Genomic DNA, 288,358 nt, shown 5'->3' with positions numbered 1-288,358 from the left:
TTTTTGATTGTTCTTTTAAGTCAGCGTATGTATTTTCCACTGACTTTATTGGTCACTAGATCAGGCCCCGTAAGAATAGATATAGCTTTGTAAGAGTTTCATTAAAGCAATGCACATGGGTCCAGACCATCTCACCTGACTCTAAAGCCTGCAAAGGTAAGGTATGTAGATAGTTAGATTAGGCTCCCTAATGAGGTCACCAGATTATGTCTCTTTTATTGATGATATAGGAAGCATTGAAGGACAATGCCTCTATACAACATGTCACTTAGGTGGGATGAACCTACCTATATAATACCTGTGCAGCTGAAACCCCAACTAGAAGCTGAGAGACATGGTTTACAGCAGTGATCACTACCTATGCTACTGTCTCTGTGAAGTAGACCTAGATGAATGCTCTGGAGGAACTTAAAGTTGCTCTGTAATGCTTTTGCTAGTCATACAATATTTTATCATAGAAATAAATTTTTCCCTAGTGCTGAATCCCTTTAAGATATGGCAGGCCCTGTGATTTATTAATATTTACTATTTTGATTAGTTTAATACTTCAACAGATACAAGGGGGATTGAGAAGGAGAATGACATCCAACAATAGTCAGAGATGAAAGATGCTGTAATTTAAAATAAGAAATATCATCTCAGACCCATTGCCTTTAGCTTCTGTATTGCCTCTTAAGGCTTATCCTTTTGTGAAACCTTTGCCGTAAATTAAATACCTTCACCAACTGTAAGAAGGAAAAGATGATTTTGAAAGCTATTCTCCACTGTAAGTCATACAGAAAGTGTGCATTCAAGCTGGATACATGGTTGTGTAGGACCAGGACCAGGAGCTAGGTGCTTTGGGCCTGCAATATCTCAGTGCTGATCCTGTCATCTCTATAATACTTTGAACATTTTATGCTAAAGAAGGGCAACCTGTTGTTTTTTTTTTTTAAATGTAAATGCTTTAAAAATTAACTGTCATTTCTAATACTGACCCAGCAGAGTTTTCTGGTTAATAAAAAAAGTCCTGTCTTCCTCTAACATATTGATTGCTCTCAAGAGTAAAACTGTTGAATACTCCCTTATCATCAGCAGTGAAGTCATCTAAATTTTGCTTAAGGATGCTCATAGTATTTGCCTCCAGCTCCTTTGAACCAAAATCCTTCCTGGCTATTTATTCTTTCCCTAAAACAATGCCTCCTTCAATTCTTATGCTGACATCATCCGAGGAATTCAGGATGTGCTTACAGAAATCAATGGATTAATCCTCACAACGACCCTAAAAACCAGAGAATTATTACATTTCTGACCCGGCAGAGTGGGGAATTGAGGTATAGCAAAAAATCTTTTTACCCAAAAGACAGATACATACAGTCTTAGCAGTGCAAAGCCTTAGCAAACAGAATCATGATTTGTTTTCTGGACTTCAAGTCCATGTTCTAGCAGTAATACAACGCTTTCCCTCCCCTATGTAATACATTCCCTCTTCCTTCACACATCTGTCCTTGAAACTCCTGCTTAGTGTAAATATATTATAATCCTTAGTTTCAATATTTCATTCAAGTCATCCCATAAACAGACACTTTCAAGAGTAAATAATTCCATTTTGAATCAACCCCTTTTGTATGTGAGTCATTCTTCCCATATTTGCAGTCAGATGCTCTGTGCTTTCCAGTTGAAACATACCTCTTGTCTCAGTAATTATTTAGGAATCAGTATCTGCTTTCTATATATTAGTGAGGGAAAAGCTTCCAAATATTCTCAAAAGCTTTCTTGCATTTTCATCACAGCCAGTTCAACGGCAAATCTGATTCTTATTCATATAGGATAAGCATGTCAAGTTTCTAATCCCAGTACAGTCTTTACTGCAGTCCTATGTTATTTATTCAGTTTATCCCGTGTTTCCATTGTCTTCAAAAAGCACTAAATCAGACAGGGATAGAGCTGAGATTTTGGAACAGATTTTCATTGGCATAAATAGCAGTGAGGTGCCTAACTCTTAGGCAGGTCACATGGGCAAGTAATATGGCTGTTCAAAGCCTTTGGGGATTTGAAAATCTCTTCCCAACGCCCCACAAAGTGCAGTAAAACAACCTACTTCATGCTTACTTGTAGAAAGTGTGTCTGGATGAGATGGCAGTGCAAAAGAAAGTGTGTGCTTTAAACTCTCAACTGAGTTTACTTCATAGCAGCTTCCCTGTGTAGACAAATCTCTAAATATATAGTGAAGGCAAATAAATAAAGTGCGTTCACCAGTCTGCTGTTTGTTGTCATCACATTAGATTAGAGTTTAGAGTTCAAAATTAAGTTCTTGCCATCCTGTTGGCAACGTCTGCGTATCAATATGATGTTTTCAGAGTCTATGTGAAATAGTACATCACACTTCTTGTAATATTTTGTGAAATGATAGCCCCGTGTCACATCTATGTCCAGCTTTCTGCTTCGCTTTGTTTCTAAACCCGGGGAAGAGAATTCACTTAAAGCTTGGAGTTTTGGAAAAACCATAAGAAGGGGTGATCAAATTCAGTGGAGTAACAGGATCCTTTTCCTGCAACCTGATCATTTATACAGGATTTTGACAGCTAGAAGGAAAATGATTTTTCTTTTCTTTTAAGCCTGTCTCTAGTCTCAGACTCATTGAAGCTTTGAGCGCTTCAGGCAGGCAAATGGTGTCAGAGTCTCTTGCAGGAACACCCCGCAGTGACTGAAAGGGCACTTGGCACAGTCGTGTCTCCTTCCCCATTGACATTAACAGAGTATCCTCAGCTCAGGTTGGCCTCAGTGGTGCAGCCCCACAAAATCCTGTTCCCAGTTGTCACCTCTGGGCAGGAAGGGCTGACTGTGGAAGTCAAAGTCAAAGTCAAAGTCAAATAATTCTTCGATGCCATTTGCCAGGTCCTTTTGGAACATTAACTTATATCTGAGGTTAACTTGTGGTGTTGTGATGTTCATACATCTGAGTCCGCTTGACGATAGTCTACGTCTTTCCACGCCTCAGTTGTAACTACACAGTGCCTTGTAAACCTGAAGGTCTAAGCAAGGTTATAATGGTCCAGTTGGGTGTTGCTAGAGCCTGTTGCTGGTATGTTACGTGTTTGGTACCCAGAGCTAGTACCTGGAGTTAGTACCACCTTAATTCAGGTGAGACAAGCACAGTGTAGGCTGAATAAGGGAGTCACTCCTTGCCCCACTGCCAAGCAGAGGTTATGTCAAGAATTTGATTGATCAACCAGGATTTTAGTTGATCCATTTTCAACAAGTATCTTTTCCATCGGCAAATCCTGCCTCTTCAAAAATGGAAGAGCTTTGCAAATGTGTGTCCCTTTTGACGACAAATAGGTGAGGGCAACTTATGTCTGTCCAGTGCTCACAGCTACTGCTTGAGTTGGGCAAAAGCCGTGTTGAAATCCATGCTCTGCCCAGTTCATAGCCAGGATTTGAACCTGCACTTTGCTATTCCTCTGGCAAGTTTCCTAACTGTTTGCTTGCATTGTTTGCAAAGTAGCAACTTGGAGGGTTTTTTTTTTCACAAAAGAGTTGTATTTGCCTAGCTTAAGTTGCAAGGGCCCAGGGTGCCCTGCTGTTCAAGTACCTGTGTGGAAGTTAGTCCTCCTACAACCCAACAGCTACATGGCCAGCTAGGAAGGAAAAAAAAAAACCTTTAGCAAAAAAGAAAAGATTGAAAGATTTCATAAAAGCAACCCAATGAACTCTATGAAATCTGGGCAAGTTCTAGTCACTTCTTCAAGGTCTGGAGGGGAATTGAAATTTGCAGATGAAACGCTAGCATGACAGCTGGGATCTCCCCGCAGACGGAGCACATAGGTGCAGGGTATGGATCTCATCAAAGACAGACGCGATTGGGAGCCTCTTTGGTTTGTGTTCATTCATGCCTTGCCAGTTCTGCTCACTTTGATGATAAAATTCCTTCTCGCTGCAATTTCAAGGAAATGGGGAGAAAACGCACAAAATACTTTGGAAAATTTCACTAAGGCTTTTAGAACAATTTTCTCTTAAGGAGTCAGTGTTTTGTCTCTAAGGGGGATTTGCAATGTTTCAACCAATACTAAATAGGAAACTAAACCAACCTGTCACTAAAAGTAAAATGTTGACTCATGTTGACATTTGAGCCAAAACTCATAACAGGCCTTGGGAAGAACAGCTAAGATCTCTTGCATCTGCTTCCTATCTGGAGACAGAGGATATTAAAATTTGCTTTACTTTTGACTAAGAAAAAAAAAGATTAATTAACAACAAAAAGATGAGCTTGAATTAAAAATAACAAGTCTCTTCATATTTATAGTGTCTCTCACAGAGAAGTAAACTCACTGGAAAACTGTCAATATTTCCATAGAATTACAACGCTCATTCTTAAAACCTTTATTAATCCCATTCGTAAGAAATCCAAGTATTCATAGTGTTAAGAGTGGTGAACTGGGGAAATGCTATGAATTCTGGTCCAGTAATATTCACTGTTTGCAACAGTTAAAATAGCAACGCCCAAATTCATGGGCAAATCTAATATGGAGAAAATATTCCTGGCCCTGTAACTGATGATGCAGAGGACTGTAACTTCTGATAGTTGCAGATGATGCACCTCAGCTGTGTTGAGGAGGTAACCTAGTAATATTAAAGACTAAAATACACATGACAAGTGACAAGCTGGTCACTCTTCCATAAAACTTAACACATCTCTCCAAGTAAGACTTCCAGCCTTTTAGGAAAACATCCCTCTAAGACATCTGGCAAGAGAAAAAAAAAAAAAAAGAGCAGACATTTCCACCAGATCTTGCAGGTTAGGAAATACAGCAGATCTGGTAAATCTTGGAATACGTGACCACACGATGGTAACAAACTGTCAGTCTCTGAGCCTTAGTTTCCCAAACTCTGTTGGGGGTGACTGAGACTGAGACGCATTTCCAAAGCTTTCAGCTGGGATGTTTTATTTAATGGGTTTTGTTGTGTGGGAACTGATTAAGACCAATGATATGATAAGGTCTGCCACTTAATTGGGAAATGGTTTGACTTAATAAATTTGAGCTCAGCCACTGCCAAGTGCTATCAGAGGGTGAAATCGATGTATCAAAAAAACCCCACCAAACCTTATGCTATGGAAATGGGTGGCAGGATCTGGCTGGATCAGAGTCTGATGGACCTAATGTGAGAATCACACAGTGCGGTTTTGTGGTTGGCATTATGCAGAGAGTCAGTCTAGGTGATCTGAATGGTGCCTCCTGGCCTCAGAAGATATTAAGCCACGGGATGTTTTGATCTCTTTTCTGAGTGTGTTGTTTAAAATGGCATTTCTTGTGTCTGCTTTCACACCGTAAGTGCAAGGTATTCACTTGCACTCATATTAGTGAGCTTTTAGCTGCTCTAATCAAGATCCTGCAAATGTTGTCTTTGGGAATGGGGCTAAATATATTCATAAGCTTTTGCAGGAGCAGGCATTAATCAGAGCAACCCTTTTTAAAAGGATTGCATTTAATTAAATTAATTATGTTTCTTTGTATTTAATTAATTCCATGCTTCAGGGTTTCCACTGGATGCCTAGAGAGGCCAGGAAGATTTTTTTTCCCACCTTTGATGAATAACTTGGCTGCTGGTTTTTGGTGTTTATTTTTTCCCTATTTTTCTCAGATTCACCAGAGATTGGCGGCAGTCTGACATGGGACATGAGGTCAGGTGGACTGTTGCTTCCCTCTTGGTTTCTTTTTGCTCCTGTGCTCAGGTTTAAACCACTCATCAGTTACAGGGCCAGGAAAAGTTTCTCCATATCAGATTTGCAATAATTTTGTTCATTAGCTAGATTCCTTGGACATTTTCACTTGGCCAGCGTCCTGCAACTGAAGGTGTCCAAACCATTGGTGATGACTTGAATATCTCCTGGGCTCATCCTGTGCAATACTATGGTTTTGAGGTTGTTTTGTTTTCCTGAGCTATAGATCTGACTTTTTTGCTGAGTGTTGGGGAATGCAGCCAATGATGTTTGGATTTGTGCATAGAAAAGGCCCTTAGGGGACCTCCCAGGCTTAACATCTGTTACATATTTACTCGCAGGGGAGTAGATTAGGTTATCCAGGTGATGTCGTCCAGTCTGACATCCCTGAGATGGCTCAGCGTGAAGTCAGAGCTTGAAATTACTTTATGCTTGTAATTCTTGGGCAACGTGCATGTAAGAAAAGGCAAACTACACAGATGACAACTAGCCACAAATTTTAAGGAGATTCTAATGCAGGCCTCAGTAAAGTTAGATGATATATTTATGCAATTATAGGTTCCCATTACAGTTTATAATAGCCACCATCCTGTTAAAGACTTTAACACCGATGCGTGGTGCAGAGCTGTGCCTGGCTGCCGTGCTGCTGCAGGAGAGCTCGGGGCAGAGCCCAGCTCCGGGACCAAGGCTGGATCTAGGGATGGAGGGTGGGACCTCCTCATGGCTGCCATGAAAACAAACTGGAGACCAATGCTTTTCCTCCCTCCAGGTGAGAGGACTGCAGTTAAGTGCTCAGCTTGAAAGAAAACCTTGTGATGATAATTGGGATAACAGGATTCTCTAGGCATGAATACGGATTTGTGGTGATCATAATTAATTAGGACCGTGACAAACTACTTTGTTCAGAAGGTACCAAAAATCCAGATCTAATACACAGTTCATAAAACATGGCTTTATTTTTTTTTTAAATAAAGTGTGTTATTGACCAGAGGGTTTAAGTGTGTGTTTTCTACTTTGGTTTTTTGATGTGCACCAACACAGGGACTGATTCTTCAGAAGACCCCAGAGGAAAGGTCAGCATCCAAGACCACCTTGGGCATGAAGAACACAGGGATGGGATTGCAGAAAAGCCTTAAAATTTTTCTGGGTCTGTACAGGACAAGGTTTGATTTAGACCAGGGAAACGACGACTAAAGCCAGGGCCCTCAGGCTGAGTAGCAGGTGCCTACTAGAGCCTCAGGGCCCAGGTCTATGCTCTGATTGACCGTGTAAGAGACATAAGGAGAGAGTAGCATAGCTCCTCAGTGGTCCATCTTTCTGGGTTCTACCCGATGGAAATCATTATTTTAGCAGGCAGGTCTTGTTTTGAGATGAGCCCAGGACAAGGGTTATTAATTCTTCCTTCTCAAAATCCTCCTGCCTTCAGGTAGAGAGGACCACAGAAACGGTCTGACACAAGTGCACTTTCGTTCAGCTTACAAATTGGGTTGGGATTGCAAATGCTGTGATGAGGCTAAATGTGGAGTATTACATTCTGGGGCCTGAGATCAAAGGCTGTGTCTCCTTTCTGCCAGAAATACTGATCTAGGGAGGAAGGAAAGTGGTTGCTGTAAATGCACCTTGTCAGGTGTGACTTGCTGCAATGCAGGGCTTTGGTGTTCTTAGGGTTCCCTGCCCAAAAAAAGCTCCAGGATGAAGATCAAAACAAAACAAAGAAACTTTTCTGGCTCAAGTGAATTTTCTGCAATAAGGGCAAGGACAAAGATTTCTCAATGCCTGGGCTGAGTTGTAGAATTAAATTCCCCAGAAATTAACAAATATCACAAAACTCACCGCCTTCTGCTGAAAGGCAAGACATCTACCTCTGAGCTGCCTCCTCTAACACAGGCCAATCAGTGAGCACTTAAAAATATTCCTTGGGAAAGCAAAATCCCCTATTGCACACACTTGTCTCCTGGGGAAAGTATGAGAAAGAGCAGACAGCAGATGACAAACGCCAGTCACGTCTCTCAATGGGCTACTGGAAGGCGGTCACACGTTACAGTAGGGAGCCCAACATATGAACATACAAACATATCAACATACGATCTGTCAGCCCATCATCAGAAAAACTTCATATCAAAGCCAGGAGGGGATTTTGCCTCAGTAACATAATGCCTCTTACTCACAGCCTCAGCATTTGTTACTTTAAAACTGTAGCAGTTTTTTGTTCAGTTGTTGCATTTAATTTTTCCAGTAAGAAGTTTTAAAGGAAAAAAAAAAATATACAAGAAATTCCTTCCTTTTAACAATGCTGTCTCCTTTTTTAGATTTGCAGCTGAGGAAGGGTGTGTTCGAGGAAGAGAATGCCAGTTTCTTAGGAAAGCTTTTATTTAACAAAAAATACCAAAAAACAAAAAACCAACCAAAAAAAAAAAAAAAAGCCACGGGAAAACAGTCCAACACAACAAATAAGAAACTAAACAGTAATGTCAGTCAAACCAAAAAAAGGATCATCAGATTCTTAAGTAAAAGCTACAGATAGAGTGAGCCAGACGCCAAACTGATTTTATTATGCCTCCACTTTAGCATAAATAGGCAACTGTCAAAATACAGCATCTTGTCATTTGACAAAGTGAAATTCTACTAAATTGAATCACATTGAACAGAGAGACGACTGTAGTTTAGACAGGCTCTCCCTCCCCTTCTGACATTGTGGGCCTGCTTGGCAGAGCGCTCAGGTTTCAAATGAAAGAAATGTGTTGGAATAGAGCAAGTGATGAAAAAAATGTCCTTAACAGGAACTTCATTAATTAAAACCCAAGAGACTGACAAGCCTTGAGCTAATATCTTGCAGTGTTGGGGTGAGGGGTATGTATTACTCAGAGCTACAAGCCAGGTTTATCCCCCACCCCTATTATCAGGACTGGTGGAAGTTTCTTCTGTAATTTAAACAGTATTCACTGTTGGAAAAGAAAAGAAAAGAAACACAACATCAATAAAACTGAGCACGTCGCACTTCTGCTAACCTTAGGGCAGCGTGCAGCTCTCATCATTTATAAAAATCTAGGCTATCAATTTTAGGGTGTTCTACTGGTGCCCATCGCCAGAGCACCTCTCAAAGCTCCTAAAGTAGATCAGCCCCAGACTGGCTTCACTGCAGTTTTCATGGACTTGGTGACTTCTTCTGGCATTTGAAAATCCACCTTGGACAGGATAGTGTTGTGGTTTGTTTGTTCGTTCATGAGCTTTAAGTTTTTCTTAGCTTTCTACAACTAGATTTGACTTTAGGCTGGCCAAGAAGGTAGGTAGAGGGGGACCACCCAGGGCTTTTGAGCATCTTGCTTGCAATTAGTAGAAGAGATGGCAAAGAAGAAGGGGTACAGCATTTCCTGAAGATCAGATGTACCTTATCTTCCGTAAGACCTATAAAGCAGATTTTAACTTCAGGTTTTTAGAGTTATTCTGCCTGCCTTAATGCTGCATGATATTTTTCATCATAGGACCCTGTGTTCATTTGTGTCTCTCTGAAGGTTTTTCCGATTTTTTTCCACGCCATGCACTCCCTTCAAGCTGAATTGCTCTTGAAGTGTCATCAAAATGCTTCAGCCCTTTGTAAGTACAGAGCCCAGAAAAAATACTTACTTCTGTCATAAAAGACATGAAGAGAGTAAGTTGAGGGGAGTTAAGATCAGACAAGGAGCTAGAGGTCTGGTGAAAAAGAAAAACAGGAGTAATTAAAATAGGAGCTCTGGGGTGAAATGACTTAGATCGTATCCTGATGGAGCCTGAACGCAAGGAGATAGAAGAGAGACTGGTGGAAAGTCACATTCCTGGGCATTATGTAGCTGCATGAACCAGGCCACATGTCTCCTTCATCACTTTTTATCTAATTTCAGCATGTGGTGATAATGAATTTTTGTCACAACGAAGCAGGGACAGCCATCTTTTCAATCAGGCAGTGTTTATTTGTTCCAGTGAATGCCTGTCCTCTACACTGACAGAGGCAATGATCCAAAAGCAGGGAAATACCACATCTGATTGGGAAATAGGAAATGGAGGTTTTTCCCTGAGGACAATGGAAAGGAGAGGGCAGGAATTAGGGTTACCACCTAGCTCACTGTGCACTCCTTTGCAACAAAGCAAATGAAAGGATCAATAGACCTTGCTATGAATCTCCCATTCTCCTGACTATCTGTGGGATTAACATGAGCTAGAGAAAGAAGAAAAGAAAGATTAAAAATTGCAATATTGAAAAGGAGGTTATAAAAGAAACTGGTCTGTTTTCTTTCTTTTTTTACTTTGGTTTTAAATTAAGGTATATTTCACACATAGGAGGGAGCATATTTTCAAACAAAACCCTCAACATTTGGAAATTTCATCTTTTCATCATGGACAAGACAGACCTTCCTTCCTTTCCTTCTCTGGGTCAGTCCCAGTTAAAAGCCAGAGTCCAACATCCGTGCTCAATAAAGTATATGGAATAAAACATTACACATGCTACGCTACCAAACAACTGGTAGTAATCAGGCTATTGAAATTAGGGGAGTAAAAGAAAAGGAGTTTGACCCATTTGCCAAAGCAATAGGAAAATGTACCCAAGGCTATTGTAAAAAGAAGAAGAAAAAAATGCAATGAGAAAAATTTATTTTGCTAAACAGAAATTGCTTACTAATATCAAGCTCTCTTCGGGTCAGAGGAAACAGCCAGGTGTCTCATTCGGGCTAATAGCACTTTTGCGGACATACTTATCTCACAGACTTTCACCTTCAGCTGTATGGCAGTTCGAGAAGTCTTAATGCAAGTGGACTGGCCATCAAATGTCTCCAGGTAACTTCTCCATCCATTAGTTCAGGCCATATGAAGGTTTGCATCCAAATCTAAACACCAGCTTATAGCCTATGCCTATCTCTATTTTAAACTTTTCTTTGCAGGAGAGAGCAAAACAGATTTTTTTTTCTTCATTATTAGAAACCAGATAAGTCTCCAGTTTTGTCTGACAGGTGAAGTGAATGGCTTCTGTGTGGGATTATGTCAACAAAACTCTCATTAAGTCAGTCCCTCTTTTTCCACAGACCTTTCACACAAAGATTAACTTCATGCCTCAAATTTAATACATGTAAATGCAAAAATGTCCACCTTGGATCAAAGGTCTGACCTAGGATCAGAGTCAGGCACTCTCTTCTTGAAAGCAATGACTCAGAAAAGGAGCTGCTTCACATCGACTCCCGAGAAGACACTATTGGATAAGGACAAACTTGAAATATGAATAGGAAGGTGGTAAGCAGGAAGGCAATTTTATACAAGTATTGGTGAGGCCAATGCTGGAATATTTCATACTTACATTCCTACTGACTCCATATTTAAAGAAATTTTGGAAAATTGGAAGGCAAATCTCCAATTACTGGAAATGGCTTTCAATGAGAAACTCGATCTCAGTCAAAATTGTTCAGTCCATGGAGTTTATCAGGAAGATAATTGAGCAGTGATGCAGCTAGAGTCTGTGAAAATGTTCTCAAGGAGGAAAGACCCAGTATACAATGGGTCTTTAATCAATCAGAGAAAGGGATAATGGGAGTGGAAGCCCTAAAAATTACAAGTAGGAATATGACAATGGAAGTGATTAATCATTATCACAAACTACAAGGAAAGCAATGAAATATTTACTTGTGGAACTTCTCAAGGGGCTATAAAAATGCCAAAGGTATATTTTAGCCAATACAAAATTATGGCTTTATCGAACAAAAATTATTGGAGTCTGTAGCCACGTTACTGCGGATGATCTGATAGGTGCACCACCATATTAAATGCTTTTTCATTGCCTTTCTGGCCTTAAATTCACTGACCCAGTTAATCTACTATGGTGTCCCCATTCCAACCTTGAGCATCTATGAAGCCACTGATCGAATCTTTGCACAATGAACACATGGTTGCAGTGCTTTGGCACAGCCGAGGGATTATGGTGTTAGTAGAGGAAATGAGTTGCATGGATCTAGTTTAAAAGTTGATGCAGGCTATGTATAGCTTGTGTACATGATGCCCTAAATGAACTGAAGGGGGTTTTGACTACTCTAGGAGGAGGCTGTTAATGCTGTCAGCCTGTGCAGATCTTCTCTCCTAACTGAAACATGCAGAGCAAACTGCTATTTATCAGCATAAAAGCGCTGCCAAGGGAGAAATGAAGATCTTCCCAGTCTCTCACACGGAGCCTTTGAATTCAGGCAGTCTTCACAGAAGTCATATTAAGCGATTTGAGGAGACTGCCTTATAGTGGTTCCCAGGCTTCTTTGTGGAGTAGCTGGCAGAAAAGATGGGAGGGAAACAGCAGAGAAAGGTGGAAGATAAAAGGAAAAGTCTGAAGTGAAATGTTCCACTTATTTAGCTGACTAAAGTTCACCATCTGTGTCGAGCTGTGTTGAGAGCCAAGGAATTTGCATGTTACAGTGAATCGTTTATGAAATACACAAATATGTATATAAATATATTATACTAAGTTTTCTTGTAGTTGGGGTTTTTTTACCAGTAAAAGACCCTAATTACACTAATGTTCATAACTTTACATAAATCACTTGCCATAAGGAATCAATAGATTTCTAAAAATTCTTGAGATTTCATAGACAGTTTTTCAGGATTACATGTAACATACACTTCAGCATTTACTTGAAGCTTTCATTTCACTTGCAAAATGGAGCTTTTTTTTTTCCCCCCATCATGTTTTTTAGCAGCCTGATTTTTAATTAATTTTTTATTGGACCATACAATGTATATTAGTATCAGCCCAGGAAGAATATCACAGACGAAAACTTTCCGCTTTATTATACAAAGTGACCTCTTTAATCCAGCCAAACCTTTCTAACACAAAAAGAACAAAATCCTCTGTAGTGCCAGGGCACATTGACACCTCTGTGGGTTTTAGTGAAGAAACTTGCTTTCCAGCTTAACTTTGTATGTGTGAAAGGCTTTGGATTTGCAGCTCTGGAGACAAGAAACTGGAGGCTCAGCTGCTGTAGTCTGGTAGATATTTGCACAAGCTGAAGTTCTGGACCCATCTGGTCACTTAATGGCAGTGTGTGTAGATAGAGAGAGAAACGAGAGACGTTGCCCAGAGCTATCTTGCTTGTGTGCCACCTTTTGCAGTATTTGTCAGTCTATCAGCATGTGCAGCTGTAAGATATTCTTCACCTTGAACACCCACTCCATTCCTCAGCTAAAATTTCTGCATTTCTTTAAGGAGATCATGATGGTCGTTCAATGCTATTGAACTCAGAAGTTCTTCTACCTCCTCCCTGAAAATTAAGCTCAGGTTTCGGTAAATAAAACATATGGAGGAGTCTGCCCTGGTCTGGCGCTTTCAGTATTTTCACAAATTACTTGCACGATGGGCAGCATAAATGTAAAGGTATCAACAGCATGGGAGAGGCTGCATGCATGCTGGAAGAATGGATTGGGATCAGGATGAGCCGAACAAAGTGGAGAAATGGTCTGAAAGGACAGGGTGTAATCTAATAACAGCACATGCAAAAGTCCAGATTGGAGTAGAAATAATCAACTGCACAAATACGAGACGAGGATGACCGGCAGCTTTGTTGAAAAAGGTCAGGACATTACAGTGGATCAGAAATTGAGTGAATGTACGTCAACACTGTCGTGCTGTCGGGAAAAAAAGGCAAACGTGACAAAGAGCAGGGTAGTCCACAAGACCATGAAGCACCCCTCCTGCTCTCTTCAGTATCACTATGTCCCCAGCTGAGATACAGCATCCAGTTCTGGCACCTCTCTTAAGGAAGAGTATACACTGACCAGGGAGAAGCCAGAGGACAGCAGTGAAACTCACACTAGGATGGGAGAACGGCTAGAAAACCTGGCCTGGGAGGAAAAACTGAAAGAACAATTTTTAAGAAGACAATAAACCTGCAACAGCTCCTGAAGATATCTTCTATATATTCCTGTTTGCATGCAGTGTCCATGAAACATGTTCACTTTCTTACTTTAGCACACACACGTGAATACTTTTCCCTCTGCCCTCTGTCAGGGATGACTCCCAGGCATCCATGAAGAGTCCTGGGTCTCCTCACTTGGGATCGACCTCCTCATCTCAAGCCTTTAGACAGCTCCAAACCTGTCAGCCGGCAGGTCGGGGCTCTCTACAGCCAGCTGCCTTACAGCTTCTGGATGAGGAGTTGGCCGGTCCCTGGCTGCTGTGTACAAAATAGTCTGGGCTTAGGCATTAACATGTAGCTGATTTCTTCCCTCTGTGGAGCAGTGTCTTCCCAGCTAACTTACAACAGCTTTTATTTGCCTTTAACTAAGACAGCAGGAAAGCAGTCAGCTACGAGCTATAAATGCAGATCCATTGCCTATTTAGCTCCAGGAAACGGCAACTGCTCATCTTTAGGGCCACAAAATTAACTGTAATAAAACATATACTTTCCTAAAAGGGGTTGTGTAGATAGCAGAGCTGAAATAGCATCTATCTGAATACACAAAAGCACAGGTACTGGGATCCAGTCTCTGCCACAGGTGTATCATTCGAACTAGATCAGCCATTGATGCTCCCTGGCTATGATTAGTATCTGTGATTTACAGAATTTCCTCTGCACCGTGCAGGGTAAAACAGGTGAAGGTTGCAGTACCATGTGCACTTCCATTGCATCACTTACTGTTCTACTAAGCTAAGGCACTAACGACAAAAGCTAAAAAAAAAAAAAGTGGATTTTCATAGCAGAATATTTGATGTAGCAACGTTAGCTTCTGAAGCCTCAGTCAGATCTCTAACAAAGCAGGAATGTCATAGGCTGTAAAAATATTTGATTGAGACATTCATTAGAAACACACACGCACACACAAAGGAATGCACGCTTCATATGAATAAGACTTGAGCAAACAGAATTTATATTCTGACAATATTCATCCATGTACACAATTCATCTACAGATGAAAACTTTTTTTGCTTGTGTTCTGTTTATTTTTTATTAATCCAAAACATTTTAGCAAAAAAAAAAAATCATTGCTGGGGATTTTCTCCAATGCCATGAATTACAAGGAAGTCTTCTAAGAGTTTTCAAAGAAAATAATGTGCATCATCAGCTATGAGTATTCGTAGCTGCATCCATTGTGCAAATTAACTTTGTTTAAAGCAGTGAGTGTACAAACATATCATGTGAACAGATACTCTGAACTGGGTAAATTGTGGACACTCCCATTTAAAAACCTGGCCATGACTGACCAGTGAGTTCAGAATAATTTACAAAAATTATTTAATAAGTAATCATGAGTATGGAATATGGAATAAATTCAAGGGAATAATGGAATTCAAAAAATGAGATAGGACTTATTGGTTACATTTTTTTGTGAATTATTAGCCTGCGGTCTGCACATAGCACATGTATCTTATAAAATAAACTAATTTTCTTAGAAAAGAAGTCTTAGGATAGACTTGAACTAGAGAGAATCTTCCAGCTGCTCAAACTGATTATATCTCCATGAAAACAATTCAAGCCTCTGTTTATTTATTGTTTCAGTTATACTCAGTTACTACGGAATGAAAGAGCTGTGACTCCAGGTGTCTTGTATGTGTACCCATCTAGCAATCAGATTATTGTCATTCCAGTCCCCTTAGTCTTTAGGCAATATCTCAAATGGAAAACTTCGCTTTGAGGGGAATGAATATTAGATCAGACCTTCAGTTTGTTGTGGTCATGATCAATCCATGCAATGAAGCCAAACTCAAAGGAATCATTTTTAAAAATATGTTGAACGAAACATCTGAGGGCTTTGCAAAAACTGAATAAAGCTGAAATTTGGAGAAGAAAATACATTATCTTGTCTCACATGTATCAAGCATATTCATCAATCCACTTTATGGGTAGATGTGTGCATCTACACACACACATACATGCATACACAAAGACAGATACATGCACACACACATCTACATGCATATAAATAGTTTTATGGCAGGTGTCTCCAAATGGCAGTATTCCCACAGAATCTCCAGTTCTGTTTCTTGGCATGCAAGCAGATTTTTCTGCCATGTAAAGACATGCTGTTACGCTGCTATGAGTTTTAATTTTCTGGCTAATTGTTGACAGAAGATCATGAAATCTCAGGGCACCAAGTCAACCCTGAGACTGCAAAGGAAAGTGGAGAGCCTGGACACACTTAGGAGCTCTTAATAACTTTTTGAATCTGAACTTTTGTCGACTCTGGCCTTTATTCTTTCCCTGAATCTGTGACTGGAGCTGTTTTCCATGTTGAGACATCTTGGGAGCCAACAACCAGCATGAAAGGAAGGATTGCTCTGCCCATCCTTGTAATCCCCGCTCTACAGGAGAGGTGCAGACATCTAAATAAAGCAAATTGCACTTTGTATGTCACCAGACCCCTCATCCATCATGCTGCTTAGCCAAAATATGTATGTATATATGCCTCCAGTGAGCTATCTATGGTGGAATACATGAAAGAGCAGGAGGGATTGCAACGTCTGTCTGGTTTCTAAGAAAGCAATGGACTTCCAGCCTAGCAAAAGAAAGCGTTCAGATTAGAACACCACAGCTCTTTTTGATTCATTGCCTTGGAGAAGTAAGAGCAGCTTTGGCATATACCCCTGTTATTGTGTGCCAGCTATGAGAGAAGCCACACTGAGAAGCCTGGGGCCTTACACCATAAGCAAAAAAAAAAAAAATCCACCACAGTAATTGCTTCTTGTTAGTGCAGCTCAAACCCACAGACTGCAAAAGGTTAAGCTTTTGGTATAAAACCTAAATAGAGTTTGTCATGTTGGTCCCACATAAATACAGTACTCTACTGTTTAGTTTGTTGTTTAAATCCTCCTCTTGCCAGTGCCTGGGCCTTCTGCAGATGTCTGAACACGGGAGAAGCTTTCTGGTGTCAAATTCGTTTTGAGACTAGCCATTTATTTTGCTTTGGTTGGGTCTTTTTGTTTTGTTTTGCTGTTGCTTTTTTTTTTTTTTTTTTTTTTTTTAATTCTTATTTCGTTCACTGGAATCAGCCTTTTATGTTTGACACGCAGGAACACACGCACACACATGCTCACGAAACAACATCGTGGCCACTTGCCAAGGAAAAGGTCAGGTCCTCGGGGCATGAGCCGGTGGGTTTGCATAAGTGCACTTGCCTACAATGTGAACACGTTCAGCGTGGGAGCACACCCAAAAGTGCTATAACAGGGCTCTGGGCTCTCACCAGGGCTGCCACGGAGAAGCCACAACCCCAGCATTGCCTGGGCTTTGAAATGAAAGCAGATTTCTCAAGCATCGCTAATACCTTCTCAAAAGCCTTCATGCACAATTCACTTGGGGAACTCATTGCCACTAGATAGAATTGAAACCAGCGTTATACTGATATTCAAAATATGGATGCTGAAGCACAGCACAGAAATATCCAGAAGTACCTTAGCTTGCGTAAAAATATGTACATAGGGAAAGCAGCACTGAATTTACATTTTTAACAGGCAAATTTCTGCGGTCTACACTCATTAACAGATTTCCTTAAAAGGCAGTGAAACAGTTAACCCAGGCTACAGCTCCCTGCACAAACTGTGCATAAAAATGTAAAAATGTTGTTTTCTTTCTCTGTATCAGCTTGTGTCCCAATGAACTGCTATAAATTATTCTGCAATACAGATTCTGAGTAGTACAGTTAAGCTCATCTCAGATAAGAAAGGTTTGTTGTTTGCAAAGATGTCATGGTTATACCCACAGTAATAATGTATCCCCAGACACAGGAATCTCAGCCTGCTCGTGTGAATCCTTGTGACTTGCTACAGTGGGAAAATATCAGAGTTAAAGATGGGTCAGAAGACATCGGGTTAGTGATCAGCAATGCAGTCTCCTGAACTAACCTCTGGAAACCATTGTACCAGACTCAGAGGTGAAACAAAAGTTCAGCTTGAGCCATTTCAGCACAACCTAAACTGTGCTGTTCAAGCTGTACAGACAGCGGGAAAGCATTCATAGCAATTTCTGTAATTAAAAGGTATTTTCATTTAACAGACTTTAAACAGATTCCATTTTCCAATGACAATTTTTGTGAAGCACCTCATTTAAACGCTTACCAGTATGACAATCAGGATATAAAACGAACTTGGGAGTGAATGAGATCTTTAAAAGTAATTATTTTGCTAATGGTTAAGACAAGAATTTCCCTAATCGTTTTAATTAAAAGTACATTGTAAAAAGTCAAATAAAACTAATAATATCGGCAATTGTGCACCCACAAAAATGTATCAGACAATTTGCCCTTCTTTAAAGGAAGCAATTTAAAGAAATTTGTTCACCTGCTCTATTCTTTTGCTTGAAGCTATTAAACATTCAGTTATACTGATTTCAGATTGCGATCATGTCTTGCGTGATGAAAGACGAAAATATGTTAGATTAGATTTACTCTGACTGTGGAGCCTGGATCACAACTGCTTCCTATTCACTTTAGAATGAATCTGAAATAATTCCATTAAAAATCCTTTTATGAACCTCAGACCTGATTCAAGCCTTTACAGGGCTTTTTGCAAAGGCATATCTCCATATCTACCCGCTGTCCTGGCATCCCTTGTCAGATTCATGGCTTACCACCTCTCCCGCTCTACCAACTGGCTGCCCATTAGACTTGGTTTCATCAAGCATGGCCCATGCTCCCTCTAGCATCTCTGTTGCTTGTCTCTGCTTTGGTGGTGGGTTCTGCCCCTGCTTCCTTGCTCCTGCCTTTTGTGTCTGCTCCCCCTTGTTAGGTCTCCCTTGCCTCCCACGTATGGGGCTCACCCCCAGCTGCTTCTGGGTGGCGTTGGGTGCAGAGACTCTTGTGGCAAGCCCAAGACTTGGCTGATTTCCCTCCTACCCAGTACATCTTCCTGTAACTTTGCTGACCTTCTAGCTAAATACTTTTTAGCTATTTCCAGACAACTCCCCTCCACATCCTAATATTACCAAACCCTTCAGTGCAGTTTTCCCCCACCTCACATTTGCCTCGCCATCATCCTTTTTGTCTCCCTTTCTTCTTGAACTTTCTTCAAGTCAAATCTCACCAGTGCTTTCAAAGGTGCAACATAACCTTCCTCATTTCTTTGGTGCCATTTTTCTTGCTCCCTTTCTATCTCACAGCACTCTCCTTCCTTCCTCCTGATACCAACAGGGACATTTCTGTTCCTCCGTTAACACTGGCTGCCCTACCCCACATGACGTCTTTGCAGATCCTGTCCCTCATTCCTCTGAATTTTTCACCTTCTTTTCATTTTTCCTGCATTTTCCTCTTTCATATCCCTCCTTAAAACATTGTTCTCCCATTGCACCTCCAAAGATACTGGTCAGGATTTGGGGTGCCATCATACTTTGACTTTGTCCCACGGAGTAGCAGTTGTCTCCTTCCCTTGCCATTGCTGTCCACAGCCATCTGTTGTTTCTTGCCTCACACCTACTGCTGCGGTACAAGATTTCATTACCAACACTTGGAGAGTCACCAGGACCCGCTGAGTCACCAGGAGGGCCCGTGTGTAAGCCATTAGCCCTCGGCAAACACAATGTAAGACAGCTTAGGTGGTAACTTTGTTAACACAGGGTCTATATTTATACAGCTCCTTGTTGGGGACCTGACCCTAGAGTTCAGGTCTCCCAGGGGCTAAGATACTATGACTAATAATAATACTAATCCCACAAATATCAGCAAGGGAATGTTTTTGATTACAATACAGATGCTGATGTTTGAACACAGGGTTTCAAAATCTGCTTGCATTGTAATTTAAAAGAAATGGTTATGCTGTGGAAGGCCCTTTGACCCGTCTATACTTGCTCCCAAAGTGATGTGAAATTCATCCCCTGCAGAAAGGCAGTGCAATGAGCCAATTAGACCCCCAAGACCCACAAAGGGTGAGTTATGCTCAAAGAGCACCTACATGTTATGAAAGTATATTGCTGAAAAAAAGTACCCTAACTCCGTAACAGTCTCTTTGAACACAATATAAATGCTACTGTGGACCACAGGGGTTAATCCATTACAACAAGGCAATTAGATTTAGTGACTGTTTGGAAGATAAAAGCAGCGAGTCATAATCAATCCTGAGAACCCAGACATGATAAATTTCTATAATTTCCTCTTACTTCATAGATCTGAGGATGACAAAGCGAGTTAGGGTGGAGTGGTTACAGTCCCATGTCAGAAATGCAAGAGGAATTTTATTTTTATTAAACAAGTTACATGCGAAAAAGGAGTCTTTCTCTCGCTTTCTTTCTGGCAATCCCATTCCAGATGGTGATACGTTTAGCCCTCAAACATTTTGTTGATGCCTCTTGCTAAGCCTTGAATGTCAGCTTCTGGAGGGAGATGGGAACAAAGGGGTTTTTTCCTGATTCTGCTACAGCCAGGAGACTCCAAATTGAAGGTCTCATTCCCCATCTTCTGGCTAAATCCTGCCCAGGATAGTTATGCTCTGCTTACAGCTTGTTTCACCCACAGTGGCTAGTGGGAAAGCAGGTTTTCAGTCTTGTCTAGAGGTGGTATGTAGTGTTATGCACAGCCAGATGCTTCCCAAGCCAAATTTCAGCAGTGGACCAAATGATTTCTGCAGCAGAGAGTGGCAGGTCCCCCAGCCGTTAACCACTAGGCTGTCCACAGAGCCAAAACCCCAGGCCAGTACGAAAGGCTCACTAAAAGGAAAGCCACCACAGTAGTTTGAGTCGTGCACACATTGGTCCACTCTGCAGCATAAGCCATCTAACCTGGCTGGAGGAGGACCCTGGCTCTCTGACAATATCCTCCAGCAACCTGTGTGTTGGCATAAATTAGATACACAAGGTTGGATGCCTGTTTGGTGTAACTCCACTGATCTCACTACGCTGTGATATGCCTACAAAGCAGAAGATCTTGTTCTCATAGGATATGAGTATCAAGGCGATGCCCTTGAAATGCTGATCTCTGTGCAGAGTCACTGCTCAAGCTTTCCATGGAGACTCAAGTTAGAGAAACAGCAACGCAAGTGCAAGGCACTGCCACCCCACGCAGCATGGCTTCTCTTGGCATGTGCTAGCTGGAGCCCGATAGCAGCTGGGGGCTGAGATTTGATCACAGGTAGTGGGACTTATCCAACCTAATTTTGGCTCTCCAAAAATTAGTGACCTAACCTACACAAGTCATTGAGATTCCCTCTGCACTCAGGAGGAAAAGATCAGGGAAGGATTAGAATAAGGAGTAGGGAGAGATTACCAAGGGCTAAAATTTCCCTAAATAGGGGGGATTAATGCCCTCTGAAAGTGCTAACCATACAAAGAGACTAAACAATTTGTTTAGACAAGAAGCTTAGCTTTTAAAGAGCTACAGTTAAGTGAGATAAATACAACTCTTTAAATCCGTACCAAGCTAGAGGCAAAAAATCGGTTTTCAGGTACCTGAAATTGTTTGATACACCCATCAGCTAATTAGCCTCCTGCTCCCCTTTTTTCCCTTTTTCCAAGAGAAAGCCCCAAATTAAGCAGGCTGGGCAGTATCCAGGCATTGTCCTGGCCTTTTGTAGAGATGTAAGTTCAGAAACACCACATAGGAATTCTCAGGAAGAAAAACTGTCCCTGGTGGGACAACCCTACCTTTTGCTAGGAGAATATTGGCGAGTTGTCTTCTTCAGTGAGCCCACAGCTCAGCGTTGCAGGAGTAGAGCGCCAACCAAACAGGTGACACAACCCTAAGAGTAAATAAGCTGCACCCCCCTCCTCTCCCCACCCACCCATCACGCTCAGTGATGTGCGTCTGCTGGTGGCATTTGGGTCAGGAGAACTGGGCTTGAGCCGCCTTGCTGGCTGCACCGTTACTCAGTGCTTTAAGTGACACATAATCCCCCATTTGACAACTGGCCTGCATATCTGTGGTGATGTGACCAGCTAACTGCAGTTCGAGCATTCTTCTTCTGTGTGTAGTTTATTAGGGCTTTCAGCATTTTTTCTTATTAATATAAGAATATGTGAGGAGGAAGAACATGGTAGCAATTAAGTGCAGCCATGAATTTTATGAACAGTGTGCTGGAAACCACATTAATGACTTCATCAAGGCTAAGTGCACGCATCAGCCCAGCAATATTTACTTTTTAAAATAAATTTAGCGCTCAGGAAAGTTGCCCAGCTGACAGCCCTGAGGACCGAAGCCCTCTCCTAGCCACAGAAAAGATATAGTGAAAGCAGTAGTGGGATATACCTCACCGCATTGCCATGCACATGTGGGCCTCAAGCCTGTTTCAGAAGGGTCACCTCTACACTGGCAGAATAATTGAATATTACATCCCTTGCTGCTTATCTGTATTTGGAAGATGTTCCCGTTTACGCCAGCAGTAATAGTATCTTTAGTGCTACAGTAACCAGAGCTGGGATTCTCTTCCAAACTGCAGCTGAAGAAATCAAATAACAGCTCTCCAAGAGTCAGCATCATTTCAATGTATCTCTTTGCCTAGAAGGAACTAGAGGCTCTGAGCTGCCTGTGAAGGTAATCTTTGTTGTCTATTTGCTATTTTTTCCCGATACGCACCTTCATGCCTTTTTTCCAGGCTGCCCCTTGAGTTTGGAAGAAGTTTCCTACAAATATCTGTAAACCTACCCTATTTTCATTACTTTGGTTCCCTTCTTAAACATCTCCTTTGCCATACTGTCTAAAGATGACAAAAAAAAAATCTTATCCCAGTCCCTATCATACAGATCAGCAATGGCTCAGCAATGGCTCAGTGGCTTTTACTCCAGGGGTATCTGTTGGCTTATTCTCATCCTGCTGGTGGCTCATGGTCAGCTCTATCCCGCTCGATGATTTATTCCAGCCCCAGACACCAGACACCTCCGACTGCATTGGTACACCTAAGAGGTGGACAGTCTCAGACTACTCGGATGAATGGTTGGCTTCTGAATGCAGAAAAGTTAAATTTTTTAGACTGTTGGCTTTTTAATGGAAGAAGCCACTTCTAATGCAGTTTATGCAGAGAGCACAGCAAGGTCCAGGTCTCCTGCAAAAACAACAACAAATATTTCAGACAACCCCAACCACAAAATTCATATCCAATTCAGGATTCGAACACCCATAAATTTTGTTCTTGGTTATGAAATTCAGCTCAGATTCTCATTACAAATGATTTCTAAGGCCAGTGTCATAACTGGACCCAGGCCATTCTCTGCTAGGAACTGAATCACTGCACAGAGAAAACTGGAAAATTCTCAAGTGAAAAGAAAAATACTTCAAAAAAATGTTAATAGACAACTCTTTCAGCAAAAGGTTATTACCTGGGTACTCCATTCATAGTACTTAAGGCTGCTTCACCCTATTTTTTCACACTTTTATTCCAATGCTAGCGAAATTTATCACATGCTGTTTTGCATAGGTACTATTTCATGAGAAGATATTTGAGATAAAAGGCAAAACCAAGTTTTCCTATTTCCTCCCCCTTATAGTGTAAGAACTAAAAGAATAAAGAAAATGGAAACGAAGCTTTTTCAAGCACATGAGAGGAAAGAACTTTTTAACACGCCGGAGAGTGAGCCTGTGGAATTCATTACTTTTAGATAAGATTACTAAATATACCTAAGAACCTAAACCAAATAACTGATTTGAAAGCAGCCTTATGTATGAGCAGAGCAGGTTTTTAGTTTTTGGAACAAAGGTCATCATTTCACTTCTCTATAAACTTTTATGGGTTTTTATGAAGTTAAGCAAATGAGGAAATCATTCATCAGGTCAATCCAAATAACTGTGTTCTCTTCAACAGAATTGCAAAATCACAGAACTGCTGAGTCTGGAAGGCACCTCTGGAGATTGTCTAATCCAAGCCCCTGCTCAGAGCAGGGTCACCTACAGTGGGTTGCCCAGGACTGTGTCCAGTTGGGTTTTGAATATGTCCAAGGATGGAGACTCCACAACCTCCTTGGGCAACCTGTTCCAGTGTCGGACCACTCGCCCAGTGAAGAAGGTTTTCTTATGTTTAAATGGAATTTGCTGTATTTCAGTTCGTGCTCACTGTCTTTTCTTCTTTTACTGGGCTCCACTGAGATGAGCCTGGCTCCGTCTTCGTTCCCCCTGCCCCCTTCAAGCAAGTATTTATACACAGTGGTAAGATCCCCCTAAGCCTTCTCTTCCTCAGCCTTTCCTTCTGTGACAGATGCCGCAGCATGTCCATGCCCAGCACTGGGACACAGCACTCCAAGTGTGGCCTCACCAGTTCAGAGGGGGAGGATCACCTCCCTTGTCCTGCTGGCAATGCTTTTCCTTATGCAGCCCAGGGTGCTGTTGAGTGCAAAGGCACATTTCTGACTCGTGTTCGACACGGTGTCCACCAGGACCCCAGACCTGCAAAGCTGCTTTCCACCCAGGTGGCCCCCAGCCTGTACTGGTCCATGGGGTTGTTCCTCCCCAGGGGCAGGACTTGGCATTTCCCTTTGCTGAACTTCATGAGGTCGCTGTTGACCCTTTTCTCCAGCCTGTTGAGGTTCCTCTGAATAGTAGCACATCCATCTGGTCTATCAGCCACTCATCCTGGTTTTGTATCATCTGCAGACTTGCTGAGGGTCCACTCTGTTCCATCAACCAGGTCAGTAACGAAGATATTATACACTGGTGGCCCCAGTATAAACCCCTGGTGCAAACCACTAGTGACTGGCCTCCAGCTGTATTTCATGCCATTGATCACAACCATTTAAGCCTGACATATTACATATGCATTATTCTTTTCTCACCTAGATTCTACATCACATGATCCTGCAAACAGTTTTTTATATAACTATATATATCTATATATATCTATATATCTGTGCAAGTATGTGGCTGGCTTTAAAACTGCATATAGTCCTGATCATTTTAGAGTTACTCTTGTGTGCAAGCCTGTACAGGATCAGAACTTTTAAAATAACCTATTTGGATCCAAACAAGAAATATGCATCTGACCTCAGAATGCTGGGCGTCTCGCAAACATAGCTGAGAATTATGAATGTCAGGAAACTTAGGGGAGAAAGATTAGAAATGGAAACTATGAATATTTAAGTGTCTCCTTGGTTTTTTTTAATGTAAATTTCACTGAGGCCAATCTCTTCAGTCCATGTTTTTTTTAAACATTTCCATACCTCTCAAAGTATCTAAGGTATGTTAATAGCCAGCTTTTATGCAACGCAAGCAAAACTACACCGTTTCAAGTTATCAGAGTTCCTGCTTTGCAAAAATGTCACCTTCCCAAGGTTTTGCACTTATTTTTGTTGAGAAGCGAGGTCTCTCCCTGCGTCTTTTCTGAATTAAAAAAGGGAGGGCAAAGGTGGATGATGAAACGTGCTGTGAAACATAGTTATATATGAGGAACCATGCATGTAATGTGTATTTTCATAATGTTCCCAGTAGCAGCTGAACTTCCACTTCAGAAGAGCTAGCCTTTCACATTTCTTTTTTTCTACAGGAGGGAAGATTTCCAGCACTTCTGTGTTTACTTTCCATATCATGCTTTTGCTGGAAATGTCCTCTTTCCATACAGTACCTCTGAGTCATGGCTCAATGGGAACGCTGACTATAATCTCCTCTCGACATTAAGATGTTGCTGAGCGACCAGAGGATATTTCAAGCAGTGGAATTCATGTTCAGCCACATGTTTGGGCTGACAACCAGTTAAACCTTGCTAGAGCAATATTTTTCTGTGCCGTTAGTTTTTATACCAAACAAGGTCTGTAGTAACTGGATGCCCCAATTGAGCAAAAGTGTTTACAAGAAATAAATCACTCCTGGCATTAAGAAAACACAAGGCCCATGACTTGCAAGCACAGCATCATTCAGATCTTTATTTCTCATAAACCTAACCCCCAAACATGTGTATTCTCATACACTGTGACTTGCGCTTTGAGTTGTGGTCAGCGCATTTCCATAACCCTTTATTATCATGCTTACTCAATCTTGTAGCCATGTTTAGCTGCAAATGCATAAGACACCATTTCACTGCTCAGAAAGGAAGAAAAAAAAAAATGCAGCTGAAGACCTGACACGAGGTAGGCATTTTATTTGCTTAACACCAAACCTTAATTCTAATGCAAAATTCCCAGTGATGCATGAGGACCAAAATTTGGCCCTGAGAATGGTGTACGGCTTGTGCAAGCCACTGGTGTGCCTGAGTTTCAGGTCCTCTTTCTACTGACCCGCAGCGGATATGAGTTATTACAACTTCTAGCTTGGCTTTCCGGTCTGGAGGTTCCTGAGTTGCACCATGACGTGTCAGGTAAGCAGGACTCGTCTACCACTTGCGAGGCTGTCAGACCTCGGTGCTGCAGACGAGCTTCCTCTGAGCGGAGGAGGAGTGCAATCCTCCCGTGACTTGGAGCCTGGGTTTTCAGACAAATTTCAGACCAGAAGGTGGTTGTTCCATTTCGTTTATGGAGCAGCACCCTCTGTTTTGCAAGCCCCAGAGGGCAGCTGCTGAAAGCAGAGAGCACTGAGCAAACCGTTTGGAAGAAAAAAAGGAAATGGAGCCCAGCACCTTGCTTGCTTCCCTCTCCATCACAGAAAGATGCAAGCAGAGTGCCGGACCAGAACTGGCTGTCAACCTCAAAGCTACAAGATGACAACCCTGCCAGTGCCCATTTTTGCCTCAAACTGTCCAAGCTACAGTGACCAGGTACAATCGCAAGGTCATCTAGATCCCTCTACCTTGCAATGCAAGATCAGACCCTGCTGGAGAGGCTGCAGAGGCTGATACTCTTTGGAACAGATTTTTTTCCAAGCTGCAAGTTTCTCATCTCATCTCAGATAAAACTGATATTCAATCCTCTGCGTGACGCATGTAGTTGTTAGTTCCTCTTTTATAACATAAGGAAAATAGTACTTGCATTTTAATGCCCGTAATCTCATCTCTCCAGACAGTTATCTTTTAGCACCAGAGCCTGCTTCTTCCTCTCTTTCTGTACAACATGTAGTCTAAGAAGACCTTGATTTTTGACTCAGACCTCTCATTTCCTCACCGTAGAAAAGAAAAAGAACCAAGTTATTTTGAGACTTTAATTAAGTTCCCACGCTACAGAACTTCACAATTTTTTTTCTCATATAGGTATTAAAATGGTATCAAAAGCAGATCATTACTGCTCAAACGTAAAGTGTTTTACTTAAATTATATGTGTTACATGGTTCATTGTTTTATGTGCATTGCCTCTGTTTTGAAATGTTTTATCAAATGTCCTAGTGGTTCTCAGCCCATTTTACTAACCCTGTGGATACCCTTTGAAATCAGCAAAAATATTTTTCCTTAGCTTTTAATAGAAATAATTATGAAAACTCTCACTTCTGCAGACAAATTAATAAAAAATTTGTCGGTCAATCTCAAGACTGTATGCAGAAATTTTGGTCACTATCAGGAAGGTGATTGACTAGATTTTATCTGTGATACTTCTGGTTCTAAAAGCATGGCTTTTAGCATTGGCTCCACGAGAGACAATTTTCTGTATCATTTTCAGCTGCTTAGTTAATTTTAAACTATTTGCTAATTTTCCCATCCTGGAAATGGCTCTTTAAAGCTGTACGTCACAAGAAAGGCCAAAGGATCCCGCTCAGAACAGCTACATTTATAAAAATAAATTAAATGGGGTCAGGCCCCTTTCTCTGGTCCTGAGGGCAAATGGCACAGCGTAGCTCATGTCCATGTCTTCTTCTCCCTCATTCCCAAAAGCCCCAACATGTCGTTGTCTACCCTGCTTACCAGGAACACCATGCAGTAGCTGGCCAGTACAGACCAGGGGAGTGCTTATTGGCGTCCATCAAAAGCATGCCAGAGAGCACTTTTGATCATACGGTCCTATGCCTGATGAGGTGGAGTTTAAATCACCCCCTTGTTATTAATGACCTTGTTTTCTCATCTGAATAATATTTTTAATGGACAGAATTTTAAGGAAGAGTTGCTCCATCGTACTTCCACTAAGCTGTGCTTATCTTTTTTAAAAAAATGACCAATCTGATCTAATATTTGCGGTAACGTACACCTGACACAGGCTGAGTTTGAGTGCAGAGGTTTAGCAGAGGTTAGTCTTCCAGCTTTTGGAGATTTGTGCTTGTTTATGTTATTGAATAAAGTATAATCCTAGAGAGATAATCTGGAGAGCCTCCTTTTTTTATGCTTTGGCTGTGGACGATCCCCTGTCCATCTCTGCACAGACCCAGAAAATTTCGCTTTTGAGCCAGTTAATGGAAGCAAAGGTGAATATTGCAGTCCCAGGCTCGCTCCCATAAACGCAGGAGCTGGGCTCCCTGTGTGGGCGCAGGTTTCAGCTCGGTGGGCAGATTTCCAGGCTCGGTGGCGAGTGCAGCAGGTAGATCTCATGAGACTTATGACGGGAAACTCTATGGCTATCAAGTGCTTTAAGATGTCTTTGAAGTCTCAGCTGTGAATAATCATAACATTTCCACAAAATTGACATAAATTCTATGGTGATTATACTCTGTTCACCTTAACTGTGGAGCCAGAGGTATAAAGCTGTGGCACCAAGTGGCAAGTGTGCTCGTGAAATTGGATAGCCCACACTGTAATTTGTAAAACTGGAGCGTGTGTTTGGCCATTGGATAAAATTGGAACAGCTTAACTTTGTGTCATCAGTCCTAATAATATTAATGACACTTTTTTCCTAGATGGTAATTTTTGCCAATAATCCTCAAAGTATTTTACAAAGCTGACAAGTATAATTAACTCTAGTTTATAGGATAATAATTCGAGGCACAGCGAAGTGAAATTTCTGGTATTAGGACTCAGAGTCCGAGTTTTGCATGCCCTGCACACCAGACTGCTTTCTTGGTGATGTTAAATCCATATTTTGGACCAGCAGATTCTGAATTCTACCTTTTCTACCCCAATGCCCTTTCAATATTGTATGTATGATATCTGTCTATAAAAGATTTTTAGGCTGGTTGCTAAAAACCCCAATTTGTTGTTATTGGAATATTGTTTTACTTCCAAAGCCCTGTGAGAAAAGAAAGCAGGTGAAAAGAAAGCAAGATAGCTTTTTGAATGCAGCAATATCACTTCTGAGGTCAACTTGCCTTTTCTAAACTGTCCAACTGTCCCAAGAACTGTTGTTCTTTAGAGACAGTGAAACAGGAAAACACAACACATTGGCATAAACCCCTTAGACAGATAAATTAACAAAAGCAATTAGTAGGTATGAAACACTCAACCAGCTCTACTCTTCCTCTAAGCTCAAGTGTTGCCTTCACCCTCTCACATAGCAGTAAGTAGGAACAGAGCCAGATGTACTGGGTTTAAAGGTTCAAACGCTTCCTCCTCCCCTGCCCAACAAAGAAGAGAGACAACCAAAATATTTCCAAAGCAAATTATAATGGAGCCAACCACAAGAATGTCCTGCCGTTTCACAGTGGCTTGTACCAAGCTGGTCTCGCTGTTTTCCCAGTGGAGCGGAGCAGAAGAGTCGCAGTGTGCTGCACTTCGACCTCAGCCCCGTCAGCCTTTTCCAGCCTCAGGAATCTCAGGGTAATTTACGACGAGCTGCCCTCCACCTCTGTGGCCATCTGGGTAATTAGCAGTGTAGCGGAGGGGACTTGCTAAAGGGTGAGAGCCATGCACTTTGTATCACCCTACCATCATGGATGCACGGATCTCTTGCAGTGCTTGGTGCCGAGTTTGCGGGTGGACAAGTCATCTGCATGGCACTGCTCCATCTTTGAAAGGCACCACTAGAAATCCAGGAGGACTACACCAGTGTTTGTTCTTCCTTTCTGGCAGCTTGGCTTCCTCTAGAGTTTTTCAAGACCTTTCTCTTGGCTTTGTTAAAAGTGGTTTCCAGTTCAAATGTCCCATTTTTAACAATATTCTTCATTGCACAGCTGTTGGGGGATTAATGGAGATCAGACAGGAAGGGCAAGAGCCACAAAAGGTCTTGGGTGCTTAACTTATCCTCACTATCCCTCTAAGCTCCTAAGAAATCCAAATCCCTGCCTTTTACCTCCCACCTAACCTTGGAGATGCCTCCAAGGCACCACCAGCTGTATTCCCTAAGTTTGCCACAAATCCTTGCTCCTGACACTGCTAAATAGCAAAGAGCCTAACCCGTGCTGCATCTCTAAATCCTTCCAATCCTCTTTTAAGTGTACACCTGTATCTACCCAGGAATACACTTACCGGTGGGGAGGAGAGGAGATTAAGGAAACTCTAGCCCTTCTTTAACCCTGCTTCATGTGGCACACGCCCGCTGTGACAGCACCGGGAAGAAGCTGCCAGGAGCACAGATCCTCACCTGCAGAAGAAATGCACGAGCCCTTAGCTCTATACCATTATTTATAGGACACTATCCTATAGCATATACAATGCTTTCATATCCTGGCCTGTAATAAAGGAAGCTTGTACTGCCTCCCACGATGACACTCTTTTTATAGCTCTTCATAACTTTGTAAATTTAACTATTTGGGCTCAAATTTTACAAATGTGGTTCACCTGTTTCCAAAACAGAGCCCAAGAAAAAAAAATCCATTGTTTTACAGTATAAAACACAACAAAACCCAAATAGGTGTTTCATTAAAAAATTCTACTATCCGTCTTCTCTGGAGCAGAGATTTGGAATTCAGCAACGGGCTTACCCTACTGTCAGAGACATGCCTTTTCCTGCGAAAACCTTCTCCGGTGAAATTACCCAGTGAAATTATCCTACGAAATGAGCCTTTGGGAACTCTGAGGTCGCACACACTCCACAGAGACTTTTTTTCAAGTTTAACAGCTTTGGAGTTTCCTCCAGCCCTGAGCCAAATACGAGTTTCCAGATAATTTGCTGCTCTTGGCTGTGGAAGGGGTGCTGGTAATGCTGGGGGAGCTGGGAGATGGGGGACGCCTCTCGTGTGCTCCCATTGCTCCTCCTGCTGGAGTCGAGCAGCATGAGGGAGGCTGCGAGGGAGGGAGATGGGTAACACGGCAGTGGGGTGGGAGGTGGGTATAAGCAGGGCAAGGGAAAAGACAGACCCTCAAACATGGGTTTCAACCCGGTTGTTGCTGCTGGGGTTGTCTGTTAAGGCTTTTCCCACAACTACTGGAGTTGGCAATTTATATAGTTTTTAAATGAAAAACGAACTTTCTGTGCAAGCTTTACGTGCTGTCAGCTGGAAGAAAAGAAGTAATTCTAATTACCAGGGGAGATATAAGCACAAGTGTTCGTAGCACCAAGAGCGGGAGTCACAGCAAGAAAGCAGATGGGGCCTCTTACACCACTCTTTTCTCCCCCTGTAGTCCCCTACTCCATTTTCCCACATCCTCACATGAGGTATGGTACCGCCATATGGCAGATCCTGGATCTCTACACTTCTCGTTCACCTCCGAGACTACTGATCCTGAGCACTGGATGAGATCAAGATTGTTTGGAAGAGATAGGATGTGATCATTTCTTTCAAGACGTTATCATGGACCTTCTGGACACGGAAAGAAAACTGAGGTTGCAAAGGCTACCTAAACTGTGGCATTTCCTAATTTCTTGCTTGCCTTTGTGACCTAAAGGTCTTGAAGCATAGAGGGATGTGTGCATGCATATGTATGTAATATACATTTTTTCCCAGCTAATTTGTCTGAGTTAACACAGACATCAGACTGTCTAGTGTGAAAATATACAATATACTCGGTAAAAATGCAGTCAGAAACTGCCATTTTGCCATGGGTTGCAAAGCTGAGAGACGCCACAAATAGGATAACCAGGAGAGTTTCATGAACCCAGTTGCTCAATAACCTAATGTAGCTTTTTCAAAGCCTCAGTGGTGTATTCCTGTCTCCAGGCTCTCTTGTGGTCAAGGAAGTGTGAGGAGCCACAAATGACAGCATGTTCTTGGCAGCAGCATGCCAGCTTTGCAAGTCTTGTAGGGCTCTGGTACTTCAGGACCTTAGGTTTTCATTCACTGCAGAAGTAAAAAAGGCATGTGTCTGATTTTTTTTTATTTTTTTCTGTCTCCTGCAGTTCATGCACACCTTCTGGTTTGTAAGTGTGTGAGTCTGAGAATGAAAGAGGAAACTGACGGATTTATCTATTCCACATCACTTTTCAATAATGTTATTAGATGGAAAATGAAAAAAATGAAACCCCTCAAGCAATAGAAGAGCATTTTTAGAAATGGAGACAGCAGACAGAACTGAAAATAGCTGTCTGTGAGATGACATCAAATTTCATACGGACATATTTGAAATTTCTCAGCGAATATGGAACGGAACAAAATTATTATATGTAGTTGTGACAGAGGGTGGTAGGTGGCTGGATATTCACTTTGAATTTCACTACAGTGGTTTTCTAGGTAAGTATCTCTCACCACAAGAAGTACTCAATGTCTGAAGTCCTTTCTAATTGTAAAGACAAAAGCTTTTATTTTGGACACTATGAGAGAAAGACTTGCCTGTTGAGATCCTTGGTGAAAGAAGGTGTTCAGCAATTACCCCTGGTAAATGGGAGAGGACTAAAGCACCATTCCCTCACCACAAGAGCAACTCTTCGCTGTGCTGTGGGTGGCTGCTCTTTGAGACGCTGGGGAGGACAAGCTCCTCCAGAGCTGGAGAATATCAGAGCTTCCTCTAGAGCTGGCTCAAACCAAGAAAACCAGGTAAAAAAAAAAAAACACTCAAAGATCAACGTGAAAATCCTATTCCTTTAACCATGTCTTCCTAGACAGTAATACATAACTGGACTTAAAACTTCCTCTGGGAGACAGAGGGATTCAAAACTCTGCTTTGGACAGTTCAGAATTTTTACGGGCTTAGACACACAAGGTGCACACAAAGAGCAAGGGAAGATGAACGAGAAGTAATGAGCTTAAAATTCATCAAGAACAATTTAGGTTTGACAAGAGGACACACTTTTTAAAGCTAAGACAACATATTGCTTGGGAATTTGAGTTTGTCATCATGCGATTTTTTTTAGAATAGGCAAATGTGTCAAGAACAACATGGATGACATTCAGCCTTGTCTTCAATATCTTCTTGAAGTCTTTTCCAGACGTCCAGACTTACATTCCTCTAATTCTGAGATGTCACACACACACATGTAAAACTACATCAGAAAGACATCAGTAAGATTACAAAGCAGGCTTCAAAATGTTCATAAAAACTAATCTTTATACTTCTCTGTGTAATTTTCCTATCTTTAGTCCCCTGCACACATGCATGATGAGACAGCCAGCAGCATTATTATTGCTTGTCTGCCATTTTCAGTAGTAGCAGTAGCATTGGGGCTGGTTTGTACCCAGATGTTTCACTCCTAAGTCTTTTTTCTGTCCTTTACTAATATTCATCAGAAGGACTTAGAAGGAGGGACTCAGCTTGTCCTGAATGTCCATATTTTGGCCTCAGACATCCTCCTGTGGCAAGCAGGCCTGCTTAGACACCCCAACATCACCCATCCCAGCAGTGTGTTCAACACAGAGGAGAACTATCAGGAGGACTTCAGAGTTGGGGAGGCTGTTGCAGGATACAGCCTGGACTTTTCTGTACAGAACTACAAATTCACACGCAGAATCTGGTGTAGGTAACAGTGGTGGGAATACCCAAGCTGTCTGTCTTGATAATACGTGAGTGTCTGAAATTCAGATCCACACAGGGAGAGGAGGAACTACAACAGCACAGTGTACAGACGTGGGGGCTAAATACCAGGTCTCTTTCTACTTCAGACCTAAGTGATGATCAAAGGGTAAACTGACCTTTGCAATGCATTGTCAATGACTGGTCTGGATCTGCTACCAAAACAGATTAATTTGTCCATCAGTCTCAGGCTTGTCGTGCTAGCTGTTACAGTGGGATGGATTTAAGACCGGTTTTGGAGTAGATGATACAAATGTAATCATGTTTCACCTCCTTGCTGCTAATGGTGAGACTAAAGGTGTTTGAATGATACGAAGAGACTGAAGAGATGCTGCAGACCTTTTGCTGAGGTGATCTTTGATTTGGGTCTCCTTCTGCAGAGCTTGGACAAAGACCATCAGTTCTACCATGAATGCGCTTGCCCTGTGACAGGTCAAGAAGACCGCGTATGTCCATGACTTGTATGTGTAAGCACACAGCTTTGCTTGATTGTCTGTAACAAAAATGCCCTCTGAAATAGAACTTTTAATTGCCTTTTCTACCAGCAAGAGAGGAATGAATGAGATTACAGAAACTAGGACTGCCCAGTTTGCTGGGTAAAACCTTTGAAAAATTTAGTCATGTATCCTCAGTATTGTTTCAGTCAAAACAGTAAAGGTGCAATAGCAATTCTAGTATGTCTCTATAAATTGTCTAAATTTGTATGGGTGTGAAGTTTTTATCTACAGTTTCACAACCAGCTAGAATCTGCAATTTCTCAGAGGAACCACTTTATCAAAGTGATGACTGCTTAGATGATCGGTTATAATCTGAGTCAACACTTCCCCAGATACAGAGATGAAGAAGACACTACAATAATTGTCAAAAATTTATGATCTCAAAATTAGTGGTTTAATTCCCCTTTTGCAGCTATTAGCTCCTTTTTTGCAGCTCAGTTTTTACACTCAGCTCCACTTCATTTGATGTAAACGTAATAGGCAACTCTTCCAGTTCTTTTTCTGCTCCTCATTGTTACATGTGCATTAATAGAGACAGGAGCCTAGAGGAAAAAACTGTATGTGATGAGATAGCTAAAGACTGTATCATAATTTACAATGCCAGAAGGCAATGTTTTGAAGTTGATTGACATCCTTAATTCTGGCATTTATCAGCTTTTAAGTGCTTGATTCTACAACTATAAAATGTTATTTCAGGTTGGTTGGTTGATTTATTTATTTATATATTTATTTTAAAATGCAATATCCTAGGTCTCAAAAAACCCCCACTCTCCCTTCCCCTTCCATGGTTCATCGGGTGCCATCATGCTGACATTCGCCTGAGTCGGGGGAAGAGCTGGACTCTATTGATGCAGACTACGGACCAACCACTATTAAAGCTAAAAGAGAAAGCAGCAGTGGGAGTAAACTGTCATCTTCTGCCGGAGCTAGGTAGAGGTGAGAAAACTTCACCAGTAATTTTCACAGACATTTACTGACTTCAAAGGAATAATGAGCAATAGAAATGCTGGGAGTCATCCAGACTGCAACGGGCACAAAACCAGGGCTCATTCTTTCTTCCCCTTCCTCTCTGACTTCTCCCAGTCTCTTTCCTACTTCTGACACCTTACTTAATCCCATCCTTCTCCCCTAGACAGTCCTGAATACAGCTGCTCAACACATAACAGAAAAATATCTGGTGTAAAAATTATGCATGTGGGCATTTAATGATTCCCTGGATGGACAGACTGAAGAACAGCAAGACAGACAGATAAATAGATAAAAGCTCCTAAATAGGTGGACCAGCACAAGCAGAGGTATGCTTTTCTTTGACCTGCTAAATATCTGATAACAGATTTCATATTCTCACTGTGTTCAAAAACTGCATTAAAAATATTTAGGGACATGTTATACTAAATTTACAAAATCTAGAGTCAGCACTTGTTCACACACATCAAAGCCCCATATAAACATGGGCACATTTGACTCCATAGTACAGATGCTAATGACTTTTTTTTCTGCAGAGGTTTTCTTTTCGGTCACTCATGTGGTGGAGAAGATAATTTTCAAGAAGCACAGTAAGTAAATTCAGTAAGGCCCAAGGAAGTGGGTATTGTCATCTGTTAACTACCATGTTGAGCTTTGAAGTTAGGAGAAGCCACAGTGCTCACCACACCGCCATGGTCAGTTTTTGAGTGGTAATGTCTTCCTCCAGATGTCATTATGTCAACCACTGTAATAATGTGCTCTCTCTCTAGCTTTGAAGGTTTTTTTCCGATCAGTGTCTAGGATTTTATCGGAAGAATCATGGACCTTAGGGAAACAACTGCCAAAAACTCATTGTGAAATTTTGCAGGATCAGATTACTGTGGTGGAGAGAGGGTGAGAGTCCAAGACAACTTTAGACAAATCTGTCTAACTCAGTTTATTTGATACAGGTTGTCAGATTGCACAGAGCCTTTTTTCCCTATCAATAAGAAAATATTGCTGCTTAATAGCAAGACAATTATATGGCTGTATTCTGGCTCAACAGAATGGACCTTGTAGCAAAACCATTTTGTTCCCTTAAGACAGTAATTTTCTATTAGTAGGAAGGAACAGTGTAAAAAAATCTTTGTAAGAATGATGCTTTATGAATGACTAAATGTTCATCAACTATTTATTACTCAGATATCATGTACTGACAAGACATCATGGCTTGTGCTCTAATGCTTTTTATCCTTTATCTCTTTAACCTCTTTATCTTTTGAGTAACTCCCTTTCTATGGAAAGAAAGACTCTTTCAGGTCTGTTATGGTTGTGAAATGAAAATTAGCTTGCTTAGATCCTCATTGTCTCAAGTAAAATATGATCCGGAGCTAGCCAAAAACCCCTGTGTAGCATCCATTAGTATATTATACTTACAGTGCTACTTACCCATGGTCAAATAGGAAGACTGTGAGATGACCAGAAACTGAGTTTATGTATCCTATACCCAACTCCAGTGACCTGACCACAACACCATCCTTCTCTTAAATCAGTCATATTTGGTTTTGGTTATCCAAGATCTCCTTGATGAGGTTTTGCATAAGCAGAAAAGCGCCAGCATTGGGCTAAAAGTAGCAGTCAGCTGGACTCTTCCAATCCTAATGGTTTCTGTGGGCTTGAATTGGTATTAATGAGGGCAGGATTTGCCCTTCTATTACTGGGCCTACAAAAGGATTTCAGTATGCAATGCTTGAGAGGTATGGATAAGGGGAGAAAGATGGTCAAGGTATGGATTGGTGCAAGTCAGCTACTTGGTCTTTTTGTTCAGATTTTTTTCAGGTGGTAAAATCTCATGGTCAGTCATTTCTCAAATATATTGATCTTGCATCAACTTTTTTCAGTATGAGAAGTGCTGCATATTGTTAACAGCAGTTCGTGTGTAGCCATATGTTTCAGTCAAGGCTTGTATGAAGCCCATACAAAGAGGTTCTCCTTGAACTCAGGTGACCGTGGTCTGTAGGTGGGGAGAGAGTTTGGCTTCCAGCCTAACTGCCTTCAGGAAACATGCTCTGGCAATCTATGAGGAATGAACAATTTTTAATTCAACAAATCTTGGTAATTTGCACCTAAGAACTACCTGAAAGAGATTTTTGTGAGTTGATACCTATAATAATTGTAGAATTACGGTTTTTATATTAATATTAGTATTAATAACCGTAGAAGCTCAGGAGAATTCCAGAAGTAAGATCAAAACTGATGTGCAAGTTTTCAAGGCAGAAAAGTGAGATGATGCAGATAGCTGAGACTGATATGATTTCAATTAATGGCAAAATTAAAGGAATGCAGAAAGATTATTCAATAAGTAAAGAATTTAGAAATAAGGTGTAATTGGGGCCACTCAGTAAGTTCAAATTAACCTGATTCTCATTTGAAACAACACATTTGGTCTATAATAATATCTTCTGAGATATATGAGGTATATAGGCTTTTGTAAGGTCAAGTGACTGTGCTGCCGTTCTCCTTCAACCATGAGCATTGCAGTGTCTCAATAGCACATATGTGAAATGGATTAAGAAATGATTAGCTAACAGATCTCAGAAATAGGAATGTCAACAGGAAATTAATTTTGAATATGGTGCATCCACTGGGCCCCTACAGGGATTGGTGTAATGTGTCATGTCATTCAGTGCTTTGATCATTGTTCTGAAAACAAGTATAAAAATTGCTGCTCATAAAATTTTCAGATTACACAAAGTTTTCCAGGTGGCTAAATAATAAATGAAGACAGAGCCTCAATACCGAGTGATTTGGATCATTCAGTAACCTCAGCCCAGTCGAACAAAAGATAGTTTAGCAGATACAGATGTAAGTATAGCTCTAGAAATAAGTAGTGCAGACTGTGCACAAGATCTTCAGACCAGCAACAGATGCTTTTTTGGAAAATATGGGTAGTTACATGAAAGTTATGCTTTGGCCAGGTGAGACATGACCCAGAACAGGGGTAATGAAGTAAACTGTAACAATCTGTTATGTACGGTGGGTAAGATCACATTATTTCAAAGTTTTCAGTTTTAGACCACAAGGACCAGGTTCACCTGACCACAGGTATACACTTAAAATATAGACCTCTGCATAAAAATAGTCACTCTGGACTCTCTGTATAGTCACAAATCACAGAATCATAGAATCATGGAATGGTTTGGATTGGAAGGGACCTTCAAAGATCATCCAGACTAATCCCCTTGCCATGGGCTGGGACATCTTCCACTAGATTTGATTGCTCAAAGCCCCATCCAGCCTGACCTTGAACACTTCCAACGATGGGGCATCCACAACTTCTCTGGGCAACCTGTTCTAGTGTCTCACCACCCTCATCATAAAGAATTTCTTCCTTATGTCCAATCTAAATCTACCCTCTTTCAGCTTAAAACTGTTGCCCCTTGTCCTGTCACTACAGGCACTGGTAAAAAGTCTTTCTCCACCTTTTTATAAGCCCTCTTTATATATTGAAAGGCCACAACAACGTCTCTGGAGCCTTCTCTTCTCCTGGCCAAACAACCCCAACTCTTTCAACAGTCAATAAGGAGAAATGCACTTTAAAGTCATGAGATATCTCTTCCAAATACAGATAACAAAAATAAGCTAGATGAAGCAATCCCCAAGAGATCCTGTTTCTTGCCTTTGCTTATAGAAGATGCCTGGGGTGACTATCCTAGATGTAGACATCCACACTGTAGCTTTCTAAAGTTATACAAGGTTAATCCCACCTCAAGTGACAACAAAGGACAAATTCCCTTGAAGTCAGGAGACATTAACATACCTCTTACTAAATTATACCTTCAGAAATGTGTATATCGGAATAATTTATTTCACTGTTAAAGAATCTCAAATTCAACTGACAATTTATTTTGGAAGATAGTCTAAGAAATGATAAAAGGGCCCAGTTTTCAGAAACAGTTTGTCCCCATTTCACAGTGCATTTTTTGAATCACAGACTGTGTACCCCTCAGGTGAGGTTTACTTAATCAGTAGCCACCTTCAAAGTCTCATATTTCATTTATATCATAATATTGCAGATTGAGTGAAATGGTGTTTTCGTGGTATTAATGCCATTAGTTTTCTCTTAAAATCCATTCTTCAAAGTGAAATTCAACAATAACGTCAATGCATTCTGATTGGTGGAGACTTCAGGGTGTCTTTATCACAAACTCAACCACATCTGTCCTTCAAGCAAGTCTACTGTCATTTCCAATGATGAGGAAGGGAGAATGGCAGGCCTGTTCACCCCTACGTGTCTGGCTTGCCTCCCTGACATGACATCATTGTTCATGCCCTACTCCAGCATAATCGAGCAGGTCAGTGGTTATTCCAAGCTTCACCCATTCCAGATTCCACCCTTAACCCTCCAAAATGAGTCTTTTATAGTTAAATGATTCACTTATTAGGTAAAATAAACATGAAAATAATGTCAAATTAAAATAAAGCGAAGTAGCATGAAGTTAAATGCAGACTGACACTGAGCAAACAGTCTGGCTGGAATCATTATACCCTTTTGGAAACAGGCACGGATATCGGAGCATGGATCCAATTAGTTTCAACTGGGAGGACCCTTCCTGTTCCTGGATCCCTGAGCTTAAATCTCACAATTTAGATGTTAATTTAGAGTTAGGGACAACTCTCCTGCAGTTGCCATCTACAGGAACTCAAGAAACCTGCAAACTGTGTCCTGAGGCCAAGACAACAAAAGAAAAGTATTGAAAAGTATGTAATTTATCATTTGCAAAGATCTTTAAGACCTTAGTCATGTAAATGCTCAACAGGCCTTGGCCCCTATAAAAGCTTGGAGAGACAGCCAAACCCAAGCGAGGTTCACCAAGTCCAAGTACTGGTCTTCGTATCTGGAGCCAACAGACAGGCCAACGTACACAGAAGAAAAATGAGTGGAAAGGGATGTGCAAGGGCTGCTCTGCAACTGCTTAAGAGAAGTGCTAGACCACTCTTTCAGGCTTGCTATTATTAATTGGGCTTCACAACTGATTTAGTTAGATGCACTACCAGATCACTGCTGTAACTACTCGTTGGCTTTCCTGCTACTGCCTCTTACCTCAGTCCAGCAGATACAAAATGATATGCAAAGTGGTATGAAAGAGCAAGGAAGCAGTATGGAGTAAGCTTTTGGCTGTAGGCAACTTTCTGCCTTTCAGACATAAGCTCCCTTGTTGAAGTTGTGGTATCATGTAGGGAAAACACAAAAACACAAAATTAACTCGGTGATGCCACTTCAGGATCCAGTTGGACACAGGATTCATCACTGGGCACAGCTACTATTGGTGCCACCCAAATACAAACCCCAGAAGAGGAGGGAAGTACATTTTCCAGCTAAGATAAGCTTGGCTGAGCTCAGTGAGGAGAAGACATGTTTCAGTCTCACTTGGAAGAACAATTCTCAGCAGCGCTTGTAGATTTTAAACCACTATTGCAACCATACCCAGGGTATGTATAATACGAGGTACACCTCTACTTGTTTGCAAACATACCACCATCCTGAGAACTGGCAGTGCTCCTCAGCTGTATCACAAGGGGTGACATTTTAATATCCTGACCTGACAGAACTCAGGAACATCTCAGCATCTACCTGTCATGAGGCAACCATGAGCACCACAGATCAGATTTGTGCACGTCTTTATTTTGCGCGCAGTGAGAATCAAGAAGGGTGTCAGGATATTATTTCAAATACTTGGCTTTTTATTTATATTGGGGGGGGGGGGGGAAATATGGACATTAAATACTTTTTTCTTTCAATTTCTTTGAAAAATCTCAAAGCAAATGGAGTCATAGTATTTCTGCTGGTACACCCATACTGCTCTTCTGAATTCTTTGTATTTGGTGGCAAGCAGTTTTCAGCTGTCTCTGTCTGCTACACCTTAAATCGTCAACACACATAAGGATATTATGCATGCAGTTAAATTCCCTTTCAGCCCAATGAAAACCATACATATATTTTTAATTATCAAACTGTTGACTTTGAAAATTGGGCAACAGTGATTTAAAAAAAAAATCAAAGCTGATATCACCATCTCTGCCAAATGAGAGTGATCCAATCAAAACTTGGCATAATCAAGTGGTGTGAATTCTTCCAAGCATTCATTACAATCTTTAAAACAATTCTTCGTCCAAAAGGCTGATACAGCATCAGTCATCACTCCAAGGAAGCATTAACAAAATAGGTAAAAGAAAAGAAAAGGCAAAAGCAAAAAGCTCTTATTAAAAATCATGTGAATCGGGCAAGGAATGTCTTAACTTTGTTTTTATTACACTCACTTCTCAAATACAACAGCCCCATGTTGTCTACTTTTGCATGCCATCTGTGTAGGCTGAGTATTCTCTGTAAGGGGACATCAACTTTTCTGCAGAACACTTTACATCCTGGCAGCGTGTCACAGGGCTATGGCCACACACAAAAAGAACATGTCTACATTATTCTTGAGAAAATAAAACCAGCAAGATGGCACCTCCGCAGAATTTCTCCCTTACTGCCCCTGGGAGGCTGAAAATCTCTGCCAGCATCTGGTAGCTCCAGGCCAAAACGACAAGCACAAACCAAAAAAGGTGGAAGTTATCGTTGGCTGGGGAGACCCTCTGCAGCCTCCACCACTATGAGGGAAAGGCATCCTTGGTGCCAGCCCCACCCTCCCAACATGCCTTTCTGCAAGACGAGCCACCTTCCCAGCACACCCTTTGGTGGCAGCTTGGCCCTGTGGTTAATATGGCCACTGCTGCCAGCAGAAAAGTGAGCCTCGACCTACCCACACACCCCAAGCAGAGCCAGCAGCCTGGGTCTTCTCCTAGAACACAAATGGCCACTTGCAGCTTCCTTGCTTTCTCCAAGACACACTTCTTCTGCACCGCCAGTCTGTCACGACAGTCCAGCCCTGGCACAATCCACTGTAATGTCCCTGTCCTCTCTCCACAGTCTTCAAAGACCAAAACACCCATTATCAAGAAGACATTGTAACAACATCGTCAGACTGTTGGAGTATTTCTGCTTCGGAAAGGTTGCCAATAAACCGATGGCAAATGCCCACCTACGTACTAAAAGAAAAGTTTTTTGTGGGTTTATGCACATAAACATCTTGTTTACTTTACTAGGAGAGATGGCCAGAGTGAGCTATGGGCCCCAGAACCATTGCTCTTGATGACTAGAGCCAAAGCGTTACATCCAAGACAGCCCTCTGAGTCCAGTTTGATCCACTCATATCTTCAAAACCAGAAAGTGAGACACAGAATTAGAGGCCAACTGCTGCTTTAGGACAGCTCTGCCCCATTTACTGTTCCTGTCATCTGAATGAAACCTGCAGAGCTTGACCTCTTGAAATTTCATGGGAATAACTACTTGTTCTACATGATCCATATCTTCCAACCAAAGTCCACAGATTGCAAGCACAACTAGGAATTATGAACAATGTCCCTCACCAGTCTGGACCAAGGTGAGACAGTACAATCATTCACCACTATTTGTCCTCTGTGGAACTATAAATCTTTCTGTGATCCTCTTTTTTTTACCCTTAAAAAATACAGAAGGGAGGCTGCAAAGAGCTCTCGGCTTTTACTAGCACATAAGAGCGTGTAGAGTTGTTTATAAATTGATAGGCTCAGGGAAGTGGTACTGTATTGCAGATAAAGTATCATAGAGTAGTAGTAGCTAGCATAGTGCTGGCTCCCAAATCCATCTCTCAGAAGCTTTCAGACAACCCTTTGGACTCAGCAGGTGTGAAGCGTAAAGTAATAAATCCTTGGAGAAGTGTTGAAAAACTAAGAGAAAGTATTTGCTAATTGCAGGCCTAATACCACCATTTTATTAGACTTCAGATGAGAAACCTGGGAATATTGTATGGAGCAGAAGATTCAGCATCTCAGCACAAGACTAAAATCCTGCCAAAAGGAGGTTTTTAAACACAAGGTATTTAGCAAGAAAACAACAGATGATGAAAGGGATTGCCTTCATGGTCCCTTAAGGATGGATGGTCTAAGGACATTCATCCTAGGAGCTGATGGTGAAGACTGTAGTCTGGCTCCTATCAACCCAGATGTACATATGTATATAAGCAAATCAATATGCCTCTGCATGATCCCCCTCCTCCATTTTTATCTCACAACAGTGAAGCAACTTCAGGGTCAGTTTCATTTTTTTCAGCACAAATATTGCCAGTCACTATTTTATACAATACAGCATTTCATCTATTTTAGTACTAAGAATGTCTTATAATTCAACACATAAGACCTATTTTCAGTGTCAAGATATTGCAAGCTAGTTGAGCAGACGCTATGGAAGTAGATGGTAATGCTCTCATTGACCTCACAGAAATCAGAGAAAGACTAATAAGAAATGGTTCTGGAAACACCATCTTGAAGACACCCATGAAGAAAAAATTGCTCATCTTGATCTCAGTAATACATTTCCGCAGCTTGCCCTGGTGCAAGGCAAAAGGCACAAATCACAGTCCCTCCTGATGTCTGCTTTACAACAAGAGATTGTGGCCACTCTGGCTCCTGGAATTTTATAAACAATGCAGTCCCAGCACACTAGCTACTGTTTTGTATATTAAATTGTTGGGGAGGTGGTATCAATAAACAGCTGCACAGCCCAATTAGTACTGTTTACTGTCAAATTAACAAGGAAAGTGATACTTTCTGCTCTTTGTTTATAACTCCGCACAGTTGGCCCTGGCACCAGAAAGACTAAATGAAAATGGACAGCTCCCAATGGTAGATGCTCTCCTAGATCAAACAGAAGGGAAATTTTGTTTGTCTTATAAAATAAACAGTATCTTTTCAGGTTCATGTGCTCAGAATAACAGCTATTCAGTTGCACCAGCTGTTCTTTATTTCACTGCTAATTGTATGTCTCATTCCTCAACCGACTTGCAGGTCATTGTTTGCTTGCTGATGTTCACTCAGGGAAAGGGAACGGGAGTCCAGCGTTCATGTGTGTGCATGAGGCAGAAGAGTGGGTAGATGTTTAAATTCCTGGATGAAAGTTGTGTACATTTGTAGGCTTGTGTTGTACTGCGCTTCAGAAGATAAGCCCTGGCCTTTCAGCACGCTCCTTGAGCTTTGTTCTTGGAGAGATGGTATGAAAGGGATGCCAAACACTTGCTTGCAACAGTTATACAATACTGCACCCACACTGAGGTTGTTTTACCCCCCCAAAATGCCTCCAAAATCTACAGATAGTCTTTGAGTCTAAAGAAATCTTCTGAGCTCTTCAGTCAAAATATAAATTCTGAACAGAATGGAATCACTGCTTTTATTAAAATGTCTACTTTAAGAGGGAAAACTTAATTTTTTCCAACTGAGCCTCATTTTTAGGTGTGGTCTAGGCTACTTGCATCAGGAAAATGTTATCTCTGCACATTGTGCTTCTTGCCGTTGACTCACTCTTCTGACTTTTCTGCCTTCACCTCTCCATTCATTAAAATTTCTCTTACTATCACTTATTTTCTGAAATCCCATGCACTTAGACAGAAATATAGAAAGGCTGTCACCACACAACAAAATTTTAAAAAAATTGGTCACATAAACTGTGCACAAGCTTTGCTTATGATAGATTTCCCCCTAATTTTACATAGTTTGCATTATTGTCACTTCAGGACAGGTTTTTGCAAGACACTTGATGTTGGTGTATCTTTCTCCTTGAATCCAATAATAATTTTACCATGTATTTACAAGAGTATAGCTAGGAGAGCGTGTGGAGAGCTTTCTAAAGCTATATCAGAGAAAGTAAAAATTGGAGAAAGTAAATACACATACTATCATAGTTCTCTGTTTGCATCCTTTGTTAAATGCTCAGAAACTATGTGAATGAAGGTGGCATAAATGCTTGGATGCATTAAAACCAAAAGCCAGCTCTTTCCTGTCTCCAGTTAAAAGGCTTTTGTGGTGATATCATGTTGATAAGAACTTTGAAGTATTATAAATAGGTAGATATGATCTCTAAAGAATGTGTTTGAGGTCATTCTAACTCATCCATCTCAAGAAAAAATTCACTGCAGGCAACTTTTGCAGATTACATAAAGTTTGGTAGACAGTTATAACAGTGAGACTTGGTCATTTCTCCACAGTGACTTGGTAGCTTACAGATCAGTATTCCAGTTGGGAGTCCTCACCTAAATGGTTTATTTATAAGTTAGACACGAAGGGTGGGATGAATCATGCCCAAAGTGCTTTCAGGACACGTTTACATGTGTGCTGGGCATCCAGACCCCTGTTTTAGTCAGTGGAGGTTTAATCCCAACAGTCAGTGACATTTAGACTAAGGTTCATCCTGCTGTAGGCACCTGCATCTGGTCAGATGATCTTTGTCCGAGGTTCCACTAACGGTACCAATAAGATTTTATCTATAATGGGAGTCAAGACAACTAGTTCACAGGTAGACATCTACATCTATAAACATTTGAAGTTATGAATTAAGGTGACATCTAAGCTACTTGCCTAAGTTACCTGTATAAATGATGGAAAGGAGTGGGAACCCTCACAGTGTTCCTTATTCCATCCTAAGAGACAACAGTAAAATAACGGGTGGGATGTCATACTCCATTAACTTCTAAGGAACGCTAGATGAGTGATTTAAGCTACCATGCAGCTTTAGAGGACTGAAATTCAATGAAGGGGGGGGGGGGGAGGAGGAGGGGGAGAAGGGGAGGGAAGAGAGAGCAAGAAAGAAAAAGATGGAAAGAAGGAAAGAAGGAAAGAGAAAGAAGAGTGATTTCTCTTTTTTGTTGGAAAATAGCATTATGTATTAAGAAATTATACAGTCATCTTTATTGGCATTTTTAAAGAACAAATCCTAACTTGCTATAAAGCAAGATATCAAATCAGGATCCTACCGACTGAAATTTTCCCTGTGCTTTCATCAGATGTTTAATGATATACTTCTGATCCAAAGTCTCTGTAATATTATTCCTTCAGTATAACACTTCAGAAATGACTAAACTTCAGAGATAAGTGAAGCTATTTCTGAATCCTTCTGGACATTTGCAGGCTGAAGAAAATTACATCAGAATAACACAACAGCAAAAGGTGCTCAAGTAACATACAACATAGCTCTGCTAAACCCTAAACATGGTGGCTACTTTATTTAACTCTAACAGCATTTCTGTTGTGTGATGCCAGCTAATGCAGGGCAACTCTAAAGCCAAAGAGGGTAAAGGAAATCACTTTCTGCAAATCTGTGCCAGATCCTTTTAAAAGACAACTAGGAATGTAGCAAAAGTGATCAAAGGCAAAAGAGCCTGCCAGGCTTTATTTACTCTCCACTCTCTGTCTGTTGGGGATTGACATTTTTTATATTTTTATTTCTTTTTTAAAAACAATAGTTTAGACAAATGTGTCTAGACTGATGGTAGAGCAAATGTGACATTAATTATGGATTCCTACACAGTGGCTCTGTGTATGTGGGCAGTTGCCAGTTCCCAGGGAAACAAAAATTGCCAGGCTGCCAAACTGGAAATAGCTGCTCATCTTACCATGGTCACATCTCCGAGCGTGACTGGTATCAGATGCTCCAGAAGAGGTTGCTGGCACATTGAAGTGGACAACTGTAGGGCAGCAGCATCGGAAAGGTGCTGCTGCATTTCCAGCAAAAAGTGTTAATGGAGAGGAGCCTACAAGAAGATTTGTTTTCACTGCTCTGCAGGAGGTACTTCAGATCAAGTCACAGGCCAGGTGAAAGCTAATTTGGCTTGAAGAAAGTTTTCAGCAAATGTGTTGAGGCTGTTTCTGCACCCCAACCTAGCCCATGTAGTGGTACGCCTTAGTCTGCTCTCACAGGGTTGATTTGCTCAGGCTTGTCCACACGACAATGGGTACCCAGAAAGTAGGCAATATTGCAGATCTTTACAACAGTGTTAAAACATCTTCCTTACTGGGAACATCTTCCATCCTGGGAAGACTTTTGTGTTATTCTGGTTCCATTACATTGGTGGCTCCGAATAAATGTGTTATAAGCTAATAAACGAGTGCCTTTCCCATCTCAGTTGCTTCCAGTTGATGGCTCTGATATTCCAGCAAAAATTCCCATTATTAATTCTAAAGTAAAATCCTTATATTTTGATCTGTTGAATATCATCCTAGTTTCTGCTTTTTTCACCCTCAGGACATCAGTTCTCCCTGCACGATACCCCAGCTCTTCTCTTTGTGTCATCAGCAAATCTCAACAGCCTTTTGTGCTAAAGCAACTAATGACCATATTAAATATGCTCATTCTTAAGAAATGGTTAATGACAAGTGTAATTCTTGAAAAAACTGATCTAGTAACCTCCTTCTATCCAAATACATAATTTATTTCATCACCTGCATTTTTGCTTTCTATGGAGCTGATTCCTTACACATCTTCCAGCTAATTCATATTTGATCACTGATGGGCTACCACATATATTCTGATATCTTGTGGGGCTTTTGGAGGGTAGAGCAAGACATAAATACAATATAATAACAGGGCAATGTCACTTAGTGTAGAATGTACTGCTGACCATACCGTTCTCAGTTTATACATGGAAGTCTGTATGGTACTAGTATCCCAGACTGGGTTGTCAGCTTCTGCACAAGTTTATAGGTAATGTCTTTAGCAAGAAAAGTATTTTTTAATATTTGGGCCCATGGCTGAACCTAAAAAAATTTAAAAAAAACCTACCAAAAAAAAAAAAAAAAGAAAGTAGGCAAAATGGTTTTGTCTTTTAATAAAGACTCAGCAGTATAATTTTTAGAACTCGCCAGTGACACAACCCATTATTGGTTTGTCCATATTAAAAACTTCCTGGCTTTATTTTTAATTAAAAATAGCTCTGACTGGCAGAAGTGCTGAAGGCTGTAACCTTCTGGTTATCCACAAAACTAGAATAACAAGGGCAACAGGGCAACCTCTCCTCACCCTGCCTCTTCACGCTGTCTCTATTCTCCCAGAGGGTCTAACTCTTCCCACTCAGTCTAGGGCTGTTTTGCTGAGTCTGACACCAAAACTGTGGAGCTGAATTTCCTGTAGGGATGCCAGGGACAAAACCAGAGTCGATGTGTAGCCACAAAAAGTCCCTTAAAACTTAAGACTCAGAAAAATGACTCAGACTGGCTGAGGAAGCCAATTCATACAGATAACTACTCTCTGTAGCATTCAGGCTAGGGTGAAAGAGGTGGGTGAAAATTCCTGCCCTGTTATTAAAAAAGCAATTTCCCTGAATTCTCCCTGAATTGAATTCTCCATTGCCTTGAGTGATCCACTGGTGAAAGCGCGGCAGTCAGCTCCACTGGTGCCAGAACCACAGGCGCTAGGCATTGCTAGAGCATCGCGCGTTCTCTCTGGAGGCAACACACCTCCCAAAATTTTTAGTTCCCCACTTTTTTGAGGGGTGTGAATATGGAGCCACTGAGAGTAGGATGGGTGGGGATGGACTGTACGCTTCTCTGCTGTGCCTGATCCATCAAGTATCTAAGCCAAATTGTTATGGCATATATGTAGATAGCTTTAACGCTCCATTTAATGGCCAAGAGGCAATCAGCAAATTTGCGTGTAGTATGGCTATGTCCTCCTGAGCCGAATGAATGATTTGGGCATGTTTAGACTCTTTTCACTGGTGCAAGTGAGCAAGGCAGGTAGAAAGAGCTGGAAAACTAGGGCTCCAAGCCTCCATCTAACAGCTAGTGTCCAATGAACTTTCTGCCTCCTCAGCTCTATCACATCCCTGTGTATGATCTGATGCTGCTGGTGTTTGCATGAAGACACCAGGCTGTGAGTAGAAGGGCAGGGTAGTGACCTCCAACAGAGAGGCAGGGTGGGCAGCTGGGAATGATCACGCCTGGACCCATCGCTGCTAATTCCACCAGTGCTGTTTGTCAAAGTCCTGCCTCCCTGTGCTGCCCCCTTTTTCATGTGGTTTGGCTTTCAAGGCAGAACGTGTTTATTCAAATCAACTCCCTGATACCAGGAGGGTGAAAAAAAATATGCCTTTTAACTCAGACCTTACCAATGAAATGTTTCCTTTCTACAAGAAGAAAGCAGTCCTTGAAAGAACTGCTCCCAGCAAAGATGTACTCTGAAGAGAAACTTTTACAGATACAACACACAGAGGAAACTGGAAAGCCCTTGAAATCGTATATCAGGAAGGGGTTTCTAAAGGGCAATTAAAAATGAGTTTTTAATTTTACCCAAATTACCAAAATTTGGGTAAAATTTTACCTTATTTTACCCAAACGAGTCCAAGGAGCATTACTGTACCTGCCAAAGTAAGCGACCACACGCAGGAACAGCAGTGGGAACAGAGAGGGAGGGAGATGAGGTAGCATATGGGGCTGGGGCATTTGTTCCCAGCATGAACATCAATTCATGGTTCTTGTTTCCCTCAAAACACACAGAGAAAATCAAGATGTACAACCTTCTTTTGGAGGGTCCATGGTGTAAAGGCACTAAGTTCATTAAAAGCATTTATTTCCTAAAAAACAGGCAAACATGCCTGGTATGGTAGGAAGTATCAAACTGGGTAGAGTAAGATCTACCAAGTGACGGTGAAAGGCTCTGCATGACATTTTGGGCTTCCTGAGCCACCAAGTCCCCCTAAGCTTTTTCTCCACATTTGGACTGGCTGACACCTTTGACATTGTCCACATTTTAAATTTTTTTAAAAATTTCTAGAAGAATATTCATTTTCCATTAAATCTTGGGCAAAGAAAAATACCTCTTTTTCAACTGAATCCATAAGTGACAACAACACATGGATTATGGAAACAAATTAACTGCTTTGCTGTTCCCACTGTGCACAGTTGTACTAGTTTACTTAAACTTGTTCAGCTTCTGCCAGTAGTCAAATCCTTAACACCAGTGCACAACAGGAGACCGGTGACTTTCAATCTACTTCAGTTTACAAGATGTATCTTTAAACAGTCTAAATTTAAGTAGGTGGTATTGTCCCATGAATAACTCATTAGTGAAGAAGCTGGAGATATACTCTAGATATTCCGTATTCTAGTACTTGTCTTATGAATGTCTCTCTGTGCCTCAGTTCTCTTACCCTTAAAAGAGCTTTAATATATCCTGAAGTACTATTGATACAAGGTAGTACAGTAAAACTAACCAGTCCTGTTTATTTAGGAAATTCTAAAACAGAAGTGATATACAATATTAGTAAGTATCCATGTAAGTCTAATTTTAGTTTTCAAGAATGTCCCAAAAGAGTAAATCTCTGCAAAATTGTTGACTGGGGGTTGCTTGACAGGGGATTAAGGAAAACTATTTTCTTCTTTTTGCTTTGATTTTTAACCATCTTTTTCCAGCCTTTTTTAATTTTCTAGTAATTTTCCTGGTTTTGTTAGTTCCTATTTTTTTCTGTCGAATAATGCCTACGTGTTGGGCTGACTTGTTTTGTTTTGTTTTGTTTTTCCCTTTCTAGTATTTTCTTGTTGAATTGGTCACTTCTCATGGGAAGCGCTGATCTTTCCCTGTCCTCATTGTGATAAGAAATGGCTATGAGACTACTGAAAACAGGCGTTTTTCCTATCTTTTTTCATAATTGGACTTTTGGAACAGAAAATCCCTTAAAATAAATAGGATGCAACCTCAGAATAGGTTTTTTGTATTGTACTAAAACTTGATTTCTTCATGTGGGCTAGTCTGAGGCTGTTGCAATGAATTATATGTTCCCAGCATTCAAAGATTTTGAACACTCACTGCCAAATGCCAGGAGTTACTATTAATAGTAAGCTTTTGACTACTCCCTGCCCCATAAATGACTGTTTCTGATACAGAATGGGCTCATACTTGGCATAAGCAACAGATGTGCAAGATTGTACGTGAAGTACATGTGTTCCCTATGAAAACACAGGCCAAGATACAATAGAGAAGAGAAAGGGGAGATGGGAATACTTTACAGGCCGTGAAAGGAAAGAGAAAAGGCAATGCATAACAAAATGAACCTGCTGAATGGGGAGTCCCAGGTGAGGAAGGTGTGTAAGCCTGTGTGTGGGATCTCACCAGCATCAATGGGACATTCATGGCCCAGGCTCAAGTCCCACTGAGATCCTTGGAGATCCCTCCCATTACCTTTCGTGGTGCTGGATCCCCGGTCCCTCTCCTTCTGCCCCAGCCTTGCAGCTCTTGCCCCACGCCTTCTTCCTTGACCCTTTGCTGAGCTAATTCAGCTCATTAAAGTGACAAAAGATGTATCCAACAAAAAAAAGTGTGGAAGTGCGCCGTTTCCTGCCATTTTACAGAGGTGACTCAGCTCACGCAGGGGTCGGACATGCAGTAGAGCCAGCCCAGCGGAGGGGCAGGACTGCAGGACCCTGGTGCTCAGCTGTCCAACAAATTCCCACTCCGACACCTTCCAGAAATCTGCCTTCAGTTGTTTATGTTGGATATGTATTTAAATATTTTACTTTATTTTGAACATAAACACACAGATTGCATCTATACTAGTACATTAAACATGGAAGCAACACTTCACTGGATGTCCATGTCCACACTGCTAAATACTCTCCCAAAAGTGGGCAGCTGCATCCGCACTGCTACTGGGAATGGTTCCCGTTCTCTGCTAGCTCCCAGCTCACAACTGGGGCCTGCTGGGATCAGGCCAGAAGCATGCTGGGGAAAATTCAGGTAATTTAACAGCAAAGACAACCAAGGGGCTGCACCTGAAAATGCTCCTTGGCACTCTTTAGTCTATCAGCATAGGTGAAGACACTGTGTCTCTGGTCAAAAAAACCCCAATAGCAGCGGCAGCAACATAAAGACATGGATCAACCGAAGTAGTCAAAACCACTATCGCTCTCCCAAGACACTGCGTTCTCCATTCACATTTTGCTTTCAGAGCCCCTCCTAGCAAGAAGCCTTGAGTCAACAACATATTTACTTATTTATTCTAAATTTATCCCAGGGTTGAATAACCAGTCTTTTATTGATTTCCTTCCTTTCTTGAGAGTTTTCTTCCTTCCTCCTGCCTCCTCTTCTCTGTCTCATATGATGACCCTGTCATATAAACATTTTCCAAACAGTCCCAGCATGTGGACCTCAAGTTGTCACTTCTTCAGAACAGGGCTCAGGACTCATTTTTAATGCATACTCGGGGGGGGGGGGGAAGACGAGAGGAGGGGAAACGTACAGACTGAATTTATTTCTTTTTTTGCACTAGAACAAATCCAGATTAATTCCAGTTGTGCTGATGAAAAAGAAATTTGTCTTTGTGCTGCCCAGCAAGGATCTTGTAGGCTACAGAATATTCCCCTCCTTGGTTGCAGACCAACACAACCTTACGGCACACAGGGCTCTCTCTTCACAGCCCTTGTCTGGCTCAGCTCTGATTTGCAGAGATGTCAATAAGAGCTTTTCTCCTGGGTCCAGTGGGGGATGTCTACGGTTCATGCCTGGTTTGCTTCCTACTCATCACATTTTGCTGGCAGCTACCTCTACCGTTGGAGGGACAAATGTGTTCTCAGTTAAATATCTTCCACTCACTGACCTATGGCACTGCAATGAGAGAAGCCTTTCTGGGGCTGGAGCAGAATTTGTCCCTTTCAGAGGGGTGGTTCAGTGAATGTAACCGCAGATAATCTTGGGGGTTGGTTATAGCAGCTGCTGATTGCCCAATCCAGCAAAGTGTGCAAGCCCAGTGCTTCAGTTCAGGCCACCCATAGTCCCATTCATCTCCACATGAGATTATTCTCCCTTGACTTCACCCATCATAAAGCTAAATGCGTAGTCTGAGACGGTCCTCTAGAAAAGAAGGTGGTTCCTCCCATCCTAAGAGATGTGTCCACAACCAGCAAGGTAAACAGCTTTGTGGAGGTGCTCATCTCACGTCACTGATGGCAGAGACACCTTGGTCTGAGGTAGCCGATGTCAGGTGAGGACAAGTCCACCTGAAGCGTTTGGTGTGAGCCCCTGACTTAGCAGGGTCACACCAAGGTGCACTGGGCTCTGCAGAGGCAACACACAGCCCTTAGTGATACAGCAGTTCCTGAAGATAAATAAAAACCTCAGTTCCCTCTCCCTCCAGTTTGCCATCAGCTAATTGATCCTCATGGTTCAGAGTAATATAAATAAATAAGCAGACCTGTGATTCGCAGCAGCCAGGTTTCTAAGAGGGTTTAACGTCTCTGTGAGTGAAGCTCACAAAGTGTGGTACCAGTGTCCCAGTGGGAGACACTCAGTGCTGCTGGCTGAATTCACTGGAAAATCTCGCCCAGCCTGTAGATACTGAATGGGAAGAAATCCAGCTCCTGGCTCTTTAGAAAAGCTGGCCCCTTGCATTTCAAACAGTTTCTTGTTTATCTCCTCCACAGCCGTCACCTTTTGCAGTCCTACAAGGAGGCAGAAGCAATTCAGTGCTAGAAAAAAAGCAAATAAGGAAATATAGAGAATTGCAAAGAGCGCGCCAGCAGGCCTGATTTCCAGAGCTTGTCTTCACAGGTACTGCAGACATGGCATGAATTTGTAGCGCTCTGGGACCCAACACTTGCTATTCACACAGGTGGTGCAACCACCTGTTCCCCCCAACCACTGCGTGTGTGTAACCCACGCGCCCGGGAGGTTTTTACTACAAACTGCAATCACTCCTGATTTGTACAGCTTCAGGCTGTCCCCCTGCGAGAAGCCACACAACTCCTCAGATGCTCCTGAGGCAGTGATGGCAAACACCAGGAAGGGGTTGACCACCCTGGTACCACCACCAAGCCACGGCTCAGCTGGAGAGGCAGCTGCAGAAAACCAGCTTCAACTCAGGTGGGACTGGACACGTGAGGTCAGATGTCCGGTCTGAACCAGGACCTTGGTTTCTCTCTGCCTAGAGAGCATGTGGGCATGTACCGCATTTGAGTGACTGAGCAGATGCTTAAAATAAGGAGAAAATGCTTTGAAAATGTCATCTCCTCCACTGCCTTCGGTGCCCACAACTATGTTTGCACAAATATATCAGGGGTATCAAGAATTTTATAATGATACTCCCTCACCCATGGTTCCAGTTAAAACCGCTGTAATAAACAAAACATACAGAGCACATCACTGGCACCAGAGGCTATAATTTTCTCTGAGCAGAAATATTACCAAAAAAAAGGAAGAAAAAAAAAAAGAAAAAAGGCAGGATTTCATCCAATTTAGGAAGAAATCTATGCAGATCTTTCCTTTCATTAAACTTCTCAACTATTATTAAAGGAAAGTCAGTAGCCAAAAATTCTTTGATGATGACATTGAATCATTTGATGATAGAGTGTTTTGGGAAACACTACAGATGCAGATCACTGGTAAAAACCTTGAGTCCCAGGAAGAATAATCTTTCAAATGTCACAATACTTTCCATTTTGCTGGGGAACACTTTTAACCCTCTTTTTCAAGTGAGCTCTACATTTTCTCTTAAATACTTTGGTTTTGCAGCTATGAGGAAAATAATATACGATGCCTTTCCTTCTGAAGTTGCAGAAGATCTTGACTGATGGCAAAGAGAAAGCAAGTACCAAGGCAAGAAATCTTGGTACTGCACAATATGAAACATGCAATGCTCAAGCACGCTGGGAGCAAAGGTGTTTATTTTCTTATTTTCCTGCTTAAGACATTTCATAAAACCACAAGGAAAACGTGGGCTACATAGTGAACAATTCATCACTGCATAATTCCTCATTATTCGAAATTCTATTGTCTACATATGTTTCAGATAGCCCTAATGATTTATTTTTCACTAGTATTTAGTGCCCAGCTGCGGACACTTTAAAGAAGAACTGACTTTTAAAGGTGCTGATCAGTGCTGTTCAGAGGACGGAGCTATCTGAAGGTGCTTCTCTTGCTGTGTCACCCCCATCCAGTGACATTGACCTTCTCCCTTATCTTGGCTTTTTTTTTTAATCAATCAGTCTCTCTTTAAACTCGGTGGAAATGCTCCTATTCAGTAAACCAAATGAACATGTCTTCAAGCACACGTTAAACTCTATCCTAGATCAACAGACCATGTAATCCCTTTGACTTCAACCCTGGATTTAAGGATAAGTATGTGACCATGCATTTTTTCAAGTGGGAGTCAAAGAAACAAAAGATCCCATCCAAGCTGCATCTGGCCAGCTTTGAGCACCTGCAAAAAGAAGCCAGGGGCTGCCTGTGCCCACCCCTCTGAGACCAAGGCAGAGATCATTTATTCCTCCTCTTCATTCATATTTCATCCATAGTAAATTGTCAATCCTCTGTGTAATGTGCCACGGTACATCCAATTTAGATGTTCACCCAGCCCACATGTCAGAGGACAGCAAATGAGTAAAGCAAGCAGGGGGAACACAAGGTGACAATGACTGTCAGCCAAAAATAGCCCGTTTTGGTGCACTGGAAGGAACAGTTCCTTTGGAGCTGCCATCTTGCTTAAAAATGTAATTTCATTTCCAAACACTGACTTTAGATGAGATATTTAACTTCGGTATCCTGGTTAGTAAATGAAGATTAATTGTTTTGGTGGGGGTTTGAGTGTATGTCCAAACCAGTAATTTTATATGGAAAATTTTGACAAGATTACTTTTTTAAATGAGAATTTCCTTTTGGCTGAAACATGTTTTTCATCTGGGATAGACATTGCTCAGAAAAGCCCCTAACTGAGGAGTCACACGCAGAAGATCTATGAGCTGTGCATTCAAATTTTCCAAAACTGATGATAAAAATGAGCTGTGCCCCTGGGACCCCAAGTCACCAGTGCAGCAAGAGGTTCCTGGCTGGGTCTCTACAGGTGATAAGCCACCCTCGCGGCTCTCAGGGTACTCCTGGGAGACATCAGGATTTCACTGGCCTCACTACCGAGTGGATAAAGGCAGGAGAGGAGCAGATCTGTGATGTCCATTCCTTTGGCTGCTATAGTGGTGGTGGCACTGAGGAGAGAAGGGTTTGTTGGTCAGTATTATTTATCAATTGCATTATTTAGCCCCAATGCTGAGCATGGTGGGCCTCTACATGAGATGGGAGGTCAAGAGCTAACATGGAGCATGGCACAGATAGATGTGGCAAACAGAACAGGGAGGAAGAAATGGCAATGAGACTGTCATGGTTATTCAGTGTCTGGTGTCCTACATGGTCCCAGAAATAAGTGAAGACAGGGACACTTGGGGACTCAGAGCGGAGCTTCTCAGAGCATGGTCTGGCTATACTTTTCTGTAGAACCAGCAGACGGCAAAAAAGCCCTAAGGAAACATCATTTGTTCTTAGCTCTGGCTTTCTCTCCCTAACCCACTGTCTCTAGGTTTCTCTTGCAACTCACCACCACCCTTTTCCTCTCCCCTTCCTTTCCATGAAGGAGAAAACCCTCCTGCAAGCCCCTCTATTTATGCCAGGAATGGGAAGGCACTGAAGATCCTGTGCTTCATACATTAATGTCCAGGACATGAGAGTTGAACTATTAACCTTTGAGCGATGGCCATTTGAGTGATGAGTGAACATCTCTGGACAATCCTCTCTCTGCATATGGAGGCTCCAGTAAGACATCTTATCCCATTTGGACTGCAAATTTGTGGGAGTAGCACAGTCACTTCAAGAACTTATTATATTATTGACATAGAGTATCATATATTTTCATTATTATATTGCTACGTTACTATAACAGGATGTCAGGCTGTGTGGAAAACCTCTTTCAAAGCTTGCTGTGCCAAACGATGCTGGTGTTAGCCATTCACTACTTGTCACCAGCCCTTATGCTTCCCTGTAGTTTTTCCAGAGGAAGGGATTAACCAAGTGCTCTGCCATCACCTCCTGACAGAGCCAGGCAAGCTTGTGCACAACCATCCTCACTGCTCATTCAAACTACTCCAGATAAACACCACCATTGACTTAAGGAGTGCTCAGGCAACCCCTTGCCCATGGACAGAGTTGTGGAGGTTGTAGCAAACACCTGGGACAAGGACATTTTCGAGCGACTCAGTTGTTTGCTTAGCAAACCACCGTCCGTGGCGTTAGTTACGGCACCCAGGTTCTATGTAGATAAAACAAGTCTGATGTACTGGGCAGAGAAAGGAGGATTTGTGAAGGAGATCTCAGCCCTCTGCACTGCCCAGGGTGGCTGGTGCCACCACGGTCCCACTTGGCCACTGTGGCTTGTGGCTACCGGGAGGTGCAGTCAATTTAAATAAGGTTGTGTCTCTCCCCGAAAAGCAAATGGCAAAAGCACGTTAAAATGGGATTTGCTGAATGGCAACCACCAGCACAAAACTCCCCAGACAGCTGCTTTTCCCAAGCGTTCCCTTTGTGACAGGCAGCTGGAACTGATAAAGCCGTAATTGCCCCTTCCACTTCAGAGAGCATCGCGGGGAGGGGTGCACAGAAAGCAGCCTCTGTCCTACCTGCTGGGCACAAGAGTCTCATGCAAAGCAGACCTTTGAGTGGAACTGGTGCGAGGATGTAGAGAAAACATTTTCCTTTATTTTGTTTTTACATCAGCAAATATCACGTCACCTAAATCCTTTGGTCCCTCCGCATCTTCCCAGCCCTGGTCCTGCTGGTCGTGCTTGTAGGACCCCGGTGCAGGGGAGGAAGCAGAGCCCCATGTTGCTCCTCCGTGCATGGCACAGATGCTCAGCAGCCGGTGGTTTGGCTGCCAGAGGAGCCCCAGAATCAGGCTGGTCTTGTAGGAAACAATGGCATTGTTGCCACTGGAATAAACATCCTGGTGGCCCATTTGTGTTTATCTGGTATTTCCATTCTCTGCTGATTAACCCAGCCAAGCGAGGTCTTCATGTGGTAATTACAGCACAGCTCATTTGTGTGTGTTTTACAATGGTGTTGATATAATCCCACTAGAGCACCCCAAGCATGTGCAAGGAGTTCCCACCAGAAATCTAAATAACACCCCAGCGCTGCTGACAGCTTAATAACATGACAAAGTTCAGTCTCGCTGGATGTCAGGGACAGGAATGCGGCTCAGGCTGCTCTGACCTGGAGCTTTCAAAATACCATACAGTTGAGGCTGAGCGTTTGACAAATAACCTTTTCTTTGCCTGCTCAAATCCATCAGACGTTACCAGGTGCCATGGAGAGGCCACATGCCACTGTTAAAATGTTAAATTGAGTGGCACGGCCATCGAAAGCTCTGGGGAGGGACATTTATCTTTATTATTATTGTTATTAATAATGCAGATATTGCTGTGCGTTGCATTCCAAGGTATTTTTGCAGCACTAAATCATCCAAACGCCCATCGATGGCCCTGATAAATCACACAATAAACCAAAATTCAATACAGCTGTCAGCCCAGACCCCAAGCAAAATCTCAGTGAGCTTAATTATAAAGTTCAGGCAGGGACTGAGCCTGTTTGCGAGGGGACGAGGAGCAGCATGGCACTGCCATTTCAGGCACTCGGGAAAGGCTGTATCAGCCCTCTCCTCAGTATCTCAGCGCTGCCGCAAGCAGCGGGATGGGGACGGCTGCTCATGACAACATTTCTCATTGTTTTCCTCTTTCTGCTTTTTTTGCACTGTTTCTTCTTCCTATTTATTTTAAGCTGTTTCTCTCTGTTTTCATTATTTCTACTTTTCCTTTTGCTCCTCTGTTTTCCTCCCATTCTTTCGCTCTCCCCCATCACTTGCCTTCTATCTCACCATCCCTTTATTGCTCTTTCCCTTTTCTTCCCCTCCCGATCCCCCCATCAAAGCAAGGAAACCGTAACCCAAAGGAAGAACAAGAATTGAACCTGTGCCAACGGAATGGGCCAAGAGGCTACATATGGAACCAGCAAATCACAGAGCCATGAAGGATGTTAGTGATTTAAAGTTATGTATATTGAAGTCTGGATCTTAAAATGAATCCATAATGGTAGAGGTAACTAATGGAGAGACTTAACTGACAGCAAGCAGAGTTTTTTCTTTAACATTGTTATGTTCCCACAAACTCCTCTTTTCCGGTCCCCCACCCTTCCCCTGCTCCCCTTTCTGATTAGTTCAACATCCACACTGACAATGAAAGGCTAAAGCTGCTGCTTTATGAATAAAGATTTTAGCCCATACACCATAAATATGAGTGCTACTCTGGCTGGATGCAGAGCAAAGCATCCAACTGGCTCTGACAGCCTCGGGGCTCTCCCTGGGGAATCATGCCCCGTGGCAAGGGGTAGTGAATTTTCCCGGCCGAACGGGCATGGCAGCACGACTCTCGCTGCGGTGTGATAAATAACCTCCCTAGGGCTCCGGCTTCAGCAGAGATGCGGTGCAAAAGCCAGCTGGTCCCCTGTGGCGGCTCAAATACCAACTGCACCGATTTTCTGCGATCATTACAGATACCCAGAATTAAAATGCTGCTCGGAAGGAAGGGTGCCACTGTATGTGTATACACACACATGTATAAATAGATGGATGTATGTGTGCATGCATACATACGCGCGCACACACAAAACATTATACAAAGAAAAACTACACTAAAACATTACTAAACTTGCAAAGTCAAACACTCCGAACTTAGGAAAGACCAAATACCGCTCATCTGAGCCAGATTTGCTACTTTTTGTAGTGGCACTGGGACCTGAGGTGGCAACGGTTGAGGTGCAGCAGCTCTGAGCACTCCCAACTGCACTTGAAAGCAGTGGGAACGTAAGCCAAATACCTGCCTTTACCACTTAGTGTATATATGTATATATACACCATATATATATATATATATGTATGTCTAGACTGTGAGATCCTTCTTGGTTCAGGCCACCTAGCACCCTCCCAAACTAATCCATCCCCAGCATGGTTTGGAAGTTCATTTGTCCAGGGCCTGTTTCTAATAAGCCGTTTACAGGTAGCCATCCAGTTTAGGAGGGTGAAGCCAGGATGGACAGGAGCCATTTTGTGCCAGTTTGTCCCAGAGATTGGGAGTGTTCCCAGCACGTTGAATTTATTGGTACAGCAGTACCCTGAAACTGCTGTGCAGCGCAACGTACTGCGAAAAATCATGTCTTAAATAGGTGAAACGGAGCATCCGAAGTGAAAACTCGTATCCAGAGTTCTCAGTCTTGGTTCCCACGCTGTGAAGCATCATCCTGTCTCCCTTAGGGATACGTGAAGTGATCTAACGAACGTCTGCGAAGCAGTTACAAACGACGCTGCTGTAGAAAGCACATGATACCACGACTATTTTAAAGAGCTTCCTAGCAGGCTGAGTAATAAGGAATAAAGAAGGCCCGGCACCACACATTCTTGACAAAACAAATTGCATCACCCGTTCAGGGTGCTGAATGGGGCAGGACCGGCGCAGGATGTGGTACATGAGCTGATGAAAGCTGGTACCACAACCCGTCCGCACGAGGAGGTGAATGAGGATTACATGGGTGACCTGAACTCCAGCAGGTTCTTAAAAGTCCTTCCCTTGGCACCGATAATGTTCTTTAATGTTGTTTTAACAAAGGGTTGAGGGAAGGGGAACTTCTTGCAATAAATTCTTTCTTCTCAACGAATATACTTCCATCCAGTTTTCCCAAAACCTGTGGCTTTCAATGCAAGAGAACTAGAAGAACCCCCCCTACTATCCTGCCCTAGAAATCAGGAGCATAAGGGTTACTTAAGCACTAAAGAAAACACCCTTTCTTTTTGTTTTTGGCAATTTAGGCTTTCCAGACTGCTGCACCTTCTTCCCTATGGCATGAAATTCCCCTTCGCATTCCGCAATGCCGATTTAAGGAGAAACTTAAACAGATTAAAGCCCCTGGAGTGTACACACAACACACGAGAGAGAAGGGCTGTGTTTCCCTCTAGTTGCTGAACAACAGGGCGGATTGGAGACTGGCCACCAGCTCCTGGCATTGCTGCGTTCAGCCCTGGGATGACGATGCTGGAGGAGCCAGTTGCAGTCCTGCTGTGGAGTGACAAGACTGCGGGTTTTTCTTTTTCCTCCAGGCTTCACCAGAGAAAGGCTAGATACTGTTAGCAGTGGCTGAATTTTGACCAGATTATGGGGCATGTGGGTATAGCCTATATTTATTTTTTTAAAGTATATATTTGTTTGATGTTTTGCAAGCATCTGCTTAAGATTTCTGTGCTTATCTAACAGGAGGAAAGAGCCCATTCTTCCCAAAGCCAATTCAGTGCAAGAAAATGTCATAACACTGCTGGGCCCCTTTGTTTCATCCTTCGCCAGAGGGACTCCATAGTTCCTCTGCCACTTCTTGGAAAGCCAAGAGCAGTGGCTGGCAATTAAAGGCATCTGCTGGGCTCATGAAAGGAAAGGCATGCACGAGATATGAAGGATGGATGACACCTGAAATGTCTAAACTCTTGCCTGGCGCAGACTGGACTGATTGCAGCGTGTCTAGCAGGATGTGTAGAGTGTTACAGCAGGTATTGAGATAAAAAAGAAAAACCAAACTAAACCCTCCTTGACAAAGCTTCCCCCCACCCCATCCCTGAAGGAAGAGGTGCCAGCAGCTAAGGATTCTATTTTTCACATGGCAAGCAGGGAGAGACAGCAGTACAAATCCCCGTCAGATGGAGCGATTAGCTGGGTAGAAGCGATCCTTCAGAGACCGAATGACCAAAAAAATGACGAGCAGCATAGAGACACGGCTGTGGAAAGGGGAAAGCTTTGGCTTGTTCAGAGCAGATGCATGAGGAACGATAAAATAAAGACAGGAGAAATGATGAGAGATCCAGGTTGTTACGTACCCCATTTTTCATCATTCAGGTCTGCAATCACAATCACTCACGCACAGAAACCTCTTTTTTTACACAGTGCCTAATGGATCTGATGCACTCACTACCATAAAATATCACCTAGACCGGGGTCCGGAGAGCCTGAGACCAGTGTCAGGTTTGTTCGTACAATGAGAGGAGCCAGAGCTACCGGTAACTATTTTTAATGAAATAAACACTAAAAAGCCAGCACCAGCGTGGAACATTTTTTGTGTGTCGTCAGTATGTTAAGCCCCAAGGGCTGGGGCTCCTGGCACCACCCTTTGAAGCACTCAGTACCGGCCACTCTCAGAGATGCTCATCAGGATGGCACAGTCTCACGTGTGCGGTTCTGGCAACGCAGTGACATGACGGAGCTGTGCAAGGTGTGGGTTTCTACAAGAAAATGGATGGCAGTGTTACCAATCAGTCATAGGAGTGCTGGCCGTGGTCAACCCTCATGATGCTGAGTGACCGAACAGCAAAGCTGTACTTCCATTCAGGACCGGTTACAAATTAGGTGAAAAGGGGATTGCTTCACCTCATTTATTCATTCTTTGATATGCCCGATGGTCAGTTTTGCAGATGCCCTGGTTTTCCTCCATGCTGCCACGATCAGAGAGAAAGGGAAAGACCACGTCTGCTGTGAAGGTGCACCTGGGTGCTTGCACATTGAGAGCTCAGTCCAAAAGCAATCAGCCAAGGCCCTGGACTTCTACAGTTCTGGACAACTGAATAGCCATTTCAGCACTAGTTAAAGCAGAAATATTAGGCTGGCACTTACCAGCTTGGCTTTGAAGAATTTGAAACAAATTCTCATTTTTATATCACACATCAGATCAAGAGAGATGTGGCACTAGGGAGAGGAGCCCAAAGGGTACAGTCTTCGGTGACCAGAAAAAAAGTTGGCATGTAAACTGGGAGAAATCCTACTTGTTCCTCTCCAGTTGCAGCTGTTGGATGATGAACTCTTGTTATTTCAGAAGGATGGTGATTCCCTGTCATTTGCTGTGAGAGGGACTCCGAGCCTCTGTCTCTAATGCCTCTCTGGAAGTGGTTTGCTTTGGGGAAGCTAAATTCAAAGTTTTGTGCTGGAATAAAATTTACAATACTTCACATTTGTGTATCATAATATCAGAGAGGCCATCCTGGAGCCAAGCCACCCAGCCCTACCTCAGCTGTGTCTAACCTCTCACAGCAGAAGCAATATAAGAAATAAGGCAAGTGGAAACCTACTTCTCCCTGGACCCTCTCCCAGCCCTGGTATTCAGGGACTTTTTGACCTGGAAATTGCATCCAGACTTTCAGGTTTAACAACATTAATGGATCTGTTCTTCATGAAGTTATCATATCCATATTTGAACCTATATTCATTTTGATTTGCACAGCATCCTCCAGTAAAGGGCTCCAAAATTTAATTAGACACTGTGTAAAAAGGCACTTCTTTCTGTTTGCTTTAAACTTGCTGCTTGATTATTTCATTAGGAACACGTCACCTGTGATATGAGAAATACTGCATAATCATTCCCCATTTCACCCCATCCATTATTTTATAGACCCGTATTATAACCCCACCAGTTCTCATACCCTGTGTGCTGCGCTTGGACACTACACTGCCTTGGAGAGTGCTCTCCGGTCCAGGCCAACACGGCACGGCCAGCTGCACTAACCGGATGGCACCAGCATCTGGGGGACAGTGCATGAGTTATACCCTGGCCGTGTTTCTTCTCCTAGCACAGATGTAGCTTATTTGTCCTTGCTGTCTTTCCCTTTATTTCTGTTAAACCGATTTTTAGATCCAGTGATGAGTATAGCTGTACTCAAGCTGTGAGCGCATGTTTCTTCTTGCAGCCGAGGGAACGTTGCCTGTTTAAAAAAAAATAACAAATTAAACAAAAGTTCAGGAATAACCTAATGAGAAAATAAACCACTTTTATTCAAATTATCAGGTGTTAATCACTCTTGGAATATAAGATTACAAACAGCTCCAATTCAAGAAGGTGGATTTCTTCATTTAACACGTACTCATTTGAAGGATACAAAAGAAATGTTTGCTTTTTTATCCAAAAGCTTAAAATGAAACAATGAGCAGATGCTTTTTTGCTTTTCAAAATTAAATTTAACTTTCTTCAATAATAAAATATACTACCTATTATACAAAAAGGACATTAATTTTATTCACAGTTGACAGAGTACAGCTGCACAATCATAATATTAAAGGTGAACTGCAATGACTTTTTAATTATATTATTCCTATTATTATATATTACAAGGGTTAGAGCAGCACACAAAGGCTCTAATCAGGCTCCTGCTGTGCTAGGAGCTGCACATACAGAGAAGAAATCTATAGTTCCTATCCCAAAAGGTTACAGCCTAATCTAAAATTACCCATTACGAGAGGATGTGCCTCAACTGAAAATCACAAGTATGTGGAGGGATTTATCCTGTCTTTCTTTCTTATCTGATGGAGACCCCTAGATACACAGTTACTTTTCACTGTCAACCACTATGAAATAGTTGTTTACAAATAAATGACTTTTCTTCGAAGCTCACCAGCTCCGAGTTGAAAGGTCGTTCCCACTTTCTCCTTAAGAGTTCCTGATTTTGCTTTTACCCCAGCAGTTCAGGTGGTGACAATCCCAACAGCTATCAGGTATCTCTCAGATTAACGACATTTTGGAGGAGAAAATCCAGTCCTGAACTTGGGTCTGGGCCAGTACCTAAGAATTTGAGTGTCCTTTCAAATGAGGTGCTTTTCGCCTGTACAATGCCCCAAAGAGGTGCCGTGCCTGATTGTTATGTCATTGTTCACATCCCAAATTTTGCTTCTTAATGTCATGGCAATTTTTAAGCCACTGTGGGTCAGCTCAGGGCCGCTCAGGTCTCTGTACAGGTTGCTTTCACACTGAAGATGGGAAACTTGCCCATATACCTCTTAGGACTTCCAGACTGGTTCCTGCTGTCCTCTCAGTGGAAGGACAGTAGCACGTACAGTGGGCTCCCCTTCCTCTCTTTCAACCTCAGACGCCCCTCAGAGTAACCAGGATTGCGCCCCAAATGAGTCAGGATTTGAAAATGAGTGAGTTTAGAGGAAAAAAAAGCATTTCCGTTCACCCTTAAATCTCACTATGCAACTTGGTTTTGATCTTCAGACTTCAGAACTGAAAACAGTCACACTACAAAAATAAATCTATTGATCGCTAGATCATAAATTTCTAGGCAATACAAAGCAGGACCTTCGATTTTTTTTAAAAAGAAAAAAAAAAGGAGAGGTTACCATCATAGCTCTGAGGATTTGCACAGATGAGGAGCCATTCTCCAGAAACCAAACCAAGCAGCTATTGGGAATTTATTCACAGCCTCTGAAAGCAGTCACATGCACAAGCAGTCAGTTTTGCACTAGGAAAGAGGGTTGGGTTGGGGTTTGGGGTTTTTCACCCCAATTTCTTATGGTTAATAATGCCCAGTAATTTCCAGCGCTAAACAACGCAATATACTCCTGGTTTATTTGAAACCCAAGGCTTAGACACGAAATGGCATTGGCAATGAGAAGTGAGGCAGCGTGGCAGCTCAGCACACTTAAGGGAACATTTTTAAGCCATTTAGCAGGAGTTTATTGCTTCAGCGCAGGAGTCTTTGAGCATTCAAGCACGACAGGGTGTGCATTGTTGTGCCAGAATTGCCCGCCTTGGGTGTGTGTGGTGTGCGGCAAGGGGCCAAAGGCTGTGTTTAAACGCACCCGCACGAGAAATGCGATTTAGGCAGAACAAAGCCCACTCCTGTTGTGCCTCCCCGTGATTATAAAATAGATCTGTGTCGTTATAAATAGAAAATGACTGGTGACAAAGATGCTGCTTTGACTCACTTCTGAGGCCAAGCTCTTACGCTGCGGTTCCTGATGTCAGACCAATTTAGCGGCTGTGCTGCAGGCAAATGCGTCTGGTTCAGGGTTAGCCAGTCCACATCTCATGATGGCTTAATCTCATTTTATAACAGCAGGGGATTCACTGTGGTCCTTCGCAAGCAACGCTATCCGTTCACTCAAGGACGGTCCTGGACGCCTTCCGAAATGCGCTGTGCCCACTGCAAGACTCAGATTGCTAAACAGCAAATTACCCTGTGCTCCACAGAGACTGCCAAACTATCTGGATCTGTGAAGCTGAGATCCTGCTTCCACACAACTAAATGGTGCAGCTCTTGTTTATTCCAGTGGGAACAAAACCAAAGACACAGAAATAATAGTGCTGTTTCAAGAGTATAAGTTTTCCTCTTCATGCCACCTTCCCTCCTAACACACTTTACAGCATTATTGAATTAAATAATGCAGTTAAATAAAGTGAATATATATATATAGTTTCTATGTTGTACAATCAGTAATCAAAAAAAAACCAACGGAGATTGGAACTGAGTCTTAAATCCCTATTGCAATTTCTGGAGTATTCTGTTCATTTAGTCCTAAGCATGCTCCTTAAAACAAACTGTAATCTTCCCGCTTAAATTATTTAATCAGAATCACACTTCTATATATATTTTATACCACAGTTTATTCCCAAAGCTGGGGATAACCTTTCATTTCCTGAAAGCTCTTAAAAACTTTCTTAATGAAAAAGTAGAGAAATCTGCTGTTTGCAAATTCTATTTACTTATTGCTTACTTCCAAACTAAAGTGGTTAATTTAATGAAGGGGGAAAAAAAAGTGAAAAAGAAAAAGATTAATGTGGTGCCCGTAGCCATTTCCCAAATTCTTCAGAGTTTATAGACCTAGGGAGACAGGGAAAGAGCAACTTCTCAGCAGTGCAGCAGAATAGGCTGAAATGACCCTGTGAAACCCAAGTGATTCTGGAAATTAAAGGATGTTCACTCCTGTTATGGTTCTACACTGCAAACTGTTTTTAGGGCTCCCAGTAGTACCCATTAGCAATAGCCAAGCTTTTCTGTTTTAATTTAATTTAATTTAATTTCCACCGACAAATTCCACCCTGTGGTGAGAATTGACAGTATCGTGTTGAGAACCATTAAAGCATATTTGGATTGTTTTTACTCCATGTATATATAAAAAAAAAAAAAAAAAAATTCCCCCACCCTTCTTAGTTTTCTTTAGACAAGCCACTTCATAATAAGAGTGAGGCAGACACAATGGAGGCATCATTATACTGCGGGATACCACCATCGGGAGTGTGGTTGGAGATACAGCAGAACATGCCTTGGCATTACACTGCTAGCGTGGCCTGGTCCCAGCTCCGCTCTGAACCTCCCCATGATAAACCAGAATGGAGCCTGACAGCACTGGTGGTGTCCCTCCAGTTACCACTGGGACAGAGCTGAGTCCCCTGTCCCGCTTCTGTAGGAAGACTCTGTATATCACTGCTGCTTCCTTCTCTCCTTGAGTGTTTTCTGTTCTCTAAGGACATCTTCACGCTCGAAACATCTTCGTGCTTATGTAGCCTTGGGCCCTACTGGGAATTCCTATTGGGAATTCCCCCACTGGGAATTCTGCCACCGGATTTCAAAGGAAAGAGAATAATAATGCTCTTCATTAATATAGGCTTTTCTGTCATGACTTTTAGGCCCCTATCCAGGCAAGCAGGCAAGCACATGTTTAACATTAAACACATGAGTAGTCTCTATTCACATGCTGCAAGCTAGAAATGCTCATTAGCACTGGATCATGGCCCCAGCTGAGCTGCTAACACACTTCAGCTAGAGAGCCGGGCCGGAGAAAAGGTGGCACTGAAACCTTTCATCATGGTTGCACCAACGCTGGCTGAGCAGCTTCGGCATTTCCCACCCGAGCGCTGCTATTCCAGCCGGCCATGGGTCGCCCATTTGGCAGCAGCGGCACGACCTGCTGAGCTGCGACAATGTCATCATTCAGAGCTGGTGAGTTGATGAGCACGGCTCAAAATACACCACATTCAAGGGCATCCTCTGGAGTATTTTCAGCTTTAGCATCTCTCCAATAAATGGTGAAAGGGGAACGATTTGGGGCAACAGGGGAATAACGTGATCGCTGCGGTCTCTGAGACGCTGCCGAGTCCTGCAACGCTGCGTGGGGAGTGCCTGAGGAGTTACACGAGGCTCTTCAGACCTTTATGTCACACACGGACTGACCAAGCTTTGAAAACAAGCGCTGGACGGGGTTTCTGTGCTTTCCTAGGGCTGCAGTGTTGCTCGAGACGTGGGGCAAGGAAATGAAACAGATTAATGCTTTCTGCTTTCCCTGCACATGAGCTAGAAGGGAAGGGAAGGGAACAGGACCTCTCTTTTCACTGCCTAGCACTGAGTTAGTGGGCTGTCATAGCTCAGTGCCAATACAAACCAGCAGATCCCTCCTGACCAAGGAAATGGGAAATTTTGTGACTCAGAGAGAACATCTCTATGTATCCTGGGGAAATCCCTAGGCAAAGCGGCCTTAAACTTGGTGGCTTGCTCAGGTCTGTGCTGAAAATCACAGTCCAGACTAAACAGCCTATCACTCTTGGTTAAAGTATCCCAGATGAAAAGACACATTTTTAAAAAAATGCTTTTAATACTGTTTTCTCCAAAAAAATCATTACCTCCTTCAACTTCTCAACAAGTATAAGCTTCACAGCTTTCCTGCCTCCTCTGGAATGACTAGGTCATTGCAGACATCAAAATTAATGACGAGATGAAAGATTCAGCAGAAAGGGAAAATCTTACTGGAAAAATACTTCTTAATATCAAAAGCAATTCAAGAGTAATGAATATATCTAGCAGAATAATAAACAAATGCAAACTTCCTGATGCTTAGAAGAATACACATGAAGATACACAGGACTTCAGGGTTATTTTTTTCTTTAAAACATCACTTCATTTTAAAAAGTGAATATTTCCATGTGCTTCTGGGGCTTTACACGAATGGGATTTCCACTGCCTAATTTTTTGCAATACTTCAAACTCAGCTAATTAGCCAAACTCAGTCAATGCAGAAAGGGGACTCTCTTTGCTTCATCCCACAAGACGGATGGGTTACGCTAAAACACGCTTCCCTGTGTGCCCATCCATGAGCACCCTGCTACTTAGCACTGAGGAAATGGCAGAATGATTACGGCTAACTTGGAGTTGAATTTGAGCAGGGACAAGAGAGGAGGAAAGGTGGCTAGGGGTTAAAATAAAACAAATACATATTCAAAATAAATGCCATGTGCAATTCAGCTGAACTTTCTTGCAGGAAACAAAGATGTCTAGTTTCTTTGTGATGTAGATTGTCATTCCTCCCTGGCAGTGGCTTTTCATTCCACACCAGACCTGATAAAGCAATATGATTCTTCCTATTGGAAAAAATGTTTGTCAGATGCCCTCGTTCAAATAGTCTTGAAACAGATACTTCTTTAGTCCTACCTGTACGGCAAGACGACTTCTTGGCAATTCAAATAGTCTAACAGAGAATAACAGTAACTAATATATGGGATCCTCTAGCACTCCCATACCACTGCTAATAGAAGAAAAATCAATATTAGTTCCAATATGAATGGAGTGTTGCATTGACTGAACAGGGAGCTTTGAAACAAATATCTAAGAAATGTTTGGATGAAATGGACATCTTTACAGACATTTGGTCTGCATTTCTGAAATGTAGATGATTAAATCCACATTGTTGGCTTCTTCCCCCTCTGCACTATGTCTTTCTTTACATCTTGCACAAAATTTATGAACAAAGTTATTGTAAATCTGCAATGTCTGTCTTGTCACTTAGATTCTTTTCAGAAATGCTGCCTTGCCAATGTAGATATACAATCCTGTATGATTAATATTTATTACTTATAATTCTAAATACAATGGAAGGTCACCAAAAATACCCTGCCTAAAGGAGTCTGGAGCCCTTTAAAATCTCACTGGTGATGGATCCTGAGTCTTGAGAACTGAGCTCAAAATCTTAGCAAAACACTTTTCTATGTAGGATTTCCAGTATTTCCTGCTTCTGACTATGGCTAAAGCCAAAAAGCACAAAGGTGAGCGAAAGTTACAGATCTGAACACATGAGCTTGGATTTCAAACCCAAACAAGGGTCAGGGAATGCCTGAACCTGTCCACAATCTTGGATCAGACTATAGTAGAGTTATGAGTAAAATGCAAAGTTAGGATGCAGAGTGAGACTTGAATTCAGACAGAACAGGCACGGTAGCTGAAAACTGTTTCATTTTCCTCTTATTCTTTCTCATATCCACCAATACAGTTTATCTAGATTTTTGGGGGGTATTGTTAGAAAAAATGAAGATTTTTAAGGATTTTATTATTATTAATTAAAAGGAAGGTAGCTTGGGGATTTTCAGATTTTATAACGAAATCCTAAAAAGATTTTAAGAACATGCAAATCATCTTAGAAGCAGCTCATTGCACTAATAGCTCATTTTCTTTTTGGTATAAGCCCAACCATTTTTAAACACAATTTTTTAAAAACAGATGCAATTTGAGGTCACTGAGATCAACTGATTGTGATTTCGCCCTCTTCTAGCAAAACTAAAGAAAGACGTATTAGAACATTTCAGAACCACGGGATTCGCAAACTGGTGAAGATTCAGAGACGGAAATCAGGACAGACCCTGAACTGGTTCACTTACCCTGCCTGAGATCTGCTGCATGTTTGGACAATCTTCTTTAAGGAGCTAAATATAATAAACACAGAGCAAGAATCTGTATCTGTCTCTGCGTCTTTATTCAAAGATTCACTGCAACTGTGATTAAGCAAAGCCACTAATTGAAGTACAAACCTGGAAAAAGACAACTGAGAAAAATGTAGATTCTGTTGATTGGCATGCTCCTAGCCAAATCATACTGAAAGCAAAAAGATCCCAGTGACCCTTAATCAGATAGAAGACTTATCACTAAAAACGAATTTGCAGAGCATTGCTAATAACACTTTTCTAAACGGACAGAGCCATCTTGACCAGCATGCTGAGTGAAAACAAAACCAGAAAGACAGACGGAAAGGACTGAGTCAATTAAAATAAATAAATAAATAATCGCCTTAATTTACAAAAAAAAAAGAAAAATCACAAACAATTCCAATCTCATGAAGAAATATTTTTAACAAGCCACATGTGCTTGTGCAGACACTTCTAATCTCATTAGATTTTTCTGGCTGCTATTAGTGTTCTCTGAGCCAGTTGATTTCTCAGCAATATTTTAAAGAGTGCGAGCCTTTGCCCTCCAGTCCAGCCGTTGTTAAAATAGCCCATTCTAGGAGAAGACTTGGGAGCTCATGGATTTTCTTCCAAGGTTTTGAAAGTTCAGAACAAATTGACCATTGCATGTGAAACAATAGTCAACCACAAACTATCTTCACAGTCAATGAGCAACATTCTGCTCCCAGCTGGGTTAGTGTGAAAAGTGGAATAATCCCACCAAAGCAACAGGATGGCTTCAGATTGTCATCAGCATCACACGGCAGAGGCTGGCTTTCCATGCTGTCTCCAGTCCTCCAGCTCTCTGGCTGCAAACAAGCCTGCTGCGAGGTTCCCCTCGATCACAGCTCACCAGCTTGGGGTTCCCCTCAAATCAGTGCAGCTCTAGCAGCTCTGATCAGAAGGGGAGCCCCATCGGGTTACAGCTCAGCTTTATTTTATCTTTGAAAACAATGATAAATCCCCCCAAACTGAAAATCAAGAGCCACGTGCGCTGTTGTACCTATCAGGGCACGTGAGTTTCATGCAAAAGAGCCGTCATTCTGAATTGCTAAAGTAACGTGCAAATAATCACTAGTATAAAGCAGATTGTGTCAGGCAGGCGCTACAGATGATAGAACAAAATAATCAGTTTTAGAAAACAATCCTAATTCAGAATCATGTAACCTGGATCGGTACACCCTGGATGAGCGGGACTAAGGCATCATGCATGGATTTCTGCTAGCGTACTTGCTGAATTTCTGGCTGGAAATGTGCCTCTCTGTTTTAGCCTGCCCTCTTTGAGGCTCTCAGAGCAAACTTCTCCTGGGGTGAGATGATGAGTGCTTGAAAGTGACCCATCTGGAGCCCAACACGAAGAAAGCGCTTCCCCTGCCTGGAATTCGTGTGCAGCGACAGCTTTCTCCTGCCTATCCAAGTTTCCCAAGATAGCAATTATAAAGGAACTGGCAACCATACAGTCAAGACGACAACACCCTACGTGGTTTGGTTAGCTGTGCCAATTCCCTCTGTAGTCGCCGGAGTCAATACGCTGCCCCCGTTATTGCTGTGTCTGTGTGTCTCTACCAAGTAGCAGATCCACCGGGCATTTTGGCACGAGCCCCGCTCTTCCAAGGGCTGCCCGCTCAACTGCTCATTCACTCTCTTTCGCTTTAAACATTCAGATCCAACAGCATCATGCAAATTTTATGCAAAGTAGCATCTGCAAGTCTGACATATTCGCTCAGGCTTCCCCCTCTTGCGCCAAGTTAAAAATAAATACTCTATAAACTCTTGGGCCTGCTAAGACAGAATATGCATTCAGAGAGTTTTTTAAATATAACTGCTAAGAGCATTTCTTCTTTAGGGTCAAACTGCTTTCCCCCCCCCCTTTCTCTCTCATATTTTGCTCCTGCCTCAAGGATCTCAATAGCACTGGGGGAAAAAGCGTCCTTCAAATAACCTACAGAAGAACCAGTTTTATGTGTTCCTAACTCTCTTACTTGAAATTTCAGCTAATATCCTATTTTTAAAACTCCAAAGAATACAGGTTTTAAAACTCAAAGAATACCCCCAACATGAAACCAGAAACTAGTAAAGTGGACTCATTTCCAATACTGATTGCGAATAATACTAGTTGAGCCAGATCTTAGGTTCAGATTTCAAACGATCTCCACCCCCTACACTAGAGCTGCCTTCTCTTTTCTCCAGGGAGAAGCAGATTTGTCCCCGACCAATACACTTGAACAGGTGAAGTCATAGGGATGCCAACCAGACAGCATAATGATAAAGTATATCTTAAGGCAACAAAGAGAAGAGTCTGTAAAAGGGGATACTGAGCCACCGCTGAGGTCGGTTAGGACTTGCTGAGCCGCTTGGCCACGTCTGCGTAGGCTTGCTCAATTTCTTTGTCTGCCGCACAGGTGTTGGTGAATTCATCCCTGGCATACGCGTTCTTCAGGTACCGCCACAGCCCCGTCATCTCTGTCGGGAACTCAAAGTTGCGGTATTTCTTTGCAACAATCTAAAACAAAAAGATAAAAGAGGGGAAAAAAGCATCTTGCTAGTGATATATCTCCAGATTCCTTTTTAGAGAACTTCTTACTCTTTCTTGTCACATAATTAATAGGAAAGGAGAGAAATGCTTGGAGACTCAGGGGCTTATAATAGAAAAGCCTGAAAAGTGACTGTTGGTTGTCCCCTATCTTGCAAGGATGCTACTTGGTCTAAGGACACTCTAAATCAATGGCCTGGCTACTGTCACCAAATTATGACTTTTATGGTAAGTGAATTTCATTAATTTTACCATATTGGTTTTTGGTGGTTTTTACCAGTCTTATGTGTATCACTAAAGCTGAGATGCCACATAAGAAAGAGCTGATTAACTGAATCATAAAAAGCAAGATAGATTTAAGGGAAAGGCATTAGTAACAATTATATAGAACATATTTTCATATTAACTTTTATATTTATGTTTATCATTATATTTTATATATACTGTATTTCTATTTTTAATATACGTAATATATTTTTCCTGGCCCATGGTGTCAGAGGATGTAACCATCTACAGCTGTTGGAAGGCTGTATCTGTGTTCATGCAAAGGAAAAGTTCAGGGTGGTATGGGTACCATGACTGAGAAACCAAGATGATTTAGCAGACATTAAAAACAGGAGTATTAGGATAAACTGGGGGAGAAAATGGTTATTTCAAGACTTGTTAGACTAGGAAATTGTCTATCAAGGGAAATTTTCGATTTCTAAAAACACTCAGGCCCTTATTCAGGAAAATAGTTAAGTGCGTACTTAATTTTAAGCACCTGTATAGTCCCATTGAAGTCAAAGGGACTAATCTGTGCTTAAAGCTAGTTGGTTGGTTAAGTAGCTTGCTGGATTGGGATATTTCAGTTTTCCTGTAAGAATATACCATATAGAATAATCCTGTGGTGACAGAATGAACTAGCTGATAGGAAGGGATGGATTAGCTGATTTAATGAGTGCTTCCAATCTCTAATTTTTCTGACAGTATAAAATTGTTCCTGGGCATAAATTACATACATATGCGCCACAGAGTTCCTCTTTATTTTTAAAGCACATGGTAGAGCTGTTTTCCATCTCAGATTTCTTAGGACAGTCTTGTTCTCAGAAATGACTGTGATTTGTTTTTATTACCAGGATCCACTTGGTATTTACAAGTCCAAAGCCTGTCCTAAACTGCATTTAATTAAGCATTCTTGCCTTCAGTGATGCCTCACACTCACATGGCGAAGATAAAAACTGCTGGGCAACTCAAGTCAAGATTTTCATAATTTCCAGCGCACATCTTCCATCAAATGAAAAAGTCTTAATAATTTACCCTTTTCTTCCATCTGTAAAATGCTTTTCAGGCAATATCGTATGGCTATGCTTGTCTGAGAATGATTTTAATTCTCTTTTGACATCTTTCATTTCATCCCAAGGAGACAGGAACCAGTAAGAGGCCACACATTCATTTTGCATCGTCTGACTCTAACGTCACCAATGAAGATGAGCCAAAGAAAGAGCTAAACTTTTGAGGATATTATCACATTTCTTACTTGGTGACTTATGCACTTGGGTTTTTTTGGGTTGGTTTTTTTTTTTTTTTGCATGTGTGCAGTCAGCTCCTGGGCTCAGTTTATGTTTTGGCTCATGGAGCCAAATTAGATGCATGACTTGGCTTTAATTCCCAGCGTTCTTGCTTGCCAAGGTCTGCCAGGTACTTGCTTTATTCTAAAGAAACATGTAATCTGATAAATTAAATAAATGCAACATTTAGAAGTCAAGATGATGTACACCACTTGCACTATACCAGCGACCATTGTCCATCTTAAATCCTGGACCTCAGCGGTGACTTTGATGTGTTAACTTCTCTGTGTGAAATACCAGATGGAACAAATATTCCCCCAAAAGATGGACTGCTGCTCTTAAGTTACAAATGGGTGGGAACTGAGTAAAGTTTTGATGTCTCCCTTAAGAATAACGGGAACTAATTAATATGAAATATGCTGTTACTTGCAGCAGGGTAAAAATAAAGAGATGGGATACCTAGATCTTAATATTGTCTTTGCCACTAACTAGTGATGGGACAATTTCCCCATGTACTAAATACAAAGTTGCTTAAGTTAACCTATAGGAAATACTGAGGAGCAACAGTGTGTTTCAAACTCTGCTCTTCTAGGACTTAAGATCCTCTGCTGAAATACATGTTGGCTTTAGCTCACGGCTGTCGGAGCAGGGCACTTCCTTGTCAGATAAGGCTTCTTTCACCATCGCATGACATCTTTTACCTTGACAACATGGAGTTTGGGCAGAAGGTTGCAGTCAGCAAGAGTCAGGTCATCTCCATCCAGAAACTTGCGTTTAGACACTTTCTCCTCTTCAGTGCTGTCTGCATCAATCTCCTCAGGCAGAGGGGTTCTCAGATAGTCATCCAGCTTCTTCAGAGCCTTCACCAAGCCTCTTTCAAGGGCTTTGCCAAAAAGCAAAGAATAAGTGATTAGGGCAGAGTAAGAATTATTTAGAAACACTCATTGTCAATGGCTATGGTACTATCTAGAAAAAAAGCCAAGAACCATTTCTGTGTTGTTAATTTGTCCTCCAAAGCCTACACAATCTGATGACAAAGTAGCCCAGCAAGGTCTGCCTGAGGGTAAAACTCATCCTGCAATGGAAAAAGGGGACACAGGAAACTGTTGTGCCATGCCTTCTCCTGACTAGCACCAAAAAAAACAGTGAAAGAGATCATGGAAGGAAAGAACAGCTTGTCAGTACGATACACCAGTAAAACACATACAACCTACGATATTCTTCTGGTCTGTTGAGGCCATCACACAGTAAACTGGAGCCCTGTACGCTGCTACTTTATTTTTCTAAGCAGCCAGGTAGGACTGTAATGAGGCAGAATTTTCTAGCATTACTTCAGCTCTAAGAAGTTACAGTTTTATTACTTTTAAACCCCTTCCAAAGTAATTAAAGGCAATAGCAATAATTCCAAAGATGCTAACCGGAGCTCTACGGAGCTGGAAGATACACTGCAACTGAAATGAAGGTAATATAACGATAATTAAATACAACGCTACACAAAAGAGATGAGATATTCAGCCACTGTTAAGATTCCCCTCACTTCAGCTTCAACTTAGGTGCAACTTCTCTTTTTGATATGTCTCATATAGGGCGTCACAATGGAGAGAAGACTTTGGACTTCTCACTTCAATTACTAAAGACCATGTCCCACACTGCTGCTGGCTCCAACAAATTCCAGTCTTTAAATGGCACTTAGACATAATATACAGCAGAGTGCAAATTTTTTACTTAAAAATATCAACCCAGGCACAGAATTTGTGTTCTTATGCTTTACTGGCAGGATAATAGAAAAACTTGATTGTAATAATGCACTTACAGATGGCTGAATATCTGTACGCAGGTTTGCATGTTATTAAACTGCAAATATTCTGGGGCAAGAAGGGTCTTTTGCATCTCTGTTCGAAGGGTGACAAGCATGATGGGGTCCTGGCCCCTGACAAGTGCCCCAAAGTGCTAAAGCAATATAAATAAGAAACAGCAAGAATTTACAATGTGAAAAAATAACAACATGACTCATGGGCTTAGGGCCAGAATTTCAGCTGGTGAAAATTACCTGCAGTGATTTATACCTGCTGCAGATCTGGCCTGGAGTCAGCATTTAAGGCCTAATCCTGTAAAATCTTATATCTCTGAGTAACTTACTGCCATTTAACTTAGGGGAGACTAGTCAATGCATCAAGTTACTCAGGCAGCGTAGCACTACAAGGCCTATGGAGATAAATATATTTATGGAGCACAATGCAAGCTTCAAAAGGCTGCAGCGATCGCTCTGCGTAGAGCAGCTTGCTGGCACAGGTAGCTCCGCTGGCTCTGCTGTCAGCCGCCCCTGTGTTTTTGGCATAGAGAGAAAGGCGGCACGTACGGGGCCACTGAGGGAGCAGGAGATGAACACCACAGAACATGATTTCTCTGCTGCCCTAACATCCATTAAACCTTGTGCCAGTGGTGGAAGTCAGATTAAGCTGCCTGATGTCTTGCTCCCACTGAAGCCTCTTGGCTGAGCACCAGGGAACCATACCAGCTCTGTTGTGGCTGACTCTCAGACACAGTGGCAAATCCTGGCTTAATTGATTGACTGGAGAAATGACTGCAATCCAACTGAAAACACCCCAACAAACATAGCAGGGAGGGAAAGAATTTTATTTCTGAAAGCCGAGCGTCTAAAGTGACTGAAGTGCTGCCATCCATAAAACAAAAGTGTTGCCATCCCTTATTTAATCAATTCAAATTGAATTTTGACACTGACATTCTGCTGTCAGATGCTGGCAGTGGGCTCTTTAATCGTCTCCAGCTGTGCTCCGCCGCACAACTTCTACTGAAGGGTAATAACTGCGTAGCGTGTAAGATACCCCCATGTGGCAACACTCAAAAGATTTAGCAATCTCTTTTTGGTTTGACCCATAACACCTGTTGAACAGATAGTTCTTCTTCTCTTGGTCAGCCTCAGACTGTGTCCTCTTACAATGAATTCAGTTAGAGACAATGGAATCGAATTGCTGCGATTTAATTCAATTTTGCTCATCCAGATTTTAGAGAACTGGTTTAACGCTGAGCATTTTCCAGGATCCCCTTCACCCAGTAGGACTGTCGGTTCTCGGAGTCATCTGTGCAATATTTCCAGTATCAGTACTACATTAGATGCTTCGTGCTAGCCCACGGGGTCAGTTAGGGGTGTGTAAGAAGACGGGAGCAGCAGGTGAGATGTGTTTACGTAACTTTTCTGGAACTTATTAGGGTCGGAGGTTTTTTTGCTCTTCTTGATATATCAAAGTGCGTCATGGCTGTCTCAAAAACAATGCCTGGAGTGAAGCCTATTTGTGACAGCGGGAAAAACATCTATCTGAATTCATGCTTGGCGCTTGCATACAGCAGCTTTAGGCCAGAAATAAGCGTATGTTCAGGGTTCAATGCATCTGTGACCTAATTCACAGGCTCTGCTGGAACCCACGGGATCCTGACATCTCACAGTGAAATCACCACATGGTTGGGACCATCTCGTATCCTGATAGTCAAGAACTGGACCACTACTTGTGACACCAATGACCCCATTTAATTAATCAAAACTCTTCTGATCCTAGTAAATCTCTCAGAACAGCCATGAAAATAGAAGAGTAGTGAACAAGGGAGAACTGCCTTTCTTCCAACTAAATAGTGACAGAATTTTGAAAAGCTAAGAGAATTAAAATCCTAAAATTGCCATTTCAAATGGAGTTTAGGTGCACAGGATCAGTTTTTTAAAGCCTGTCAATGGCTTTCAAGGCATTTTTTGAAATCCATATGCAAATATCCATGTTGCAAATCCTACTTTCTAGGTGCCCTGACACATTCAGATTTATCTATCTATATGATTTGAAGTCTTATGCTCCCTGAGAAGGTGCTCAGGGAAATCCCCACTCAAAGTAGGAGGACATATAAAAGAATCTCAAAAATATTGAAGCAAGAGGCTTCTAAGTGCCACATCTCAGAGAGAGCCAAGTGTCTAATGCTGGCATGGGTGGGAGAACCCACCTTATGTTTGAATTCACCAGTGACCCCCAGAAGAGAGAGGTATCAAAAGCAGGTCAGTTTTTTCTTGCTTATAAAACATTTTGGGAGAAGTGCTGTCATTTTACCAGTGGTATAGGGAGAGCATTTTCCTGGAAAGTGGAAGACTGAGTTTCAAATGCCTTTTCAACATGATGTCAGGCCAGATCTGCCAGATGAGACCCCACCAGTGGAGTATCAGGTAATTTGTACAGCTCTCCTGTTGAACTGTTTCACTTTCCATAAATGACTCAACGTCCAGTGGATCACAACTGAAGGCTGACACCAGAGGTAAAAGTCAGAAAAACTAACACTCATTTTCTCTCTTATCGTCTGGTCGATATTTAAGCATTATGTGAAAGGTGAAAAAATGTGAACAGAGACCAAGAAATAACCTCCTCAGAATATCCTACAGCTCTGAAGGTTTCGGGACTCTTGCTGAGGAAAGAGCTGTCTGGGTTCATATTACTGAGCAAACTCAGTAGAAGAAAGATTTAATTCTAAACCTCCCATACTATGGCTATTTTGTGAAAATCTGGATGACTCTATACATTGTTTCCACTGAGAACATAGGGAACAGTGGGCACTCACCAGGGCAGGGGTCTTGTGAATACCAGTCACAGCACTAGACTGAAGGAAGACATTTAAAAAGATGTGACTAACTAAAAAGTGACTCCCCATTTGTGAGCGTACTACCCACAATGAATTTCAGAAGTGGCTAAGCAGCCAATTCCCTTGGCAACTTATCCTCTTGGAAACATCATCAAATAACTGAATAGGTTTGCTGATAACAGCTGAGGCTCCACTGCAAGTCAATGGGTGGGATTAATCTTCCCTGAAGTGAGTAAATTAAATGAGTAGGTTTGAATTAAACCCTGAGCTTCCTCTGTAGTCAGTGGAGTCTTCTCTTCTACGCTTGGTTTAGGTGACCCCTAAAGCAGCTGTGTGAACCTTTCCTGAAGTGTCTAATCTCAGCCTTGCATTGTCTTGGTAATGTCAGGGTGGAGGACTCAATATTACAACACCAAGTGGAACTATGCCTGAGAATGTGGCTCTGTGCTGCTTTTGACATTTCTACCTCCAATTGCTTCCCCACCCTGCAGACTTTCAGTATGAACTTAGAGATCCCAAATGTGACCAGCTCTGTGAGATGAGCCCTGTCATCAGGTTACCCATGCAACAGCTGCAATGTCTGAACTCCTGGAAACCATCTTTCTGGACGGGGAAATCACCAAGCACAAAGGCACCAGCTTCGTATTGCCTCCACAGTGATGTATTTAACATAACTTCAAATTCCAAGAAGTTCTACCTGTGTATATACAAAATCCATGGTGTAACCATGTCTCTCACCCTTCACTACTCCGCCCTGGGCTACTTATCCAGCCAAAGGCAACTTACAGCAATCACAGTTCTGCCGTGTCATCCCACCAAGAGTAAACAGCGATATTAACAAAAAAACGTCACGAGCTCTTTGTGATTTTCCTTCTCCCTTCAAAACTATGCTTTTATACAACTTTACTTAATAATCCTGAGTTAGAAGCCAGAAAAATAGCACTTTCCAACCTCAAAGCAACCACAGAACATTTAATGAATGTATTACCATCTGTCAAATACACAGGGTGAGGTTCAATTTAGCTGATGATACCTAATTCACAATGACGCTCTGTTTTCAGCAAAAGGTTTCTTGATGTTGAACAATGAGATTAACAAATCCTGACATGCACAGAAACACAAATAATGTAACAAAAGTTAATAATTGGCAAAATTGTGCTCTCGGTTACACTGACATAAAAGTGGAGTGACTCTGCATTGTCAACAAGCTAGTCCGTATTTACTCCAGTTCAACCAAGAACAGACTTTGGCTCTGTTACTCAACTCTTCAAGCAAAAACTTCCTTAAACTATTAGCCTGTGCAACTATTTCCAGAGGACAAAGAGAAATCCTCGTGCCTTGAAGTACTTACACCACAACTGAACAAAACATTGGAAAATGTAATGCATGGAGCAATCCTGCAAGTCAAGGGGAGGGCCAGATGACAAAGATTCATTGCTAGGTACTCAGGGTGAAATTTTGGCCATACCAAAGCCCATGGAAGTTTTGCTGTTGACTTCAGTGGGGTTAGGATTTCTCCAGCAGCTTTTAAAGCCAAAAGGGACTATTATAATCAGTTAATCTGACCTCCTAAATAATACCGGCCATAAAACTTCCAGCGTCATCGGTCGTTTCCATCTCTATTTTCTGTGGGTCAAATAAGGCTGAAGCAAAATGGAAAGTAACTAGAAAGTAGTAAAAGAAAAACAGTTCGGAAAAAGTAAAACTGATTCAGGCTGCCCACACCCACAGCATTTGCAGAGGTCAGACAAGGACTCTTCTTCCCCTTCCTTGAACTCCAAATATTTCCTTCCTTGTTTAACGCTGGGACGAGGAGAAATAGCAAAGCAGACAAAGCACATAAACGCCAATCTCTGCGGCCTGAAGGAGCCACTGGAAGGCAAATCATTCCACCCTAAAATAGTAGCCTAGGAAAAGCTGAATTACCACCAGAGGAGCCTCTCTCTCTCTCTCTCTCTTTTGAGAATAGGCAGACTGGCTACCTAAATTTAAAACAGCTAAAATTAGGTGGGATGACTCCTATTTTATGTGTCTGAGTGGAACCATTTGCAGGATGAGGATTGTACTTGATAGTTAAAGAGAAAGAGATGCAAAGCATAGAGGGCACAATAAGAGCAATAAGAACAATTGATTCTTTGGCCAAATTGAACACAAAAACTATTTGATTTACATTAAAAGAAAGCAAAACTAGTTCAATTTTTTAACAAACTTAAAGCAAAATAACATAAGATTTCCAAACAAACGTGAAAACAAAAAGAAAGCCATGTTTTGGGATGGTTGGTTAAGTAAGGCGTGCCTAGACATTCAATCATTTTCACATCACTTTTAAAATGTTGGTAATCTTCAAATTTAACATGTCATTTCCAAATTAAAAAGAGAATAATCCTTTGTTTCAAAAAGTTTAAGAGAAAATACTTTTACTTTTCAAAACAAGTCATTATTCACCAAATTCGACCCCCATTTGCCAATAATTTAGGTTACTCACACCACCCATGGCATTTTTTTGTCAAATAAACATTTTGTCACAAAATATTTTCTCCAAGACGAAGTAAAATATATGTGGCCCTCTTCCTAAGTGAATACCACTGAAAGCACAGTGACAACAAGGCTTCAAAGTCATCGAAGCCCAGCAACATAATAGCTTTTGTAGCCATCATCTGAAACCACCTGAGACTGACCTCGGCAGAACTGCAAGTTTCTTAATTGTCAAGCCCAGGCAAGTTCAACAAACAATGATCCATGTACAAAAATGAACAACGATTCCTGCTGCTACCCTGGATCACTGATTGATGCTTTTCCTTTTTACTGCTTTCTTCCACTGCCCTCCAGTAAGATTTATCCTGTAACACACGCAAATGAACTTGGTGAAATACGCAATGAGGGAAAAGGGGGAACAGTACATAAATATTCACCGTCTCACACAAACAATCTGAGATTTATTTTTCCTTTAAAAAAACAAACCACCTTTCCTGATCACTTCCAGATTCAGAGTCTGATATTATATGAGACCCAATACTGTTTTCTGGTAGGAGAGGGAAATCAGCTAAGAAACAGCAATTTAAGGTAAGAAAATAATATCATTCTACTAGTCTGACAGTCTGATTAAAGACCAAGGATTCATATTTTCACTCTCTTTTTTCTCCATCCTGCTCATTTTTTTCAGGCAGGCTCAACAGAGTATTGTAACTTTAATCTGTATAGATTAATCCTTCTCACATGGAGGACCTGTGACTGCAATATGCGCGCCACTGTATTACATATTGAACAGTTTATCTTCTCTCCTATGATTTCAATATAACCCTTGAGATTCAAGTGCTGCCTTGATTTCTTATGTTTAGCCATTTAAGAGTCAGGTATCTTGTCTAAGCTGGTTATGTAGGTTCCCTCTCTGCTCAGAGGTACTAAGCATCTCCAGAGGGCAATTCCTTCCAACTGCCTGAGACACCTGATTTAAACTGGTGTGACTCACTCCACACATGCCCTTCTCGCTGCGTGAAATACAGATGAAGCCTAAAGGACTAGCTCAGACTAGACACCTAACTTTCAGGGAGGTGAAGTTAGGCGAGATGAATCCTACCCTTTGAATATAATTTCACAGTTCACCTAAAAGTGATGTAGGATAACACCTCCCATTTTTTTTAAAGTTACTTAAATATTAGGACTTACTCCCCAAAGGGCAAGTACATTGCCAATTTGAGCACTGCAACATCCTTTCCAGGCGTGTTTCTGCCTTGTAAAATCCCCAGCTCTGAGCAGTGTCTATATTGAGAGGCAAATGAGTGGGCAGTCATTAAGAGAGCCATTGGAAATGCAGAGGAGAAGGATGGAGGTTGTACGCTCCCATGCATCCAAGGCATTTAGATGCCTAACTGGGCCAAAGGGAGTTTCTGGGGTGAGTCACCTCTCCTATTAAAGATGTTCCACTCTAGATAAGTAATTCAATATTCACTGGAACAGAGACTTGTGCATGTTCCCACAATAAAGGAAAATGCCCATACAACCACGCTGAAAAGTTGTGATCCGTCTGTTTCTACTCCATGAATCAACGAATACCTAGCTGTGTACACAGAAGAGAAATAGTGTCTCTTACTCCTCAACTCTACCTTCCTGGTTAGGGGTTTCTCTTAGGGGACAGGGGTTCATATTCATCCTCCAGATCGGTCAGAGCTGGGACTTGAAAAGGGATTTTTACTCCTGGTCAGTGTTCAGGTGAGCGTACACCAGGAGTGGGATAAGTCACACAAACACAGGAGCACACATGCAAACAGCCACACAACTTTGGTCCTAAGCCGCCTTTTAGACATGCTCTAAACCAGGCATAAATAGGTACTTTCCATATCTGCTGGTGCATATGTTCTGTGTATGTCCAGTGAGAGAAATGGAGGTGCTAAACCCCAGGAGCATTTCATCCAAGACTCAGAGGAACATGGAGCTGAAACACAGCTGTTAGATACCCAAAGCAACCTTAGGAACCCCGACACATCAAAAATCTATTGATTTACTTATGGATAAGATTCACCTTGCCTAACTTCAGCAATCTAGGTGTTAGGTAATTAGTCCAAACTAATTGTCCAAGTCTCCTTTATAGATAGCAGTGAAAGACAGGCACCTCTAAAGGAAGTTTTCCTAGCTTTAGATCCATATTTTAAGATAAATCAAACTGCCCTTTAGCAACGGATTTATGTCCCTCTCCATTGATCACAAAAGAAGCCAGAATTCTTGAATGACTTTTAGACAGACTTAGGTGAGACGATCCCTCCCTTATCATCCCTCTTCTCTTCCCTCCCCACCCCATCTACAAACTCTTGATGATGTGGATTGATTGATTAGAGCTTCATCCCAAAAATTTCCGATATTTTGACAGACCTGTCTCAAAAACTCCACAGAAAGTATGTCTTAGGCTCAGAGAGCCTGAGACCTTGATTCCCCAGGTACCCTTTCCTAAGACAGAGCACAATGATCCAAGGGTTAAGAGGTTACCTGGATTTAGGAGACCTGAGTCTCTTCTCAAGCTTTTCTACCTGATCTTATATAAATGATTTAAATTCTCTGCCTTCCAACTTCCTATATACAAAATAAGGATAATAGCACTCTTCAGCCACAAACTTTACATTGGCAAAAGCAGTAATGCACCAGCCGTGGACTTATTTTTCAGGTTAGAGGGGATAAACAGTAAATATAACAAAAAGAAGAGGCATCCTCCTATTTTTGTGATACCATCTGTCCTACTCCCAAATTAAACGTAGTGAAACAGGTGAATCGATAATGTCTTTAAAAAGAAAATTAAACTTTTATTTTTCAAGCATCTAAAAGTTTGGTTTTACTTGTTTCTCGTTTTAGACTGAAAACTCAGGTTTCTTCCTTCCCTTTTCTTATTCGGTTTTACAGTGGAGGCAAGAAATAAATGTAATACTTGTAACATTATCATGAAGAATGCAACTGGAGCACCTTCAAATGCTGTTTTTTAAGAAGAAAACCCAGGTGTTCAAACGACACCAAAAGAAGGGTTCGTTTCCAAGTCTCTTAGGAGTCCAAGCGACCCTGAGGGCAGGAAGCAAGTGAATGTAAAACTACTGGCCTACAAGTGCCCCAGGAAGAACAGTACCTAACTTGCATTTCACAAATCATTGTAACTCTGTAGCAGCACGTAAGTGACAAGTATCATTTCTAGAGCATGTCCCCGAGGGCCTAATCCTGACCCCTGCGATGCTAGTCTTGTGCAGGTGTCCCTAAACCAACTGCAGACAACCAACAGCAGCTGATTTGCATCAGAAACCAGAAAAAACCCTCATCAAACCTTGCAGATTATAAAACCATATATTTATAGTATGAGATTATCACTCCAGCATCTCGATTTTTAAGATGCTGCGTGTTTACTCAGAGTGTAAAGTTTTGTTTTACTACCAAAGAGCAAACAAGATGACTCTAGGACTAACAAAGAAAAACTAACTACATGTTTCTGCATTAAAATAAGAGTGAAGTTAGCTTCTGGTAGAGAGTGCAACTGGGCTTTAGCGACAGTGCTGTGGGGACCCCTTGTGTTCTAATATTTAAGCAAAGAAGATTGTTCCCCTACAGGCTGTTGGCGCTTGCATTTTTAATATCAGTTTCTTTCAATCCCAGGCATGTAGAGGAATAAAGTCTGCTTTTGTTTACACCAGGATAATCCCAATTGCACTCCACCAATTTCAACTACATTATTTAACTTCAGCAGTGGTGGAGTGAAGACACGTGAGAGGGAAATGCGGCAATGCCTAGCCAGCAGCACCTGAGGATGAAGTTTTAAAGCTTATTGAGTTCCCAAATCCCTCAGTTCACTTAGCAAATCTCAGTCTCAAATTGTTTTATTTTAATGTTTCCAGAATTTTCTGCCCTTTGTGTTCAAAAATTGTTACTGAGATGCAAAAAAACATGAGACGATGAGATTTACAAATGACTCACATCTTAATTCTTTTCCATTGTTTCTCTGCTTTTGAGATTTTTTGTTTCAAGCCCCATGAAATGACTTAGGGATCATCGTGATTATGCCTCAACCTCTCTGAAGGGAGCAGAAGCAAAAAGAGTTATAATTATGTCTGGATGTATGAAAATTTTTCAAGTACTAGTAGGGAGGTCATATTCCCTCTGTTGCAACTGTACTGTTGCAACAAGTATTAAGAACATTTTTCCCAGTTCTGGTGTCCCCAATTAAAAAAGGCATTGGAAATTCCAGCAAGAGGTCATAGGAGAACAAAAATACGGTGCTCAAGGACTGGAAAACAAGCCTCAAAATGTCAGGTTTGAAGAGTCTGTTTGTTCAGCTTATTGGAAAGAAGGCTGACAGGCCAACGTGCACAGATGCTCACCCACAGACAAAACATCTGGGAAGTGTGAGGGAGCTCTTTAGCCTTGCTGACAAAGGCGTGAAAAGGTCTAATGGTTGGAAGTCGGACAAATTCGGTTTCCACGTTGCCAAAGCAATGAACTGTTTAAGGAACAAACAAGGAGAGAGGGGAGGTGGGCTTACTTCTTGAGGTGTTTATAATAAGACTAAGAAAAGGCAGGCTTTAATCCAGTTCTGGCAGAAATAGGAGAAACTGGGATGGAGGGGGATAGAGTCGCATGGGCAGGTCATGGCACTTTAAAGTCCCTAATATCATCTTTTAGGTCTTGGAACAAGGACCGAGGTAGGTTGACAGTACCACCATCAATGTCACAGAGAATTTGCTGCTAAACATTAAGACAATGACTGCAATTAAATCTCATGCTTTAAGACTTAAGATGCTTGCAAAGATCACAGTATCTTTTCTCCCAATATGCAATTAATCAGATGTGTTATGGGGCTTATCCACGGCTGTCAGGTCATTCTCTGCCAGAGATGGGAATGGTTGGACCAATGCCTTTGAGTGGTGCAGAAAGTCTTGCTGAGTAGATGCCTTCCTCACATGTTCAGAGTCATCCTGATTCCAGGTTAAGGTCCAGGAAATATTTGTTTTTCAGCTTTGACTGGCCGAAATCACTGGGGATTCACCTTCCCCTGCAGTGCAGAATACGGACCAGCTATTGCCATCAGCTGGGCATCTCTCATCCAGTAAATTCCCCCCTTAGAGAGGCATTGTGCACCAAAGACACTTCAGTTTCTCCTGTTCTCTGCTCTGATGGAAAACAACTTTTATGCTAAAAGGATGAAATACTAACGTGTTTGCTCAATGGGCAAAACTGACTGGGATGTGATTTGTAGGAGATCATAGTAAATAATCCAAAGGTCCTTCTAGCCTCAAACTCCATGAAATTCTGATTTTTTTTCTGCAACCAGAAGAATCAGGATATTTAGACAAGAATTATGTCTCCAATTCCCATTTAGTCACCTTATTCCCAGCACTGTTTTCAAGCTAAAGGTCAACTATTTAGGATCTGATCTAATAAAGAAAATTAGCAACGTTGATTTTCATTTATGTCTCATTCTTCTCTTGCCTGTTATTTTATGAAGAACATTTGCATGCATAAAACAAAAAAATCTGTTTTGGGAAAAACAGATTCTGGGCCAATCCTTCTCCCTTTGAAGTCATCAACAGTTTTGCAAACTGACTTCCAGGAGCCAGTCACTGGGCTCTCTATCATGTGATAGCTTGCTCTACAATTGCTAAATATAAGCCTGTGAACAATCCTCTCGGGACAATAAGACTAGCTGGGCGCTTAAATCTGGACATTTGCTTACATAAGATTTGGACACTTCACTGAGTAAGGCCATAACTTCATCTAAGTCCTTGCTGTGGGGAACATACTTAAGATGCACCAAGTATATCGCAACGAGGGGAGTTACCCACCAGTGCGAAACCAAAGAGCAATGAAGTTAAAACTCCATTCTAAATAATAACGTAATTTAGGCCTCCCATTCCAGCAGCGAGGCGCTTAATTCCTCCCAGGACTGCTGCCGCCAGATTGCTCTAATCCACTTCCAGCTGTGCTACTGCTCCTGTGTGTGAGCATGGGAGCTCGGCTGGGAAACAGAACAAAGCATCCCAGTAAAGCCAGCAGCACTTGGAGGAATATTCAAACACACAGGGGAAATAATTCCCTCTTAAAGACGAGCATCTGCCAACTACTGTTCTCATTGCAAGTATTTTAGTCTAGGCCTGGCCTGTGCATATAGGCCCTGATTCAGCAAATGCTTGAGAATATGGCTTAATTTGAGCATATCATTAACCTCGTTGACTTCAGTATATTTTGTCAACTGTTTTTTAGGGGTTTGCACATTCTGTGTCTTGAACTTATATAAATATACATATTCTTCCATTTTTTCTCTCCCTCCCTATGGTATGCTATGGCTTCAAAGCTACTTCAGCACAGATGTGTCAGAAAATTATGTCTGCTAGTACGTTAATTGTAAATATTTACTGTTCCCAGAATGGCTGCAACTAAAGCTGCTAATCAGGTATACCAAGTCCCTGCCTTGGAGGGCTTGCAGTCTGATCACATCTGGACTTACACAGAGTTTTAGTTTTAGTTTTTTCAAACAATATTTTTCACATTTCCAGCAGGAAATCTTCACACCATAATTAGCAAGGTCTTAGAAGAAGGAAAAAACCTAAATGATAGGGAAGTTCAGAAACATTCCCTAGTAAGGTACATATTTCTGAGATTAAGACGATGGTTTGTTATCATTTTACAAAACTGAAAACCTCTTCCTTCCAACAGCATAAAATTTCAGTTCTTAGTTTTGGCAGGTCAAAAGATATTGGCCCTTAAAGCTGTCACTGGTACCAGACAGAATATTGATGGCTCTGGGCCTCCAGCCAGCATGATTTTGAGGAGAACTTTCAAAAAGTTATTTCTCCAGCAAACTTATTTTGCAAACTGCTGTTTCTGAGCATTTTAGAATCAGTCTTTGATTACTGGGCAGAAATCAGATAAAGCAATTTAGGACAGATGATAAATGCAACTTGCGGCACTACTTAACAAGTTAGCACACAGCTATCACCACTGTTTTAGTGGTCTTTATATGTGTGTTTTTATAAAGAGACAGAGTGGAGAACAGTTTTATTAACATATCATGAGTGAGTTATATGGGTCATCCCAAATGAATGGCAATAAAAGCTTTATATCACACTCACCAACATGTATTTGGTACTTTATGTGCCACAAATGTTGCAGAAAAGCTATTTTACATATGTTTTAAAGACTGGGTATTTTTTATATTAGGGCTGGTTTTGTAAAGCTGCCAGGCACTTTAGCTACCGCGAGCCCAACAGTATTCAGCTCAGAGGGAGCCATAAAAACTTGTTTAAAACGTTCTGAAATAAAAAGCTTTTTTGTACTTCAAAATGCCGAAGTTAAAAGATCTGTCATCCTGATATGTTCCATCACAAAGCAAGTCCTTTTCTCTAAAACAATTTTAAAAGCTATTTCTAGTCCTTCCTGGTTGCATGGCAGAGAAAACTTAATATCGTCACAGCACAGGACAAATTGTGGCTCATGCTGGCCTTGGGCAGGTGTGGGGTTTTTGTAGTGGAAAAGGGAAATTCTGCAACTAAAGAGGAAGAAGGAAAAATTTTAATGTCAAGTTGATATACAGATTTCACACACACACACATATATATATTTATACCTATATATTTATATGGCACCTTGAAAATCTGTGCAAAAAGCATAAAGCATTATTGTTGGTCCCAACTTAGAGCCTGATCCAAGATCCCTGTCCCAGGAAACTCCCCTTTGATACAAGGGCATTCAAACTGCTTTTCAAACTTGCTCTGTTAAAGTCAAAAGGAGCTTTGCCAGGAACTTTGCTGAGCACAGGGTGAAGCCTTTAGGTACAGAATAGGCCAGAAGGATCAAAGACTCAGAACCAGCTGTATCACTTTTACAGTTATAATCTGACCCCTTTGGATGTGAGAAGCCAGGCTGGAAGGAAAAGAGGTGACCCCCAGCCCTTCTCCACCAAGCACGGAGATGCTTTGCGGACAGATACTTTGCTTTCCTACACCGACCCGCTGCTGGACACCAGACCAGACCACGCTCGTCAGGATGACACAGGCTGACCCACAACGTCAAGAAGCTCCTACCCCAGCTACATACATCAGCTCAGGTGCCACGAAGGGTCTGCACCACAGAGCTGTTATTACTGTAAATATTCTGCGTAGGTTTTTGGAGTGAACTGATTTTCCGCTTATTTAAGGAGGCATGTGATGGCTTCTAGAAGGGATCAGAGCACACCATTCATCCTGTGCACATACCTATACTACGGGTCTGACTCTCTTCTTAGCATGAGTAACTCCACAGAGTAAAACTGATGTAGGCCAGTTTTAATTCCAGCCCTATATGTGTGTGTGTGTATCTACTGTATACATACATACACAGCACACAAACAGAGACATTTCCCACCTCACGCACTTAACCACAAAGTGTGATGTAGCTACTGAAAGAGGTGAATGGCATTTAATCACATGTAAGTTAATGATTTAAATGCGCTTTTATTTTTGGCCTCTTGATGTAAATCCAAACCAGACAAGCAGAGTCCTCTGGTCAGACGGCTGGAAATTCCTCTGCATGAAATCATGTTGGTGGTCTCCCGGCTCAGCGCCTTCTGAAGAGCCGTACAGTGAAATATCCTTCCGTACCACTAATGAATGCGCCCACCCACACTGGAGCTGGTGCCCCCTAAGAACTCAATTCAAGAACAACTTTTTAAACTCATAAATGAAATCAAAGGGCTCATTCTATGAGCCAAAGAACTTACAGTTTTAGGCGGGACAGTTAATGGCTGGTTCCTATAAGTTGTCCCCTTGGTTTGCAGTATACAGTCTCGCAAGAAAAAATAATAAGCAGGATACCGAATATGTACACAGCATTCCAATTAATTAAATTTCATCCTCCTCCAATGTATACATAAATTGTTGCTACCCTGGTTACTGTACAGAGCTTGAGTGACTTGCTCAGCATCAACCAAAGGAACCAAAGTAAACTCACAAGATCTTGGTTTATTTTCCTGCGCTCAGACAAGATCTCCTTCTAGATATTAAACAATCACTAAGCAACCAAAAACTCTCAAATTGGCCATGAAAACTTGAGCAAGAGCATCCAGGAGATAATTTTTAAGACTACTGCCACTCAACTCTCCCAAGGACTCCTGTTCTTGTGCGAACAAGCACTTGCCATTTCAAGTACAAGCGATGAAGCCTGGTGGCAACGGCCGGAGCACTGAAGAACCCAGTTGTGCCACCGAAGCGAGGCGTGGATATAATCCCGTGATGAGGAGATGACTCCTTCAGAGAGGCCTGTTATAAAATTATCGAGTGACACGGGGGGTGGAAGGAATCAAGCCCGTTGTAATTGAACTGACTTGAAATAATAAATGCACACACTTTCTTTAAACACAGCTTGCCACATCCTGAGAATCTGGAATCAATTCCTTCCCTTTCAAGAAGCTTAAAAGTGGTGGGACTTTGATATGGCATGAGCATGTTTGCTTCTGGGCTTACAGCCCTCGCCAGCCTGTTCCAAGCCTTTCAACGTTTTTATATTATAAGACAGAAAAGTTAGGAAAACAAAGATGGAAAAAAAGAATCAGAAATTCAGGGAACTATTAAATCAGGGCAGCCTAGCTGCCAAATACCTTTGGTAAGTAAATGAATCATGATCAATAACATATTGCCATACAGACTTACAGAAGAAGGTTATCACCTGCTTCTGTGCCAGGCATAAAACATAACGGTGTGTGGCTAATGAAGTACTGCATGAATCCAGAAAAAAAGTACTGTTTTTCTCTGTAACGTTAAAGCATTTTACTTCAAAGTAATTTTAACTCATCCAGAAAAAACATCATTTTTTCCATGAAAACCTTGTCAAAATCGATAGGTTACTATGAAACACTTCTCTCTTGATAATGTTGCATTTGTAAGAGGAAACTCTTGATAGAAGGAAACCTCTTTTGTTAAGGGGATGTTTCAGCCCTGATTGTAAAGCTGCTTGCTTTATATATTATTCACATATTTGCCAGCAGAGGGTATCACAATCTTAGAAACAAACAGACATATGTATCATTGTGTCTATTCATTTACATGCAAGAACTCAGACACACTCTAAACCAAGAAATTACAAATCTTGTTTTCTTCAGTAACTTCTCCACTATCAGAAAAAAGAAATCATTTACCTACTTGAAGGCTGCAGACTCTGTAATCAGGGCCATCTCACTCCCTCTCTCAGGATAGGAAACATTGCAATGACATAGCCAAGCGATGGCATCACCTGAAGTCTGAAATTGTTGCATGACCCTGGCTGTAAACCCTCCTGGGAGGAACACCAGCTTGGGTCTATCTTTGGTGTGCTTTAGGTTCTCATTAATTCTCACATCCAGTATCCTCATACTGCATAAATCTCATTAATTATCCCAACCACTTCACGCCACTTTTCCACAAAGATGTAATAGCCACAGGCTGTAGTGAGAGCTCATGTTACGTAGACCGCATGATCTCTGCTAAACCAGTATGCTACGAAGAATGATCATATATAATTACACCTAACCCACACTTCTCACAGCTAGAGATAGGCTGATGCTACAAATTCCCAGCCTGATATCCCACACATTAATGAATTTACCTCCCTGACTCCCAAGTTAAGAGAACGTAATTTAAACAACCTGATGTTTGGTGCTTTAGCTTACTTGGTATTCAGCACTCCCCTATTCCCAATTAAATTAAAATTATTTTTTATATAACAGTCTGGGTTCTCCATTCTGTTTTGGATTTATTAACAAGTCTTTTTCTATTTGTGTCTTTTGATCATGTGCAACTGATGTCCCTGTCACTGGTGTGGCTCTCCGGATTAACCCAAGCACTCGAGTCAGCTGGAGCTAGGAGCCAATATAGAGGATGACTATGAGACACGTATTACCTTTCTCTGAGAGCTGGGGTATATAGGAACCATTTAAGATAACCACAAGCAGCAAGCTCTGTTCTTTTTGGATCTCACCTGTTCATGTGGGGACAGAGAAAGGGACATTCTCCTATGTAATTACATTTTATGTTTATAAAATGCTTTTTATTATTACAGAACTATATATCACTACTTCTGCTGTTATATAGGAAAGATAATGCATCAGAACCTGTTGCAAAATGACATGTATCAGATCAGGGCTAGAGCCCCAGATCCCTTTTTGATTTGTGTTGCAATTTTAAAAAATACCAATCAGAAAGAAATAGGTTCATTAGGAAATATGTATACAGTGGTGCTGTCCTTTCCTTTTTGTACATAGTGTTTTCGCTGCTCAAGTCATCTAACACAACTACCTTTTAATTAACTCATTATCTGCCATCCAAATCAGCCTTCAGAATAACTGCTGTAGGTTCAGATGAACTGGATAGGAAAGTGGGTAAAATGTCCCTGGGATAAGGGAAAAGCTACTCTCGCTTAGCCCTTGAAAACTGAAAGTCAATTACTCAGCTGAAATTGAGGGCTACTTCCCGCATGGCATAAGGCTGCACTGATAGTCCCAAGGACTCCAAGGTCCTCAGGTACTTTACTCCGTTGACAGAAAGAACATGTAGGTACTATTATACTCTGCTCGTCTCTGCTTTATTCTCCTTGCACTGCAGAACTCCAGCTGTAAAAAATTAAGCTAAAAACTTTTCTCTACTTCAAAGAGGAAAGTTGAGTATGAGTGTGTTCAGAGATTGCGATGTGTCTGGGTATCACAAGAGCACGAACCAGCTAACAAAATGGAGTGAGGATGTTTGCAGGGAACAAAGATTGTTGCTGTCCTGCAGCTTAACATCTCTTTTCTCTCTAACCTTGGTGTGCTTAATTGCTATTGGGAAGCATTTTCCTTTTATTTTCAAGAGTACCTAAACCAAGAGTTTGTTAGGCAGAACCAGGGAAAGCTCCCATTAATCACACTGCAGCTAGTAAAAATGTGGAGACCCGATCATGAGCACTTGGCAGGGTTAGATTCCTTATCTCACAGTAGCGGATATCCGACCTTGAATTCCAGCTCTGGTTATGGCCAGATGCAGACACCTCTAGGACAGCCATTTATTACCGGCTGGAGCTGCCAGCCCTTATGAGTCCAGGGATTTGCATATTGCAGAGTCACTGAGAAGCGACGCGTTGGGATTATGCATGGGGACAGATACCCGTGGCTGGTTTAGAATGCAACGGGCAGCACAGCCGAATTTAAGATTTACAGTTGCGGAGCAGACCATAAAAATTCCTTATAAATGGCCAAGATATTTTATTTTCACTGTAACATTTATTTAGTCTAACTCTTAATTTATCTTCCTTTTACAACTTCCTACAGAGGTTGGCTGAGCATCCCATCAGCATTAGACAAAAAAATAACATTTTAGCATCCTTGAGAAGTGAAGCACTGTAATTATTTCCTTCTGTTAACAACGCAAAAATATTAAAGAGCAGATTGTTATCTGACATAAATCATCATTTACCCATTTTCATCTCATGGGTCAGCCCCAGGCAATGAAATATAATCGCACAGATGAAATCTGTGGCAGACCTGGAACCTGAAAAAGCTAGTCTTCTCTGAATGATATGATATGAGCGCATAGCATTTAACATGCCATAGGTCTCTGTCTGTGAAACCAGTGATATAAGGTAAGATGTACATCAGTGAGTGACTGCAAATATTCTACTAGGTCATCTCAAGGGATATGGCAGTGTAAATCCACTAGCTTTCATGGAGCAACAGGAGCCTAGACTAGCTGAAGTCTTGCCTCTCTGAGAGGAAAGGAATGTGGAGAAGAAAAGCAATTTCATTAAGGAGACAGTGTAGGATGCATGTAAATATGCATGGCATCCAGCTTCTGGGGGGGTTATTACTTTTGACACACAAACATGTGAGGCAAAGCCTGGAGCTTACAGAGTGCAATTACATTTCTTAAAGTCACTTCTTTCATTTAATTACTTTATATTTAATGCCTTGATATAACTCAGTTTATATGAGCAAATTAGCTATAACAGCACAACATAATCATGAGATAAGTGGGCTAAGAGTCTGATGGCCACATCTAACAAATTATGAAGGGTCAGGGCATGAGTTGCTCTCACCCAGTCATTCACTACTAAACTTTTAGTACTAGCACAGTTTTGGGTCCAGTCAACACACACTCCTCTAAGCAGTGTCTGGGCAGAGCAGAGGAGGCAGCCCTGGTCACCAGCCACTTCCAGTAAGCAGTATGGGATCCTGTTCTGGTGAGGAGGCTGGGCTGTATGGACAGGAGCAATGTCATAGCAGTTGGTAAAGGGGCTACTAACACCCTGTGGCCTGTTTTATTTACTAGTATAGATGTAGTTAATTCAACTGTGGACATGTGAATTGAGTCCACTGAACCAACCATCTCAAGCTGATCAGCAGCAGTACCTGATGTAATATGCATGGAGTTTACAATAAAATGATGGAAGAATGGTAAAATTATTCCACTTCTAAGCACACAAACTCCCTGGCACATTTGGTAATGATCCTACTCACCAGCATTATCCTGCTGCTTGGTATTTTTGATGTATGCAGAAAATTTGGAAAAGATATCAATTCCAGCAGTGTTTGATTCCCGGTGCTTAGCAGCCAGCTTGGGGTACCTGAAAAGGGAGAAGCAGTGTGGAGAGTAACATCTTGTTGCCAGCAACATAGTGATGATTACAAATACAATTTACAAGAAGAAAGAAAAAAGCCCTGTACGAGGAACCGCAATTAACGCTGTCATTTATCTCAAAACAACAGCTTGGCAAGTCCCTCTTAATAATATCTGTGTCCGTCAAGGCAGGCGTTTGGATAGTTACACAGGGATGGCTTCATGACAAAGGTAATGGCACTGGTGCTTTATGTTACCATGATCCAAGATACAGTGGCCTTAAATCAGAAGGAAGCATAAATTTCCAGAAAGGTGCAGGGGAGTTTGGCAGCCAGCTCTCTCTATTAGGAATGGCAGTCGTCTCTAATTCCCTACGCTGAAAATGTACTCCAGGATGTAACAGCAAAGCATGTTAGTATTACCCAGGTGAAGGAACATAAAGTTTTCAGTCTCTGAATTGTTTTTTATAGACATCTGGTGCAAAGGAATATATCGATTTGAAAGACCAACACAAACTAATGACTCCTACTGACTCAGTGGTCTTGGACCAGAGTATAGAAAATTTAAATATCTGATCTCTTGCCTCAGGATTGGCCTATAGCTGCTGATTCACTTGGAGGTAAAACACTCCATAAGGAACCAAGCCAATTTTCATTGATTCATAGATTTTAAGGTCCAAATCACAAGCCAACAATTTTTTTTCCCCTTATCCTTGTATTAAGTCCAAAATGTTTGACTAACTAAGGCATATCTGGTAAATCTAAACCTTTCCTTGGTAGCTTGTTCCAATGGTTAATCATTCATACTGAAAAAATCTGTGCCTTATTTCTAATCTGAATTAGTTTGGTTATAACTTCCAGTCATGGGCTCTTGTCATTTCTTGACTAGAATAATGAGTACTTTTCTGCCTCCAGAGCCTCTCGTACTCTGTAATCAGTTCCCCTTCCAACCTTTCTAATACACCATACAGCTCAGAAACTTCCAGTTTTTCACTGTAAAATGTTTTTCCTGGCACAGATGTTTTGTGTGGCAATTCTCGGCATCTATTCCAAGTTATTTTTAGTTTTGTAAAATGTGGACACTAGACCCCTACAAAATTTTTCTAGTATTGGTCTCCTTAATTCTGCATACAAGGGCATCCTGAAATGTGTACAGAGAAAACATTCTGCAGTTATTAGTCATACAAGTAACCTTCACACATGGAAGTCATCTCACTGAAGCCAGCAAGTTTCATAAATAAATATTACTCCTGTAAGTAAAGATTGTAGGAGGGAGTGCTTTTTAGGAACTCCTCTTAGGACATCTTTCATTCCTAGGAAATGGAGTATTGACTGAAAAAATCCCAGGTTCTTACTTTGGAGGTGCAAGAGTCTCTTCCAAGAATTCCTCAATCTTGTTAACATCTGTCTTGACTTCTCCATTAAAAGTCAAGAAAGGAGGGTGGGTCCCAGGAGCCAGATTGTGTAGGTCAGCCGGCTTTCTGCAGAGAGAGAAAAAGTCATGAAATCACTAATCTTTATGGTCAGGTAGTTGCACAGATATTTATAGTTCCTACAAAATCAGTTCGCCCTTCTTTTTTTTTTTTCTGTAGTTTGTGGTTAGAAGACTTTGAAACTACCCCAAGCACCCTGTTTAATATAAAAACATTCCACAAGTGAAAAAAAAAAAAACCCCAAACCTGAATCCCAACTATTTAGTTGTGCACCACAGACTCTCTAGGCTAGATACAAATCTGATTGAACTTGGTGGGGCCTGCCTATAGGGCAAACACTAGATCATATAACTATTTTCAATTAAACTGAACAATTTTTACCTTTTCAGGTCAACAGTGGTGACGTTGAACACAACTCCTTTGAGCCACAGGATCATGAAGAGACGCTGGGAGAACGGGCAGTTCCCAATGCTTTCTCCATCTATACCAGCCTGAGGGATGGAAAGAGAGGAAAAATAGATTTCAAACTTGCTAGTCACTTACCTCCCTCAAGATGGAAAACGGAATGTTGAAAGAAAAATAACCACTTTAAAAATAACCGACAGTGCCTGTTATTTGATATAGTTTATCATCAACACAAGAACGGAGTTACTCCAGGATTCAGCCTTCATCAGGAGCTTGAGAAAGCAATCTGGTGCCTCGCCTGAGGGCAGCTCTGGGTAAAGGAGATGTGTCCCTTGCTGATGGCAAGCAACATCCAGGAGACTATATATTCTTTCAATTAATCTCATCCCTACAGGACTGCCTGCTTCATGGACATGCTAGAAAACTCAGGACAGGTTTTCTGCTCTATTTAAGTCTGTGGACTGCAGCTTATATCAGCTCAAGATCTGCTTCACTGTTTTACTATCCAAATGTGGACTTTCAGATCTAGATTTAAACCCAAGCGCTCCGGACATTCACACGTTCTTGTTCACATCCAGTAAAGCACCAGCCTCAGACACAACCAACCAGATCCAGACAGAAATCTCCATCTGAATCCTTCCAAGGTTCAAGGCAGATTTCAGCCACCGCATTCAGTCTGTTCCTATCTCTAGTACCTAATGAGTTGCCTACAAACCACTACAAAACAATAAAAAAACTGCTAGTGTTAGCATTGAGGAAACAGCCTATTTTTTCCTCTAAAAATTTATAGTCCTTAGCCATGCAAATTCTGACTTTGAGCCATGGAGGGATACAAATAACACTAGCTGAACTGAGCCAAAGCTGCGTCCAAGGACAACATCCTTCTATAATAATTATGCTTGTGGCCAAAGCTTTCAGGACGATAATGGTTTGATAGATTTCCATTTTAATTTGTGGTACCATTGTGTTTAAAAGATTCTTATAATCCTGGTGAAGCAACCAACCTTCCGTTGTTGACCCACATGGGTTGCATAACTGTATTTTATGCACACAGTGTGTGTCCGAAAACGGCTGATGAAAGAGCTAAGCAAATGCATGCCCTTTTCCTTTAGAGAAAATATTATATTACTCTGTTTGCTTTCATAAATTTTATCTTATTAATATTCAAGCTGTGAGGTAGCATTTCGCCGTCTTAAAGAAGGAATCACTGCTAATTATTGCAGTTCTGTGAAACATTCACAGCACAACTACAAACATTTTGAGATGTGTCCAGTTGCTACAAATTCAGGCCTTGCATGTGAAACGTTTGGCCGAAAGATTTTCTGGTAGGCGTCGTGGATCTTTCCCATGCCTTGAATGCAGCTTTTGATGATTCTAGGTTTAAAAACAAATTCCACATTTCCTATCCACCAAAATATGGAGAGAGTGTGGATTCAAGGCTTGGAGACAACCCATCGTAAAGTTTAGGGCTATTTAAAGAGTTTTTCTCTGGGTTCAGATTCGGTTTCAAACACTCAGCCTCTAGAGGTATTTGGATATGGGGGTACAGTTTGACTGCACTTTTACCTGAAATTATGGATCTGCAATATGCCTAGCATATGCAAGAATCGGCAAACAATGTGGGTGAAAGAGTGGTATGGCATGAGGATGAGCAAGAGAAGATGCATTTTTCCATCTGCCTGAGGTGTAAGTAGCCTAGTTCTGCAAAATTTTATTAATTAAATAGTTAGCTCTGTTCTGCGAATTTCATGGCAAAACAACGACAACGTTACCATGGGAATACCAGGCACCACTGTATTGCATGCAATAATTACTGCAAATTCACGTTTGTTGATTTGGCTTTGGCTTGTTAAACCATTGCCAAGAACTTTTAACTTCTTACCCTTCCTGAAAAGAGGCAAATGCTATAGGAGAAAACAGCGATACGACAGCAAATTTCCCCTTCGCTTTTTCACCATCTCAATCATAATCATATCCTTCATAACGGAGTTGGCTAACTGAGTCTACAAACAATATCTTACAAACCTAAAATTTGAAGAAAAACAGATCGATGACTGAATTAGAGGGCAAAAGAGTGCGGACAGAAGGGCTGATTCTCATCTTACCTTCTATGGATTTACTTTGGCTTATAAATTCATTGATTCTGACTCCTTCTTCACCTGCCTCCCTTCAAAGGGAGTGCAAAACCCTGGTTTGCCAAGTCCTGCAAATACCTTGCGAGCGGAGCGGTCTTGTCTCACAATAGCATGCAAAGCTCCTGCCCTCCTGCAGGTCTCCATCCTGCATGGAGGCAACCTCCCGCCTGTCCTCATCATCCACTTCTTGTGCTGCAAGTAACAATTTCATCTTTTTCAGGGAAGAGACTCAGAGGCACCATTTCCCTGCTCTCTCCAATTATATATTCTCATACAAAGGTTAAGAGTTACCCAGATCTGCATCTTTTTGCACGTTCCCAGTCCTGCGAGGCAACGGTGAAAAACCCTCTCAAGACCAGAGAGGACTAAAGGGGGGACAGAGCAGCTGAATGGTAAGGAAGAAACAGAAGTGATGGGTCATGTGAGGCTAAAGGATGCAGAAGTCATTGGGGACAGGAGAAAGATGTGAAGTCTGGAAGAAATAAAATTCACTTGGAGATAAAATCTAAAATTAATTCTGTAGGTCAAACGAGGCCTCCGACAGCCCCAAATGGTCAAAATATCTTCCCAACACTTCCAAAAGAGTGGGAAACATTAATTGCTAGAGACACATTGGGAATAGACAGAGGAAATTCCAGAAATGAAAGATAAACTAAAGAAAAAGTATGGTATGATCTCTGTTCAAAGCTCCTGGATCTGGAAGCCAGGCTCATGATTTGGGTGGAGTCTGACTCATGGGTTTTGATCTCATGTGACTGGCATAACTGAAAACACTACCACAAATCACAAGGCAAACTGGTGACAGAGGAGGCAATAGAATCAAAATCTCCCCAGCAACACAATTTATCCATTAAATTCAGCTATTTTTCTGCAGAAATTATAGGCCAGGCTCCGTTGGTTTTGTGAATCCCTTCTCATTGCTTCTAACAGCAGTCAGTAATTCAAAGTTCAGCACTCAGAAAGAGCAAAACCTTAATAGGTAATAACTTCAAAGGCTTATCAGAGTGTCTTGCGATCCCTTGTGAAGTCTATTAACTACCAGGAGGAGATGAGGAAGAACAGAGAACTTCCCAGGCTTAGTCACTCTTAGCTTCAAAGAAAAACAGCTTGCTTAAAGCACCCCAATAGTGCCTAAATACAAGCCTATTATGTATCTGTCCAAGGTTAAGGGCTCAGAACTGCAGGAATGAAATAATACCTTCATCAAGATCAAGAACTCAAACAGTGGATGGAAAGAAAAGAACAAATAATTGACAAGCTAGAGAAACACCATTTATCCCTGCTGTTATTCACAAAAGAGCACAAAAGCTTTCTCACGTAGCTTCCCTGAAGCACAGCAAAAGTGATCAAGCACTTATAAAAAGGAGCAAGTTAATGATATATGCACTCTCCCTGCCAGTAACACTGGATATTTCTGATTTAATGATTGCAACTAGGGATAGACTTGAGGCTTTGTGGGCACTAGGATCAAGGAAATAGTTTTTAAAGTGCATTATAAGTCCCGAAGCTGTGAAAAGCTCTCAGAGCCTCCTTCTCCCCATGGAGAAGGACCTCACCTGAAAAGACAAATTCCCAGAGTGACTGTGGAAGAGTAAAACAGATTTGAGGATTTGCTCGGTGAGACTCTTTGGCCAATGCTTATCCCACTGAAGTTTAACTGAGATGCCTAAGGGAAGGTCTCCTGTGCTGTCAAGGCCAAGGTGCACATTCAAAAGATGAATCTGGCCACCTTTCACTCTGACTGAATCCGATGAGTGTCTGAACTTAGGTGGGATGAATGTGGACCCCAGCAACAGAAAAGCCTGCAGTTTGTGGAGGCAGAATTTCTAGAGAATTACTTTGCTCCATCTCGGAAACATCACTTTCTGCTCCTGTTGCTTCAAACAAGCTTACTTTTATTAGTTTACCTACTAAAAAAATATGCTTTTCTACTTAATCTCCAGCCACTTAGGTACTTCACACCAACTGATGAAAAGTCCTGCCCTGGAACTCAGTATAATCACATCAGGAAAACCCCACCATCATACCAGCTGCTTGCCTCTATCTGAGTAATGGCAAGAATGAACAAGATGTTCTCCTTTATTATTTACAAGGTGCTCCTCCTTAAATACTTCAGCTATTTTTAATGAATTAATTAAACCTTAAAGATATTTGTGTGCACAAATGGGGGATGTACGGACACATTACCGAGGAATAAAATTAAGGAGGTTTGGGGGGGGAGAAAAAAAAGTCTCAGTGATTTCATGAGCTTGTGCCAAGTATTTTTGTAAAGTAGCAGTAGTATCGAGAGCCTCCAACCACCGCACAGCACAGCTGAACAACGTGAACAGGGAGCTCTTCTCAAGTTCAAGGTAATACTTTGCTATAAATGAAGTAACTGGAATAAACTTCCTCACTTGTTCCAAAAATACTCCAACCGGTACATGCACAGTGACTGCAATGCACACAGACGACTGTATATTATTTTAACTAACCTTAAGGGGGGAAAAAAAAGCAAGTTTAACTTCCAGTTATTCCCAAAATATAGCAGCTTTAAAGAAATATACTGTCATTAATAATGACTAAGCATCTAGCTTAAAAATGGCAGTGCTGGAAAGAGTTGCATATCAGAAAGCACTGTTTTTTCCAGGAAAAGAATATATTTGGTTTTATCTATTCTCCTTCTCTTTTCATTTTGCATTGCATTGAGGCCACTCTGCACAATGGTCCAGTGCTCTCTTAGCCTCTGGGGGAAAGTAGAGAGATATTTTTGATGACACTAAACCACATTTCTTTTTCAAAAGGATTTTAACAAGCTAGCAAAAGCAGGCAGGCTAATTCACCTCAATGTTTCCCAGTAAGGATTAAGGAGGGATTTGATTTCATGAGCCCTACAATCAAAATCTAGGCTCACATTACACATGGTTACACCCTCTCTGTTTTAAAATTGGGAAAGTGCCTGCCTTTTGACACTTACTCTCCTTACGCTCAGAACCCAAAGGGGAAGTGAAAATCCTATTCAAAACGCAGAGCAGGCCAGGAAATATCCTATTTATTGTGCCATTAAAAAAAAAAAAATCTGTCTTAGTAATTATACCACACACACAATAGCACAAATCTCCATTGTAGGGAAAAATCATTGGCTGCAACATGAGATCAGACATGCCAAGGTATTGCTTTAGCGAGGACCATTTTTTTCCAGTTTCTCGTCTCTTTTCTTTCACAACTTCTCATCCAAATGTAAAAGCCAGTAAGCTATTTGGAGTGCCACCAACGGAGAGGCAAGCTAAGAAGTGTATATTCATAGAGCAGCACTGGTAGGTCTCAAATAAGGAGTAAATCTTATAGCACAAGTCCTGTGTATCACAGGACACTCATGTTGACTGTGGCTCCAGTTCAGGAAAGCATTTAAGCATGTGCTGAAATACATCCCAATTCAGAGGAAGTATATGCTTGACTTTAAGCATGTTCTTAAGTCCTGATGATTTCAATGGGACTTAAGCACATACTTAAGTACTTTCCTGAAGGGGGGCCTATAGCAACAATAATAAATTTGCTATGCAGCGTTTTAACTTCACTGGACTTTTTCCGAGATTTCATTTTGCTAGGAGAAACTCTGAGCAGCAGCCTTCCAAGGGAGGGCAAGATAGAGCAGAAATATATTCCTAAGCACACACACATGGAAACGGACCATGTGCATATATGTCAAATAAAAATAGAGCATTTGCTAGAAAGACTGTCAGGGTAGTAACAAAACAAAAAGGAAGTGGTGAAATTCTTTAGCCAGCTCCCCAAAAGCCAGCCAAAATGTTGTCCAAGTTTGGCATACATACAGACATATATTATAGATGCACATAAGCTTAACTTGGTCTGCACTGCCGGCCAATTTGAAGGGAGCTGGCTTGTTACACTTGGTTGAAACCGGCTGAGCAGCACATCGGTGGAGTTAAGGATCTCCAAGGAGCTGCCATTGCACTTCTCAGATCTCTGCAGTTTTGGGAGAGATGCATTTGTACTCTTGAGACATTCAGGATTTTCAGGAGAGGGAACTGCAGGTTGGAGACCCCGTGGGCATCAGTAGTTAAGACATGACAAATATTTCCTTTAGGTTTGGTAAATCATTATTTTCCAACTTTTTATATTCATGTGAACGGCAGGATGGGCAGGAAGGGATAAGTCATATAGATCAGCTTCTTCCTAGGGATCCTTTCATGATGGCTTAGGATGTTCGCAGTTAAAGATCAGTTGACTCAAGCTGGTCCACGCGCTTGGTGCAGAGCAGATTGATCTGCCACATCAGCGGAGGTCCTGGTAGCAGAACAGCTACATGCACAGTGATCAACCTGTACAAATAAGTCTTGGTTTTCCTCAAGGGCTTTGTCAGAGCCACTGGCCACTGCATATGTTCTGCATGAAATATGTTTTGCTTTGAAATAAACTTTGCAATGCCTGAGAACTCCAATCAGTCATGTGCAGTTTGGATTTAGAAAACTACAGACTAGACGCAGGTAAATAGTCTCATCACGTGAAAATGATTCATGCTATTCCATCACCTCTTCTGCTTTCTTTAAAGAACTAAAGGCGCATGACCTGACAAATATCAACAGAGTAGAAAAGCACAGACTGGTCTGACACTCTAGACCAAGAAATGATTTTGTTCTCATTTATATTTGTAGATCCCTTACTTATCATTGCATGAGTTCAACTTAATGAGAAATTGATAGTAGATAATCAAAGGAAGTAGGAACTATAATGAAACTTCCTACATCAAAATATATACAGATATATATATATTTGAATTAAGGCTGAGACCAAAATTTTTTTTTTCGGACTTTAACATGGTATTGTGTAAGGGAAAAGCCCCCAGAAGAGTGAGAGTCATTAAGTAACATCAGCAGTATTGTAGGGACAAACCACATATAGCACATCTTTAATTTATATTCTTTTAATGTCAGCAGAATACCGGCTAAAGGATGGGTGGTAAATGCAGGCTGACATTTTCAAAGTGGCTAGCAGTTTTAGATCCTATGAGACAATTTGAAGACGGCTGACTTCTCACAAGTATCAACTCTCTACCATGATCAGGCCATGAGCCACCCAGAAGGAATAACTGTTTTTAAAAGTCTTAGTAAGAATTTTCTAGATCTGCTTTGGGAGTATCCCTGACTGTGAGCTCCCTGAGCAACTAGACAAAAAATCAATATAAGAGTGTTGAAAAAAAAAATCTCCATTGGAAGACTATTCTTATGAGGAGCACACTTGGAATTTGACAAATACCTGGTGGAGATGTGCAATGGCTTTGGCCGTACCACCTTGGAAATATGCCTGGAGTCCTGGTCTTTGGCTACCCCCCGCAGTCCAGCCGGAGGACGGGCAGGGTGCTGGGACCACGCAAAGCCGTAAGAGCACGGGGTCCCAACGTGCAGCTCCGCCAGGACTCGCAGGGCTCCTGGCTGCCCGGCAGCCCACCCACCAGCCAAAATTTCCTTTCAAAACTACTGAGACTATTTCAGTTTCCCTCCTCGCAGAAAACCCACAGCTGCTGTTCAATAACGCTGTGAATGTTTTAAAATGTGTTTTTCAGACTTAGAGCAATTTAGAGCAAAATCTTGAAATTCTTCAAAACCCAAAATTGCCATTCTCATCACAGCTCTCGTTAGCAGATTATGCACAAAGTTCGTGTGCTTCTGGACATAGTGGACTGGAAATATGTATGTTTCTTTCTTGGCTTGATGGACAAATAACATCATCCTCTACACTTTTTCCTGAGCCTTTTCCAACCTAATGAAGCAATTGTGCTCCCATCACTCACCAGTATCATGGCACAGAATCCTGTGTACCCACATTAGCCACTGGATGTAACCCCAGAGAACTGCTTTTAAAAACTTTGCTTTTTGGGGACCCATCAATAATTCATTGCGAGTGAGACGCCATAGGAACAAGAAAAGAAGTCAAAAAATGACAGATATATAAGTTTAACATGTAGAAAGATACTGGAACAAACGATTAAACAGTAAGCTTACACGCACATGGGGAAATCTAAAGTTGATAAGAAAAGAGAATATGGACTTATCAGGAACAAATGACATTAAACCAAGCAATTTTTGTTCTTTGACAGGGTACCCAGCACAGCGGGTAGGAAGGAAGCAGCAGGTATCTAGAAGCTGAGTTCTGTAAGGTTTCTGACATAAGCTCCAGACCATATTTTCGTAAACAAAGTAGGGAAATAGGACCTGTATGCAATCTCTACAAACTGCTTGTATGGGTGGTTGAAAAAATACTTACGGAGTAGTAATAATCAAGTTTTATGTTAGTCTAGAAACACATAACAAATAGAGGTACCATAAAGGTCTACAACAAGATGAGTCATATTTAATGTTTCCATTAGCAAAATGGAGGAAGGAATAGACAGAACCTTACAAAATTTCCTGACAGCAACAAGCACGGAGAAGTTATTGGTATTTCCCAGGAGAGGAGTAAACTCCAAAGTGATGCTAAGAAGTTGGAACAAAGTGTCTGAAATCACTTAAATGGAATTTAGGAAAGTAAACCTCAAGGTATAAGATGTAAGATGAACGAAATCTAATGTACAAATGCAGGATGGGGAATAGCTGGTGAGGCTGTAAGGATGAAGCAAAAGAGGTTTTACGTAAATCACAAACACTACGAATCATCAGCGTATGCATCTACAAGCAACAGCACAAGATAATGTGATGTACATGCGATGTTCTACCACTACATAACAGTCCTCAAGCATGTATAAGACTGTTTTACAAAGAGGATGATGATCCATTGTTGTTCATGCCCACAGAGGATAGGATTAAGTATTTTGCTTCATTTGCAACAATAAAGCTTTAGGGGAGAAAAAATCCAGTATAATTATAGGACTAATGAAACACAAAGCAGGCTTTCTAAGGAGGTTGTGTAATCTCCATTAGTGGAGGCTTTGAAGAAATCAAAAGAAAAAAAGTTGGTAAAACTGATCTCGATTTAGTTCATCCTGCTGCAGAGCAGAGAGAGCGCATAGGATGTTTTAAAAATCCTTTCTATGAGTATATATTAGAGACTCTGACAATAAAGCTGTTCTTGCTGTCAGTGCTAGACACTTGGTGGCACAGACTTTTGCTTTCCTCTGATCTGCACAGGATGAAGTCTGGCCCCGGTGTAGTCAATGGGAATTTTGCCCGTGACTTTGACGGGACCAGAATTTCACTCATAGGTTTAATGGCCAGAAGGGACAATTATAATAATCTTTCCTGACCTTTTGCGTAATACAAACCATAGATTTCACTCAGCCTGTAGCCAATATCTTGTGGTTGAACTAGAACATATGTTTTGAAAGGTTTTTCAGGATAGACATATGCTAGACATAGAGTGGTAGTAAAATCCCCTCTAGTGGTGTATGTTTGCATTGCAGGGTGAAGTTCTTACTCCCATGGAAGTCGATCACAAGCATCCCATCTGTAGGATTTCGCTAAAGCTAACTTGCCGCATCACTTATATAAGTAATATTTTTTTTCTTACCTATCATCAGTTGTATTTCTGTATGTGCTGGAAGGAACCTTAGTCACAGGATTTGGGGAGTCAAGCCACAGCAGCACTCAGAAAATCATCACAATTTAGTAGAAGTCAATAGAGATGCTCAAGCATCAGCTACTGCTTGGTTATCTTGGATACAACGGTGTATCTCGTAAGAAGAGGTAAGGACTTTGAACAAGGCAAGCCACAAATCCTTTTTTAAGACAAATAAACTTGTTCTGCAACATATTCATGCTGGATGGCTGTTCATGCTCTGCATATACAGAATGCAGCTCCTACATTTTGGAAGTTTATGCCTATAGGGTGACATTCTGGTTTTGGCCTTTTGGCACCACAGCTATTAATGGATTATACTCTAATACATTTGATCTAATGCCATAACAGTCAATATTCACACAAAATATTCCCACTAATTACAAATATTTCACCGACTTCAGTGAGAGCAAAGTCATACTTTGGATTCACTAGTTTCTTTCTAATAAGTGATTAAAACCACAAGTGGTTTTATGGGCTCTGGAGAAAAAATCTGGGAATGAATCTGGTTTAACTATTCACAAAGCACCAATTATAATAGTTTCAAATATTGATGATTCTATATCCTGAGAGCTGATTAGATATGTTAAAAAATCATTCCCCCAGGAAAGCTGCAGAAAATAAAATGAGAGATAGATCATTGTCAAAAGGTGTCACAGGCAATGCAAATTATAGTCAAATTATTCCTGTTTCTAGTAGAGACCAGGTGCAAATAAAGGAGTCGTTTCTCCGAAGCAAGCTCTATGCAGAGCTCCGGTTCCCATTACAGTACCAGAATCCTGCATGCAGTTTTTCTTGTAAGAATTAAATCTGTGCACATCTGGAATTTGAATGTCTGTTAAAAACCTCTGAGCCAGGGACAGTAATCTGGTCATATAGTATATTCTGCAAATGTTGATGAATTGCAGCCAAATTTCCATGCCTCTAAGCAGCGTATCGGACTAACAAATAATAGCAGCAGCCAGGTGCTGAAAGTTAATGCTGAACCTGAAATCAGATCCAGGGCTGAATTATTTATTGAAATTCCATGACTTTATTTGCACTATTAGAAGACAGAGTCACTTGCAGGCACTGCAAATAAAGGTCTGAATGGGGGGGGTGTCGCTGGTAAGGGCATTTACCACCAGCGCAGGCCATAATCTGCCCTCGATGGCCTCATTTTGTATCTTATTTAACATCATACAAATACTGTCCATCTGTGACTTCTATTGATTTAAGATGAAAGAGCCATCAGTAGCTCTCAGGAGCTATCCTGCAGCGGGCAGGACTCGGTCTTTCTATCATCTCCTTTGGCATCTCCAAAGTTAACGGTGCTGCAGAGGGTACGAGAGAAGCTTCATCCCGAGGTGTGATGAATGTTTACGACTTTCACTAAAAGCAGATCAGGTTGCATTGCAAAAAAGCAGTACATCGCAGGCTCAAACTAGTCTTTGGTTTGATGTTTGCATCTCGCTATGATTCCCCAATGCAACTCACAATACTTTCAGTAAAATAATTACTTATCAATACAGTATTACCAGCATTTGGACCAAGCCTTACTGCCATGAGAATACAAATGCAATATAAACAAATATTCTGGTTCCCAGCTACTCACAGAGAAATCATTAGAGAGTTTAGTGTTTAGGGGATATTTTTTCACCTTTAATATTTTCTTACCTGTCAAAACTGCTATTTGTTCATCTGATCATTTACACAGTTAGATTTGGCTGTTAAAGGGGGTGTTACACTACAAGGTAGTCCTTTCTGAGAGCCATCTACAAAGGAGGGGAATGCCACGCTCTCTGAATATTTCATTAAACAAGAAACAGAGAGAAAGTTCTGAGTTTGTAAACGTAAATACCTGCAATGAAAACAAGAGTCTAAGACGTACACACAGACAGCAAGCAAACATTCCTTGTGACTCATCTAAAAGCAAAACAATTTGCGTTTTCAATATCAAATGCTCAAGAAAAAAAGCAGTGATGCTTTCCAAAAGCTACTGAGAAATTTTGAATAAGTGTGTATACAAGTAGAGGTACAATGTACAAGTATTTTACGGTACGGACTTCTGAAACTACTGTATGATAAAAGTTGTAAATAGAAAAAGTAGTTGGATCAGTGAGTGGAGTTTGGATCATTGTCTACTCGCCATCTCAGTGCAGGATGATTTCTTAAATCTCTAAGTCTATATTGTTTGGGTCAGTTTGAAATGCTGCAGTGATGCTGCTTTACAAAATTCCCATAGGAAACGGTTTTGACAATTTTCTCAAAACACATTTTGATTTGATGCTCCGACTGAATTTCATCTAATTTCATTTTATCCTGTTATCCAGCATAAAAAAAAAAATTAAGTTTAATTCAATGCTATTTATTAAAATAATTCTTAGTTTTCTTCCTTTTATACAAAATCTTACTTAATTATGCCACTGCAATTTCCCGAGCACCTCTTCACCTCTAACTGTCCTCTTGCTTCTGGGATCCTTGACCATGCTGTCTATTCCCAATATCATCTTTTTTTTTTTTTTATTCTCATCACTTCTGCGTCCCTCTCTCACCCAGGCCCCTCATGCTCCAAGTGGACTGCTCTCCAAGAAGAACAGCAGTGACCCCAGCATGGTCGTACAGCAAAACTCTTCTCCAGCCTGTTCCTTCCTATCATCATACCTGTCTCAGAAGCAATTAGTAACCTTCCCCCCAAATCTCTCTTGCTCACTCTCTTCCCCCCACAAAAATAATCACTTTCTTGATTTTCTTTCATTTTATGCCACTCACCTTTCAGCCACATACTCTGTTCACTGGCTTCACCAACCTAGTCGGTGACAGCAACACTGAAATCTGCCCCCACCTCCTGTCCCTCCCCCCGACTGTCCCCTCTGTTTCTCTGACATTGTCACCCAGCTGCCTCATTCAGATTAAACAAATCCCATTTGATATGGTCGAAACGGAGCGTGACACAGGGATCGTGCCCTGTAAGTCCCCTCGCTCATTTATCATTAAGTTCATAAGAAGGTGCCACCTTCTCCTCCTCTGAAGACAGTCTCCAACCAAACCCTGTAAGTCAAATCTTTATTCTGCTTTCCTCTGGCTTCACGATCCTTTCATGATCTGCAACACTGCAGACATAATCACTGTTTGGCACTCTTACAAACAAGTTCTTTCTCACAGTTTTTCCTCTCAGGCTTTACAAAATAGACACAAAATGTCATCTGAACCTTCTTGGTCCCATTGTCTGTTCTACAGGAAAACGTTCACTTAACGGTCACTAAAATTTGTCGCTACAGTTCAGTCTGAACACTCAGGTTTGGGCTGATAGAGCTGGATTTTGTGCTGTGATAGGAGCACGTCGTACTTCCTATGCCATGCTCGTGCTTCAGACCTAGATTTTATTCTAGATGGATTGGACAGAGATTCAATCTACAATCTTTCTAGTCTTCTATACCACTTCTATATATTTTATATTCACAGTTTTCTATTTTATATTTACATATCTATTTTTATATAAACTATTTCTTATTTTATATATGCAGGCTTATTTTATATTTACAGTTTGTTGTCCAATCTGTTAAGAGGCATGGTTAATCTGTTTCCCAGCATGGTTAATCAGTTAGAATTCACACCTTACCACCTTCTGGTGCTATACCCTTAGACAGGTAATCGGGCCTAACCACCATATCTAGAGAAGGGCTGAATCTCACCCTGCTTTCTTTAAGAAGTTTCTCTGGCAGCATTTTGTTTTATCCTGTGGTCCTGCTCGGAGAAGGCAGCAGTTTCCATTTGCAGGCTGTCGGAGAGCTGTCAGCCTGAACAACTGTAATCTGCAGAATGCCATTTGAACTCCCTACGCCAAGCACCCGCTGAGAAAAGCGTATCGGAACATCCAGGTTAATGAGGTAATTGAGAAACTAGCATTTCACAAGAGAATTTCTGAACATTTTATATACATTTGTGTACAGCTAGGCCCAATTCACTCAAGTACCTGAATAAGCTCTGAAGAATTTGCTCTTTTTTCGTGTTTACTTATAATTCTCTCTGAAATGGAGATTTTTTTCTATTATTGTGAAATGCCAAGCACACAGGTGGTTCTTGAAAAATAACAAATACAGAGAAGTCCTATAAATTCACACTTCCAGTGAAGAGCTAAACATCAGTCAGTACAAAAACTCTGACAGCATGGCACGTGATTACTACTAATTGCACTCACTCTCAAAGGTCCTGGATATGGCTTTAAATAAATGTTAAATATATATTTAAATAAATAAATTTAAATAAATAATATATTTCAATAAATTTTTAAATAAATTAAAAAAAAAAAAAAATCCTTGGTGTCCCGAGTGGAAGAGATGTGCAGGGGCTAATTATGAAAAGCCCTTCTTGCCCATGGGAGCTGCAGCAAGGTGCTGCCACATGTGCAGACAGGGCTGGGAGCGGTGGCCAAGGTCGGGGGAGAGAGGCATTTCCTTCCCCTGGAAAAGAAAATCGACATTTCAAGGTTTATCTCTTTGTCAGGGGAGTGGGACTGTGCTTCCTCTAAGTTCCCCTCCTGGTCACATCCTTCCCAGGCTCTCCAAGGTTGGACCCGAGTCGCTGTCTACAATCAGCACTTTTTAAAATTATTATTATTCTTGTAGAATCATCTCTTTTGAGATAAGCGTCAAACCATCAGGCCATCAGGCAGAGATTATGCGCAGCCCAGCGAGAGGATGAGGCATCCCCATAGACACATATCATAGGGCTGCTGGTTTCAGCATACCAGGACGGGCAGGTAGACACTTCCCAATCTGAAACAAGTCTTTCTGCATGCATGTTCATCTGCCTTTATTACAGACTGAATAGTGAGAAGGCTTACGGGGTGTTTAGAGAAATATGTACTTGGGAGATGAACTAAACCCCCAAAAATTACATTCATGCACTCTGAAGAGATCCTTGTGGCTCCATCTTGGAGCAGGGTGAGTGCTTAATGCAGAGGAAGCAACAGATAATTTTTGAACCTCAGACAAGAGCCAGCTCTAGAACTGGATCTAGAGCTTAACTGGGGGACTCATATATATTGACTTTAAAAAGAAAACAAAACCAAAAATTCGAAGTTAGAACACCTCAATACAAGAAAAGGCAACTCAGTAAATCAAGGCAAAAATACTATTCCTTGTCAAACTGCACAGGCGAGTCAACAGTCAGAGAAGAAAAGTAAATTAAAACAATCCAAATACTAGTGGAAGTCTGAAAAAAGGCTTAATAAAAAAGGGGTTTGGAGCACTGGATCCTCTTGGAATGTCCTGAACATTTAAAAGAACTGGGCACAGAAAAACAACTAAAACTGCCATTTTGAGAGATCCTATAACCTGCAAGAATATTCTATGATTCAACCCCTCGTCATCCAGGAACAGCTTTTTAAAAAATACTATAAATAAAATAAACAAACGAAACAGGTCTCCAGTTGCACACTGAATCAGCAGCAATGGCTCATCACAAAACACAGGGCAGTGAAAGAAAATAATTTCCTCCCATGATATGCATTCGTATCTGTTTGAAGCTGCCCATTCAGCAGCTAAAAGCAAAAGGAAAGCAGTAACACAACGTGCCTGTTGACCCACACAAATTGAAACACAATCTGGAAAAACACTGGCAACAATAGCAATGATCCATCGGGGCCGGTTTCTCTGAATTCCACTTGTTTCAGACAATACACAGGTACGGACACGCACCAGCACCCAAAACAACAATAGCTATATGCGGTGGGTGGCAAGGTTCAGGATGTTTATTTGGGTGTTGAAATGTCACGGGGAGGACAAGCTTGGCAATTGATATCGAGAAGCACCTGCCCGACCTGAGAATTAAGTCAGTAATTTCTGAGGAGTTAAACCACAATGCTTGAGTAGCTTTTACAGTCATTCTTCTATGTAAAGAGAAAAGAAGGAAAGCGATTTTAGCTGGAGAAGCTACTGGGCTACACAGATACGAAAATGAATGTTGGTGCAAATGTTTCATAGGAAATGAAGCCAAGGCACAGGGATGTGGCATGACTTAGGCAATGACAGACAGAAAGGGAATTCAGCTCTCACATCTCCCAGTTTAGCTCTTCCTTCATCTCAGCCTCAAGGTCTGGCCCGTACTGACACAGCATTCGGAGCCCTGGCCAAGCCAGCATCTGCTCCGCCTTTGGAGGCCCTTCCAAAGTCTGGCCCTTGCATATCCAGACAAAGATAAGCAATCACATATTTAACCACCACCTGAACTAATCACATCCCATTATCACACCCAGGACACCAAGAGATATTGTAAGACACGCAAGCAGCCTCTGAACATCATTTCTACCAGACTGGCTTTGACCAAATTTGTGCTATCTTTCAGAGACACGGAAATCAAAGATTTCTTCTGTGCTTGAACCAAGCCCTGTTCTGGTTTGCCGAGATATCCTCCATTGCAATGCCTTCCTGGTTTGCAGATTATATGCCTTGTTTATTCCTCTATTGACTCTAACTATATGTGTTTCATTACAGCATATCTAGTCTTGATCTGAACCAGGAGAAGAAAGGGCATGACTTCTTTGGTGGTTCATTCCAATGGTTAATCACCTTTACAGTTACTATTAAGCTTATTTCTAACTTGACTATATCTGACCTTAACTAACTATTATATGTCTTGTTATACTTGTTACCACTATATTAAAAAGCCCCCTACAGATACATTTAATATCGCAGTCAAGTGACATTTGGTCTTTTACTTAAATGAGAAAGACTGCCTTAAGGATGGCAATCAAGTCTTTTTTAAGCCTTAAAATGATTCTTCTCCACATCTCTTTTCAGTATCATAACACACATTAGCTCTGTGTGCATTTAAAATAGCCAGCCAAAAGATAATCTAAACTTTGACCCCTCCCTACTACTAGTAAAGGAAAAAAAATTTAAAAACATAGTTGTGACTAGTATAATTTGTGTATTTATTATTGGAATATTTACTGTGAATTACTAAGTGGGTGTGGCATATGAACACTGAATCAGTCATGCAAAGTGCTGTACAAAAACCAAAAGACACAAGACCTATGCCTAAAGGACGGAGCACAGGACCAGAGTGGTGTTCTTGCTGGACCTCCTTGCACAAGGCCACCACTTCTCAGCTTCTGCACTTATAAAGTGCTGACCGTGACTGTAAAGTGCTTCAGAATTGCTCTGAAAAGGCCTCTGTATTTCTTATCTCAGGGACTGGGTTTCGCAAAGAGAATCATGTTCAGAGATGGCTGCCAAAGCATAGAGCAGCCTGCACAGCCTCCTTTGCAGAACTGGGGTCTAAGTACCCTGAATAGCTATCAGCATCTAGGAAGGTTACAGATCTTCTATTGTCACCCTGTGTTTTACTACTAAGTATTAAAAAAAAAAAAAACCAAAAAACAACCAACTGCTGAACATTTAAAACCTATGCTAAACTATCTTTTCAGAATTGCAGACAGTTGTTGAGCTTAGCTGTCAAATGTTTTTTGAGATGGAGCATACGTCTCCATGGATTAGCTCCTCATGCTTTGAACTCCACTGCTAGCCTGCAGCAGCACGCACACTTTGGAGGTGATTAGCCCTTTTCCAAAGAGTAGAGCATTATACTTATACGTCTTTATTAGCAGCAGAAGTTAGAAAATTTTATATCTGCTTTGGCATCTTCATGGTTAACAGAAAGGGAAACTAAAGCCATACCTAAAACAAGCAAACTTCCTCTGTGTGTAAACTCCATTCCCAATATCATGAACAGGTATTAACACCTGAAATATTGGTGAATGGTGAACTGAGTCATGGTATTTTTTTCTTAGTCCAGAGGAAACCAACAAATGCAAGAGAAGCAACAAAAATAGTCGAGAAATGGCTTTTTTACAGCCCGACTTACATAAGGCGGAAAAAAAAAAAATTACTATTCCCATATATAATCTTTGCAAGTTTTAAATGTGTGGAATTCAAGTTTAATGGAATTTAAAGTAAATGAAAATCAGCTTCGGCCTTGAATATTAGGCTTTGAACATTCTTAATACATTTTGCATCAAGCCATACAGGTGAATGCCATGGGCTTCTGTCATCTGCTCTGCACACAAAATTGGTGACTATCAAGAATGAGGATTTAGAAGAGCAATCTGTCACTATCTGAGCAACTTCACCCTTAACATAATATCATTTATGCCAAAGTAGCTATAGCATGGATAGGTTTGACTCCTACTGTCCTACAGAGGCATTAATAAGTTATTACAACACAACCCTCCTGAAATACATTTCAGTTAGTGCTTTATCTCAGTTTTATGCAGAGTTGCCAGAAATACATATAAAGGAGCTATTTCAATGTCTTTTGGCAATCAATCAGGTGCATGGGAAAAAAAATGGAGAAGCACCCGAGCTCCAGATATACAATACCTCTTAGGGAGAAGTTGAACCAGGGTACCCTGGGGACCAACATAGAAATCATGGTATAAATTTATGAGTCTGAATGCATGTGAGAACAAGCAGAAAAAACAGAGAAGCTGAAAAAGAAGGTACTACAGAAGATACAAGACCCTGAGAAGGAAAAAGGAAGGCAGGAAAGAGTGGACAGGGTGCCAGCAGAAAGGAGCTTTGGCTCAACTGCTGCAGGAGGCAGCTCAAACTGAGCTCCCCACCAGCCCACGACCTGGCTGGGCACCGCGCGGTGCTAACACGGCTGCACAAACTCTGTGCTAGAGCTAGCTCATGTCCAGGCACTCAATAAAGCACCCAACAGCCTGTACCTGAGAGCAGACAAATGTCCAGTTTCCTCGGTTTGACTTCTTTTATTTCCAGGAAATCAAGATTTTCAATATACTTTGTCAGGAGACAGTTCTACATCAGAGACCTGATCCCATCATATATTTCTCTTCTATTTTAAGTGGTGTTCAGGATGCTGTGCTGGGATAAGGGTGAAGAATGCTCCCTGCTCCCACAATGTGTCCACACCAGGTGGAGACGGACTGGTATCAGCATTTTATCAAGGTGAGGAGAGCCTGAATAACTTGCCTTGGGTCGCTGAAGGAGGCAGAAAAGCAAAAAAGTAAATGAAGCCTCCCAAGAATTTGGGTAGAAACCTAGTAATATTACTGAGCTTAACAAGTTGCAAAATTTGCATGGCAGAACCTTTTCATAGCTTGATTAGAGCTGGACAAAAAATAAGACTCATTTACAAAGAATCATTTAATTTAACAGAGTCAGAGAAAACATCCTATGGACACATTATACAGTTATGTGTGAACTTGCAATCAAGTTGCGTAGCAAACAGCAATGACATGCTGTAAACGTAATCAGTTACAGAAAGTTCTACCCTTAGGTATTATTAGATAAAATTAATGGCTTTGGATCTTCAGAACACAGCTGAATACATTTTTAATTACTTTTGTTCCACTCTAATAATTTCCAACTTAAGTCTCATACAAAAAATCATGCCAGGAATACGTGACGCTGATTAAACTCATCAGACCTACAAAAATCAAAGATTTTTTTAACTTATAGCTCCAGATGTACATATATATCACTGTTATTGCATCTAGATGAGTTTTACTGCATGTCAGCAGTGCAGAAGAAGTGCAAACAAACGGGGAGAGCAAGGGGCAAGGAAGGAAAGGGAATAAGGATCTGTTTTGGACTTTGTCCGCGTTAAACCTTACTGTGTCAAACAAACCACTTCAAGCTATATTCAAAGTACCTACTATAGCACTTTAGGTACCTGCTCTGATTTCCTAGTTCACATGAGATTTATAGATTTGAATACAGCATGAATCAAGCAGAAAACCAAACCCTTCCTTATTCCAGCTGATTCTCCCTATGACTTTGAGTCAGCCTTGGCTGAAAAAAAAAAAGTACCATTGAAATCTTCTGTTACTCATGTATAAAACTAACACACAAACTCACAGCCCTTTAACATCTGTCTGACTCTGTTAAAAAAGAGTAACTTGAAAAATCTTCTGCCAGAGCTCTTCTTAGCTGCAAAGTGGAAATACTAGTGTTTATGTTACCTCTTTGCAGCATTGCTGGGATTATTTTGCTGGTATCTGCCAGATTTTGAAGAATTATGTGTCATATAAGACCTAAGTAATATTGTTGCTGTAATGATCAATATGTTACCCTAAACAATCCTTACACAGCCTTCCATCAAAAGATATTTGACATAGCCAGGTGAACTGATACTAACATCAAACTCTGGAGCACAGGCAGACGCACTTCCTACCGGCTCTCTTGGAAAGGATCCCTGTATATTTTTGGGATGTTATGTCAAACGATCTCTGTGACATTTGCTGTTCTGGAATAGCCGCAGCAGAGCCATATATTGCCGATAAAAGTTTCCTGGGGACACTTACTGGAGCTTCACTGTCATTGCTGAACCATGACACAACAACCTGTGAGCCTGACGAGATGTGTGCTGCCAGAGATGGAAAAAAAGCAATCCGCAGCTAAACATAGAGCACCCAGAGCATACCGGTGGCTATTTCTAAGTACAAGCAATAATAATTACGAGTATCACCAGTTCTTCATAGTAGAATTAAAACACTGTATTTACCTGATTTGACTATGCGGCTCAGAAGTGCTGGAATAAAGGAAGGCGTTAGTAGGTGGAGTTTAAACAAGACCTCAAATACACTTAAGCTGGCCTAACTCTGCTGCCGCTGAACTCAGCAGTACAAACCTGACTGGCTTTTATGGCCGTAGGATATGACCCATCCTGAATGTTTCGGAAGTCTTATCCATTCAAATTATGGATCCAATTTATAAAAGCATTTAAAGAAATAAAGTCTATGCATATTCAACAAAGCATTTGAATATGTTTCATTCTAATCAGATGTTTTGGTCACAATTAACATATATATTGATGCCATCAAGTTCAATAAAAAGCAAGTAGTCACAGCCATTTATATGAGGGAAAAAACCAAACCATGGCAGATAAGGGTGTCGTTCACCTTTAGCTATAAACTAATAATTAGATCATGAACTTAGGCAGAAGAAGACATAGTTGAAAATCTCTTCTGGAGATCCAGTTTCCCAAGCAATTGTAAAAGCATTCCAGACTAGGTTCAAGGTGGCAGGGATAGTGATTATATCCCTGCCAAGTCCTTTTATAAATTTGGCCTGCTTAAACTATTCACTGCCTGCCTCTAATATTCCCACCAATGAGGCACTTGTCTTGACGCAAAACAAAATCTGCAAATACTCAGAGAGAAAACAGACACACAGACATACAGACTCTGGGTTGTATAACTCAGGCTAAAGCTTCTTTAAAGTATTGTTTTTCTTCATCACAAGAAAAAGCAAGCAACTTGTAATTTTAAAACATTTGCTAGGCAGCTATTTGTTAATTTATTGAATTATTTTCTTTTAACAATATAAGATTAGAGCAAAATTAGATCTTGCCAAGACAGATTTTTTTCCCTTGACTATTCTTTTTATTATTTTATTGAAAATGGTTAATAAAAAGATCAGAGAAGTAACTATCAGTCCAGGCAGCATTTCCCTGATTTAACTGGGTCTGTAGTGGAGTTAATAGTAACTTGTGATTCAAATTTAGGAGGCCTGACTCTCTTCTTGTGCCCATTTTATATATATATATATATATATATATATATATATATATATAAACTCTATGGGCTTCAACCCAGTCAGTCCTGATTTGAAAAGATCTAAGCAAGATAGGAACCGAGCCAGAATTACACTGAAATACCTGAGTTCCCCTGCATGGAGGTTATGAAACACGTTTATAGATGTTTAAACAAACCTAGTAAAACTATTTTCCTCCCAGTATATATGCTGGTGTCCGGACTACCAGCAAACCTTGTCAATTTGGTAACCTTAATACCAATGCACAAGGCCAGTACACTAGAAGAGGAGACTTAGGCTGCTGATCATACACTGTCTCACCAAAATAAGTTCGGAAGAGACATGAACCGTGGTGCCTATCATCTGCTTGACAGCTCCGAATGGATGAAAAATGCAAGATCCCTAATAATCCCCGTGCTCACGCCACTTCCAGGGTGACAGCTGAAACCTGCCCGAGGCCGCACGCACTCTATGTGTCTGCTTTGCAGGGTGGCTACACCTCTCTTGAAACATGAAAGGCTTGGCCAACCACATGACCAAGGATCCAAAAAAATGTTATTGTGAGTCTTGGACCACCAAACAAGTTGAACCAGATGTTTCAGTATCATTATTCTTCCTTGTGCTTTTCTCTCATTATTATTTCCTCTTTATCTAGACAGTTTTGCTGAACTTAGGAATGATTTTGTATGGAAGCCAAAAGCTGAGTTCATAAGACCCAGTAAAATACCCACACTTCTCAAGAAACAGAAATGAACCTTTGTCTTCCAGATCTGATCGTGATTTCTACTCATCATCAAAATACTTCTCGAGGGCAGTCTGCAAATCAAATGGGTTACAGAGCCTGTATTGTTATAATGGGTTAAAAGGTTCCTGTCAAGTTCTCCCTCCCAGTTTGTAAAGTTGTTATTGATTTTGATAACCCTGAAATTCTGAAACTGAAATCAGTTTTCTTATCAGAGTGACTCTCCTACCTTAAAACCACAAAAGCCTTAATAGTGGGCAATGATTGTTTGTACCAGGAGTAACATTTTTATTTGTATCTTCCTTTAAGGCTACATTGCAGCAGCTCACCAAAAACCAAACCAGGGTTAGTTTGAAATCACCTTTCGGCAGAGATAACTTAAAAAAAAAAATTCCAGAAAATGCACAAAAAGAAATCCTAGAGTGCATAAAAATCTTGCACCTCCCTGGGATAATTTCTGGGACAATTGTGTCCAAAGGAGAGGAGAAGGGCAGCTACACCCTCCCAAGAGCAGCGACTCCTGGGCTTTTGACAGAGCACACTAAATCAGCAGGATGACTGCTTTGTCCTGGACAGCCAGGCTCTCTGACTGACCGATTCATTCAGGGATAGCAAGTGGTGCCAAATGTTGCCATCGCTTTTAAACATACTCCTAGCAGACACCTAAAACTCCCCAAAATGAAACTGTTGGAGATGACAAAGGGCTCACAGGTTCTTTGCACGTCTGTTTGCTGCTCCGGGAGACTGTGAGCATACCAGGACTAACCTCTTCTCTTTGTGATAATCCTTTAACAAGAAATGACTGTATGGGGCCCTACAAATACTTCGATGCCGTTAGGCCTTGAACCATACCTTGGCTGGTACTGTATCCCCGAGACATTGCAAATACACCATCAGCATGCCCAGTTACGCACAACGCTCAGCTCCTAATGGGAGGAACTGGCTGAGAGCGTTCGGTGTGTTTTATGCCTTCATGCCTTCAGCTGGCAGTCGGGAATATGTTCAATGTCTGAATCAGTGAGTGTGGAAGACCAAGGCCTTTGAGAGGTCTCTCTTGCTTCTTACATTTGCAAGCACTTTCATGTTTTCTCTAGATGGGTGTTCAGTGTGATTGCGGTTGAACACTTTGTGAAGTAAAGCCTTACACCTTTTAAACAAAAGCTCTTGCCCACCTGAGCTGATGAACATATCCAGAATGTTAATTACTCAATACCACAACAATCACTCCTTGCAGAAATGACTGTCTGCCAGCTCACTACTCATTCTCCTACTACCATGATGATACTACAGTCTTTTAACTGTCAGAAATATGGATTAACATATATCTTGTTATGGAGTGTTTCTAAAGCAGGAAGATTTTTAAAATGAAATGTACTTTGGACCATTCCTGTGGTTTGTTTGCTTTCTAGACTGCACTCATCCTGACCAATGCAAATAGGTAGTGGTACTCTCAAGTCATTTGTATCATGCTCAGTTTTCCATGTTTACAACGTATCTCCCTTCAAATTAACTTTCTAGATATTAGGCACTACTCTAATTCTGAAACGCAAGGAATGTACATCCAAACACCTGTTTCCACTGCAAACAAAAAGAAACCGTAACAGTTCTGTGATCCTCCCATATGTATTTTAATAGTTTGTATGTAAGAAGAGCACCATTTCAGTTTACTCATTATGTTCAAGTATACAGGTGCAAGACTGCCAGAAAAAGCTAAATATACCTTCCATCAGGGTATCATTTATACAGAAGCACTTTGTTTCTCCAGCACACAAAGAATTAAAATTAACCTGAGTTACAACAAGCTGGGTTAAGCACAGAGCAAGCGCTACCTCCTGACGCTCGCTTCCCCAAAGCTGCTGCCGCCAGCATCTCTCGCTGCCGCATATCAAGCCTTTTTCTCTGGCAGCCTCTTCCAGTTCCTTGTCAAACAAGTTTAGAGAGGGAATTGCTGCCGGAGAGTTTCAGTGTTCACAAAAGGCCTGCTTACACAAACTGCAGATCTGATGAAGGCGGCACCATCTCCCCGGCGGACCTCACCGCTCCTCAGCTCTGCCCGTTCTCACCATCAGTCTGCTTGTGTCCTGCTCCACATTTGGGGGGTTTACTCTCAATCAAGCACCTTGCAAGAACAAACACTCATTCACAAAAAAACATCTCACAGGTCCAGGTTAGGGCACCATTAGAAAAAGAGTAAAATCAATGGGGATGACAACAAATAGGTGTGATAACCGCTTAACCTGTCTCTGCCGTAGCAGTTCAGCTGGCTGTGTCCTGGTGGTGCCCAGCCTACCTGCATAGCTCAGGAGATAGCTAACCTGCATTAGGTTACAGCACGGCTCTTTTGTTTACGGTCGTCTCTCTACTTGTCTTTCTAAGGCTCCTGCTCTCCTGGTTGTTAAATAAAAAGGGAAATAGAGCAATTGTGTAACACCTTTCTTTTTTTAACCTGAGACAGAAACTGCTTTTATTAGAGACTCTATGGCTGGTGAAAAACAGCCCTTTCTGGTTTGTGCTTGTAGAAGATACAGTTTTCTCCAGGCCACAGCTACTGCCCTACATTTTTCTCACTGATCTCTGCGTTTTCTGGCTCTGTGTTCATTCAAGGATGCGGAGCAGAACTTTTTTCCTCGAGTGAAATATTAGCGCCACAAAAAGCAACTGATGAAATGCTCATTGACCCCAACATCTCCTGTTATTAGAACTTTCCTCAAGTGTGGTCCAGTATATTTAGATTTGCCACTTGTCCCAGCATCTCATACTCATCCAGAAGTTGCCACCTTTCAGTTCTTCTTTCCAGTCTTAAAACAGACAGAGCAAGTGTCTTGTCCTTTGCAGACTCTCTCCTGGATCAGCTTTCCTGTTTATCTCCCCTTACTAATATGCTATTCTTTTAAATTTCATGCTCCAGCAAGTTTTCACCTGTTCATATTTCTCTTATATGCTCCTATTTTTCAACTTTTAGCTCCTCCCTTGCTTGGATGTTCTTCTCTTATTTATTTTTCAACTTCTGAGCTGTATAATTTAACACTCTGGTTATATGCTTTACTACACAACTTTTTAGACTTTTAATTAAATTAATGGCACCTTTCCAAAACATCAAGAATTGCAATTTTTCAACCTAAATGGAAAGTCTCCAGGAAGATACCAATTAATTCTTTTGCTCCAGCTCTGCAAATTATGAGTTTTATGTGAGAGTGTCTATGCAATTCTGTAACATGCATTATGCAGGAAGTCACATTACTAAAAATGTTCTTTCTGGAGTTATAAATCTTCAGGTGATGGCATGGCTCAACTGACTGCAGTGCACATTTCTTCCAGTAACTTATGGATCCAGAACTTCACACAATCAATCTGGGCAATGACCTTCACTTTAACAGCTGATGCAGTCGAAGAACCATATATCACAAACATCCACATCAGGCTCAAGAAAATAGTGTGGGCACTAAAACAAATCAGTAGCTAAAGGTTTGCATTCCAGAATACATTTGTGATGACAGAGTGCCAAAAAATCCCACTAAGCTATTTTTTAGCCCACAAACATCTCCATTAAACTCACTTTGGTAGAAACAACTGGCAGAGGAAAGGTATGAGGATGTATGGACCCATGCAGGTCCCTTTTAATACATTAAGCTCTACTGGGCAGTTATGAACCAGGAATTCTTGTAAAATCAGTTTGCTAGGGAAAAAGACCTTGGTGCTGGCTCGGTCAGAAAGGCTGCACCTGAACTGACTGGTTTTAGAAGATGCGTGAAGAGGCCATGTATACACATCATGGATGTGGCTGACATTTCAACTTACAGCCCAAAATATCCATCAGGGAGTACGAAGCAATTATATACCCTCAACTTGACAGAAGGGAGGGGTTGGAATTTGCTTTCCCAATCATTAAGTACTCTGTTTGCAAAGGGCCTGATATAACTCCCACATATTAATAATAATCCTACTGATTTACAGCCATGGTTTAGGCTCAGAGAGACCAAACACCTGCATTTTATATGGGCATAGTGGATTTCAGCCTTGACGTACATAGAGGCTTTGAAACACGCTCTGAACATCAAAAAATCTGAGCTCTTCACTGGGACAGAGTTTGCGTGAAGTTTGCTATTAATAAGGTTGTATGTGTAATGGGTTTGAACTGTGCCAGTGAATTTAATGGTAAGATTTTCATAGCCCAAGACCAACAAACATACCCAATTTGAAACATTCTGAAATCCTACCATATAACAGGTGTACTTATTTTTCTGTATTTTCATTAAGTCAGTTTCTGTTCTCAGTTACCCTTGTATAAAATCAGAATGAGTTTTGGGTTGAGGAAACTGAGAGTAAAAACTGATTTAGTTTTCATTAAAAAAAAAAAAATTGCAGGAAATAATCAGAAGACTGCCAGCTTATCTCAATCCTTTTTCTTTTATGATCCACTAGTGCACCAGACCTGACAGCCTCTGCCGAGGTACCAAATCATGGTACCCCTCAGCTCTTCATGCTCTCTTCCCAAAAATGGAGAAGGAAGTCAGGATTCTTAGTGAAAAACCTAAGTCTAAAGCCTAAAGTCTAAAGTTAGGACACAATACATTGCAGGCAGCAGGCTAAGAATAACAGGACAAACTCACGAGGAGAGAAATATCAATAAAATACAGGAACTCTGACTCTCCCTCCACAACATTACCTAATTCTAATGTCACGAAGAAGAAAGCAGTGTGAATGTGTGTGCAAGAGATAACAGGCTGTCAAAGCACCGCTTCCACTCAGCACCAGAAAATTAAAGTTTGATTATTCGGTAGAAGCCGAGCTGATCCGAGAGTCACAGCAGTGTCCAGTTCACAGTGCAACTTACCTTCACGAAGAGCTCAATTTCAGGGTCCTTTCCTTCCCCATTAGCAGGAACAGAGTCTGTCATTTTTCACCCCCAAGGCTACCAGCTGATCTCCCGCTATTAAGCGGCAAAAGGAGGTTTAAACTGCACAGTGGGTAGGTTTCCCTTCCGAACAGCTCTCACAAAGCTTTTAAAACATCATTTGTAATGACAGAGCTCGAAAACAGCCGAGAAAACAAGTTTGCCGAGTAATAAATAAATAATAATCGTTAAAAAAAGGCAGGCAGCAGAGAAGCAGTCCCTGTGACGGCTGTGTAGTTCTTCAGAGCAACAAGTGCTGCTGTGCTCTGGTACAGTATCCTCATCTGTCAGAGCTGCGGTTCTCACTGCCTGCCCAAAATAGCCCAGAGCATAAAAAAAGAGGGTGGGGTTAACTCCCAGGGGAGGAGACAAGCTCCTGGTACCTACGGCAGGATCAGTCTCTGAGCAAATAATTCTGCTCTTCCCCGTTTCCAGCGTTTCTGTTGTTCCCTCCCTTATTCTGCGGCTGGGAACACCAGTGACAGGGGAAGAGGGAAGGTCCGCAGCAGGCTGGTTTCATTGCTTTAAGCAACAATGATGTTTTTTCCTTCTTTTCTGAAAGGTGTTTATCCTACTTCTAGCTGTTCAAAATCCCAATATTGTTATTGCTAGGAATGGTAAGGAAAAAAAGAGTCTAATTTCTTAACCCTGTGCATTGGCTGTTGCATTGGTGCAAGGAGTGTGCAGAAAAGCAGAGCTCTGCCTCGGTGAAAACCCCTGTGTGTGGTACAAAGCAGTACAGAAGCCGAAACTGAGTACTCTTAGGTGAGAAAAGCACCTGTGGTGCCACCACTCCTCATAGAGTTCAGGAGCAGAGGAACGGGAATGGGGTTACGTAGGAGAACGAAGACCTTCAGGGCCCTGGGGAAATAAAATATTTGGGTCCCCTAACTATTTCTCAGTGTGTCCCTCGGGGTGCTGGTTGTAGAGGGGGGACAGGAGAGTGATGAAAGGCTGGGGGGGAGTATGGAAGAAAACTTTCCAGGGCCTCAGCCTGCTATTGACATACTGTCGTCATCTATACTCCCTTCCTTTGCCCTGCATTCCTTGTGTGACTCAGGGGTCGCCACACAGCAACCCGAAGCGAGAGGTGGCACACGACAGAAAGGCCTGACACAGCTAAAAGGCGTGGAGGAATGGGGTGCTGGCACAGGAGGGGAGAGCTGACAAAGGCAAAAAAACCTCTTCCTCATTGCCATCATTGCCTGGAGGGACTTCGTGCCCTCCTGCCCTCGGGAAGCCCCTTCCTGCACCTCTGCCCTCCCTGCCCTCTGCTCCTGTTTCGGGACCGCTGCAGCTCCGGCTCGCAGGCTGTCGGCAGCTCGCGCTGCCAGACACGAGCAGTTTTACCTTCTCCTTCTGACACAGAGAGGCCTTTTGGGTATGGTTTTGACACGATCACGCACTCGCCTTTCCTGAAAGTGCTCTTAGCTGTGTGCTTTCGTGATGATCTTTAATTCCCTCCCATGACCCCTAGGCATTTGACACAGGTCCAGAGCAGCAGCAGCCAACATCTCCGTGGCTCTTTGGGTAAGCTGTACGGGAGTTTCCCACAACAGCTGTTTCGTGTGCACTCCATGAAGCACTGAAACGGTTAACAAGTAAATCTCATTATGTTGTTGCAACTGTAATTACAACATAATCAACATTATAATTAGTGTAAAAGTGTGCTTATGGTTTTTAGATCTAATTTGCACTCATTCAAATAACTGGAAGGTTAACTATAAGAGAATTAAGTGTTATTACTCCTTTGATTTCAAATTTTTACATGTAATTTTTGGACTAGGCACATTAATTACCAAACATTTATAGTATAATTATTCTTAGGCCTACCGGCAAACTTCCAAGGACATGGGTGAAGTGTACTTACATGTGGCAAAAAGAATCATTGTGCTGTAATTATATATTACAGTTATAAAAGTCTGCCAAAAACGTAAGTGTAGTCACCATATCTCTAAAAGGCATCCCTAAATAATGTATTATCAACTATATGATGACAAGCTTTTGTTTTTCCTGAAAAATTGTTTTGCTTTAGCACCTCATGTGACGACGTAATTTCCCTTTAATGAGGGCTCCTGGAAACAATGGGAAGTGGGTCATCTTAACTGAGGTTACCTGTAGCTCCAGCCTCGTTGAAAACACTGGTTTGATATATGCAAGTGCTTTGAACAATTTATATCACAGGAGTACACATGTCAGCTCTGGAAGAGAAAATACTGCCAGCTACAAGAACAGTAAGGAGGTAATACTGCTAATGCTAAACCAACATGTTTAAATAAAATCAGCATTCAAGATATTGGCACTTATAAGATGCGATGCATGTGACCTATTTAGATGTCTATTTAGAATAAAAAATGTGCCCTAGAAATGCCTACTTTTTTCCACTGGTAATACAGGGAGCCCAGGGTAAGAAGCTCAGGTAAAGACATTATAATGGTCAGACAAACCCTGCTGTAATTATTAAGTAAAAGAAATCTGCGGCTTTAGCGCCTGATTTCTACGCACGTGTCATCTCCCACCTCAGAAGTTGTGCATGCCTCGCGCTTCTGAAAGTTAAACTCTAGATGTAGCAATTTCGGTAGAGACTCAACATGTCAAAACATTTAAATCCTTCCTTCCCAATTACTGTCTGGGTTTAGTGGTGTATTATAATTAGTTTGCAAGATGAAGATTATTGTGCTGAGGCTCAGCAAAGCAGAAGAGAAACTGTGCAATACAGAGAAAGGGAGCTAAGATGCCCTGAAGCTGTTTCCATCTTGACCCAGATATAAGCTACTGCAGGAACGGGCCAGACTCCATCTGGTTCAAGATGCTTCTGGGCAGCAGTGCCCCTGGAAGGTCCCTTCCCCATCCACTTACACCCACGAGGCACCACCTTGCACTCATCCCCTGCCCCAGGACTTGATACGGGGTACTCAGAGGCTACAGAAGCTGCAGTGAGAGTACCACACATCTGGTATTCCAGCTGTGCTTTTTGGTATCCACAGAGAGAATAACACAGCCCACCTCAAAGAAACTGATTTTCAAAAATCTCCCTATGGAACCCCTAGAAGAGACCAAGCAAAACAGAGTCCTTGTTCATACAAATGTTGTGTTTTTTAAAATAGATTCTGAAAGCTGGATTTAAGATAAACACTGTAGGAGGCAGTGAGTAGGAGGAAATATATATACATATATGCACTACTTCAGGAATCTATTCATGCATTTACTGCTTTGCTGTCATATAAAACTGACTTATCACTTACATCTGGGTGGAACCTTTTTGACTATAATGGTTATTATTGCCTACACAGCTCTGTTTTGTGTTATGAAATCAGCTCTTTCTTCAGCCAAATTAAGGTTAAGATGCTGATAAATAATTAGTACACTCTCATTTTACTGCAAAGAATGAGTCGCTTAATTTGGCCTATCATTTTCTCACAAGTCAGAAGTAGCAGAGGCTTTGAGTTACGTACAAGAACATTAGACACTGAATTATGAACTCTTTATAAGCCAAGTCATTACAGTATGAGGTTTATGAGATATATAAATGAATATGAGCACGTCATCCTATTAATAAAAGAAGAGGACAGCTTCAGAAAAGGAACCGGCGCATCTCCACATAAGACCTCTATTGTAGGTGAACTCTGATGCACTATCAGCTTTCACAGGCCTGATCCAAGCTTCACTTCCAGCAAAGATTTGTCCTGAGGGGGTGAATCAGAGGCCAAGCATCCAGGACGTAATTCTATCGTGGAGTTCTCCAGCAGACCGCTAAGTTACCAAGAAGGATCAGGGCACAGAGTGCATCCATCCCCGGTGCTCGCTTGGTGCTGCCACCCAGCTCGTTTTGTGAGAGCAGGGCATTACAAGTTTTATATGACGTAGGTAACACTTTTCATATTGTCAATAAACTGCCATTATGGATGAAAAGAAGAAGTAAAATCTTGGTGCAGCTGCAGTAAATGGTATTTGGGGCTATGATTTTACCTGGGAATTATTTAACTGCTTAGTTGCGTAAAAAACCACAACTAAGCAGCAGCCAGGTACTAAACCAGCATGTCTGAACAGCTTATGAAAATACATCTTCCAGGGACAGTTCTGAATTACTGGTCATTTGCAACCGCATTTATTGCATGCTAGTAGCTTCAACACGCTACTTATTTAACAAGTTAACCAATGCAAGGAATCAATCCAATAATTTTAATTTCCTTTTGAAGTACAATGTGTCACTATCAAGTTCTTGTTTGATCTTCAGAAAAATCAAAAGGGATTTGTCTCAGATATTTGGGGTCAGACTGCATGTTCCCCTCCCCAGATGTACAAGACACGCAAGGATGTACAAAGCTCTTCTCATCAGCCTGATGCCAAGGTTGGGTTAGCAGATATTTTCCCACAACTCGAGACGTACAGTGCCTCAAAATGTGTTGGTTTGATGGAAGAACTGTGATTTTTGTTCTTTCTTATAAATTGTTCCACACTCAAGGGCATGGAACAAAAACCATCAAGTGATACAACAGACGTACAGTCTGAATGTCCCAAGAAACAGGATGGGACGGCAAAACCTAGGCCAGAAAACTTTGCACTCCATTAACTGGCAAATTTGAGATAGCCCACTCTGTATCCATCCCCCAGACATTATGAATCCATCATAGCCATGAGCTACAGCAGCTCTCCTTTACCTTATTATGAAAATGCATTATTTTAGCTCTAAAGGTCTCTGGATGAAACTCGGCTGTTTAACAGAATGGTAGATCACTAGAATCAGCGCAGACAGGAGTTTTGCAATGTCAGTTCTAGTCCAAAAGCATGAAGTTATTTCTATATATAATTACGTTTTCACACGGATGCACTATCAAACTTTGCTGTAACATGAATAAGCATTAAAAACTTCAAGAGAAAAACCCACTGCTGTTAAGTGTGAAGAGGGATTTCATTATGGATAATTATCTCAGCGCTCGTGTTGAGACAGTCACAGCTAACCATTCATAAGGAAGTAGCACTCAAAAGGTACAAAATAATCTAATGCTGCATTTAGTAGAGAGGCTTCTAGAGGGCAGCGCTTTATTCTTTATTTCTTTATTTTACTATCATTCCAAAACTGTTATTTCAATTAAAAACAAAAGATACTTCCAAACAGGACTGAGACTGCTCTGGAAAGTGGTATTGTAGGGAATACAATGGAGAGCATGACAGATTGTCCTGAACTGTGGGCTATATGGATAATGTAGCTGATGAAAGGAGGAATGTAGATATCCTCAGCCCTTCCTTTTCAAAATAAATACTCCATACTGTTAAGTGTGATGAAGAAAAACAACACCAGGTAAGCGTGATGCACTCGTTATTGTTGACTCACTGCTGTCACAGAACTAAAATTACATGGTTTTACTTACAAGTCTGCAACACAGTAAGTAATGCATATCCCTGTCTTAATTTACAAGTGTTCGTAGTGCAAGTCCCTATTTAGATTATTTCTGTTCATTTCTTGGTATGCTTCTTGTCATAAATTAAGTCTAAAATAATTAGGATTTGAAGCATGTACATACAAACAAGGATTAAGTTGCCCCAAGCAAAAGACCAGCACACAACACACTACTCCAATCCCAATTTATGAATTATTATTTACCGAAAGTGTTCAAAACAGCATGTACAACTCATGCAGATCTCAGGCTAGGTTTCAATTCCCCCCAGTAAATAAGGCCCAAAGAATGCACAATTGCTGCTGATTTCGTTGGAACACATTTGTGTTTCACTCTGTTGTTTAGCAAACAATTTGGCTGAAAGCAGAAATTACTTTCTATATTCTGATGCACATTATTTCTAAAAGATGAAGCCTTCAACAACTCAGTTTGAAATTACTCGTGACTCAGACTAGTTTCCATGGGTTCAAATGTTGGTATCAGTGACATTTAGCTGTGCCAGATGAAGCCATAAAGTACCTGCACGGCAGGTTATGTGTGTGGATCTGCACAGCGGATTACAGGATACTCTGTGGTGTATGTACTAGTTGGCTTAAGAAAAGGGCTTCTGGCTTCCTGACAAACCCATGCTTGTTCAGTATGAAATAGCAGGGATGAACATCTTTACATCTCTGTCTATGGCAGCAAAGGTTAATCTCTGCATACATTATGCTCCACCTCATCCATGGCAGTGCTGTTGCCTGGGTTAATGCACCTGACTGACCCTGAGCCTTACAGTGAACTGTAGAACTCTTCCATTCTCCTTAGGAAATTGCCCTCATTCATTTTTCATTTCACCTTTTGGTACTTCTGTGATAAAGTTTCCATGAAGTTTGCCAGCGAACAAGCTCACTTTCCTTAGTGCATCACCTCAAGCTGTTATTAAATGAATGGTGGGTTTTGGGGTTTTTTTTCCTTCTCTCTTCAACGTAAGAGTTCAACATCTTGAAGCACCTGACGTTGACTTGGTGATATCTCATTTTAGTTTTTCTTTGCTTGAGGACCCTTTTCACTGCCGACTTAACGCAGACAACCAGGATGAATCAGAACAACGTGGTTAGTTAAGCACAGATGTGAACCCCTCTTCTGCAACTACACTTTCAAGTTAGTAGATTTTTCGCTGGTGACCACCATGAGCAGGTTATTAGGACTTCAGAGACTACGTTCCACATCCTTAAGTGAAAGATGGTGGTGGCAATTCTTAAAGAAGAGCTTAGCTTAAGACTGAAAGTAAATCTTACTGTGAAATTCAGCGCTAAGCACAGTCTGACTAGCAATGGGGTCTTGTTTAAGTCTGTCAGAATTGGGAATACTGGGTAGTCTAACTAGAAAGATGTAACATTTTTTTCCTCTTAAATGGAAGATTTTCAAAAAAAATTTTCATCTTTTCCCGAAATCACAAAATTTTCACAGAGCATGTAGCAGTTATCACTTTTATAAGGAAGGTGTGGGCCCTTGGTCACCGGCTGCAATACCTGGAAGCAACCTCATAGATCACCGAAATGTCAAAGCCCAGAGTCGTCTTTGCAGCCTCACTGCTCTGACCTTGGTGACAACTACGATACACTTCTGTAGAAAATGGACTAGGTTTTCGTGGGAGACCTACATCAGTTAGAAAAGTGCTAACGAAATATGGAGCCCTTTACTCATTATTAGCAATTTCTACCCATTCCTAGCCAAGCAGCAAGTGAGAGTTGATGCCAGACCAATTCATAAATATATATATAAAGGTATCTCATGATGTTGACAGAAAGCCTAATCCCCCTGCGGAGGATGGCACCAATAAGAGACTCTCAGGTTATCTCTTGGCTACATGTTAACACAGAAAATTGACTTTCAGAGAGGAAAAGCAAAGAGTTCAGAAGGGTGAAGTTACGTGTGCTGTAACGATTGACCGCTCTCACCTCTGTATCTCGACTAGGTGGAAGCCACTGTGTGGGAGTTTCTACCACCTCTGCTCACGCTGGGTCTCCTGACTAGAAAAAGAAGACTTTAGCCTACAGAACTACCAGACCAATATCCTCTGCAATTATTTCATTCGCCATGAGAGACGTCTCAATTTAAAAATAAATTAAAAGGTAATTGAATGTTCTTATGAAAGGGAAAATGGCTAAGCAGTTATAAGTGACCTTTTCAGAAAATTAAGTATATTGAATCAAAACTGGAAGCAAGTTAGCCAAGTCATCTGTCAATCTTGCAGGACATTATAAACCTTGAAGTATATATTATTATAAACCAGAAAAAAATTAAAATACTGTAACTAAATTGAAAGGAAATCCAGCCATACAAATTCCATAGTGAAATGCTTCATAAAATCAAAGAGGAGGACTCAGAACAACTGGAATTAATACATGAGGGAATAGTTTACCATTGATAGGGCTGATACTGCCACCTATTTTTAAGACTTCCTAACGCTTTCCCTCATTACACCCTATTTTCAATTCAATGCAACTTTTGCCAGACTTTAAAAGGGGAGCTCTTCAACACAGGTGTCTGCCTTCTTTATTCATCCAAAGCTATTCAGACATCCAAAGGTTTATCTTCCAATGCAATCAACCACTGAAGTCACTCTTCCCCCAAAGTCTACAGTTTAGAACAGAAGACAGGCAGAGCTTGAAAGGGAACAGAAATGCAAGGAAGTGACCTGGTTTCCCCAGAATCAACAGCAAGCCTAAGAATAGACTCCTGAACTCCTCAATGCCAGCTTAGTCAAACCCTTGTCAAAGAAAAACACATTTGTTTTTCCAAGTGTTCAGAACTCCATCGTCGCAGAGTATGCTCCCTATACAGGTGATTGTGTGAGTATATACACAAGTACAATATTCTTGTACACAAAAATGCAGATATTCTGCAGGCACATTTCCAAAGACATTGCACCGGCCCACCTGTCACGCTCCGCTCGGAAAACCTGCTTGGAAAATCTGGCCTTCGGTTTGTGTCTTTTTTTTTTTTTTTTTTTTTTTTAAAGCAGAACTTGGTTATTTCCCCATGAGTCACACAGTCCCGTGTGTGACTTTACTTGACAAGTTAATTGTTAAGTGGAATTAAGCAGCAGAATGTTCTTTGGTCACATATTTGCAGGAACTTGGAGAACACCGTCTCCTCCCTCGCTGGCAGACAAGGAGGGAATGCCAGGGCAGCCGTGCTGCTCGCTGGGCTTTTATACCCGTGCTATTTTTAGCTGTTATCAGCCGCGGTGCGCAGCGCCAATCAGCGCCCGATGCCTGCGAGAACCTCCGCGCCCGTCCAAACTTCATTCTCTGCAATCTCACAGGGAGGAGCCAAATGACTGTGAATTTGCTGCTCTAAACTTCTGCTGTTCGTTATACAGGCTCATTAACGCACGGCAAGGCGCTAGCACAGCAAAGTACACGAATAGTTAGGACGACGGTGAAGTTACTGATTCAACAGACAAGCACCCTGCCTACATTTCGTGAAAATAAGTAATTTAAGGTGCCTCATAAGGTCTAATATAGTATGCAATCCTGCAGTATGATATATATATGTAAAACAATCTCTGTGGCTTTTACAAAGGTGTTCTTTTTTATGTCACCTTGTAACTATGCACTACGTAACTAGAAACTACTTATTGCTGATTATTTACAAATCCATGTGCTCACCAAAGAAGGGGAAGAAAGACTGGTGCCTCTTCAAAATAGGCCACATTGTGTATAACAAATTTTTGATACTGGACCTTTGTCCAGTATATTTGTTTAGTATCTTTTCACAGAAATATGACCTTGTAGTAACTTTAGGCTTTGAGAAATTGATGGTGGGGTTAGACTGTTCAGACACAGACCTCCAGGGCCATGTTAGATGCCCTGGGGTATCCTCCCCAGCCTCCAGCAGTTGCTTTTCACAGGATCAGACCTCTTACATGTTAGAGCAGCTGAATCACTTCCCCAGCTGAGAAAGCTCCTCTTTCTCAGATGGTACCTGCTCAGATTTATCAGGTGATCAGAGTTCCCCATTAGTTGATCTACAACTTAATGACTAACTTCCAAGACATTTGGACTGGACGAATTCCTTAAGACAGTCTATATTGGGTCCCAGGGTGTTTAATTCAAATAGATTGTCTCTGAAGTTTGTGAACTGCCATTTCTAGCCAAAGTAAGAATTACTCCTTCTCCATATTCAGCTTCTATTCCACCATGGAAACAAAAGAGAAAAGCAAGCAGCTGAGACCAACGTTCAAGAAATTTTCTGTCTGACAGATAATCAGTAAAACAGACTTCATAAATTTTACACAGATGAATCCCCAAATCCAAACAATCTTCAAACTGCATGTACAGAGTATGCATCAAAGTATCTTGAGTAATATCCTGTCTGCACTGAATCAGTGCAATACTCATTAATTTCAGCATGGCTTACATTTTCAGCCTGAGCATGCTACTGTTTAGAAAGATCCCTGAAATCTCACCGAGGCCCACTGAGCAGACAGCATATTAACCGTGATCCACATTGAATCACTTGATTAAAAATACTTGCCCTATAGCCCTTTATCATATTCATCTGAACTGACAAGTTTAATTTTCTTTAGTCCCCAAAATGACAATGAGACTGAAACATTAGATAAGGAAATTAAAACATAGCAATTAGTTTCTTACAGTTTCGTACCTTACATCTAAATATATCCGTGATTTCTCTATATGATAACATTTTAAACTAGTTAAGCCCTCTATCTTCGTAAAGCAAAGGATGCCATTTTAGTGTTGTCCATTGAACTTGCTCTTACTTAAACACTATGATTCTTCTCTAAAGGTTCATCAGCTTTTAAAAAAAAGTCCTGCTTTCTATTCTTCCTTTTCCCAAACCACTGAAGTATTTAAGTAGAAACATAATTTTATTACTTTAAAATCATTGAGAAAAATGTGAATTAAAGTTCTTATATGCTAAAACATTAGGCATGTGTTTTATACTTTTTATGGATAAGCATCAGAGCATTCAGCATGCTGCAGCACTGAGCTCCTGAATAACTTTTTTTAAACAACTGGGGTATGAGTGCAGTCTTCATTCTTAACGGGCCTTCTTGATGGCCTGTGAAAAAGCCCATGATATGTACAAGACAAGTTACCTTCCATGCCTGAATCACAGTGTGATATATTAAAAAAAAAAAAAAAAAAAAAAAAAGCTAAAAAAAGGACCCCTAGGTCAACAAGTTACTCTATGAAATTCAGGATTCCTGAATTATTTTCTCCAGTACTTATCTGGAAAGTTCCTAGCTAACAGACATTCATTCAGATTAGAAAGAATTTCTAACGACATTAAGAAAAAAAAAACCAACTTTGTAAGTTTAAATTATTTCTCTTGGTATTCCTGTTTAACGAGGACTTGCCAGTATTATTTAGACACCTCACTGACCAGTCACACGCCATTTCTGGCTAACAGAGACCCTCTTGCAATGAGGGGTCACCAAAGTATCAGTGTTACAGATAAGGATGCACATATTTACAGAGCAAGTACAAATGTGGGGCAAGTATAAAACACTACTGCTGGCCAGATTTTTAATCAAATACTGTGGTGGGTTGACCCTGGCTGGATGCCAGGTGCCCACCAAAGCCGCTCTGTCACTGCCCCTCCTCAACTGGACAGGGGAGAGAAAATAAAATGAAAGGCTCGTGGGTCGAGATAAGGACAGGGAGATCACTCACCAATTACCGTCACGGGCAAAACAGACTCGACTTGGGGAAAAATTCATTTAATTTATTACTAGTCAAATCAGAGCAGGATAATGAGAAATAAAACCAAATCTTAAAAACACCTTCCCCCTCATCCCTCCCTTCTTCCCGGGCTTAACTTTACTCCCAATTTTCTCTACCTCCTCCCCTCCCGAGCAGCGCAGGGGGACGGGAATGGGGGTTTGGGTCAGTTCATCACACGTTGTTTCTGCCGCTCCTTCCTCCTCAGGGGGAGGACTCCTCACACTCTTCCCCCGCTCCAGCATGGGGTCCCTCCCACGGGAGACAGTCCTCCACGAACTTCTCCAACGTGAGTCCTTCCCACGGGCTGCAGTTCTTCACGAACTGCTCCAGCGTGGGTCCCCCGCGGGGTCACAAGTCCTGCCAGCAAACCTGCTCCAGCCTGGGCTCCTCTCTCCACAGGGCCACAGGTCCTGCCAGGAGCCTGCTCCAGTGCAGGCTTCCCACGGGGTCACAGCCTCCTTCGGGCATCCCCCTGCTCCGGCGTGGGGTCCTCCACGGGCTGCAGGTGGAGATCTGCTCCGCCGTGGACCTCCATGGGCTGCAGGGGGACAGCCTGCCTCACCGTGGTCTTCGTCACCACGGGCTGCAGGGGAATCTCTGCTCCGGCGCCTGGAGCACCTCCTCCCCCTCCTTCTTCACTGACCTTGGTGTCTGCAGAGTTGTTCCTCTCACATCTTCTCACTCCTCTCTCTCACTGCAACTGCAGCTCCCCTGTAACTTCTTTTCCCTTTCTTAAATCTGTTATCCCAGAGGTGCTACCACTGTTGCTGATGGGCTCGGCCTTGGCCAGCAGCGGGTCCGTCTTGGAACCCGCTGGCATTAACTTTATCGGACAGAGGGGAAGCTTCCAGCAGCCTCTCACAGAAGCCACCCCTGTAGCCCCCCCCCGCCGCTACCAAAACCTTGCCATGCAAACCCAATACAAATACATTTTAAAATAAATCAAAAAATGGTACAAATACATGTGAGCAGAGGTCAGAAGAGAGATTAAATACCTATATGTTCAGATGCAAAGCTTCCACTCCTTCCATTCACTTCTCAACCAGTCCTCAAGCTACAGGGATACAGTGTTGAGCTTCAGATGCTAATATTTCCCAAAGAGCAGTAACATAGACAAGTGAACAGCCCCATCTAAATGTCAATTAAGGATCCAGAGAGAAGCCCTTCGAAGCTGTCGAATTTAAGATTCAGGACTGAGCACTCTTAATGCCAATGCCTGTGAGCACTCTTAATGCCAATGGGACAGTGGGAATTATGCCCTGCTGGTGCTCTGCAGGCAGACTAGGGAACCTTACAATGATGTTAGAAAAACATTATCGTTGCTGAAAGGAAAACAGGTGTCAGGATAAGTGAAAAACTGTGAAAGGCACCAAGAAATTAATGAAGCTTTTTCTGACTGTCTCTAACGTGTTTACATCAGGACATTTCACCTCAAATAGCAAGATGTGTTTATTTAAACAATCGTAGGTATCTTAAACCAGGAGGTTATTAAAAGAATCTTTTTTGCTGCTTGTTTAGTCTAGCTATAAAAGTAGGAGCAACCTGAGACAGGATGCAGCTGTGAAAAAAAAAGGCAGCTTTGTGGAAAGAAGATACGTGCAGAAGGGGACTACTATGATGACGGGCAGAAATGGAGACAAAAAGTGTTGGCTGGTTTAGCCCCAAAACATCTGAGGATGTCTGAACTGATTTAAAAAAGTGCTAAATGAAAGAATGAATGCTAATGGAACATGCTGGCACAAGAACAAGGATGTACTAGGTGCACATGAATAAATGTCATTTGGAAATTAGAGTAAGGTGTCAAACCATCAGAGCAGTGACGTTCTGAAACAGATTTCCAAAATGAATAATAATGGCCACTTAGTTTTTAGATCGACCTTGATCAGTTTATGAATTATGTATCACATGATGAGGCTGTCTGTGACAGAAAAGGACTCTATTTCATGTCCCAAAAAGTCACCTCCAGTCCCACGGAATTTTTTTCAGATTACCAGGAACCAAAAAAAAAAAAAAAAAAAAAAAAAAATCACCTTGGTGAGCGTGCAAAGATTTCTGTGCCTCATTTTTTGAGGCAGGAAAATATTATTTTTCTCTCGGAAGATATGTTCTTGAGTTTTACTTCATTAACACTTGTAGACTGCTTTGAGGTGACTGCATGGAGGCTGCAACAGAAAATCAATTAACTTGCGACTCAAAATCCTGATTTCAAACACTGCTTGCCTGTACTGAAACCAGATCTGTGCACTAATCAATTCACTTCTCGGATATTCCTAATTGTATCATTATAACTTCATGAAGGTCACTGATGTCTTACAACATTATCAGAGTTGTACCAACAGTAAAAAGTCAACCATAATTGTATCATTAATTGATTTGAAAAGGATCATCTAGAGGTCTAAATATAAAAATCACACCTGCAGATAACAAATCAATGACTCATTTTAGAGTGACATGCCACCTCCTATTTTTTTTTTCCCACAGAAGGTAGTTTCATACAGGTTTGTAACATTTGCCATTAAGCAGTTGTAAGAATTTTAAAAATTGCCACTGATACAGAAAAATATTCAGGTATTCCTTTTCTAGCCACTATCACAGTGTACGAGAGAACACCGAAAATATTTCTAATGGACCGGTAAATACAGTTGCAGAACAGTGGAAAATTTCCGTCCAACACAGGGTCTTATGACCCAAAGAAACAAAGTAAATTTTCTTTTCACAATTAAAATCTTAAGCTGTGTTTGAACTGGTACCTAGGAATTTAAACCTAGTAAATTCAGTTGGCTTTTCTCTTCTACTATGGTGTCTAAAATAAAAAGTAACTACAAAACAAATATAGTTGAAAGAAACATATATGCGAGTTGCTGTTAAGAAAAGGATAAAGGTTGACTGAAGTTAAAGAAAGTGTTGGTTCTCCGTCTTGGAAAGATGCTAGGATGTATCAGATGATTTTATCTGATTAAGTTAGACTGTCCAGTGAACAGCCAAACTGTCCAACATCGCAATGTTTGTTCTCTGTTGCACTTCAACTGTTGCTGAGTGTGGACATTGAAAGAAAAAGGAAAACTAAATAGCCTGAAGAAAAAAAAAAAAAAAAAAATCAGTCTGGAGTTTGTTTCCAGATACCTGTTATCAGAATTAGCTTCTAGTCTAATCTAATAATCCAGGGTTTGTATTTAAACCATCACTGGTGGCATTCAGTTTATTTAACTCCAGGTGACCATGCCATTCTATGCTGCGAAAGTTCATGGCTTGATTCAGTTGCCTAAACCTAGATATCCAGCAGCATTTGAGAGGCCGTAGGATAGCTGAGGAAATCTGTAAACACGTATGAGAAAGGATCAATGGGAGACCCGTGGCCTTCTGTAGAGGCAGCTGGAGGCCAGGAGGGAAACCTTAAGGCATCTAAACCAGCACTGGATGCCTATGGTTGGAAAACTGAATCGGGCCCCTACTTGATTCAATGAATGGAGTCTACAGAACAACTAACCTCACCCTACAGCTGATGCCCACACTTGGCCACATGAATTAACATCCCACTGCGCTATTTCAGATAGCTTTTTTGCTGCAAAAGGAGCCTAGATATCCTGCAGAGATGTAGTTAATAGCTTACAGACACACCGTAAGTCGGGTGAGCCAAATCCAACCCTTGATATCTAAAGAAAACAAAGAGCAGAGCAGAAAAGCAGCTTTCCTCTTGCAGATTCCAAAATAATTTACATATATCACTACCAGTTGCTTTGCATGGACTATCTATTACTTTGTGTTTGTAAAACATCAGTCTCAGTAGACCTGCTCTTTAGGTACTTCTGCAATAAACAATTAAAAATAATACAACTCCCTCTATATTGGACAGAAACCATTTAACAGCTGACAGTACTGCTACATAGATAAGTTGCCAGGGACAGCAAAAAAGTAATCAATCCACAAATCCAAACATTTTCCTCTCCTAAAATATAACAAAAGGAACTGAGATGTTTCAAAAGAAAACAACAAACCAGGCTGGGATAAGAGTCTTATTTTCAGAACATCAAAGAGGGAGTCACAAAAAGAAAATTATAAGAAACGAGTAAATAAATCCCATCTTAATTTTCCCTCAGTATGACCTACGTATTTACATTGTATTTGCTATTGCTGCAATCACTGTGCAGGAACAATTTCCTAGACAATACGGGTCCATATTTTGAAGCTGTTGCTACGCTACTGTGCTATACCCAGCCACAGTCGCTGCTGGAGCCAAAAGCTGAAGGTGGCACAGGAGTGTGAGCTGAAAATTGATTCACAGACCTTTCCGGAGGCAGAAAAGGTGCATGAGCAAGGCACAGACTCAGCAGAGGTCAGAAGCAAGACCTTTTACTCTTTGTATCCAAAAGATTAAGTAAACTGCTATGCCCTGCTGCTAAAGCACACGTTCTGTTCATGACTGATAGTTGGGGAACTGGATGTTATCTGTTAACAGAACTGCCATTCGCTAATCTTTTCACACAAGCACACAGAGTAATTCAGATAAGCATAAATCAACGTATGAAGAGACCCACAACACAGTTTTCCTCCTCAGAAATAAGGGCTACATAGCTACTAGGTTTACATGTTAAGTCTTAAGAGATTACCAGTCTCCTATCCACAATAGGGTGTAGGAGGCAGCCACAAAGCCATGTTGTGTCTGCATAGTATGGCATGGAGATATTACAGGTGTATCTCTATTTTCTGAGTTGGTAGAGCAAAAGCGTTGGTGATAGTATGTTCCACATCGGATTTATATCAGAGCAATTCTCTGACTTCAAAACCATACTGTTTTCAGTGACGGTGATCAGAGTCTGATTACATCACTCAGAGAAACCTCATGCTCTTGAAGTCAAATGGCAGGCGCAAACTGTGCAACAGTACTGCGTTACAGCTGCTTGCAAACAGTTGAGTAATAAATGGTTGAGACCGTTACAGAAGCATTTATTGGGAAAATACCAGGGCTGGAAGATGAACTTTGTAATCCCAAACAAAATGTTAAAGGATGCACAAATATGCTAAAATACAGCAGATAAAGTGTCCCGACGAGAGAGTTGGACAGATGACGAATTAAAGAGGCACTTGCTGTAGTAATTTTTATTGGCACTGCTAAATATGCTACCTGTACTTGAAAACTGGAGCTTAAGAAATCTATAAATCAACTGGAGAGAGACTGGAAAAGGTAAAAAAAAAACCCAAACCTAAAACAAACAAACAAAAAAAATCCATAACACACCAAAACACTCAAAGTTTAGAAATGATGACTCAAGCTTGAAGGCAGGCTGAAGGAATTGAGTTTGTTTAGTCTAGGAAAGCAAAGACTGAAGGAAATTTGATATCTGCCTTCTAATACATAAAGGACCTATCTATTAACAAAATAGCATAACTCAGAGCAACAAAATTTTAATAAAGGAAAATATTTGTCTCAGGAAAATAATTAAGCATTGACAGAGACTAATTGGTATAAGTGCTGAATCTGTATCACCGAATGTTTTCAAAGAAGCATCTGTTATGGACAGTCTAGATAAGACTGAGACACATCACTTGATATTCCAGACTTAACTGTACTTGTAAAGTATCTTAAGTAAGACTATTTGCAGTGAAAAACATCCATTAATTTCATTAAAATTATCAAAAAAGGTATCACGTTAGGATACTGGCTCCCCATTAGTCATTTTTTGCTGTGCACATGTTAACTTCAGCATGTCGCATCTTGGTCTGTAAATCTGCCATGACTGGAGAACTATGAAAATAGTTCTTGGATGTTTTCCTTGCTCAAGTTGCTCAGTTAATAGTATTTAAAAGGTGGATTATGAATCATTTAACGTTTTTCTAAGCTTATTCATAAAACCAAAATAATATTTGCTTACTTCCATTAGATTTATTATAAAAAATATTTTTAAAAGCCAAAATGTCATAAAAAGCCAAATTACTATAATTTTATGTACCTATAGAGAGTTGCACCTGCCACCTGGCTTCAGGCAGAACTCGTTTTACTACCTGCAAACCTCGGTGGAGAAGATATGGTTTAACACCAGCCTTATGTGCTGTATTGGAGTCAATTAAAAGACTACCTGGCTTGCATTGCTAAAAGGTATTTGGACACCCAATTATGCTTGCAAGTATCTACCACCCCGAAACTGCAAGTACAATTGTTTTACTCTGTAGATTATGAGTGTAGTAAGAAATAAGTGGTTGAAAATTCAAAAAACTGATATTCTCATTAATGTCGATATCCATCCCTTTCTTTGAAACCTCCTGCAGGACTTCCTACTGAAAGCTACAAACGTTCATCTATGCTGGGTACTCCTACTTTTCATCTGCCTCTACAAAATGCTCAGTTCTGCTCAGCAAAGCACCGGCGTAACCAGTAACTTAAGACTGCGCATCCACGTGGTTACATTATGATTTGGTTCTCCTCTTTCCAAATAATACATGCTAAAAATTAGCTATGTCCTGGGGCTTCATGTTCTAAACCATTAATACACATTTTTAAACAAAACTTTCTCAACAGATACCAATATGCTCCATAAAACAACAGAAAAGCCAGCTGAATGGGAAGGAGCATGATTGTTGCAGCGACAGAAGCAATTAATCTCACTGTCCCTGTTAAGAACATGGTCTGTCATTCATAAGAGTTCAGCTCAACTTGTGAGTCAGCAGAGAGCTAGCACAGGGTTGTGCCATCAAGTTAGAGCCCTCAGACCTTCCTGACTTGGAATCAAGGGAGTGGGAAGCATCTTGTGAGAAAAACAGAAATGTCCTTTCTTTCCCAGCTACTGACTTAAAGAAATTTTATTAAAGGATGCAATAATCCCAACGGAAACAGCTAAAAGTTTAAGTTCTGATGTACAGAGAAGTTAAAAGCAGTATCTTTCTTAAAACAGCACTCTTAAATATAAGCATTGGTATCCAGTGAAAGGACAGGAGGCAATGGGCACAAATTAAGATACACAAAATTCCATTTAAACATAGGAAAACATATCTTTACCATGAGGGTAGGACACTGGAATGGTTGCACAGAGAAGTTGTGGATTCTTCATCTTTGGAAATATTCAAAACCTGACCAGACATGGTCCTGAACAACCTGCTCTAGGTGATCCTGCTCTGAGAAAGGGGTTGGACTAGATGATCTCCAGAGGTGCCTTCCAGCGTCCACAACTCTGTTACCCCAGCACAATAATCCAACATGCGTGTTTACGATGCTAAACCACTGCATTAAATTTGTATTGTTTGCATAACACAAGGTGTTTATTGCTGAGGGTAAAGAATTACCTTCCTTCTTTTGGGAACCGTGCTTCTACGGCACAAATGTTTACAGAGAGGGTATAATCTGTAGCCAGTCTCAGGTCATCAATAAACCAGAAGGGCAATAATTTTCTTCTGAAAAGAGATGGACTATTCTTTAAACAACAACTCAAGCTTCAGGAAAAAAAAAGTTAAAATTTTCAAAGAAACTCAATCTTCAGAACAAACACACTGCTGAACAGGGAAATACAGCATACAAGTGAAAAGGTTGGACCTCTGAGCAACAGCTACAATTAGGTCAAGCTGTCCTATGCACTTAGTAACATAGCCTCTATGTCGGTCATATTTCTGTTCAAGTTTCAAAGGCTTTTGTTTGAAGAAATTACAATGTTATTGAAAGGACATTAAGGTGGCTGTGACAAGCCTGGACATGCTGGACTCACACAAACATCTCCATGTTGGTACATGATATATTCTGCTATTAAAGGTACAGGGAATTCCTTGATGAAAGCCAAAATTTTTTACCTTATGGCACATCCTGAAATAGTCCACTATGGCACATCCTGAAATAGTCCACTGATGATGACATAGTAACCAAGTACTGATAATCAGTGAAAGATGAGTTAATGCGATTTAAACCTTTTCTTGGTGTCTAGAAACACAGAACGGCCTACAGAAAAGATTATCCAGTCTGACTGAAACTATGGTCCTAATGCAACAATATTCTGATGAAGTTAAATTTCCATTCTAGACAGTGCACTGCAACGAAGCCAGCTAAACTGTAAGTTAGACACCATTTAATCTTCCCACTTTCTCTAGTTTTCAGTCAGCAGCAACCTCTGTCTGACACTCACGTTTCCAGCCACTCACATAGATTTTTTAGTGCTACAAACAAAGGAAGGAGTAAGTAGTGGCAGAATTGTCATTACCACTATTGTCCCACAGCAAAAGGTCCTGCTGTCACTGTTCATGTCTGCAGAAAAGAGCAAATCCAGAAGATTAACCCAATTGCAAAGCAACATTGGCCTCAGGTGGACTAGAGACCATATGAGAAGGGAACCATCTATGAATAATAGCCATTGACACAACTGAGAGATTTGGTTCCTACGTGCAAGAAGCGATAGCCCTCAGGTATTTCACAATTCTTGTTATATATTACTCTACGACCTTCCATTTTATAGCCTGACTTTTGCTACCTAGATAATTAAAGATAGCGAAGCTGGATCTGCACTCCATGGAGTCAGTGCTTTATTACCTCAATACTAGAAAGAAAGAAAAGCAAAAATCCAAAAATGAAATGTCATCAATTTCTCAAGGAATGAAACGCTGTCGTAGGAGTTCAGTTCAGCCACCTACACAGAAATACCCAGTGCCCTGCCCATCAGGCCTCCAGCTCCTGCTGGAGGAGGATCACAGCATGGATCACCTGAAAGCCTCATGTCTCATCTTCCAGCCAGGTAGGGATGTCTTGGGGCTCAAGGACATCTCAAAGGCACTAGGCACTTATTTTTCGGCAAGTGAATAGAGTCCAAAGTTTGTGCTTCTCTCTAGACTAGCTGATAAGCCCCTTTACGGGATACTTGGCTACTCTGCACAACAAAAGCAAGGAAAAGGACTTCCTCAGTTCTTCTCCAGACAGTTCTTTTCAAACTGCCCCTCTTCTCATGTTTCAGAAGTTCAAATTAACCCCATCATCTCTGCTTGAACGGGAGCATCTGCACGCATTTTCTTTTTTCATGCACAGAAAGAGAGGACACCATTATTTTGAAACAAGGCGAACATGAAAGAATAAGGAATAGAGAGATGATTTTAAAGCCAAAATACAACACTCGTGTTGCTAACACCATGAAGTTGCTAACAAAGAAAATATACTCAATTGCTGCAACTTTTAAAACATGTACGTAGGACTACAAGCAGAGATATGAACTAGAACCAACACCATAGATCTTACTTTGTCCATATAATTACCATATTTTTAGCAACAACCGTGATCCAGGCACAGAAACAGGACAGCTGCCACTTCAAAGAGTCATAGAGTGTAAGTACTATGAAGATAACAAAAAGGCCAAGTGCCCTCACACGTGCCGCTCATAGCCCACTTCTACAGAAATCAGTAGCAAAAAACCCCTTGTCGCAGTACGTATGGGCCCAGAACAATTCACAACCCAGCTATCAGTAGATACTCCCTCTCCTGAAGGATACATGCCTTTTTACAAGAGTTGCTGCAGTTATATTGAAATTCCAGAGAAATAGCTGAAGTTTTATGGTTTGTCTTATGCAGAATAAGGCAAAGTAACCTGATAGCCATTTCTAGTTTGTTTGTTTGGGTTTTTTTTAATTTATCAATAATTTAAATTATCTACCTTTATGCAAAAATTACAAAAGCAATCACAAAGGATTGTCACATAGAGAAGGGAGACAAGTAGGGGGAATAACATCAACTTTTCATCTACAGGAAGATATGACACAAAGGAAAAATATTTATATCATAACTTTCTTAATGCATTCAAAAGAATCTCAAGATTCTGTTGACACTTAATGGAAGCCGCTGTCCTTTATCCTACAAGTAAGTGTAGGATAACTTTTTAACTAACTCTGTCTTCCAAGAAATCCAAGATCTACAACAGAAACCAAATGAAGTATTAGGAGAGTCCACCAAGCCATTTGATCTCCCCTAGCTCATACAAGATAATCAGCATCTCACACCAATGCAAAGGTTCTAGTGTGTTCTTGCTTAAATAAACTAAATTAACCAAATACAGACATTGCTGAAAACACTTCTTACTATGTGTGGCAACAAAATCTCTTATCCTGTTTTCAAAGCACCTGTGGAACTGAGGAACAGATTCTGATAATCTTATTTAGGTTGAAAAGTGACAAACTTCACAAGACTTCTGTTGAAATAACAGAACATGGTGTATGGTCCTATTCAAGGGAAACAAGAACTTGACAATTTATCTCTTCTGTAGTTAAAAAGGAGGAACTGTCAGGTCTGTGTTACGGCCTAATAAATATTGAGAATGGTTGAATACAAGAGCTTTTATGAAGGGAAGTATAGTGTTTGTTTAAGAACACAGGTGTTTATGGTTTAGAAATTCAAGTAATACTTTACGAGGTCAGAGAAAGTGTGAAAGTCCCCTCAGTAATTTATACCTAACCTGACATTCATGAAAAATACATGTTAAAATTGTCGCAGAAATACATTAATCTAACTAATCACAGAAATACATTGATCTAAATATTGAAAGAAATAAAAGAAAGACCTCTTTCAGGGATGAGCATTTGTGGAAATTTCATTGCCATTATTTAAACTATATATTTAGTTTTCTTCATAGCATTAATAACTACCACTTTTGAGCCAATAGCTACTAGATAGTGAAACACAGGGATAGCTGAACCAGCTTAACTAAACCAGTTCAAGTAGTAGTTGTCTAGCTGTAACAGCAGGGAGATTTCACAGAATAAATTAATTGCGGCAACAATCAGAATACTTTCACCATACTCATACTTCCACTTGAAGTGAAGAAATCCCAGGCATCTCCACACAACACAAATCTTCTCTTTCTGTGCCTTAAGACATAAGAGGTAAGTGAATGGATTGGCCCCCTGCAGCACGCAGGCAGCAGAGTTGGGAACAAAGCAGTGGGTAGCTGTATTTTACTGATTTGGAAGACACATAGATTGATTTGGGGTTTAAAACTAGTGTATTCTTAGCAGCACCCAAGCTCTTACCTTTACAAACATGAAAATCTCACAATCTTCCTGAAAGTTGTCAGTTTCTCCGAAGTTATTGTTAGGCGGGAACTTGAGGGAAGTTGAAGAGTTGGAAGAAGTGCTCTGACTCCGACGCAACTGGAAATGCGGAGGAAAATGCATGTTGCTCTCAAACATCATGCCCTCTACGTGTTTATCTTCCAGAGTTGGGCTCATCAGATCCATCTCCTGGTATAGGTGGTCTTCGTCAGCACCATGGTGAGATGAAGAAGAACCATCCTCCCCATCAGCCCCATGCTGAGAGGCCACAGAATTACTACAGCTATCTTCTGAGCTCTCCTGAATACTATCCATGCTCTGTAGGATAGCAGCGAGGGAAGAAGGAGATGCTGGATCTTCATGGACATGATCATAAAGATTATGCCCTTTGTCTTCCTCACAGTCTGGAATCTCATAGACATTGGCATTGTTAACGTTTTGATAAACATTGGTAAAGACCTGATCTTCCATGACTGCTGGCTGGTGAGTTTTGCCTGCCTTCTGGTACCTTAAAAGACTACAATTAAAGTGAGATGTCGACAGACAAACGCTCTGTAGGAGGAAGCAGAGTCTGTGGTATGCTTTCTGAACGCTCTGCTACACATGGCAGATCTCCAACAATCATTTACTGAGAGCTTTAAATCAACAACTACACTTCCACTGAAGTAAAAGACAGGGCTGTCTCACTTTTAACCCCTTTGTTGATCTGACTGCTGGTAACTATATCTTAGAAGCTGTAATCACTTGTTGTTCTTCCAGATATAGCCTGGCCAAGTATAGTGAAAAACAGCTGAAGCACCTATCAGTACTAGAAAGCTATGGTAAAAAATATGTATTCTTTCACAGGAAGTCAAAAATAGTTTTACTGGAAATCTTATGAACATTTTGTGCAAAGAGGTAGAAATGCAGACTTCACCCATTTACCCATATTTTCAACACACAAAAGCCTAGCTTCAAGGAAAAGCAAGGCAAAACTGCCTCAACAATACAAGCAATCATCTGCAACGTTTCAGTGGTTACATACAACATCAACAACAAATGATGATCATTTATAAAAAACTACAAATAAAAAAAATTATAAAGTGGTATATCCATGAGAAAAAAGCATCAAATGTGAACTCTTTCCAGTTTTGCCACTGGTTCACTTGAAGACCTTGAACCACCCACTCACTTCACATTTAGCGACTTCATCCTCTCATCTATAAACTAGGGCCAAAACTGTACAAAGTTTTGTGCGCTGCCCTGGAGTCTAGGAAAAGAAAGCACTGAATAAGCATTAACTATTATTACGTATACTTAATATATCAATTACTTATAATCACATTTAGGTTATATATCTCCATGTCATAAGACGTAGACCCAAGTTGCCAAAGTTGGGTTAATGCCACTTGACTTTAGCAATCTAGTTAGCCACCTTGTCTATACAGTTCCTTTTCTCTAAAGGATGGAGAGACACACAAAACTCCACAGAATCTAAAGAGGATGAATACTTCCAGCTTTAGCATAAAATTAACTACCCTCTTAAAGACAGATAGACATTCCAGAGCATCTGAAATCAACGGAGCTGAAACTCAGTAAAGATCCAAATCTGAATTTATCAAAGTTATGAAAACTTCAGACCTTATTGACTAAAGACTTTTTATCTATATGTTTACTGCATCTGGATTGTGTAGATTATTATGAGAATTCTTAGAACCTAATCTGATCTTAGAATCTAAGGGGGCCTACAAGAAAGCCGGAGAGGGACTTTTTACAAGGGCATGTAGTGATAGGACAAGGGGTAATGGCTTTAAACTGAAAGAGGGTAGATTTACATTAGATGTAAGGAAGAAGTTCTTCACTGTGAGGGTGGTGAGGCACTGGAACAGATTGCCCAGAGCAGCTGTGGATGCCCCCTCCCTGGAAGCATTCAAGGCCAGGATGGCTGGGGCTTTGAGCAAGCTGGTCTAGTGGAAGGTGTCCCTGCCCATGGCAGGGGGGTTGGAACTAGGTGATCTCTAAGGTCCCTTCCAACCCACACCATTCTATGATTCTACGAATTATATTTAACCTTTTGGGTTTGAGCCAAAAGGAAAAATAAAGGTGTTTTCCTCCTGACCCATCCTTGTAACTACCTGAGAGGTAACTGCCACAGCCAGGTTGGATTTCTAAAAGAAACACAGAAGAGAGGTTAGAGAGAAAGATTGTAATTCCAGCCATCTCCAAACAGAACAACCAGGGGAACACATATTGTTTCACATGGTAGAGTAGCAGGTGCTGCCTGCCTGAGATTTATGATTGTAGTTTACTGTCATTATTCTTATATCGAACATTTTAGACTACTAATAAAGTTAAATATCAAAAGCAAACCAATACTTCAGCTTATTAAACTTGGATTCACCTTCTAAGGTTCCTAGATAACACCAAAAGTGCCAAAATCATAGTCACAACCAAGTTTAATCACTGTAACAGTGAGGAAAAACACTACAGCAGAATTTTAATTCCCTACATGGAACCAGCAATACAGTACAAAGATGCAGGTAAGTATCAGAGATCAAGGAGATCTCTTAGCTCATGAGTGCATTTCTGGCCTGATGCAACTCAAGGACTTCAAGGATATGTAACCCATATCAAGGCCTAATTTCAGCTCTTACTACCCACAAATTCCTGCCTGGCACAAGTGGTCCATCAGCAAACAGAACGAAGCGCATCTCCGAAACACAACTCAGCCACAATTCTTCACGTGGAAATCCTGAATAAGAGATTCTGAAACGTGCGCTGCGTAATCTGTATTGCAAACTTCTAGCATTCAAGAGCAGCTATTAGGCTAATGATAAGACTGATTTAAAATCATGAGCTTAAATTACTAAAGCTCAAGAAACTTGGGAAAACCAATGAGCCAACTAGAAACTTTTATAACTTTAATTTTTTTCATGAATATTTTTTACTTTTAAGGAAACACTTGCATTTCTTCACATTTTGTAGAAATACATTTGTATTTCTACCTGCGTCTGTTCAACTTGCTCTGAGCATGGCCTTGATAAGCGACTCCCACTGATCTTCAACCCCTTCTTACAAGGAGCGCTTGCAGGATTAAATATGCTGGGATCATAAAAATTCCCTCCTTAGTCACTCTGCTGGCAAATAACTTGAGGAAGAGAACACAGACACATTCACAACGCAAAACAAAGAGCAAAGGCCAGTTGCATAGTATTAAATCAAATGACTATTTTTTTTTCCCTCCACGAAGAAGACATTAACAGGATGCAGCAGCACCTGCTGGAGGGTATAAAATATCACAGGTAAAACAAGGAATAAGAGCGTAACGTATGAGTATTATTTAAAAATAAATAAATACAGTTGATGTGGATTTCATTAGTCAGAAATGTGAGTTACCTAAGTTCTCCTTTTCTCTGCCCCACTCCAAAAGCAAAGTACCATTCAGCTCCAAGATCCAGATGTCATTCTTGTGACAGAGTGATAAAGCCCCAGAGTAAACTTGACTGCACTTAAGAATTTATCCAGGTGAAAATCAGGTGCCTTTCAAATCACATTATATGAACCCACAGCTGGTTTACAACCCTTACATTTCATCTTCAGGGAAGACAGAAATAAATTTTGTGCCACAATTCAAAAGTTATGTGACAACAAACGAGATCAAAACTGAGGCGCCCACATTGTGACCTAGGACACTGGCGTCCTGGCCTGCTCCCCTGTGTTCTGTGCTGCTCCCTCCCTATTCCCCTGAGAAAAATGCTCTGCTCCAGCAAAGGAACAGGGCAGAGCAGCTATGTGTACATGCATCCAGTGAAATGGGACTTCTCTCCTGCAGAGAAGTGAGAGAAAAGAGGTTGTATGAGGCAGGAGAGCAGAAAAAGGTCTCGGCACCACTTTGTGCTCCATTCTCCATTGGAAAACGAAGCCCTCTGAGTAACTGTCCCAGCCCCACAGCCACAAGAATGGAAGATTACAAAAAAGAGAGATCACCAATTTCATCCATTCCCTACATTTCTCTGCTCCCAAGTCTAGAAGGTGTTGAATTAATGTGGTAGTTAGTAATAGCAATAGTTTCCACTGTTAGTTCTGTAATTCAAGTTGTGTCACTTACCGTTGCACGTACCATCTGTAGCCATGTGAGCCATCCGATAACACCGGTTACTTGCTTTGCAGAAATACAACTAACCACATAAACCATAAGCAGCAACATTCATATAAGGACAAAGAATGTGAGCAACAGAACTCCTCATTTTCAAGGTTTATTTTTTACTTCATGACTGAATTTCCGTTTTTACTCTAACCTTATTCTTTTTAAAGCAAGAAATACCAGAATTCACATGACCATAACTCCAGTTAGTATACATAAGACACAAGTTACAGTCAACCAGTAAGATCTCTTAGGTCTCATTTTTAGAAACTTTGTTTAAACTTAGTTTAGCTGTCTGTTGTTCAGCACCTAGATTAAGCTAATCACTGATTCTTTCTACAGTCCAATGGACAGCGATGGGCATCTCAGAGTATGTGATAAAAAGAGGTGGAAAGAATTATGTCAGTAGGAGATTAAGTATATTCTGGAGATGGTCTTTATTACTGCAAAACTCAGTCATCTGAGCTCCCTAAAATAGATGTCTTTTTAGACAGCAAGGTTGAAATTCACCTACATTTGGAAGCCTACAAATGGACATCAAAACTCACGCTAGGAACCTAGACAATTGCCTGGTTCACTCTACAGAGATACACAGAGCTCAGTTCAGTAGCCCAAACACACACAGACATTTACTGGTATTTAAGTTGTTTGCTTAGACCACCTTGATTTTATCTGAAGGACAGCAAATATAGTAAGGGCCCTGAAACACTTGGAATAGTATGTTAAAATCAGACCACTGAAGCTGCTACTGAAACTTCATCTGTTCACCCTGTAACCCTAACAGAAATCAGCACCTCCAGCTTTGACTTATTTTAAAATGTCAAGCAGAAGACCAGCTTGTAAAGAAGTTCCTGCATTGCTAGAGTCAGTTATCCCTCACCTCCAGAGCGGAAGAGAAGGGTGGGAAGAAGGAAGAGTAACAAGAATGTCAGATCCCTAAATAGCATACCTCACATCTTCTCAGGGATTAATAATTAAAGGCAAAAAGCCACATTACACTAGTTAATTCAGATTCCAAATACAACAAGACTTTTACCTGGGTACCCCTTTATTAAAGCCAATAACTTGCATGTCTTCTAGACATTCCACAGTATTGGAAACTTCAACTCACCCATCAGTGCCATGAGTAGCTTCTGTAGTTAATAGCCCTGTTTAGAAATAGCAACCTGTTTCTATTGGAATTTCTCAGGAGGTCATTTCCAGTTGGTTATTGCTATGATTTTAGTGCTTTAATTAAAAGAGTCCTTCAGTTTTATTTGTTCTCCATGAAGATACTTGCACATTTTAAGCAAAGAGCCTGTAAATCTTTCTTCATAACCTAAACAAATTGAGGTCCTTCAGTTGCTTGTTCTAAAGTATCTTTTTCCAGCCATAAGAGAAGCAAGAAAATTGAATAGTTAAAACAAAACACTCAGAGGTCTTGGAAACAGTGGAACCTGAAACTGAATGATGGTAAACAACATTTTTTATGTCAGAAGAAACTGAGGGATCTTAGCATCCCATAGGGTCAGGCCCTTCATATGCACTTAAGAGCACTCAATGCAACAACCACGAACTTGTCCTGGCTATTCAGGATGCTGCTTTTACATAAATAACTTTTTTCTTTGTAAAGCTCAAACATTTCCAAAGCTTTGCAACGTGTAGTTCAAGTGCATTATCAAAACTACACTGTGGGCTCTGGGACAAAGACTGTTTATGGTTTACAGACATATTACAAAGGAGTTGCAATAAAATCATACCACTTTGTTTTCACTCCTGACTGCACTAAAAACCTGGATGAAATTTACCACAAACAAACTTTATTGCATCGTTTCCAGCCTCAGCTTTTACTTATATGGTTAGCAGCACCTCAGCTCTTTACAGTTCATAAACAGTAATGCTTTATTCACTGCCAATCTTGCACTAAACAACATGAAGAAAAGACCTTTATCCTGCATTGAGATCTTTTAGGAAGTCTCCATCTAGGGTACTTTTCTATTTTGGCTCTGTGCTCTCTACAAGAATGAGAGACTCAAGTTCCTCTACCCAGTTATTCCTACAGCCATTAACACTCACCGACCTGCATAATAGGAACAGACTCTGAAAAACAGCACTCTTAGACATCCGAGCATCTGCAGCTCCCCACAATTTTTCAATATGGGAATGATTTGGTGAGAAGGAGGAACAAGACTGTTCAGTATGGCCCGTTCTGCTCCAGCCTTTGGATGGTCACCTTTGGACACCCAAGATCATTGGAACCACGCTGCTATGAAGTACTACCTTATGAAGGACAAGAAGTTGCGTAGGTATGCTGACAATTTTATCTGTATTATATGTGTGCATATGGAGTTAGTTCATCTTCTGAAACACATGCTTCAGCTCAGTTTCATATTAACTGTTGACATACACAGCTACAGCAGGTTCTGTATTCTATTTAAGATGTAGTAAGGAAAACAAAACGCACAGAAAAAACATTTCAGAAGACAGTTCTTTGGTAGACAACTTTGATCATCACAGCATTTCACACAAGAGTCCGCACATCCTTGAAGCAGGCCTCCAGAAATCCATTTGTTGCTCAACTAACACTGACCTGGATTCTGCAGTCTTGAGGGGCTGGCTCATGAATTCAGGACCCCACTGTAATAACGGTGATTCACTTTCACCCAGATTGTGCTTTGCTACTGACACTGCATAAAAGGCGTATTTAAAGCCAATACATCAGTAAATTTGACTCTGCATAAGACAGACACTTCTCCACTGGGAACTAGACAAACAATAGAAAATTATTTTGCAAAGGACACTCATGTTATCAACAGCTTTTAGTCGTTAAAAATACCAGGAGTAGTCATTGTCAACAGACATTTGAAAACCTGCTTTACCTGCTGCAGGGCCTAAACAATTGTTCCTGATTTGGATGTGTCAAAACCCTTTATCTGTGGTCTTCCAGTTCCTTTCCTTTGTTTGGTTTGCTCTCCAACTCCATAGTTGGAAACTCCATTAGAATACCTGAGAGCCTAAGAAACATTGACATTTTATTCGCCCAACTGCTCCAAGGAAAACATTTTTGTTTGCCTTTAAAATCTGGCATCATTTCAACATCCTTGTAGGTAAACAAGGATGAAACTAAGCACCCTTAGAAAGCCTAGCAACCCAGCTTCAAGCTTGTTTACAGGTGAGGCTCTAGTAACCAAAATAGGGAAGGCAGAGACACCACACTACTCGCTATCACCCTGTCATGCAGCCTTAGGGATATCGTTCCATAGACAGTTTGAGAAACAGCATGGTTAAGAGCCCCATTTTGTTTATAGCCTCCATATGCAACCTATTCTTCAGATTACATGGGCACCAAAAGCTTAAAGTCTCATACAGTTTAACAGCTGTTAGGCACCTAGCCCTCTTATGGTTTTATGAAACATCTTCCTATTTTTCTTCATCTCAACTATATAAAGATGCATCAAAGCACAGTAAATGACAGACTAAAAAACGACTCAGCAAAAATGATCACAGAGATCTCTGTCACATGGATAAAATTGAGAAAAAAATTGGAAAAATACAGGAAAATGTTTCTCTTTCAAGATTCAGTTATTTTAACTCTAAGTAATGAAAATGCCCTGCTTTTTCTTAAGAAAGTACTTAAGACAAGTATCTGAACTATTCAGGTGCAACATCTAGTTTTCATCTGAATCAATAAGGAGTTGCTTCCCCTCCACAACACTGCCAACAGGAGGGTATAGTTTCCCCGTCTAGAAATTAAGTGTTTTACTAAACCTAGCCAAACACTGAGAATATTTTGAGGTTGCCTACCCTTTACTTCCTCTCATTGACTAAATTCCACTGACACAAACAAATGTGTGCAATGGTTCTCAAGCTGCAAATGCTCAATTCTACTACAGCAGTAAATCTGTACAGCTTCCGGCAGGATTTAGTATGGTCTAGTGCTTAGAACTGCAGTCTATACAGACAAATGTGGGGTGAAATACAACGCAGAGAGAGATTAAGGTGAGCAAAGGCAAACATCTTGGTAGTTCCCAGTTTTACTTCTCTTAACCTAAGTATACACGCAACTCACCCATTTCTTGTAGGCATACGCTGTAAATGGAACCAAGAGCTGTATTAAATACGTGATACATGTTGGCTAGCCCAGTTCAAAGTCCAGAGTTGTTATGGTATGCTGCCTTTATGATGTGTCAAACTGTACACATTATATTAGGCTGGGCTCATGAATAGGTGAATACTGCGAATAGGTTTCAAAGCACATGGGTAAGGGTAAACAAGAGATTACTCACACCTTTTAGGACTGAATAGCTGAGTAAGTATGTTGCCAAACTAGCTTAGCAAAAGAGCCTTGATGTTTAAAATTAAGTTTGTAACAAGATCTCAATCGTAATTTGACGAAATTGGCTAAAAGATTGCACCTCTTATATATTCCCTTGACCTCTAATTCACCCTGTGTAATAAATATTTTGAAGGAAATACAATAAAGTAATTCATAAAGGACATTTCTCTCCTCCACATGATCAAGTGTCGTGCATATTTACAAAGCTGAATGAGTGTAACCAAAAAAAAAAGAAAAAAAAGAGAAAACAAGACAAAAAGACCTTGACTTGAACTTGACATAACATGTGAATAGCTGCAGGAAGTCTTATCTACATCATTTGCAATTTTTTGTTTCCTCTTTTACAATCCTGTGCTTTGCCACACCTGCTACATTCCACAAATCAAGGTGAATTAGAGGCGTGTCACTTATTCAGCCTATTGTACCACATCTTTAGAGCCACTCCACAGTTGGCACGCATAGGTAGCACAACCTGCCAAACTCATACGTATGTGAAAGGCATTAGAAAGAAACAAGCTCAAATCTATGCAGCATTCAGAATAAACACGCTAGCAGGATACAGAGAATGAAATTCAGATCTTCTACTTAAGTCAATCATGAAGGTATAGACATGTCTTTTTCTCAGTTTTTATGATGAGATTTAAAATGGAGTGACAATTTCTGCTCTGTGCTATTAAAGGACACTTATTTTCTCTATTTACACACAGCTGATTTCATTGTTATTCAGCACCAGTAACTTTACAGGTTTTGCAGAATTACTAATCCCTTCTCATAACAAAAAGGAAAACCAAGGGAATGTAAACTATTTGCTTTAATTTATGAAGCAAACCTACACCAGGACCCAAAACAGACCTCAACCCATCATACCGCACACGGACTTCCTTAAAGCAGCACTGGCATTCAGAGTACTTACATTCAACAACACACATAATTTTCTGCATGTATTCTAAGTTTTAGGGTAAACCAGTGTTGTCACAACAGAGCACAAAAAGGTCATACGCAGGAAATAATACGAGCAGTCAACTTTCAGAGCTGTGTGGCTGAAAGGGAGCAGGAGTCACGGAGAACAGGAGATTTGTAGTCACGCTGACAACCACCATTGCGTTGCGAAGGCCACAGCCTGGGGCTGCTGTGACACCTGCAAAGGAGGCAGGTTACAGGCATCCTGGGGAAACACAGGACAGCTCCCAGTAACACACCCGGTCACAGCCTCACCTCGCCTCACCCCACGGTGTCCTTCTGCAGCCGCGGGGTGCCCCAGCAGACCCAGCAAACAGCCTGTACCCCGAGCGAGCTCTGACCCCTTACCAGCAGGCCTCACCGTCCCACCTCGGGGGCCAACCCACCCGCATCCCTGCGGGGTGCTAACATGCCTCTCATAAAAAACCCTGCTCCCCTGCAACCTGCCACATCTCCGTGCTTGTGACAGCCGCCTCCCACAGCTCCCCTCAGCCCCGCTCCCCTCAGCCCTGCTCCCCTCAGCCCCCCATGGCTCCCTACAACCCCCTTCACCTCAGTCCGCCTCAGCCCCCCATGGCTCCCCACAGCTCCCCTCACCTCAGCCCCCCTCAGCTCAGTTCCCTTCAGCCTCCCCCTCACCTCAGCTCCCCACAGGCCGTCCGTCCGTCCGTCCGTCCGTCCTTCCTTCCTCGCCTCGCCTCGCCTCAGCTCAGCTCAGCTCAGCTCAGCTCAGCTCAGCTCCCCAGCTCAGCTCCCCGCAATCCCCCATGGCTCCCCTCAGCCCCCCCTCACCGCAGCTCCCTCCCCCCCCGCCGTGTCTCACAGCGCCACGCCCACTCCGCTGGAACCAATCGGAGCTTCCGCCAGCGGGCCCCCAGCCAATCGCATCCGGCGAAGCCCGGGCCCGCTGACGAGCTCCCCCCCGCTACCGCGGCTCGCCTTCCCCCCCCCCCCCCCCCCCCAAGGACAGTGCTCGCTCCGCCACCGCTAATGGCAGTTGGGGCCGCGCGGGCGGCGGGTGCGCAGGCGCTGTGCTCACCCCCCCCAGACCCCCCCCCCCCCATCCCGTCCTATCCCCCCGCCGCAGCCGGTCACCTCCAGCGCCGCGCAGGAGCGGGCCCTCACGGTGGGGTCGGGGCGGAACCGCGGCGGGCAGCGGGGAAGGGGGCGGCGGCGGCGGGCGGGGAGGAGGAGGAGGTCTCCCGCGTGGGGAGGCTGTGGTGACTGGTGCTGCCGGAGCGCAGCCCGGGGCAGGGCCGCGGGACACCCCCCCCCCGGCTCGGGCTCCGTACCGCCGGGTGGCTGCGCCTCCGTCCCCCTCGGTTTTTAGGTGAGGGGAAGAAAGCGTTGTTAGGCTGCGTGGAGCTGGTGCGGCGGCGGGGCCGCCTGCCGCCGGAGCCCCCCGGACGAGGCCGGTCCCTCTGCTGAGGGGTGGGAGCCGGGACCCGCGGCGGTGCCTGGTGCCGGGGGCCCGCGCCGCAGGGGCTCGGCTGCGAGCGCTGGGTGACGGCGCTGGTTTCTTTTACAGCGCTGCGGGAGCCGGCCCTGTACACCGGATGAGTTTGTAATGACAACGGGGCATCTTGCTGTAAGCTTTCCAGGCCAGGATAACTCATTTCTTACTGAAGTGAGCAACTAGAGACTTGAAAATCTGGCTAGAAGGTGGAGAGGTTCAAGAGCAGATAGCTGTAATGCTGATGGCATTTCATAGTTGGCTGTGATACAATGTGTAAAAACACAAATGCTTAGCCTCTTTGGAGTATTTTGAAGCTAATATTGTGGTCTTACATCTTACTGCGCTATGAAAAGCTCTGGTTCTGCTTTTTAAAGCACTTGACAACATGAAACAAGTGATTCTCTGCTCCATCGCTTATCTCATTTCTCTCCTTTCTTTTTTCCCCCCCTTTAAAGGGGCTGTGTGTTACAAGTCCTGTGTATTAGGAGATACCTTAATGCTGTTTTTGACAAACCTTTCTTCTAACATTTGTATCTTCTAAAGAAATTTTAACTGTTGGTTGCGGGGGGGATGATTTCCCATGCTTTGAATTCCTCTCGCTGCTAAAGCTTTAGCTAACATTAAAGCTACTTACACTTTTAAAGTAATACACTCACAGTTTTAAAGAGTTTGGGGGAAAGGGTTGAAATAGATATTACTGCGGTTAGGAAGATACCTGCTGTTCCTCCTAGAATCACCCTAGTTTGTGCAAGTGAGGTAAAGGAGAAATTTGCTGGAGTGGGGCTCTTCTTGAGAAGTAAATACGCTGTCTAACAATATTGCAGAAGCTTTTGTGAAACCTGGAGCTTCACTTCTTCTTTCTTAAAGGCTTACAGAATAATTCTGGAGCTTCCTGAACAAAGTGCTCCGGTCACACATAATAAGTGTGGTGGTGGGGAAGCTTACAGATCATACCTTGCATTCATAATAGTCATGAATTCCTTGGTGAGAAATACTTGCCTCATAGCTAAGGTTACTAATGATTTTTTAAAATTTTTTTTAGAGAGAGAGAGAAATATGATACATAAAGAACAGGTAGATGTACAACAGCTTAGAAGGAAAACATTAGTAGAAGTTACTCCTGGCAGTTCCATGTGCAGAGTAAGCAATGAGTAAATAGAAATGTTGAAAGGCTCAGAAGTCTTGCAGCAACTCGAGAGGGTGGAAACTGTGGAAAAGGAAGGGTGGGATGAAAAATTATAATTACAGTAGAAAACAAACTTCTGGTCTGAACAGTGACGTGTAAGTAGGATTTAGAGCTGCAGAGGACTCTTAAATGTGGAGCCGGAATTGTTCAGGTGCTTGTGCTTAAACATGAGGAAAAATACTGATTTTTCTGTCTTGGAATGTACAATTGTAATAAGACACACAGAACGATGGAATAATTGCTTAAAAGAGAGAAAACAATTCTTCCTTTCATTTAGTCTGAAATGAAAAAAATCTCATTGCTCATTTGTTTTAATATGTGAAAAACTATGACAATATATGAGAAACTTCTGAAGTCAGTAGGGAAATATACTGTTGACTTCAGTGGTTGTTTAGACCGGTTGTTTTGCAGTTAACCTCTGTAAGGAAGATGTACATAATGTATAGCTAGTTAAACTGGTTCCAGTACAATTATTTTGTGATACATGCCTTATCTTTTTAAATTTTTCAGGTGCATCTGATTACGTGCTGGAAATACTCTGAAGTATCAACAATGAACTCAATGTTAACATTATTTTTTTCTGGAATAGTTGCCTGTTGTGCTCGCTCTACTGATGATTCGGTATCCAGGTTACTCCTCGTGTCCTTTGATGGCTTCAGGGCTGATTACTTGGAAACCTATAAACTTCCTCATCTTCAGGAGTTCATTGAGGGTGGTGTGCTTGTAAAACAAGTTACAAATGCTTTTATCACCAAGACTTTCCCAAACCATTATACCATAGTCACAGGCTTATATGAAGAAAGCCATGGCATCGTGGCCAATGACATGTACGATGCAGATGCCAAGAAAAAGTTTTCACAGTTCAATGATTCAGATCCCTTCTGGTGGAATGAGGCAGTTCCAATTTGGGTAACGAATCAACAGCAGGGAAACGGAGCAAGTGCTGCTGCAATGTGGCCCGGGACCGATGTAAAAATTAACAATACGACCCCTCAATTCTTTATGAAGTATAACTTTTCAGTAACGTTTGAGGAGAGAGTGGAGAAAATTGTTGCATGGCTGAACAGCTCTAATCCAGTAGTCAATTTTGCTACGTTATACTGGGAAGAACCAGATGCAAGTGGGCACAAGTATGGACCAGATGACACTGAGAGCATGCGCAAAGTATTAGAAGAAGTGGATAATCATATTGGTTTCCTTACTAATAAATTGAAGGCATTAGGTTTGTGGGACACTGTTAATATCATAATAACAAGTGATCACGGAATGGCCTCCTGTTCTGCAGAGAAGCTGATTATCCTGGATGCCTGCATTGGTCGCAATAACTATACTCTGATAGACAAGAGTCCAGTTGCTGCAGTACTGCCAAGGCAGAGTATGTTTTGTTTTTTGTTTGTTTTTTTTGTTTTTAAAAGTCACACACGGAGAATTAAATCTTGTTTATCTTACTACTAAAAAGTACATGCTATGGTAGACTGTTCACATCTTTTGCAAAACCAGTGTAGTTCATACTGCAGAACTTTGACATAATTTAATGAATAAGCTAAAGAATGTTTATTTAGAAATTATTTTGTTTTGGTAATCAATGGGCTAAGGAGAGCTTCTTGTCAAATTGCTATGGGTGGTAAAGATGGTCCTGGTACAGCTTGTTGAGAAAGTAGATAGGCACTTAGTATGCCTGCTCTCTTGTCGCTCACTTAGTCTATACGGTTGTAATTCACAGTGAGCATGAAACATGTTTATTTAGAATAAAAAATGTCATTGTCTAAACTTCCAAGTAAAAATCTAAACCCAACTTTGATTGCTTTACCACTTCCGTTTCTGTGAATGAAACTTCAGTTTTCATACTGTGAATTCAATTTTTGTATCGTGGAGTAGTTACTAACAGGTGTGTCTTTAAGACACTGCTGGTCTCAGTTTCCACAACTGTGGCCAGACTGAAGCAATTCCAATGAACAAAGTGATTTATACAGTAACAAAATTTAATACTTACTGCTTTGGATAAAATATGGACTACTTTGGTGTGTGATTGCTTTCTCTTGATTTCTCTGCTTGAATTTTGCCCTCCTCCCCTGCAAGCCCAGAGAGTAAGTTGAATTGTAGGTCCAAAACCACAGCCGTGAGGTGCCTGATTTAAAATGAGAGCAAATTGTGAAATCCACCTCAATACATGTAGTGTTTCATTAGGGACATGAAAGACTAGTTTTCTATGTGCCTTTTAAAAAATAATTGTTTTGAAAAAAATGGATCTTAGGTTTAATGACAGATAATTACAGTAAACGGGACATAATTTCCAGCTGTTTCACATGCAATTTTTTTCTTGGCAGACAAAAGAGACGTGTATAACTTACTGAAAAAATGCAACGATCACATGAAAGTATATCTCAAAGAAGAAATTCCAGACAGATTTCATTATCGTCATAATAAGAGAATTCAACCCATAATTCTGGTTGCAGACGAAGGCTGGACAATTGTACAAAACGAGTCACTTTCAAAATGTAAGTCTGTTTTCCTCATTTGTGCTCTTGGTGGCTTATGTTGGTAAACTGTCTTGTTTTTATTCCAGCCATCTGTAGGATGGTCCTAGTTTAGCAAGTGGAGTCCTGGCACTGTGCATCTTTAGGGACATCTCAGCATTTCGTAGAAAATTCTCAGCCTGAGCCTGGAGTCTTTTAACAGATGAGAAAGAGATGGGGGATATTCCGTTGGCTAAAACACTTTGTCATGTTCAACTTAATAGCCTGAGGTACACTTTTAAGAGTTATCTTAGGCAAGTTAGCAGTCTGTCTCAAGCTTCCACTAGAGTGGTTTAACTATTTTTTGTATATAAAATATATATGTATAGGGGAGCACAAATTGAAGAATGCAAGACACAACATTCAATGTTACAGTACATATACTAGGAAACAAAAATAAATGGGAGGAAATACTAAAAATAATAGGAATACAACAATAATGGTCAAAGAAGCCAGAGTTCTTCCTGTTAGGGACATCAAATAGCATGTTTTAAAGACAAAACAAACGAGATGTTACTTCACACAGTGCATTGCTAAGCTATGCACTTTCTTCCTGCTAGGTGCTATGAATGTCAAATTACATACATACATATATGTATATGTATGTGTGTGTGTATATATGTATATATATTTCCATCTGTTTCACATGCAGGGTTTTTTTTGGCAGACAAGAGGCGTGTATAACTTACTGAAAAAAAATGCAAGTCACATGAAAGTATATCTCAAAGAAGAAATTCCAGACAGATTTCATTATTGTCATAATAAGAGAATTCAACCCATAATGCTGGTTGCAGACAAAGGCTGCGTGTATAAATATATATATATGCATATATGTGTGTTCAGAAAGTGACTGGACAAATTCTTGGAAGAAAAATCCATTAACAGAAATTAAATACAAAGGTACCAACTTCCAGGAAGTTTCTGAGCAGCCAACAGCTCGAGGCTGGTTGGTATGTCAGGGGTAACCCTGTTGGATACTTCCCACACTCCCCATTATGACTGCTGTCAGAGACAGGATGCTGGGTGGTATAAACTCCTGGTTTCACCCAGTTTGGCTGTTCTTGCTGTCTGCCCTTTGCACATTTAAGTTCAAATTTTCTTATTATTTGTACAAAAGTATTGCTTTTAATGTAAGATATGTTTGTATTTTCATTTCCCCACAGATTTGCTACAATCATCTTCAAATTGGCAACACTTAGCACACGTTGTCTAAAAGAGGTCTCCTTGTTTATGGTTAGATCCAATTTCATGTACCTAAAAATAGTTAGTAAGTGTATATTTATAAGTAACAGCATTGTATCAGTTGAAGTGAATCACTTCTCAAAACAACTGTGCTAGCCAAGGCTTCCCAGAAGCAGGCAGGGCAAGTTTTAGCCTAAAAGGCTATTTAAGCGTTTATTGTACTTGTCTTCGTGGACAAAGTGGCAGCATGATGATTGGCAAGTGTATACCAATACCTGCACTATATCTAGCAATGTTAGCATACACCAGCCCTCCTACTTCAGAGGTGAAAGATAGGAAACTTCATCGGAGAGGGGACTTGAACAGCTCTGTTCAAAACAAGCAAGTAGTAGAAGGAAAAAAACATGTAATCAAGAAACATAGGACTGCATTAAAACAAAAAAACAAGATGTGGTGCGGTAGTATCTTTGTGGTAACAAACATAATGGTGGAAAACATTAAAAAGGAATATAGGAAGTATACCAAGTGGTGAGTGTGACCTAAGCAATAGGAATGATGACATTTCACATCAGAAACTTCAATGATGCAGCTGAGGAGACAGTTCTGGGGACAGACTCGTTAAACTGTTACTAAGAAATGAACTCAAAACTTAAATGCAGTCACTCAGATACTGTGCTCCGTGTACTATGAGAAATTTTGGCATCTTGGACAGATTTTTCAGGCATGTTATTAGGAAATTTGACTATGGCTGGTTTTTAGCTGTGTATATTCCACCAAAAATTGGAGGAGTATTTCTTAAAAACCTACCAAACGTCCAAGTACTGGTGACCTTGTAGCCACAAATGTTTCGTTGTATGCCTGTCACAGGCATCGTGATCCTTGGACTGTTTGTTGGGTATCCCTTCTCCTGAAGTACCTAATCTGATAAGCATGATTTGAAGGTACTTGATATGCTCGAACTGAACGCTATCAAGGGGAAAGTGCCTGGCTTTTAAGAAGTAATTAAAGTGTCTGCTTTGCAAGGGGAAATGTCTTTCCAAAATCTGAGAAGTACAAATTTGCAATTCCAGGCACTGATTTGTTGTGGAGTGGCAACATCCTTTTCAACTTTGGCATGAGGAGTGGGAAGGAGAAAACTGAAAATGTTGATGATCGAAAGGAAAAGAGATAATGGGGGGAAACCACGGCTGACGACCAGCGTGGGAAAAGACTTCTGGGGACTGGGGAAGAGGGAAGGAACTCTGGGTTCCTTCAATGTTTGATCCAACAGCTGCTTTCACGTTCTGCATTAGTCCCTGGTTAAAGTATATGCCTTTTGGGGGGGGGGGGGGGGGGGAGGGAGGGGCATACTCAATATGCAAACAGAAACTGTGATGTTAACTCTTAACTTTGCGTTTCTCCAGTAGGTGACCATGGCTATGACAACGCTCTCCCAAGCATGCATCCGTTCCTGGCTGCTCGTGGGCCTGCTTTTCATCAGGGTTACAAGCAGAGCACAATGAACAACGTTGATATTTACCCCATGATGTGCCACATCCTGGGACTGACACCACAGCCCCACAATGGCACTTTCAGTAACACCAAGTGCTTGCTCGCTGACCAGTGGTGCATAAATCTTCCAGAAGCTATTGGGATAGTTATTGGGGCTTTTATGATACTGACTACTTTCACCTGCATTATAATAATCTCAAAGAATAGAATAGCTCCCCCGCGGCCATTTTCCCGACTTCAGTTACAATATGATGATGATGATCCTTTAATTGGATAGCACGTAGGGAGCCTCGCCTCGCTTGCTAAATAGTGATTTCAGGAAGAGTTTGAACTTGCACTGGATGGCATTCTTTGATGCACTTTAATGGTATCTGCATAAAATACTGTACAGCCAGATCTTGCTAACTTGTTTGTGTGTGCTACCTGACTAGTAGTCCTGTAAAAATATTTTCAGAACAAAATGGTGAACAGGTGGCTTTCTGGTGGAAGAGATGCTTCACAGAATAAGGATGCTTAGGTTTTCATTTAAGCCTTTGAACACTTTCAAAATGAAATTCCAGAGTATGAATTAGCCAGGACAGACTAAGTGAATTTTAACATTTGTAAATGATAATTGTTTTTTTGTATTAAATTTAAATTAATGTTGACTTCTTTTAGTGTTCTTGTACCTGTAATGGAAAGATCTTTTTTATGAGAGTTAGAAGTTAGTTATATTTGGACAGTATGTCTGACTTGTTCTTAAATTTGGGGACAGAGGGTGTAGAGAAGATCCAATACTTCTGTTTCCACCCTAAGCCAGCAATATGACAAGAAACTGGTGAGAAGGAGAATAGAAGTTGGTGAGGAAAGAATTGGTGCATATCACTTCTATTTTGAGCAATAAAGTATGCGGTTCAGCAGTTACAACACTGGGCAGATGGCTCTGACATTTCTAGATTCGTGTCTGTGGATGACTTAGTTCCACAGTTCCTGCACTCGGAGAGTTAGGATGGTACTACCTGCTTATCTCAAGGATGTCGATTCAATCTGAGAATCCTCGGATTACTCAGTTTAATGGGCTGTAGTAGTAAAATTACTGCTTCTAAACCCTGTGAAAAGTTTTTCAGGTGTAAACTCCGCTGAAAGTGTTTTTGTAATAAAGGTGGTTCTGCCCTATGTACCAGCTGATAATTATCTTTTGAAGGCTGTCATGTGCTAAAAAGCAACAACTGAAAGTTTGACATGCAATCATCAAGCAAGGATTCCAAACTCTTATTTTAAACCCTGGAAATTTAAAGGGAAAAAATTAATTTCTTTTTTGAGATAAGATCTCAAAAGATCTGTATAAGATCTGTAGTGTCTAAGTTAAGTTGTATAGATGTAAAGTTCTGGTGAAGACCAGTGCTAATGGTTCTTTTAATTGAGACTCTTGATTCCTTGTTAATGGTCAAGTCTAGTAACTTGCCATAAAAAAAATTCATTTGATTTAGAAAGTCTTAGTGGTACCTTACATTTCAGTGAGGAAAGAACGTGAAGTTAAATTGTTAATGCTAATCCAAAAAGAGAATTAGAGTTACCAAGTCCTTTTCCTACAAGTTTGATGGTTTTAAGAATTGATAATTTGAGTGAGAGAGCTGAGGTACCTGGTAGCATGCAATATCATTTCTTGTTCACAAGCTCAAATTCAAGGCAATTGGGTATTAGCCACAGACTACCTTTTAGTGATCCAACTGGGAGGAAGTATGGAGTCTGGAGGGAAGGGTTACTTTTAACTGCCCACTGAAAAAAATACATTTGAGTTTTACAAATGACATGTGAAAGTTTTACTGATTCGTATCTTCCTCTCTGAGGATTCTGTTGTACTGATTAAAAACACAATACAAAAACTAACCTGTCTGCTTTTTTCCCACCTTCTTAAACCACTAGTTACTACTTACTGACTAATGCTTTACTCTGGATTAATCTGAACTTGGAAAGAGGCTCATGCCCCTTGAAAAATCTGTACTGTTACTGACAGTGTACTGGATTTTAGACTGTTGATATAATAGTGATAACTGGACTGAACACAGAAGTCACTTTCTCATCCTGCCAGAAGATTTAAAGTGGTTAATTATATACAATAAGAGGTCAGGTTAATGAGTAACTATGAAGTGAATGTTTTGCAGGGTACAACTCAGGCTTAGAGATGCTGTAAAAGGGAGGATGCTCGAATTCCTACATTGGAGAGAGTTATGTTCTTGTAATTTTGCTAATAAAGGCTGCCCTCTCTGAGGGTGGCAGACTTGCTGGGAGGTGCTTTGCATCATCTATATATGGAAAGGCTGGACTCAACTGAGTTATCCTTCTCTTTCTGGCAGACTTGGTGAGACCAAACTGTACTATCCTCTATCTATGAGAGTTTTCTTTCTAGATGCTAAAACTGATCAGCAGAGTATATGTTCCACTCTATTCTCCCCTTCCTCCTCCTTCCCCCGAATAGTTGTCATACAGCGTGTGATTCATGTGCTTTCAGTTCCTCTGTGCATCACCATCACAGGCCAGGTGTCAAGGTTACCACCAAGATTTTAATTACCAGAAATGTAAATGTTGACTGAATTGCAATGGCAGCACTTTAATCTGAAATATGAATATTGTTACAGATGGGGAGATCTAGGTCTAAATGCATTTCTCCTTCTAGCTCTAGGTAGCCCCTTCTGATAAGAATTGCTACAGGCAACTAAGCTCCTATGAAACCAGAAAGTGAGTGGTGGTATCTAGCAGAAATCCTTATTACCCTCTACTCCTCCCTTTAGTATTGAGACTAAACAGTGCTATTGTAGGAAGGGTTTAAAGAGAAAGTTTAAGTATTAATCAAGGAATAGGATAAACTATATTCCAGTTGCATTGCTAATTATTTTCAATTCCAAAGATACGGTATGTAAGAGTGCTGAGCATTCTTCCTGGCACAATTCTTTGCTGCCGGCAGGCAGGGTTTCAAAGTAGCTCTTGTACATTCAGAATTTCATACAGATCATGCAGAAATCAAGAGAATCTAGAAAGACACCTCTTTTTCCTTAGAGACAAAGTTGATATATTTAAAGATGATTACTTTTAAAAGTGTTAGTGGCTTAAACATGATGAAATATTTCCACTGCCTAATTACAGTTTGTAAGAATTATTGCTTGTGAAAGTCAGCGGCCGATTTCCTTTTGAATAGCTAATTCAAAACAAGAACATGAGAAGCTGTGGCTTCCCCCTTCCTCAAAGCTGTGATAAAGGAGATATCCTACAATAGTTTGTGGCAACATTTAATGACTTGTTAAATATACACAACTCAGCAATGTTCATACAGGGCATACTAATTTAGGGGAAGTTCTTAACACTTAAACTAGCATTGCGTTCAGAAGGGAACAGGGGAAGTTTGTAACACTACTTCCCAGCAGTAAAGAGAGATGTTTCATTATGTTGACCGCTTCCATAAAGGAACTCTCGACACTGGGCAGAGAAGCCTTAAAACATCCACCCCTCTGGGTTTTTACGCTTTTTGTCCATTAGCACCAAGGCAACATGTCGTGGTTTAGCCCCAGCCAGCAACTAAGCACCACGCAGCCCCTTGCTCACTCCTCCCCCCTCCCAGTGGGATGGGGAGGAGGATCGGGGGGGGGGGGGAAGTAAAACTCATAGGTTGAGCTAACAAAGTTTAATAACTAAGGTAAAATAAAATATAGTAATAACTAATAAAAATATAATAGTAATGAAAAGGACTATAACAAAAAAAAAAAAAAAAAGAGAAATAAAACCCAAGAAAAGACAAGTGATGCACAATGCAATTGCTCACCACCCGCTGACCGATGCCCCAGCAGCGATCCGCCCCTCCCGGCCAACCCCCTCCCCCATTTATATACTGGGCATGACATCATACGGTATGGAATACCCCTTTGGCTAGTTCAGGTCAGCTGCCCCGGCTCTGCTCCCTCCCAGCTTCTTGCACACCTGCTTGCTGGCAGAGCATGGGAAACTGAAAAGTCCTTGGCTGAAGATAAGCGCTACTTAGCAACAACTAAAACAGCAGTTGTTATCAACATCATTCTCACACTAAATCCAAAACACAGCACTGTACCAGCTACTAAGAAGAAAACTCTATCCCAGCCAAAACCAGGACAAAACAGTTCCAGAACTGAGCTGATTTCAACTAACTATAGGTCCAAAACACTTGTTTCTGGGGAAAGTTTAACTTGCTGTCAATTGAAAAGAATGTACTGCCTATGAAAATAAACCAACCTCCAAGGATCAGACCACAGGGACAGGTGTTTGCTTTAATATGCATGGTACCACCTTTTATTGCAAAAAACAGTAATAGAGATTTGTTAACTTAATATGATTCAGTCAGAATTTCATTATGGAAAGGCCGTCCATTTGCAATGCTGCAGATAGCGCTATTGAACTTACCATTTTCATGTCCTTGCAACAATTTTTGTAGTCTAACATCTAATAAATGCTTACGTTACCTTTACTGTAGTACAAACATGCCATTTCTTGAAAGGTATGTACAGCAGCACAGGTATGGTCAAGACAGCATCCGTGGCCATTATTTAAGCAGGGAAGAAGATCTGGAAGTATGCCTGTTATATTTGCATTTTACAAAACAGCAGGACTCAACAACTGCTCGTTTGTCATTCCTCCCACACACAGCTGAAGATTGTGTTGTTCCACACTTCTGAAAAGTCATGCTGCACAACCCTTCATCTGATAATAGGCATTTTTGTGCCTCTTTTTTTTTTTTGAGACCGCATTTATTGTAAACAGCATTACTGCAGCTCTTTACCAAGAAAGTCTGAAAGATTTTTTTGATAAAAGAAACCGTATTACCATTGTTGGTAACAGATAGCTGTTATTTCCATATACAGTAGCAAGGTGGGAAATGAGGTCTTTTATATAAGAACTTAGACCTAAAATTCTGAAGTTCTATCACACTTCCAGTTATTTTTAATAAAGGCATACACTATGCAGAGTACAAGAAATATTGGGATGCATATGAGTTAAGGCCATTCTCTCCCAGCTGTCCCCCCACAATTCCAGTTTTTTTCCAGAAGTGTTTTTAAATGAAGCAAGCACTCAAGGCTTTATAGCACTATAGCAAAGATATATTTCAACTTCAACATTTCCAAACAGGAAGAAACAAAGAAAACGTTTGACATCTCAAAGTATGCTTCACAGGTCAATAATGAAAGACAAAATCATGCAAGCTTCTCAGTTTCCAAGCTTAAGTTACAAGTAGTACATAGTGTACTCAAACCCACTTTCCAATAAACTTGTTCGTACATCATAAGAAGTATCACATACACAGAAACCAAATCCCTTGTCCTCCCCAACCAAAAAGGTAGTCTGAAAAAATCTCACATCACATCAAAGTTGATATTTTTCTCCAGTGGCATCATATGTGCTTTCAATTTCATTATGCATACACCCAACAACTTAAAACAGTGTTTAACACTGGCTAGGCAAATATCCTAACAAGGTAACTACCCAAGAGGTACCTGCAAATACACCTAAGCAACAAAGGAAACATGTTTAAACCTGAACTGAAATACCCAAATGCTGAAAGATTCCCTTCAGTTTTCCCCAAAGTTTCATTTTACCCTCCCCAAAGAAGGGCCTTATAGTGCAATACAGAACAACGACATCGAGAAGAATTCTCATGTTCGTGTTCCCAATCTATTTTAAATATTATTGTTCCCAAACCCTTTCTTAGGGAAAGCCTACTGCTCTTCCCTTGTTGCATGTTTGGGCAGGTAAGCCTAAGTCGCAGGATGACTCAACAACACTGACCAACTTTGCCCTCTCCTTAAAAATCAAGGGTCACTTTGGCTGACGACAGAACTACACCTGTCACAATTAAAAAAGTGGGAGCTTAATGAACACCTCTGAGATTACAGTCCAGTTATTTTTACATCTGCCATAAGCATTGCTATGAAATTACTGCAGTAAGAAGAATTTCTATTAAAGCAGCATGTTCCAAAGTGACAAAGTGTGTAACTGAAGTAGCTACAGGTGAGGATTACAGCATCTCCAATTTTCACTGTTATTCCCTTAACCAGGCCTGTAGATCTCTCTTTAAACACACACGAAGTTTGTGCTACAATTCGTTTTTAAGTTGCAAATAAGCAAGAAAAGGTGGACTCAATGCACCAGTTTGCTATCTGCCATCCACTTTTTGGAAGGTAGCTAGGGAAGTGATTAGTAACCATTTAGAGGTTTCGGTTTTCTACCTGGACTTCCCCAGCCTCTCTAGGAGCTACTGTGAACATCATTACTGCTTTCATCTTTCAGCTTGAAAAGCCCCTGCAGCATTCAGTTTTAGCTGGCATCAGCAAATTAAACTTAAGACATACCTAATGGTCAGCTCCACTAAGAATCAGCTTTACAGTGTCAGGCACACCTAACCCAGATGTTTTCCTTCAGTGTTTCCTTAAGAAAATGGCAATGTAGGAAAACAAGGCAGGACACAGAACAGTAACAGCAGAATTGCAGAGATGAGTCAGATTAAGTTACACAAGACTTCATACATATCCCCCAAATTAAGAGGCTGTCCTCCAACAGATCTGCTAGTTTCCTCCCTTCCTAAAGCTACTATTACATCTAGATTTTCAGCATATATCTTAAGTTGGAGTATTTCATTGCGTTCCCTCTCAAGCATTCACTGCACCTAGCTGTGGTCTCTGGAAACTTTCCACATCTGTTTGCAAGACAGCTTAATGCTAAGCAAGTGTCCCTGCCACCGTGGAGGAATCCAACAGATTACTTCTGACGCAGCGAGCAGCAGACAGTTCGTAACATGGCACTGTAGAGTCATCACTGAGGCAGTGAGAAGTAAGCTCACTTCTGAACTCACCTAGATGTCATTCATTAAGTCTGGAATTAAGTTCAGCAAAATGAGTTTTGTACTTCAGTTAGTCAGCTTGTTGCAGCTCCTTGCTAGGGCTGCTAGCAACCCTCCCAATTGCAGTACTAGACTGGTAGTCACACCATTAGTTTGACAGAGCACATCCAAGGTCAAGATGTTCCCATCTTTGCCTTCTGCTGGGTGCTGCGGATAAAGCAATAAATTGCACTTACAGAAATACCAGACTGAGTATTTGTGTGAATTTTGAAAGAGTTTCTTTCTCCTTCAGGCATTGTACTCAGAAGCAAAGTGCAGAGTAATACTAACTCACCCAGGGAGGGAAAAAAAATTCAGCTTTTAAACAAGTCTGGCAACTGGACAACTTTTCTTACTTCATGTTTTTCATACAAACCTTAGTCAGCAGCTTCTCACCTACCATTTAAGTGAGCTCATCAAAAAACCCACAAGTACAATAGCAAGAAGACATATTACCCCACACAGAAGAATCAGAGTAATACGTAGTTTTGTTGATTCAGAATTATTAATTTTCCCTGACAGAGACTTTCCTCTGGAAGAACAAAATCCAGTCTTATACCTTTTTTCATATTAAAGTGTGCTTTTTCAGATATAAGAGTATATATGGCTTAAGATTTATACCGCTGTTCCTTAAATTGCCTGTCTAATCCTACTCATCAAATTCTAAGATTCACCCAGACATACCAGATAAAACACAAGACAGCAAGCCAAGCTCACACTAGAGAAGAATCTCCAGTAACCGATCAGATGTTACACCCAGTGACAAGCTTGACAGCACTGTGAAACCAGCTTGTACATGTATGTGCCTTAACTGATTCATCTGCCTTATTCTGAAAGAACCCTCTTATCACAGAAATATAAAAGACTCCATTTGGATATACAAGTGTTGTGCTTGTATGTGTCTTTAAAGTGCCAGCCGCGTGGAATTCCTAGAAAATTTAGTCCAGTGTACAGGAAACTATAGAAAAAGTAAAGACCTACATTCACCTAAAATTGTACCTAAAATCGTACAGACCTATACTTACCTAAATAAAAAAAAAAAAAAATCAAGTAGTTTAATGCTGATTGCTAAAGGCAATACCACCTAGATTCATATTTTGGGGCTACAATTAACACAGTAGTTTAAATAAATATGCCTAACTCTAAACTTAGGTCTGCATGACCTAGCTTAATAATAATGTTGCTTTCTGCAGGATTTAATCCACCCAGCTATCTGTAATGGTGATCCATGCAAAACCTTCCTTGGGCAGGGAAGAAAAAACCCCAAAGAAGTCTAGTCACATTCAGTGACTTGTTAGAATCTAAGAGACTTTAAAAAGTCTCAAAGTAAAAAAAAGGGGGTGGGGTGGGAAATTAAATCACCATGTAATAGTCTGTGAAGTGCACCTCAGTTGATGTTGTTTCCCTAAAAGTAGCTCAGCATGAGGTATTCAAGTTCTATTGTCACTACATGTCTACATATATACACAGCTTTCCATGTTCACCTAGAATATTTTCAACCCCTGAAAGGTAAAGTGGTTGTGGGGTGAAACAGAAACATGCTCTTTCTCTGCATAGCTAGTATGTACGTACTCCAGTGTACCAATGGATCAGCATCCATTTCCTTTTACTCCACGTATTTACGCTAATCCACCTCTTTTTTTTTTTTTTTTTTGTATAAGCTTATTTTAAGCATCAAACAGGAAATAGTACCAAGCGTTATTAATCCTGCAACAGTGGCTGGGCAGCTTCAGTACGTTGCATTTGCATGGTATTTGCTTGGGTGAGGATAAAATGCTTAACAAAAACTGCAATAAAAACCATAACAAGAAAGCTGCCCAGAAAGACTCCTACAACAGTAGCATAGGTGTCTGCTCCAAAGGCTACAGGAACTTCTTCAGCAAGTATATCTTTCACGGCATTGAATGAACCATTGTTTGGCAGTGGGTTAATACCAAGTAGATGGCACAATAAGGGGTACAAGTCTGTAGCATTCATGACTTCTTTGGCAGCATTCTTTCTGAAAGCAGGCCCAACTGCCAAAAAAATTGGATGCATTTCTGGTAAGATGCTGTCATATCCATGATTACCAACTAGAAATAAAAGACAGACAAAGGTCAATATTCTGAAGTTGCAAAACAAGCATTGAACCTTTTCCTAGAATTAGCATAATGCAGAAAAGGAACAGCCATCATTTATTCTTGCAGAGGTTTAGAAGAATCATTTTGATCAACAGCACAAATGTCTCCTAGCAAATACCAAGACTCAGAACTACAAAGAGAAGATGCCTTAAAAAAAAGAATAGAGAGCACTATTTGGAAAAAAAAAAAAAAAAAAAAAAAGGTAAGCCTCCATGGCAGTAACATGTCATGGCATCCCATGCTACACCCAAGTTGCCTTGATTTTCCTCAAGGAAAAACTCCAACTTTGCAACTGGAACAGATCTCTTGGGGGGGGGGGGGGGTTGGTTGGAATCCATGTAGAGACAGACTGTTTGACTCCCAGTAGCAGACAGAACTTCAGCTCTGACTGCTTTGACACTTTGTCCAATTTTGTGCACTATCTACTCATCAACAAGGAAAAAGTTTACAGATCTCACTAGTGGGTCTCCAGTGCCCCTTCCTTACAGGGGCACTAAAAACTCTGAACAAGTAAATAAACATGCAGGCACAAAAAGCTGCTCTCATCAGCTATCAACAACTGAAAAACTTCTTAAGTCTTGCAGGTAACGCTCTTCAGCTTCATAACCAGCAGCAAAGTTTAAAAGGTTTTCAATTAAGAAACTTAAGAACTGACCATATGACACCTACATATTTCCTCCTAGCTAACCAAAAGTTACAGTTTACTGTCTCCATTCTACCTATAATAAAACTCAAAACCCCAAGGTGAGGAACTTAGAAGTGGTTTTTTTTTTCCTCCAAGTCACCTAGAATGCATCTTATCCTATAAGGCAAACAAAAAATCACTGGTGCACAGTAACACAATATTCACAGACTAGCAATAGAACAAGTTACTATAAGCGTAGGCATCCACAGAAGTTGAGGACTTTCAGAAAGCATTCTTGTATTTCCAACCGAACCCTTCTCCAGTAAATAAACAGTACATGATAAAACAACGCTATTTATCCTCTACTAAACAAGTTCAGTTACAACTTTTTTTTTTTTTTTAATCTCTCAGGAAGTGCTTGTCAGTTTGCTAGATCTCGCAAGACCACCTCAAGTATGTGGCCACTAAAACATGTGAATGATCGTATCTCAGTAAGTTTAATTTTTAGAAATGGTAAGTCCAGTTCCCCCTCTCCTAATAGTAGGGTGCTTCCCATCCCATCAGGAAAAAAAAATTACAAATTCTACACACTTAGCTTCAGAGTTTTCCCTCCCAGTCTTAAAAAAAATAAAATAAAATAAAAATTAACCATTGGTTGAGACTGGGAGAGAAAGTACCATGTAAGGTCTCTGACTAGGAAGATATAGCAAAACACTGTAAAGACAGAATACTTACATTGAAAACCGTCAGACTTATTATATACAATTTCCCATCCTTTATCAGCCACTGCTAAGATCGGTTGAATTTTACTGTTGTGTTTGTAATGTAATCTATCTGGAATCTGCTCCTTTTTATGTACAGTCATGTTGGGATGAGCATTGGCCAAAGCTTCATATACTTCATCCAGTTTGCCTTCAAACAAACAAAAGAAACAAAAGACAAAACTTAAACATACCAATATGTTTACTGAACTCATCAGTACTTTAAATACAACTGAAAGAGGAGGACAAAATGTCCTTCCCCAAAAGCTAATTACAGCTGTAAGAGACAACAGCAGATTACAATGCACACAGAAGTTACTGTGAGAAATCCAGAGCGTCATTCACAGTAACATCACACTTGGCATCAGACTTCACAGCCTATTCCTAAGCAGTAAGTGCCTTGCTAATTTTAGAAAAATCCCTCGTTTCATAGTTATCAGAATGTAAGCTTCTCACAAGAATGAGTTAGAAGGCATTCAGTTAAGTCTCACAGAAAAGAAACCAGCTCCTCCTAGCTCCATGCAAAGCTTGAAAGCAAGAAGATAGCTCCTAAACCTGTTTATGAGGTAATGTGCGCATTAAGGCCATATTCTGTCTTTCCTCCAGTTGGCTATGATGACAAGTGACACTTTTTTTTTATTTTAAAGCAGTTTAATTGTTAGTTGCTTTCCTTCAAAAGGCCAAAAAGAGCAGCCACTTTGTTTCTTGGCATCTCTGAAAACTTATTTCTGAGTGAACGCAACTATTTATTTCTCCTTCTACAAGATGCTCCAATAAACAGCTACATATTTGACCTCATCTGATGCCCAGTTTTGATCTTCTACCATTTTGATGACAAGTTTAGCCAATTTAGAAAGAATAGCTAGTTTGTTGCTATGCGCTATGTAACATCATAGTATTAGCCATTAATTGCCTAGGGATAAGCAAAACTAGCTTGCATTAATCTTTCAACGGAAGCCTTCAGGTCACAGTCCAGATGCCACTAACACGTTAGCAGCTGCACAAAGATTGCAGAGGCCTAAGCAGGGAGCAACACGTCAAGCATATGAAGGGACAGGTTGGACTGCCAGATGAAGATGGCACTTTTGGTCTAGCACTGTCAGCCACTCTGTGTATTCAGTAACGGCTAACAGCACTACCTACTCCTCTGTATTCTTCGTGTCTGCTCCTTTCCCTTCCCTAGTCATCTACTGCATAGTGAGCGTAAACCCTCAAGAGCTGTACTAACACTACCAAATAAAAAGGCATTTTCCACTCCCAATTCTTTGCTTATTTCCAGTTTCTGAGCTTTTCTTTCCAGTAAAAGTCACTGAACAGCCAGAAAGCAGTTGGACATGCTGGACAAGCACACAGAAAGGAAGAACCAGGACACACAGACAGGAACACAAAAGCAAGTTCAGGAACCTCCATCTAAGCAGGTTTCTTGAATCCCGCCCCCGCCTCCCCTCCATTTAAGCACGGATTCCTATTGACGGCTAGGCAGTGTATATAACAGAAGTCTGTTATGTACCAAATAACCTGGCTCCATGACTTATTTAAGTACTTTGTGCTACACACATGCACAATTCAGTTGGACAGCTGAGTTCACAGCTAGTCTCTGCAGGCCAGTTTCAGTGCTACAAGGTCTGAAGCACAGTTGGAAGATGTTTACATTTTCTTTGTGGCCAACACTGCCGTTTTTAGCAGATAAGTGGGATTTAAGCACATCCTGTCATTTTGACTTATCATTTCTCGCCAGTTCTGCCTTCACAGCTAGCTGTACATCCTGCAGCGGGTGCTCCTGTGAGTGAGCTCTTCTCTGACTGTCTGTCCCAAGAAACGATCGCCTTGATGACCACAAGAACAAGTGCTTGGTTTGACCCGAGACACCACCTGAAGTAAACCAAGGATAAAATCTGGTCTACCATTTATGGTGTGTGTGGAGTTTTGAATATATCTCAGGAAAAAAAAGTTTGGGAGGAAGGGCCTACTGTCTTTAAAGAAACCGTCTTCACTTTCCCCCTCAGTTCCTAGGATCCAGTATAGAAATTTTGGAGGAAAACTGGAAATAGAACGATGCATAATGTTTCTTATCTCAAATCGGCATAAAAAAAAGAACCACTAAACTTAAGAAACACAATAAAGACAGCAAAAGTCCAGATACGATAGGGATAGTTACAGCAACAAGAAAAGGAACTCCGATCTAGCATTTCTAGGACTATATTAGTAACAAAATTAATTTTGTTATGCCACTTTTCTATGTAACAGGGAGGAGAAGCCCCAAATATAGCAAACTGTGATTTTACACTAAATTAATTATTTTAATTAATATATTTATATTAAATGCAAGAAAAAGGCCAACATCACCAGCTGTGCTACAGGTACCATCTTCGTGAACATATAAGTTGTTCCACACACACTAATACACTAGCATGGTTAAATAATGGCTTTAGTCCATCTCTCGGGAAGAAATAGGCAGCCAAACAGTTAGAGTAGCAGAAATCACTGCATTTTTAAGCATTCAAAATTTTTCTCCATGTCTCCCTAAGTTTTACCATTCCCTTGGTTTAAGCAAGACAAATGGAATAACTGTTGAAGAATCAGTCTTATTTACTTAAGGATATGTTATTTCATAGGTAAACTGAGAATGAAGCTCATTGTTTTATAATAAAAATTACAGCTGGTAACACAGAAGGAAGGAATGTACTCAAAACTAATTCTTGTTTATTGGTAGTGTAATAAATATCTGAACCTCTGGGCAAAACCAAATCCAAGCTATTTCTGAAATCCATTGAAATGTTTTTTTTACTATTCTGTCATCTAATTGCTGCAGAGATACTATTTCTTTTCAGCATTCAGCAGACAGGAGAATCAGGTTACGCATCATCAAGTTCTCATTTACTGCATTAGTGATGTTTCAGCACCAAAGTTGACTTTTACAACTCCTTTAGTCGGTAATGAGAACATCCTGGTCAACCATGTCTGTCTCCATTAGGATGGAGCTCCCAAACTCGTCTCTTCTATCATCACTGAGAGAAACAGCGCCCAGCTACAAGCACCTGAGTGTGCTCAAGCAGCAAATGATCTCAGTTTGGACATACTAACATTTTAGTCTGGAGTATTCTTCAAACTAAAGATGACAAGAGACATTTGTTTACACATTTAAAGGTCACTTAAATCTGCAAAATACCCTCCCTGCTGGGGCATTAAATACAGAGTGCTATCCATTAGTGATGCAAATGTTACAGAAATCTTAAAAACAGCTTTTCAGAAGGCCACCTTAACACTAAACTTTCAAATTAGCACCCCTACCCACACAAAAAATGCTATTTTCCAGGTTAACGCATTCGCACCAAATAGTTACAGCTTTTGATCATCAAAATAAAGAGAAGCACCGCCACATCAGTAAGACTAAACATACACCTGACACTTGAGCAACCCTTCAATGACTGCAACTAGACTTCAGATTTCGATTCCAGCAGGATTCTTGCCCATCATTATCACATATGATATGAACACAACATATGGTATGAATATAACTGGCTGGCTGTTCAGCATGATGGGGGAAAACAGCTAAAGTGAACTACAATAGCTGGCAGCTAATCAAATAGCCAACACAGGCTTTCTTTTTATCAAAGGTCCGCATCTGGTTTCAGTTTACTGTTTGAGTTAGAAACTCAATTCTTCCACTATGGCTTTAGCATCTTGATGAAAGGCAAGATATGTAACATTCAGTTGTTATCCATCCAGAACGCCACTCATCCTTGATAATGCCGTTAGATTATATTACTTCTCATAAGGACTAAAGGATAATTGGCAATATTAGTCAGCAACAGATTTGCTCCCTTTTCATTTCAGAAAGTTAATCCAGGCTTTTGACAGAGCTAGCAAAAAGAACGAAGAAGTGATCCTGCAAGTACTCCTTGTTCAAGGCTGATGTCCTACTGGCATCAGTGCTGCTACCACCACTTCAGTTAAGGAACGAAGTCTATAAAGTTTTGATACTCAAGTATTTTCTTCAGAGAATTTTACTGCTATAGCTCCTACCTTCTTTTGGCAAAATAGCTACTGCAGGAGAATGGTCAATGACTTCATAGAGCTCCCTATTCACATACTGATCAAGCTCAATGAGCCTTTCTGAGGAGGACTGTGACATTCCATGATCACTTGTGATTATGACATTTATGACATCCCACAGCTTCGCTTTCTTCAGCTCAGACATAAGATAGCCCAGCTTTTTGTCAATATCACTAATTACCGGTCCCATAAGTGGGTTTTCTGGGCCCAGAATATGGCCCATCTCATCAGGCTGTTCCCAATATAGGAGACCAAAGTTTATGGGTTCTTCTGACGTAAACCAGTCAATAAGCCTAGCAACTCTATCTTCAAAGGAAACAGATTCATTGTAGGGCATATAATATGTAGGAAAGACTCCATGTATTTTTACATCTGTTCCAGGCCACATAGCTGCGCCGGTTTTATGTCCTTCTCTCTGGTTCGTTACCCATATTGGGCTGGCTTCTTCCCAGAACTTGGAGTTATGGATATCCATTTTGTTCAGAGAGAAAGTTTCATTCAGAATAGGATCATACATCTCATTAGCAACTATACCGTGGCTTTCTGCATAGAGACCAGTCACCATTGTATAATGATTAGGATACGTTTTCGTTATAAACACATTAGTGACCTGTTTGACATGAACACCATTCTCCATGGCATAATGAAAATTGGGAGTTGAGACTTTATAGATGTAATCCCATCGAAATCCATCAAAAGATACTAGCAACACTCTGGGCTGGGCTGGCTGGAGAGACAAGGCACTTGGAAGAAATAGTAAGAAAATTGCCAGGACTTTCCAATAACAGTTCATGGCTATTCTGGAAGGTATTCGTCCCCTCTTCTGAGGCAACATGGCATCTGTTGAGCAGAGACAGAAGATTTGTTTGCGTTAACCTGTTTGTCAAAGTCATAACTTAGTTTTAAGAACGAGTAGCTAAAATATTCCTTATGTATTTATACAGCTTGCTTTACTAACACTGAGCACTCCAAACATGAGACCTTTTTCCTATCAATTATATTGATATCCCAATTTCAGAGATGGGAAGTGGGACACTACAATTCGTTGAATGAAACGCAGTTCACAAAGTAACTTCCTTTATCCAACACCACTGCCCAACCTCTTCCTTTTTTCTTCCTGCTCTCAATACACGGGAACCCCTGCTCTTGCAATTTGACAAGTTTTCAAGTATTTTCTGTACTCAAAAGTTGTAAGAAACTGTCCTATGAGAAAGCTTCTGCTTGTTAAGAGTTAAGATATAAACAGGGGCAGTTCTTGCCTTGAGAATAACAAAGTCCATCTCCACCAGAACTTTATAACCCTCATTAAAATCTCTGGAGCACTACTCCTTTTCTGCGCAAGCGTGGCACAGACACACTAGCATCACACGGCAGAGCAGCGGATGGGAGCAGGAAGTACACGCTGGAACTGGAGGACTCTGCCTGCACAGCTCCCATCAGGGAGCAGGGACCAGCTAGAAACCGTCACAGCTTCTCAGCCCCGACACTCGGTATGGGATTCCTAAATGTGCCGAGTACAATTTCCAGTGGAGAAACTAGCAAATAAGCTTTGAATTTCAGATACAGCAGTATATCCATTAAAAGGTTTTGCTACTTAAAAGGTGTCAGATCAAGAGTTACAGACAGCTTTACAAACAAGAATGTATACAAAGTCATACAAGTCAGTGTGCAGTTTAAGTTCTTCTAACTAACCACTTATGTCTCTGAAAGGATTGGAAAGAGGTAGTTGAAAGATTCAGTGGTACAGTTGTGAGCCACTGGAAATACTGCATCTTTCAAGCAAGCATCATCTGTCCTTTCCAGTCAAATAGCACTGCTACCTGAGTGCAAGCAGCATGAAGTATGCAAGACACAAGAAATATAATACAAATCCCGTCCATGAACTGCATGAGATGGTGACCACTACACACCGTACCCTAAAGCATTTGCTCCCTAGATAAACATTCAGCACTAATTCTGATCATATGACTCAAGGATATTGACTATCCCTAGCTATGACTGGCATTCCTTATCTAATAGCATGACATAATATAACACACAATTTCATACTGTATTGGGTTGTCCTCCCCTGCCCCAGTTTCCCCTCTGCCCTTCCCAAACACTTTCTTGTCCAGAACTCAGTTAACTCAAAGATCCCTGTAAGAGCCCTCACACAGGATTTCCCTATCTGTAACTGACCTAAAATTTCATGCTAATATTCCCCACTTCTTGCTCAACAGCATCATTTCACACAGACCAGGTACTGTTCAATCCAGTCCTGCATGTGGACTGTACTGATACTCCACTCAGTTCCCTTTAGGTTCCCATTTTTCAGCAATCCTCTGGAACAAGTCAATACTGAAATTCAGCTGGAAAACAGTGATTGTGTAACCAATAAATCCATATCAATATCCAGAGTACATAAATATCCTAGTTAATATAAAAAGTTACAGTGTAACAAGCATCTGAATACCACTGCAATGATGGAATAGGATTTGTCATTTTAATAGAACACAAGGTATCTTCCATGGGAAATTTTCCTACTCCAATTTTCCAGCTAGATCTCTCATATATGTATTTACACCGGAAAACAGCATAGGCACTGCTGACTTGCAGGTAGTCAAATGTTACACCGAACCTGCGTGTCTCCCAAAATTAGAATCCAGGCCTAGAGCCCTGCTAAGAATGAACTGACACTTCAGAGGCATGATTCCCCTTTCAGCAAACACCACAGAGCCAAAGGCTGCAGAATCACTCAGTTTCACCCGATGTGGGACTTCTTTCAGCTGAATCTGAAGGAAGAAAGGGAGAACACACTGTTGTCTCCATCTGAACCCCATCTGCCAAATTAAGCATAGCCCATGGCCGAGTCATAAATTCCCCCTTCTGGGGAGTGACAAGTATGAATTTAAGTCCTCTCAAGTGAAATCAGGTCCTTACTTCTGAATTTTACACAGTTAATGATGTCAACATCACCTAATCCTTCAACTGTATATTTTTAGTAAATAATAAATAACGGGATTTTTTCCAAGGCCTTCCTATACTGGTCTTCACTGGATACAACCTGAGCACATCTACTGATCCAGGCCTCTCCAGAAACCCAGCACCACAAAGTCTGGCTCTGGGGCCCTGAAGGGGCTCCGGCAGAATGACAGCATCTGACTGCCCAGGGCAGGGAGCTGCCACACGGACGGACAGACAGGCAGACAAGTGCCAGGGGCCTGTTCAGCAGCCAGAGGAGCTCAGCACACAGACGAACGGCGAGGGCAGGCCGGCATTCCCCCACACAGCAGCCTCCAACCGCGGCCGGACAGCTCTCTGAAAGGCTTGCTTCACCCCGGCAGGCCAACCGCGCGAAGCAAGTCCCGGACTCCAGAAACCCACGCTCCCACACGCGAGAGACCACCTCGACACCCAGGGCGGCCCCCACCGAGGCCCACTCAGGCCTAACGAACCCTCCCTCCGCCCCCGGAGCCCTCGGTCCGGGCCGCCCCAGACTCCCGCCGCCCCGCGGGCGGGCAGGCCAGCAGTGAGGCCGCGGGGGGGGCCTCCCCCAGCCCGGCCGCAGGGAGCGCCCGCTCCCCGGAGGAGCCGCGACCCGCCGTTACCTGCCGGCGGCCCCGGAGCGCAGGCGGGGCAGCACCGCCTCACCGGGCTGCGGCGGCGGCGGCACCCGCACGTAACGGCCGCCCGCCCCGCTGGGAGTGGCCAGCGGCGCTGTCACTCAGCGCCGGGTAACGGTCAGGGCGCGGTGGCTGTGGCGGCCGGGAGGAGCTCGATCCGGCCGTGGGCTAACATGGCGGGTGTTGTGCTCGGGTGTGCCAAGGGTGCGAGCGGCGGGTAACGCGTCCCCGGTGCCCCCGAGAAGGGCCCGGGCGAGGAGGCAGCTGCTGGGGGGCACCGGGCCTCTCCGGCGTGGCAGGCGGCCCGGGGGGAGCCGCCTCAGGGGGGTTTTCGCCCGCTTTGCGGAGCACAGCGGTTTGGCGGGAGCCGGGGCTTGCCGATCCGGCGGTTGTGCGGGTCTAAGGAGGGGCGAGTTGTAGGGGTGTCGGTGCGTGTCACAGCTTAAATAGACAAGAACTCTGGGCCCAGGCTGGGCAAGCTGTGCTTTGACCTGACCGTAAAGGCAAGGAGCAAAATTCACTTTCTGGATATCTGCAAGTGCTTCTTCAGACTAAAAAAAAAAAAAAAAACCAAAAAAAATTTTGATTCAGGTGTTTTTCTGCCTGCCTTTTTTCTCGTGTCGTGGTCTGAGGCTCTAAATTTTCCGTTTTTTTCCTGGCAGATACTTTTTCCTGTGTTGTGATGTTCAAGAGCCATAGCCGTGCCCTGGAATGCAGAGGAAAATCAGTTTATCCCTCCTCATCTCACTAGAAACTGAACTGCTGAAGGGGGCAAAATTCCAAGCTGGGTTTTCTACCTTTACTAGTTGAGGATCTGTGCTACATAGTGGTCCAAAGCCCATGCCTTGTGTATGTACACAAACCTTACCCCACTTTATGGCAGTGTAGAAAACCATTATACTTTTACTGGTGGATAGGAACATGCTACTTATTAATTACTTCATAGCTGGCACTGCCTAACTTATATGTCCTTCCGGTGCAAACAAGCATTACAATGCAAAGAAAACAAAATCTGTGGGTTTTTTTTCTTTTTTTTTTTTGCCTCATCCATACAGGATGAACCTGTTTTTTTGTTGATCCCAACCTACTGGAGGTTTCACATCTGCTACATAGTATATTATTAGTAAGTAGGTAGAAAAGGGTTACATATAATCTGTGTACAGGCTGTAGTCCCGGTAAGATTCTGGTTCCCTCCCCTCCTTTTGGTGTGCAGTTACAGCTTGGCTTCATGAGCTGGAGATCGCTGAGCTGGCCAGGCTCGTGCAGTGAAGGACTTGCTCAAGCCTGGAGCAGTGGCGAAGTCTGGTCGTCAGATCTAAGTTTTTTAAGCAAGGGTGATACCTTCCTCCTCCCCACCCCAGCTCTAAGAATCATAGTAGGGGACAAGGTTCTTTTAATTGTTTTCTTAATATCTTTTTTTTTTCCCGCCTTCGTTACTGCTGTTCTGTTAGAGAGATGAGACTGAGACTAGTACAAAACTGGAAACGTGTATTGCTGCTGTGATCGGTAGAAGCTGTGTGGATGTGGCTTTTGCACACAGGAAACTGAACCAGACCACGCCTGTAGCACGAAGTTCATCATCTGATTCCTGACAGGGACCCACACCAGAAGCTTTGGAGAAAGGGGTAAAAAGAAAAAAGCCATTCTGAAATTGCACCTGTGTGCATTGAAATCTCTAGCAGGGTGCCCTTCAACAGCCGTGTGCTGTCTCACGCTAACAGTGACGCTCATTAGCTAGGAAAAATAGTGCTCACATTTACTGTTGGTTCAGCTTTAATTTTGGCCTCTCCTCACTCAGATCCAGAGGTCTGGGGAACTGCAGTAGTGACCTGCACGCTTCTGCAGTGGCTGGAATTAGTCACTAGAGGGTACAGGTGTATATGGATTTAAGGCACTGCTCTAAATAGCTGGAAATTACGGTATTTGTCTTGGATGTAAGAAATGGCTCAGCTGCTTAAAACTGTTATAAAATGAAAACAAGGCATGGACGAGGAGTTTGCTAATTCCACCAAAATGTTTAATACCATAATAGATTTTCACTGAAGTACAGAGCTAATGTGAATATTTGTACAAAATATGTGGTTAAAAATAGTATTGATTTATAATATATACAGATATGTCACATCTGTGTCAGAAATGCAGACACTTGAATGAAAACATGAGTAATGTTTTTAAATCTACAACAACATACATGAAATATTTCTGCAGCTACCCACAGTAGGACAACTTGCCAAATTGACAGTTAAGGATCCGTCAGTCATTACAGAGGGCATTTCTTTCAGAAGTTTCTGAACAAGAACTCTGCTCTGAAATGGATTCAAAACATTAACCTTCATTAACTGAATAGTGAAGAGAACACATCTGTGTGACACTCATGTAGACACAACTTTCTCATACTAGATAAATGATCAATTACAATAATTTGTTAAAACAAGGCTGATTTTGTGGTGTATAATAATAGAGAAGATTAACCCTTCTTGCTGGATACTCTTACGCAGGTGAGTGAGGAAGCCCCTAACTCGGGGACAGCAAACGGGCCGTTCTTAATACAGCTCTCAATTACATGGATTTAAATCCTGAAGCCTGTCTTAAGGTTCTGAATATCTTCATTTTTCATTAACTTTGAGGCTGCTCACACTTCACAGCCTTCCCAGCCTTACTCCGGCAAGAATCTCACTAACAAACGTCTCCGATTCTAGGCTTTGTAGCTACTGCATCGGTACACAATCCTATATTAAAAGGATCCACGGATGACTCTTAGACTAGTCCTAGCATCTCTGTGTAGCAACTGAACCAATTGACAAAAGGGGGAGAGACAAATTAAGGCTATTTTTTAATGCTTTCTGAGCATCTCTGCAGTGGAGGCATTCAGGGTTCTTGCCCTTCCGTCGGGAGTGCTGCTGCTGTTCTGCCTCTAACAGTGCAAGCTTCCCTCCTCTCCAAGCTCAAGCGAATATACTCGACACTTCAAATAGACATGTGGGAAAGAGCTTTTACAACACTTCCTCCCTTGTAATTTTACCCCTGAACGCTGCAGTCTACATGTATTCAAAAAAAGAGCACAGCTCACATTAGAAAAAACTTTTAAGAGGAGCCTAGAATATTTGAAAGCTGCTGCACTCCCCCCAGAAGATGTGCTAAAACAGGAAAAGCAGTGTTTGTTTTTGTTTTTGTTTTTTTGCTAGCATAACTAGTTATTCAAGAGCATTGCATGAGGATAAGTATAAATGAGGGTCTGTCTGGGACTTTAGTCCATACCTGGTTTTGCTTTTTGGCAAAACAGAACTAAATATGATTTCTTACGCAGAGGGGAATCAAGGAAATGCAAAGGTCTTAAATTCATACTAGTATGTGAGAGAAAGTCTTAAGTGGCTAAATGGTTAGTGGTAAAATGTTTACCACTAAAGAAGGAACAAAAATAAATTTAGTAAAGGTTCTTTAGAGGATGCCATCTGAAAGCACTGTAACTTTAACCAGGATATCCACAGTAACCTACTTAAATCCCCTCTTCCACAGAAAGCTTGTTCCAGCTCCCCAGATCCGTGACAGATACTGCCTTCACTTCAAGCAAGCTGTTCCAGTCAGTCTGTAACACCACCAAACTGACTACAGATTTCATCATTGGGCAGTAAAATACCCAAGGACCCGACCCCCGTGAGCTGCTGAATCCATTTTAAGAAGTTGGGCCGATCATCAGGGAGTGAGTTGGTAACTACAGACCCGATTGCAGAGCTGGAGTCTGCTCTGCGCTTCCCAACGCATCCTTCGTGAATCACCGTTTCTCTCGCTTTGATTGTAACTCTTTAGGACAAAAAACCCGAGCCTGCACAAGGAACAGCAATAGCCAGGCTATCAGTAATGAAGCACAGAGAGCTTCAGCTGGAAGTACGCAAGGCATGAGCCATGGAAGCCTCAGGCCCCTGCTGCAGCCGGGAGAAAGACTTTTAACTTCCATTATTCAGTATCACGCAGGGTTAGGTTGCACGTTATCACTTGCATGCACAAATGCCCAGTATAAATAAATATTGCCTATTTGCGTGTACAAACTAAGTGTGTCCTGAAGTTATATGCATACAGACAGTCATGTCCTCAACCAAAGACCAGTTTGAGATCCTCTGGGACATACAGCTCCCTGCCATCCGCAACGGAAGCCTTGAAGCTTATTTCCAGGTGCTGCATCCAGTGCCAAGCAAGACGGAAGAGCCACAGTTGGCGTGTAGATAATGCGACATTTCAGTCGGATCAGATGAAGAACCTTACTGTCGCTGGGGAAAGCTCATTTGTTGCTCAACAGTGAAGAATAAATCAGGCCTCCTATAGTGCATTTTACCTCTAAAGTACTCCGTAAGAAGATGACTATTATTACTTTTTCTAATCAAAACACAGAGGTTAAGGCCTCTCTTTTCAAAAGGAATCAGTGAGCTCAGAGCTTACATTTCCAATGAGACTTCTTGAGCGGATCTAATTTTTATAATCATGAACAATCATCCTTTGAGAAACTAAGTCCTTTATGCCAGGCACCGGGGGGGGGGAGGAATAATTTTTCCAAATGCAGATCTGAGTGATCAAATATAAGAATTTCACAAGACAGTTAATCAGCAAACTCATCTCCTGGTTTCCAGTCCTTTGCAAGATCCAGTACAAATTGATGCAAGAGACTACAAACAATTAGTTTCAATTTTTGTAACAATTAATGTTAATAGAACTTTTTCCCCAGCCTGGATGGTAGCTGGATGCCATGTTCCTTATTCAAGCGCTCATGCCCGCTGTATTTACCCATTATTGTAAAAGCACAGTAAGAACCGCATCAGCTGTCAGGGATGTGCTTTTGCTCACCAGGGATTGCGTGCTATTCTTTTTTTGCGTACACCTAGCCAAATCCACAGCAAACCAGTGCAAGTTCACATGACTCTCTGAAACTGCAGCAGTTTAAAATGGAACATGGCATATCCTGCCAGTAAGAGGGCCATTTTTCACCCCTAATTTCTATTGAAACAGAGTTTGGCCTATGTCACACATTTTCACGTCTACCAGTTAAGGGAGCAGTGGTATATACCACACTAGTCTATAGTTTATATTAATAAACTATATTTTATTAATATAGTTTAACTCTTTAGATGTTGCTTTTCAAAATGCCAACGCAAGCAGAACACAAAAATATTGTTTGCCATATTTATTTTTTAAACTAAGCTCTGAATTATACAAGTGTAAAAGTGATTAATTAGCCAATAGCTTTTTAATACTCCTATAAAATATGACTAAATAGAGTATTTCAAAAGTATGTACAATATAATGGAAATGCTAACATAATCTGTCGCAGGGCTTAGACATACCACTGTAATCAAGTCTTGCAAGATGGTTCAGTCCGTTACTCTGTACAAAGAACAGTCTGTCTTTTTGCAGAAAGCTTTTTTGCTGTTGCTGAATGGGAGGGAGGGGGAAGAAGACCAAAATAAAAACACCCCACCACCACCCTATTTATGATCAAATACATATTAAACAATTTATCCATGGGGCATGTTTTTATAATATAAAGCACTTTACAATAACTATATTTGTAGTCTTCTTATGGTTGAGGAAGGGATGCTCTTGCCATGTTTTCCTGCTGAAAACAAAGTGTACTTGAGCACGTATGTATATGATAGGAAGGGGTGAGTTTGTACTACCTTGTCTTAATTACAAAAATCAAGGCCACAGAAATCGTTTGTTCTTTTGTTCCAAAAGAGCAGATTCCAAAATACCCTTTCTCTGTGTGTTGTAAATGTTTTCATCTCTTCAGCTGTACTTAGGAAGTCATTAAAATTTCGATTTTGTATCTGAAGATGTCAGAAAGGAGAAGCAGGCAGCGGGCAACAGAAACAGCAATTGTACTCCCCTGATTTCCTTCTTCAATTTCCAAGCAGCAGCAGCAGCAGCAGGAGCAATGTCCACCCAACAGAGGGCCCCAGGGCATCGCCACCAGCCGCTCCCACGGGCTCCTGCGTTGGAAAGGAAATTAAAAGGACATCGGCTATGTCACTGTGCGTCAGAAGCCGTAATGCAGCACAGGGATTTCATTCTTAGTTGTAGTATTACGACATGAGAGAATCTACTTTAGCACTGCGGACACCCTGTGAAAAGTGCAAGTCAGAGGGACTGAGCTCATAGATGCTACACAAAAGAAAATTCCCACTGAAGTAAGTAGGGGCTCTTGTCTGTGAATTACTGAATTCAATAGGACAGCTACTCTTCCAGATAATCAGCATTTTTTAAAAGCAGCCTTTCTTCTGTGCCAGGCAAGAACCAGCCTTTAGCAAAATACCAGCTTCTCTTAAGAGTCACAAATGCTGTTACTTTTATGATGGGGACATTATTCCATAATACCTGAAACATTTTTCTATGATGACCGTTATTTTATCATATAAAGGTGATATATAAGCTTTGACCATAGTTACAATGGGCTGCTTTGAGTTTTCAGGTTTGTAGCTGTGTTTCTATTTCTGTGCTTTAAACAATGAGCCATGTTCCACGCCCTCCTGGGTAGTGCTACCTAGTTTTATAAAAACAAAGAGTAGTCATTGGATTGGGCATGTTTTTAAATGTCTGAAAATGCTCTTTGAGGAAAGAACATTTAAGATCCAATGTTTTAATATGCAGTATAGTTTTACATCATTTGAGGTCAAAGTCCGTAGTTCAGAACCAGGTCTCTCCAAAGTTTGAGTACATGGATACAAGGACTAGATTCAGCCTCCAACACTTTTGCATGTAAAAAAATCCAGAGTCTCAGCTTTGATTGGAGATGATCTCTGATGGCTTACATCAGCTGAGGATGTGGCCAGTAATTTCTTCCATACAGCATATATCAACAAAAAATCTTACGCGTTTAAATCTTACTCTCCCTGTTTATACTGGTCTAAAACCCATGGACCTTAGCGTTCTGTATGTTCTCAAAAAAGACAGTGGTGTTACTCCTGAAATATTGTAGGTGGCCTATGATGGTGTTTTCAACAGGAACATCAGGTTATAGTCCTAGGGTAGTGAGTGACAATTTATTTATTTAAATCAATTCTAAATGCATCACTGAGAAAATAATTGAAGTGAAACCTCTAAGGAGTTACTTTAAGACAACTTTACACAGATATCATGGGGATACTAAAGCCCCATTTTTTGTTCAGTCTCTGCTGTATTTAATGTGCTTCTATTAGTGTAACACACGCACGACGATGTCCATAATGCAGTAACAAGTATCACATTATAGATATATGCTAAGTAAAGCACTACATCTCAACAGGAATATCAGGGGGCTGTGGTGGTCAGAGAATGACCCATGTGAGAATGGGAAGTCCTCATTCTCAGAACGTCCTCACCATGCATGTTGAGAATGGCGTCTCCTGTCTTCACCGACACAGCAACATGCTTCTCTTCCTGGAAGTACTGCAGAGCCAATACCCCAGCAAGGGGCACTTGACTCTGCCGAAGCTTGTAGCCTCGCTGCTAATTAAGGGTGGAATGGAACCCTCCCTCAGAAACCAGATCGTTAGATTTTATGACAAAAATCTTGATTACAGAACCTAAGCTGACTTTTCAGATCCTAGAATGAGCTTCCAAGATGTATTTACTTATTTTAACTTGTAAAGGCTTTTAAACTGTGGAATCTCACTGTGCCATTTTATAGTCACTTTTGGGAGTACAGCTGCAGCTAATTAGCTTAAAAATCCCACCGTATCTTACACATATGCTCAGTTTTCTGCAGTATTAATTTCAGTGGAATTACTCATGTGCATAAATTAAGCGCATGCTTAAATATATGCAAAATCTGAGCTCAAATGTCTAGAAAATATGTTCTCAAAATGACAAGTACGCATAAAAAAAATCATCATGGAAGGTCTGCCAGACAGGGAATCCAGTATCTGTCTGCTGTCAGCCATGACGAAAACACAGAACAGTTTTTGTAACCCAGTATACACTGCAAGTGAAAGAAACATGCAGGACAGAGTGAAAAAAAAGGGATTTAATTGCATGCAGTCTAATTTCAAGTGTGTAATTATGGTCCTGTTTTCTTTGGCCTAAAAAAAAGAGGAAAAAACCAACAAAAGAACACCAACTAACCTCTCCTCACCTCCACAAACCCAAACTGCATACAGCTCAAAAAGGGCTTTAAAGCACAGGGAGTGGGGAGGGAAAAGGTCTGAATATTAGAGATGTATGAGTAATTACTAACAGTTTCAGGGCTATTCAACACACCACTAGGAAAGCATTCAGCCTGTATCATTACTAGAACTTACAGCTATGACAGAGAGCAATGAATCCCATCTTAAAAGAGCAGTCAGTTAGCTTCTCTTTCTTCCTCAAACTCAGAGAGAAGTACCACTCATACCTTTATGGAAGATAAAATGACAATCCCTATTGATATTCTGGCTCCCTCCGCCTTAGAGAGGACTGAAAGACACCAGACTCTCCAGCAAGCTGCTGCCTCTCCCCTCAGCCCAGAGAGCTCTGTCTCACATCCCTGCCACCATTAAGGACCAGTGTATTCTACAGCTGTCGGTGGAAGAGGGTGTTTTTCTGCTGTTTCTAAAAATGTTGCAGAGATAGTATTCCTTACAGAAAATTCCAGGGGGGTGAAAAGGTCACCAAGCTGCTAGTAGATTAAAAACAACACACATACCTCCCTTAAAAAAAACAAAAGGGGGGGGGGGGGAAGACTAAGGTCTGCTGGGCAACTGAGGAGGTCAGAGGAGCAGGCTGCTTGATGAAGGGCAGTAGCAAGTATACTGGGAGTTTGAATATCAAGCCTGATACCGGCCTAATTGCCCACCCTGAACAAACTCTCTGGTAGTGGTGTTTCAGCACGCAAGTTACAGCTGTGAAAAAATCCTCAGACTGAAACCCTCCCTTGTTTCTTCAGCCTTGTTTTGTCCTTTCCAGAAAAATCTTATTAGTTGGTGTGCGATATGGTTACATATACAAAGATCTTTTTCCTAGCCCTTTTATTACATAGGCTTGATTACTGTGAAGGGATTTCAATGAGTTTAATGTCCTGGTACTCAAAAGGCAATGGCTGCCTTTCAACAAAACAAAGCAAACAAAAACCAAGAGCTGTGCTGGAGGAGAGAAGTGCTGCTTCTGCCGGAGAGGCTCAGTTAGATACAGGAGGTGGCAGACCAGGGCGTCGAGTTTGAATGATTTTTGGCTTTGGAGAATTCTTTGGGTCCTCGTCTTCTTCCATGTCGCTGTCACAGACATGCACTACCACGCTGGGAGTGGACTCTGTTCCTGCGTGCAGCTCGTATTTCTCTCCTGCAAGCAGAGGAAAATAGTTAGATCAAAAGATGACAGTCTGAGTAGCAGCGCAGACCATGGCACTCTTGGACTGCAGAATACTCCTGCACCTGGATAGGGCAGTGTGTGCTGCTCCTAAATATAGGCGAGGGCAAGCATGGCTAGACTATATCAGCTGTCACAACAGATTCTGGGGATCCTGCCCCCGGGGGGCAGTGATTATTGGTCTGTAAGGCATAATAAAATACCCTGGTGTCTATAATGGTATAGACAAAAAATAAACAAAACAAGACAAAGTACGAAGAGGAGAGAGAACACAGAAGTTCATGGTTAAGTAGAGGGACTGGAATCCAACCTATCAAACATTTGGTCTGAAGTCATGTCACACCTGTTGGGTTGGGGCTATTCTTTGCTGTTATTGTTTTCTTTCAGTCTAGCATGGCTCCAGTCCCATTTAAAGTCCACTAGATTCTGCAACTTGTTGCCTCCAGACAGACATCAACACTTGGTCCAATTGCTCCAGAAATAAAAAAAAATACATGTATCTGCTCCAGATGGATTTTGAGATTCAAAGCGTTTTAGCTGGGGCTGTAAGAAATTTTGTCTCTATAGATGAGATTACAGTCTATAAATGCTAACTAGCAGGGTAAACGCTTAAACAGTACATTAGATTTTTCTAACTATGTACATTCCTTATTTAAGTCTCCACCCAGTACTCCTGCAAGGAAGATGAATATGGCTTAGGTGGTTAGCTGCGAGAGTCCACAAGCAAACAAAGGAAAATCAGGATCAGACTTTCAGTCCTACACTCAGTCTGTTGGCACGACATGTGTTTTGGATTGTACACAGGATGTAAGCAGGTATTGGTTCTTAAATTGCAAGGAATTAATTTAAGACTGTAAAGAAAAAAAAGTCCCAACGGTGACATTTCTGACAGGATGACTTGGTCTTTCAGAAGTGACAAACACCCATTCACAGCACTAAAAACTAGAAACCATTCCAGATAATGTGCTGCTCCCCTTTGGACTATTTGTCATCACTCTCATCTCCAAGACCCACAAGCCGCAGTTAAATTAAAATAGGCTTACAGTGACCACAGGCACACCTGATAGCTTAGATTTTTTTTCATAAGACTGCTCCAGAACCACTGCATACTGCCTGCAAAATATTCTGAGATGGTGAAAGGTGAGGTCCCAATATACCCAGCTGACCTGTGTTTGTGGTGCAACAGCTCCTAAATGCCTGCATCACAGGCAGAACCTGGCAGGGCTAGGTGTTGTACGATGAAAGTGAAATGGCAGTCCCCACCTCAAAGCACTTGTAGTTTGCTGGTGTTAGTAATTTGGATTTTTATTTATTAGCAACTTTGTGGCAGAGTAATTCATGTGAGGAAGGGGTTGCAGGTTTGGCCCTGCATTAGCACACACAGTTCTGGGACTGTCATCACATGGTATTTGTGCTGCCAAATTCTTGGTCCAAGTAAGACTGGGTGGCTTGTGACAAGACGACATGCTGCATTTTTGCCTAAAAAATAGGAGGCAACTAGTGAATAATAGCTATAAGTCAGGCATCTTGCTGTGAGAAATATTTTACTGCTGTGATACCATTAATGTTGACATTTAACTGCTCTATTTTTAGCAACCTTTCCTCTGAATCCAAATTGAGCAAAGCATTACAGGTCTTGCTGATAGGCTAAAACATAAAAAGAGAAATAGCTTGGTTGTGCTGCATTGAGAAATTATATGGTTTTTCTTCGCCTATTTTCCCTGCGGGCTTCAGCTAATTTCTCAGCTATGGGCTGACGTCAATGCTGCCAACCAGCACCGAAGGCTACATTGGTCACTCTCAGCTACAAGCAGCTCTGCAGTGCTGCGCACGCCCAACGCTGGGCCCTTTCCTCGTACACCAGCACCATGAAGTAAATCAGATTCACTGCCCTCTTAAAAGGTAATAATCCCAGTTCAAATGCCACATTCTTTTACTGTTCAAATCCTTCCCAGAAGGACTCTTTCCGCTGAAAAAGAACAGTGAAAATAAGTACAGACACAAGGAAAAATATTCAGATGCCACTGGCACAAGTAACTGCAACAGCAATTAATGTCACTTTGCAAATCAAAATGCGGTGCACTCATAAATTAGGTTTTTAAGGCATACAGTTATTTCTGAGCATAAATGAGCTGCAGACTCAGTTCTGTATTCACGATTATTCATGCCTGCAGAACTGTGGCTCAAACTGCAGAAAACCTTTTTATGGCTGAGCTAAGAACAGGACAACAGTAACTATGGGACTTTTATACAGCTGTATCTTGTTCCTAAATGTAACCACTGTTTGCAGAAAAATACTAAGGTAATAAGTACAAAATAAAAATCCAATAGATACAGCCAGATCTGTATCTATTTTTTTCTATGTTTTTTTCATTTCCTCTTAAATAACACCTCCAGCATTAAAAAAAAAAAAAGAAAAGGGCTAAATCCGCAGCAGTTAAGCTAGTGGAGTAATGGCTGAATCACTGCAATCGAGTTATGTTTACGAGACATAGGTTGTCGCAAGCTAAGAGTAGCAAATCAAGTTAGCATAGTTAAGCCTCACCAACTTCTGCAGTTAATATCACTCAAGCATTTGTCCAGTTATCTCATTCAGCCGTCTCTGATGCTGCCTCCTTTGTGTTCTCAGGCCCTACATTGCCCCACTGCTCCTGCTTCTCCCACTTGCCTGGAGAACTCTTACAGGCTAAGCAAAAGGATTCTTGGGGAGAGGTGTCTTTCTCCTCCAGCAGTCTTTGGGCTACCTCTGTCCCTTAATAATAAGTTGTTTAAATATTCACGTAAGCTGAGATAACAATGGAAACTCACATAAATTTACTCAGAAAAATATCACAAAATTTATCAAATATGCAGGGAAGAGTTAAGCTGTGGCACCTCCACCATATAGATTTGTCAGAAAATGTTCCTAACAAACCTCTGAAAATAGCAGTGGTGTTCCTCTATTCATTTGCTTTGCATAAGAAAAAAAAAATAGGAATTTGAAGTTTCACCAATGAACAATGGGCCTAGCTGCTTTTATGTCACTTGGCACTACCTTTTGTGACCACATTAACCACAAGCAAACCCACAGCCTCAGGTGACGCAAGAAAGATGACCACAAGAACAGCACAAAAGCAACTTAGGATATTTCAGAATTAAAAATAATGGCGTGTGATCTTCTATCCCTTTGTGAATCAGTACTATGACCTTTCATTGATGGTGCATCTCCTGTCTAATGAGGCACTTTTGTCCAGCAAGAAGTATGTTCATATACTTAAATTAATAATGAAGAAATGGTAATGATACTGTGCAGCTACCTCATCCCCAATTCTGACTCATGATCAAAGGTTAATGGGTTCAGAGTTGTCCATTCCACGTTAATCGTGTCATTAGCATCATAAAAATACCTTCCACTTACAGCTCCTTCATCCAAGTGCTTTAACAAATAATATGTTGCAAATAACGGGTGGTCCTTTGTGCGGGTGCATGTTTATGCTGGAAGACATACAACCCATCCCACATAATATCTCTGCTGCATGGATCTGCCATATGCAAAATGGAGGAGTTGCTCTCTGGAAGTCCACTACTGATGTTGCAGGAGAAGGGCGCCCTCCTCTCCTGGCGAGCAGAACAAGGCAGAGGGAAAGCTTTCTACACCCAGCAGCTCTCCTGTACCCTGCCCCTGGTAAGGGGAGGGAAGGGCAGAAGCAGCCACAGAACAGAGGGGAGAAGAAAGACAGAGATGGAAAATTTTATCTATCACCCATCTGCCTGCCCCTCCACCCCCTTTTAACCCTCTCTGGAAGTCATATGAAGTATTTAGTACTCCCTTTGAATCAGTGAGAACAAACATCAGAGTTTGAAAACACCTGGGCATAGAAAACTTGCCGTGCGAGACATGGTTTGAAATTCCTGTGTGGGGCATTTACTGGGCAGGGTCCTGCTCTTCCCCATTTTCCCCCTCCCTGTGCAAGGGTGAGCCAAACGCAGGGCAGAGCAGGGCCAAGAGCTACACATCCTCCTCAAGAAGCCCAGCTAGAACATGGCAGGAACAGCTACATCTTCATTGCTCAGAGACAAAAATGAAACCCTGACCCAACCCCTCCTCTGACCACTCATCATTCGCAGACCCAGCAGCCAAGCGGCACAGACTGCTGCAAGGTCTCCTTTGTGTCCCAAGAGGTACCACTGTGGACCTAAGAGCCATCACGTGTAACACTTCAGAATGGTGCTTTCATAATGTGAAAAATGTATTTTACATGACCTGGAGTGTAGCCTGAGGGCATTTCGGAGGTGCAAAGCCTGCTGGAATGCTGATGAAGGACTGGGAAATGTAGAGAGAACTGAAACCAGTACAAATTCGTCTATATGGGCTACTGGAGATGGTGCCCAGCCTGCAGTGGTTTTCAAACAGTGCCTGAAATTGTGGAGGCGAGTGCTAACTGACAGAGGGCAAAATCGCACTGGGGAGCACATGGAGCAGTTTAGTGCTCAGGACCCTGGCCTACATTGTATGTTATTGTATAGTGCAGATCTCATCAGTGGAGCCGTCATCCGTGAATCAAAGCCATGGGAGAAAGGCGATTTGTCTGGGCAACCACTGTGTGCTTGGTAAGTTGCAAGCATTCCTGTAGGAAAAAGGTCCACGTCAGGCCAGGCAGAGACACAACCTGGGCCTGATAGGCAAACAGCCAAACTACCACCCTAGTTCAGTGCAATGCCTTTGTATCTTCATCAGTATTTTAAACTACTGGAAGTTCTCTTGACAGTGGAAGTGTTTTTCATCAAAGAGATTAATGATCACGCTTCTTTATTTCAAATATATTGAAAAAATTGTAGGCTGGTGGTCAGGACCAGGCACAGTCACAGTTGCTGGCTCTGACTGGTCTACAGCATTCTGTTCATGCCTCGTTTAAAGCTCAATTTCTGCGTCTGCAGAAAGTGAGAATATACATCAATCAACCAGAAACTTAATTAAACATGCCATGGTCTTCCCTAAGAAGTAAATGCACCCTTACCGATCTCAATTTAATGTCGAAGGACCAAAAGCCAGCTTCCTTTTGTGCACAGCAAAAAGAAATGTTTTCCGTTAGACCTCTGAGATGCCACACAGTCATTGCTGCAGGCACAAGGCTGCAAAAAATAAAAAAAAAACCCAAAACCCAACACCCCTGTCCCAAAACTGAGCTTGGAAAAAGACAACACACAGCAAATCTATTAACTAGCTTCCAGCCTATCCATTTTACTCTGGAGCAAATCTCCCAGCCTTTGTGCCTAGGGACAGTTTTAGTCTCTAATTTTGTGGCTGTGAAGATTATGGCAGCGTACTGTGGAAGGAGATGACCTGTATTCATGGAACGGGAAAGTAGCGTGGGTCTGTGTCCAAGTGGTGTATCTTACATCGCCAGAGAAGTAGGTCAGTAAAACTCATCTTGTACTGAGGACATACAAAGAAACTGTTCACTATGTACACGCTCAAATGCATTTTCCTGGTCCTCAGATAATAATCTTACCAAATTGGTGTATTTAATATAGCAAAAGATTCCTCACAAGTTAAAGACACAGAAGTCAGGCTCTAACATTCAGAGTTCTGTAAACAACTATGCCAGTGAGTATTTCTTGATAGCTGATAAGCCATAGTTACATTTTTTAATTGTGTTTTTTTGAATGAAAAAAAATGTAACTTAGCTGAGGCTAACAGGGTTATTTGATGTACAGCAGTATGTTTTACTGATGTGATACTGAGAAATGAGTTTTGGTGGGATTTTTTTTTCAATTAAATTCTAAACATAGTAAATACACAACTGAGAACTGCAACACTATTTTAAAACCGCCACTGCAGTTAACTAAAATTGATCTCTCTAACAAGGGCTAAAAATAGAAAGAAGAGAGCACACAATGACTTTTCATATTGCTCCCTGCAGGCTCCTTAAATACGGGTGAATATGACCTTCACGCAAAGCTGTCCCACAGTGTGGGACAATGAGTGATATTTCACATTCCACTGCTCTAGAACAGGAATTGATTTATTACCCAGCTAGCTAGGGAATTCGTTTACATGTTTCCATTTATAACACCGCTGCATCAAACGAAAAAAAAGGAGGTTTTTGTTTTTCTTTTATTCAGCAGTTTAGAAGCAAAGCATCAATTCTGGAAATAATAATATGCAATATAGTACAAAGTGTTATACCTGACAGCCCTTTTCTATGGGCTTTCCAGCTGAAGGGGAATAAAACACAGGAATCTCTGATGTTCTGATGTATATTTTCCCCCTCTGAGAGATCCCATGTGAAAAAGATATGAGATGATCCTGCAAACCTTGTGAATCACGAAACATCTCTTCCTGCACCCCACGCACTTCAGCTCTGGGTTACTCTGGTGCAGTTACACAAAAGCCCCAGTGATAAGATGTCTGCAATTGGAAGCTAGTCTCAGAACAAGAAAGCAGCATCTTCAGCACAGCTGCGGAGAAAAGAATTCTCTCATCCCACAAGAGTTTCAAAAATAAACTCTGATAAATTTTCATGAGCTCACCCCCCCAATTGTTATTAGATTGGATCTGAAGTGTTTTATTTCAATATGAAAATAATTTAACAAATGTAAATTAGACTTAATTTCTAAATGATACTACTTACACCTGAAATTGGAACCTTTTCCATTTTGAAAATTTTAAAAGAGGATGCTTTAACAGCTTTGAAAGAAAACTATTTGTAAAGATGACTTAATTAAATCAAAAGTAATCCTCTCCTATGAAAAGCTTTGGTTTCATCAGATGAGCATTTTCTAAGGGAAAGCATTGTTTTGAAAATCCCAGCTAACTTCAATTCCTGGCATCAGCTGAAGATGGGAAGACAGGAAAAAGTCTATCTGCATTATCCATTGACATCTATCCTATTTTGATAGAGGCTACAACTTAGCCCATTCCTTCTGCATACAGTTTTCAACAGAAAATGGGCAGTCCCAACAGAGCAATCCTGCCAGGATTGGGGAATTGTAGTTCTCTCTCGACAAACTTGTTAACGTGAGAGATGCTCCACTCTGGTGGAGATGCAGTGATGCCTAAACATTTGATGAGGTATTCTGCATCTTGGAAAGCAGTACTGAGCAGATGTGATTTAAAGCAAAAACCCCTCACGTTCATGGACAAGCATTTGTCCAGTCGCCACATAAACCATCAGTTGTCTCATCGAAGCACAAACCCAAAATTGCGTACACAAGCTTTGATCTGCTAGTCAATCAAATAGCACTCACGAGCTGCAGATGAGATATAATTCTGTACGTACATATGGTAAAACTCATTCTTAAGCAAAGAACCAGTTGACATGCATCAACTTAAATCCAAAGCTTTAATGCAACTTACAGGCTTTACCCCAACTTCCTCTACACTGCTATTTCTTGTCTGCTTTTTCTGACACATTTTCACACAAGGACCACAAGCTTACCTGGTCCTAGCTTAGAAACTGCGTAAAGGAGGTCGTAGTTGATGACAGGTGTTGCATCATCTATCGGTTGCCACCCTACAGGTGGGGAGGCTGGAGGCGAGATGAGAAACTGTTTTGCAGGCTGTGGTGGTGCCAAATGAAGCTTGTCGCCATCTGTCTCAGAAGTCTGAATCTTTAAAGCATAACAAATACATTGTTTAGTATAGGATGAGTAAATGGAATGATTACTCAAATCATACGCTTCTAATACCAAATGCCACCCAGGCAGGCTTTCAGCATCAGTCTCAGCAGAGAAGGCCTGGAGATGAATTTCATCTCAACCTTACAGATGGTTCCTCTACAGTAAATACACTGGGGGGGGCTGTTACATGAGCAAAGCTACCATGTTTGTGCCTATTGTATGGGTTCTCTGAGGATGAATGCAAAGCTTTGGTATCCACAGCTGCTAGTTCAGAGATTTTTGAGGCCGAAAAGATACTGTTGTGATCTGCTGGCCTAAACGCCTAAATAAAAACAGACATTAGACAAGAAACCAGTAACTCCGGCACCAAGGCCTTATCAGTAACTTCAGAAAGGTTTCTGAAGATTTGATTTCTTTAGCTGAAGTGATAAAAGAATCTATTATGTTCCTTAGTCATTTGCAACTAATTGTTCTCATTTTATTTCCATCTTAAATTATCTAGTTTAATTCCTGCTTTTTTCTGGTATATTAAAGAAGTCTCAACATAAATGAATTCTACTACAGCCATACCTGAGCATGTTTACAACCAGCTCGGGCCCAGAAGCAATAAACGGCATTTGCTTGACAGCAAGCCTGAGATAGCCCCCTGCTATACCACAACGGATTTTGCAAGAGCCAGTTTGGGTGTCTCAACATCATGTTCCCCTGAATTTCTAGTTCTGGAAGTGCTTATTCAGTCTGGCTTAGGCCCATATAAACATACGCTGCTCCAGACACTGTGCTGCTTCCACATATTCATTCCCTGGACACAACTAATAAGCTCTTTTAAGACTGCATGTACTGGAGAGCATAGTGCTGACACCTAAAAGGCTTTGCAGGAAATCAGCTTAGATATGGAGACTAATCACTATTATGCACATTTTTCTTTTTCTTGTGTTATCCCAAGTTTCCTATTAACCTCTTGATGGTGCAGTTAGAGTGAAATGATTCTCAGATCTGCTTAACAGCAGGTTTTGAAACCTTTCAGAAAAAATTCAGAGCCAGATCTAGCAGATTAAGGCATATACAATGGGATTGAGGTAGATTGTCAACACCTAAATCCAACTGTAAGATCTTCTGAACTCATCTAATCCATTAAGCATATTATTTTTTTTCACAACTGTAGTTTCCCATCTTGCTGAGGTTCTGCTTCTGCCTAGGCTCAAAACACCTCCTATTCTGACCAGGCTGTAGCAGCTCAAAATTTAACTGCCTCTTAGGTTTGACTGATATCTTCAAATGAGCCTGCCCTTAACCTAAGACCTCTGAAGGACCACTCTGGCAGCTCAAAGCACACTCACATTGCTTATAAGCACTAGTGAGTATCCCAGAAGCCACAGTGGCCACAGCCACTTATTCAAATACATTCAGAAGAGGTGGTGGTCGGGTGCTCAACCTCCCTCACCTTTCTGTATCCTGGCTGGGGCCTAGTACTCACCCAGGCTGTGGGACATCTGGGTTCTTTCACCCTTGGCCAAGAAGAATTGAAACCCCCATCTGACACTTCCACCCCTGTGCCCCCAGGCTGGGGGTATTATTCTCCCCCACCTTCTCCCTTTTCCTTGAACTTACTGAATTCCTGTTAGAAAATTCACACATGTATTCAGTAAGGAAAAAAACAAAGGCAGGAGGAAGCCTGACTGTGGCTCAGGGTTGCAGTCAAAGAAGTAATTCAGCCCTACTTTTTTTATGAACTTATGATACTTTACATTACCGCTTTTTTATGGTTAGTTTAGAGAGTTACCCACAGAAAATACCCAATGTTGTAAATCAGTTCTAAGCTATGTAACTTCTGTGTGTTGAATAAGCAACTCGGGTCCTAAGTGGTCCTTTAAATTTACTGCAGACCCACTGGGCAGGTGCAGCTCAGGCAACATAAGGACATTTGAGTAATCTTTTAGCAGAGAGATTGGGCATGGGAGAAACCTTTATTACTTTTATTCAGTGTTACTGCGCAATATTTCTAGAAAAGCTATGCACTAACATAGAAGTAGATACCAGATTTAATTACCTGTGCAAAATACAACTTTAACTTCTTCCCTCTGAACTGTGTTTCATGCAGCTCTATTCTGGCACGAGCAGCTGATTTGGGACTACTAAAATTTATCCGCACACGCCTGAAGCTTTTAAACAGCTGGAATGTCACGCAGTCGTCATAGGCACGGAACAAGCCTTCAAATTTTTCCTGCAAAGGAAAAAGAAATAATGCTGAAGATTAACTTTGCGCTCTGTCACATCAGTCTGTGTCAAAGGATAATGTGAAACTTGACGACAACTGTTTAACCAGGAGGTTTCAGCCTGTGGCCTTTGGGGGTGGGTGTCCATAGACGAATAAGGGCTCTGTGAAAAGACACTAAGGAAAGCACTGGTCTGGAAGTGCTGAACTCTGCAAAATGTTTGGGGGAAGGAGTCTTCAAATAGCGAATGCAGCAGCTACTGAATTTCTCATAAAGGTTGAGCAAAATTGCGATAGTGACTTATGAAATGAAGCTGAAAAGGGCATATGACTGAAAACACCAGACAACGGTTGTCTCATCTGTACAAAAGCAAACATTGTGCTGAATTACAATGGAGTCAGCAGACAAAGTCAGGCCCACTGTAACTGAGGGTTACATTCACATCAACACTGCAGGGTCATTTTGTATTGCATGTTATGTTTTTCTGGATGTTTTGTCATTTAAATACTTAGTGCAGATACACACTCATTCCTTGAGAGTTCCTAGAGCAGCAGGGAAAAAATTAGGTAACTGAAAACAGTGACCTGTCCCAAAGACAAATTTCAGGCTTAAAAATGTTTAGCTGTAGAACTCCACGTTCAAAAACACATGACACAAATATGGATATTTTAACATTGTAAAAGAAAGGTCTGAAGCGTACCACATCTATGGACCTAGAGATCAACAGAAATTCAAGGTACGTTAGCAGCCTTCGAGGATCAAACTCTCTCTGCAATTTCTCTGTAAACTATGTGCACACAGAGGACTCTTTCCACATCATCAAATAAAACCAAAGTCCTTAAATCAATTCTGACACACTTGCACAGGTCTCTTCATTCATGCAAGCATAGATTCATAAAATATTAAGACTGAAAAGTCTTAATAAAGCAGTTATCTGACTGATAAAGCAGTTATCATTTAGTCTAGCCTTTGTGTTTACTCAGGTTTTAGACTGCCATCCAGTGAGTCTCACATGAAGTCCTAGCATTTTAACTACTGCAACCAAGACTTGAAGTCTTAGAAGATGGAGAATCAGCCAGAGCAAAGCCCCTTCTTTTAGGAGTTCTTTATCCTGAAAAAAACAGTGTTTGAGATGATTTGCCACACCATTTCATACACTGAGGGCTATTATGTCAGGTGTTCATATAATTACAATAACTTGACATTTTCTTTGATATATCTCCAAGTAAGCACATTTTTACATGTTCTAAAATATAACTTCTTTTCTTCTCATCCAGGAAAAGAATTTCTTATCCCTTAGAGTGGATAACTGGTAGAGGCTGCATAAGATGAAATAGAAAATGCAATTTATGTAATCTCATCAATACTTCAGTTCTCATCTGTTGATCTTATAAGCAAGACAAAGAATCCAGAACTACTTAGAAAAATGTATCCTGAAGCACAGTGAAGGTGCATCAGGGAGCACTAATAGCACTGTGGGAGTGCCTGCTGTCATCATGATATATTTGTTAAAGACTTAACTAGGAAAACAGACCAGTTTCGTGGCAAGGAGTATGAAACACTAACGCGCATGTACCAGATCTCCTTTCATTTACTGCCAACTCTGTGGTCTTCTTCCCCATAACTGATATTCCATCTCTGGCACCCTTTCAAAGGAACCTCCCTGTGGTCTATTAAGCTTTCATGATTTTCATTTCATTTTGCCTGACCTCACTCACCTCTTCCTCTCACCACAGGAGATACTTGGGGGGGGGGAGGAGAGGAGAGAGCTCAGTGGTTTGGTTGAGGGTGAATAAAGGCACACAGTATTCCCACAAACAGCATGAAGTTGATAGGTTTGTACAAGCGGGTCTAGTCATACCACCTAACATTCAAATTGTCAACATTTCACACCTGAGTTATGTTTTTTAACTGCTTTGCTTACAATTTTGCAAAATTCCATTTTCCTGAGCAGAAGTCTACATCCAGTGACATTTGTATAAAGGTCAGCCAAAAGCAGCAGTCATCTCAGTCCTGTCCTGCTTGGAATTTTGATGCTACAACCTTCACAATGACCAGGGGAAGAGGGCTGGGGGAAGGGAGAGAAAGTATGTGTAAAGTAGGACTTGCGCAGCATTCAGAAACATGCGGTACTGTCTATAATCTAAATAAAAGATAATAGTGACTAACTAATTAAGGCTTATGTCTTTATGTTACCTATATTACCTGTTTCAGACTTCTTCAGTATTTTTTTTTAAAAAGCACCTTGAAGTAAACAAACTTAAATACATATATACATATGAGAGATATCAAGGTATTTCTATTTTTATATATATACATACATACATATATATGATACGATCAAGGTATTATAACAGAAGTTGCATAAGCTAAAAATAAGCAGTAAGGTGGACATTTCCTAGTCCCTTGTCGTAGCTCCCGGTTTCCCTACAAGTCAACAATGAAATCATCCATCATATAAAAAAAATATTTCACCAACCGTGGAAGAAACCATGCATGGGCTTGTCTGGACACTGGGAAGTAAGTATCTATTATGACTGACTATTTATTAGGAAACAGATTCTCCCTGTATCGACACAGCAGTATTTTCTTGCATCGGCCAGTCCTGTGTGCCTGCCCTCTTTGTGCGCAGCAGATAGGACAACGTGGAACCAAGATCTTGGTTAGGGGCATAATGCAAAAGAAGGGAGGATGAGATTTCAAACATGGGTCCAAGAACAGCGAGCACAAGGAATGTTCTGGGCACATTTCTGGACAATACTGAGATGCACGCTCATTAGGCACCGAAAGGGACAGATGTGAGTATCTCTAAATAAAGCTGATTAAGTACTAGATGCCAAATGTAATACTGGGAGAACATTAAAGTGCTACGGACTTTATTCTGCTTACTTTTCAATTTGATACTGGCGCAGCTTTAGAGACCCAGCTTTGATTAACACTCCTAAAAATGCTGAGGGAAGGAGGGAAATCAAGCCCTCTATTTGATATTAATACAGGGCAGTCTATCCACAGTGGGGATACATCTTCTGCACCAACTGAAACTGCATCTCCCATTAAAAAGATTCATACATCTGAATTTTTCTACATTTTTCAGCTGATAATAATAATGACCTCAGCAGAGGTCATTAATCATCAACTGCAGTTAATGGCCCTCAGCTGCATCTTGAGCCATCCCAACTCCTCCCAGCTTGATATTAATTCCCATGAAATGCCTTATGCCTTAATTGCTATTGCATGTGACTTTAATATCTGCTGAATGTACTTATCTGGATACAAGTCTTTCAGAGTCATTCCAATCTATACTAAAATGTATCATATACATTTTAAAGACGTAAGCAAATTCTCTCCCTTTCAAGTTTTGTGGATAAATTTTCAAGACTCATAATCCTCTCAATTCAGGACTTTTAAAGCACTTTTAGGATTCAGTATTTTTAAGATTCTTTTAGAAAATAAGTCTTTAAACTTTCAGAATACTTTGAAAATTCTTGAAAAAAAATAAAGGAACCTCCGAAGTTAAGCAGCAGTGTTGCTACTCTTAAGTCAAAATGCAGAAAGTCATGAGTGATGCATTTATTTCTGGGATTTTGGTATGTCTTCATCCATCCCAAGTATGTCTCTCTGAGACCCGATTAATGCTCTGGCAAATGTGAGTAGCCTTGATTTGACCAATACTGCAGAAGTTCTCACTTCTCCCTCATGGGCTTTGTGCACTCTCTTCACCTCGCTATTCCTTTGCCCAACACTGGGCACCTTTCCCCAGTTCTCTCCTGTCACCTCATGTCAGCTCCCATCACCCATCATTCACCACCTCTAGCAGTTTCTAAAGTTGGGTTGGTTTTTTTTAAATTAACAAAATTAGCACAAAGTAGGAACATACTAATTAAGGCTGCTGATTATTCAAACTTGATTGTTATCATTTACGACAGCCGATGCAGAGGACAAACAGAGCACCATCCAAGGAAGAAATGAGCACCGGAGTAACAGACACAAGCTAAAAGCCTCAGAGTACAAGGGCAAAACTATGCACTCTGAGACCAAAAACTATTTCTACTACTAAATGGGAGCTCACCTGGGAACCACGATCCTGTAAGTCACATGATAAAAGTGATCAGTGAAATGCAGCCAAAAGGAAGCAAACAAAATACTGGATGTATCTGGAAAAGTATTTCCAGTAAAGCAAGGAAAGTATTAACAACATTATACAAAGCACTATTACACCTCATTAAAAATGCAGGTTTTGTTGCCTATATCCCAGATAGATTAAGCCAAACGGGAATAGATTCAGATAAAGGCTAAAGGGAATGAACAACTTACTGAGTAAGAAATGGAAATGCTTGGCTTATTTAGCAAAACAAAGCAAAGCCTGAGAGGAGATGGGACAATCATCAGTAGTTTACCAGAACTGTATAGAGTAAAGACAAAGCATACTGTATAGAGTAAAGACTAGAAGATTATGTTGGCATAAAACAAGTGGAAACAATTGGCATAAACAGGTTTAGGCTAGAAGTTAAAGAAGGTTTCAGACATCAGAGTAATGATCCAGAAACAACCTTCCAATTACAGCAGCAGTGGCAAATGATTTTTTTTAAGATTGAATTTGGTTAGTTCATGCGAGGGACTATGACAAAGTATCGACACAACAAGCATTGTTAAACACGACTGCCTGAATTAGCAAGTGAATTGGGTTCCGACACAGCAAGTTCCTGTGATTTATTTCCAAACATTTCTTTCATGAATAGCTCCACTGGTATTGTGTTCATTCAGGACAAAAGCCAAGGCCTAATTCAAATCAATGGAAGTCTTTCCACAGACATCAGTGAGCTCTGGATTAGAGCCCTAGAACTCAGAACACAAACTACATTTTATTATTCAGTGTGTTTACACTCATTATCACCCTTGTTACGCATTTGATTTAGGAGATGGCTGTAATTTAAAACTTTAGTCTAATCCTTTTTCCTAGAGTTTTGCAAGCAAATGAAGTAGACGTTTTTTCCATTTTAATTTCTCCTGTTCCTTTATATAAAAGATAATCCAAGGAACTAACTGTATACAATAGGGAAAGTGAGACATAATTTACAATTATGAAATATGTTTTTCCTCAAATTAGTTCCGTACCAGATATAAATTTTCCTGTAAGAAATAAACTCATATCTCAGAGTTGAATGTTTTCTGTTTCCACATAGCCACACTGGTTGCAACACTGCAGATCTCTCATGCGGCACAAGAAGAAAGATGGAATTTGATAGAACATACGGAGGCCGTGCACTGAAGAGTCTAGTTACAAAAACATTCTAACCACAGATTAATTCCTCGTTTATAGCAAAGAGGATGGGCATCCTGCTTAATTCTAGGGAGGATAAAGGAGTCCCTAAAGTGGCACACACTTGAAAAAAAATAGTAATACAGAAGCCTAGAAAATATCAGCTGGAAGTAACTTCAGGATTGGGGTATGTCAATGCCACATGAAGGGTACTGTAGTGACCTAGTCAGGATATTGTGTATGGCTCTTGTCATCCAGGATTAAGGAAGATGGAGGCAAGCTGGAAGAGAAGACTTCAAGACTGCAGAAGAAGACTGCAAGGATGATCAGAGAAGCAGTGAGCCTGTCACAGGTAAAGGTGGACGATCTCGCCTTGGCAAACAGAAACTAAGGTATGATATGTTTCCTGCTACATCTAAGTATAAGGAAATCAGTAAATGATGTGAAGGGAAAGGGATTATCCAAATTAAAATAACCAACAGTGTCGGTATGAAACAAAGACTGCCCATTAAACAATTTAGGCTCAAATTGAGGAGGTTGTCTAGCACTAGACCCATAAAATTTCAAAATGCTATTGGCCCAGAAGTAGCAAAAAGGCTAATTACTTTCATGAAAAGGATAGGAAGGAAAGATTACAGGACAGCAGTATGCATTTCTGTAGTTCTGAAAGTCAAAAAGAAAAGAAAAAAGAAAAAAAAAAGGGCTCTGATTTGTCTAATCAGAACTTTAAAGAACTGGGTTCACCTCAAGTGCTTTTAACAATTATTTCATGAGCCACAGAAAACAAGCAAGCAGCTTGATATAACTCACACGTGAAAATTCCTGAAATGGCAAGAACTCCTGCAAGTAGCCAGTGTAAACAACAGCCTAATCAATGATCAAATTCTCTGCTTCTAAAAAGGTAAAACTTACCAGGAAACTTTGGAAGTGCATATGAAAAAGCACTATTGATTCTCAGTTAAAATTCCAGGAGTGCTGAAAAGGGAGGAAATATTTTTAACCGATTATGATGATGATCAATAAAGAGCTCCCATGGTCTTGTCCTCATGCCTTTAAGAAATGGCAGGAGAATAAAATACAAATTTATCATTCAGAGATCACCTTAAGGCACAGGTTTCCAGGTCCTAGCTTTTTATTTTACCTTTCACTGAAGGTAGCTGTAGCCGAGAGTGAGAAATCTTCCTAGTCCCTCCTTACCAGTGGGACAGGGTATTATTTGAATAAAATATTCAGACTGAATACTACTGTCTGAATGTTGGTTTGCAGAAAGTTTCTTCTGTTATCAAAGGGAATCCCTCATACAATCCTGTAGGTGGAAACAGCAACGAAAAAATGCAATAGAAAAATGTGTCCTTCCACCTGTCATTCATCAGGGTACATTTTAAGATGGTAACATTTCTACATGTGAGAAATCTTGAGAGGGGGAAAAAAAACAGGGAACACTAGGTATTTTGTCAGGTAACCAGAATTACAAAGTACTCTGCAATGACCGCCTGGTTACCGTACTGTCTAAAAGTGTGTTTCTCACCTTGGAACTCAGTGCAAAGTTCTGCTCATCTCTTCCTGAAGTTAGATTAGAGCATTGAGATGGGGGTGAAAAGAACTTGGGTTTATTTATTTATATTAAACACAGCACTAACTAGCCTCTTCCAAAATTGCACAATTGTCTTGGTACATGAAGAAATCAACCCAGGTTTGCTACCCCAGTTCATGCAGTTTGTTGTTCTGTGCTTGGCTTTCTGTTGTTTTTAAGGGCTGAAGGTCAGGTAAATCGTGAGCCAAAGATGAAATGAAACAGTATAAGCCAAAACAAATTTTAAGGTTGGACTTTGAGAGGGGCAGGTTAGAAAAATGCATTACATCTTGCTCTCTTAGGTTAAATCAAGACCGATTTGTTTGCACTATTGCAATCCTGTTAAAGAGGGTCCTAATACGTTTAAGTTTTACTATGTAAAGAATACACATTTCGTATTCCAGACGTGATGCTAAGTGACATTGTTGCTCTGCTCTTTGCAGTGAACCAACCCTAAACAGAACACACATTGGCCACAAAGCATGTCTGCACACAGCCCTGGTCCATGGCTCACACGTGCTGCCGTGTCACCCTTACACACCAGGGCTGTTTTGGAGGCATCTGCATAGAACTTTTAGATCCTGAAGGCTGCGTCCAGCGTTTTGCTTTCATTTTGTGCCAAAATCATTCTGACAGCAGAAATATTTGATATAATGCTTACTGCTTACAGATTCAGCATCTTGTTCCAGAGACAGACTTTGAGAAAGTGTAACAGACATTACACAATGTGGTATAGACAATTTGTAATTCATCATCTCACAAAAATTTGTGATGACAAAAATAGGTAGAAGTTTGATAGTTCCACCTCACATCGGGACTGAGGCAGTAAGAGCCATCCCTCACTACCAGTCCTCCTGCGTGGGGACAGTCCACCAAGGCATGATAGCACTGCAATAGCACTGCAAACCTCCTGGTGAACAAAACAAGACAGACTTCCCTCTTGAAAAATCAGCTGAACTAAATAAATTTATGTTCAGCTTCCAACTCATCAGCACAACAAAAAGTACAGAGATAATATCTGCCCCAAAGCTTAATGGAAATGGCATTCACATTTCAGAAGAGGCTGACAAATGTCAGGGGCACAGAATTTTGCTGCGTTGCCTTTTCTGTTTTTAACCAGCTCACATCCCTGTTTACCTCAATGTGACGCACATTCCTCCTGCTTAGCTCCACTGATCTGGAAACCAAAGGCTCCTTCAAGATGAAATAAATAGTTCCTGTGGCAATGCCAAGGGGGTGATTTAATATAGTTTGGAGACTTCTCAATTCAATTTCACACCCAACGATTGAGCTAAAAGAAAAATCCACACTTTACATTTCTTCTTTATATGAGCACTGCTATTTTACTGTATCACCAGCAACAGCTTTTCTGAGTACTCCGTATTTGAAGCACTCCAGTTCCAGATGCCATTTAGCTCCCTGAAATGCTGGAAGTGCTCTTTCAAACAGGCTGGCCAAGTGCACATTATATGACTAGATCTATTAGTTTCGTCTCCAGTGCTAGGGAGTGTTCTGTAGAGACATCATTCTTTGTTCTCTGAGAAGCTGCTTTTGATTCCTGTGCTGGCTACCATTTTGTGCAACATCACTTGATACTGTCTTTTTTTTCTCTTTTGCATCATATTTGGCAGTGAAAAAAAGGCAAGAACAGGTTTGTGGAGGATTTAATGCAATTTCTGTTTTCCAAATAGCAGCCTTACATTTTGGCTTGAGAATGATAAAAATAATGCTAATAACAAAGACACGAAGAAAAGATTCAGACTGTCCTGGGAAAAAAGCCTTTGTTTGTTTGTTTTATTTTAAGAATTCAAACAATAACTGAGTAGATAATGTATGTAGTGAACTCCAAGGAGTTCATCTGCAGTATATTTAAGAATGTGCATAGTACAATACTGGCTATCGATTTTGTCTTGTTGCTACAAACATTTAAGCCCAACAATTAATTGGTAGCACAAGGAACAAATTACTGTGTATATGTTAAGCCTGTTTCAATAATTCCTAAAGTTCCTATTAACTTAATTTAGCAAACAAAACTAAGGAAGAAAACCAACCTTAATTAGTTTTTACCAAAAGCTGCTATGTTTATATCAATAAGGGTGTTCCAATAGGAGCAGATCTCTACAGCAAAACAGTTGGTGCTGAGGACTTTCTGATCAGGTGCCATGGACTGAATGCCTATTAGCAGTTGGAGCATATTAGGCACACTACTGGAGTGCATCTTGTCTATTAATTTCTTCTGAAAGGTATCCAGTTCATGAACTGCTGTGTGATGTGAACGAAAAGCGCAGTTAATGAAGATCAACAGGAAAGTTGCCTCATGAGAATCCCCATATCAGACTAAAAATGCTAATGGAGACACAAGCCAGTATCTCTCATAAGAATAGATAGCTGGCACTCCTGGAAAAGCCAAAACAAACAACAAACAAACAAAAATTAAAGTGCTAGGGACAATAATAAATAAGGCACTGGTAGTCAAACTCGTGCAGAAAAACCAGGATTAAAGTTATGCATTATGAGAAGCTGCGTGAAAAATATTCATACTAACTGTATAAACTTAGAAACTGGAAGAAAAGCTACATAAATATCCATCTTCTTATTACACTATTTTTCATTGATCTTTGACAACTTGAGTTTTATCTCCTCAACCCTTCTGAGGTATACCACTCTCCTCTTCTGTGTGGTGACACTGAGGCAAGGACAGACTTGCTTATAGTCACAGTGCTCACTTTTGGGCAACCATGGGAACAGAACCAGTGTTTTCATAACTCATTCAGGAGCATCTTACTTCTACAAGCATACAAAAACCCAGTCAGAGCATCTAGAAAGCTCAGTCTCTTAAAAATCTGTTACCAAGCCTGCTGAAGTGTCAGGGGACGCCTCTGTTGCTGTCAGCGACGCAGAATCAGGACCTCACTGAACAGAATGCTAAATGCAAGAATGAAATATAATAAAGAGAACACTAAGAGCTGAGAAACTTTGTTTTATTTATACTCTTGGAGCTGTAATGTTGTAAAACCACCATAAAATACATACTATTCATTCCCTGTCTCTGTCAACGCAGTTAAACTAGAAAAATAAACAACAAAAAGCCATGGGACAGTTTAAACAAATAAAATGCTTGCCTTGCCCATTCCTGATTTACTGTTTTGCCAACAGTGATCAACATTTATAGCAGTTCAGCTGTTTCTCATCACGGTCACGGGGAAATTTTTTCCCTTCCCTCTCCCCCCAAAACTGCAAACTGCACTAACATGACTAAAAATATAGTTTCAACTTGTCTGGATTTAGAAAGGACACTGACAATTTTGAAAGTGACTATTAAAAAAAACAAGCAAGAGAGTGGAAGAGAATCTAATCTCATGCTCCTCCATAAATGTTATTTAACTCTCGAAAAAAGGTACAAGGGAAAACTATCGACCCACCAATACATATCCTCAGAAGTTTAGTAAAAAAATCTCTGCTAAAATGTAGCTTCAAATACAAAGGAAAACAGTCTACCCGGAGGCAAAAATGTAGAAGTCAGTTTTCACTCAAGGTGTTAGTCTTACTTTGCACCTCTGCACTAGAACAAAAAACAAAGAGCCTCTTACTATCCTCTCTCGCCTTTCTCCCCGCCACTGCAGCCCACAATTAGCGGGCAGAATCTGCAGTACTGTGACCACTGTCTAACGCTCTGGTGGTACTTTTTGACTGTTTCTTATTCTTGCCAGTCTGTCTCGACCATCTGTCATTTGCCGTCTTACACTTCATTTGCAAATTACTCAAGCAGGTCTGTTGTCTGTATACATTTGAACAGCTCCTAGAAGCTACAGCCTCTAAGTCTGGAGTCTCTCTGTACAATAAAGATACATCAAGGACAATAATATGCTCTCTCCAGTTGGGCGACTGAATGGAGTCTGTAGTAAACCTACATATGAATAGCATTTCAAGCTTAACAGTATACAAAAAAAGTACCAGAAATAAACATGTAAGGAAGAGGTAAAAAGAAAACTAAGAAAAAATCATCTTTGGGCTGGAAAAGAGCAAAGGTGTACACAGAGGAAACTTTCTGCTTACAAATGTGACAAATAGAGGGATATGGGAAACTTCTTCTAGGATCCATTTCAGACATATTCTTACTTATTCTGTCTCTTGTACCTCTAGCTCAGTGTAGATGATGGAATAGGAGCACGCTGGTCACACAGCAAGACACCATAACTGAATGGATGACACATACAATTCAAACAAATTTTACCTGATGGGCTACATAAGGATTTGAGGGTCCAGGGTCACATGAGAGGTGCTTACACCACAGCACAGCTTTCTGCATTTCGCGCTTGGTTCATACAGCAAACCCCTTCACATCTTGCTAAACAACAGAGATCGATATAGTTTTCTTAAAATACGTTAACTTGTTCTAGTTCCTAATTTCACTTTAAAACAGAGAAGTGGTCTAAGTGGGAAAAAATGGATAATGGAAGAGAAAAATAAGGTGAAATAAATAACCTTAAAACATAGTTCAGAAACTATGACATCTCTTTTAAATTGAGAGATCCAGAAAAAATGTTGAGTTGCTACAATCTCTTAAGCAAAATTATTTCCAGAAAAGGCTTTTATGATTCATGAAATTTTACTTCTGTAGCTTGCCAGTGAAAACCCATCTTCATCACCAGTTCTTCATGTATCTTTTCCTTTTAACCTATTTTGCTTTGTAGTCCTTCCTTCACTAATTGTTTATAAGAAAACATTTGAGGTTGATGCATTTATTTGAAGAGAAAAAAAACTTTTTTTTATTATTACATAGGATACAGACTTTCCTCACAACAGGAATTGTGCTATCAAAAATGGAAAGATACCAGTGTGTGTGTATATATATAGATATATATTTAAAAAAAAAAAGAGGATAACTACAGGTAACAGTCTGTTCCTCCTAACTTCAAATGGCAGAACCTCCATACAGTAAAATGATTATATTTATACATTGCACTGAAAAAGGCAACTATAGAAGACTGCGAGTATATCATTCTCCCGCATTCACTGATTTGGTGCCCACAGAGGAGCCTCAGATGAGCTGTAATCCGCTGGGTATAACTGATCTTAATGCTGTTACCACTCTGAAAAGTTTAACTGTGAATTTGATTTTGCAGATCATGACAGAAAATGGATGGAAAGCACCTGCATAAACAGAAATGATACTCTTCCCTCCATGCTTCTTCTGTATTGTTACTCTAACACCTGTTTCAGCACTGTCCTACAAAAAAATGAAGATGCTTTCCAGTTTGAATAAGCTTCGGTGAAAAAAAATGTGCTTGAAATATTTTTACACTTAGAGAGGCCGTTTTCTCCTCTATCAGAGGTCACAGTCTTTAGAGGACTCCAGGATCCCAAGCTGCACAGATGCTGAAATATCAAAAAAATGCCATACAGTGGTCTACCTGCCTAATTAAAAAAATTGCAACAGCATATTTTCATTTCCCATATATACCACAATGCTTAATTAGCCTCTAGAACTTTATAGTGTTGTAGTACCTAATGAAATCAAGAATTCAGCATGTGTCAGAAAATTGTGGTTGTGTAGGCCAGAAGAGAGGTTTTGGGTGGACTTGGTAAGCAGCTTCCCAGCACCCAAGAAGGGGTTACTGAGATGACAGACCCAGGCTCTGTATCAGGTACATAAGGGCAGAAAAAGAAGCAATAGTTTATATCTGCCTCAACAGCCGCTAGTACTGTCCTCTACCAGACAGGATACGGACGAGGGAATTTCAGTCTTACAGTGATATAATTGTTTTATTAGGCAGATGGAAGAAACCCCAGGGTGAAAAAGCAAATATTCCTGACCAAACTGCTCCCATGTCATTTTTCAACCAACTGGATAATTTCCAGTTGGCACAGATTTTGTTTAGAAACAAGAATTGGAAAGTAGACTAATCCTATCTTACAGCTAAAAACAGCACTGTTCTTCATCAAAATCATTTTCATTTCCTGATGTGAAAAATATATCAGTAACAGCATGATATTAAAATGATACTGGACTGGCATTATGAAACTGAAGCCACTCTTCATAGAAGCTTGTATCCAGAGCAATCAGTATGAAGGCAATGAGCCCAGTGACTGGCAAGCAGAGTGGTAACCAAATGTGGATTTTATTCTTTTTATGAACAAGTTTTGAAAAAATAAGTAGGACACATAAAAAATAATTAGTATCCCATAGAGTCCAGTTTCTTGCCCTGTGGCACTGTTTCACACTGTCTCTCTGTCAAAGAAAGGTACGTGCCTTGCGACTGCCATTATGTAAGTCTATAATGTGTGTATCTGCAGAGTGGGAGACAAACGTTTAGACTCGAGGAGTCTGGCTTTGAGGTCAATGAGATTTTCAAAGCACTAAAGTTTGGTGCAAATAGATTCTAAGTGACACGAGAAGATGTGGGACTACCAATTTTGGGGGAACTAGTCAGTAAAATAAAGGTAAGCAACCTGCTCACTACTGAGGTTATATCTTCAAATGTCAGAGGGTCTCCCAGACCACTCAGCCTGATGCACGGACTATACCTGCATCCAGCTGCAAATCAGTACATTGCAGAAGCAGTGTCAGTTGTAGTCTTACGAACAGAATTTACCCTTTTCAATTGAAATTGAAAACTGTGTACTTAATCAGTATGGGATACTAGTATTTGATTAAGAAGGACAAATTATCAACTAAAAGTGAACAAGTTCATCCTACAAGTCCCTCAGCACAGTCCACAGACTCTCTCTAAGGGATACTCAAATCAGAAACACAGTAGATCTGGACTTCCTACATATAAACCTCAAATTTGATGGAAAACATTTAGAGGAGAATAAATCAAAAGAGGCTGAAAGCAAGGTTACCTTCCTATAGATAAGTGGTCTCAAAATAGAGTAGTTCAATATATATCAATCTGCAGGTATTATCAGCCACATACTTCACTTTACACACAAGTGCGTGCTCCTATTAATTATCATTTTACCATACTTATACCAATTACTCATTCCCAAAGCAAATTCTCCTTATCCAAGACGTTTTCTTTAGAAAATTCTTAATGTCCATTTGCTCTGCTTCTGTTTCACTATAAAACTACAGAAACTATAAAATTACATAATATAGGTAAAGCTTAAGCAGAAATTTTAGCAAACACCGAGCAAATGACATTAAAAAATATTCTGTATTGTTTTCTAGGATGCAGTATGCATTAAGTAATCTCCTGTTTCGGGACTGCTACTGTATGCCACGCATATAAAAACAATAAAACAATATGTTTTTATTCAGCAATACTTAGTGACTTCAAGCTCTTTCCCCTACCCCAAGAAATATCACTACTTTCGGAGTTAAAATTGTGGGCAGGTAGCTTAAATCACTACAGTTTTTCAACAGTTTCAGTCTAGTTATCTGCTACAAAAGCAAGAAATAGATATCTAAGCATCTTTCCTCTTTAGTCATTTATTTTAAAAATTCAGACAAAAATGCATCAACTTCCCAAACCTCTAAAACTTTAAGTATGCCAATAATTTACTCCTGTCTAACATAAGCAGCATACTTATTACTGTTATGGCCCAACATTTGGCTTTGCTCCCAGCTCTCGTGATTAATAAGAATTTTTTTTAGTTCAACGATTCTCAGATTATGGTTCAAGGACTAGCAGTTGCCTGCAGAAAGCTGGCTGGTCACACAGTCCTGGAATGCCTCTAATATAATCAGCTGTTTCTAAAGATAAAGGTACTACCTTTCACACTTCAGTAGTTTTCTTCTTAGGATCTGTAAACAAGATAGCAACATGAAACCTCATTTTTAGACAAAAAAAAGTGCATCTGAAAAGTCTAACCAGCCTGAAGAGACAAATGGCACACCTGCAATAGCAAGCTTACTTAAACTGACCAGCGGCCACATTAGCACAGAACCCAAACTAATAAACTGCCACTCCACAGAATTAACATGCTCAAGAAGACCACAACAATATCCACAACTCGAGAGCTTTCAGTCAGCTTGGCAACAGAGTCAGAAAGTACCTGCCTCTTGCAATCCACTATCCAAGCACCACGTGGGACTAGACTTTTATTCCACAAACTCAGGCTCTGTAACAACTTCAAGAAGCGGAATAACCCCCCAACACCAATAACTAGCTATAACAGAAGAGTGTAAACGCTGTAACGGCACCATCAGAAAGGCTGCCATCCTGGCCTCTTTCCTAAGCTTCTAACGTTCTTGCAGCTTTGCCTTTTTCTCTCCAGTTGTCTGCATTTGCTTTAGAGCACACTGAAAACTAGCCATGGTAGCCCAGCATCAATGTACCAAAGAGAGAGAATAAGTGATACACCCTGTCTTCCGTACGTCCAGAAATTACATGCAGGGAATCGTATCCTGGGCTGCATAAAAGGAAGGGTGGCCAGCAGGATGAGGGAGGTGATTCTCCCCCTCTACTCCGCTCTCGTGAGACCCCAGCTGGAGTACTGTGCCCAGCTTTGGAGTCCCCAGCACAAGACAGACATGGACCTGTTAGAGCAGGTCCAGAGGAGGGCCACAAAAATGATCAGAGGGCTGGAGCGCCTCTCCTATGAGGAAAGGCTGAGAGAGTTGGGGTTGTTCAGCCTGGAAAAGAGAAGGCTCCGGGGAGACCTTATTGTGGCCTTTCAATACTTAAAAGGGGCTTACAAGAAACGTGGAGAGAGACTTTTTACCAGGGCCTGTAGTGACAGGACAAGGGGCAACAGTTTTAAACTGAAAGAGGGTAGACTTAGATGGGGCATAAGGAAGAAATTCTTTACGATGAGGGTGGTGAGACACTGGAACAGGTTGCCCAGAGAAGTTGTGGATGCCTCATCATTGGAAGTGTTCAACGTCAGGCTGGATGGGGCTTTGAGCAACCTGGTCTAGTGGAAGGTGTCCCTGCCCATGGCAGGGGGGTTGGAACTAGATGATATTTGAAAGGTCCCTTCCAACCCAAACCATTCTATGATTCTACATTTGTTTTGATTACAAAAGAATGATTCTGCTGACTATTACTCATTGCAATTCACTAGAACTCAAGAGATTTGCTTCACACAACTGCTTAGACACATGAATTTCTTTATACAGCTGTGATTTTGATTTCAGGTGTACTCCTTTGCACTGAATTTCATCCTGTTGCTTAATTAAAGGTTGTTCAGAATTTTGACCCTGCCCCACCAGCACGGTGTCATCCATATATTTTTTTAAGGTTTCTCTCTGTTAACTAGTGTCATTAATCTCAATCCGGTTCCAGGAAGAAACGTGTGAGCTTGTCTACTTAAATGCCTTCACTGTTTGAGAATGAACCACTTCTGTTTTAGACATTTTTTAAACAACTATGCACCCACCTTATGGAAATTATATTTAGACTGTAGATTACTTATGAGAATGACTTGAACAGCATGAAAGCTTTAGTCAAAATACCTACCTTCCAAGTCTCCTTTATCCCACTTATCCAGTTGCCCTGTCAAACAAGGAAGGCATATTGATTTGACATGATTTGCTCTTAGACAACTCAGGCCCAATTACTTCCAAAGTACTTACAAACGTATTTCCAAAATTCAAGTTAGATAAAAAAATCTGTAATTATCCAGGCCTTTCTCCCCCTCCTTCTTTTAAACACAAACGCTATTACTTTCCATCTCCCATCCTCAGTAGTCTCTCTGTAACCTATGAATTCTCAAAGATAATTTCAAATAGTAGAAAGATTATTTCAACTATATCCTAAAGCATTCTTTGGTAGATTTTATCAGGTCCTGTACACTTGAGTAACTGTCTTACCTCTGTATTTTTAGCAGTTTTTCTCTGCTCTGGCCACTACTAGGGCTGTTTTTTTCTATTAATTTAGCTGATTATCTGTCAAGCACTTTATATAACACACATGAAGTCAGTCATACCATAACCCTCCCCACATTGTTCGTTATGTATGTATCTTGCTGTTAACAGATTTGCACATTGTTTTCCTCTTACTTTTTATGCATCACAAGACTTTCCTTGTTCTTATTTAAGTCCTCTGCTAATTGGAATTCATTTTGTGATTTTGCACACTTGGTTTTCACTTTATATATAAATTCTTAAACTGCTGTAAAGCAAAAGGAGTATCTGATCTAGCCATAACAGTCCCTTAATGTACGTCCCATCTGTCCTTTGCATCAGGACAGATAATCTCCATTATGCATTCAAAAGTGCCTCCTTAACTGCTAATTCTCATGCACTTCTCAGTCTCTCAGATAATCTTCTTAGGAGGCACTATTTACCAGCTCCATAAGACTGCTGAAAAAGACTTTTTTAAAAAAATAATTTTCCTTGGTCATCTGATCTCAGACTTTCTTGATTTCAAAAGTTTACTTCAAAATAATTTTCAACAAAAGTACTTGCCATTATTAATTTCTTCCTTAATTGCTAAGATCAAAATCGAAAAATCAAATACAAATTACCTATCTCCATTTGCTGAAAGAAGTGTGCCCAGAACATTCTCATAATTTGATATATCACATCTTACTGTATCACTTACTGTTCGGATACTTTCAACTATTTACAAATTATTGTTATTTATTTCTAGTATCATCTACCGTACTGGACAAAAACAACAAGGGAAAACACACAATTCCTTCTTGCATTCCAGAAGGATGAAGCAGAAATGAAGACAGAGAAGGTAGGAATAAGATATATTAAAAGAGAATAGATTTTTTTTTTCCTTCGGTAGGGTTTACAAAATATTTTCTGTCCCATGCATGCATATGTAGCTTAGTCTAGCCACATTCAATCATTTAATTCTTTCTAAGACATTTAACAGCAAAAAGTTTTGATGAGGGAGTTGAAAGGAAAGCGGCAGCAGCCCAGAGCAACGGTTCACAAAGGGATTTTGTTACCTGGAGGCGGAATGGAAGCCTGTGGAAGATGCTTTCAGGAAAGCAGAAAGCTGTGAACGTTAATTTACCCAAGGTTTCAATGATGCTAACACCTGCTTGGTGAAAGCTTTGTCACCAAGTCCGCCTTTTTTTGACCATCACCGGGTTTTTCCAGCATCTTGTGTCAGCTTCTGCTCTCAAAGTCCTTAAATCATTCCACTATACCATGAGAAGTCAAAGTTGTCTGTTCTCACCTTGGGCTTCCATTGATTATTCTTGTTTTCATCAATTCTCCCTCCATCCTAACTTCTCTGCTGCTGTCACCCACTTAATCAGAAGGCCTGCCACAACCAACCTCCCTGCCCCAGCCTTCACAAGAGTTTTCTCCATTCTCGGTCTTACACCACAGAGGCACTTCTGATGGGGGGGGTGAAGCCCTACCATGATATTGACTTCCCTCCTCTGAAACCCTGTGCTCCCTTTCCTCGTTTCAGCCACCTTTTTGAATAACCAACTGTTTTCCTCCTCCCTCAGGTTAAAACCACAGCTCAGAGGACTTCCACCTATGACCTGCTCCTTAAAGATACTTGCTTCTCTTAAATAAATGTTCCTCTTTGAGGGACAAAGGCCATTTCTGATGGTGGGTTGTTTTGGGGTTTGTTTTTTTTTTTTTTTATCAGCACTAGCAAATAAAATAATAGTCCCCCAAACAAAACAAAACAACCCCCTCCCCCCCCAAAAAACCCAAACCCCTCAGAACAACTAAAAAGGACCCACACCAAACCAACAGCTACAGAGAAGTGGTGGTTAAAACAGATTTCCCAGTATAGTTCTAATTATTTAGACAACGAAAACATTTGTATTCTTATTGGTTTAGTTATTGGTTTTCTCTGAGAAACATGGAAAAGTAACCAAAACTGAATGAACCTTGTCATCAGGCAAGAGAACACACAGCAAAGGATGATGACACTTGAGGTTGGTAAACTTGGAGTAAGACTTATACAGCAAATGAAACAATCATTTTCTTATCTCCTCCATAAATGGAATTTCATTTCTTGAGAGGATTAGCCGTTCTTTTACCATAATTTGTTCATCTACATGCACACCAGCACATCTGACCTACACGAATAAAAGGACAAATGAGATTTCTGCAAGGTTACCACTTCTCTGGCCATGACATGGGTATAACACAGCAGAACTCGTGTTGCGTGATTCAGCAGTCTGAATGCCTCCACCTTTTATAGTCAACTATCAAGATTACTCACTGCAATATATGAAGCAGACAGATACTTCCGCAAGTGACAAATGGAGCTGAAGAAATTACTGCGTACAGCTGCCTGCTGATACTCCTCTGAGCACAATAGGTTCATTGTGTTTCTCAGCTCAGTGACTATTATTTCAACAGATAGGACTATCTGGTGCTGCAAAACTGGAGGCTCTTCCATGCTGCAGCACATTTCTCCTGCTAAATATGAAGCCATCCTGCAAGATAAAGTCCATCTCTCCATCCAGATGCTGCCAGAATCTCAGGCAGATTCTGAAAGGTAGCAAGTTTGGGCTAATCCCCAAAACCCCCCAAACCAGCTAGGAACTAAGCAAAGCTCCTTGCTCTCTGGAAAACATCTAGAGTTCAAACAGCATTTGAGATTGAACATCTACAGAACCTGATTATTAAAAACAAGGATTATTAATTACACCAGATCTGATACATTCCAATCCAGTTTCCTAATCAGAAAACTTATCTCCTGGTTCCTTAGTTCTCCATCTGCAAATGAGAATTCTTAGAACTTTCTATCTATAACACCACTTTGAAGTTTTTCAGCAACTCCAGGAGTACAGAATAGACACACTGCCATGGAGATGCTGCTGCAGCACCCAGCTCTGCACAGGCCCATCCAGCTGGTTTCCTATCGCACAGTTTGCCGTGCAGACATCCTGCAAGGACAGTGGGGCTGTTTACTCCATCAGAGCTGCTACAACCAAAGGCTTCTCCTTGATTCAGCACCAACAGAAATTCCAAATGGGACCAGTTAAATGCATCACAAGAACACTGATGTTGTGAAAAAGGGATCTGTGCTTTCAGGAATTAACATGAACAACGCAGAAATCAACACGAATTCTAGATGGAAAGCACAGGCTGGAGCCAAACTTGATGGCTACATGTGCACTTTAGAAGCACTGTCAACAAGAAAAAAAAGGGGAGAAATTTACTATTTGGCCAGAAAAAATTAAATTTATAATATCCTATACTGTAGTTAGTCCAGAAGGCAGCGAAGTTGTCATGCCTCAACCTAGCAGCAATTGAGGCTCATGTGTATGATCTACACCAAACAAAAGAGTCAAGACTCAACACTATGAAGTCAATAAATACAGTTACTTCAAGGAGGGTTAGACAGTACAGTCTCAGAAGTCTCCCATGGGGAAAATTTTAATTCTGTTGGCATTTAGAAGGAAAAGGTGCTTATTGACACCTAGATATATTAATGGGGGAAATTTTCAGGAAAAGCCCATGCACAGAGTCCTGGCACCACTATAAATATGTGGATGGAAAACACAAAATCCTGCAGCAACTAAGCACTGACTAGAGGCTTAGCTTGGACAGTTTCCGGACCTTGGCAGCTTGTGCGTTAGCCAAGTGTTTGATAAACTGTGGTACTCTTCTTGTTCAGCATCTCTTCACCAAGGAAGAATTCACTGCTCGAGATCACACTGTCATGGTTGTTTGCATTCTAGCATATGATTAGATAATATCTTCCAAAGCAAATATGCTGTTTAGCACATGAACGATCAAAACTAAGTAGATTATTTAACGCCTTTGGTAGAATCACCCCTAGAAAATATTAAAGGAAGAATTGTCCAACCATGAAGCATATCCATCAGTCTGTGTACAAAAAAATTTATTGAAAGAGATACGCACAACAAGGTTGGTGCAGACCTCTGCCTCAAAATCTGCAACTTCTCTCAATATCAAAGTTTAGCTCATGCTAAGAAGCCGCAAATGGCATCAGTAAAGCTTGAGACAAAACAATGCACATATACAGTACCTTCAGAGAAGAATGAGACTAGATCACTATAGACCTGAAAACAACATGCCCTTGAAAAACTTTTTTTGAGAAAAACGAAGAATTTCGGTACTTCACCTCTCTAGGTTCTTCTGGGAATTCTAACCAAAGTAAGTATTTAATGAAAAATCAGTATCGCACTTCCATCTGTATTAAAAGTACCTCAGTCTATAGCTGTACTGATTAATTCTTCAAATCTGCTGAAGAAAATCATCATCTCTTCATTGCTCCTCACATAGGCTGGGCCATTTATCAGTATAATTGCAAGGTCCATCTTACGTTATTACCTGCCTTGGATTAATGCTGCACCTTCTAGCAAAACATTCTAGCTGTTATTTATTTTCATTTGACCACAAATTGCTCATTGTCTAGTTATTCTTATGAAAAGGAAATATCTTCATGTGACTTCCAACAGAAAGGAGGATCAAAAAGAATACAAAAACCTCTGACTTGTTCTGCTGTTCACTCTGTTAGTATTAAAAGGGTGAAGAACAAGAAACAGAAAGTATGCCATATTCACAAGTGCGTAAGCACCTGCAGCTGCCACTGACCTCCAGTGAAACAGCAGCATTCCCTTCTTCTGAGTCAAGAAAAAAGCAAATACTAGTAATTGAAGGTAAGCCTAAAGGGCACATCATGACCCTTAGAACTCTTACCGTTGTATCACTTCTTTGGAAACTTCTTAGAGTTCAATTGCCTTCACACGGGGGCTGTTAGAAGGACAAAGGCAAAGTCTAAACTATTTCTGTAACACAGGTTACCGGCAGTGCCTCAGTCTGCAGTAGCACTGGGGGCATGAGCCCCAGGTTTGCTGGTTCAGAGTCTCTCAGTGCTGACACTGAAGCCATGCAGCAGGGTCGATGTGCTGAAACAGCACTACAGCTTTTGGGAAGTTTTGAAGAACAGGGAGAACAGGGCTACCATGAGAAGTGTGAAGTATCTCTCTGGACATGTACTTGCTTATTTAGGTACTAAATATTTCTGTTGCTTTTGAAATTTTTTCATATTTACAACATAGCAACTAGTGCTTTATATAAAAAAAACAGAGAGATTACAAACCTCTTAAAACAAAGCTGACATCTTTTATCTAACTCCCTTATTTTACATCAGTTATATCAATACTACAGCTTTTTGAACACTGTAGAAAAAGAGGTTGCACTTTGCTCTCCAAACCAAACATTCCTATTTTAAAAGCGTTAATACAGACAGAGTAAATGAGCAAGAAAGCTAAGTGTTTTCATTCTTCCTCTTTGTTACTTACTCTAGATGAAGACAGTAAGCAGAGATCAAAAGACATGTATATCTATTTCTCAAGCAGAACTATTGGATCTTGAAGATTTCACAGATGCAACATTATTTGCAAATAGAAAGAACTATCAGGTACAGAAAATACCAACAGAAGAAGTTATAAAGCAGTTATTTCAAGCCATCAGGGTATTTTTGGTAGTCATGCTGTGGTTTAGTTTCATCCTTATAGCCCCAGTCTGTGGAGTCTTATGACTGCGCAACAGTCTCTTCCCACAAATCAAGCTCACGTGGCTAAGGAGAAGAATTTGAAAAAAGAAACCCTGAAACTCTCCCAACAAGTCATGATTCCTGCCATTGGGCAGCTGGCAGTATCCAGAGGGGCAGCAACACTCCTCCCTTTTTCTCCAGCTTTCTTCACTTGACTCTGATCTTAGAGCACTTAAACGTTAAACCTCAGAACATCTTTGTGAATGAGCCACTTTTACAAACGGAGAATTGGAGAGCAAAAAACCCAAGAACCTAGTATGCTTTTGCCCTTTAGACCCCAGAAGTTTAGATACGATGTTAGACTGCTAAACCTCTTAAAGGCAACGGCAGGGCAATGACTGATCTCCAAACCATCCATCCCAAACAACTAGTATTACCAGTGTGCTCACTGGAGCATTTGAACTGAATAATTAGTTTACAGATTGACAGAGATCCTGCTCCAATGGGGATTAATCCCCCAAAGCAATACGGTCAAAACAGTGAAACTATTTCTACCATTTCCCTTTGCTGCCTGGCTCATGTCCACATTGTTTTTTCCCTGCATTAAGATAATGTTCCTATCCACATTACTTCACATTACTGTCTTCAGATACAAATTCGATCAGTCTGGATCATTAGTATTTCTTCTCTGCTACAGTAGTGCCTCGTGGTCCCAGTCATACCTTGTTGCCTAGCGGAATGGTGTGTGTGAACATAACTGAAGAGAGAACATGAAGAATTAATAATATAAGACTATCTTGCTTAGAGTAAGAAGTATGAGTTTAAATTATCTTCCACTGTTTCAGTGATGTCTGGAATTTCTCTATTAGAAATAAACAAGATATTCATTAACTAATTGCTTATGTAACAATCGTCATTACATAAAATTATCATCTAGAGGCGCCGGAAGAAGATTTTTAATTATCCAGGTGAACTTCAAAGCAGAACCGCACTTCATGATTTCTATGGTTGTCTTCTCAAGTTTCCCAATTCCTGATATACCAGCACTGTACAGTTAGTAGCGTCTTGATTAGCCTGACCCAGTTTTTGGATTATAAAAGACAATTCAAAGCAGCAGCTGATCAAAACTGAAAGGCCTGTTGGATGGGTTCATGGATGGTAAACCAACGGTGTCAGTGCTGTGGGCCAGCTGCCAGTTTCAGGGCATCCATACAAGCCTCTGTTTGTTGAAAGGATGAGCCACTCCAAATGCTGAAACTAAAAAGCTTTGCTTTCAGTACTAAGTAATCGCTCTCCTGTTCCAGAGGCCAAATGGAAACAAGAGTATTTCCGAGCCTGTCTGCCAGATGCTAAGAGCATAATGCCTACAGAATAAGGTCACTTCCATAGGTGGAAAAGCAGCAATAAGCTAAGCAGCTCACTCCACTCCAAGCCCTGTGCCCAGTAGCAGCCTTTACCTCTCTGTAAGAACGTCCTAGCACTGGAGGGCTGTTGCTCTGCAAGAGTGACAACTTCAGGAGCCATCGTTGCCACCTGCTGCGAGAGCTCCTGCTCTACAGCTCAAACACATACCAAGCTCTTCCACTGCAGGCCTGGCAAACAGGGCAGCTCCTGTCCACCCCCCTCTCTTCAGCCTGCTGGCTGCAGTCAGCCTCCCAGGTGCATACAACCCACATGCTGCAAGCGGGACAACGATGGATGCCTCAGTACAGCCAGCATTCTTCTCCAAAGCCTCACTTCAGTTCCAAACCTAAATTGAAATAAAGTAAGCTATGCTGCAAGGATATCCTAAAACCTAAAACACAATCCTTGCTGACATTAGAGAACTACTTCTACAGGACTAACAGCTCATTTTAGCAAATCTCATCAAGCACCACACATATCATGAAATCTTTAATATATCTGTTCTACCACTGAAGGAACATTCCCTTCACACAGCCAGAAGGTTCCCTACAAAAAACTTTCCCCTATGTGAAAAGCTCTATAGCAGAAGAAAACTGAAAGGACAATAGGCTAGACTTCAGTTTTCAATACTACTTGTGCTTTCCAGTTGACCTGCAGAAGGGCTGGGTGGAGAGGTGCACACAGGAGAACAGGGAAGGGGGAGAAGGCAGGATTTCTGTGCTTGCTTTTGCTCTTTTACTTCAACTTCCACACCCATCTCTTCTCAGAAACAGCCTCCTTCCTTTTTAACCTTAAACCTTGATGTTCCCATCATCCTATCAAAGACAAAATAAACATTTTGATGTTGACTGTGACCATACTGTCAACAAAAAAAAAACACCTTGAAGTGAACCCCTTTTGCAGACAAAGCAACATATTCTTTTTTTTTTTTGCTGCAATTCTCCTGGGTGTGAGCAAAGAGCAGTAGGTGTCTCCACCTTTAAAATACCAGTAGCACTGAAACTTTCACAAAAAGGATGCCTACACTGCAGCCTGCTGTGTAGAGAGACTGGGGATCGGCGCAGAGCTAGCTAGGCTTGAGCACTGGAAGCAGCCTAGCTGCGGCAGCACTGCACACAGCCTCTGACAACCGAGTCTGTTGACGACTAAGTGAAAATTAGTCTGCAGTGAGCTGTGGGTCACTGAGGACAGACTGCTTCTAGCATCTAAGCCAGACAACTTCAAAGTAGACTTACTGTTTCTAAGCTGCAGTGCAGTCTGCAGTGCAGCGTCCATTGTAAATATACCCAAAGTCTTTGCACCCAACATTTTAATTCAGACATCAGAAAAAAAGAAAAAAAAAAAAAAAGGCAGTTTTAACCAATGCAAACAAAGTACAGAAAGTCCAAAGTGACATGAAAGGGATTACAATTCCTGTAATGTCTCTGTAACCCTTTTGTTCTCTTTTATCCCATGTTCCTGGGCCACACTTTCCAGATGCTCCAGCTTGAATCAGGCTAATCTAAGTCTTACCAAAGTCAATGGAAAGCTTTCTGCTGATTTTATGGAAGGCAAAATTTTGCTTTTTCTTTGCTACTGCCATATGAATAAGGATACAAGAAGATCACTACAACTTTAATTTCTTGCATAGTCTTATGTTGAACATGGACCAGACACTAAAAGACAGTTGCTCCAGGTACAAGCTGGTATCAATGCAGGTGTAATTCCTAAATTTAAAAAAAATACATTCTCAAGTAAAAAAGAAGAAAAAAAAAAGAATAAGCAGACGAACATTTTACTACTTCAAAACACTACAGGAAACATGTCCCAATGCAGGCAAGCCTGCTCACCTGAACCGTTCCTCTGAATTATTCACTATTCATCTCTAAATCCAGTATAAAACTGTTAAGAAAAAGCTTCTTAAATTAAGAAGAATCTCTTGCTGGCAACTCAAAAGCATCTGTACAAAGTATGCATGATATCACCTGGTAACAAACTAACAGGGAAATAAAAATCATAATAACCTCTTGCAAATGAAGTGGTTTTATTTCCAGATATTTCCATTGGCTTCAATGTTTGACTCAGAATTAAACAGAACAAGGGTTCAAAATTTGACCCCAATTTGTAAATCCTTTTTTTCCCTGTTCCATTCTTTCAATACTAAGAACAATCAGATTAGAAAGTAATGTTGTCTGTATCTTTGTCCTTTAAATAAACTGCTGAATATCACTGTATTATGCCTATGAGCTCTTTCAGATGATCTATGAAAAGCATACTTAAAATTCCTCTTTCAAACTTAATTTGCAGTGATTTTCTTGCAGTAATATGAGAATAAATGAAAAAGATAATTGATTTCAACAGTAAGCAATTACACACAATGACTTTTCTACAGCAGTTGTCTCATTAAGAGACTATGAGCCCAGCATATCAAGCCTTAGATTTAAGCATTGTTTTTGAGGTATTCATATGATATGCAAGATGCACAACTTTTTGTGTTCTGTTATATTGCAGATGCACCAAAATACTTGCTACAAACTTTTAACCCTTCACAAAAGATTTATACTTGTATACATGATTTGGATCTGAAGAAAAGAAACAGCTACTGTTCAACTGAGTACAAATATCTGAAGACTATCAACATCAATAAATAACATTTACGGCAAGGATGATCTAAAAGTGACACTGGACTAAAAATATCTCGACAAAATTAACAATGAATGATTTGTTATGAATATGAAACATGCATATGCACAGATGTCAGTTATATAACCCATTTCTTATATCATTAAAGAGTAAACACCAGCCTATTCTTTCAGCTTATCAAAACACAGTAAAAAGCAGGCACATTTCTCTCCCATATTTCTCTCCCCTAATTAACACATTTTTTAACTGCATGTCTTTTACTACTGCAGCAGAATCTCATTTGCCTCCTTATTCTGAATTGCTACATACAAATGCCTATTGCTCCCAAAGGCTTTCCTAAGAAGCATATGTAACAAAAGAATTATAGGCGCATACCTTAACCTCTTGGTTGGCAAAAATCTCCACATCCACCCCACAGGCAACCAGAGTGGAGACATCACAGTCCATGCTACGGGCTGGCATCCCCCCCTTTTGTACACAGAGTTAGGCAACCTCAGAGTAACAAATGATTGGAAGGAAAAAAAAAAAAAAAATCTTCAATTCAGTATTGCAATTGAACAGTCCAAAATTCTGTTTCAATGCTGACAATAACTGCAAGCTTCCGACACAAGCTCTTTGCACTTAACTGAGTTGCTCCTTGCCTTTCCCTCGTACACCCACCAACTGAGCAGGCACAGCATAGTAACAGCGCTATTCCATCTCTCATGGCAATGACATCACCACAAAGACTGACATAAGCTAAATCTATTTTTTCAACCCTTTTATCTCTAGGCAGCACAGTGGATCAAATTGAACATGATTATGTGCTAAATCTGAACTCGGACTAAATCAATTCAAGCAGCGTTCACTGGCAACTGAGTCATAGCTGTTGTTTCAGCTGAGTACTTATGTTGGCAAAAAAAGATCGCCTGACAGTGAAAGCTCCACTCTGAGTGTAAATTAACCCAGCATTTAAAGCCACTAAGCTCAAGGTAACGTTCGTTACTTTATTATACTTTAAAATCTACAGCAGAGCACTAATGAAAAAAAAACCAAACCAACAAAAACCTCAGCATTCTGCTTTTAATAGCTCTAAGTCTTCTTTTTTAATAAAGCACATATAACCCCACACATGAGATGAGAGAACATCTAGTCCTGTCATCAGGAGTGATCAACATACAGCAAATTTGATCCCAGTACTTAGACATACAAGTTGCACTATGACTCATCTTCAGAAAGATCAGAGGCATGTCTGTGTGTGATTTGGAAGTCAATACCCCTTCAAAGAACAGAACACGAAAATTTCCCTTGAAATGAGGACTTCGCACTAGGCAACCTTTATACTATCTGTCCTTAGGGTTACTCCTTCACAAATGTAACAATATTCAACTGAAAGAAATAGAGTTAAGTGAAGATGTTTTACACCTGCTGACTCAGTGATCTGTTTATCCTTTGCAAGTTCATATTTTAATGACAGAAATAAAATATCTACAAGTTTAGGACTTCTAAAGTTGATCTTTGTCCCAGACTTGCACCATTATTTTTCACCTAATGTTTCAGTCTTGTGATCCATAAATTACTTTTAATTGTTGCAGGCCTCGAGATGACATTTATGTGTAAGTCAGATTAACAGGCAGAATTAAAATATTTAACTATTGATATAAACCTAGCAGCAGCACATAGCTCAGTGTAAGAGACTGTTCTGCTTAACTCTGCTTCATTGACAGACATTGCAGCTTGTACCACGTTCTGTGATGCTGCACACAGTTTTAGACAACCCAGTTTAAATATCAGTAGCAAACTATCTCAGACACGTATGCTGAACCATGGTCAGTTTGGGCTGCAGATTACCATACTCTTAATGAAATTCAAAATGAAGACACCTGGGGAAAATATATCAAGTTCTTTGCACCAAAACTGTTCATTCAGACACCTAAAAGGAGAAGCAGCTTCAGATTAGACTCAAGCCACCCAGCTTCCCATCTTACTCTTTCGCTAGCACCGTAAATTTGGTAAGCGCAGGGAATTCCAGATTAGCCGATGACAGAACAACCTCCGCTGAGAAATCCACTCTTTACCCCTACGAGCTGGCAGTAAGGTTAGATGCTGATAGAGAAAAGCTGAGACATCTTATCAGAACATTCTTTTCCAAGTTCTATTAAATTATTTGCCCACTTTTTAACTTGCATTTATAGTAGCCCCCTCAGCAGTAATCACAAACTAAGATCCAGAACCAGGACAGAAACATATCCCAGCACTGAAGATTTTACAAACCAAGACTGTACCGGATCAACAGAAATGGATGGGGTAGTACAAGGCGGCAAATGAATCAATATGGTTTATCATGATAATCAATTGTTTTGTACACCAGTCACTTAATCACTGTCAAGTTTTTTCATAAACCATAGGAAAACACTTTTTAGAAAGAATTTGAAGTTAACATTTTTGTGCATGTTTAGAGGAACTTTTATTCATATATTTGAATATCATATATATGTGATATCATAGAAAAAAAGCCATAAAGATGCCTGATGGAAGGTCTAAGCAGGCAGCAATGGAAAAATCATGCCATCAGAAAACTAGGAAGTTAGTAAGTGGTTATCAAAGAGCTGGAAGGAAACACTGAAAGCAAAGACAAGTCACGTATATCTGAGCCTAATGAAAGTTTTAGCAGTAATGGACAAAAAGGACAAAAAAACCATAACAAACATTTGAAAAAGGAAAAGATCAAGAATTAGACGATGCTGATCACTAAGGTCTAGACAGGCATCCGAAGTGAAAGCGATGTCTGGCCTGAGTGTGGAATCATAGCAGTGATGGAAAAAAGATCTGACAATACAGAGCTACACTGGATAGTTCCATAATGATTTATTTCCTTTTTTCATTTTTAAAACTGTCACCTATCAATTTCAATAGCCCATCTCCTTAATCTTCTTATGAAAATGGGTACATGGTGTGTGAACTGACCTGTTCCACTTCATGATTATTCTTGCACTTCTACTATTCATCTCCTTTCAAAACAGAATCATTGCAATTTTTCCACTCCATCTGAGTAAGGAAACCTTACTGAGATCACAATTACTTTCATTCTTGTTTCTTCTTGCCTATTCCTAAACATAACCTATTTTTTCCCCTTAAGAACCACTCTAGCTCACTAGGGTATTTTAGTGAGCTCTTTACAGAGACAACCTAGCGGGTTTTGCTTCTCAAAAAACTAAATTCAATTCACCAAACTCGCAAGAAAAAATAAAGCCATATTTCATGCATATTTTGAAGTATCATATTTAATAAACAGAAATTGATATGACACGTATGCACTTCAGCATACTCGAAGAACTTACTCTTTCGGTAGGTTCTCCAGATCACAAACTGCTACTAATCACAGCTTTTGTACTAACATGTGCACAGGAGAGCCGCTCTCTTGGTGAGTGCTAAGCCAGAGGATCTGTGGATCACGTATATACCTTAAAACTTCACCTGAAAGTTAAAGGCTAGACAATATATGGAATATTAATACTGACCAATACAAGCAGATTTTTTTTTCCAAGTAAAACAGTTGGTGCTGAGGACCTGACATCAACAGTATGCCTATTTCAAGAGGGATTATTTTAGGCTAGGTCTAGTATGCCGTGTGGACTGGTACCCAGCAGCAGCATAGTAGGAGCAGTCCTGGAGGCATCCTCTGGTTTAGGTTCATCTGAAGGGAACCCAGATGCAGAGTGCTCTGTGATGCAAGCCAAAGCGCAGAAGGTGAAAGACCATTTCAGAAGAAAATGACCTGAACTAGAATGTTAATGTACGTGCATCCAAAAATATGTAACTGTATTGCCGTTCCCTACCAATTTTACATTGGGCGTAAGATCACGACCACTAATTCTGAGAATGGAGAGAAAGCAGAGAGTTTTGAACAGTCATTCAGAAGTTTCTCAGTTTGTTTCAGGTTTTGTCCATGGTAACAATTGTGCATGGAATTAAATGGTCACTATTCACTATGTGTCAATATTTCAGGGGAGTGAATTTAAGAACAATTGAGACCCACTTGTATATTTAGGCTGAGTACAGAAATACCAAGTTCTTACAGTTACATATATTGCCATCAAACAGGTTCTAGAACTCAGAATAATACTGATTAAATGTAAATCCAAGTGGTATCGTTCCTTCACAAGAACCAAAGTAATCCTGTAGCATCACTAGACTCTCTGATGATTAACACTTCACGACCATGTCTTTCACGATCATGTCTTATACTTGAATCAGCAATCCCCTTCAAAAAGACAGAAAGTTTCCAAAATCAGAAGGAAAATAAGTCATGTTGTTCCAGCCAGGGACAATCTTGCATTCTGGATTTGTACAGTTTTTGCCTGGGATAACACAGTCCTAGTCTACAACCTTTACTCCCGTGCGTGGAGTTTTTGTTTTTTCCTACAGTGTTACCATAGTTATAGCTATGTCTCAGCTTGATAAATATAAATAGCACAACAGATCTAAGACTTTTCAAGCTCAACTGTCAAGTCATTAAAACATCTTGTGCAAAATCTTGACCCTCCTTTTGCAAGCAAACTACTACTGATATAGCCTTAGGGAAACTTCACTGTATCTGGACCTCACGGTAACATCAGCCGCATTGTAACCAAAAAGACCAGCTAAATTCAGAAGCAAGTGTGACATTTTTTGCTCACTGGATAAAGCTTGTGCTCATTATCACTAGTAATGGAGGGATTATTTTTGTAGCTGCTCTGCTTGCAGGTGCAAACCATATTAGGGTGCTGTACAAATCCAGAACAATAAAAAGAAACCCTACATCAATGACCCTTTGACGCTTGAATGGAGCACCGTAAATAGATTCACATTATGTCTGACTCAGATGTTTTTAATGATGTGCATCTTTATCGATTTCATTCAGCCTACTACACAAGTCAAAAGTATTTAAACTGAGCTCCCTTATATACCTGTCACTAGGAACATACTTTTACAAATATAATCCTATTTTTTAACAGAATTATAGAAGATAAATACTTTTACGTTACTAAATTTTTATGGGTTTTTAAGAGACAGCCCTGAAAAAAGCCCAGAAAAAAGACAGTTCTTCCAGTTTCTCTGTCTGCAGCAGCAGCAAAGAAAGGCCAACCAGATATATTCTTCAGGAGCAAAGTTAGCTCCTTCAAAGAGGTCTTTCATAAAGACATTAAAAGAAAGTGGAATACTGAAGACTGAGTAGGGTTCAGCTCAGCCATAGAAGGAAAAAGAACATGCATAATTTTTTTTTTTCTTATGACAGTGAGCATTGACTCATGCTAAAGTAGATTACCCCCAAAAGGATGGAAGTAACAGATAAATCCAGCCAGAGGAACACACCAGCAACACATCAGGCCAGGGGAGTCTGGGCCAAGAACTGGGAACTGAGGGGAGGAGTTATCCTCGTCTCTAGCTACGCAGCAGTTTATGCTCTGTATAGATTGAAGGGTGAAAGGCTAGCACTTTCAGGACACAATTCAGAGAGAGATGTCTGAAGTTAATGGAGATGTGAAAGCAGATGAGATAAAATACGTTACCCGATGCTATGAGCTAGCATCGCCATGCCAGAGCAATTCACTGTTACCTGGAAATAATATTCCCACTCTTAATTCCCAAACAGAACGGCCATCAAACTCTCTTAAGTTATGCCCCTTTTAACAATGTTGTGAGGATTTTAACTCTTGATGTATACCCTTTTAACAGATGAAAAAGCCCAAGATTCCATTAATGTCCATTAGCAAACTTCTCCAAGAATGGAGTCAGCAGCTGAAACAAGAGTGTGTTAAGCCAGAGGAAGCCTATCTGCATCAACTTACTCTTTCCTACGTTCTAAATTACTATCGAAACTTCATGAATTTTCAGAGGCTATGGAACACAGCAATATCAAAGACATAAAATAGAGCATCTAGAGCATCTCTGAACCCCCTAAAGATGATAAATAGATGAATTATACATCATGTAAAATATCTTTTAGATAGAAAATCTAACTGGCATTTACAATAAATAAGGAAGAATGAACTATCCAACAGCCACAAAACCACTGATTTTTCCAAGATGAGTTTGACCTCCAAGCTAAAGTTGCTACAAATTCTAAATTGGCAACAATTGTGGCAAAAAGGATTCTGATTCACCCCTTCTCATAACAAATAATCATTCCTATGGTTTGAAGATTTTAAAGGACATAGAATTTTGACCGGAGAAAAAAAGAAAATGGAAGTTTAATTAGAATAACCCTAAATCAATAAGTTCTTCATATGTGCAGAAACTCCAGAGACTGGAAAACCCCTAGCTGAACCATGCCTTGGCTGGCCTTGATTTTTGGAAAGGTAACTTTTCTGTATTATAAGTGATAATTTGCTTTTCTGTAGGTAATAACTTTCTGTTAGTCACACTTATAGATCTCAGAATCTGAGGGTCCAAGAGTCAGAAAATAAAACATAAACATTATGAAGGATTTCTCCCTCCTTTAATAAAGATAATATCAAGCAACTCAAACACTGACATATGATAATGTGACAATACTTCAGTGACTGAATAAGTGACTGTCATTTAGCCAACAACATTTTGCTGTCTCATTTAGCTACATACAAGTTTCAACTCTGAGTCAGAATTATTCAATTACTTTTAACATGACAGTATCGTTCATAGTCCTTAGCTTCCAAGTCTATGCAGGGAGGTGTGAGGGGGCGGAAATCAGTGCATGTGTCTTCGTCTACTGGAAATGGTTACAAATCCTTCTCTGTGCCAGATCCACACAGGGCAAGAACTGTTATGGTTCCAGACTACAGAACCCTCTCTCTCATAAAATGAGCTGCCACAGTTCAGAAGTCAGGACATCCTTGATTCATTTGGTGAACAGATGACCGCCCACAGAATACATAACACACATGAATCCCTGATAACAGAAGAGGATCACAACCCTGCAGTGTAAGCTAAATTTATTTGCAGTCTATCTACACAGTATCATAGATAAATTGCATAGGTTTCAGTTTTAAGAGAACTAAACATAGATCTCCACGTCCTGGTATATACGTTGCCGTTATAGGTGACAGATTTGGGACTTAATTTCATTGCTTCAGCATGGATAGCTAGTGCAATGTGAGATGCCTTAGGGTATCCAAGAAACATGCATGGGGTTGACAAACATGATAAAGGACCTCTGGAAGACCCTTCTCTTCTGAACCATCAGCCAGAGACCCTGAGAGATTCTTTAAGATATTTAAATCAGCACTAAGCACCTGTATTGGGACAACTGAATGCTTCTTGTTCAATACAATCAATGGACTCTAGAGTGGGATTTCGCTGACCAGTCACTTGATGTGTAGTTTAGGATGGGCTGAATTGCTCTCTGACCTCCACTGATTGCTAACTAGATTTCCAGCAACTACAACAGAAACTTAAACATATAGTGCATATGTACATACGTATAAGCTGACGTTTAAATTTAAGTGTTGAACTTGAACTGAATCCTACACACAATGTTACCACTATGCCTCAATTTCTTCAGCAGCAAGATAGGAATGGTGATACTTACCTACTGTGTAGATTTATGGCAATGTTAATGAGCACGTGTAAAACAGATTTCCCAGGCAAATTTCTAATTGATAGATTTTTGTTATCTTTAATTTTATAAAAACGACAGAATGACAAAAGACTGCAAAACAGGTGAAGCGCTTACATATATTTACTCTTGCAGTACTTGAAAACAGAATTAAAATCAGGTCATACGTGGATTCTGTAAGAGACTGCCACACACACAGGATGCCAGGCCAATGCTCTGAGAGAGCTGCAAGAAACTCTGAAATCTGAGGTGCCTTCTCAGTTCACATTGGGAAGATGGAGGTGCTCAAAGGCTGGCACAGGAGCAAGATGCTGAAGAGATGGATTTGATTCTTGACAGAACTACTTATGTGACCTTGGACAAAAGGCATGCAGAAACACACATTCAGAAGGGCTCAGAGCCCTTGTGTTTTATTTGGATTTTAAGTATAAGCTGAGCAGGACAGGTACTCTCCATTACCATTTAATGGATGATGCCGGTTGGGATAGGCCTGTAATACTCCTGCCTAAAAATGTGATTTACAGTTATCCATGAACTCTGTTAATAGTTTCAAAATGTATTTTTAAATCATTTCCATTTACCCCTACTTGTCTCAGACTAGCAAGGGTATTGAACATGCCTGTATGTTTTCCTTGTCATTTGAGACGCTTCATCACAGCAAAATGCCCTTGAAGGAAGAGCCTGGAATACCAATGCTCACTGCTGTGAGAGAGACCAACCTTATCTCTCAACTGCAGCTCTGCACAGGACACACAGGTGAGAAATTTAATGGCTGTGCTGAGAGAAAACAGTGCTTACTGCCAAGCCAGCAAAAGCAGTCCAGTTCAAACAAGGAAAAAGGAAAAAAAAAAGTAAACTGTCAAACAGCATGCAGTCAGACAGCAGATAATGAAGCAATGAATAATAGATTTCTTACATGATTGCTATTTTATCCTGATATTATAGGGTGGGTATTTATTTTGCTGCAACACTTCAAACTAGATAGTCTCTTCTCTTGTTATTTCCCTGATCCAACTGCAGACAAAAAATAAGTGTTGATACTTAAAATTTACCATATACAAATATCCATTCTTGTCTTCATTACAGACAGAAGACAGTCTTCCATTTTGATAATTTCTCTGCTATTATTTTTTTATTTATGTTCAAAAGACAGATAGAGGTTAGATAATATGGGACCCAGAAGTCAGATATAAAGCTTCTCCAGTGGCTTTGAAGTGAAACGTGAAATCTGTTAAGAAAGTTGTGTTCCCCCCCCGAGTATATAACTGATGATCAGGAAAAAAAGAGAAATCCGAGTAATTCTAAAATATTAGTGAACTTGTAATGTATTTATAAAAAGGTTTTATCCAAATCCCTCCCTGAAAGGCTGATTTCATGATTTCACAAACAGAAGAGAGAGACCATGATGGCCCATTTAAGAGCCTGTATCTTACATGAGGGTAGAAGAGATCAGATTTAGTTTCCCCCTTTTCCTCTCCCTAAAAAACAGACTTATTTTCCCAACTAGAACTTGAGAAATAGTCTTCCGCTAACCCAGCCCAGGAAAGGACCAGAACCAGTCTTCCATTCTTCTGTTTTGCACTCTCAGTTTACGCAATATTTCAGCAGTTTTTATAAAGTGTGATACAGCTCTGAACAGGTATTAACAAAAATAAAACTAAAAAAAAATTAAAACAGAGCTAGTTCCCATACAGTCATCTCACACATGAGGTATCAGTACAGTAGTTTCAGAAGATGTATATTTAATACAGTTCTAAATCATTTAGTCATTCTATACATTGGTTCACTCTCTAATAAAAGGGCATTACAATGCATTGTCAATATTAAATGGACAGTAATTAAATAGCAGATACATTAAAAAATACGAGTGACAGAAAATGGATCTTATTTCAAAGCAACTTACCTATATTTAAACAATCAGCTTCCTTCTGAAACATGGAGCTGTGAACAATGAACCCAAATGTATGCTATTACACAAAACAAAAGATTTTCTAGCAGAAGAATGTTTCCAAACAAAAATTCTAACTTATTCTAGTTTTGATAGTCTTCAAGAAAAAAAACCTGAAGTATTTCTGATTCGACTCATCCAGATCCATGGGAAGTCTTGTCTGCACTAGATATTCTGGCCAAATTGGAGCTACCACTAAAATGCCTAATTTAGAGAAAGCCTATATATCTACCAGCGCAGATTTTTCCCACTTTTGAACAATGGCATCAGCCATACTTGCAGTTAAGGCAGCAGTTCTGCATGTCCCATACAAAGTCTATAGTAGATGCAAACTGTCTTAAGACCTCAGGCATACATGTTATTCCTCACCACCTTACTTTGTACAGAAAAGCCTAGACAACAGTGACTTTTCACGAGCTTTCTTCAAAGGCAGGAGGGGGAGAACCCAAATATTGGCTCCAACTTACCTAGAGCAGTTCAGCTGTTACTTTAGCTTTTGGGTTTTGTTTGTTTTGGCTTTTTTCATTTAACTTCAAGTAACTTGGTTTTAATCAGGAATCCCTGTAAAAACTTGAAAACCCAGAAACAACTTGTTTCTATGAAGTTCTGTGAAGTTTTTGTTTTCTTGGAAACAAGACACTTTCTCAGCCTCAGATTTTTATTTATTTATTTTATAGCTTCTTATGGTCTTCTGGTTGCTTTGCATCTAGGCAAACCCAGCTTATGAACTTGTTTCACTTTGGGAATATGCTGGTTATTTTTTTGAAGACTTCAGACTAAGTGGCTACATACATTTGGACCTATGACTGATTCCTAAACTGTACCTGCAGTTACGCCAGTAAACTAAGTCTGTCAGGAATACTCTAAGCATAGTTTTGAGATGAAGTAGCACACAACAGTGCACATCTGTGCTGGTACTGTTGGCCTACAAAATGAGAAATCTGTCTTCAGCCTGCCCACGGGGAACATCTCAGCTGCTGTGGAGCTCTACCCGTGCCCAGGAACTGCTGGGAGAAAACACTACTTAGCACAGCTAGATTCAGGCCAGTCTAACAATCTACTAGCCACGTCTACATAGACAAGCATGCTTGAACTTACTGTCGTAGATGCTGTTTTTAAGACTTCTTAGTTGCCCCCACTCCCAGCCAGACTTTAACAGTCAAAAGATAGTTTGTAGAGCCTAATGGACCTGTTTAATCACTAATTTTTTTAAAAAAAACTATGTTAAAATATTCAAATTGCAAAGGTAGAAAAAAAAATTGCTAGGTCTCAGAAAATGCTAAGTAAAAATTTCACAAAGTCATAACTTCAATCCCAAAGCAACTACCTTTAACTTCTGCATGTCAAGACACAAAGATGCAGGCCCATTAATTTAATGTGGAGTTGTTCTCTATAGTGCAGTCCATCTGTAATTTTGTCCAAGCTACATTTAAACATCCAAGTGAGGAGTCTCTCTTTAACAAAGACTGTAGGTAAAATTATCTGTTAGGACAATATGAATTTACCTGCTGCTCAATTTTGCATTTCTAATCGTGACCACTTGTGCCCCAGTTATTTTCCACTCTGAATTTTGCTCACAACCTTATCACAGCTTACTTCACCTCATAATCAAGCAATGTATATTTAGTTATTTTTATATTTCTTCACAAGTAAGCTCTTCAAATTATCTGAGAATATTTATTGATGATTTAACTTTAATCTGCTAATTATTTTTGTAATCTGTTACCAAGAATTCAAGGTAATAATCTGTTCTAGTTATATGAATCAATTCATAGAACAGTTATGGATACAGCTCTGATACAGAATCTACAGCTTTCCCTTATACAGGGAATTAAAGTTTATCACATAGCTATAGATCACTTCATTTTCTCTTTAGTCCGTTAAATTAGAACAATGCAAATAAGCTATGAAGAGGGAGAATGCCAGCACTGAAGCATTCAAAAAAATCAAAAAATTCGAACCATTAAGAGTTATTCCAACAGCTTCAGTTTTCATATAAATGCACAGGATTCCAGCTGAGGGGGGAAGAAAAGTCTCACAAAAAAAAAACCCATTCCTCTCCACCCTATGCCCTTTGATGTAAAGCGGTCCATACTGATGCTTACCATAAATTATGAACTTAAGATTGTATTAGTTTGGAGGTCACTATTTGTTTCACAGCTTTCCTCTGTAAAGGAATCTTTTTCCTTGCAGCATAAAGCAAGTAGGACTTACTGTAAAAAGGCAGTTGTTTGCTCATTGTTGAAAAGACAAAGACGACAAGTATTAATTTGTAATTTAATATGTAACTTTAAAATAGTATCTATAAATTTTAGCCATAAGCTGAGTTTTTACAGCCAGAACTTCACTCACCTTTCCAACTTAAGATGGACAAGCAAAATTCTACTTCAGTTCACTTGAGATATCACCAGTTATATTACAATTTCTTCAGGCCACAGAGATAAAATTAGGCTCAAATATTACAACACATAGCAAGAGGCATCTTGGGTGTACCACCTGCTCTCAAAGCAGTACTTGGAACTACGTTGTTTTATTTCATGGCACTGTTTTCATCAACTTGAATAAGAAGAAATTCATGCTCCAAAATGCGCATAACGGAGGAAGGCCGCAACTCTTTAAATTAGCTCTTAAAAGACTGCTAAAAAGTATTCTAACATTGGATAATATCAAATGATAGCAACCACTTCTCATGGAAAGGATATGCTCTGCAGCTAATACAGATTTATTCCCACTCTAAATTACTAAGCGTATCTCAAGCATGTTTATGTTTCTATGGCACAAGGAAGTAATTGAAGACAGTCACAAGCCAACAAACATTCCTTGAAGATAACCGAATTAGAACTTGAACAAAAAATAATTTCTTATCTTTTGGACAGAGCAACCAAGAGAGTTATATATTTCCTGTTCCACCAGTGTTCTTTTAGCATCTTAAAATATTATTGTAATGTCTGGTTGCTATTTACAAAATATTTTACATACACCAAAGAATGCAGCCAAATTTCTGAAGGGACATGTACCAGACCATATACAGCAAGCAGATTTTAAAAAGAACAAATTCCCCAGCAAAACAATTCCTATATCAGGTTGCAGACTGTTGCAAGGCAGAGGTCTGCCCCATATTAGACTGTCCTAAGAGAAGGCCATTGAAGTCTTTAAGGCATCATAGGCCACAGTAAAAAAAAATTGCACATAGAAGATTAAAAGAGCATCTTGCTAACTACCAAAAGACACTCCCATCGGTCTACCATCTGGCTATGAGCCAGAAAGCACAGTGGTCATGAAATAGGGGCAAGGTACAGTCACACAGTCTTACACTGATCCTCCCTTAGCAGCAACATAAACCAACAGGGACTAAGACGACATTCATTCATAAAGATACATATTCTGACATCCGTAAAGATAGTCCTAACTTGTTGCCTTGTTCCTGTAAAGATACAAAAGAGAAGGTGGATGACAGACAGAAAAGTTTCTATATTAAGATCCACTTACATGTGGGCCTAGCTACAAAACTGTGAAATAAATGTTTAAAAGCTACTAAATACCATAGAATCATAGACAGGCTGGAAGTCGAACCCCCCTGCAGTGAGCAGGAACATCTTCAACTAGATCAGGTTACTCACAGCCCTGTCCAACCTGACCTTGAATGTTTCCAGGGATGGGGCAAATATCTCACAGTATTTTGAAAACACATAGATAACAAAAGCTTTTCTGGAAGGCAGAGTAGTTACCAAGTACAAAATCATGCCACAAAGAATCTTCAAGGCATTGACAGGCTTGGAGTTGTGTGGTTTTTATAAAATGTCAATCTAAGATCTGGAAAAATTACTTAAATTTTAATGGCCCGCATCTTTGACTTTTCCTCTAATGCCTTTGAACCATTCCCTAGCTATGACAACTGCTGTATTTCACTTTCTTAAATAAATTCTTCAGTTTAGTAAGATAAACATGAATAATTATTTTTACTGATTTATTTATTATGATACAAATTTCTGGAAGTAAAACATTTATGCAAGCCTAATGTACAAAATCAAAACTAGTTCCTCTGCCCCTAAAATGTAGAAGGGATTACAGGTTAAGAACTATTTTAGCACTACTTCTAGAGCAAAAGCTGAGCAAAGAAATAATATTTTTTTAAAAGCAAAATTTTAAAAGGCAGAAAAAGAATGAGGAGATATCTTTTCCACCGTTTAAAATCAGTATCCTCAAACAGTGATTTTGTAATCCACAGGATAGTTGCATGCTGCAATTAACACAGAATAATTTTTTTTTTTTAGTTTATATTTCTGACTATAATTTTTTATATGTAATACTGATGGAGAATTCAGTTGTACAGAATTTGCTTTGTCTGGAATTGAAGTATAATTTCCTTTGGTGAATGGGAAGCTAGAGGTGGTGTTACTTTCAACATGAATTTGTTAACTAACAGAACACTGCAGAAGAGCTTATATAAATAGAAGTGATCTAAAGTCCATGTAGTTTTAAATTCAAATGAAAGAACAGAAACAGATCTCTGACAGAGATTTCAGTTTTCAAAACGGCAGATAACAGAGAACCAAAACCAAGCTCCTTTCTTTCCACTATCTCAGACCATCTCCACTTAAGACTGTACAGAACCTGCTGCAACCCAGGAAGCCACTGAAAATGGCTGAGCCACAGTGGGGGGACGGGGGGGACGGATGGGGGGGTGGGAGAAGATTCCTGTGTCCCCTCTACATCCTGTTTTTGCAGAGTAAAGTTCTCTAACCGCTTCATCTTGTCTCTTACATTACTTTTGAGATCTCATTATTTGAGTGCTTTCTTGTTTTAGTGCGTTATTTACAAATTGTAATAAAAAATATCTGCAACTTTCACCTCAAATCAAAGGCAGCGGGTTAGGTCAACCTCAAATTTGATGAATTTGGGGTTGTGTCACCAAGTCATAAAACCACATGACCGGACAAGAATAAACACAGCTTTCTTAAATATAGGTAGAACTGCGGTAGGCAAGCACAAGCCTACACAACTTCAAGAGATTTTTGGAAGAAGTTTTGAAAGAGATCATTGCAATCCATACACTCAAATGCTAAAAAATGCAGCAAAAGTTTAAAGTTAGTCTCTTTTTGAAGAGAATCTTTAATAGATTTTTGTCTAGCATGGTTTATTTCAGATAAATAAATGTGGGATCACATACAATAAATCATCTGACACAGTACTGGACAGCAAATTGTTCCAGAGAAGACAGGATTGGTATAGGAACTGCTAAGCGTAGAAGAGGATAGCACTACCTTCAGTGCCAACAGAGGAAGTACCAGACCAGGGGAAGGCTATTAATACTGCTTCTATTGAAATGGATTATTAGCAGTAATCTGGCATATTAATGACAACCCACGCACAACCCATGACAATCCGTGCAACATACAGGCACTCACGACTGCCAATGGCTAGAAGTCTTCAAAGCCCAGGAAGATCAAGACTGGGACTACCAAGTTTATCACAGACCAGTAGCATGGGTAAGGTAACGTAACTGTCATTTGGAAAAAGCCAACACAATCCCAGGTTTCAGCAGCAGAATACTTCCAGGTAAATAAAGACAAACTATTATGTCACTTCACAACACCTCAGCTCAATACTCAGTACAGTTTAAAGAAGAGATAGATAAAAGATGATGGTGGCATAGCAAACGAATACACAGTTGTCATTAAATAACAAGCTCCAAGATGTGTGTGAGAATGCTAACAGGACAGCATGATTGGCATTGCTGTTGGAAAGAAAAGCACCAGAGTAATTTGAAAGATTTTTAAGTTAAATATGGGAGGGAAGAAATGCAGAGCAAAGGCGGCGATAAACTTGAAATGGAACTGTAAAATAGTGACGTGAATATGTAAGAGTGTCAGAGCTGGAGAGAGAAAAAAAGAAGCCTGAGCATACTCCTATTTCATACCATTTTGCGTCATCCGATACATCAGAATCACGGTCACAATGATTCATAAGGAAGACACTTAACAGCAATGTTGAATAATGAAATAGCATGGGAGAAAGCGTGGGAGTCACGAAACCCAAGCACATGGTCAGCTCAGCGAAGAGATTATTATGGCACATACATTCCTTCAGCCATAGAAGCAGGGGAAAAGAATAGTTCTTAAAGTTGAAGTTTGCCGAGCATAGATAAAATTAGATGGATTATCTGGGTCTGTCACCTGGAATCAGGGCAAAGATATTGCGACATATTCAGCATAAAAGAACAAAAAAGACGTCAGAAAAGGAACAGGAGTTTGGTTTGTCATTCAAGTTTTTACATTGTCAGCAAAGCACACCTAAGTGTCCATTAAAACAGGCCAGCTGGATTTAAGGAGCCAGATAAGAACTGGAAAGCTGAATCAACTCCAGCTTTTGTGCAGATGACTGGTCAGGTGAAAAAAAAGGAATGATCCAAGGCAAGTTAAAGAGGATTCCTACCAAAAGAGACAACGAAGCACAGAGCAACAATAAGTTATGTCTTATCAGTAAATTGGGAATACAGTATCGAATCCAAGTCTAACAGGAGCTTATTAATAACCTAAACTAAGAACATACTGGAAGGTATTTTACTTCCACAGAGCCTGATTTTAATTTGGGTAAAAACTTCAAGAAGTGCCAGTTGAAGAAGTGCCCAAATTTGTGCAATCAAGTGATTCTCACGACTGCTAAATCAGTACAAGTAATTGACCATTTCAAATTTACTGGTCTGCAATGATAAATTTAAGTGTGGGCAAACAGGAACCAGGAGAAGTCTGATACTAGCATACCAACACTCCTGAATCTATCAAGAAAATTATACTTCAACAGAACTTTTATAAGAATGCTTTATAAGAAAAGTCTTAAGTTGTGACTTTTTTTATAAGGTGCGAAATACAAGTAAGAATCAGGGAATAGTTGCAGCTGGAAGGCAAGTCTGGAGATCATTTAGTCCAACCCCCTGCTCTGTGCAGGGTCAAACTAGAGCAGGTTGCTCAGGGTCATGCCCAGTCAGGTTTTGAATAATTCCAAAGATTGAGAGTCCACAGTGTCTCTAGGCAAGCTGTGCTAGCACTTGACCACCTTACAATAAAAAACTTTATTATTATAAACATTTTTTTAATATTTAAATGAAATTTCCTTTTTTCAATTTGTGCCCGCCGCTTCTTTTCTTTTCACTGAACACCACCGAGAAGAGCCTGGCTTCATCTTCTTCACTCCTCCCCATCAGGTATTTATACACACTGATAAAAACCCCCTGAGCCTTCTCTTCTCCAGGCATAACTGTCCCAGCTCTCTCAGCCTCCTCTTATATGATGCTCAAGTCTCTGAATCACCTTCATGGCCCTTTGCTGGACTCTCTCCAGTATGTCTATCTCTCTGGTACTGGGGAGCCCAGAACTCTAGTTCTAGAACACAGCACTCAGATGGGAGTGAGCAGAAGGAAAGGATCACCTCCCTCAACCTGCCGCCACCACTCTTCAGAATACTGCCCAGAATGTCTTTGGCCTTCTTCGCCACCAGGATGCACTGCTGGCTCATGTTCATCTTGGTGTCCAGCAGGACATCAGGGCCATTTCTTTCCAGACAGTCAGACCCCAACATAGCCTCATGCATGGGGTTGTTCTTCTCCAGGGGCAGGACTTGGCATTTCCCTTTGCTGAACTTCATGAGGTTCCTGTTGGCCCATTTCTCCAGTCTGTTGAGGTCCCTCTTAATGGCACCACACCCATCTGGTCTATCAGCCACTCCTCCTGGTTTTGTATTGTCTTCAAACTTGCTGAGGGTGCACTCACTCCCATCATCCAAGTCATTCATGAAGATGCTACACGTACTGGCCCTAGTAGCAAGCCCTGGGGTGCACCACCAAGGACTGACCTCCAGGTGGACTTTGTGCTGCTGGTCACAATCCTTTTAGCCCAGCAGCTGAGCCACTCTTCAATCCACTTCACTGTCTACTCATCTAGTACCTACTTCATTAGTTTGTGTATGAGGATGTTACACAGAACAGTGTCAAAAGCCTTAATAAAGTCAAGGTAAACAACATCTACTGCTCTCCCCTCATCCATTGAGCTAGTCACTTCATCACAGACCACCATCAGGTTGGTCAAGCATGACTTCCCACATATTTAACATTTTACACTATAATTTAAGGAATGAACCAAAACCCATTTTTAACCTTCTTTTCTCCCCCATTAGTTGTCTTTCTGTCCCCTCTGCTTTTTATTCTGTCTCTCCATCTCTGAAATTCAACTAAGCATACCCTAGCACAATAACTTCTTTGCAGATGGCTGTTCAGTAGCTCCACAACAGATATGCACAAATCAGAATATAATCCATAGTAACGGGATATTCACTTGTGTACCAAAAATGTATTTTTATTTTAAAATGTTTGAGAGAGTTTACATGACTAAGAATCATGCTAATATGGCCCCAGGCATTCTTTATTATTCTGTTTTAAGTCTCCCCAAGCAGGTGAGAAAAATCTCAACTTCAATACATTTTGCACACACACCAGTATTTTACGGGTGCACCTATATTTGCATTTAGTTCAGATCAGGATTGTGCTTTTGAAGCAAGCCTCCTGACAACCCCCACCTATCACACTTTGTTCTACACCAGTGATCAGGCTGAGTGTGCACATTAGATTTCTTTCGAAAAAATTGAAGTGGAAGAGACATTCCAGGAGCATAATGAGCATGCTCAGTTCAGAGGACTTAAACTGGATTAAAAAGTAGTCTGAAATACCACATCCCCCCCCCCACAACTATTTCCCTCTACAGACCCACCCCTGCTCGCTATCCTGCTCTCTAATGCAGACACAGCCAATGAACACCTTCAAGATCTCAGTCCAGAGACAGCTTCATTTAGCAGAGGTTGCCAGAAAGTAAGAACTTAAGCACACAGTACTTAGCCACTATATGGAAAAAAATTAGATTTTATCAACAACGCAAAAAAGATTAGGCTGGTGTCGGAATGATGCTAACCATTTTCCATCTCTTCACAGTCATGGAGGAAGGAATGCGAAGAATGAGATCTTCTGATCTGTAATAACAACAATGCACAGAAGGGCCAGGAAGCAGTCCAAATAAAAGCATGATTTTAAGAGGCCTGCAACCAACCATGCTCCATCTATGGCAGTTTATATGCAAGGAAGCTCTACATATGCCAATTAGACAACAAAAAGGCTGATACCAGACATAGCTAGTGAATCAGTTTTCTTCAGCAAATTTCCCACAGTGGTCACATGTCAAGATTAAATGCTTTACAAAGCCAATACTAAGAGAACCACGGCACAAAGAAACTACTGAATTTGCTGAATGATCTTCAAAAGTCAAAGAGCAGAAGAATACCCATGTACATAAAACCGCATTACTTTATTGGTGTATCCTGGAAAGTACCATATAAGTCTATGTCTTGTAGGACAGTAGAATAATCTACATTGGAAAGGAGCTCTGGAGGTCATCTAGTGGAACCACCTACTCAAGGCAGGGAGAGCTTCAAAGTTAAATCGGATTGCTCAGGGTCTTCTTCAGTCAAATTCCAAAAAATCTTCAAGGATGGAGGTTTCTCAGCCTCCTTCAGCAGCTTCATTCAGTGCTTACCCACTGTGAAAACTGCTTTTCCTTATATCCCGTCAGAATTTCCCACATCACAACTTGTATTTGCTGCCTTCTGCCCTTTGATCATGTACCCACAAGAAGAGTCTGGCTATCTCTTCTCTACATTCATTTGGTGGTAGAGGACAACAACTAGATCCCTCCTGAGTCTTACTCTTCTCCTTAGGCTGAACAAACCCAGCCCCCCCAGACAGCCTCTGCACGTGTTACGTGCTCCTTCAGTGCCCCTCTCCAGTTTGTCTGCATCTTTTTTGTATAGGGGAGCCCAAAACAGGACACACTATTCCAGATGTTGCTTCACAAGTAAATAAAATAAATCACCTCCTTCAGCCTGCTGGCTCTGCTCTTGCTGACGTAGCACATTATGCAGTTAGTGTGACTGAAGACTAGAATTCGAACATTTTAAAATACAGAAGCCTCACAGTGAGAAAATAGAAGTGAAACACAGTTGGAAGCAAATTTACCCATCTACTGCATCCTCACAGATAGAAGGGTTACCCTTCGGGTGGCTTTCCATCCAGCAATGAAGTGGCTTCCTGCACTGCAGGAATCTCAACACATTGCCCCCTAGTTCCCTGGGAAGTCTCTTTCCAATATCCATGAAGCTTGTGTTTCTGCTCCCAGCTCTTCCCAAAACTCTGTTGTGCTGCAGGTTTCTTCCTCTCTTAACCCTTCTCCCCTCCTACTTTGCATTCTGGAAGCCTGTTTTTCCTAGTGCTCAGTTGCCTCCAAGGAAGAAATAACATCTCTTTGATGGTCCAGCAGCTCAGGCTTCAGGGTCCAGTAGCTCACAGAAGGCAAACTGAGCTTTCTCCATAGGCCAGTCCCAGCCATTAAAAAACAAAACCAAACCAAACCACACATACAACAAATAAAATGCTAATACTAAGCATTCAAATATAATGCAAATATCACCTGTTTCATAAGCACTTTAAAGGGCTTTGAGTAAGACCCACTTATCAAAATCCTTACCCACTGATCTCATTTGTAAGCTGAGGAAGTATGGGCTGCATGAACAGCCTTAAAATGGGTTGAAAACTTGCTGAACTGACAGGCTGAAACGCTAATAATCAAGTACTCAACATCCATTTGACAACAAGTAACAAGCAGAATATCAGAAGGGTTAGTGTCAGGGCAGATACTGTTCAGTATCTTCCTAAGCACTCTGGACAACAAGACAAATTGCAAGCTTGCTGGAAGTGCAAACGATAGTAAAAGAGATAGTAAAATAAGGGGTAAAGCCTTAAGTCACAGCTTGGGAGGTCCTGATTGGACATTAGAGAAAAATTTCTTCACTTGAAGGGTAATGAAGCACAGATGCCATCTATCCAGAGAGGCTGTGGAGTTTCATGGAGGTTTTCAAGAGCTGATGAAAAAAGTCAGAGCTGACCTTATCTGGTGTTGGCAACAGTCCTAATTTTGAGCAAGAGGCTGGACCAGATGGCCTCCAGAGATCTGTTCCAACCAATGTCTCTATGATTCTGTGAAGATACAGTGCATGAACTTAATTGGTCAGGACAGCAATGATAATTTGGGGAACACTCCTGAGGCAAACAAAGCATATATTGGTCCACTAAGTGGATGCACCAAATAAAATGCTTGCCATTCATTCTGCTTGGGTAAATGGATACTTGTTACCACTCTCAAACTCAAAAAGGAATTTGTTAGTTTCAGATCTTCTCATTACAGGTTCTTGATTATTATTTGCATGAGGAAAAGCAGGGAGGTCTGCCTGCTTATAGACTCAAAAAAACCTCAAGTAGAAAGAAGTCAAATTCTCAATATGGTAATAATACAATACACTTTGCATTGCCAAGACCTTAGAAAAGACTCCCTTGCTTTTGTCTGACAATTCTCTGTCAAGCTGACTCCTTGACTACCACTTAAATATCATTGTAAGTACATTTAAATACCTCACTACATTTACCCAAACTTTGAATTACATTGTAATTCATCACAGTGGCTTTTGAGTATACAAAGCCATCTTTTCACCTAGTTGGCCTATGGGCTTTTCCAGTATTGCCAACAGAAATAAGATGTATACAGGATTGAATTCCAGTTAGAGCAAAGTGTTTTGCAAATAAAACAAGAACTTTTGCAGTAATGAATTGTCTCTCTACCTAAAAAATATTCAGTGACATCTCCTCTATGCTGCTCTATACTTGTCCAAGTTTCTTGTACTCAATTTTAATTGCCTAGACTGCTCCAGTAACTCATTTGTTTGAAGTCTGGCAAGTAGACTTTCTACTGGCGTGCTTAAAATTACCTAACTTTTCTGCTAGCCCAAGAAAATCACAGTTAGCCTCCATATCAGGATTATTTTTCTGAAGTGTGCACACACACTCTACATGCATATGTACATGCAACACAGAAAAAAGAAGAATAAAAAAATCAAACTGGTAGGAAGATTTATCATCTGCCCTTACATACTCAGAATATATAAAAAAGTAATCATTGCACTCAGTTTATGTAAATATATTAAGCTAATTCCTTCTACACACAGTAAAACCATTTTAAAATACTACCTTAGAGCAGGAAGTTTGTAATTAAATGACCTGGCTTAGGATTCACTGAAAAGTGAAATTTGTATAAATATGAAATAATACCACCAAGATCACTTAAGGTACTGCAGAGGGACATGAGTCATATCTACCCCAAAAAAATGTTCCTGGCATCACTGGGGCTTTATTATTCATTTTGGTTGTGTTTATTCCTCTAGGGTCTAGTACATTGCATTAGGTGCTGTACTAACAAGCATCCCAGTCCTAACGTGCTTAAGATACAGTGTAAGTTACAGATAAGGAAAGTAAATCATCATGTGAAACAACAAAACAATCAGAAAATAAAAATAAGACATTAGCTTAGCATTTGTAACTTTCCAGCTGGTAAATTATGAGAAAGTTTTTCTGTTGGTAAAACTTCTATTTAATATGCTAAGAGGGCATAAGCTTCTAAAAGCGTCATGTAGCAGACTACTGCTACTGGAGAAAAACTGTCATTCAGTATGAATATGTGGATCGAACTTAGCTCCAAGTAGAGAGTTACAAAAGCAAAAGATAATTATTCCCCCAAGTAACTACAATTCATATCAAATGAACTGCAATAGACAGAATTTGATATCAAGAACTTATATCCTTCTTTAAGAAAATGCTCTCATGTAGGAAGCAGAGCAGTGTCAAGGGATTAGTGATAACCCCAAATGAATTTTTTTCTTTTTCTTTCCACGCCCATGTACAAAACAGAGTAAGTTTATGAAAACAATTTCTCTACAGCATCTGTAAAGTGAATATATCCCAAACTGCATGCTCATCTAGAGGTCTTATGTCACTCAGCACTAGAGTTAAATGAGCATGCAATGGAAGGAACTAAAAATGGCCCAACTTACCATCTTCTGATACAGCTAAGTAAGATTCAATAATCACGTCATTGGTCAAAGAGATCAGTCCTTCTGTTTGCAAGGCTTGGAAAAAATATACTTTTTTTTATGTTCAACGCATTTAAAACTACTGATGTATTCAAATATTTCAGGAAGCATTCTCTTCAGTCCCTTCATTTACTTAACTATCTTTATGCATTAGAGAGCGACACTATCCATTAGTTACCAATTAGCTCTGCTGAGTATTTCTGTGTATATCTGGAAGACATCCCCCCTCCCCCATAAAGATCAGAATACCAAAGATTTCTCCCCACCCCCCTAAGGACACAAGCAATATATTCTTAAATTAGAAGATTCAAACATAAAACTAGAGTATTTTATCAAGTTATTTTTAACAAAAACAGTCTCCTTACCAAGGCTGGACTATGAACAGCACAAGTACTCAACCTTCCCATTTTTTTCAAAACCTACTGTAAATTTATTTAAATAATTTACTACTGCATATTTTAGCTGATCCCATTCATCTAAGCCAGGCTGAAACTTCATCCATCTCATGCACTACCTTGCTTTCCAAGTAATCCTATATACTTCAGTAGGTCTTTGCCAAATAAGATAACAAATGTGCATAAACATGGGTCAGATTTTAATCATCTTAATGCAACAGTATTTCCCGTCCCCGCCTTTTCTTTAAAAAAATTTAAAAAATGAAAAATGGTTAGGGACTACCTGTAACAGCAAGTTATGTTAAGTGCCTTAAATAATTCTCACGATACATTTATCCTAACAACATCCCTGCTATAGTAGGTGGGATAGTAACGGAGCCCTCCGATATACATATAAAGCAGCCTGGTCAGGATAGAAAGATAAACCTGTGAACGCAAGTTGGGTCCCAAGTCCCAAACAGGTCTGTAATCATTCGGTTATGCTTCCTCTCCACAGCGTGAATACCAAACTATCCACTAAGGATTTTCCACTTAGTATGTATCTTGGATCATTTCCTTTATAGGTGGAGGTAAAAATATCCTTGTGTCAGCTGGTATGAAGAACAGAACTTGTACAATCCACAGCTAAACAGGCTGATGAAGGCAAACACTGACAGGGAATAGACGGGGGTTAGGAAAAAAACCCACAACCAAGAACTAGAAAGAGATATTTGAAGGCTATTTTACCTATGTAGTCTTGGGTGTTTTTTTTTCAAATCATACTGAGGGTAGTTGAGAGAGTAAGTGGAATCATATCTGAATACAACATTATGATTTGAATTACTGGCATGTATCAAATGGAGAATTTAAAGTACCAGTAAGAAGCAGAAGTGTAAAGAAAAAGCTCCCATGTTTCCTTTCCAAGCTTTTAAAAAGGTCCTTATCCCCACCTGCTGGTGAGTCTGTTTAGACAGATGAGACATTCCAACCACGAAGAGGAAAACATTCTAAAAGTTAGATAAAAGCTCACATTTGCAGTATCAATGTCGAGAAGCAGATAGCTTCCCTTACAAAAATAAGCTACTATCTTTTTGTTAGGCTGCACAGAACCTACTGCTTACTTAAGTACATAAGGTAAGCAGTAGACTGAAACTACTTTAAACACAGCAGTGTAGTGGGGGCAAGAAAACAAAAGAAATTTAAGCTTCCAGTTTCAAGGGGGGTGGAGGGTTGACCTTTTTTGTTGTAAATAACATGCCCATCAGTGACACTTTTAGGAATACAGGAAGACTGCAAAACTAAATCTCCAGGAACAGGATTTGCATTTGTTCCAAGTGCCTTTTTTTTTTTGTGCCTCAGGCCTCTTTTTTTTGTAATTCAAGTTTTCTTGCACTGATTTCCACCATCACTCCCCATAGGCCAGATTCTAAATCCTTCCAACACATTCTAGGCATCTTTTTCCATGCATTGTCCCACCTGTTTAAAAGGAATCAGCTACAAAATACCGGCCATTCATCTCGAGTTAGAAGAACAAGATCTTTTCTAAGCACTGAAAAATTGTTAACTTCATAAAAGTTCAACTGTGTAACCCAGTATTAAGTGCTTGTCTAAAAACTCTCATACTTCTACATTCAGTTTATCAGCACAACAGTGAAGCTATTTCATCAAAAGTTAGCTAGCACAGTAGGACACCCATAAAATCTTGAAGAAATATGAAAGTGCAAGGTGTGTATATATATAGAGATGAAACACTGGATATTTAAAAACACATTAGGATTCTGAGCTCAGCAGACAATTAAGAAGTATTAAAAGCAATTTATTAATGTAAAGCACTGAGAAGCAATTGGTTTCCTGTGGTGCTTATATCAATACTTGCTTTTTGGAAGATTGCCTTCAGCACTGCAGAGCACTTAAATTTCAGTTGCATAAAATGTTCTGTTCAAACCTTGCAGATAATTCCTGCTCAGCTTCGGTTCAACTGCAATGTACAAGTTGGCAGTGTTTTAATTCAGAGTTTGAGTGACTGTATAAACTGTCTGAAGTTTTACATGTTTCATGTATCCATCAAACATATCATGGTAATGTACACCAATAATACAAACAGGCTTTTAAAAAATAGATTATCTTCTAGAAGTATGTTCCAGTTAAAGAGAAAGTAATTTAAAAATTAGAACTTGCATCATGAAATGACAGAATATGCATGCAGCAGCACACTCTGATTTTATAATCTGCAAGAAGCAAGACTGTGATCCAGAGGAAAGCAAACAGCAAGAGGAAAAAAGCAAAGGTAAATGAACTGTATGAATTCCTATTTCAGATGTTTCCTCTTATCTTTCTGACAAAGTAGGCAGGCATCTATCTCAAGTATTTAGGAGGCGACCATGATGAGAACTCCATAGGGGTTTTTTGTTCAGTCAAAATGGGTTTCAGTAGAAAACCTCAGGTAATCAAGAACCAAATTCTTTGTGGAAAAAATATACTAGTTTCATTATCATTCAACCATGGAAGATTCAAATGGAATTAAAGACAGACTGCATGCTCCTTCGAACTGAAGTCAAAGCAGGAAAATCAGCCTCAAGTTCTGTGAAAGAACCAAAAAAGCTGGAAAATGAATCTTTTTTCTTGTATCCCAAGCACATACCTTCACAGCACTTCTATATTAGGGTTTCAGTGACCCCATTTTGGGGTTAAAGGCTTCCAAATGTTTTGCTTTTGTCCTTAGAAGGATGGAAAAAAAACTCTGGAATATTAAGTGTTTTGCTAGATGCAAATAAAGCTGGGTAGGAAATACAGGAGTCTTGATGGTATCATTCCAAGGTTTTCAACTATTATTCTCCTCTGTAGATACTGTATTTTGTACTGTGGTTTAGAAGATCAGGTAACAGGAAGAAAGAATGTTTATAAACTTCTCTCAACATCCATTTCTGACTTACCTGCACTTTCAAGTTCAAGCCATTACTGCTAGCCACCCGTGGGTTCAGACACTAGCAAAGCACCTTCAGTACATCATCTCTGGCACTGATGTTCAACAAGACTGAAGTCGCACTACTTTCCATCAGGATCTGCCTTGGCATTCTGCTTTCAGCTATGTTGAGAGTCTCCGGAGCACTGCTTGATTTACACAACGGTCTCACAAAGAAGGCACACCCAACCTTTGATTTTGCACAACTCTGTGTTCTTTGTCCCCCACTAGATATTTCTACAATTATTGTCCCTATTTCATATGCAATACTCCCATGAGTAACTAGCCTAAACCCTAACCATACGTTCAATCATGTGATCCCAAGATATCACATGAGAAATCGCCAGTTAATCCAGCAGGCTTAGACTGGTATCAGGACACCGGAGCTACTTCTACATGACAAAAGTTAAGTGGTGTCAAGGCCCATTCCCAAGTCCTGAGGCCAACTGTCAGGAAGTAGCAAGAGCAAAGCTGCTCCATGAATGAGGATTAGCTGGAAGCTGAGGGTGACCACAGTGCAGGCAGTGCCCTCACAGATCAGGGCCTGTCTGCAGCATCTGAACAGGGTGGGCAGAGCAGGGTGCTGGTCACAGCAACCATTGACAGCCCTGGCCACAGAAAGTGATGGAAACAGGTCCAGGTCTATCCAGGGAGTCAGGAGGAGAAAGAGATGGGATCAGAGCCAAAACTACAAAGGCTGCAACGTAAGTCCAAGGCTACAATGTGTGTTCAAGGACAGGATGTGAGACAGGTAGACCTATATAATTGTTCAGGCTAGGAATGAAGGCCCCATCCTGAGCTTAAATGGAGCTCCTGGAACAATAAGCAGGAAGTGAGACTGGTCACAGTAACTGGAGCCCGTTGGTGCACTTGGGGACCTGACACAAACTGCCAGGTGCTGGCCACATTATGCTATTAAGCGATAATTAAATTATTTCAAGGAAACTGTTCACTCTTAGCTTCTGAAATGGCTACTGGGAATGATAGCTGGGACCATGCAGACTCCCAAACTATGCCTGGAGGTTGTTAGGGAAAGTACTATTTGTCCTCAGCCAAAAGCGTGTCATGGATCATTTTAACAATTCAGTTGAAAACATTATCTCACATTATAGTGCTGGAACCCTTGCCAGAATGTTATTTGATTTACAGGAGCAACACAGCCTAAGACTATAGCATTAGATATTACACTTCCATACTTATTAGGATTGAATTTCTTCTCAGTAGATACTCACTGACATTCAGTTGAATGACCCAAAGCAATACATCTATTTAGGTTTGAAAGAAAACTATGACAAGCAAGACAAAACAGAAGTTACCCTTTAAAACCAATTTAATAAACAGGCTATAAACTACTCTAGGGTCTAGCTAAACTGTACTCCTCCAGTTTGCCCCTTCTCTCAGCTTTGTTACTAAATCAGGTATAGCCAACTATTTATACCACCTCACCTGGTAGTGCTGCTGGTACGTTTGCCGAGGACAACAGAATCTATTTTACCAGGTTTGCAAGCAAGCACAATAAAGAAGTTATTTCAGTCTCACTTCCTAGCTATATACAGGATACCATAGATGGAATATGACAAGTGGAATGAGGAAAGAGTTCAGAAATGTAAAAAAGTTGAAAAGATAAAAGCGCATGGCTAGAAGCTAAGTTCAGACAATGAACTGCAATACACTGCAAAAATTAAAACCTAGGTTCACCGTAAGCAAAAACACTGCAAAAAGAACACTGACAGTAATAATTACTCTGTAAAATTATTTTGCAGGGCTGAAATGAACCTCAAATACATTTAGGGTGAACACTGTTGTTCATATTGCACAAAACCAGCAAGGATTAAGAATTATATTTTGTATTTAATATTCAAGTGGCAGGTTATTTAAAACTACATTCCTTAACATGTTATCTTTCCTTCTTCCCACAGCTGAAGAGCTATGTGGTACATGAAGGAGTCAGCAGATGGCACCCATGGCACTTGATACAACCAGAGCACACACATTCTGATGTCCTTTAGTTCACACACAGTGGCTTATTCACAGAAAACGTGGCTTTTTTCTGCACCAGCCAGGATTTTCCTTTATACAGTGTAAATAGTCTAAGTGGGTATAAATTAAGTTTATCTTCACTATCAAGGTGATTTGATGAGTGATTATCAGGTGCAAGTAGAGATCACAAAGAAGTGGAACAGGGTGTTTCACTTTCATAATTTTAATCTTAAATTACACAATATTGGTGTTTTTACCCAGTTTTCAGAAGTGATACATCTGTGTGAGAATCCCAGTTTCAAATACCCTCCTTCACCCCACCTTACACACACTTAAGATATGACCTGAGGAAAAAAGAAAAAAAAACAACAAAACAAAAAACCACATACAGATGGTGTAGTGGGTTGACCCTGGCTGGATGCCAGGTGCCCACCAAAGCTGCTCTATCACTCCCCCTCCTCAGCTGGAGGGGGGAGAGAAAATAAAACGAAAGGCTCATGGGTTGAGATAAGGACAGGGAGATCACTCACCAATTACCGTCACGGGCAAAACAGACTCGAATTGGGGAAAAGTTAGTTTAATTTATTACTAGTCATATCAGAGTAGGATAATGAGAAATAAAACCAAATCTTTAAAACACCTTCCCCCCACCCCTCCCTTCTTCCCGGGCTTAACTTTACTCCCGATTTTCTCTACCTCCTCCCCCAACGAGCAGTGCAGGGGGACGGGGAAGGGGGGTTGCGGTCAGTTCATCACACATTGTTTCTGCCGCTCCTTCCTCCTCAGGGGGAGGACTCCTCACACTCGTCCCCTGCTCCAGCGTGGGGTCCCTCCCACGGGAGACAGTCCTCCACAAACTTCTCCAACATGAGTCCTTCCCATGGGCTACAGTTCTTCACGAACTGCTCCAGGGTGGGTCCCTTCCACAGGGTCACAAGTCCTGCCAGCAAACCTGCTCCAGCCTGGGCTCCTCTCTCCATGGGGCCACAGGCCCTGCCAGGAGCCTGCTCCAGTGCAGGCTTCCCACGGGGTCACAGCCTCCTTCGGGCATCCCCCTGCTCCGGCGTGGGGTCCTCCACGGGCTGCAGGGGGATATCTGCTCCACCGTGGACCTCCATGGGCTGCAGGGGGACAGCCTGCCTCACCATGGTCTTCCCCACGGGCTGCAGGGGAATCTCTGCTCCGGCGCCTGGAGCACCTCCTCCCCCTCCTTCTTCCCTGACCTTGGTGTCTGCAGAGTTGTTCCTCTCACATCTTCTCACTCCTCTCTCTGGCTGCAACTGCTACTCCCCTGTAACTTCTTTTCCCTTTCTTAAATCTGTTATCCCCGAGGCGCTACCACTGTTGCTGATGGGCTCGGCCTTGGCCAGCAGCGGGTCCGTCTTCGAACCCACTGGCATTGGCTTTATCGGACACAGGGGAATCTTCTAGCAGCTTCTCAGAGAAGCCACCCCTATAGCCCCCTCGCTACCAAAACCTTGCCACGCAAACCCAATACAGATGGCGATTCAGGTGTACCATAAAGCTCAAAAACGCAGAAGGCATTAACAAGAATCTAAAGTTTTCCTAAAAATGAGTATCACAGAATACTGACACAACCTATGTTTTATAGGTCTGGTGTTAATAGCAGTCCATATGCTACAAGAACATGGATAAAGGATAGCTGAAGGTCCTTCAAAAGCAAAGTAAGGTAGGGAGGGCATTAACTGCTAATGCAGAAGTAGAAGAAAAAGCAAGGTAGCTATCAAATATTTCAAGTAGATCAGCCTATACAGAAACTGTATACCGCAAATATGCGGTACATACAAAACACACACAATCCTAAAACAGTCACTGTCCTCACATGACTTTCAGCTGATGAACTGTCTGAGAATCCAGTGTCTATTAATGTTTGCATTCAGACTCCCCCCCCCCCCCCCTTCAGATATACTACCAGAAAGTAGTTGGTGGTCTGTTTTTTACATTGGAATAATTCTCAAAGTACAGATCTGTGCAACACCTACTAACACAAAAAGAAAAAAAGAGAAAGAACGGCCTGGAAAAATACAGGATTGTACTGGGAATGGAAGCTATGAGTTTCAGAAAAATCTAATCTTACTTTGTAATATATTCAGTGAAGGTATTGATAAGGCATACATCCATCTCTTTCTGGTTTAAGACTCTGACAAATATCAGATAAGGATTTAATTCTTAGTCCTGAAGTAAATACATGAAATGCAGATACATAGTTTGGACAAGCTATTTTAAATGGTTGTTTTCTTTGTCACTACATAGTATCAATCTGATCATACAGTATAGATCAACAAAAAGCCTATAGCGCAGTAGGGTTTTGAATAGATAATCTGAACTATGCTTACGGAGTGACAGTTACCTCCACAAAAATTTCTCAAAATTTAGATACATACACAGGACACACTGCATCTGCTATATGCAGGTGATAAAACAGCAGGGAGTCAGTAAAACTTCAGTTTCAAAACTGTGAGGGTGATAGATTAAGACAATCAGTAATGAACAAAACTATTTATTTGAGAAATACTTATTAAAAGGTATAAGCTTTATTATTTAAATCATTTGAAACTGGAATATAAAAGGAAGACAGAGTATCTTCCTAAGAAACACTCCTGTACCTTTTGTGCTATGTGTCTCTCCCTCTAACTACAAGACAAACAGGAGCAATTAGAACGCTCATATCAGAAGAAGCTGTATTACAGAGCACACAGCAGATATGATGGACACTGTGTTTAGAGAAACACCTGAAATGAACTGGTCATAGTAACAAGGAAGATTTGTAGTTACAGATACAAAAGATAAGGGGATTTACAGAAGGACACAGGAAGGAAGGACAGCATAACACCATCCTGTGATAAATTTCTGCAGCTCCTGTTGGCAGCAGCAGACTTCAATGGAATTTGGAACTGTCCATGACCAAAACCTTTAAGTCAGGTGGTGAGAAGCATCTCATGCTTGCACATTGCACCATGCACATTTATTCCGAGGAATAGGATCATTAGCAGGTAAGAACAGAATGGGTCTAGAAGTTATTCAAGTAAGCATAAGTCATTATATAGGCTGAATTTTTTTCTTTGCTTGTTAAACACAGATTCTTGGGAGAATCCACCCAAAAGCTTTGCAAAGGCAAGAAAGTGAAAGCAACCAGTGCCAAAAAGACAGTAAACCTTGCTAACGCATATTAAATGTTTGATATGGCATAGGAGCCAGCCTCTGGATCATGGCCTACGCTGTGTCAGTGCTCTCAGTTTGCATATGGCCCTGTCCCAGCAACTGAAGGAAAACCAAATAAAAATAACTCTAGTTTCCAAACTGGCAGAAGGCTGATCTAGATAGCCCTGTGGCTTGATGCAGTACAATCTTGGCCATGTGAAATACCCGTTCCCATCGCCTCAACACTGGAGGTATTTCAGCCTGAGTGAACTGACTGTATTTTCAGTCACCATGGACTCCAGTCATTAAACTAAAAAAACCAAAACAAAAAACCCCAAAAAAACCCACCCACACCTAAAAAAACCCCAAACCACCAAAACAAACCCAAAGCTTTCAACAAGAGATATCTTTAGATATACAATCACCATTCAGAAGTCATGAAGAATAAAAACAGAAGACACATGCATTGCTTGACTTTTATCGTGGCTTTCAGAAGTCAGCCCCATGGTGCACACCAGTGTTACTGAGGCCTTAAAACAGGGGCCAACTCCCACTCAGTCAGGGGCTGGTACCTCATTTCCTCAGCATCTTCTGAAGTTTTCAGTTTTGTTCTTCTCTTGCAAGCTAGCCACACACTGGAAACGCAGGGATGAAATTATCAGATTTCTCCTCAATACTAGTTTCAGTAACATTAAATGCAACATTTCTAAACGATTGCATGCAGCAGTCTTACAATGTCTTTATGCTTTTTAGACTAACTGCAAAACCAATTAAAGACAACACATGCTGATCTGAATCAACCCTGCTGCAGTGTAACAGATGCCTTCATTACTCTCTTGCCAGGGATACTGTAACTTCTTTTTCCCATCCTACTGTCATCTTAACTTCCAGCTCATTAGTCTCTATCACATGGAAAAGGTTTCTCTTATCCCTCTGAGACATACACATTACATCTACCATATTTGCAATGCCTCTGCTTCTGTATTAAGTTTCAAAGCCCAGTACAAAAGTCACGTAATTTAAGCAGGGTAAAGTATCCATAAAATGCAATCAAATTAGAGTGAAAGGACCTACAGTTAAAAACAATCACATTAAAGCTAGACAATAAAAGAAGTACAAGATACATTATTTTTAAAACCATTCACGCACTCGTACTACACAGGAAACTAAGAATTTGAACAAACTCCTCAGCTGACAGAATGATATAGTTTATCAGCAGATCTGTTGCCTGAGGATTGGCTCTGAGAACACAGCCATGGAGAAATCCTTGCCCTACCGCAGCCAACGCTAAAACTTTCACCAACCACAGAGAAGCATGAATTTATCTGGCACAGAAGAAAACATGTTTTCAAATGCGCAGAAGTAATTGATAATTCATTTCAGCTTGATTCAACTCTGAATATGATCTCTCACCTTTGTGCTCAAATCTATTGGGGAATTTGTCTTAACCAATGCCACAATCTTTACGCTGTTGTGTCTCTCTTCTCCACTCTGTATTACCTCAAACCACCTTCCAGTATCCCTCATTTTCTAAGACAACATTCCTTTTCAAGCATTACTTTTTACCTAGCTCTATTAAGCATTGATTTATTAATTACATTAATATCTGGTGCAGTGTTCTTAACATATATTTTATATGAAACATTTGAGAAATTCCCTTAAATAACTGGTAGAGTTGTAAATTTACTGTTTTGAATGTGATTAAGCCAGAACGTAGCTTCTGTAAATGCAATGTCTTTATGCATCGGTAATGAAGGCTGACCTTCATTTAGAAGCCTTTTCCTTGGGCCAGAAAACTGATATCAGAACTTGTGGATGGATTACGATCTCTGATGGTATTAAAATAAGGAACAGCTGCTGCCCTAACCACATTAGAATGGCTTTACTGCACTTTTTGATTACTATCAGCTAGAAAAAACAGAATTTTCTTGACTTCAGAATGACAGTCTGCTGGAGGGAGAAGGGCAAAACTGTTTCATTATTAGCAGATATTAGCCAATAATAACTACTTAGAAAAGTCTTTGGTTTGTTCCACTATGAACTACATAAAGGCAGCTTTTCCCTTTGAAAAATGTAGCTCTTGCTTGTGTCTGCAGACACTGGAAGGGTTGACTTCTTGCTTTAATACTCACTGTGCCAACATAAGTTCCTGTAGAAAATATTGCTGTGGTTTCTTCCAAGTGTGACCTCGTGTCTATGTTCTTGGCTTTACATTGCTTTACAAAAACATGCTACACCTTAGATTGCCAGACAAGAAAAAAAAGCAAAAAAAAAAAACAAAACCAAATCCCAGGAGTAACACTGGTTAAGAACAGCAAGTATCACCAGTTACAGTAACTCCAACCCTCTCAAACTTGGTAAATATGAAATAGCATAAAATTGCATGGAGAGATTGCTGCTAGGTTCTCTTGCTATCATCCCAGAAAGCAACATATCCTGCTATCATCCTGGAAAAAAAAGGCTCAGTATTCCACGTACACGCAGTCAAACTCTCAAATATTTTCAAGCAGGATAATCAGAAGGAAAAAACACAACAACAACAAAACTTCTCCGTCAGCAGAAGTCCTTGGTTGAACTCTGCATCCCAGCTAACACTGGTAGTAAGTTCAGAGGAAAGGCATACTAGCCTCAGTGTTCCAGGCCAGATCTCGACTTCCTCAAAGATCAAAAGGCATTTGAGTCCAGGAGTTTAGTTCAACCTATTACAGGAGACAGACAACTGCAAAGTGGAATCTTAATCTAAATTTGTACAGTGTTCAGGGATATATAAATCAGATCTACCCGCAGTTTATCCTACAATGTCCATTGTGCTAGAGAAAAGAGTAATTAACAGAACGATTCTTTACTGACTTACAGATAAGACCTTGCAATTCCCTCTGGCTCCCAGAGCCTATGTTTTCTCATGCCACAACAGAAGGTCCTCATAAACCTTGGCATGGATTTACCAACACCTTTGTTAAAATGTCTCATTATTCAAAGCTCTGTATATTTTAGCAGAACTGATAAGAAAATGATATTCCTGTACAAAAAAATTGAAGTACTTACCCTGAATGGTCCTTTCCCAGGAAAGATTTCCCACCCACCCTGGTTCCTTGAGATAACACGTTCCCTCTAGACTGCAGAGTAGAGCATGACCGCAGAAAGCCAACGCTAGGAGAATTTTTCCATAGTTGCTCTTAAGGAGAAAAGTACATTTCCAAATTTAAAAAGCAGACAGTAACTGCTGTCTTGTGTGCTCTGGAAAGAACATTAATCAGTTTATTTTTGTAATTTACAAACAACTAGTATAGTTGGATGCTTTGAAGCACTACTCCAAATTTCAGCTGCAACAAATACAGGCCTACCTTTAACCCAGTTGGTCTTTTGCCAGGCACGTTCTCCCATCGAAACAAGGGCATTTGTGCTACCAAGCACCCTGTGCACAGATGGGAAAATAAGCCCAAGTACTGTATAAATTATTAGACAGCACCCACATTACAGACAGTGGTGTTTCAGGCCCAGAAATACTTGTTACTTTTTTTGTTTGGTTGGTTGGGTTTTGTTTGTTTGTTTTAAAAAAAAAAAAAAAAACAACCACCACATTTTCAGAGCAGGAATTGAACTTCGATTGAATTGAGGGATATTTGGAGCTTGGTAATTCCTGGATGCCAACAGGGTAATCGTGGCCAAGTATACCTTCTACTTGCATGGGATGAAGTGAAGTGGGCATATACACAGATTTGACTTGACCATACTGTTACAACTACACAATCTCAATATGCGCTTTGTGTTTCTTCAAAGGCTATCAAATTGTAAAGCTTATGCATTTTTCCAGAAAGACAGTAGAAACGCCGACGCCTTTCAGTAACAGCCAGAACCACCTAAGAGGGAAGACAGAAGGAATGCCTAAACCAGACTAGACTAACAACTCCTTACAGTTCCATTAGAAATTCTGCAGATCACCTCAGAGAAAACTAGTGTCAGACCCTATATACTTACATAAATACATGAGCTGCCTTTAGTACCCTCAGCAAGCTGTCTTGTTAACAGCAAAAGAGCAACCTTAAATAATCTCCTTATATATATGTATTAAAATTCTGAATACACAAACCACACCAATCAAAATGAATTCATTTTCTTCCCCCAAACCAGAATGAACACTCAATAGATCCCAAATGTCAATGAAAGTTAACTTTGCTACTGCCCTTTCTCCAGTAAAACTTCAGCACCTTACTGTTACTGTGATTCCACAGTCCTAGGGAGTTCCAGACACTCATATGCTTTGTGGATCTCAGTGTGTACTGGTTTTGGCCAGGATAGAGTTAATTTTCTTCACAGTGGCTAGTATGGGGTTATGTTTTGGATTTGTGATTGAATTGTGTTGATAATACAGAGATGTTTTAGTTACTGCTGAGCAGTGCTTACACAGAGTCAAGGCCTTTTCTGCCTCTCACACCACCCCACCAGCGAGGAGGCTGGGGGTGCACAAGAAGCTGGGAGGGGACACAGCTGGGACAGCTGACCCCAACTGACCCAAGGGATATTCCATACCAGATGATGTCACGCTCAGCATATAAAGCTGGGGGAAGAAGGAAGGAACGGGGGGGGACACATTGGGAGTGATGGCATTTGTCTTCCCAAGTAACCATTATACATGATGGAGCCCTGCTTTCCTGGAGATGGCTGAACACCTGCCTGCCGCTGGGAAGCGGTGAATAAATTCCTTGTTTTTCTTTGCTTGCATGTGGGGCTTTTGCTTTACCTATTAAACTGTCTTTATCTCAACCCATGAGTTTTCTCACTTTTATTCTTCTGATTCTCTCCCCCACCCCATCGGGGGAGAGAGCGAGCAGCTGCGTGGTGCTTAGTTGCCAGCTGGGGTTAAATCACAACATAGTGCCAGTCATGTTTAGATAGTTCATATGATACAGCATGTCCGACTTCATGAAGTGACTGGTTTTGTTATCTGAGCTCCTCAGCATTACTCACAGGCCAGTTGCGAGTTAAGCACAGAAACAACAGCTATACAGAGGAGCTGTGACATTATGCCAGCATCCCATTCCATGTGTAAATACATGGTTGACTAACAAGGTGCAGCAGCTATACCATAGCAAGTAAACTAAGGTAGGTTTATGAACGACAAATATCAACAGCTCTTTTAGGTTGTAGAGAGGACTTACATAATGGGGCTGAAAAAGTTGGGATTAACACTCCAGCAGTCAGATGGGATCTCAGATGCAGAGCATGAAAGTTCACAGGTGTTTTCAGCTGAAATACTGTATTGTGCTCATATAGTTCACAGAGAAAGTGTTTGAAATGAGTTACAGAATAAATGCCATGGAAAATGAATTTTTAGACTGCATATTTCTCAGAGCAAGAACAGCCTCCCATAGCTATATTTTAGTGCCTCCATGATCATACAAAGTAGTTGTTCTTAGATGTCTGTAAACCACCACCCAGGGAAGAGTGCAAGATAGGATTCCCAGAGGGCAGCTATGATTCGTGAAGTGCTGAAGGACACTGCTCCTGCAGCCTTTCTTTGCAAGCTCTCTGCATCTAATAAAATAAAAATACTTATAAAGTGTATAGTAAAGAAACACTTCAGTTTTTACACATTGACAGGGAATAACATTCATCCCATTTATAAAGCAGAACAAAACAAAGTAGGTAGAGATTCCACAGCACAAGGCACAGTCTGCTTCAAGTGGCAGTTTCTGATAATGTTATCGTATCAACAGACAACAACCTTAAAAGGTAGAAAAACTGAAAGTAAAACAAAGCAACAGCAAGTGTACCAGGAAGGCAGAATGAAGCCTGCATTCCTTTCCAGCCTTGGAGCAGTGACTTCATCTTTGCTAGTGTGACCTTCCACTGAGTCCAGGCTTGAATACTAATATTAGACTAAAAAGAAGTGTGCCACTCTAAATATAATGATGACTCAACACCTAGAGGCTTCAGTGATGTAATATGGCCAAAGAAGTTCTGACTTCACAATCTAGATTTTTAAAAATTAAGTCAAAAGGAACAGATCTTCCCCTGCAGAAACAAAGCCTGCCTCCTCCAGAACATCATCTTGAATTAGCCTGTAGGAAAAGGGAACCAAAGAAACATTTCACACATGGCAGCAGACACACTGGCTCCACTTTGTTTAAAAGCAGCACTGAACAGACACATTTCAATTATATGCTTCAGAGTCAAAGCATCAGTAGAAAGTTTCAGTTCCAGAATTAACATATAAAAGTTAAAGACAACACAGCAGACCACTGAACAGTCCAGTGTCTTTTACTGCACCTTAAAAATAAAAATAGCAGCATGAAGATGTGCTTTGTTGAGAAAGCTGAATGCAAGTACAAAGGAAAAAAGCCTTTCCAAGTAAGGCTACAGAGTTCTTTTAAAGCATCATCCTTGGACAAATATTCCAGCACTCACCTGAGGTAGCCTTAAATCTTTTAAGGCCCAAGCTCAATAATACATCTTAAAAAAAAAAGTCAAAGGAAGTCTAACACAGGCTTCTGTAGTAAAAGCAAGTAGTCATCCATTATATGTAAATAAAGTTATAATGTGAAAGAATCCCTCATGAAAATAGTAACTGTTTTCATAATAAAGTCCTTCCATTAAAGTAGGATTGTTTTCCATTGACTTGTTAGTTCGACTTCTGTTGTCCTCCCTTGCCCACCCCGCCTCCATTAAGCTCACAGTTCAGGAAATGCATTTTTAATCACCTTCATTCCCCAATCTTGCATTCACACACCCTCCTCATCAGAAGAATTAGTATACACTTCAACATATGTTCACAGAATCACAGACTGGTGTGGGTTGGAAGGGACCTCTGGAGGTCACCTTGTCCAACCCCCCCTGCTCAAGCAGGGCCACCTAGAGCCAGCTGCCCAGGACCACGTCCAGACAGCTTTTGAATACCTCCGTGGAGAGAGACTGCACCACCTCCCTGGGCAACTTGTGCCAGTGCTCAGTCACTCTCACAGTAAAAAAGTGTTTCCTGATGTTCACAGGAAGCCTCCTGTGTTTCAGTTTGCGCCCATTGTCTCTGGTCCTGTCACTGAGCACCACTGAAAAGAGCCTAGCTCTGTCATCTTTGCACCCTCCCTTCAGGTGTTAATACACACTGATAAGATCCCTCTGAGTCTTCTCTTCTCCACGCTGAACAGTCCCAGCTGTCAGCCCTTCTTCATAGGAAAGATGCTTCATCATCTTAGTGGCCCTTTGCTGGACTCTCTCCAGTATGTCCATGTCTTCCTTGTACTGGGAAGTCCAGAACTGGACACATGTTTAGTCACCATTTTCTCATGCAGAAATATTAACATCATCTCCTACTGGTTTGAATTACATTGGCAAGAAAAAGCACTCAATGGACTTCAGCTATCATTCCCTAGGCAGCTCCACCATAACTAAAATACTCAGAAACTGATTAATCATTCTTTATCTGAAATATAACTATGAAGTTTAATAGGTGTTCCTTCCAATTTGAGCCAAAATAGTGGAAAAAAGAGCAGCGTACAGCCTCTAAACAGCTTGAGGAAACACATCCTTCCCTCACGTAAGCATATTCTAATAGTGACAGTTTTGTGTAAGCATCTCCTGAGGCATTACTGCATCTGAAGAAACCATCTTAAGAGACAAAGATGCTTCACTTTGACAGTGTGCTTACTAGTTTCAGCCTGAAGGAAATTACACAGTCATGGTACAGAAAGGATGGTTTTACAAAACAGTGATATATGCATAACAAAATCACAACAAAAGGGTTACTATCTGGAAAGCCTGAGGGCTATGTGTAGCAATTAACTGTTAAAACACACACATATCCACCCTTAGGAGTAATGAGAGTCATGCCCTTTGGCTCACCACCGCAATTGCTTTATCAGGAAAGATAAAAGGAGCAACACCTCCCATTCAGTCACACTATCAGCCAAAAATAACAGTCTCAATTTTGCCATATCTTGCTCACGTAAGTAGTCCCATCAGTTTTTCCAAGTGACATGTGGCAAATCCCAAGGTTTAGGAGTAATTTCATTTTTAGCTTCTTCACAATAAGACTTCCATGACCCAACCAAGTCAGTGCTGTACACTCCAAAAAACCAAAAAGTCTGCCCCTATCAATAACAGGTTATATGCCAAACAAATGATCAGAACACAGGACAGTGATGGGGACACAGCTGAATGTGATCCCAGTTTTGCAACAGGCCTGTCGGATAATCTACTTCTCCACACCTTTGTTCTTCCTTAAGAACTAAAAAGCTCAGTATTTTTAGTCACATTGTAAAGAAGGTACAATTTCATTTTCTGTATGAAGGAGCAGGCTGTCCATGATGGGAGTGGAGATAAGCAAAACCACCTCCCTTCAGTTGCAGCAAACTGTTAGTGCATTGAAGCTGCTAAGCCATCCTGTGCAAATCCTTAAATGCCTGTATTATCGACCCAGCTATCTGTGGCATTCTCCTGACCTAAGTAGAGATTTCTTTCCAAGGACACAGGTCTGAAAGGTAAGGAAATGTGTTTTGACTAGATTCTCTGTTACTGTAGCAAAATCAGATACATGTAGCTAGTACTAATCTGTATTCCCCCTTTCTTCTGCCAGTGTTTAAGATCAGGCAGTCACTCTGCAGCAGCTTCCTTTAAGCCAGATGGCAACCCTGTCTTCAGATCCCAGGGCCGACAACTCTTCAGACTCATTCTAGATTGAGACCTTAGGGTGCCAGCCAGGAGAAAACTCAAACCTGGCCTAATACAGTTTCTTTGTCTGTAAAGGACATGGCCTTCAGCTGCAAGAATTCCTCATCTTCAGAAAATGAGGGTCCAAACTCAGGCTCCCTACAGATGCCATCATCACTCTTGGCAGGCAACACAGAATCCTTTCTAAGAAGTGCTGTACAGCCACATGATATTGGTGAAAGGGTATATCTGATACAGGGCACAGTAAGAACAGACAAAGCAAATCAGTTTATCCACAGTGCAGGTGTATGTGCAGCTAGATGTTCCCTCAGGGTTGCTGCAAGCCCGTACTCCTTTCTTTACTAGCTAACTTGTAACTTCCAAACCAATCATACCTCCATTTTCCTCCTAAAAGTGTAAGTCAGGAGTAAAAGTCAGAGACATTGCAAAAACTTTACTTTCTGTAGAATGGATAACACAATGAAACTACTGTAGATATAATCATTACTGTAGTATGTTCTTTAAAAAGTTTAGTGTACCACTACATATACATTGGATCAATATATAATTGAAGATACGATTGTTAGCAGCATTTATTAATTGCTATTGTGTGGTATTTTAAACTTCAGCTTAGCAACTTGACAATATTTTATATTGAATTCATGTGTGTTCTTATCCTGCAGCAACAGTTAATAATAGAAAGGATTACGGGTATTAATCAACTGAGAACACAAGTACATGTTCTACAGGAATAATAAAAATCATAATCAGCTCCCCAGGTCCTTGGATTTAATGAGAAATCTGAAGGTAATCCCATCTAGTTAAATATAGATTTACGGGAGTAACTACTTACCTGCAAACAGAGCTGTTCAATCCATGTCATTGACAGATAGTTTACAGACATGCACATGGAACAGAATATGCACCTCCACAACCCAGCTGCTATTCTTAAGACACATCCTTAAGTCCTGCAAGTCTTTGGGGATTGCTATCCCACATACTTACATAATGACCCATTCCATTTTCTAACTAAGCCATCAGCTAAATCCTAGAATACAGCTCTCAAAAGGGAAAGCTCCGGAGCAAGTGGGGATAGAATCTCTGCAGGATGAAGAGAGATTCTCTAGTTCTAGGCAGGCTTCTGTTTCCTTCCTTTAAAACTGGGCTTTCAGACCCCTTCAACTTTAGTGAAGTTCATTACCAGATGGTTATAAAACTCCACAAAATGGTACAACATAAATGCAAGATACTTATTAGCAAAAGGACTTAAATACAATAAATGGTGCACTGTTTTCCAAGATTGCAATTTAGAGTGCAGGATTTTTTATTTTATTTATAAATATGACCATTTTGTTTAGTGCTGTGGTATGAACTTTTATTTTCTTTTAATCTGCATTACTCAAACACACACAAGACATCATGATGGAAGACAAAGATGTCTAAAAACTTAAACCCAAACAATTCCACTTGTGCAGCCTCAACAGATACCACTTTCAGTACCTTTCACAGGAAGCCCGTATCCTTAGAAGTCTTGTTTTATTTCCCTTTCATCTGGTAATTTCCGTACTAAAGACCCTTTGTCCATCCTGGCCAGCTTTGGTCCCAGTGAATCTTTAGTTTTATCTGGATACCTCATCAGCCAGTTCCAGCCAAAACCCACTTTACCACTGCCAGCTTGTTTCTGAATTGAAGATTCTGGACAAGACACTCAAGTAGCCTCAGATGTGCCTATAACAATTAGTCTAGACTAATTTCATGAGACAATAAAGCCCCAAGCTATCAGTTTTATATTCCTGACATCTCCATCAGGAAGATTACTAGGCTAAGAAACAGGAACTGAACACTTCCTGCAGAAGTTGAATTTATTTTTTTAATTTTAAGAGGATATTTTTTTCAACATTCTGTTTTAGACTAACTGCAGAGTTAAAAATATTCTCACGCAGTTCCTCTTGTCTTTGTTCTCATTATCATTCATTTTAGATTTTCCAGATAAAATAGTATTTCAGATAACTTATAACATTTGAGACCTTATCGCTGTCTACAACTACCTGAAAGGAGGTTGTAGCGAGGTGGGTGTCAGTCCCTTCCCCCAAGTAACAAGCGATAGGACTAGAGGAAATGGCCTCAGGTTGCGCCAGGGGAGGTTTAGATTGGATATTAGGAAAAATTTCTTCACCACAAGGGTTGTCAAGCATTGGAACAGGCTGCCCAGGGAAGTAGTGGAGTCACCATCCCTGGAGGTATTTAAAAGACATGTAGATGTGGCACTTAGGGACATGGTTTAGTGGTGGACTTGGCAGTGTTAGGTTTACAGTTGGACCCAATGATCTTAAAAGTCTTTTCCAACCTAAATGATTCTATGAGAAAATACAAGAAAGGCAGCCTCCTATCACAGTGGTACGTGATCAGCAAGTGGAAGAAACTTTCACATGTTTAACTTTGCCACATTCATCATGACTGCAACTATGGTTGCTATGAAGACATGTACCTGCATTTCAGTATTCTGCAGATCTGAACAGAAGAAAAACATTTTTGTTCACTGTAGTTGCCAAAAAGGCTTTTAAGCTCTTGAAATAAACATGACGGCAGAGTAGTGTTGTCACCTTAGAAAGAAGTCATACTTGTGATCCAGTTTCTTTGTACAAGACAGATTAAACTACCTATCTGTTTCACTGAAACACAAACATAAGGTATATGTTTCTCTTACATTGAAAATATGGAAACGGACACTGTACCTTACTGTCCTCATCTTCAAACACAGACTGGTGAACATTACAAGCAAAGAGAGAATTCGGGAGATCGTTGAAGTCAATTATTTCATGAAAATCTTCCTCTGCAAAACATCTCTTTAAATTGTTGTCTCCATTTATAGAGTAGAGTAAGAATGGTCCTCCGTCCTCCGGGATGCAGCCATAGTGACCGAGGCCTCGCATTCCAAAGAAGTATGAGTCTCCCCTCATCCCTGGCAGCATGGAGAAGAGACACACAGTTACACTACACTTTTAAAAATATCACATACACAAGTTAACCCAGAAATTGTTAGTTTGGGGGCTTAGTTTGTAGAAAGTATATTTCACACTATTTTAAGGCAACAATTGAAACAGGGCACTAAGACTAGTTTCACTAAGGTTCAAATAGGGACTTTGCTTTAGTTTCTTTTATTAGCAGATGTATTGGGTCTAGCTGAGATGGAGTTAATTTTCCCCATAGCAGCCCTCATAGTGCTGTGCTCTGTATTGGTAGCTAGAAGGGTGTTGATAACACACCAGTTAAAAGACCTAACCATATCAGCACAAGCTGCTGAACACAACCAGAAGCAAGGCACTACTTAAGTGCCCCTTGCCCTAAAAGAAAATACTATGTTGTATTTGGGTTTAAGAGAGTCATGTTTGTTACTGGGAAGGCAGGCTGGTACTTCTGAGCTTGCAGTCAGCTTAGAGTGAAAGTGTAATGCGCTGGGTAAGAAGAAAATGAAAATAACTTTGAAAATTATACCAGGCATCAACTCAAAGGAAAAAAAGGAAAAGAGACCCTGTTGGAAAGTAGCATGAACATAGAATCATCGAAAAGCAGTACAACGAAGACACATCACTATTACAAAGAATAAAGCCAGTTTTTTCTACAGTTTAAGGACAAAATGTACCCTATTTTTGCATGCCCATTAGCAATTTCTTTGTTTGCATCTTAATCACATTAGGAAGCAAATAAAAAAAGGTAAGGGAACAGCAGACTCGAGAGATGATTCTCACCACCTTTTAGGAAAATCCCACTGACTTTGGAGCCTTTACCCCAAATCCATCAGAGTAGAAAGATAATTTTAAGACACACAGAAGTAACAAGCCCATACATCAAACAGTATCCCTACTATTGATACAAGAGTAAACTTCATACCAGCCAAAGGGAGTAAGTAAAGGTCCAATTAATTATCAGTGTATTACTTAGTATAAATTCAGGCATTTATCAGTCCTTAGTACAGGTGTATTAGACGTCAACCTATAACCTCTATAGAGCTCCAGTAAGCTGACTAGAAGGTATGCGGAGGAATAATTAATTCCCTTATATTTTTGTTTCTTTCAATAACAATATGCAATCATGGGCTGCTTTTTCTCCTCATAAGGAGTTAGAGAGTTACATAAACACAGTGTGCTCATCCGTTTCAGATTTGCCCTTGCTCTATTGCATACTTGCTATTCTCTATAAATAGTTGTAAATATTAGTTCAAATACGCTATTTAGGACTAGCGTCCAAAATTAAACCCTATGGGCTTATTACACTTAATCTCAGTAAAGCTGAATTATGGAGCTAATTTGCCATGCCTACGCCTTTCATATAACCTCAATCCTGCTGCTCTCTGCAATAACATTTGGCCAATGACAGAGTACATCATTCCATAACCTTATGTTACAGAAATGTCAGTAATTGTTATTGCTGAAGTCTCCGGGCTAACAACAGAAGTCCTCAAGAAAACAGGCTAAAGTCATGCTCAAAAGTACCAGTTTGGAGCACGGAGTCCACGCTTACCACACTCTCAAATCGCACGATAAAGACAGATTTATTAGCCAGTATTAGTCAGAACAACTAAGGCTGGAAGGGGCCTGCAGAGGTCATCTAGTCCGAATCACAAGGTCCAACCATGATAATTCAGGACCTTGTCCAGAGGTAAATGTTGTACAGCAATACCACTCATAGTGCATGTAACGATCTGCAGAGAGCTGGTAGGTCACAGGATCTTAGCTGTCCTCCTTTTCCAGGTACTAAAATATGTTACACAGCTGAAACCAGAATAGTTTCCTAGTCCTGTATTCTATGCGTGTCATTTATGAAGGAGGGGTTTAAAACAAACAAGGATGCAGTGCTGTAAGGAAGCAAGTGTAGTATGAAAGCCTCAGGCCAATTACCTCTTTTTACTGTGTCAACCTGAGGACAGGTTTTTAGACTATCAAATACACACTAGTATTTTTGCCAACTCAGTCTGATATTAGCACAACTACCTCCAACTAATTTCAGTTCAGGAATTTAATTCTAACTGAAAAAAAGCCTGAACAAACGACAGAGGAGATGGCTACAACTTTAACAGTATATATTAGTGTAGTAGGAACTCAGTATTACAGCAATATTGCCTCTGGTATTTGAACCAACTCACTTAAGCCTAGTATTACCATACATTTCAGTGTAAACATACCCAGGTAAGTACTATAAGGAAATCCTCATGGCAGCCACTACTGGGGAAGAAACTTAAATTCAGAATGTATCACCATACAGATCATCTACTCCAAATACAATCAGCTCTAAATGTGTTTGCCATCACGTCTAGCCTGTATCAAGATGAGATTCATTGCTTTTAGGTTTTTTGGAACTAAACCTCAAGCCTATATGTTACAAAATACAATTTACATGGCAGAGCAGACTTTTGCCAGTGAGTATGAAGTATTTCATTCACAACAGGCAAACTACTTGCAGTCAGTGAAGATACCCAGCGTGACTATAAAATAGTCAGTAAAACCCTTCTTCCCCCACAAGCGTTAAGCTGGAAGAGTCCGCTCAAAGAGGGATGTTTCAAAGCCAACTTTACACAACAGACTCAAGAGGATAAAGATTATACAAGCTGATACTCAAATGTGGTAGGAATTTGGATTATGAATTAACACTCAATAAGCATTCTAGTGAGAAGAGGGGAGATTAAATGGAACTGGGAGTAGCGAAGTTTAAGATCTACAAGAATATCCTAGGATATAACAAAACAGGAATCTGCCGGCTGAATGGAACTTAGAGTCAAAGCAGAGCAAGAGAGACAATACAGTACATTGATTTGTTGTCCATACATATCTCTATTTATATTAGCTGATTTCTTAAGCTATACTTTTTAGTCTAATAAATATGCTTCACTTTCACTATGAAGTATGATAGTAATGTTAAAGATAACTTCATGGCAGCTAATAAAGTTCATACATGCCGTTCCCCAATGCATAACAAAGCTATTAGGATGTGCAGACAAGTAAAGAGTCTCAATACATTGACAGAAGCCAGAAGAGTCTACAGGTTTCTTCACTAAACTGTTTATTTTTTTCTCCTGGCATAGCCATATTATAAGGTACTAGATAGGAAAGGAAGCTTTTAAGTTAAGAATTAAGCAAAACCACTATGACAAGCAACAGAACAGAATTTTAAGTTACAAACATGAAGTTCAGGTTTTTAACAATCTTAGCTGGCAATAAGGAAGTGAGCATACACTATAGCAGGCGATTCTACAATGTATAGGCTTCAAAGTTCCATCTGAGATTAGAAATTAATAAATACTCTTACACTATGTGGCAGTAGTTTTGCTCTGCTAGAGCTCTTTAACAAGAAAGGCTTGCTCCTTTTTTCAGTCAATTCTTGAGGCAGATTTGCTCAGTGGGACTTGGGTATTGGCCAAGTCTTCTTAAGCAAGTCACTATCTCACACGCCTTTTGACCATCTCTTTTTCAAGACTTGTAGGTAGGTGTGTATACATGCACATGCCCCTTCTAGACTTAACATATACCCAGAATTCTGACAAGTGTTCCTTCCACTAGCAAGTCAACTTACAATACCCTGATTATTAAATCCTCTGCCCAATTTAAGATGGGACCTGCACAGTTAAGAACATCTGTATGGAATAACTATTGTTTCACAAATTTTACTTTCCTATACAAGAGCCATGTACTGCACAATATTAAGTACAGCACCACAACTAAAATAGAAGTCTCACTAATAAAAGACATATATGTTCTTGAGAGATACCAAGAGAAATAAAACTGCCTATGAGCCTGAGCTCAATGATAATCAGAGAGGACAAACATACTTGAATCAACATTTGGTAGCACACTTCAAACCCCTGGGCTGTAAGTTCAGACTCTGACTGGACAAACTAGCACTTCTGCCAAAAAGATACAACGTGATCTGTCATGCACCTCAGGCTTCTCACTTCCAACACCAGTCACTTCCCTACACAGAGACAGGTCCCATGCTACCTTTTGCAGTGGAGAAAGCATCTCCTGCTCCGATTCATGGCACAACCACACAAACTGATTCAGTTAAAAGAAAAGACCAGGCCTAAGGAAAAAAGTTTGGGTTTAACTCCATTAGGTAGATAACTGACCTGATTCACTTCATGGCTGCATAAATATTTGTAGCAACTAGAAAAAAAAAAAAAAAAGAGGGCCAAGTTTGGGAATGGACAGGCAACAGCAAAGGTTAGGATTGTACTTTTCGGCAACTAACCTACTTAAAGCATTCATGAAATTATAATCTGAGTTTTCACAGCTCTCCATGAACTTCATAGTAAGTCACCATATCAGGAGTTATCTTCAGCCAGTCATGAGCTGGAAATCTTATCTTTCTCTGCATTATAAATAATATTACACACATATATATAAACCAAATAATAACTACATATTCTTTGTTATGTCTGACAAACACCTTAAGGCTCAGGTGTTTTGCTGTTGTAGTGTTTTGTGGCTTCTTTGAATTTACTTAGCCACTTCAGGCAGTCCTCTGTCAAAAAATATTCTCTGTCCAATTATTCTGCTAATTTACAACAAAATAATTTACATTTCAAATCCCTCAAAACAATTAATTCTAAATCATGTATAATCTATGAACTGGATTGCCACATAAAATAAGCCCAATTAAAAGTCATCTTTTATGTAACTATCATACAATCACTGGATCACATTCCCATTTATATTAAGGCTCCTTTCCACAGCTTCTGACAAAATAAGTTAACTTCCCCCTTCTTATGGTCCCTTTTATATCATTAAAAAAACCAGAAAGACATCCACATACGAGTAAACGGTACTCATGTTACTTTTAAAATGTAATGAGTTCAAACTGAGTTGTGCATTTGCTTCTCCCTTCCCAAATCAGGAAATTTTTCAAATACTTAAGATACCAGAAGTTGTCATACAGAATTTCAAACGCCATAAAAAAATAATCCAGTAACACTAAGGCATCATCCAGCACCACTAGCGATGCGGAATTCACTCATCAAGATCTTAACTGGGACCACACTAGTAAACTCCATAGCAGGACTGTTCCCTTTAGAAGACTGAGATACTGAGACATAAACAAACCTGAGCCATAGTTCATGTAACCTCCAGCTAATGCTGATTGCTTGCCACATCCGTTTATCCCCTTTATTTAAAGTTCACCCATATGTAATCTGTGTTCCTATGTTATTTCTGAATTTGGTGTAGGGTTTTGACCCTAAACTTCCAAGTCAGAAAATACATTACACAGAATAGAGTACCTCAAGAGTGCAGTACTATTAACCCTTGGAAAACCATAGCAGCCACTACCTTTCCAGACTCTACGTGGAATCTCCTTGTCACTTCTTTTGTGCAATCCATATGCACAATTTGCATCACTTTACACTGATGTATGTTATTTCAAATTTCTCCTCCTGTGGTCAAGGGGTGCAAGAGCTTGTAATGTGTAATAGTTCAAAACATGAAGCAAACACCCCTCCCCCTGGAACAAATTAGGTCACCTCAGTGTTCAACTCTGTAGACACTGTAACCGAAAGCTCTGTAGAGATTCAGGTGGGAACTAAGTATTCATCCTGTTACCTCACTATTTTTAGACATGGTACACCTCTAATTAAAATTAACAGAGGCCAGCATAAAATTCTATTCATTGGCAAATAGCAATAGCTTACTGGAGTTTCTATTTGAAACAAGTTTGTTGTTTCTATTTGTTATTAAAAAGTATTGGTTTTTTAGTGTAAAACTGAAAGGGAAAATATGTCCATCTTGTTATGCAGTTAGACCCCTACAGAGCAAAGAACTTCCCCTGCAATTTTGCTGAATGAATACAACTTGAGCACATGAAGTGTTTGAATGGACCAATGCCTTACATATCACCAAGCACATATAGATTTATCCATTGTTTTTATGGAAACTAATAAGGCATTTCCTTGGTGACCATTTTCCTGTCTTAAAGAGTTTTTAAAAAGAGTCCCTCAGGGACATCAAGAAACAGGCACATATCTCTTGAAATTGCTAGGAAACTTTACTTTTTTTTTTTTATTAAACACTGCTTGCCATGACAAACAACATGACTAAAAATAGAATAAAGCAAACAAAATGTTACAAATAGAAGCTTTAAATATAATCACTATAAACTGAAAGTATTATTGAGTCCTGAGTGCAAACCTGGAAACCGTAATCTACAGGAATTAAGAAAATTTGGGAAAAAGACAAAGCAAGAAAAGTTGCAGTTGTTCTTCCAGAAGGGTCCAGAAAAAGTGGACCTATTGCTAGGTGGACCTGCAGGAAAAAGTGGACCTGCTCCTACTGAAAAAACACCCAAACAACAAGTTTTACCATAATTCAAAGGGGAAGGAAGGGAGAGTGGAGGAATCAAACCCACTGAGAGTAAGATTTCACTGAAACAATCAGTTTTTACTTAAAATAGTCACTGACTGAATGAAAGCAGAGTCATCAATTTCTGTAGTGTTAGCCTAAGGATGCAACTCCTGCTGAAGTCAACTGGCCCCAAACTAAAGACTTTGGCAGAAGGCACGAGTATAACAGAGAAGTTGAGGTAGTAGTAATCTACTGAAATTTCACTCCATTCTCCAAAATGAACACTGGAGATTAGTATTATTTTTATATGGTGCTAATTCTTCACTATGGAGAGCTCCCATGGACTTAAATGGAGACATTTCACTTAATTAGAAAGAGCAGAACGAGGCCTCATGTGACAGGATTAATGAACTGTTGCAGTCTCAAAAGCAATATAGTCACCCCTTCCCTCAACCTTCTTCACCTCTGCATCTCCCACCTGGGCAATGACTATTCCCCTTACAGTAATAAAAATTACCAGTACAGTGAAGTCCACTCACGTTTTAAATCCAGTTTGACACTATTTTTGTGTGGTGCTAACCAATCTCCACTATTCCTCTTCCAGAAGTGGCAGATACGAGGAAGGATTTTTTTTTTTTTTTTAAATGCTAACTGGTGCAAATCCCAAACGTTCTAATCCCTTCCATTGACATTCTAGCCGTATTAAATTTAGCTGAGACTTCGTAACTATTTTTGGAAGCTTTTAACATCCAAAGGGACTATTCACTTTTATTCAACTAAAGCAGGGCTGGCCAGGTCAAGCAGTTCAAGACCTGCATATTGCTCAGAAGGCTCAGCTGTGCCTCCCATGCCAGGGATGTATCCTATGACCAGTAAAGGAACTCAGTTGGCATTGGCTTGCTAAGCAATCTGTACCTCCAGCCCTGGAGAAAACAAGCCAACAGACACCAGTGCTCAACCCTACTAAGCCAAGACTCCAGCCCCATTCCACAATAGGAAGACAATACTTTGAGCAACCAATGCCAGGGGTGAAGATTTCATGTGCTATTCTTAAGGTCAAGAAGCTGGGCTATGATTAATCAACCACTAAAGTTACCATGGTAACATTGAGGTATTCAAAGAACAAAAAACCCTCCCCAAATCCAAAGAAACCAGAACAAGCTTTCTGATTACCTTCACTTGGCCTCTATGCTACTCTATTTAAAGCGAGCCAGTTTTATAAGGGGCACACAGTATTACAACGTCACTGGCCTTCAGCCAGATCTGTCACCTCACACAGGGGTCAGTGGAACACTCATTTAATAGCCCTCTAGCTTGTAACATAAAATTCGTACCTATACCCCAATTCTTACCAAGACCTACTTTCCCTTTCCCTGTTGGGAGGAAAAAAAGGAAGAAACCATGTATGTCAGAAGAACTACATGCAACAGGAGCTGTTCAGTGTTTAACTCCTAGAAGATACTCAAAGCACCATGATGACTTGAAATAAAATTTCAAAGTTTCCTTGAAAAGGACTTTCTGCTGGTACACACAAGTAATTTATAACTTAAAAAACATTAAGGACACCAACGCAATGACAACCATTTTCAATATCATGAATGGCAAACCGAGCCACTGAATCTGAATACACACTACAATATTTGGAAGAGGACAGACAAACTAGATCACATAGCTGACAACTCCTTCTCATAAGTTTAAGGAGAATGGGACAGTTCCTGCTGTTAAAAAAGAAAGGTACCAGTTACTAGTTAACAAAGCTGATAATCTACAGAAAATCTTCTTCTGTCCTTGTTTACTGTCATGCGTTTGTAGTTCTTCTGATTGCTTTGTATTCTCACAGTATTCAGACTTCCATCTGTTCAGGAATGAGGTGTAACCATTAATTTAGTTTTACTGCAAGAATAAATGCAGCAGAGTTTCTTTACAGTAGTTATGTATTTTCATAGAAAAAGAGTTTTCTACAGAGCAACCATTCTAACTAGGTAAACAACAAAGAGCAAACCAACTTGTAAGTGCAGAACTTGAAAGCCTAACACAGAAGCTCATGTAAAGCATAACCCCTGATTAAATTACAATTCTCATTTGTATGATTTCTTTCAGCTGTATAAACCTATCATACATTTTTCTTTTAGGAAACTAGATTAAACTCCAAACTCAAGCAAGTAAAGGGACCAAAATATTTTAAAGAGATACCAAAGAATCTAGGAGAGGTGGGGAAAAACCAAGCCAACAACTTTGGAGAGCTACCTGTTACGTAAGCATCAAATAACATCGGTGTGGGATGCTGCAGCTAACTTTAAAGCAGCCCAAGAAGAGTCTCCCTCAGGGATACGAGCTTCGCTGCATTCCCGCACACCAGCCTTAAGTTGTACAAGTAGCTGGGACAGGTCTGCATCGCTGCAAATGTCCCCCCGCGGTGAGTCGACATCAGGCGCTTCCCGCACGGCTGCAAAACCCCCCGTCCCACCTCCCCTCTGCCTGCCCCACACGCGGGGATGCTCCCGCATCTCACCAAGCTCCTCTCCACGGACGAACCACCTTGCCCCGGAGGACGAGCCGCCACGACGTTCTCCCTCACCGCACGCCTCCACCCCCGCCCACCGGCCGTTTCCAGCCGCCCGCCCGGGGCTGCACGGCGGGCACCGACCCCCACCGGAGGGCGGGCGCCTGCGGTGAAGCCCCGGGCTCGCCCCGCGTTCCCCCGCGCCCGAAAAGCCACCGGTGAGAGGAGCCCCGAGGTAAGAGCGGGGCCTGGGGAGCGGGGCAGGACCGCGGCCGCCGCAGGGAGAGCCGGCGGGGCGGTTACATAACCCCGCCACGGCGGGCGCACGGCGCCAGGTCGGCGGGGCAGGGCTGCAACCGGGCGGCCCCGCCGGAGAAGGAGCCCCTCACACGGCAGCGGCCCTGCCCTTACCTGCTGCGGCTCGCTCGTCCTTCGCCTCCCCGCCCTCCTCCGCTGTCGCCGCCGCCAAGCCCCGAGGACCTCGCCGCCGACTCCTCAGCGAGCGCCCCACACCTCTCGCCTGCCCGCGCCGCTGAGGCGAAGGTGGAGGACAAGGCGGGAGGGGTGAGGGGACACCGCAACCCAATCAGCAAACCTCTTCGCCCAAACGAGCAGGCTGGAGTCACCAATAAGAATGCGAGGACCAAACGGGCCCCGCCTCCTCCATCCCCTGACCACGCCCCTCACCTCCCACCGCTGCGCGCCGGGTTTCGGTTACCAGCGTGGGCGGCGGTGGCGGTGGTGGTGGTGGCGGCGGGCGGGGAGGGGGCGAGGGGCAGCCGGCGGTTCCCGCTCCGTGGGGACACAGGTGAGCCGGGGGAGGGTCTCACGTCGCACCCGGCACCCAGGGAGCGGTAGGAACCAGGCAGCGATTTGTGTCCTCGTTACTAGTGCGTGGCAAAGCTTCCCTCCCTCAGGGTGTTGCTCCCCCTGCCCTGAGGTGAGGAGGGATGGAGTGAGGTGGGGTGGGGTGAAGTGGGATGGGGTGAAGTGGAATGGGGTAGGGAGATGTGGGATGGGATGGGGTGAGGTGGGATGGGGTAGGGTAGGGAAGAGGTGGGATGGAGAGAGGTGAGGTGGGATGCAGAGAGAAGAGGTGGGATGGACGCCCACGCAGTGCCCGCACACCTCGCCATGGTTTTAGTGACAAACCTCCTGATGCCCCCCGTGGTGATTGTGTAGGGGGCCTAAATGCCTCTGGGGGATAGAGCTCCCAACCGCCATCCCCACTTCTGACCACCAATAAGCAAACTGGCCCTTGAAGTGAGCTCCATCTGGAACGGATCCAGGTGGTGTTCATCTCTTCTTCAGGCTAACAGGTGAGTAAGGTGTACTCCCAGTTACAGACGAGGCCAGGAGGTGTGTTTGTAGGACTCTTCAGGAACGTCAGGGTTACAGTGGAAAAAGGCTGATCGTGCTCGTGATTTTAAAAAGAAGAGAAAGCATTCAGATGCCCCCAAGGCATGCTTTATTAAAGGAAAGGCTATTTTCTCTTTTCCAGCTGTACGTCCTAGACTGCTAAGCATCAGAGGCTAATGCTGATTTTCTGCGGTCTCTTCGCTTTGGAAAGTAATACAGAGGGATTTAATCAATAGGGTGATACAGAAATGTAAATAGGTTTCTGTAAAGATGGCTTTGAAAATCTATAGAATATAATGGAGAACTAGAAGACTCCCATATAATTATTAAATATCCTATAAAAAATCCATGGAAGGAACAATTCTCCATTAGTTAAAAATATATAAAAAGATGTATGCCATTTATAGCAGCAATTTCCAATAATAGCAGAAAAAACTGTTGTAATGAATGAGATCAATAGTGTGTCCCACCTTATCTCTGCAAATACCTAAGAGCAATGCATTGTAGATTGTTGTACTTGCAACAGAAGAGTTTCTTCCTGGTCCCATTAACTAAGGACTCACTTATGCCTTGATGCATATCTGGTTTAGACACCTTCCAGGCTTTTGTCTTTGGTTCTACTTTTATTTTTTAATATATAGTAGGTAACTGATAGTAGTAATTATTATTTCTTGTTGTTTTATCCTTGTGCCTAAAATATGAATCCCTGACCATGATCTTATTGCTTTAGGCACTATGCAGAAGAGAAAGCAAGCTATGGAACCAAAGATGTCACAATATAAACTAATCAGGTTTTAAATCAAATGATGTGCTTGTTGTTTTGGTTTTTGTTTTAAGAATTAAACCTGGTAGGATATCTTCCTTTGTCTCCATTTACTTGCATTCCCTTTGCATGATGTCTTATTTTAATATTCTGAGTAGGAAGAGCATCCACCGTGCTTTTTCTGTCCCACATTTTATGTTATACAATTTCCTTGTGTCTTCTTATCCCCGTACCTCTTCACTGTGTCTTGTTCACAGTAGCCAGTCTCAAGTTTTATTCTTTTTCATATTTTCATATTGGGAAGAATATTTTCATTGTGATGAAGTTGCCCTAGCGTATGCTTTCCTTGTAGTAAAATGGGAATCTCTACAGTTATGAAAGCAAGCTAATCCATGTTCAGGAAAAATCAGGAATGCCTAAATCAGTACTTTGGTTTTTATATGCATCCAGACATTATTGCTAAGATGAAGGGGGAAAAAAAACCAAATTCCACTGTTGGCAGTAAAAATGTTCTTCAAATTAGATAATAATGAGAATGGCAACAATTGCAGGGTTTTTAATATCCCCTGTTGTAAGCATTGAAGATTTCTATTAGGAAAGGTCACAAAATAATATATTACTGGAAATGGAAAAGTGGCGCTGCAAAAATAAGAGAGTAAGAGCAACTGAGAGAACATCCTTCTTGGAGTCGCACCGTTTACCCGCTTAGGCCCCAGTGCTATTCAGGCCACGCAGCCTGAGTAGGCACCCTGTGCTTCCTAAATGCTGTGGGCATCTTCCCGCAACCCGAGTAGTTGTAGAGTGCCAAAACCTGGAGGAAGCTGAAATTCTGGAAAGGATACCAAAGGAGGTGATAAAACAGCTGCTACTTGCAAGATTTGCAAGCAGTGCTGTAGTCCTGCTCCCACAGAACTGAGTGGGAGTTTTGCTACTGATATCTCAGAGCACAGGTTTAGCCCATCTCATCCAAATCCTGAGCTGCTCATTATCTTCAGTCTGCACCTGCTTCTTATCTACAGATTTAATCTGTAAGCAAAAGTGGCCTCTCAAATGTACTGAAGCAACCACAGTGAATTTCAACACAACTGAAGTACTGTAACCAAAAGACTTTGGCCCCCCATGTTATGCTGATTTCTGATCATCAAAATACAAACACTGACTCACTCCTGCAGCCTTTGCAGGAGCTTTGGTGACAAAGTTTTCTCTTTTCAGAAGAAATGAGTAAGTAATGTCTCAAAATATGTAGAGTCTCAAGAAGTGAGCGCTGCTTCTTTCACATTTCTGCTCACTGAAAATCCCAAATTCTTTGGCCAGATATGGATTATGATTTCTTGCAAATGGCTGAGTCTGGAGATCAGAGTGGATAAAGCAAGTAAAATTAATGTTGACTCTATCAGCATTAGCATACCCTTGATTGTTTCTGTTACTTTTCTAGAATATAAAAACACAGTTGGATCCATCTAGCTCTGCATCTTGTCTCCAGCAGCCAAGACTGGATGCTTAGCAAAACAGTGTAAAAATAGACGATGTATTCTTCTCCTATTTACCTTATAATTTTCCAGCGACTAGTGAGGTAGGGACTTCTGGAACTCAGGGTTGTATCCAAGCTACTATGCTGAGTAGCTACCAGTGGTCCTGCTCTCTAGGAGTTTGTCTTAACTCTTTTTGAGCCCATTTGTGGTTTCGCTTTCCACAGTGTGCCATGCTGTGATAATGCTTCACTGTGTAAAAACAATTTCAAGTCTTCTCCCTGACTGTTTTATTAAGTGTTCCTTTGTTATAGAGGCAGTAAATGAAGTTTCTTTTTTGACCTTCTCACCATCATTATTTTCCAGACTTTAACTGGATTTTCTTTCAGCTATCCCTTTTTCAAGCTGATGTGGTTTTCTCTATTTCCAGTGTGAAACTTTATCACCATCCTCTCTATCCTTTCTAATTTTACTAGAAAACACGACTTTCTTTAAAACTTCGATTCTACTAAAAGGACTATTGAATTTTGCTGGATCTGGAATAGGCAAGAGCTGTATGGCCGAGGGACTCAGAAGAACTCTGAGCATGTGAGCGATAGTCTTATGACTTTGGGGGTCTCCTTGTCATCTAAGGGGGGAGCTACTAATTCTTAACATTCAGTTCCCCTTTTTGACCACTTCCTAGCCCCACGCTAACATTTTCAGAGAGCTTTCCACTTCAACCTCCAGATCTCCTGCAGCAAAAGTGATAGCTCTAACCAGTGTCTTTGTATGTATAGTTAGGGTTATTTTTTCTTATGTACGTTACTTTGCACTTATCACCGCTGAATTTCATCTGCTATTTTATCACCCAGTCACTCAGTACAGAGAGACAACATTGCCTCAACACCTCTTTGGTTCCATCCTGTGTGTGTATAGCAACTGCAACGCAGCTTAGATGTATTGCAGATGTTTAAATAAAAATGTGCAAAGGAAAGACCATTTCTTTTTTTTTTTGTTTATCTACGGAGCATTTTGCACAGTTTTGGGTGCAAGATTAATAATTGCACTGATGAAAAACTGCTGCAGAGAGTATCCTTCACTTGCTGTAAAATTTCATTGCCTGTAATGCCCTTGCACGATACTCCACGAGCAGGTTGACGATGGAGCAGGGCCGTTTCCTTCTTTGGGGATTTGGAGATGCAGAGAAGCACAGGCATCAGCTGTGCACAGGGATGCTGGTTCTCTCCAAATCTGGTATGTGGGGGTCAGGCAAGTGGGGAGAACCTGTAGCACTGCTCTGGGAACCCCTGAGCTCCCAGCCTTGCAGTGGGACAGCCCCTGCATTTGGCTCTGTTGCTCCCTAAGCCGTCTCTCTGGTTTATCCTCGTTGTTTCTGAGCATCTTCAGGGTCAGACAGAGGTCAGACAAGAGGCTCATGTCTTTTAAGGCAATGAGAACAGGAACAAAGAGTCTTCACATTTTCCATCCACTTCTGAGAGTTGCCTGAAAAAAGTCTTTTTGATTTGACATTGCAAAAATTCCATACCTAACGTAAAGTCCCACGAAAGAGAGCTTTATTACCTTACAGCTAACCCTCAGTTTTGAAGACAACAAAAATGCCATGTCCCAATTTCTGGTTAAGGAATATTTTTAACCAAGAGATGTTTTTTTAGCCTAGATGCATGATAGATCAAGGGGAAAAATGGGTTTCATTGACTTTTAAAACAATCTCCATTTCAAGAAAGAAAAAAAAAAAAGCCTTTTGTTCTGTAACAAATAACATCCTTAAAGTACAAGTACAGTTCTCTCAAATCTGAAATATTATGGCCAGATTTAAATTCTCCCATTTGAATGAGGACGCTGAAAGATGAGGAGTTTTTCATTTTGTTGAAATATATGAGGTATTTAAGATGATTGTTTTCACCTACAGGCTGCCTGTTTCTTCTCAGCTACCATCTCTATGGAAAATGAAGGCAGTGCTGTGTGAATCGCTGATTGTGTGTATGCCTGCTACCAAAGCTAGAAGCATCTCACATTGTGAAGTAGAGGGATGACAAACTGCAGAGGTAGGATGTTAAGGAAACTGATTTCCTTGTTTCGTTAAAAGATTGTCTTTTCCTCTTGATGTCCTTTTCCCAGTGATCTTCTCTCTGCAGAGTCTTAGACTGTTTATTTTATAACTGGTTCACTAAGGTCAAGGCCTGTGCAGGCTACCATACAAATTCAAAAGCAGTCTTGGATGTATAGTCACAATTCAACAGCATGACTGATAATGTCAGCTCAAATTCCTCAAGAATAAACTGTGGTTTGCTGCCATGTGTTAACAACTAGAAGCACTTGGTTTCTAGGATTTACCCAATCAAAATGCAGGAAGCTAAAACATCTGGCTTGTCAAAATGATCATAAGGTTATAGAGGGAATGACAAAGATGCCAGACAAATAAAATCCAGGAAACGAGCACAGTTTAACCAGAACCTAAGTTCAGTCTCTAAACATACAGTCTTATCTTTCTGATGCACTGATTTCTATCTTTTTTTAGACTGAAATTCTCCAGGAAGGAAACTTCATGTATTTGAGGAAGTACTAAGCATCATGGTGGTATTTAGTAAGTAATTCTTACCACCTCTCCTGCTGTTTCTTAGATTTGTGATGAGAATTATTAGAAGTGACTTGCCCATTGTGACCCAAATGGAAATAAAAAAAATGCAGTGAGCCATAGCTATGTGACCTCAAGTCAAATGCTTCAAACTCACGTACCTAAATATAGACACCTAAATAAATGGCCTGATTTTCAGAAGCACTGTGCAACTCTGAGAGTTGTAGGTGCTCTGAAAAATCAAGATGCTTATTTAGGTATCTAAATATAGACTGAGCTTCTGAATATATTATTTAATCTGCTTCAGAATGTAAACAACTAAGGAAACAAAGGTACTACAAATACTATTTTTACATGTGCTAATTAGAAGGCCACAGAGTGTAATCAACTACAAGACAGAATTTACTCCTGTAAAGCAAATAGTGTGGTAATTATTGTTTATTAATTGTTGAGAAGTAGAATTTAAGAGCCCTAGTTGTGAAGCAGTGCTAGACAGGTTTGATGGAGAAGTCCATTGTAGTAGATTTCTTTGACTTTTATTAATCTTTATCCATAGTTATAGAGATTGACGCAGAAAGGCTTTCAAAAATGTCAGATTAAGGAGTTTTGTTTATATTGAGAGATCATAAAAAATTATTTATGTGTTTCATTCTCTTAAAGTGTGATCCATAGTCTTAAGGCTTTTTGTGTTTTTCTTTTCTTTCTGAAATCTTCATTCATTCTGACATTTTTACGTGACTGTTGAAGGCATAATTGGAATATCATTGGAAGCAGAAGACTGTGAATGATGAGTTATTAGTCAGCACACGACACCACATACACATTCAGTTAATAGAAAATAAGCAGCTCAAGCAGGTAAGTAACAACTGAGACTATATTTTTGTGCCTGAATTGTGCCTAGAAGTAAAAACTTACACACACAGCCTTTTTCAACACGTCTACTAAGACAGGTTTTGTTTAGACACATTATGTTAGTGTATGCCTATATATATTATTATTTTTATGTATTATGGCACTGATCTTCTAGAAGTACATCAGTGATTGGCAGTTGGCCCCTAGATGGTGCCAGTGCCTACGTACCGCCAGCCCTTGTGCAAGCTGAACACTGGAGATGGCAAAACAGAAATGGTCTTCGTGACACAGATATTCTTGGGCAATCATAGCTTCCATGACACCGAGTCATTGCGGCAGAGCAACCTCTGAAGAGTGTCCTTCTTCCGCATCAGCCAGAGGGAAGTCTCTACCCCTTCCTCCTGCTCTCCCAGCAGTGTGACAGAGCTCCAAAAGAGACAGCCAGTCCATCCAGGCATTATGTCCTACTGAGGCACTGATCTGCCAGTCTTACCCTTGCCGTGTTGCACTCCAACTTTAAGCTTTTCAGACATTTGGCAGCCTGGATATCTGAAAATCCTGAAGGAAAGAGTAAGCTGGGCTTACAGCTGAGCTGGGAAGGGGGAAAAAGGGCACTAGTGAAGTTCCCAGGGAGGATAGGAACAGTAAAGGGAAGTTAAAAGGGAAGGGAGAGAACAGACAGGGCCTCTGGTGTACTTTCTGCCCTTGGCCTGTTCCAGTGCCACCTCTGGAAGAAGCCGGCTGTGCTGTGAATTCATTATGTAAATCTGTTTGCGGAAAGAGCCTGTGCTAGAGATGTCCTGTTCCGACAACCAGCCCATCAAGACATCCAGTGGCACAGCATGCTCCCAGGTTGTGAGATGCTCAGAGTCCAGAAGGTAGGACAGCCCCAGCTCCCACCCCTTGCCCAGCTTCCACCTTCGACCCCTGTACAAAGATGCCAACGCTGGCATGTCTCCGTGTGGAGGGATAAATGTGTCTTGTTATGTGCAGATCAGTGCTGGCAGGTGTGGGTAGCTCAGGGCAGATGCTTTAGTGATTGCAACTTTTGCTATGTTCTGTCACTTGGATTTGTCCTGGCTTATGGGCACGTAGAGAACTCATTACCCAGTTTGTTCCTGCAGACCCATATGCCTACATGTGCAAACTGCATGTCCACAAAACCTCTGAACCAGACTGCAAGGTTGGAGTCTGTAAGAAAAATTTAGCAAGGCTGAATATGTTGATGAATACCCAAAGGACAGAATATAACCATCTCCTGCTGATTCAGGTCTTTTTATTATTTTAAGGAACAACCAGATCATTGTGATGAGACTGGCTTTTAACAAAGTGGTCCTTGATTTCAGTTCATGGTGAGCAAAGACCAGTTGCCAGGTTTTCAGATAGCAAAACATTCTTTCGTTTATTTTTTCAGAAAAAGGAACTTCAAACCTCAGGTTTAATGCCTGAAAACACCCTTGTAATCATCCTTTTTTATCTGTGTATTATTCCAGTTCTATAAACAAGCTTAAAATAGTAAATCATAATACCAAAGTTTGGACAGAGGAAGAGCATCAAAGGCAGTATCTTGAGCTGTAATAAATTACTTAAAGAATATAACTCTTTAAGTATCTTGCACTGCTCATCTATTCATTTTAACCTCGGAATCACACTTGGGCAGCCATGTCACGATACTGGAAAGCACCTGATTTTCTTTTGGTATCAAGCAAACAGAAGGACACACTTAATGCTTTTCTGAGCAATGATGGTTTTCAGAATAAAGGCCAGATAAAAGGCCAGTGCCTTGAAATTGCCTCTGGATCTGTGTCAGCAGTAACAAAGACCAACACTATGAACCCACTGAAACTTTTGTGTTTAATTTGAAAGAGTGAAGTCTAGCTACAATTGAGGCCTTTGACATGAGAAAGAGTGACAGAGCCCTGTCTTCAGCTTGGAGCACACTTTACCAGCGTAAGACCCCACAGCTAGAGGAGTCTGGAAATGCAGAAGGACTACATCCATAGAGCCTCACTTAGCTCTTCTTTGGGTCAGACGTTCACAGAAATCACTGGTAATTCTCTCTGAGCAAGGACCCAGGAAAAAGTGAATGCCAAATCTTGCCATTCCCTAATTACACTTTGTAAAGAACACGATCCTCCTTAGCTTTAGGCTTCTCTGGCCAGCTGTGATTACCTAATCTGATGTCTGCCTTGTGTGGGGTATTATACCCTCAGAAAAGATGTTTTCTGCCTTTGTAGACTACCTAAAAGTTGCTTTATGGAAGTGGAATGCCTGTATAGAGAATTTAGGTCTTCAGACTTTCCTATGTTTTGCAGATTCCTGAAAAGTAATGAGGTTGCCTTTCCCTCCTCTCTCCACCCCAGGAACGCACACACACCAGATCAAAAGCTTCTGTTTCAGAAAAATCTGCGATTTTGTTTTCAGGACTATTAATATAGAGATGTAATTTCAGTCCTTGGTAAAACAATTCCATTTCCTGATCTGCATTTTTACCTCATTTCAGGTGGGAATCTGCGCGTTTTCACTTTGGTCCGCTGCAGAAAGGTACAGCAAGCTCCAAATGCCCATCCATTACTGAACTTCGGTATTCTCAGCCTGTGCTCAAGTCACTTCTGAGCGTTCCCTTTCTTAAGCTAACCAGATTGACTCCAAGGCTTGGCAGGCTTAGCAACATTCTCATCAACTTTCTGATTCAGCTCTGATCTCTCTCGAATTTATCAGCAACCTTTAGGAATCACAGTCAGGGCGGTTACAGTGCTATCAATGGGAGATGCAGCATCTCCTCTCCAGCACAGTTGTTCTCGTTTTCATATCCAAAATCCATGTTAGCCCCTTCAGGCATAGTATCCCACTGGAGCTGGGGCCCAGTTGTTTGCTCATTTGCCGTGACTCCTTCCTCACTTGTCTTTTTCAAAGCTGCAAAGATTTAACAGTAATAGTTGCACTGTACTTGTACGTTAAGCTCTTTCGATGCTTGTTACTCCAATACTCTGCTTGGTACTTGGGGAAGATGATGTATCAAATTTCTAATGCAGTAAAACCAGTACATGAGTGAAAAAGCCTGATACAGCTTAGGAAAGTTAGAGTATAGATGTAGTTCCTACCTCACAGGTAGCTGCTAGACAATCTTCTAGGTAATGCTTCTCCGTAGTAGCTGGTTTTATGAAAGGACGTCGTATTTTTACTCAACAAGAAACTTGTCCGTAGTCTTTAAATTCCAAGCTTTGCATTAAAAACAAAATATTTCTGAAGAGTTTGGGGTACAGCCGTTTCAGCAGCATCTTAAGAAGTGTGAACTGAGATCTAAAATATTTCTTCTGAATATTTTGACTGTAACTCTACAAGTAATGTAATTTACCAGTAACACAAATATGACAGTTCCAATTCAGGAAAGCACACAGCTTATCCAAAGTCTTACAGACATCCATTACTATCAATAAGCAGACTTGAGTGCTCTGATGAGTATGAGCAATACTTACAACTTTTAATCCATATAGACTTTGCAGCAGTGGGTAATTATCATTATTACCCCAATGTATAGATGAGGACACTGAGTCACTGAGGGATGAAGTGATTCACCCAAAGAGTACAGTGAGTCAATAGGAAAGCTGGGAATAGAGTGCAGAATTCCCTCCGTTATCCATCGGAGTCCTCAGATAATATCGTTTTATAAATGCTCTATCTCTGTAAAGACTTCAGTGCTATAATTATCTTCCCAGGAC

At 40.8% G+C, this 288,358-nt stretch overlaps 4 protein-coding genes and 2 long non-coding RNA genes across 9 annotated transcripts; 3 read left to right on the top strand and 3 right to left on the bottom strand.

Moving 5' to 3' along the window:
• Positions 1-72,187: 72,187 nt before the first annotated feature.
• On the bottom strand, positions 72,188-146,013 carry CLIC5 (chloride intracellular channel 5). The gene is made up of 6 exons (XM_050894210.1): positions 145,522-146,013; positions 96,513-96,622; positions 96,054-96,179; positions 94,600-94,706; positions 74,711-74,892; positions 72,188-72,429 (listed from the first exon to the last, which is right to left on the bottom strand). Exons 1-6 carry the CDS (start codon positions 146,011-146,013, stop codon positions 72,262-72,264), a joined length of 1,185 nt encoding a protein of 394 aa, XP_050750167.1. The 3' UTR covers positions 72,188-72,261.
• Positions 146,014-156,030: 10,017 nt separating this feature from the next.
• Positions 156,031-165,099, top strand: ENPP4 (ectonucleotide pyrophosphatase/phosphodiesterase 4). Of its 3 annotated transcripts, none has more exons than XM_050892961.1 (4): positions 156,031-156,066; positions 158,093-158,957; positions 159,910-160,080; positions 162,684-165,099. In XM_050892961.1, exons 2-4 carry the CDS (start codon positions 158,135-158,137, stop codon positions 163,046-163,048), a joined length of 1,359 nt encoding a protein of 452 aa, XP_050748918.1. In that variant the 5' UTR covers positions 156,031-156,066; positions 158,093-158,134; the 3' UTR covers positions 163,049-165,099. The 3 variants fall into 3 exon arrangements, with proteins under 3 accessions (XP_050748918.1, XP_050748917.1, XP_050748916.1); XM_050892960.1 differs by lacking the exon at positions 156,031-156,066 and adding an exon at positions 156,213-156,270; XM_050892959.1 differs by lacking the exon at positions 156,031-156,066 and adding an exon at positions 156,473-156,528.
• Positions 165,100-167,851: 2,752 nt separating this feature from the next.
• ENPP5 (ectonucleotide pyrophosphatase/phosphodiesterase family member 5) lies at positions 167,852-178,018 on the bottom strand. The gene is made up of 3 exons (XM_050892962.1): positions 177,181-178,018; positions 173,138-173,305; positions 167,852-171,720 (listed from the first exon to the last, which is right to left on the bottom strand). Exons 1-3 carry the CDS (start codon positions 178,001-178,003, stop codon positions 171,350-171,352), a joined length of 1,362 nt encoding a protein of 453 aa, XP_050748919.1. The 5' UTR covers positions 178,004-178,018; the 3' UTR covers positions 167,852-171,349.
• Positions 178,019-181,438: 3,420 nt separating this feature from the next.
• On the top strand, positions 181,439-185,184 carry LOC127014699 (uncharacterized). The gene is made up of 3 exons (XR_007766208.1): positions 181,439-181,661; positions 182,264-182,437; positions 184,329-185,184. It is a non-coding gene; the product is annotated as an uncharacterized LOC127014699 (long non-coding RNA).
• Positions 185,185-189,494: 4,310 nt separating this feature from the next.
• On the bottom strand, positions 189,495-278,142 carry RCAN2 (regulator of calcineurin 2). Of its 2 annotated transcripts, XM_050894327.1 has the most exons (5): positions 278,027-278,142; positions 268,522-268,748; positions 199,771-199,944; positions 197,540-197,711; positions 189,495-190,091 (listed from the first exon to the last, which is right to left on the bottom strand). In XM_050894327.1, the coding sequence occupies exons 2-5, from the start codon at positions 268,744-268,746 to the stop codon at positions 189,931-189,933; spliced, it is 732 nt and encodes a 243-aa protein (XP_050750284.1). In that variant the 5' UTR covers positions 268,747-268,748; positions 278,027-278,142; the 3' UTR covers positions 189,495-189,930. The 2 variants fall into 2 exon arrangements, with proteins under 2 accessions (XP_050750284.1, XP_050750285.1); XM_050894328.1 differs by lacking the exons at positions 268,522-268,748; positions 278,027-278,142 and adding an exon at positions 226,518-226,629.
• A 4,984-nt stretch (positions 278,143-283,126) lies between these two features.
• Positions 283,127-284,633, top strand: LOC127014956 (uncharacterized). The gene is made up of 3 exons (XR_007766255.1): positions 283,127-283,254; positions 283,728-283,793; positions 284,532-284,633. It is a non-coding gene; the product is annotated as an uncharacterized LOC127014956 (long non-coding RNA).
• Positions 284,634-288,358: the final 3,725 nt, after the last annotated feature.

This window comes from Gymnogyps californianus, chromosome 3 (assembly GCF_018139145.2).
Source record: "Gymnogyps californianus isolate 813 chromosome 3, ASM1813914v2, whole genome shotgun sequence".
In the NCBI taxonomy this organism is placed as follows: Eukaryota; Metazoa; Chordata; class Aves; order Accipitriformes; family Cathartidae; genus Gymnogyps; species Gymnogyps californianus.
The sequence above is the reverse complement of the archived record's forward strand: the minus strand, read 5'-3'. Positions and strand labels throughout refer to the sequence as shown.

What these genes read in the sequence shown, in the direction of transcription:
- CLIC5 (XM_050894210.1), bottom strand. Translation starts at nt 146,013, where the DNA reads ATGGAAGATCAGGTCTTTACCAATGTTTATCAAAACGTTAACAATGCC. An exon ending in ACCACTGTTGACCTGAAAAG is followed by an intron (nt 96,180 to 96,512) that starts GTAAAAATTGTT and finishes CTCTCTCTGCAG; the next exon opens with AAAGCCGGCTGACCTACACA. An exon ending in CCAAACTCCATGTTGTCAAG is followed by an intron (nt 72,430 to 74,710) that starts GTAAAAGATGTC and finishes TTTTTGTTTTAG; the next exon opens with ATTGTTGCAAAGAAATACCG.
- RCAN2 (XM_050894327.1), bottom strand. Translation starts at nt 268,746, where the DNA reads ATGAGGGGAGACTCATACTTCTTTGGAATGCGAGGCCTCGGTCACTAT. An exon ending in TTGAAGATGAGGACAGTAAG is followed by an intron (nt 199,945 to 268,521) that starts GTACAGTGTCCG and finishes TTTCCTTTGCAG; the next exon opens with GAAAAATTTGAAGGCTTGTT. An exon ending in TAAAGTTGTATTTTGCACAG is followed by an intron (nt 197,712 to 199,770) that starts GTAATTAAATCT and finishes TATGCTTTAAAG; the next exon opens with ATTCAGACTTCTGAGACAGA.
- ENPP5 (XM_050892962.1), bottom strand. Translation starts at nt 178,003, where the DNA reads ATGAACTGTTATTGGAAAGTCCTGGCAATTTTCTTACTATTTCTTCCA. An exon ending in AGCTATTTTGCCAAAAGAAG is followed by an intron (nt 173,306 to 177,180) that starts GTAGGAGCTATA and finishes GTTTGTTTGAAG; the next exon opens with GCAAACTGGATGAAGTATAT. An exon ending in TGTATATAATAAGTCTGACG is followed by an intron (nt 171,721 to 173,137) that starts GTTTTCAATGTA and finishes TTTTATTTCTAG; the next exon opens with TTGGTAATCATGGATATGAC.
- ENPP4 (XM_050892959.1), top strand. Translation starts at nt 156,508, where the DNA reads ATGACAACGGGGCATCTTGCT. An exon ending in TGACAACGGGGCATCTTGCT is followed by an intron (nt 156,529 to 158,092) that starts GTAAGCTTTCCA and finishes TAAATTTTTCAG; the next exon opens with GTGCATCTGATTACGTGCTG. An exon ending in TGCAGTACTGCCAAGGCAGA is followed by an intron (nt 158,958 to 159,909) that starts GTATGTTTTGTT and finishes TTTTCTTGGCAG; the next exon opens with ACAAAAGAGACGTGTATAAC.